The sequence below is a fragment of the Lepidochelys kempii genome, chromosome 4, assembly GCF_965140265.1.
Source record: "Lepidochelys kempii isolate rLepKem1 chromosome 4, rLepKem1.hap2, whole genome shotgun sequence".
NCBI lineage: Eukaryota > Metazoa > Chordata > Testudines > Cheloniidae > Lepidochelys > Lepidochelys kempii.
The window spans coordinates 9,540,921-9,827,054 of NC_133259.1; the positions used below are offsets into that span (position 1 = coordinate 9,540,921).

General features: G+C 50.1%; 4 protein-coding genes across 11 annotated transcripts; 1 reads left to right on the plus strand and 3 right to left on the minus strand.

Annotated features, from left to right (window-relative positions):
- Nucleotides 1-2,107: 2,107 nt before the first annotated feature.
- On the minus strand, nt 2,108-141,318 carry RBPMS (RNA binding protein, mRNA processing factor). 3 transcript variants are annotated; one of them, XR_012158424.1, is made up of 9 exons: nt 140,846-141,318; nt 108,429-108,537; nt 107,518-107,595; nt 97,337-97,375; nt 95,659-95,721; nt 65,553-65,703; nt 21,101-21,170; nt 7,601-7,706; nt 2,108-3,843 (listed from the first exon to the last, which is right to left on the minus strand). XR_012158424.1 is itself a non-coding variant. In XM_073340330.1 (9 exons), exons 2-8 carry the CDS (start codon nt 108,501-108,503, stop codon nt 21,108-21,110), a joined length of 600 nt encoding a protein of 199 aa, XP_073196431.1. In that variant the 5' UTR covers nt 108,504-108,537; nt 140,846-141,170; the 3' UTR covers nt 7,617-7,706; nt 21,101-21,107. The 3 variants fall into 3 exon arrangements, 2 of the variants coding, with proteins under 2 accessions (XP_073196431.1, XP_073196432.1); XM_073340330.1 differs by lacking the exon at nt 2,108-3,843 and adding an exon at nt 38,415-38,545 and having other exon boundaries at nt 7,617-7,706; nt 140,846-141,170; XM_073340331.1 differs by lacking the exons at nt 2,108-3,843; nt 107,518-107,595; nt 108,429-108,537 and adding an exon at nt 38,415-38,545 and having other exon boundaries at nt 7,617-7,706; nt 140,846-141,164.
- Nucleotides 141,319-182,215: 40,897 nt separating this feature from the next.
- Nucleotides 182,216-193,202, minus strand: DCTN6 (dynactin subunit 6). Of its 2 annotated transcripts, none has more exons than XM_073340332.1 (7): nt 193,093-193,202; nt 191,217-191,281; nt 188,640-188,745; nt 185,999-186,087; nt 185,150-185,197; nt 183,522-183,664; nt 182,216-182,673 (listed from the first exon to the last, which is right to left on the minus strand). In XM_073340332.1, exons 1-7 carry the CDS (start codon nt 193,113-193,115, stop codon nt 182,575-182,577), a joined length of 573 nt encoding a protein of 190 aa, XP_073196433.1. In that variant the 5' UTR covers nt 193,116-193,202; the 3' UTR covers nt 182,216-182,574. The 2 variants fall into 2 exon arrangements, with proteins under 2 accessions (XP_073196433.1, XP_073196435.1); XM_073340334.1 differs by lacking the exon at nt 193,093-193,202 and adding an exon at nt 192,531-192,761.
- Nucleotides 193,203-197,585: 4,383 nt separating this feature from the next.
- Nucleotides 197,586-201,691, plus strand: MBOAT4 (membrane bound ghrelin O-acyltransferase MBOAT4). The gene is made up of 3 exons (XM_073343168.1): nt 197,586-197,656; nt 199,275-199,499; nt 200,734-201,691. The coding sequence occupies exons 1-3, from the start codon at nt 197,586-197,588 to the stop codon at nt 201,689-201,691; spliced, it is 1,254 nt and encodes a 417-aa protein (XP_073199269.1).
- Nucleotides 201,692-215,824: 14,133 nt separating this feature from the next.
- On the minus strand, nt 215,825-260,802 carry PRAG1 (PEAK1 related, kinase-activating pseudokinase 1). Of its 5 annotated transcripts, none has more exons than XM_073340338.1 (7): nt 260,698-260,802; nt 259,210-259,302; nt 256,312-256,729; nt 251,703-253,561; nt 231,220-231,377; nt 223,237-223,892; nt 215,825-217,412 (listed from the first exon to the last, which is right to left on the minus strand). In XM_073340338.1, the coding sequence occupies exons 3-7, from the start codon at nt 256,675-256,677 to the stop codon at nt 216,372-216,374; spliced, it is 4,080 nt and encodes a 1,359-aa protein (XP_073196439.1). In that variant the 5' UTR covers nt 256,678-256,729; nt 259,210-259,302; nt 260,698-260,802; the 3' UTR covers nt 215,825-216,371. The 5 variants fall into 5 exon arrangements, with proteins under 5 accessions (XP_073196439.1, XP_073196436.1, XP_073196438.1 ...); XM_073340335.1 differs by having other exon boundaries at nt 260,336-260,802; XM_073340337.1 differs by lacking the exon at nt 259,210-259,302.
- Between the last annotated feature and the right edge of the window lie 25,332 nt (nt 260,803-286,134).

Here is a 286,134-nt window from a genome sequence, read left to right on the forward strand (position 1 = left end):
GTCCTGCCCTTTGTGGCAAGATTGAGCAACTTTTCTCCATCTTTTTTATGGCAGCCTCTCAAATATTTGAAGACAGCTATCACGTCTCCCCCTTGTTCTCCTCTTTTCCAAACTAAACATACTCAGTTCCTTCAGCCTTTGCTCATATGGCTGCATTCCATCCCTTTGATCATCTTTGTCACTCGCCTTTGGATCCTTTCCAGTTTCTCTACATCCTTTCTATCCATTGGTGACCAAAATTGGACACACTACTCCAGCTGAGGCCTAACCAGCACCGAGTAGAGCGGTACTATCGCCTGCCATGGCTTGCATGCTCTGCCTCTGTTATTGCAACCCAGAATTTCATTTGCTTTTTTTGTACCAGCATCACACTGTTAACTCATGTTGAAGTTGTGATCTACCACAACTCCCAGATCCTTCTCAGCAGTGCTGCTGCCAAGCCATTGTCCCCCATGCTGTATTTGTGCACTGGGTTTTTCATGCCTAAGTGTAGCACCTTACTTTTGTCTTTGTTGCATTTCATTTTGTTGTCTACAGCGCAGTTCTTCAATTTATCAAGCTCCCTTTGAATTTGAGCTCTGTCCTCCAAAATATTTGAACCCCCCACCCCCAGCTTTGTGTCATCTGCAGATTTGATCAGTATGCTCTCTATTCCTAAGTCCAGGTCATTAATGAAGATGATAAATCACAGTGGACCCAGAAAAGATACCCGTGGAACCCCACTCTAGACCTACTTTCAAGCTGACATCATCCCATTAATAGTTACCTGTTGTTTGTGGTTGTTTAACCAATTATGTCTCCACTTAATGGTAGTTCTGCCGAACCCGCATTTCTCCAGCTTACTTGTCAGAATGTCACATGGGACTGTGTTCAAAGCCTTGCTAAAGTCCAGGTATATTATGTCCACTGCATTCCCACATCCACCAAACCAGTTACCCTGTCAAAGAAGGAAATCAAGCTCGTTTGGCATGATTTGGTCTTAGTAAATCCATGCTGGCTGCTAGTGATCCCCCCCCTCATTCTCCAGGTATTCACAAATTGAATGTTTTATACATTGGTGTAGTAGCTTCCCAGGTATCAGGGTCAGGCTGACTGGTCTGTAGTTCTCGGGCTTCTCCCTTTTCAAGATGTTAACCCTTCCCCAGTCTTCTGGAACCTCTCCTGTCATCCATGAATTCGAAAATATTATTGCCAGTGGCTCTGAGGTTTCTTCAACTAATTCCTTCAGCACCCTGGAGTGAATAGCATCAGGCCCTGCGGACTTTAATGTATTCAAATTAGTCAGAAGATCTCTGCTGTGTTCGTTACTTATCCTGATCTGCCTCCCTTTCTCTTCATAGTCTATGGTAACTTTCCTAGTCGTCTGGTCACATGTTATTTTTTGTGTGAAGACCGAAGCAACGTAGACATTGAGCTGCTCTGCCTTCCTATCATCTTCCATGACCAGCCCACCTTCTCCATTGAGCAGCGGACCCACACCGTCCTTGACCTTTCTCTTTTGCCTGACATATTTAAGGAACCCCTTCTTGTTGTCATTAACATTCCTTGCCAGCTGTAACTCATTCTTTGCCTGGTCTTTGCTGATTTTGCCCCTGCACACTCATGCTATTCCCATGTATACTTCCTTGGTGACGTGCTCTGTTTCCTCCCTAAAAGTGCAAAAGGGACCATTGTGAGCACCTGGTTTGACCTCCTGCATAGCACCAGCCAGAAGAGAGTGGGCCGGGCTGGGAGGCCTCTGCATACACAGTCCAAAATTGCCCCCCATGTTCCTCCCCCACCCCCCAAACACTGAAAAACATGAATGCTACTTGCTGCTGGCTAGAACTGGCCTGTAATGATCTTAGGTTGGCTGCCTGACAACAATGATGAGTTATCGAAAGTAATGGTGCACCACATTTAACAATCGTGTACAGCGCTCAGATCTTGTAATTCATTTCCTGATATCAGGGCCTTGTGATATTCATTCTAGAGCCGGTAGGCCAATGTAGTGCCTGTCAGAGCTTCTTGCAGGACTGAGACCCCAGCCTCAGTCACATGTGAGGTTCCCAGATGCACGTGGATTGGTCACCCTGCCATAAGCAAATCAGCACCCCAGGCTGTGGTATAAGTTATAATAATCATTGTTTTATTTTTTAAAAATTACAATAGAAAAGTACCTTTAAACATATTTCAAAAAAGCAGAGTAGACAATGTGGAAGTTTCTTTCCTCTATTACCCAAAACAAATACAGAAAATCCGTTTTCTAAAGAACTAGTCTATTGGTTCGAATGCTTATACATTTCTGTTTAGATTTATTTCAACATTTGCCTTAGAATTTAATTTGTTCTCAAGTTCTCCTTGTCACTTTGTTTAAACAAAAGTAGAAGTGATGTTTTTCTTTCAACTTTCAACTACCGTTGTGGTCTTCGGACTGAAGAATTCTCAACATCTGCATTTCCACAAAGAACAATTGTGTTGTCATCATAAAAACACTGACATCACTACGTGTTCAGCACAGTGTGAACAAAACTAGGGGGGAAACTTGTGAGCACACTTTCACCACACTTGTCAACAATCAGGGCCTCGACCCAATCAGTGCAGTCTGTAGCACAGCATTCCTTACGGGCGAGTGGGTGGAGAGAGAGTCGTCTGTAGGGGGAAGGAGTTGTCAACCCTTTTACAAGAAAACAAAGACTCATCTTTATATTCTGTTCCTGTGCAGAGTGAAAAGCAATCGGGGAAAAGGAATGTACTGTGAAAATAAGCTTCTTGTTGCTGGTACAGTATTCTCAGTAAACATTACAAATATTGCTTCAAGACAATGACTGGAGTAAAGAACAGGGTTTAGCAGAAAATGCCAACGCTTCCCTTTTTGGCTTCATTTTTGCATTGAAAATACCAGTATATTACCGAGCAAGGAGCTAGACAGGCATCAACTATTCATTAAGGCCCAAATTCAACAAAGCTCTTAAGTGTAACTGTGAGCATGTGTTTAAGTCCCATGCACTTCAACTAGACTTAAGCATGTTCTTGAGTGTGTTGCTGAATTGGGGTCAATTTTTCCCCAGTACAGCTGTTTACATTGCCAATAAAAATTTCAAGCAGTTACTGGAACCAGCCCTTCCTGCCCCTGGAAGGAAAGATGTGACCCAGCAAATGTATCTGTACATGAAGAAAGCACAGGGAGAGCTCTCATCAATAACAGTCTCAACTTGCTCCATGCATGGCTTTTTCCTGCACAACTCTCTGCTAGACTAAAGCCTCACACTGCAAGCTGTAACTGTAGCCCAAAGGTAGAAAAATTATACTAAGTTGTTTTCTGATTGTCCTGCCTGATAGAATATGGTACACTGGGGAATAAAACCCGAATACTGTAAATATACTCAGATCTGTAGTTCAGCACATTTTAACTCCGCCCAGGCTGAGCACAATACCTATAAACCTAACAATACAATTATTTAATTCTGAACAAGATTTAAAAACGTCTTCAACATGCAGCTTACAAAAAAGAAAAACAAGAGAGAATCTTAATTGCACGCATTCAAAAGTCAAGCACAAAACTGGTGATCTAACCCGGTGTAAGATCATTATACGCACAATGTCTGGTATAAAAATACTTGCTCTCTTTTTGCTTTTATAGTTTGCTTTTTTATGTTTTTTGTTTGAAAATACTTTTCAAACTATACAGCAATGACTGTCCGACCGTGCTTTCACAAGTAACACTCTTCCTTACAATAATACAGTGTAAAAAAGGAAAACATCATTAGTTTGTATGTTTTTTTTCTTCTACGAGAGCAGATGTGTGATAGAGGCTGTGGCAAAGTCTTGAAGGAATCAAAACTTGTGTGAGGTTTTTCAAGCCTGCAACAATGGAGAGGAACAGGAGTTAGAAAGGCATTTGAAATCCTGGAATGGGAGAGATTAAAAGTAACTGGATTTGAAGGAAGCTTTAGATGCATTCACATGCAGAAGTATGTGTCTGGAGAGTTGTCAAATACATCTAATAAATGAGCTCTCTGGGCACCTGCAACAGGGAGAGTTTTTTTTTAAATGGGTGTATGTGTGTATCTACAGGGGCTAGAAGGGTGGTGGAGAGGGAAATCATTACCACATAATAGACACATAGATTTTAAGGCCAGAAGGAACCATCAGAACAATATAGTGGCCACAAGGGGTCAGCCCAATGGTCCACCTAGCCCAGTATCCTGTCGTCTGATAGTGGCCAGGTGCTTCCGAGGGAATGAACAGAACAGGGCAATTACTGAGTGATCCATCCCCTGCCATCCAGAGCATAGGGTTGTGCCCCACACCATCTTATGGACCGATCCTCCATGAATTTATGTAATTCTTTTTTTAACCCAATTATACTTTTGGCTTTCACAACATCCCTTGGCAATGAGTTCCACAGGTTGGCTGTGCATTGTGTGAAGAAGTACTTCCTTTTGTTTGTTTTAAACTAGCTGTCTATTAAATTCATTGTGTGGCCCCTGGTTCTTGTTCCTTTCCTAATGGTTCCTCACATTATGTTAGCTTTTTTGACTGCCTCTGCAAATTGAGCAGATGTTTTCAGAGAACTAGTCACAGTGACTCCAATATCTTTTTCTTGAGTGGTAACAGCTAGTTTAGACCCCATCATTCTGTATGTATAGTTTAGATTATACTTTCCAATGTGCATTATGTTGCAGTTATCCACATTGCATTTCATCTGGCGTTTTGTTGCCCAGTCACCCAGTTTTGTAAGATGCTTTTGTAACTGTTCGCAGTCCTGGCTTTGGACTTAAATATCTTGAGTAGTTTTATATCATCTGCAAATTTTGCCACCTCATTGTTTACCCCCTTTTCCAGATCATTTATGAGTATGTTGAACAGCACAGTTCCCAGTACAGATCCTTTTGGGATCCCACTCATTCCCCCTCTCCACAGTGAGAACTAACCATTTCTTCCTATCCTTTGTTTCCTGTCTTTTAACCAGTTACTGATCCATGAGAGGACTTTCCCTCTTATCCCATGACTCCTTATTTTGCTTAAGAGCCTTTGGTGAGGAACATTGGCAAAGGCTTTCTGAAAGTCCAAGTTCAATATATCCACTGGATCCCCCTTGTCCATGTGCTTGTTGATCCCCTCAAAGAATTCTAATAGATTGGTGAGGCATGATTTCTCTTTACAAAAGCTGTATTGACTCTTCCCCCACAAATTGTGTTCATATATGTGTCTGATAAGTCTGTTCTTTACTATAATTTCAACCAATTTGCCAGGTACTGAAGTTAGGCTTACGAGACTATTATTGCCAGGATCTTCTCCTGGAGCCTTTTTAAAAAACTGGCGTTATGTTACATACCCTCCAGTTGTCTGGTAGAGAGGCAGATTTAAGCGATAGGTTACATACCACACTTAGGAGTTCTGCCGTCTCACATTTGTGTTCCTTCAGAACTCGTGGGTGAATGCCATCTGGTGCTGGTGACTTATTACTGTTTAATGTATTGATTTGTTTCAAAACTTCCTCTACTGTCACCTCAGTGTGGGACAGTTTCTCAGTTTTGTCACCTAAACAGAATGACTCAGGTGTGAGAATCTCCTTCACATCCTCTGCAGTATTCATTTAGCATCTTAGCAATGGACTTGTCTTCCTTGAGTGCTTCTTTGGCGCCTTGTTTGTCCAGTGGTCCCTACTAACTGTTTGGCCGGCTTCCTGCTTCTCATGTGCTTTAAAAAAATCGCTGGTAGTTTGTGTGTCTTTTGCTAGTTGCTCGTCAAATTCTTTTTTGCCCTGCCTAATTACACTTCTATACTTGACTTACCAGAGTTTATGTTACTGCTATTTTTCTCAAGATGTCTTTCTATTTTAAAGGATACCCTTTTGTCTCTAACTTCCTCTTTTAGTCTATTGTTTAGCCAGGGTGGCATTTTTTTTGGTCCGCTCACTGTTTTTTTTTAATTTGGGGCAGACATTTAGTGTGTGCCACTATTGTGGTATTTTTAAAAAGTTTCCATGCAGGTTGCAGGCATTTCACTCTTGCGACCGTTCCTTTTAATTTCCATTTAACTAGCTTCCTCCTTTTTGTGTAGTTCCCCTTTTTGAAGTTAAATGCTGCTGCGGTGGCCGCCTTTGGTATTTTCTCTCCCACAAGGATGTTAAACTTAATTACATTATGGTTACTAATAACAAGTGGTTCAGGCATATTCACCCTTCTGGGGGAGGTCTAGGTTGGATATTAGGAAAAACTTTTTCACTAGGAGGGTGGTGAAGCCCTGGAATGGGTTCCCTAGGGAGGTGGTGGAATCTCCTTCCTTAGATATTTTTAAGGTCAGGCTTGACAAAGCCCTGGCTGGGATGATTTAGTGGGGAATTGCTCCTGCTTTGAGCAGGGGGTTGATGCCCTCCTGAGGTCCCTTCCAACCCTGATCTTCTATGAGTCTATGATTCACCTCTTGGACCAGACCCTGTGTGCCACTGAGGACTAAATCAAGAACTGCCTCTCCCCTTTTGGGTTCCAGGACTAGCTGCTCCAAGACACAGTCATTACTGGTGTCTAGAAAATTTATTTCTGCACCCTGTTCTGCAGTGACACATACCCAGTCAATATGGGGATAGTTGAAATCCCCCAGTGTTACTAAGATTTCTATTTTTTTAGACTCTCTAATCTCCCTGATCATTTCAGATTCCGTCACCATCCTGGTCAGGTGGTCAGTAGTATTTTCCTACTGCTGTATTCTTGTTATTCAAACATGGAATTTCTATCCATAGAGATTCCTTGGTACAGTTTAATCCATTTAAGATATTTACTGTATTTGACACTATTCTTTCTTTCCCATATAGTACAACTCTCCCACCTGCACGACCTACTCTCATCGCTGAGTATTTTGTACTCTGGTATTACTGTGTTCCCACTGATTATCATCATTCCACCAAGTTCCTGTGATGCCTATAATAATAATAATCTCATTTAGTACCAGGCACTCAAGTTCACCCATCTTAGTATATAGATTTCTAGCATGTATATACAAGCACTTATAAAATGTGTCACTGTTTAGTTGTCATGTGATGTAATTGAATAGGATTTCTTTTTCAAATGACTGTTTCTCTTCAGTGGCTTCTGAGACTTTATCAACTTCTATCCTCTCTGCTTTATTAGGCTATAGAGAATCCCCGTTAATAGATCCTCCCCTAAGGGATCTCTCTGTCTGAACTTTGTGCTCCTCTCCCCCAGGCCCTAGTTTAAAATGTCCTGTACCACCTTTTAAATTTTACATGCCAGCAGTCTGGTTCTATTTTGATTTAGGTGACGCCCATCCTTCCTGTACAGCTGCAAAGTGCTTTGCATGGCAGACAGGTGACGGCCCAGCATGTGGGCTAATGAATGTATTCTTCTCTACGTGCCCCTGCGACTGCATCTGTGCCATTTGCCACACAGATGCAGGAGCAGGGTGAAGTGCCAGTCCCATGATTCACTGCACTGGACACTGCATCCTCACTCAGGTCTGAGACAATAATTCTCCCACGTTATGACTGTACGCCCCACTGCAGCTTAGGGGGTGAAGAAGCTGATCCTGCTCATTTGCTGCCAGGAGGGTTTCATCCCCAAAGCAGTGTGTGGTTTGACAGTTGCCTCTAACTTACCAGCACACTGTAGTTTTGCAGGAGGGCATGAGAAACCAGTAGCCACCTTCAAAGGCTCCATTAATACCCACAAGACTGATTGTAGCCACCATCACACACCTGATACCTGTGACATAAAAAAGACAGGGTACAGTCAGAAACTCCACAGGAACCATGTGTGTTTCTGAATTGACACTGAGGTCTGGAAATCCAAGAGGAGGAGTACCAAATAACAGAGAACTTGCTGCCATTCATGCAACACTGACTGTTTCCAAGTTGTCAATAATGGAGGTGATCACGTCTGTTTCAGAGGAGCAAGGGGCTGGGTGCACGGCCCCAGGAAAGGGTGAAGTTGCTGGAAGTGGCCTCATGCCTTCATGGATGACCTGGGAGGTTGCTGTGATAGCAATGTCAGGCGTTTGGCCTCATATCCTGCTGAAGAGGTTTGTGGGGGACTGGGGACTGTGTGTGAAAGTAGCTAGAACTACAATTCTCTTTGCTGTTTGTGCAGTTACAGCTGCATTACTTTTATGCTTCATAAACTCCCTGTTCAGTTCCTAACTCTCAACTGGACTTCCTTAGCTGGTGGATTAAACACAGCAAACATCTGCATCGGGGAAGGTTGGGAGATAGGAGGTAGGGGTGTCGGCCTCCGTGTCTGGCCTTTGATGCTACAGGCCTGGTTGGGATTACTTGGAGACTGCTCATTCCAAAGTACAAGAGACAGGTGTTCAAGATAACACGGGCATGTTGACTTTTTAACAAAAACTGACTAATGTAATAAAAAAAAAATCAAGTTTTAAGTAGAGCATCTTTAACGAGAATGTCCAGTATTACAACCCTCATGATTTTCTGTCCCCGGCCGCTATTTTTAAGAGTCTCTTCAGCAGGGAGTGTGAGTGGGCCTGACAGACACCCCAAATGTGCTCAGGCTTGCTCATAGATCTGCAGATTCCAAGGCTAGAAGGGCCATTGTGATCATCTAGCCTGACCTCCTGGAAAACATGGACCACAGACTGTCCTAGAGCAGATCCAAATAATTCCTAGAGCAGATATGTTAGAAAAACATCCCATCTTCGTTTAAAATTGCCAGTGATGGAGAATCCACCACAACCTTGGTAAACTGTTAAAATGGTTAATTACCCTTGCTATTAAAAATTTACACCTTATTTCCAGTCTAAATTTGCCAAGCTTCAACTTCCAGCCATTGGATCATGTTATATCTTTCTCTGATAGACTCGAGGAGCCCATTATTAAATATTTGTTCCCCATGTAAATACCTATAGACTGTGATCAAGTCACCCCTTCACCTTCTCTTTGTTAAAATAAATAGATTGAGCTCTGTGAATCAAGGTGTGTTTTCTGATCCTTTAATTATTCTTGCAACTCTTCTCTGGCCCTTCTCAGATTTATCAACATCCTTCTTGAACTGTGGGCACCAGAACCTTACACAGTATCCAGCAGCGGTCAGACTAGTGCCAAATACAGAGGTAAAATAACCTCTCTACCTCTACTTGAGATTCCTTTGTATACGTATCCCAAGATCACACGAGCTTTTTTGGCCACAGTGTCACACTGAGAGCTGATGTTTAGCTGATTGTCCCCCATGCTCCTCACATCTTTGTCCAAGTCCCTGCTCCCCAGCATAGAGTCCCCCATCCTGTAAGTATGGCCCCCATTCTTTGTTCCTAGATGTGAACATTTAGATTTAGCCATATAAAATGCATATTGTTTGCTTGCACCCAGTTTACCAAGCGATCTAGATCGTTCTGATTCCGTGCCCTGACCTCTTTGTTTTTAACCAATCCTCCAATTTATGTGTTGCCTGCAAACTTTATCAGTGATGATTTTATGTTTTCTTCCAGGTCATTGATAAAAATGTTAAAAAGTATAGGGCCAAGAACTGATCCCTGCAGCACCTCACAAGAAACACACCCACTTGATGATGATTCACTGTTTACAATTACATTTTGAGGCCTATCAACCAGGTTTTAATCCCTTTAATGTGAGCCACATTAAGTTTATATTCTAGCTTTTTAATCAAAATGTCCTGCTGTATCAAGTGAAAAGCCGTACTTCTGTCTAAGAAGATCAATCAACACTATTATCTTAATCAAACAAATTTGTAATCTCATCAAAAAAAGATATCCATCAGTTTGAGAGGATCTAGTTTCCTTACATCCTTATTGATTGGCATTAATTATATTACCCTCCTTTAATTCGTTATTAATGATAATAGTAATTATCACATGATTTGACTGTCTGTTTTTCACCAATACAAAACAGAAATATTTATTGAACTTCTGCTTTTTATGCATTTTTATTGATAATTCTGTTTTGATCTAGTAATAGACTAGAATTCTTTTTGTTCCTAATATACTTAAAAACCTCCGCCTTATTGTCCTTAATTCTGCTGGCCATGATTCCTTTTTGGGTCCCTTTGCTTCCCTTATCATTTTTTTACAATTCCTAGTTTCTGCTTTATATTCATTACTATCAGCTTCCCCTTCCTTCCATTGTTATGTATTTTTATTTTTTACAGCTGCCTTCACTTCCCCTCTAAACCAGGTCAGTTCTTTAACCAATATCATTTTCTTCCTCTACTGTGGGATTGTGATTTTTTGGGCATGTAGTTTGGGCTTGTCTGCACATTTCCCCTTTCCCTTCCTGTCTGTGCACACACCGGCCGGCCACGCCCGCAGTTTTAACTCTACCGCTGCGCAGTGTAGGGGAGTGATGCCAGCATGCTAGCGCTCCCAGCATCACCAGTCCCGGGTTCACCAATCCCAACACCCTGACCCCAGGAGCCAATCATCACATACTAGATGTGCAACATACTAGAGCAGTAACTAAAATGAGTCACTGGGCAGAACAAATCAAACAGAGCAGTAAGCCCAGCTGCCGCAGATCCCTGCCCAGAACTGTCGCGGTCCCAGGACTTTACCAAAGTGACGTGCAAAGCTCAGGCAGCCGCTCCCCAGAAACAGTCAGTGACCACACAATTGAGGTGCAAATCAGGAGGCACCCGGCGCAGTCTGAGCCAGGGAGGAGCGACAGTGACCCTGTGTGCCTGGGACACAGAGGCACATCCCACTCCCCTGTTCCCACTTGGAAGGAGTGCCAGAGAGAGACAAGTGGAGCTGCCCAAGTCGTTGTCTCCCTGGCAGGCTGCTCTTGGGGCAGTGCAGCGAGAAGCACGAGACAGACTGCACTAGGCCTGACTCTCGACTGGGCAGTCCGAACATTTACTGCTACTGCTCACTTTGAACTGTAAGTGTCGCCCCTGTACCTAGGGCATCTGCAGCCTTCTCCTTTTCTGCCAGCCCTAATAAACACCCTCTCCTGTAGCCCTACGAGTGGTTAGTGGGATCCACCAGGGCTAGCGCCTACAAGGCCCAGCTGCTGAAGCACCTACAAGGCTGGCCTCTGAGTTGCAGTCCACCCAGCATGCTATGGGCACCGTAAGGGTTTGGCGTGCCTGGCCCTGAGCAGCCCCAATAATGACAGCATGACTGAGCCCGTAAATGAATTAGGCTGTCTCTGCTGCAGGGGGAACATTGCCCCGCCTCGCAGACTTTCAGGGATTCCTACAGGGTGGCACAGAAAGTCTGGAAAAGAGCTGGGAGCAGAACGCCGCTCTCCCCGCAGAACTCTGATGGAGACAGGACCCCGTCCTGCCGAGAACCTCGCGGGGGGAGCCATTCTCCTGCCCGAGCGCCGCGCCCACTCTGTTCTGGAGAGAAATGTGGGTGTCTCGTTTCAGACGACAAGCTGCGCGGATCCCCAGGTGCTGGGGGGGCCCTTACAGCGAGGTGCAGGGGCTGCTCTTTTCTGGGCCAGGTCGTGTGGCTGCAGCAGCCAGAGAGCCGCGAGGGACCTAATAATACACCATGCCCAAATACGGCGTTGTGTACGTCTCCATTAGTGATGTTGGAGCAATCCTTATTTTGGAAAAAAAGCTGTTCCCCAAACATTCAAACCAGATTCTTCATGCATCGCTTTCTAATACGCAGGCATGGAAATAGCCACTGGACATCATGTCCTTTCCTAAAAAGACAGGACCAAGATGTGGAGGCTTAAAGGCAACAGCCATAAATTAAGGTATCAGCTAAGAGACATGGTCCTTTTCCAAGTGTGGCTATTTCCAGCAAGGCTGGTTTTGATCTGTTCTGGGGCCTCAAGCTAGCTGTGAGGGCCTGAGAAGAGTCAAGCTAACCATGTGGATGGGTGGGGGCGTGCGTGGGATTGGTGGCTTGGAGTGGGGAGCACTCCCTCAAACAGTAAGCAACCCCCTTTCGCAGCACCTCCCCAGCCAGCTGTTCTGCAGTCTGTCCAGCTGGGGAGCTTTGATTTTTCACTGGTGGGAATTTTTCTTGTCGTCATCTTATAAGTTGTTAGTGGGGTGGGAGGCAGGGGAGTGGGACTCTGACCTGGTTACTGTTAGCGAGTGGGTGAGACTGGGACAGAGGAACAGGCTCCTCCCGTTTGGCTCTTGTTTCTATGGGGTGGGCTGGGAGGGTTTTTTGGAAGGGGCAGATGGACGATGGGGCGGGGTAGGCGGGTCTGGAGCAATCTGGTTAAAAAGCACCTCGCAAGATGCGCCGTTGGGATTTTGGCTGTCTGTCCGTCTGTCCCCACTATGGCTGTCTAGGCTGGCTGGCTTGTAAGCGCTTCGGGGCACAGACTGCTTCTTAGTCTGTATTGTGCAGGGCCCGGCCCAATGGGAGGGGCGCGATGCTGCATTGTGGTCACACTGGGGTTGAGTCAGGAGGGGACTCACGAGTCCATTGTATTGTAACTGCCTTGGATTGCTCCTGCATTGTACGCTGCTGGGAGGGGAATGAAACCTATGTTCTCTTTCCCCAGGGTCTGGGGGATTAGCACCCAGGAACAAAAGGCCAACCTGAAATGGTGCTGATGGCTCTAAATACTGAACTGGATGGGCAAGAAGTGGCTTGTTGCCCATTGCAAGAGGGCTATCTGCTCCTTTAATAGCCCAAAGGGAGAGGGCTGGGGAGAGCTGACCCTGCCCTAGCATGAAGCCCAGCAGACAGATGCTGGGAAGCTGCTGACCAGCACCACATGATTGGTCCCCACTCTCAGCTGGCCAATATAAAGGGGGAAAACCAGGAGAGCAGAGCTGGTAATCACTGCAGGCAGACCAACCAAACCTGTGTAGGTGCCCTGTGGGGTCAGAGAGGGCCCCACCTGGTAGCTGCCAGAAGACCCCAGTCTGAACCCCCCCCCCACCCCAGATGGTTGTTTGTGTTGCTTTTTGCACACTTGTCTATCTTGTTTGTGAAGACAATAAACAGAGCCCCAAAGACAGGGACAGAAAATGAACCTGGGCCTGTCTGATTGTCTATTTCCAGCTGGTGACTAGAGCCACCAGGGTACACGTAATGGAGAATGCGGGCGTGGCTTTCCATGGCCCGGGGAAAAGTAGGGGTCTTACTGCTTCTGTGACGTGGAAAGGAAAGCAGTGGCCACCAGAGTGCCTGACTGCCACAGCAGCAGCCGTAGTTCCCGCAGAAGCATCAAGAGGGTCATCAGCAATTCGTGCTCAGAACATTGGCTTGGGACCCTCCCACTCTACAGGTTGGTGCAGGCTGCCAGGGTGGGAAGAGGATCCCTCACACTAAGATGGGACCAGAGGGTGACCTGGAGTCCTTCCTAGAGACCTTTGAGCAGGTGGCTGAGGCCTACTGACCCCCAGTATTCAGTTTTGTATTGACTTCCACAAAATAAATGAAGTTCTAAATTTGATGTGTATCGTATGCTTAGGATTGATGAGATGCGAGATGAACTGGGGCAGGCCTAATATATAACAATTCTGGCCCTTACTAGCTGACTGCACTTGCCACACCTTATGACCTCTATCAATTCCAAACCCTTCCGTTTGGTCTCCATGGGGGCCCAGCGACATTTCCAAGACTTATGGATAAGCTACTCCTACCTCACTGGGTATATGCTGTGGCCAACCTGGATGATGAAGTGATTTATATAAGTATCTGGGCAGAACATCTCCAGTGGGTCAGAGTGGTGCTCTAGTCCTTCAGAGAAGTGGGCTTCACTGCCAACCCCATGAAATGTTGGATCGGATATGCAGATACAAAATACCTGAGATACCCTGGGGGAATGGGAGAATCAAGCTGCTGGTAGACAAGGTAAAGGCTCTTGTAGACCCGCCAATCTCTGCCACTAAGTGACAAGTAAAATCTTTTCTGGGGCTAGCTGGATACTATTGTCGATTTATACCACCGTCCCTTTAACGAACCTTCTGCACAACAAGGCACCACAGAAGGAGCCTTGGGCTCCTGCATGTGCAGATGCATTTGGGGATATCAAGTGAATCCTTTGCAGCAAACCAGTGCCACGTAGCCCGGACTTTACTAGGGACTTCATCCTGCAGACTGATACCTCCGAATGGGGGTTGGGGCTATCCTTGAGGATGGGGAACCCTCATGTTACGTCTGAGGAGAAAGTTCCTGCCCTGGGACCAAAACTATGCAGTGATTTGAAAAGGAACGCCTGGTGATAGAGTGGACTATTGAGGACCTGAGGTACCATTTGCTTGGAGCAAATTTCATCCTTATCACTGACCATGCTATGTGCAAGACAAACCCCAAGACAGATACAACGGCACCTAGCCCTGCAACTGTATGCATTTACAGGTCACTACCGGTCCGGAGCCAGACACGTGAATGCAGACAATTTTCATGGGAAGGAGGCACTGCGGGCACCACTTTTGGGGGTTGGGGGGGGCGGGGGGGCATGTAATAGCGCAACCTGCCCCTTTAAGTCCTGGGGAGGGGGGGGGGAACAGAGAGCAGCTGACCCTGCCCCAGAGAGAAGCCCAGCAGGCAGGTGCAGAGAATCAGCTAATGCATCTGATCAGCACTGCATGATTAGCTCATGCTCTCAGCTGGACAATATAAAGGGGGGAAACCAGGAGAGAGGAGACGGTAACCAGAGTAAGAGGCTGCAGGCTAGCGGGCAGACCCTGTGTGGAGCCAGAGAGGGCCCTATCTGGTAGCTGCCAGAGGACTAGCCTGAACCCCGAGCCAAACTGTTGTTTGTGTTGCTTTTTGCACACGTTCCTTTCTGGTTTGCAAAGACAATAAGCAGAGCACTGAAGAAAGGGAAAGAAATCTAACCTGGGCCTGGATGCTGGTCTCTTTCCAGCTGGTGGGGAGGAACACCAGGGCACACCCCTACGTATGGGAGGCTGGGCAAAGGGGAGTCCAACTGAACAGGTTTGACAAGACAATGTGATCAGGATCTGAGCGCTTGTTGCCAGGGTACCAAGAGCACGTGGTGTCCTACATAGAACAGAGACATGGGGGCCAGCTAGGCCCTGAACATGTGCCATTTGCAAGCAGAGCAGCAACGTTAAGGAGGGGCACGACAGCCTCTGAGCGATCAGTATCTCCGTGGGGAACAAATATTTAACAGCAGGCTCTTCAGTCTAGCAGAGAAACGGATAACCCGATCCAATGACTGGAAGTTGCAGCTAGACCTATTCAGGCTGGAAACAAGGTGTAAGTGAGTAATTAGCCACTGGAACAATTTACCAGGGATCGTGGTGGATTCTCCATCGGTGACCATTTTAAAATCCGGATGGGATATTTTTCTGAAAGATCTGCTCTAGGAGATATTGTGGGGAAGTCCTCTGGCCTGAGTTACACAGGAGGTCAGACTAGATGATCAGAATGGTGCTTTCTGGTCTCAGATCTATGAATCCCTGGGGATGCAGGCTTTCTCCCTGCCAGTCAGGGAGACGGTGTGCTGGGCTGGCCGCGGGGTCTGTACGGGGCGCTGGGCTCTCTCCGAGACGGTGTGCCGGGCTGGCCGCGGGGTCTGTACGGGGCGCTGGGCTCTCTCCGAGACGGTGTGCCGGGCTGGCCGCGGGGTCTGTACGGGGCGCTGGGCTCTCTCCGAGACGGTGTGCCGGGCTGGCCGCGGGGTCTGTACGGGGCGCTGGGCTCTCTCCGAGACGGTGTGCCTGGCTGGCACCGGGGTCTGTACGAGGCACTGGGCTCTCTTGGAGGTGCTGGGGTCTTTCCAAGGTGGAATGCCTGGCTGGTGCTCGGGTCTCTCTGAGGCAGTGCACCTTGGTGGTGCTGAGGTCTGTCTTAGGTGCCAGGGTCTCTCCAAGGCACTATGATCTCTCTGAGGCAGCATGCCCAGCTGGCACTCAGGTCTCTCCAAGGCACTGGGGTCTCTCTGGGGTGGCACGCCTAGTTGGTGCTGGAGTCTCTCTGAGGCAGTGTATCTTGCTGGCATGGAGGTCTTTCTTAGGCACCTGGGTCTCTCTGAGGTGGCCCACCTGGTTGGTACTCAGGTCCCTCTGAGGCACTGGAGTCTCTCTGAGGTGGCCCACCTGGCTGGTGCTGGGGTCTCTTCTACGTATTTGTTTATCTTAGGGTACGTCCACACAGCCACTGCGCGGGGTGTTTCCCAGTGCGGATGGACAGACTTGTGCTAAGTCTGCTGGAGGCAGTGCACGAGAAGTAGCAGTGTGGCAGCAGCCTGGGTTAGCCGCCCGAGCACAATCCCACCTGACCCGTGGGCACATAGTCAGGGTGGCTAGCCCGAGCCGTGACCTGTCGGTTTTAACGCACTGGCTTGAGCAGAGCTGGCTCATGTTGGTCTCCCCGTGCTGGGACGACTACTCCCAGCTGCCGTGAAAACATACCCTTAGGTTTAGAAATTAAAGCCAAGATTTTCTAACGCGACTCGTGAGTCTGGGATCCAATTTGTGGCAGCTTGTGGTGTTTGTTTTTCAGGTGCCCGGGCACAAGTCTGCAGCACTGCCGGCCAGATCCAGCCTTGGAGATCAGGCCCTTCTGAGGGCTCTCAAGTTGGGCACTGAAAGGCACGAGCTGCTTGCAAAAAATCTTGCCCTAACTGGCCCGAGCCCATCTGTGTCAGGATGACTTCCCGTTGCTGCTGCTCCCCTCAGCCTCAGAGCAGAGGTCTGCTCAGGTCTACTTTCTAAGCCTGATGTGAACCCAACCCAGACCCAAGCCCCAGCCCGAGAGGCTTGAATCATTTTCTGACCCAACACTTCCCCCTGAACCTGAGTGAGTATCAGCACCACTTCCTGCCCGTGCGGCTGGCATGGTGGTGGCTGCAGCTGTGTGCCCGGCTCCTGACAGCCGCTGCCCCATGCTGACTCTGTGTGCCGTGGAGCGAGCGGTGCTGTGACTTCTTGGCACGCTCACTGCACAGCATAGTGAGGTGGTGGCAGCCGGCAGGAGCGGGGCCAGCAGCCACCGCCACGCCAACACCCAGGCAGGACGCGGAGAGCCAACCTGACCGCAGCCCCGGAGGATCCAGTTGTTTTCCCACCTGCCCCAACGCGGGCCCAACACTCGTAGTCAGGTCCTCCTGCTGGGTTCAGGTCAGGTGGCACAGCTTGAGCGCACAGGGGGCTAGGCTCTGGCCTGCTTGCACAGATCGGAGTGGGAGAGCAGGGCCTCAGAAGAGGCTTGGAGCCCGGTGATGGGGCCGAATGTGCTTGCGGCTAGTGAAGAGCTGTGGCTGAGTGGAGGATGTACAGCCTAGCCCTGCCAACCTGGCCCCTTTGCTAGGCACTAATCTCTCACTGAGGGCATATGAAGGTGCTCAGTGGGACATTACATACAACATCAGAGCTAGCCAGATGTGGTAGCATTTGCTGATCTCCCTTAAGAAATGTATCCCCTGAGTTTTATTTGTGACAGTCACGTTTATTGAGCTTTACATGTAAAATGCACAGCTAGTGGGGAGTGTGAGGGAAAGGGGGAGGCTGTCTGGCCGTAGACAGTATCACTGGGAGGGACAGTACGCCCAGACTCCAGGAGCTACCAGTGGTGGGTGACCTCGGCGTGTGTATGGTGGGAAGCCTGCTGAACCCTTTTATCTGAGCTGCATGTCAAGAATCACAAGGAGCTTAGACTGATGTGCTGTGAAAGTGGGCAAAGCCTGGGAACAGTCTGGTAGATGCATTAGGGCCTAGCGCTGCTACTGGCCTAGCGGTTTTACTTTTTGTTTTAATATCCACAGTTTATTTATCCACAAATGGCTGCAATATTTACAGACTGTATCTTCTCTAACTTCTCTTCCAACACTGATTGCATCAAAAGAGTATATTTGTATAATAAAATAAATTCTCCCCTGTGCTGTTGTAATCTGTGCTCAGTAACTACATGTGTTTTTCATTTATGGACCCTGGCCTGATCTGCTGCCAAGGGAGTTTTCATTAACTTTTAATAAGACACTTTTGTTGTATTTGGACATGCATGTTGTAAAGAGTAAGGAAGGATCTGTGCATTTCAGAGAGAATGGAGCCTCCTTGCTTTCGTCTTTGTGGAGAATCTTTGCAAGCTGTATTCTGTATGCACTTTTAGATTCAGATTTTAAAGCCTGAAGGGGACCATTGTGATCATCTAGCCTGACCTCCCCATCTAACACAGGCCAGAGAACCTCACACAGCGATCTCTGCATCCAACCCATAACTTAGTTTGAGCCAGAGCATATATTTTAGAAAGAGAGAGTCCAGAGAGACAGATGTCAAGCGATGGAGAATCCACCCCGTCCCTTGGTAGTTTGTTACAGCAGTTAATCACCATTCCTGTTAAACATTTGCACCTTATTTCCAGTCCAAACTGTTAAGCTTCGACTTCCACCTGTTGGATCTCGTTCTGCCTTGGTCTGTAGGTTAGAGTCCTCTGCTCTCAGAAAGCTCCTCCCTATACAGGTGGCTTGCAGGCTGTCATAGTCACTTCTCAACCTTCTCTTGAAGCCTGAGCTGCTTTAGTATTTCTCTGAAGGCAGGTTTTCCAGACTGCACATCATCCCTATAGCTCTTTTCTGAACCCTCTCCAGTTGATTAGCATCCTTTTTGCCATGTGAGACATCAGCGTGGGACACAGTAACTATTAATGGTCTCACTAATGTCATAAGCAGAGGTGATCCCACCTCTCTGTGTATGCACACAAGGATCTTCAGACGTGTGGTGAATGTTGTCTACGGGTGACTAGAGGCCATGCTGCTGGAAGATTTACTGAGTAGTTCAGTGCCATTCTGAATGAGTCTGGGTTACAGCTTTGACTGTACCCCTGCAGAACATTCAGTGGCAGGGTGACTGAGTCATTCTTTCAGCTGAGAAAATATCCGCTTATTAGGGTTGTCTCTCTCTAAATGAAGTCTATCCCATGGTTTCTTAGCAGAGATGGTTTTGAGAGGGGGCGCAGATTACAGGCACTTTCAAGTCTAGTAAGAAACAGTATTGCTGAGATGGTAATCAGCTGGACAATGAGGATGCGCTGAGGATTGGCACAGTCACTGCGAGGGCATCAGTCAGACCACAGCATGTCCCACCAGTGGGCACCAGGATACCCCAACGTGATGAAGCTGGTAAAAGGCAGTTTCCTCGTGCCATTTACTCCCTATGGACACTGGTGAGTAGCTAGAAGCTCCACGGGCACTGACAGACCTGCCGTCTGGAGCGGGGCATGCTTGGTAGCCTGGGTGTTTCAGATAGACTGCTCTCGGCTTTGCACTGCCATCGGCCAGTGCCGGGCCACTGGCAGGGAGAATCTCCCCCACATACAACTGCATGAGGGACCACCCACAAATGTCAGCAATAGACAAGGGCAGCAGCACGTGGGGCACCCCTCAGCGTGCCAGGGCCTACCGTGGGCACAAGGTCCCCGCAGCAAGAGAGACAACTCAGGCCAGGAGCACCGAGTGCTACAAGACCCCTGCCCTGCAAGCACACAGGCCTCTCTCTGACCTCAGCTGTGGGCTCCTGCAGTGCTGAGGTAGACGGCTCTCAACAAGGAATGTGATGGTGGGGACCCCAGCTTTGTGTGGCGCATAGGGAACGTGGTGCCTACAATGAGCCTGTGAACGAGGAACGCTTGGGGATGAGCGCACAAGCCGGAGCCATGGCACTGAGCCACCCAAACCCTGGGTTATGTTCTCCAGCCTTCCCTGGCAGCCCTTGCTAGTCACCTCCAGGCCACGCTCTGCGAAGCTGACTGCCAGTGTGAGACATATGTTAACGTCACATCTCTTTGAAGGTGCATGCCCACTGCGGCCAGCTATGAGAGCGTGCTCCCAATACAGCCTTGCCAGCATGGCACCGTGGGGCACAGGGCCGAGGAGATGAGCAGTGGTGTCTGGGCATGATCCTGAATCCATGCTGACTCTCCAGCACAAACATGCTGCTGTGGCCAGAGTTGTGGGCAGTGTCTGCAATCCTCTCCCCTCCCTGCTCCAGGGGGCCCAGTACAGCTGGGCCTGGGTCAGCTTGTGCCCATAGGGTGCCAGGCCCCAGCTCTGTGTGTCTGCTCTGCCACCATAGCCTGGGTCCTGACCCCATGGGCTGCAGGGAGAGCAAGGAATGACGGGGGGATAAGACTAGAAAGAGAAAACAAGGTGCAAAGGGAGAAGGTGGAGAGAAAACAAGGGACAGGAAAGAGCATGGCCAGGCCAGACATAGGGAGAGGCAGGGTAAGTCTGCCAGGGGATGATAGAGGGGCTCTAGGCATGGGGCACAAGGGCTGTGGGGTCAGGGTACCCAGCCACCCAGCTATTAGCCTGGGGCTCTGACAAAGCCAGGCTGGGAATGACGGAGCTAAGACCTGCCTGTTGGGTTTAGTTAGTTCACCTGGGGCCCTGTTCTCCAGGGTGTGTGATAGAAACACACAGCAATGGTGAACGAAAATGTTCGCCATCTTTGCCTGACGGAGGCTAAACCAGTCACTCCAGCAGCAGAGCCCGCTAGCTCTCTGTTCGGCTAAACATGCACCCGAAGGAGAGAGATTCACAGTCAATGTTTAGAAAACACAGGTGTTCGTTGAGCATGTGTGAGCGTTCTGAACGATCTGCTCTAGGGCACCCACAGGGAGGCGCCCTGAGTGAAGGATACAGCTTAGGCTATGCAGGTCAGACAAGACCTGCAGCCTCCTCCTGGCCTTCCAAGCTACAGAGCTAGGGCATTTTCTCCCTGTCTGGCCCTTTGATGTGGTTCTGCTTCGTGGGCTCCCCGTGTCCCACAGAGCAGAATGCCCGCCCTTTTGCCTACACACGCACACACACAGCTTGTCTTTCCATGTGCTGCACCCTCCCTTGCAGCCAGCGGTGTCCCCTCCTGGCTCTGCTCCGGGGGGGAGCCTCGTACTGAATGAATGGCATCACAGCCACTCCAACAGCACTGTCCAGTGACTTCCTTCAACTGCAGTTTTGGAGCCCTGGACTCCGTCACCCACCCCTAATGCCATCTGCGGGCACTGAATCACTTTATCAGACAGTGACAGCAAGGGAGAGGACTGTAGGGACTGGGGATGCGTTAGGAGATACCGCCGTTCCTCCCAGACCTACAGACTCCGACCAGAGCCGGGGGCCGCGACGTGAATTCTGCTATGGCAGGACATCCCCTTCCTCGCCTGCCCGCAGTGACGGTTGGAAGGAGCCATTGCCTCCAGCTGGTGCTAGGGAAGCGAAGCCCACGCCGAGCCATCCACTTACACAGTATTCAGCAGAACTGACGGGACTTCCAGCCCTGAGAAGCAGCCTCTGAGGGAGGGAGCCAGCGCATCTGAAAAGACAAGAGCGGCGGAAGTGAAACATGAGCTAGGGTGCATCACACGCCTTCAACTCCTGCACAAACCACATCCTGGGTCTCTGCGAAGAGGGGACGAGAGCTGGGCCCTGTTCTGGGCTCACCCTAAGTGCCAAACAGGCCTGGCCCAAACCCCTGCTTCAAACACCACCCCCTTCTAGTTCTGGGCAGTTTAGAGCTGCAGACCCAACATTTTGTCACCCGTGCATTTCCCCTTGCAACCCTGTGGCGGTGCACAACGGATTCAACGGGAGGGCCGAGGCCAGTGTTCGTGGCCCCCTGCCAGAGCACACCTGTGGGGCTGGATGTGGGGCAGATCTGTGCCGGAGCTGCGCACCCGAAGTTGGAGCTGTGGCTTAGAGCTGGGGTTCTCGGTTCTCGCGCCCCCTCCCCCCCCAACATGCTGTAACCGCTCCATGGCCCATCTGTGCCACAACAACTGTTTTTTCTGCCTATAAAAGCCAGGGCCTGGCGTTGGCCAGGTTTGCCGAGCAGTAACTCGCTGGCGCTCCATGGACAGCGCCTTTCCTGCTGCACAAAGAGGCGCTCATTCGCGCCTGGCTGTTCCTTCTGCAGGGCAAGGGGGACTGAAAGCAGGGAACGCTTCTTCCAGCGGCGAGCGCTAGCAGCTGGGACCCTGGCTCTGCAGAGTGGGCAGCGCTGCTGGGAAAGGAGGAGGTGCCGTTTCGACTCAGCGCAGGACCGCGTTCTAGCACGCACACGTGACGGCGAGCTTGCGGGGCTGTTGTTACGCAACAGAGACGTCGCTAAGATCGTAGCGTATCCTCCGCTGCTGAAAGGATGGCTTCTCCCTCCTTTGCTGCACCAGTAGGTGGGTGTAGGAAAGCAGTACTGCCTGCGTGCTGAGGGGACACAGCTTCTTTCCAGCGGCACGTGCAGCACCCAACACTATTAAAGGGACAGCTGCAGAAGGAGGGACCGCACCCTGAGAACGCGGCTCTGGAGAAGGCACTCTGTCAGGGTCGGCCTGAAAAGTTGCTTTTGCTCCCACAAATAGGGTGTGAAATGCAAGGTCTGCATTAGGGCCTGACTCTGCCGAGTGACTCCCCTTGACATGGGGGAGGAGCTGCTCCGATGTCACTCGGCCTGCTGTTGTATAAGGTGCTAATCAGCGTGGGGGTGGCAGAAGCAGGCCTTGAAACCCTTTCTCTCTGTCCTGCAGGTGCTTCATTGCGTACCAGCTCTCTCTGTCCCAGGCCAGGATGCATGGAACATGTCCAACCGCAACCATCAGAGTGAAATGGGACCATTTTCACTTGGCCGCTGAGCGGCCTTGTCCAGCTATATGGAAACATACTATTTCCCACTGATGCCTTTTGTGCCTGAATGTGAGCAAGGCAGAACGGAAAGGCAAGAAAAGAGCCCACTCCGACCGCCAGTGGGGACAGGGGCTCAGGGAGGGAAGAGTTGGGCAGGACTGGTGGGGGGAGAGTATGAAGCTTGAAACCAACCCCAGCTCTCCTGGCTCTGAGTTTCATTCCAGGGTAGTTGGGCCCTTTGACATGCAAAACTTGGAAGATTCTCATTGTAGCCATTTGAAGTTGGGCGAAACCTGATGATTTTGACTAAGTTTTGGGTTCATTTGAAGCCAGAAATTCATTGCGCAATGCAGGGGCTCAAACTCATGTGAATTGAAACAAGTGGGAGTTTCATGGATCCTTGCACGTGGAGATCATTGTTCGATGCATCCATTATGATGTCATCAGCTTATTTCATTAATAACCAGTGAGGATGCTGTTAATGAGTCCTGAAATGTCGGACCTGAAAGCACAATTGTGCACAAATAATTTGTATGTGCAAATAGGCAGTTAAATGTCTAACTGATCATTGGGATATGCAATCGCAGTAATTACATGGACAAATTATGTGCCACGCTTTTGCACACTCATTTTTAAATATACCTTTTGATATTTCATTGTTCAGGTACTGCTGCTGGCCCCTTGGCGCTCTCGGGGTGGAGGGGCTGTTATCAGATTTTGGTTTGTATCCACAGCATATCAGTGGAGCCAGAAGGGAAGGAGACACTGAGGGAGAATGGGACAGAAGCTGGTGGCCAAGTGCAGCATCTGGCACTACCTCTGCTCTGCAGTGTTTGGTGGAGGGATGTAGAGATGTCAGGAGACTGCTCGCCTCATGGGATGCATTGACTATTTCTGTATAGGTGAAAGCCATGGATCTTGCTGAGGAAGCTCTGAGCTTGTTCTCCTGATGAAGATGGCCTGGAAAAACTACTTTGGGTAAGAACTCTGGAGTATCCTAATAACCACTGGTCTGAAAATTAAGGAGGGAAACTTTCTCTGCCAGACAAAGTATTTTATTCCTAATCCCTGTGGCTGGCAGCTTTGATAGAGAGGAATGTATCAGAGTCATAGGTTATAAGGCCAGATGGGACAGACCATCTGGTCTGACCTCCTGCATGGCACAGACGAGAGCGGCCCCGGTTTTCAAAATTCGGGTCGCGACGGCATTTCAGGCACTGGGTCACTCTGGGCAGCACTGCCGACTGGGATGTGAAAAGTCCCCTCGGCGGTGCTGCCCTGCTGAGGCGGGCTAGTGCCTACCGGTTCCGACACCGCGCTGTGGCCAGCCGTGGGTCCGGCTTCGAGGCGAGGGGCCCCGGGGCGCTGCGCCCACCCCGAGCACATTTGACTGTATTGAAACTCATCCTGTTTTAAGCATGTTATCTCAATACAGTTACTTTTCTCAGCTGACCTTGTTATCTCATCCAATATCAAGTTTGCCTGACAATACCTGTTTTCCATAAAACCATGCTGGTTATTAATTATGCTGCAAGCCTTTAATTATTTACTGATCGATGTCCGGGTAACTGGCCTGTAGTGACCTTTCTGAAATTAGCTATTTTCCAGCCCTCTGGAACTTTCCCAGGGTTCTGAGGTTTGTTAAACAGGAATAGCAACGTTTCGGAGATCACGCCTGCCAATACTTTCTAAACTAATCTGTTGGATGCAAGCTACCTGGTCCCACGGACGTCAAAATAGTTAACGCTCGCGGTTACTGTTTGTAGTTGCTTTTGCAGTGTCTGTGTGTAGCAGGGGGTGAGGCTCACAGGGCAGCATCTGCGTGTAGCAGGTGGACAAAGGCCGGTGGGGCGGCGTCTGCGTGTAGCCAGCGGACAGAGGTGTCTGTGTAGCAGGCGGATTGCTCTCCAGATGGTAGGCTGCTAACTGTGGATCAGAGAGGTTCTGAAGCCCTTGATTTAAGGGACTAGCCGGGTGTGGCCCGCTGCGCAGACTAGTGCAGAGTCTGTCCCTGGTGCTAGAGATGTGAGAAGGAGCAAGAGCTCTTTTGCCGACAGTTCTGCCAGGCTGGGCTTATCATGTAGCGGGCCCGGATGCCGTTGTGTTGACATGGGAACCAAATGAGCAGGATGTCCAGGTAGCAGGAACTGTGAAAGCCCTCGTGCTCAAAGCAGGCAATGAGCATCACTGCAGGCTGTAAGAGCCTCATCAGCAATACCCTTGGCTATTTGAAGTGTGACCCAGTCTGGACCCAAGGCACTGGGATCAGCCACACCTTAGCCCCTTGGCCACAGTCCAGGTCTGGATCCAGACTGCTGGTGTGGAGAAAGAGAGGAGCAGAACTGGTGCCATACTCAAGAGCCTGCAGCCTAAATCAACCCCACTGAGAGCAGAGCGGCTGAGAGAAGCTGCTTGCTGTGGCAGACACAGTGCCCGGGCCCATGCCTGTATGCGTGGAGCCTGGAGGGCACCAAGAATTCTACCAATGGCTGCTTCCGTGCCATGAATGTGCCTGGCAGCCCTCGCAGCCAGCCCCCAGGCCACAGGGCTCGGTGGAGGAGATCAGCCCTGAATACAAGCACTGAAGAGTTAGTTCTACTTGCTTAAGTAAAATCATGTGAACAGAGACAGTTGCCAACGCTTAGGTCTGTGTATGTGCCGTGCCTCGCACAGCAGGCTCACTCCTGCCTACAGACACAGTATTGCCAAAATCGTGAGTCAAATTCCTATAAATCATGATTGGCCCCCACACAGCAGGAGATGTTTTTAAAATCAGCAAGCCAGACTTCTTAGTCCATCTTTTGACTTTTTAACTCCCCTCACCCTCTCCTCACCCCTAACATAGGGGAACTGCCAGCCATTTCCTATTACTGCCTTCACTCCCCTCCCTCCAACCCAGCAGCACCACCTCCCTGACTCCCTCCCTCCCACTACCCCAGCACCCTCTCTCTGCTCTAGCATCATAAATGTAGGCAGGGCTTAGTGGCAGGGCCGGTCTGTGTCCTCAGGCCCGAGGCTCTCGCACAGAGCTCTGCCAGCCTCGAAAAACACAGGATCAGAGGCGCTTCTCGTGTCACAGCAACAGCTCCTCCGGCAGGTGCTGAAATCCTGTGAGAGAATCCTACGACCCCTTTGCCAGTTGGCAGTCCTTCCCCTGGCTGCTACCCGTACCCAACACTCGCCCTGGGCTGTGGGCACTGCCACTGGATCCCCTCCATCTCCCACTCCATCACTGTCCTCTGCCTCTCCCTGCACCCGCATGCCCCTGCAACCTCTAAATCACACTCCTGATCCCCCCCCCGCGCTCCCCATCACAGGGTCTCTGCTGCTCCTCACAGTCCCTGTGCCCGGTCCAGCCCCCTGAAACATGCAGTGACAGCCACATTACCTGTGGGCCCGGCTTCAATCTCATTGGAAACCATGGGAGGTGGCAGATATCTTTCTCAAGGGCAGCCTCCCTTACCCACGCAGACTGTAGGGACATGGTGCCCATCATGTCAGCGTTAGCCCCATTCGCTGGCATGGCAGTTGGCGGCCATTTGGAATCAGGGACACTTCCCGTGTGGGCACCTTCCATCCTGTATTCATCGACGGGTGCAAACAACCCAGAAGCACGAGAGCCGTGATAAACCTGTGAGCGCCGGCCCTACGGGGGGGGACCAAACCAGCAGCTAATAATACCCAGCTCTTGAACAGCAGCCATACAACCACTGAGTGGAACTAGGGGCCGAGCCGTCTGGAACGCTCACAGGCCCCATTTCGAGGCAGATGGAACAAGAAGGCCTAGTAAGCAAAGGAAGTTCCTCCTAGCCACGCGCGTTCCTGGCTCCAGGACCTTCCCTACCGACCTGTGGGCGCCTGCCTACTCTTCTTTCACTTCTGGTCTTATTGCCATTTCCCATCTTTCACTGGAGCGAGGGCCAGCCACCGGGTCCAGGAATACACTTACTCTGTGCTGCACAGCACTTCCCCTGGCTCCAGTCTCTACCTCCCCAGTTTCCTCACACCGTGATTTTTGTACCCCTGTAGAAATCCTGGTGCCATTCACCCAACCAGGTCTGTAAATGGGGTAATAAGGGTCCCTAGCTGCCAGGAGCATTGTGAGGGTAATCCAGGAACACTTGGTAGCTATTCGGATGTCTGGATGCTGTGGGCTAGGTAACGCACCCTGGTTGGATGACTCGGCCGAGGGGCACAGCAGGGGCATTTGTGCTGCTGCTCTCCGTGTGCTCTGGGCATCAGCAGCTTCAGTTTCTGGGGCTCTGCAGGGACCCCCTTTCCCTATGAACGTGCTATCAGCCTGGCCTTGCCAGGTGGGCTGTGTTGTTTGGAAGGTAGGTTAAATGTAGGCTGAAAGGAGCTGACAGTATCCTTTTAACTACAGCTCATTGTTAATCCAGGTGGGCTCTGACTCTGGTAGGGACCATGAAGCCCCACCTCTGTGTGGCCTGCCTCTGGCACAAGCAGGACCATAATAAATTGGTTGGTCTCTAAGATGCCACACGTACTCCTTTTCTTTTTGCGAGTACAGAGCTAGTTACGTAGGTAGCTCTCTTGCTGAATTAGCCTTCAGTGCAGGCACGCTCCCAGGGCCAAATGCAGCCACAATGTTACTGGACTGAGTGGAGCTGCATCTGCTCATACTGAGCCTTTGGGGTTGCTGTTCATACAGGCGCCCATACGGTGCCGATACTCCATGGTTCTGTGCATCCTTCTCCCGCCCCATCCATAAAGCAGGGGTGTGTTACCTGCTTGGAGACTCCCAGCTCTACGCAGATTTCGAGATGAGAGTGAAAGTCCCATACGCCTTGGCCAGCCATACCTAGGCTACAATTGCCCTGGCCCCCAGGACATGGGAGCTGGGTGTACTTCATCCTTGGGTTCATTCAAAACAAAGAGATGGCTCCGGAACTCACTGGGTGCGACATGAGCACAGGGAAGGGAGGTAAATTTTCCCGAACCCTATTAAACAGCACTGGAACTGTCCTAGGGCCACAGCCCATGACAGGCAGACAGATCCCTTTTTCAGTCATTTATTCCTCTGAACATGACAAACATTCCTGTGTTTTCCCCCCTCCAGTTCCACGCGTTCCCGCTTCCCTCTGGCCATGGCGTTACCACAGCACATCGGAACATGGTGGAATGGTGGGCACCCTCCCAAGGCATTACTTGGGTACCCAGCCCAAGGACCCAGGAGCCGGCAACAGATAGAACTGGCACCTGGTAAGCCGTATCAGCTGTTTCTGTATCTACTGTTTGGGGGTAATGTCATCGCTTCTCTTATCTGCCTGGCTGCACGCTGCGCAGAATTGCCATCGGGCAGCACACCACCAAAAGCCCCTGCTACTCACCTCCCCAGAGGGGGGAGGTAATGGCTGTCTTCGGATCAGCAGAGGAAATGGGCATTTGTTTTTCATGGTAGAAAATTCTGGGCTGAATTTCCAGCAGGATAAAAGGAGATGTAGTTGTTTAACTCCCACTCGGCTTAACAGGCTCTGAATGTCTTCCCCCGCCATGCTGAAATAGCCCCGATTTGTAATAAAAATGTGTGTGTGGGGAGGAAATAAAAGGAAACACGTACCCCTTACTTATGGTTTGCTGCCTCTGAGTCCATGAATTCACTAGTCAAATGGCAGCGTTGGTGTTGCCTTCCTGGGATAGGTGGTAAGGGCCGGGGGTGGGTGTGTGTCGGGGCGGGGGGGGCATTGCTACCACAGTGTGTTGGGGCAGAGCTTAGGACAGCATATGATAGAATGGGGGGGGGGGAGGGTAAATGTGTGTAACTACTGTCAGTGTCAGGGTGCAGCAGGTGGAGATTGGTGCATCCTGTGGGTTGGATAAAGGTGCCCAGGGGGATCCAAAATGATTGAGAGCTGGTGTTTTCCAGAGAGGAAGAAAGGAAAGAACGAAGAGGGGAAGAAGGTAGGCAGAAGACAGTCTAATTCCCACGGCTGTGCCCAGGACTGGCAGCTCGCCCTGCTCCTGGAGCGGTGCTGTAGCATGGCTCCCGGCTACCCCTCTGCACACTCACTTCCATGCACTCACCACACTCACTATGTTACCTGTCTGCTGTCACGCTTCATACTAATACAGGAAGCTAGAACAGGTCAGCCGGCTCTGCTTAAGACTGGGCTAGCCCAGCTCTGGGCAACCAGGAGCTACATCGCATGGCCACAGAGGGGCAGATGAGCCACCATGGAAACAGAAGATAATGCCATTCTCCCCATCTGTGGCTACCTACAACACATCCTGTCATCCCTGAAAGCCAGGGACCTTCAGGACCACAGCCAGGGGCCTCTGGTGCATGAGCTAAAGAAGAACTTGGTTAGCTGGGAGAGTGCTGGGGGCTCTGAAATAATCCCTGGGTACAGCGGCTCCAGAGAATGGTCTCTTGCCCTAAGCTCATGTGTTAAAGGCTGATGCCAGACCTGGGTGAGTAGCTCTGTAGTTCCTAATACAGCTAGAACCCAGCTGTTCTTGCAGAGGTACCTACTGCTGCTATATTGCCTTTAAACGCACTGCAGTGTCATTGCACTGGCTAGGCCATTGTTTCTCTCTTACCTTGGTGGGCGAGATGTTCTGAGAGATGCATCACAGAATTCCTAGCCCCCGGAGAGGGGGGTTAAGCAACCTCTGCACGTCCTGAGCATGGGTTGCTCTGGGGACTGGAGAGGCCCCTGGCATCACTCAGACAGCCCTGGGGGGGCCTGGCTAATTGTAGCCGTCTCCCCAGGCTGTGCTGTGGGCTGCAGCACTGCCGGGACACCACACAGTGCTGCATGCCGCGGGCCCTGCTCCTGGCATACCTCTTCTGCCCTCAGTCTGCCCACTACACCAGGGCTTGTATGGGGTTCCCTGCAGTGGGGGAATCCTCTTCTCCCTGCCCCCAGAAGTGGGGCTGTTAGGGACCCTTTATGCCACTCTGGCCCTTTCAACCAGCATACGGGTGAGTGTGAGGCACTCACCCTGAGAGTGTGGCCAGGACCTGTGGTATAGGAAATAACTCATCCACAGCTCTAGTATCATGACAATCTCTTGCTTGGTACAATACAAATGAGGGAATTACTGTCTGGGAGCATGGGCCGCGTTCGGCCCTCAGATGTGTACCGCGCATCTCCTGACCTCACTAGGGACTGAAATCTGTCACTTCACTTCTATTCCTGTTTGCCTGAACTTTGCCACGGGCCAAGCCACACTCATTATCTGAGCTACCTTCTCAGTGACTCTTCAGAAACAGGAACATTTTTACCCCACATGTGTGAATTTAGTGAAAATGGTCCCATTCTTCTGCTATTAGCATCTCTCTCTGGAGGGCTCACAGCTGGCTTTTATGGTACTAACCCATACCTTTGAAATTCCTCAGCTGGTAGCTACTAGGAAATTATGTGGCTACCTGTGTTTTTAAAAATCTCTTGACCATTATCACTGCACACCTATAAGTCTGCAGTTGTGTTTTCATTATGCCGAATAGGAACTTATCTCTGGTATCTCTTCATATACCAGCTAAAGTTCTGGCACTGGCCGGTATATAATAATGATCGCTGATATTAATATAAGTGCCTTTCATCTCTAAGAATTCCAAGCATTTGCACAAATTGAAATGCAACCGCAGTGGGGCTGGAACATGGAAGATTTTTAACAGCACGTGGCAACTCTATACAACAGTTAAAGATAGACAGAGGCAAAGGACTTCACACCTAAATTACCCACTGCAGAGAATTTTAAGTAGGGGGAATGCCTAATTACGCAAATTAAAATGTGCCCAGAGACAACTGATAGTGGGACAAGGGCCATGAGATCAAATGGGAAGAAATGCCCCAGAGTCTCAGGCTCACATCTTGTTGGAAAGACAATGCCTCCAGCCAAAGCATGCCCTCTAGCACCAGGCTGGCTCACAACAGACAGAGGCAGCGTCTGCATTCAGTCACCAGTGCCATGACCTGCAGCACGTAGGTGAGCGTAGTCAGGCTCCTATTCCAGCAATGACTTGGCTTAGCCACGCTTATCTGGGAAGAGCTCACTCAATTACAGCCCAGAACAGTTGTGTGGAGAGCATGCTGACTTAAATTCTGTACATTCATCTGTGCAAGATCTAATCCTGCTTCTGTTTGCTCCATTTCCCAGATCCCTGCAATAATAAAAGCGGTGAGCAAAATCATCAGATTTAGTGTGGCTGATAAAGTAGAAATAAAGATCTGTCGGACACACGCTTTATTACTCAAGTTAGACGTGACTAAGATGCACATTAAATGATTCTGTATCTTGCGTTTGCAAACTTGTTAGAGAAGGGAGGATCATACTGCTAAGTACATTTCCTTGTAATTCACCAACACAGTGAGCTTTCTGCATCTCCGGTACATTGCAGGTTTTGCCTGTCAAATGCTATTTGATAAGACAAGTATATATCTGCAGTAATATTCATCAGCTTTCTTCCCGTAAATAGCAGTATCTGAAAATCTGGCCTTTCGCCCAAGTCTGAAGTTGGTTTTTGAAGCAAAGCAGTTTGCTCAACCCTAATGGCAAGTATTGGTGGGTTCAGCTCTCCTCCACAAAAGGTTCGTTTCCATCTCTATTATATGGCCTCCAGAGCTTAACTGTTTGTGTTGTCTCCTGGCCAGAGCAGGGGACTGCAAACCAGTGTTTTACTGTGTGCTACAGCAATGCTGGGCTGTGAGTCATTGGCCAAGCCGCTCACTCACTGAGACACGTCTCATGGGGGTTAATTAATGTTTAGAAAGTGCTTTCAGATCCCCAGGTAACATACTACAAAGCTCTCAACTGCTCTCCCAATTAGCTTTAATTAGAAAGTTAAATAAGGTCATTAAAAGCTGGCTGAATATTCCTGAGACAGCTTTACCCATTGGCTAGATTCCACTGGCGAGCTCTGCTTTAGGGCCGGATTCTGATCATTCAGACGCTGCGGATTGCACTGTGAACTATTACTTGTAAATAAATGGACAGCGCCTGCTCTCATTGACCTCCAGGGGGGTTTTGCCTCAGTGAAACTGATGGGATTGGGCCAGAAGTCTTTAAAGGTACTGTGGAACTTATCTGGAAAACCCTTGTCTATTTGCAGCCACCTTCAGTGCACTTCTGAACAAAAGGCGATGAGCAAACCCCCGCTTCTCTAGTTGCCCAAGCTGAAAGAGAAGAAAACTTCTCACCAGTGGTTTTTGTAAGTCCACTTTCATTGTGGAAACACAATGATATTATAAAATAACCCAAAGCTCCAGCCAGTGGGTGCCATGGACCAACGTTTGCAGTGCGGGTCAGACGTGGCTGGGGGCCGTTGGCAACCATTCTGAGTGTAGCCCCGGTGTCGCCTGGTGCTCTAGGCAAACACATTCTGAATGTGGGTCCAGAAGCAGCCAGGTGCCCCGGGCAAATATGTTCTCAGTATGGGTCAGATGTGACCTGGTGCCTGAGACAAATGGGTTCTCAGTAGGTCAGAGGTGGCCATTCATGCAGGAAAATTCCTCTCTGTGGCAAATCTGGAAACCTTTCACCTTCTTGCTAACTCCTTTCCCCCCAAAGTAGGGCCAGCTATGTAAGTACTTTGTGCAGAGCTCTCCGGATTCTCAGCTCCTCTCTGGCGTGCTGCCTTTAAACCCTGATCTGGTCACTAGTGACAAGCTGTTGGATTACATGAGCCATGGATTGCCATTTCCCCATGTTAACAAACCACCAGCCGACTTGGGCTGACTGGCAGCCTCCACTAGGAGAGGCTCCCCCACCCTGGAGTCGTGAAGGTGTTTCAGGGCAGAAATGCATTAGCATAGCTGGCCTCAGGGAATCCCCAGCCGGCATGTGGCAAATGCCAGTGCTGTTAGCCCTTCATTTTCATCATTACAAAGTTCATGCTCATCTTTTATGTGCATTAAAAATAAGTTATAATCCACTGCCCTTGAAAAGTCATTGGCACATATTACTAATAGTCCTCTACGTATTTCTCACAGCAAATACTCTGAGCACTTAACTGGCACCCTAACAATTTAATTTTCAGTTTGTTTGCCCATCACTAGATCCCAATGCTGCTAGAGCAGAATAGGGACCAAAGCCTGTGAGCTTAGCACGAGCTGCAGAAGCACAAAAAAGCCTCTGCACCTACCAGCCTCTGCGCTGCTTCAGTCTCATAACTTACATGGCCTGGTTTCATTTACGGTTTCGTAAATGCAGCCACCTCTGGGGCTGAGCCCTTGAATGCTACTGTCACAGCTGAGTAATCACCCTCTGCAAGCAGCTGTACAGTGGAAATGCTGGCTAGCTTGGGGGTGTTCACATCTGGTGCTTGGGGCAAGCCCAGCTAGGGCTAGACAAGTAGACATACCGAACACGAGAGAAGCCCGAAGCAATAGTTTGGCCCCAGGAACGGAACAGGAGGATGGAGGGCTATAGGAGGTAGACTGCATTGCATAGATTCATAGCTTACACTCCCCACCAACCAAATAAGGCTAGCAGGGACCATTGTGATCATCTGATCCCCAGCATAGCACAAGCCCTATGACCTCATCCAGGGATTCCTGCATCCAGCCCGGTTAGTGTATGGTTAAACTAGAGTGGCTCTGTTAGAAAGCAAAAAGAACAGGAGGACTTGTGGCACCTTAGAGACTAACCAATTTATTTGAGCATAAGATACACCCAATGTTCATTCCAATGAATGGAGAATCCACCACATGCCAATGGTTAATTTTCCTACATTCACCAAAGGATGTATACTCCCATTTCTACCTGAACCATCCAATGCTCCCTCCCATAACAAGCCTGGGCTCTCACCAGGGTTGGAAAACACGACATGCCATCTCCATGTGGCTCCCTGCCCCAGCCGCGCTCAGAGAGGGGAAGCATGAGGCCAGGTCTGAGACCTGGCCAGCCACATGCCTTTTATACCCACAGTGTAACCACTGGGTGCAATTCTGCCATATGTACTCCCAATGAGCAGGGCATTATTCTGCCAGCATGTCCATAGAAATCAGTGGGGCTGGGCCCAGAGACGGTATTGCTCCATGTGAGTACAGGTGGCAGAACTGGGTAACGAGAGCCGTGCAGCTGAAATTTCGCTCCCATGTTTCAGGGAAGCTCTGATCCGGGTTCTGGTGGCCCAGCTGCAAGGCCTTTGTCTGCATCCCTGCTGGTTTGCTCTGGTTTTGGTGAACCCCAGCAGACTGATCACCCCCAGGAGCCACTGGCCAGCTAGACCATCTACTGGCCAGATGAGCACATACATCCAAGGGACACTCCCCACCAACCAAATCACATGTTGCCACCATGGCCCTTCCCCTGCACTAGTCATAGAATCATAGAATATCAGGGTTGGAAGGGACCCCAGAAGGTCATCTAGTCCAACCCCCTGCTCAAAGCAGGACCAATTCCCAGTTAAATCATCCCAGCCAGGGCTTTGTCAAGCCTGACCTTAAAAACCTCTAAGGAAGGAGATTCTACCACCTCCCTAGGTAACGCATTCCAGTGTTTCACCACCCTCTTAGTGAAAAAGTTTTTCCTAATATCCAATCTAAACCTCCCCCACTGCAACTTGAGACCATTACTCCTCGTTCTGTCATCTGCTACCATTGAGAACAGTCTAGAGCCATCCTCTTTGGAACCCCCTTTCAGGTAGTTGAAAGCAGCTATCAAATCCCCCCTCATTCTTCTCTTCTGCAGGCTAAACAATCCCAGCTCCCTCAGCCTCTCCTCATAACTCATGTGTTCCAGTCCCCTAATCATTTTTGTTGCCCTTCGCTGGACTCTCTCCAATTTATCCACAATGGATAAATTGGCTCATCACCCCGGCTAAATCAGACTCACTCGTCTCACCCCATGCCATGCCGCAGATGGCAAGGCTATGGGCCGCTCAGCCCCCCTGAGCCAGCAGCCCCTGCTGGGAGGAAGGGGGAGAGCATGGAACGAAGGATGGGGAGGGGAAGTATAAAACCCCAAAGAAAGGAATGTCTGAGACTAGAAAGGCCAGGAGGAGGAGCAAGTGCAGAGAAGAAGGGGATGAGGAAGAAATAAGGCAGGATTCTGAGCAAGGGGCTTTACAGGATCTGAGAGGAGCTGGGCCTGCAGCTGTGGGTAGATGCTACAGTGAAGGGGTTGGGGCTCGGGGAGCCACAGGGTGACACCTGCCATGTCTTGGGCCAGGGCCTGGCACCATGCTGCACAGTGGGGACAACAGGGGAGGGCGGACAGGGAAGGTCGTTGCTTGGGCGAGGAGGTTGACAAGCAGGTGTGGCCTGCCGCCCTTCTCTCTGCCCCCCGCCCTGGCATGGACAGCCTTCCTTGGGCCCATTTCTCCTAGCAACGGGGCTGCCTGTGACCGAGGCGCTAACGGGGCATTGCTTTCAGGAACGCCCTCGAGCGGACCGAGATGTTCGAGCGTTGCCTGCCGCGCCGAGCCGTTCAGGAGCAGCCAGGCATGCTCAGCCTGCTGGCAGGCCAAGTCCACAGTGAGTGCTCGTCATCCATATTTAATTATTCCTCTTGCTCGTTAATTTTTAACTACAGCACTCCTGCTATCAAGGGCCATTAGGGGTCCCAACTTCAGGGTTCAACGAGCAGAAAAGTGCTTGTGACATTACTTGGTGTTTCTGCCTTCCACTTTGCTGGGCTGGCTGGATTGCATTAGCCAGCAGGCTGCTCCACCACTGCTTGTGAATAAAACATTTGGAGTTCATTTTCCTTTTCCTCCCCGTCACAGGCACTTTGCTTCAAGCTGAAGTTCATGAGCTCACTCGAGTTCCTGCATTTCCATGAACTATCTGAATTGCTGTAGGGAACGTCCCTGCATTACCAGCGGGTCTCTCTAAGGGTAGGCCTGGCGCGGGCAAGCCAGCTGCATGGATGTACATTGCCAAGGGGGAGGAAACCCAGAGTCAAGTGTTTCTGCCCCTCCAGGGCCAGGGTCTGCTAAGTTACTGAGTCAACAAGCGGTTGGGCAGCCCCAAGTGGCAGCTTGTGCTTATGCTCAGCCCTGGCTTATGCCCCTGGATCCTGGGCTGTTGGTCCAGTCCAGGTCCCTCTCTTGAGAATCTGTGGGCTAAGTTTAGGCTAGCCTTTCCAAAAGCAGTCCCTACCCACGATGGCAAACACGGGGAGCTGCTGGGTGTCGGGGTCTTTTGAAAAACTGGCCCATAACTAATCAACTCATGTATTTAGAGCCATTCTCCCCAACTGCCGTGCTTTAAGCACTGACCCCAGCCCTTCCTGGGCAGAGGAAACAAGGAAAGGCCTTGGGTTTTATACCGAGCCTGCAGCATTGCAGCCGTACATGATAGCCTGGCATGGCTATTTGTCCACCAGTCTGGCCCTTTAACGCAGAGTGTGGGAAAAGAACTTTTACAGCCCAGAATAGAAACGCACCATCCTGTTGGTCCCTTCAGGCCCTAAAATCTCTGAATCTAGCGGTGAGTTTTGTTCTCACTGTCTGGTGGCTTTTCATCCTGGACAGACACGTACACCCCACTCAACACTTTCAGTCGCAGACAGATCCGCAGCAGCAGCGTGAACGGGAATTCTCCCACGTTTACCCTTGAACAAGGTCAGCCTTTCTACATTTTCAGCCTCCCTCGCTAGTCGGTAACCCTTGGGCTCAGCTCCAGTGGAAATGCATTCAGCATTAATAGTGGAAGGAGGACAATTACCCACAGCCTGGGGAGCAGATACAGCCGGGGTGGATTTACTAGGTATTGTAGAAAGTAGTTTGAGACCCGCTCTTCCCTCATGCGAGCGGCTGACAGTGTAAAGGGAACAGCTCAATGGGGCTATGCTACCACAGTGGAGTGTGACAGCTCTAAAGGCGAGTGGCTGGCTCTAAAATGGCCTCTCTCGGCAGGCAGTGCTTGCTTGTGCACTTTCCAAAGGTGGCTGAGTCTGTCTAACTCCGGCATCACCTGCCGATGGAGACGGAGGAACGATGTGCTCAGTTGCAGAAAAGAATCTGCAGTGACCAGAGCTAGTGAAGAAATCTCAAAACTGAACTCCCCGCGGGCCCAAACTGAGCGGCAGCAAAGCGAACCCTGGCCTAGCTCAGCGGATCCACTTGCAGGTTGGCTTGGTGGTAGGGCACCTCAGAGGCCACAGCTTGCAGGCATGTAACACCCAGCCCTTTGGTTTGTGTAGGCATTTCCTGATGCTGCTACCTATCTCTGACGCTCATCTTGGGAGGTGCTGTTCATGGGATCATATGGATGAACAGTTCATGGGATCACAGCTCTTCTTTGGCTGCCTGGTGCTGCCTCAAGAGTTCTGCTCTCTGTGTTGTGTTGGGACATGGAGGAGAAGGGAATCACAAACAGCAGTAAGACTTGCCTCTCTCCTGCTGCTTAGCTGAGTGTGAATGCTCCTGGGCTGCTGTGCATTCTGCCCTAGGAACATACACTGCTCCATAACATGTTGGACTAGGGTTTCTGACTGTCCCTCTATGGAAGGCACGCTGCTTTGGCTGTCGCTTGGGCTATGGATTGCTCCTGGTGTAATGTCGCGGAAATCACTGGCATCTCCTCCAGCTTAGCTACTCAGATACTCCATGCATGACTACATGCATTTGTATGTCAGATCAGAAGAGCATCAAAGTGTCTGGATTGTTAATGCAGGAAAAGTCGCTCCAGACAAGCCAGGTGTACGGAGACAAGTGCAGTTGCTATCAAGGAGTGATAAAACGAGTCTCTGATGGAAGGAGCTCCCCAGCTTTGGTAACATTGCGCTGCAGACTCGGCCCCTCAGGGGGGTAGAAACGTGATTTGCTTGGTGGTGGTTGCCATTTACATGTAGCTGTCGTCATATGTGGCCAGCTCGCAGCAGGGATTCACCTGGCCCCTGCCCCCTTGCCTGCAGGAGTCAGTGTTGGAAGGTCTCAAGGACTAAGACTTCCGTCTCTAAGGTTTCTGACAAATAATTTTTCAGGGCCTGATCAAAAGTGAGTTCTTCTGTTCTCTCTTCCATCATATCATTTAAGAAGCTGGAACCCAGCTTATTCAACCCATAGTGCCCAGGAGCCAGACTAGGCCCTTGCCTGCACCATGCCTGGAGTCCCACCTTTCATTCGGCTGGGATCACCTGAACCCAGAAGGTTTCTGGGGCTGTTGCAAATCCTCATCTCCTTGCTCACACTAATCCCCGCTCCTTGGAGCAGAGCTGGGCAGCAGCTGCAAAAATGTACCCCAAGCAGACCCTGGGCACCCCAGACCTAAGCTGGGGGCGAATGACCCATCCCCCGACACTTTTGTCCGCAGCCTAGCAGACCTGCCAGGGATGACCAGCTAAGGAGCCTGAACTCCTCTCTCAACAGTGGTGGTGGCTTCTGGCTTGAAAACACCGGTGCGTGAGGTGGAAGGAGCATTATTAATCACCAGCGAACACCAACCCAGTGACCAACTGCAGCTGCAGCACGTTGATCTGTCCACGTCCGTGCGACCGACACGCAGCGACAGCTGCTCGTGTAGCCCAGCACTGGAGCACCTACCTTGGGATCGGGAGCCCTGACATCTAGGCTACAGCACCAAACTCCTGACCTTACGGGTGGCCAACTCCAAACACACCCAGCCACACAAACACACGCCACACTGATTGCCTTCCAGATAATTAGCCGCACGTGCCAGTCTGGGCTGCACAGTACATATATCCAGAGGTACATATGTACGGGGTTCTTCAATACCCGGTAGATTCTAGAACTGCCTCCCGTGTCCTTTGTGTGAATGAAAGTGAAAGGATTAAGGAAGAGAGAGGTTCTGGGATACATCAGGCAGTGTGCGCAATCATCTCGGTAAGCCTGTCCCCACCCGTCCCCGGAGGATGGGTCAGCTTGATTGAGGTGAGCTCATTAATCTTCTGGAGGAGGGTCTGTTAGCCGGACAGGGGTTAGTTGTACAGGGGTGCGCTGGGGGGCCCAGCTTCGAAAGGACCGGTGGTAGAGTGAGCGAAGTTGTGGCTGGTTGGTATAAATTACCTGGGCATGCAGTGAAGCGGGATAGGTGAAAGCAGGAGGAGGCAGAGCAGGTGCTAACTCCGCTGGGTACAGAGGGTACGGCGCCCACACTTCAGGGCTACTGGGGTAAAGTGCAGGCACTGTGAGCTCATCTGCAAGAAAAGAATAAGGAGAGTTCATGGTTACAAAACAGCAATGTTCAAAACAACCGCACAAGAGAGCTCGCTTCACCTCCGGCAACTCCTCCGGCAACTGCTACCTAAGCTCAGAGGGAAAAGCCAAAAGACCGGGGGGAAAAACACTGCTCTGGAGGAGGGTCTCAGAGCCACTGTGATCCGAGCAGGACTGTGTGCTAACGTGACAGGGTAGCGGCGGGAGAGTAGGCGACTGGGATGACAGGATGACAGCTGGCCGAAGAGACTCCCCATCGGACGGACTTGTCTCGGAACGGGCTACTGCACGGGGACCAGGGTTCCCGCAAGGGAGACCATTTACCTACCAGAACACTTAGCCCTTTCAAAACTGACGGGAGGTGTTTCGCTGCCACTGTGTCGCAAGGGGGAGAAGCTCCGAGTACGAATCAAGGGGGAATATTTCCCCTGGGTGGAGACTGTTAGCCACAGTTACAGGCTGAGCCCCAGACCGGGTTTGCTGGGCCAGGACACTGCACCGTTCGGTGATGCAAGGCAGCAAGCAGTAAAAGAGACACGTAAGCATTGTAACCAAACAGACTGAGTGCTGACGCTGCCCGGGGCGTGTGTGACAACGGCAGTACAGTGATTGGGGTGCACCACAGGCCGGATCGTTCCTGTGCCGGTGCAGGGAGAGAGGGCCTGGGTCATGCCTCCCTGCTCAGAGTCTGGGGCCACTGCACCCTCTGCCACAGCCTGCCCTAGGGTGCATCCAGCCTTGCCCCTTCCTGCTCCAGGGCACCCCCCCCACTCCACCTTGAGGCTACTGCAGAGGTGGCATGGAACTGGTTCTGTGCATGGTGTGCAGGCCCCTTGAGCCAGGGGCACTCCCGCCCGCTGGGCCCTTTGTGCCAGCCTGACAGGGGAAAAGGGGCCACAGAGCAATGATGGATTGAGCCCCACTGGTCTAGAAGAACTCAAAGCATTACAACCACTGGCATTTGCAGAGAGGCCACGCATGAGTTCTGCTGGCTAGAGGGAAAGGGAAGCTGATAGTGTCGTCGCTTTGGGAGTTAGAAACATCAGCCTGGCTGTGGACACTGAGTACCCAAACTATGTCCTGATGGTCTGGTCAGAGCCATTTACCAGCTGCCAAAGATGCACAGCTGGGGCCTGATCACCAAGAGAAATCCTCTCCCCGTTATGCCATATGGGGAAAAAGGAGAGGTGCAGAAGAAGGCAGATGGGGGACAAGGAGGAGGATGGCTGGGGGGAAATGGCAGCTAGTGGCCATCTGGCCATCTCTCTATCTCATCCATCAATGGGGTCTCTGCATGCAACACTCTCAGTGGGAAGTGTCTACGGGGCACACGTTAGTGCAGCCAGGGAACAAAGGGCAGCAGAGCAGACCCAGATGGTTGGCAGTGCTGCTGTGGCAGGGTTACAAAGGGATCTCACTAAACTGGGTGACTGGGCAACAGAATGGCAGATGAAATTCAGTGTTGATAAAGGCAAAGGAATGTGCATTGGAAAACATAATCCCACTGAACGTGCAAAATGATGGACTCAAAATGAGCTGTTACCGCTCAAGAAAGAGATCTTGGCGTTATCATGGCTAGTTCTCTGAGAACATCTGTTCCATGTGCAGTGACAGTCAAATGTTAGGCGCCATTAGCAAAAGGATAGATAATGAAACAGAAAATAATAATAATGCAGCTGCATAAACCCATGGTACGCCCACACCTCGAATACTGTGTGCAGTTCTGGTCATCCTGTCTCCAAAAAGATATATTAGAATAGGAAGAGGTACAGCGAAGGGCCACAGAAATGACTGGGGGGATGGAACAGCTTCCACATGAGAGATTAATAAAACTGGGACTCTTCAGTTTAGAAGAGAGGCAGCTAAGGGGAGATACGACAGAGGTCTATACAAGCATGACTGGTGTAGAGAACGTGATAAGGAAGTGCTATTTACTCCTGCTCACAACAGAAAAACCAGGAGTCACCCGATGAACTTAACAGGCAGCAGGTTTAAAACAAACATAAGGAATGCACAGTCACATAAGGCACACTCAACCGGTGGCACTTGTTGCCAGGGGATGTTGTGAAGGCCAAAACTAGAATGAGGTTCAAAAAAGAACTAGATAAATTCATGGAGGATAGGAGGAAAAGTCTATTAGCCAGGATGGGCAGAGACGCAGCCCCATTCTCTGGATGGCTCTAAACCTCTGACTGCCAGAAGCTGGACTAGACAACAGGGGATGGATCACTTGATAAGTGCCCTGGTCAGTTCCATTCCCTGTGAAGCACCTGGCACTGGCCAGTCAGAAGACAGGACACTGGGCTAGATGGCCCAGTGGTCTGACCCAGTATGGCCGCTTTTATGTGCCTGTGAGAACCCTACGGGTCTGGGTAGGGCATTTCAGTGTTTGTGGTCCCAGATTGGATTGCATTTCTTTGTAAAAATGCATTCTTTTTTTTCCATATTTTTCCTTGTGGCAGGGCAGAGTTAAGGTTCTTCAGGTGCCCTCATTGTGCGTTTCTTATCTTAACAAATTCGGATTTCTTTTAAGTGTACTCTTAATGTGAATTACCTGGCTTTATAACACTTGCATTGGGGTAATTATAGAATCCCTGTAATTTTTTTACCCTTAAATTACTGACACATAATCTCAACATAACTCCATTTTAAGGTTGTTTTTTTGTGAGTTTCCTTCGTTTGGTAAAAATTATTTAAAATGTCATATGTGAATACTACATGAGAGACCCAAAGAGCATGCTGCCATGTGATATTTCTAATTATCTGAAGATAGATAGATAGACGCCCTTAAACCATAGTTTAAATGTTAACTTCAAAGGACAGATTCACCAGTACACCAGACCAGCACAAAGAAGCTGGAGTGGGCCAGTCACGTAGGGTGAGTTTATAGCTGCTTTGCATCACTGGAGCAGCCAAGGCACAGGGGAGAATCCAGCCCTAATTTGCAACTGACCTATTGTTTCGAGGGCTGTGTTAGTGAGATGGCACCATGTGAAGGGGGCAGGGGCAGCCCAGTGCCTGAGTCCCATTGTCTGTGCTTTAAAGGGTCCCGCTTTGCTTGTGTCTCAGCGCACAGGGGAGCCAAGGCAGCAGTGCTATGAGAAACCTTTCAGGAACTGATATCTGGGCCAGCAGGTAGCCACAGAAAAGCAGTTGGGCCAAATAATCTCCCAATGAAGCTTCTGGACGTACGTCCAGTCTCCATCCTATCCCTGAGTCATTACAGACAATGACATTACAGGCATTAATGACATTACAGGCCTATCTGTAGCCTGTAGAATAATACAATTAGAGACAACTACCATTAATGACTTAGCTCAATTTCTTCCAATATAGCCTATGTGCAAGATCATCATTAACTTTACCTATACCAAGAGTCTGAAGACTATATGTGCTAGTCTGTTGTTAAGATCATTTGGGAGAAAGAAAAGTCTGACAGATGCTAAATTTTTTTTAAGGGCCCAGTTTTTAATTAATTTTAACTCACATTTGATCCTCCTCAGCTGCATGATTCTCACCAGCCCTAGACGCTTCCGAACATGGGGGTCTTGACTTTCCCCAGCCACAGGGACCTTGCCAGCCTAAGAACCTCCCCAGTCACAAGGGTCTCACCAACCCTAGGCCTTCCCCAGTCACAGGGGCCTGGCCAGCCTCAGACCTTCCCCAGATGCTTGAGCCTCGCCAGCCCTAAACCCTCCCCAGCCACGGGGGCCTGCCCCCCCGCCCCGACCTTCCCCAGCCATGTGGGTCTCGCCAACTCAAGACTCTCCCCAGTGGCAAGAACCTTGCCAGCCCTAGCCCCTCCTCAGCTGCATGGGCCTCACTAGCCCCACGGAGGTGACAGCTAAGGGTTTTTCTCAGCACTCACAGGGTATTTCAGCTGAGATGTGGCATGGGGAGAGCCTGGGTCCCAAGCCCTCATTGTCCAGTGTGTGCTGGCCTGGCAGCTTCCATCACATTTTATGCTCTGCAGAAAGCTGGATCTCTCCAAGGAGTCACAGGAGCTGTCCTCCTCCTGGTGCCATCCCAGACCATTTCCAACACAGGCTCTCTTGGGAGAGAAGCCCTAGGGAACTGCTGGCACACAGTATTCAGACATAGCAGGTACTGTCAGGGATGAGAGAGCCAGATCCTCAGCTGGTGGAAATCAGACAAATAATTGACATCAGTGGAGCTATGCTGATTTACGCCCGCTGAGGTTCTGGGGGACAGTGTAGGAGCATGCCAGGAAGGCTCAGTACAAGCCCTTTAAGGCTGTTCTGCCCTATTGCATATCTCACAGGAACACCAGACTTGCAAACCTGCTGCAATTGCTAGATAATTCCCTTGTTGCAGAAGCTGCCTCTTTTAATTTACTGTTTTCCTAGGGTTAGTTGTGAGCCTTCACTTTACTGATCTGTGTAGATGCCACAGGAACTACACAGCTGTGAATGATTTAACAGCATCATAAATTATTTGTGGGGTAACAACCATGGAAAAAGCTGCTTACCCCAAAAAGATAAATAACAGTAGGGAAGTTGATACCAAGTTTAAGATTCTGATTAAATTGTGGGATTTATTACTCCCAGGGCTTGCATTACTTACGCATAGTGAACTTTATTGTGAACTTTATTGGAGGTTTATTTACAGCTAATGCGTAGGACCTGATTCATTCATGAGGTTTTTTCCATAAAAAGAAGCCCACTCTATTTTTCTGCCAGTGGCAGCCGATCAGAAACAGCAAGGAAGTGTGGTCCCACTCAGAACGTGGTGCTGTTCACTTACTAGTGAGTGTTCCCTGGTCAGAAACTACAATAATCTTTCAACATGGGGAGAAAAAAAAAAAAAGCTTGAAAAAATGACTTCACTGTTAGCTGCTTTTTTGTGGTACCAGTGCAGTGTAAGCTGCAGGAACTGATGCCTATAGGCCCAGGAGTAACATGTGATGCTGCCCACACTTTGCCCGGTTCCTGGATGGACGGAGCACTTTCCTTTTCATGGATACCAAAGGCAGAGTTTCACGGGCTTAGCACCCACACTGGGACCAGGTTTTGCAAAGAGCTCAGCACCCAGAAGCTCCCACGGTGGTAGGCAGGGACAAATTCGCAGAAGAGCTCTGCATCTCGGGAGCCAAGCTCTCTGGAGAATCTGGCCCTGACTGTGGATGCTGAATACTTCTGAAAGTCTGGTCCTAAGTGCAAATAAAGACTTGATTGCTTGTGCTCCCCATCTGTCTGTATCCACCTGCTCCTCTGGTCTTATACTTTGATTGTAAACTCATTTTTGTTCTGTGGTTGTACAGCACCTAGCCTGATCTGCGCCTGAAGCTTCTAGGTGCTACCACAAGGCCACTAAATAAGTGACACGACTGTATCACAGTGCCTACATACAAGGAGGCAGAGTGGACATTGTGCAGGCAACCTGAATGTCGGCATTTCCAGATTCTCACGTGTTTCTTTTGCTAGCCTTATGTAGGGTGGCCAGATGTCCCCATTTTATAGGGGACATCTGGCCACCCTACACAAGGCTAGCAAAAGAAACAGTTTTGTTTACAGTTTACATTTTATAGGGACAGTCCCAATTTTTGGATCTTTTTCTTATAGAGGCTCCTATTACCCCCCACCCCTGTCCCAATTTTTCACGTTTGCTGTCTGGTCACCCTGGCCTTGTGTAGGCTGCTCTACCGAACATTTCCTACACGCACACATGGACTGAAGTCCATCTAATTAGAAGGATACCGATGGAGCGTATTCCGAGAAAGAGGGAGAAGAACATCTCGTGTACCTGGGCTGAATCAGAAACAACAAATCTGAACCATCAAAGGCAGAAGGTGATGAGAAATTCCAGTCTCGTTTCTTTAAATTAAAAAAACAAAACAAAAATGAACCACTAAAAAGGACAAACAAACAAGTGTCTGAGTTCAGGGAGATGCACAGATGCTTTGCAGCGAGCCGCCTGCTTCCCAGCATTTACCACCAGCACAGCCGGAACGGGATGATTACTTTTGGAAGCTCTCCCATTCAGGCAATGCTGATTTTCCGGGTGACAATACTCCCCTTGGTTGCACCTTCCGCTCGCACACCCAAAGCAGCCCCCGCACTCAGCTCGCAGAAGAGAACATACACAGCGAGCGGCCCGCTTCCTAGGGTATCAGCACTGTGCGTTGGATGTGCGTTTACAGCCTGGCAGTGAGGTCAGTGCAGCCCTCCCAAGGTGGGTGCTGCAGGGTAAGCTGCAGGAGCACCCTGTGGCTGGTAATGGCTTTGGTTGGGCTTTATTTCTGGGTGAGCCGAACGTCCCTTTGAAAGACGAGCTGAAGAAAATCCTGACTGGTCGGGTCGTTGTCCGACTGATTGGCTCGACAATGGCCTTTTAGCAACCAACAAGGTTTGAAAATGCTGTGGAGAGAGCCCCTTCGTTCAAAGCCTTCTAGCTTTCCCCACGCCGCCCCCCTGCTTTCCAAGCCACCCCTCCCACCAGCTTGTGCTAGCTGAACAGTGGTGCGAGCAAGCTGCGGTTCAGAGCTGTTCCAGCCTCATTCCTCCACTAGAAATCGTCGATACCCTGTGATCCTTCATCATCGCAACTGCCAAGCCTTGCGCAGCTCCCTGTCTGACACTGTATGCAAATTAGTTGATGAGCTAATTTGCAAATACTTTGCATATTACAATAAACGTCAGCTTAATGGTTTTTGGAAGTGATGTGGATTTATGGTTGGTTAAAGGTACTGCTTCAACAGCTCGGGGCTGTTTAACTAGAGGGCTGTTCCCTCATCTGCTGCCCCTGCCAACCTGCCCAGCTCTGAGCTGTTGGGGTGAAAGGGGCCGTTCATCCTCCACGGCCCAGACAGTTCTTGGCCTCGCTCATGAGCCTTCCTATGCTGAGCACTGAGTTTGTGACGTGAGAGCTGGAATTGGGGCCCACCACACTCAGCTCATCTAGGGGCCACCAGCCATCCATCAGATAGGAATGACTTTTAATCACTGCTGAGCTGGGCTGGTTTCATACGTGGAGCCACAGGTGAAAGGGTTTATTATTTGAAGGAGGACTTGTGGCACCTTAGAGACTAACCAATTTATTTGAGCATAAGCTTGAGCTGTAGCTCACGAAAGCTCATGCTCAAATAAATTGGTTAGTCTCTAAGGTGCCACAAGTCCTCCTTTTCTTTTTGCGAATACAGACTAACACGGCTGTTACTCTGAAACCAGTTTATTATTTGAGTAATTCAGTATGACGGGTGAGCAGGAAATAAGGTAAGGGACCACTGACTGAATGGTGCAGATAAAAAGTGAGTGCCATCCATCCTGTGCACCGAATGACGTGGGGAAAAACCAGCATGTGCTAATGTCATTACAGACAGTATCATAATGCATAAGTACCCAGGAGCTGGGCTGAGGTTACCTGGGCTGCCTTGATTCTGGCATTTCCTAACTCTGGAGTGTCAACTTTGCAACCTTAATGGTCTTTTTTTGGATGCAACATATAGACACTGAACAAGCAGACAGCTCCTGCTGCTTGGGTTCCATCATACCACATGATAACTGCTATGAAAATGCCATTGACAAGTGGATAGCTACTGCCAGCAAAATGTTCACATGCCTGAATAAAAATGGTTTGAACCGTACCTCAGAGGACATGACAGCTAAACCCAGGTTATACCCAATATTCATTGTACCCTCATTACCTTACGACTGTGAAACATTGATACTGACAAAGCATCTGGAGCAAAAGCTGCAGACATTTGAACTGCACCATGTCCTAGTTGTGACAAGTCTCGATAGACTAAGAGAGGACAACACCCCTAGAAGACTGAAAGTGCAGCGTGTGACTACAGTCACCAAAAGATACCAACTACAATTGTTTGCCGATGTTGCTAGAATGACCCCCTACCAACTGTCTAAACTGTTCTCTATGGAAGAATGCATGGAGAGAGAGGCTGCAGGTACCCACAGAGACAGTGGGATAACAGTATCTAAAACCATCCAGGCAAGTCCCCAAGAGGTGCAATGGTGGTTCACAACAGACATGGATGGAATCTGCTCATAACCTCAACCCTACCCAAACCCGGCTTGGAGGCTGTTATCTTCTGTATGTGGACTGCCTCTGGAGGAAGGCACAATGTGGTCTAACAGTCAAGAAATCCACTTTCCCAAGAGATGGGAGCTATGTTGGTGGGAGAAACTCTTCCAATGACATAGCGCTGTCTACATACAGGGTTAGGTCGGTATAATGTGTCGCTCAGGGCTGTGAATTTTTCACACCTCTGAGTAATGTAGTTATATCAATATAAGTCTGTAGTGTAGACCTGGCCTTAGTTAATTCAATGGCAAAAAACGATATTAATGCAGAGTTCAGGTTGCTTGGTGGTAGGTCGCTCCCTTGCAGAACTTATACTTAGTGTTCTGTAAAAATTCCACACCGGTGCGCGACCTAACCCTGAGTGCAGACAGCGCTGTGTCAACGGTCCTACGGCGTCAGGAGAGTTCTCTCCCGTCGGCTTAGAGCGTCTTCATTAAAGCCCTACAGCAGTGCAGCTGCACTGTTTTAAGGGCAGCCTTGCCCTGAGCTGAGCAAAACACAAACTTCTGGACACCAGGAAATGCAAAGGTAAGGTTGCCCATCCTACCCTAACTCTGCCCTCTTTCCGCACTGCCCCACTACGCCCCGTTAACACAGACGTCTTTACTCTGCCAGCCGCACAGCTCAATGGCCAGTTAGCAACTCTGGTAGTGCACGTATCACTTTCCCCTCAGCAGTCAACGTACCTGTGCTGTGAGTTCCCAACCCGCACCCTATGTATCTTTGGAAACACCACATCTGCCCGAAGATCAGGGAGTAGCCACTCTCCCCACCCCAACTTCCCCAGGGGATAGTAAAATATAAAAGGTCCCAAACAACCAATCCAACGCTTGCCTACGACCCATCCACATTGCCCACCCCTTCACAGCCACAGCACCTCTCCCTATCTGCTCCGTCCGTGTCTGCCCCCCACAAAGTCCTCTGTCTCCAAGAACGTTGGCTGGACGGGCTGCTGACTATTCTGCTGTGCCCACGGTCAATACACTATAGTGTAACAAGCAAACATGAATTATTACATGTTTACTGCACAGATCCACAACTGGCACCATTTTGACTTATCTCACAGCTACAGTTTGCGCGCTAGATCTCAGCAAAAAAACACTTCGCTGCTTTTCAGAAAAGTTTCTGTGTTTTCAGGGCTTAGCTATCTGGAGCCCTGGCTCAAATGATATCAGATGTGGCTTGCTAACCCTACCCTGCACTCCCACAAGCTACCCCAGATTCCAAGAAAATCAGTGCACATTTTAGAGCATTGTCCTTTAAACAGGAAGGAGGGAAAGGGCTTCTCTCCACACCCATTGCAGCAGGAATGAGAACACCCCATGGAGGCAAATACACCCTGAAACAAAAGCACGAGACATGTGAACTGCTCCATTCAGCTCAGTGGGTGGTCCCACCCCCTTCTGAGTGTTTTAGAGCCTCTGCTATGCATAGGACATGCCATTTCTCAGCTCCGCACCCAAAGGGGCAGGATTTCCCCAGATCCTGGCTCATGTGGAGAGTCCGACTCCTGGTGTAGCATGGGGACAGTGAGAGGGGTCAGACACCCACATGGGGCATATCCCAGCTCATACGAGGGGGCATGGACACCCCAAGAAGAGCAAGAGCCCCCCCTCCAGATCTGGGCACCCACATGGGAGAGGTGCTTGAGGGGCTAACAGTTGCCCCTGCCCCATAGCTTCCCCAGACCACTCACCCTCACATTTCTCTTCCCACTGCCCCGCTTGCTGCACTTTCCTTAACCCTAAGCCTTCCTCACCTGAGCCCCAACCCCTATCTCCCCTCCCCCCATCCCCATGTATCCCCCTCCCAAGCCTCCTCCTCTCGCCGCAGCCCTGAACCCCTCTCCCTCTATTCCCCCCCACTCATCTGCCACCTAATTATACCTCCTCTCCCAGGAACCATTCAGACATCTAATCCCCCCTGCCCCCGAAAGACTCTGAATATATTCCTTCAGAACAAAATTGCCATTCATGACGCAGGTCCACACTACAGACCTACATCGGTAGAACTACGTCGCCCCGGGGGGTGGATTTTTCACCCCCCTGCGCAACGGAGTTATACTGACCTAACCCCCCATGTAGACCGCGCTATGTGAGAGGGGAAGCGGATTCATTACGCCGACGGGAGAGCGGGCTCCTGTCAGTGGAGGGCATCGCCATGGAAGTGCTACGGCCGTGCGAATGCGGCGTTGTAAGTGTAGACCTGCCCTCACAGGTCTGCACACTTAAAAGGCTGCAGCAGCTCCCCTGTAGCACTGCAGGGTAAACGAGGAGTTCTCCCGTCGGCATAGGGAATCTACCTCCCCGCAAGGCGTTCGCTAGGTCAATGGAAGGATTCTTCCGGCCACCTAGTGCTGTCTACACGGGGACGTTTTCATACACCTGACCAACGCAGTTAAACTGACCTAATGTTCTAGTGTAAACCGGGCTACAAATTGTGGCAATCTCCAGCCACTTAATCCAAAACTCCTTTTGTCTAAGGTATAGGTTTATGATGAATGTGTCCTTAGTTATGTTAACTGAAGGGTGCGTTCGCAGTCATCAAATGCAATACAGGCTGTGAGCCATCCAGTCATGAGCACCGCCCAGTTTAACAGTGCCAGGCAGCAGAAGGAAACCTTTTTTGGGGGGGGCCCTATAACTCAGGAACCCCTACGTCAAATGACCCCAAATTTGGATGACTAACACTGCAATCTGCCCCCACAAGGCATACTAAATTTCAAAGCAATATGAGTAACCATTTGCATTTTAGAGCACTTACAAGAGTTGAGTTTTAAAGCCTTGTAAAATGGCCGGAATGGAACACTCTCGCCATTTTTCGGTAGTGGAGCGTGCATAGTGTAAAAATGTCCATTGTCTGACATAGTGTTCACCATTTCGGTCGCACAAAAATGTAGTGGATGCCAGGCACTAACTGTGGGTAAAACTCAACAGACTGAGCCCATTTTTACCTGCATCACAGCAATAGTTTGACCGCAAGCTCTGGACAAGAAAAATCCCCACCTAGAAATGTGTTTTTAAAAAGGGGTATTATTTCTGGGCTTATGTCTCTGGAATCCCTGGCTCAAATAACTCCAAATTTGGGTCAGTCGCCCAATCCCATACCCACCTGAGTTCACACCACATTTCAAAGGAATCCAACTAAGCAGGTCGATTTTAGATGGTATAGAAAGACTGCGCTTTAAACAGATGTTTTGATGCCACCTTAATTATGGAGGGGCTGTTGCACCACTATAATGTTGTACGGTAGTGTCTCTTTCACGCTGTAGATCTGTAGGCTCCACAGCAGAGATGTTCACACTTCGCAGGGCTGCATCATGTGTACAGTTTGAAGAGAAGCCTGTGTTTTAATTGCCTTGATTCAGGGAAGTGAACGTGTGAGAGCAGTTTCCCTTACGCCAGGTAATATGAAAACGCACCAGGATTTCTAGCAGACAGTGAATACTGTGATTACTGCAAGTATCATTATGCCATAATAGCAGCCCTGTCTATCGGGAATCCGAACCTCCATGTACAACTTTCTGCAATGAACAGTCTCGTTTCTGCTTCGGATCCACATGAACGGTGCTGAGCCACAATGCCTGTGCACTTGGCCTGTGGTTACCCTTCCATACAGATGCACTGTGATAATCAAAGAGTGCCTGACTGCAACCTTCAGCCACTCCTCTAACGAGTAAAAAGCATGTGTGTGTGTGTGTGTGTGGGGTGGATTGACGGGGCCAAGGCCTGACTGGTAGTTGGAAAAGAGACATGGGTGAGGTCACGCTAAAGCAGGATCCAGGAAGCAGCTGCAGCGTGGAGGAAGCAGGTGGGCCAGTGAGCAGAGAGTCAGCAGCCAGCTGCCTAGGGGAAGCGAGAGCATACAGGGAAGGGAGCACCTCTGGGGGATGAGGATCAGGATCCGCCATCGGGAAACTCTGCACTACTACCAGAACAAATGTTCCCTGGATCCTTTAGGGCTGCAGCGTGTGAGCTGCTCTTTGGGATTGGCAGGAAAGCCGTGTCATTTCAATCAGAGTGACCGCCGCCTTCTCTCTTCACCTCTCCACTTCTGCTGCCCTTTCCCTCCTGGGGGCTCTTAGGCGCAGCTGCTCACCTGCATAAATATCTCGCACTGCTAAAAAGGAAGGAGCTGACAATTTATGTCTCACCCCCAGGTGACTAGGTCCTCCGTAGACAGAGTGTAGCTGGTTCATGTATGGAGGAACAGCCCTCCTCGGCTGGTGTACCAGAGAGTGCCTGCTTTAATGCATGTTTTTATCTCCTCCATGCTCCCCACTGGCAGGGTGACCTGATTTCATTTCCCCTACCACTTACAAGGCTGGTGTGTGCACTCACGGCCATTGCACGGGCATTTATAAAACATCTCTTGCATTTTTCATGCACACCCCACTTATAAGAACGCTCCAGTTCTATGAACAGCTCCCCAGCGTAGCAGCCTCGGCCTCGAGTTTTCAGGAGTCGCGGTTTTCATGTATTTAATTAGGGCTGGATTTTCCCACGCCCTAAGGAAGCCACACGAACCAGCCCTGCCTGGCCACACTGCAGCTCAGGAGAGCATAGTCTGCTGTGGGCTCCATAACTCCACTGCCTGCAAGCAAGTGGGCAGGGAAATGCATGAGTGGGGGATACATAGCTCTGCATCCCCCGTCACCACGTGCTAGCTGGCAGAACTTGCTGGGATTGCCGGGGAAATAGAGTGTACCCCATGAAAGAATGAGGAATCTTTCTCCCTGCCCTCTGACCAGAGGGGCTCAGGGATAGAATTGCTCTATGGCCCAGCGGCTGCTTGGAGCCCCCCTGGGGCAGTGCAGCTACACTGAAAGCTCAGTCCAGCCCTTTAAGAACATAGGTCTTGGCTCATAAAGAAGTGATGAAAATTGATGCTGCCCAATGTTTTAGGGGCGGCTTCCGGGTACCCACAAACATCTCCCTCCTCGAGCCATGCCAGGGAGGGAGATCACGGAAAAGCGCCCCACCAGCATGACCTGAGTGAGTTCTGGGCACCAGCCCTGTGCTAGGATGTGGCTGCAGGGCTGTCGTTATTGTTGAGAAGAGTTTCCCAGGCACGCAGGGTGGCTGGGTGCCCAGCTGCCTTTGGATGTCACTGGGCGTTGGGTCCCATTGGTGCCTTTGATTCGCACAAGGCCTGGAAGAGAGCATGAGGAGAAGTGCTGACTGGGCCATCGAGCTGCTGCTGCTGCTGGTGGTGGTGTAAAGGGCAGAGTCCCACCTTGGGAGCAGGTTGGGTAGAATGGGGGCCAGCTGTGGAGGGCTTTGTCAGGCAGGGCAGGAAGTGAGGTTTGATGTGGTGGAGGAGGGAAGCCAATAGAGGGACTCAAAAGGTATGATGTAGTCAGAAAGCAGGTTAGGCGACGGTGAGACGGCCAGAGAGGAGTCCAGCAGCAAGATGATCAGAGCTTGGACCAGAGAGTTGGCCAGGAGGGCAGGGGGGAAGGTCCAATCTCAGAGAGGCTATGCCGGGAGAAGCAGCAGGACCAAGCATGGCCTGGCTGTGCTGGTCAAAGGAGAGGTCTGAGTCAGAGATAACGCGAAGGTTGTGGGTTATCTCTGGGTGCGGTTGATGACATCAAGATCAGACAGGAAGTGTGACGGGAGGCTTCAAGGGAAGGATCCGGAGACTGGTTTGACCATGTTAAGTTTCGGTGATGACTGGACACCCCAGAGGAGATGTCAGAGAGACAGGCCCAGGGTTTGGTTGGAATGGAAGGTCCCACACGGAGAGGCAGATCTGTGAGTCGTCGGCATCGCGCCGGTCATGAGAGCCATGGCTGAGGCTGAGATCACCCACAGAAAGGCATAGAGAGAAGAGGTGAGGGCTGAGGATGTGCCAGCATTCAGTGCCTTTGCCCTACACTCCTATAATCATGCCAGTGAGCGAGTCCCTCCTCACTATACTCTCCATGTCTGGTGCCATGCTTTATCACTCCCAAGCCGAAGTGAGAGCCTAGTGCTTTGGGGGAATAAGGGGAGTGAGTTCAGCAGGGTAAGTTTCGATTTCCATCGTGAATACACTGACAATGGAACCGCTGTGTGTTGTAGCTGCAGCTGCTGCCATTGTAGCCTACAGGGTTTCCCCTTCCACACCCACAGAATGCTTGAGCCAGATAGGGAGGAGAAAGAAGAGGACTTGTCATGACATGTTCAGTGAGAGCCTTCAAGCCAATGCTGCATCAGAGATTGAGCCCAGGGCCTGGAGGATCACCCTTGCAGACAGCTTAGACAAGGATAGAGTGGAGAGGAGAAAGGTGCAAGAAAAAGAGAGTGGCATGCAGCAAGGGGTGCTTGTGCTTCTCAGAGAGCAAACAGAGATGCTGCAAAGTCTGGTGGAGCTGCAGCCCATAGAGAACGCTATATCCGGACCTCCCTGTACCCCGCTCAGCATTCCACATGGCATCAGGGGTCGGTGCACTACCCTTACCACTCCACCTGGGGGGCCATTAAAGAAAACAAAGGCTTGACGTACACTGACTTGTGAAAGCCATGGTTGGTGTAAGTGTACGTGAAGTGGAGTGTTCTTTCCTCTTCATAAGCTCTGTTCCGTTAATTTATTACATTTTAAATGGTTGTTTTAATTGCCTGAGTTCATGTTACAGAATAAAATTCTATATTTTGGACATAATTAATCTTGGTTAGTTCACATGTTGGCTGGTGCTGAGCACCCACCGGCAGCCCCCATCAGCTCTCCCCCAACGCCCCCGTGCTTCCCGCACCTTCGCAGCATTCAGGAGGCTTGGGGGGGGGGGAGAAAGAGATGACAAAGAACTGGGTGGGAAGAGGCGGGGTGGGGGTGGAGTAGGGGCAGGAAGAGGCAGGGCAGGGGTGGGGCCTTGGGGGAAGGGGTAGAGTGGGGGCAGGGCCTGGGGCAGAGTCTGGGGTCGAGCAGCCCCCGGCCCTTTGGAAAGTTGGCACTAGTGGTTAACACACATTTCAAGGGACCATTCAAGGTGAAATGGCCTGCTAACACCCCTCCAGTCATAGGGAGGAAAGGAAGGTAGGAGGGGGAGGAAGCAGCTGGAGAGAAGGCGGTTAGTGGGTTATAGGTTGTTGTAATAAGCCATAAATTCGGTATCTCTGTTCAGTCCATGATTTTTAGGGTCTAGCAAAATTATGAATAGGAGTGTGATTCGTTATCTATTTTGTTATACCAGTGCAACCCCTTGTGCACTATCCTGGTACACCTCATTCCCTTCCCAAACTGGAATAAACTGTACTGGTGTGAGTGCCTTTAACGCAGCAGCAGTGCACCCATGCTAGGGATTTTTGGTCACTTCAGCTATACCCCTACAATTAATGTTGCAAAACTTTCTCGGGTAGACAAGCTCTAAGATACTTCTCCCCCACCGGAGTTCCAAACTAGCAGCCTGAGGCTAGGTAGCATTAGCCACTCCCCGCCGTTCACCCAATTTCCTCCTCCTGCTCCTCTTCCTCACTCCAGGCTGGGGGGTTGGGGGAAAACAAACTTTCTTCTCAGTTGACACTTTGAGTTTCAGTCAGGACCGAGAGGCTCAGCCCCTCTCGTGCACAGTGAGGAGCGGAAGGCTGGCCTACAGGTCCCAGTGCTGGCCTGCAGCTTGAGAGACTTCGGTTCAGTTCTCTGTCCTGTCCCAGATCTCTGTGCGACGGTAGGCCAATCCCTGTCTCTCTTTGTGCCTCAGTTCCCCATCTGCCCAGTGGGGATCGCAGCTCCGCCCTGCCTCACAGGAGGATACAGACATTAAAGATTGAGAGGGGGCTCAGGCACTCTGGTGATGGAGTGGATAAATACCGTGGACAGATAGTTATGCTGTGCCCCCCAAGGTCCTGCCCCTCTCAGTGACCTGCTCCTGTGGTAAGTACTGGCCCCACCTTCTCCTCTCCCCCCCTTGAGGCCCCCCCCCTGGCCAGGTTGGAGGCCAGATGCCGGAGCTGGCCAGTGACGGGCACTGGTTGCTCACAGCTGGTAAGAGTTGCCTGGGTGGGGGGACCCGGCGCCGGCAGAGCCCTCAGGGAGCAGCGACTGCAGAGGGCAGGGCGGATCAGTCCAGGCTGCTGTGGAGAGCCCCAGACCATCCACTTGCCCTGGGCCATGCACTCCGGCAAGTGGGGACATGGGCCAGGGGCTGCTCTCGGGCCCCCCGGCCTCCTGCCACAAGCTTACTTCTTTGATGCTGCTGGAGCTGGGCACCCAGCCAGGAGCCGCCACTTTCTCCGCTCTGCCTTCAGAGCTGGGCAGCTGGAGAGCAGCAGCTGCTATGGGGTGTGTGTGGCTAAGGCAAATTTTGGGGTGACGATAGCCCACACAAGCCCTCTTTCCCCCCAGCGCTGCCCCTGGCTGCAGATCTCTGAGTACTGCAGCAGCCTGCAAAATATGAGCCATTTGTCTTAACTACCCAGGAATTGGAACAACTGGATGTAGATTTTATTAGCGTCCCTTGCTTCCCACTTCCTGCCAGAATCCTTCAGCAGCTCCCCCAGCCTGGTGGGGGCTGCCTGTTGCCCATCCCCCTCCCATCTTTGGCAATGGCCCTGAAATTTTCACTGTACCTTTGTCCCTTGTCTTGTTCCAGACTATTTTCCCGCTCCCACTCCAAGCCAAAACAGCAGAACCAGTCAACAGCAATACCCCCCCCCCCCCCCCCCCCCCCCGAAACCAAGGAGAAGCAAAGCCTGCCGGGGAAGCCTTTGAATGACACAGGAGATTAAGAGTTTACACTGTTGACTTTAAAGTAAGATAAACAGTGAAAACTTGGCAAGGGTTAACATAAACAACTCCCTCTCCCGCCACTCATTCCTAAGGCCAGAGCTCATTGCTAGGGGAAAGCACATGCCAAATAGGGCACTCTAACCTTTCCCAAAGGGGCTTTAGCTTGACTCAGAGCCGAGGGACTCCAGCTATACAGTGGGGTGGAAGGAATACAGAATGGGCCACACAGCACAGTGGGAGCTGAAAATACTTGGAAAGCGTTGTCTCTTCTGGTGCTTTCTTCCCTTTCCATCAAAATCATAGTATGGGGAGAAAACAAAGGGTTGGGTGTTTCCACCATAGGATGAAAACGTTTCGGGTGAAACTGTGCCCTGTGCAGTGCCCAGGTGCCATCTAGGCCCCACTTATGTCCTCCCTGCAGGGCTTGTGCTGCTCTCTGCACAGAGGGAGGTTCACTATAAATGAGCTACAAACGAACCTGTCTGTCCAGGTGAAAATGCCTTCCTTGCATCTGTGCTGGCAGTTACACTGTTCTTCACACTGATTCAGAGGGATCCAGCACAGCAGCAGGTCATTTCCTACATCGGGGCTCCATGAGAGGCACTGGGCTGTGTCTAACGTCCACACAGTTTGGACCAATTGATTTTTGACTGGAGCCAGGATATGGGGCCTACAAGATGCTCTGTTGTAATCTCTTGCTAGCTCACATGTGACTGAGTCGATTATGACGAATTGCATCACTGTTGGGACTTGTTCACACGATTTGAGGAAATGAAAATGAGTGATCACAATTCTGCACATGCTCTTGATAAAATGCAGATTAAAAACATGCATCAAAATGTCACTGAAGCTTTTGTGAAAAAGGACAGATGGTTCTATTCTGAAATCTTACTGAAACCAGGTTTGGAACACGGAAATTCCTTGCCGACCTGCATTTCCTTTTACCAGCCAGCTCTCCGGACAGCACCACTCACTGCTGCTGTTGTTTGGTTACACTTGGACACAGTTAGTGTCCCAACTGTGGATTTTACATGGTGAAATGGGGCCCTTTCATGGTTACGTGCTGGGGGGCAGAGGGCAGAAAAGGGAAAAGAATCTGCTCCAACTAATTCCCGGATGCAGGTGAGGTTCTCCAGACTGTGCTGTACAGGTGCTCTCGTTCGATGGGCGTAATGATCCCTCCTGGCCTTTACATCTACGGCTATTCCAGGATCACTGCACCACGGCGTGCTGTTCACAACACTGACTTCCGTGTTAACCCCAACATTTATCTAACTCTTCTCCCCCCACAAAACGCTGGCTTTTAGAGCATCACAGACGAAACACCCCCTGCCATCGTTCTTTAGGCCTCGCTGAGTTGCACTCTTCAGGCCCAAACTAAAACCTGGGGTTCACATGCCCTTCAACTTTAGGGATAGAGAGTGAGGGAGACAGGAACTGAATCCAACCCCTGGCTGGGCAGAGCCTGAGCTCTGGATTCCAAACCTCACCCCTCCTGAATGTTTGCTCTTTACAAGAGGGTTGTTTGGGAGAGGAGAATGGGGAAATCTGAACGCTTTGGTTCCATTTGCTCAGCACACTGTATTCACCAGGGATTTGTAATGCCTTTTGAAAATTTATTCATTAATCTAGCAGCATAACTCATTTTCCATCCCCGTCCCTAAAGTAATTTGTAGGTATTTTTGTTGCACCAACAAAGTCCAATCAGCTGACAGATCCTTTGGGAAAAACCTAAAGTGTTACATAAAAATCATTCCTGGGGGGGTCATCTTTTGTTTTTCATTCACTTGGTCTCTTCCTAATGTAGCCCCAACTCTGGGAACTTCTTCGTTGTTTCAAGCAAATTCCATTTGTTTTCCACATAAGCTGCTCCTTAAAATATGATCTACTTGAGAGGAGAGGATGAAGCTTATGCCTTGGATTTCTTTTTACATAATTTAATATTCCTTTTAGTGAATTTTAATTCCCTTTTAAAAGATTTTGCTTCACTGCACTTGTGAAAAGTAACCAAAGTACTTCCAGACAGTAGGAATTTGCAGTCATAGTAGGTTTTAAACTATTGCTTGCTTGATTGCAAAAATACTGCAGAGCTGGCAGTTGTCTCTAGTAAACAAGTTGCTGTTTTTGCAGAAAAAGTAAGTTTGTTAAACCCCTTTTCCCACTCCGAGTACCAGCTGCATGGAACTCTGGGGAAAATGCCCCCAAAAGTCTCATGCACATGCAGTGAGGGTAAAATTACTGCAGAAGGCAAGCACAAGGCCTTGGCATAGTGGGCACTGTTAGATTGTTTATTATTTGCTCTGCACTAATAACAGGACCTCTGTCCCCCAAAGAGTGGTGGCTCTCAGCCCAGAGGCTATGTCACTTCTACGATTCTGTCCGGGCAGTCTGAGGGACACACTTTCTTAGCCTGACTGTGTCTGCCCCTTGATCTTCCTTAGCTGTTTTCCACCTTCTCCTTTGTCTGTAACTGAGTTCAGCTGTCAGTGAAGAAGCCAAGAGACAGCACTCTTCATTCTCTTGTGTCAGAGATTTCTGAGTCTGCAGAGAGCCTGGAACAGTAGCTCTGAGCTGTGAACTGCCCCATTCAACTTGATGAGTGTTAATTCAGATGCCACTACAAATGCTAATAGGGTTAACAATTTCCCTGATCATTGCAGCATGTGAGAAAGGAGACAGTCATGTTATGCAGCTGTGCACAATCTATTTGGAGCGAGCGCTCATTCTGGGGCCAGAACAGGTTGGCCTGGAAGAAACCCTCATTTTTTTGTTTCATCAATCAAGAAGAAGCCAGGCCCAAGGGCCACCTGTGTCCCTACAGTGGAGTGGCCAGGCCCAAGGATGTCACAGGACATCTGAGCCCCAGGAGGGGTGGCCTGACCCGAGGAGAACAGTGGACATCAGAGAGTACACATGATTGTAATTTGAACATCTGCACAATCTATCTATTGACAGCAGCGTCTCATGCTGGCATCTAGAGAGGGTGGAACTTGGTTTGTGGGTGGACTTGGAAGAGTTCCATTTCCTGCTTCCCCCAGTTTGACCCCTGGATTCATCTAATATAAAGAAAGAAGCAAAAAACACAAACCCATCTGACTTCAGATGTTGTTTGTGAAAAAAACCCAGAGGCCAGATCTTTCCATGGTAAAGGGGCAACGAAGGTGTCAGCTGTGGGTGTTTGGTTTGTGCTTTGCACATCACCATTAACCACTTGCAAAGTGCATGAAAAATAATGTCATGGTGTCTACATTCAGTTTGCAATATTTGTATTTTGCTGAGGGAGTATATGTGAATAACAGTCAGTGCAGAATCATAGAATTGTAGGGCTAGACAGAACCTTGAGAGGTGATCTAGTCCAGCCCCCTGCACCAAGGCAGAATCAAGTACATCTAAATAGTCCCTGACAGGTGTTTATCCAACCTGTTCTTAAAAACCTCTAATGAGGGGAATTCCACAACCTCCCTTGGAAGCCTGTTCCAGCATTTAATTAGCCTTATAGTCAGAAAGTTTTTCCTAATATCTAACCTCAATCTCCCTTGCTGCAGATTATGCTCATTACTTCTCCTGCCTTCAGTGGACATGGCGACCAATTGATCACCATCCTCTTTATAGCAGCCCTTAGCATATTTTAAGACTGTTATCAGGTTCCCATTTCAGTCTCCTTTTCTCAAGATTAAACATGCCCAGTTTTTTAACCTTTCCTCACAAGTCAGGTTTTCTAAACCTTTTATCATTTTTGTTGCTCTCCTCTGGACTTTCTCCAGTTTGTCCACATCTTTCCTTAGGTGTGGCACCCTGAATTGGACACAGCACTCCAGCTGAGGCCTCACCAGTACCAAGTAGAGGGGGACAATTACCTCCTGTGCTTTACATACAACATTCCTGTTAATATGCTCCAGAATGATATCAGCCTTTTTCACAACTGCATCACATTGTTGGCTCATATTCAATCTGTGATCCACTATAAACCCCAGATCCTTTTCAGCAGTACTACTGCCTCGCTAACTATTCCCCGTTTTGGAGTTGTACATTTGATTCTTCCTTCCTAAGTTTAACACTTTGCACTTGTCTTTATTGAATTTCATCTTGTTGAATTCAGACCAATTCTCCTGGCCTCCAAAGTGCGAGCAACCCAGCTTGGGGTCATCTGCAAAGACTCTCCATTCCATTACTCAAGTCATTAATGAAAATGTTGAACCAGACCCCGGCCAGGCCCTACTAGATATGCACCCTCCAATTTGAGAGCGAGCCATTGATAACTACTTGCTGAGTATGGTTTTTCAACCAGTTGTTCATCCGCCTTATAATAATTTCATCTGCACCACATTTCTCTATTAGGAGAGTGTCATGTGGGACTATCTCAAAAGACTTACTAAAATAAAGATATAGCACATCTACGGCTTCCACCCATCCATAAACCAGTAAACCCTGTCAAAGAAGGAAATTAGGTTGGTCTGACATGATTTCCTCTTGACAAATCCATGCTGGCTATTCCTTATAACCCTATTATCCTTTAGGTGCTTGAAATGGATCGTTTAATAATTTGTTCCAGTATCTTTCCAGGTGCAAGGGGACTATTGCCCCTTACTAAAACTCAGTGGGGGTGTTTTGGTTGGCTAGTTCCCAGTACCAAAAGAAAGGGGAAGGGTCGGTGGGAAATCAGGACCCTGAGACTGGCAGTCCCCAGGGGTAATGGGGAGAGGCCAGTGCTCCAGGTCAGCCTGATTGACAGTGTGGGCAGCTAATCAGGGAGTCAGGAGGCCAGGATGGGTCCTGTCCTGTGTGTGAGCTGGAATTGCCAGGGTCAGACAGAGTGGGGCTGAGCTCGGGAGCAGAGCTGTGCCAGCCAGAGGGGCCAGAAAAGCAGCCCAGGAAGCTGGTCAGAGCTGGGAGCAGAGTCAGAGAAGCAGCCTGCAGAACAGACCCTGTGCTGGGAGCAGGGCTGCAGCCTCAGAGCCAGAGACACAGCCCAGGGAGAGCAGATCCTGTGCTGGGTGCAGGGCTGCAGCCACAGAGCCAGAGGGGCCAGAGAAGCAGCCCAGGGGGCTGGAGGCAGAGCAGCAGCATCAGTGCTGAGGCGGAGTGGAGCCGGAGCTGGAGCAGTCTGGAGCCGGGTGTGGTGAGCAAGTGGGGCGAGCTAAGGGGGGACCCTGGGCAAAGGGCCCAGCGCAGAGAGACACCCCAGCTGAGGGTCCTTGCAGGCCAGACTGGGAAGGGGATCTTAACCCGACGGGGGGCTGACGCTGGGAAGAAGGGTCCCACCGCCCAAAGCCCGGAAGTGTGTGGCCACCACCAGAGCGAGTGTCCAACCCGCAGCATCCCTGCAGCACAGCCAGGGCCGGAGCAGGAGGCCTGGGACCTACAAGGAACAGACTGTGAATTGCCCAGGCATTCCAGAGACACTGTCTGTGATGTTCCCTGCCACAGAGTGGGGTGATGTGTTTCCTTTCACCTTTCCCGTTTTTCCTTATTGTTTTTTAAATTAATTGTTGATTAAATAAGTTGCATTTAAATTGTATGTAACGATCAGTGGGTCAGGGAAGTGTCCAGTGCAGAGAGAGCACCCTGGAGTGGGGACACCCTAGCCCCTGTCCTAGGTGACCACAGCAGGGTTGGGGGTCGAGCCCCCCAGGAATCCTGGACCCAGCCTCGTCGGGGTTACGAGGACACTGCCAGACAGGAGAGTGGAAGGGGAGTCCTTAAGGGCAGGGAGGCCTCTGGGTAAAGGAAGTGGGAGCGAGGGCTCAGATCCTTTCACTAGCCCATCTCACCGGGGTCATGCAGAAGCCAGGAAAGTTCCCCACTATAACGGGACCATTCTCCCGCTTACACAGGTATCAAAGTTAGGCTGACTGGTTTATAAATCACTGGGTCTTCTTTGGCCCCCTTTTTAAAGACAGCTACAGTAAAAGCTGTTTTATCTGGCATGTTGGGGGAATGGGGGGTGCTGGTAAGTAAAAAATTCCAGTTAACTAAGAGGGAAGGAGTTTGGGTGCGGGAGGGAGTGCAGGGCACAGGCTCTGGGAGAGAATTTGGGTGCAGGAGGGAGTGCGGGGTTGGGGATTGGAGTGTGGGAGGGGGAGCAGTCAGGACATGTGGCCACTTGCGGGGAGCCGCCCAAGGTGAGCGCCCCCCAGCTCCGGCACCCCCATGCCATGCCCCAACCCACTGCCCCGAGCCCCCTCCCGCACCCAAACTCCCTCCCAGAGCCTGCACCCCCACCCCAAACCCCTGCTGGCCCCGCGCCAACCAGACTATAAACCAGAATTTCAATGAAGATCAGAAATACCCATTTATAGAGCTTTCCAGTTGGTGAAGTGCCAGATAAAACAACTTTTACTGTACTGTGTTTGCCCTTCTCCAGTCCTCTTGGACCTTACCCGTCTTCCATGAGTTCTTGAACATAATCTCTAATGGTTCTGAGGTCACTTCAGTCAGTAACTTGGAGTGAATTTCATCAGGCCCTGCAGACTTGAATACATCTAACTTATCTAAATATTCTTTAACCTATTCTTTCTTTATTCTACCTTCTGTTCCTTCCCCCTTGTTGTTAATATGAAGTGTGTTAAGTATCTGGTCACAATTAACCTTCTTTTAGTGAAGACTGAAGCAAAATTGACATTAAACGCCTCGGCCTTTTTGGTGTTGTCTGTTATTAGCTCTCCTTCCCCACTAAGTAGAGGACCTAGGCTTTCCTTTGTTTTGCCCCTAAGCTATTGAAAGAACCTCTTCTCATTGCCTTTTTTGTCCTTTGCTAGCTATTACTCATTTTGCACTTTCGTCTTTCTGATTTTGCCCCTACATACTTAAGGATGCCATGTACACATCCTTATAATTTGGCCATGTTTCCACTTTTTGTAGGATTCCTTTTCAATTTTCACTCCATAAAAGAGCTCCTGATGGAGCCATATTGGCCTTTTACCATTCTTTCTATCTTTCCTTTGCATCGGGCGTGTTTGCTGTTGTGCCTTTAATGTTGTCTCTTTGAGAAACTGCGAGCTCTCCTGAATTTCTTTTTCCCTTGGATTTTTTTCCCATGGGACCTTACCTACCGGTTCTCTGAGTTTGTCAAAGTCTGCTTTTCTGAAATCCATTGTCCTCATTCTGCTGCTCTCACTCCTTCCTTTCCTTAGAATCATAAAATCTTTCATTGCCTGATCATTTTCACCCAAATTGCCTTCTACCTTCAGCTTTGATACCAATTCCTCCATTAGTCAGAATAAATTCTAAAAGGGTCCCCCGGTTACGTCCTCCATTTTCTTCAACAAGAAGCTGTCCCTAAGATGTTCCAAGAACTTATTGGACATTTTGTGTTTTGCTGTATTCCTTTTGCAACAGACGTCTGGGAAGTTAAAGTCCCCCATCACTACCACGTTTTGTGTTTTTGTTATTTCTGTTATTTGTTCTAGAAATGCCTTATCCACCTCCTCCTTCTGACTGGGTGGTCTGAAGTAGACCCCCTACCATGATGTGGTAGGTATTTGTCTGTAGTGACTTGTATTGGCTGAGTTAGGATTTAATTTCGCTATTAAGGATGAGATTTACAAATTAAAGAGAACTAATATTCACTTGACTGAGAATATCCAAACAGGGTGTTTTTAGCTTTGCTGTTCTTTCACAGCTGTATTTGCAGAGCAGAAATGGTTTGTTGAGATGCAGAACTTAATACAATGTGAACTCTAGCCTATTTACAGAAATTCAGACAATCTATATTTATGATGGTAATGTGTACAATTGTAAAAAGACATCCATCATCTAGAAACGATGCTATTTACACTATAGAGTTAGTCTCAGTGCAGCGCGGTGATTAAGAAATACGTTTATGGACATCTCTAGCTCCCTAATGGCACTATCCTTCCACTAACAAAATGGTGTGATAAGAATGTGGAGGGCCACCAAATAATGCCATTAAACCCAAGTTATCTTTCATTCAGACTGTAACTGTAGAATAAACTGGTGTGTGATCCGGGCCTCTATCACACAGGAGCCTCGCTGCAGAGTGACTGCAGGGTAGTTCACACGCCTGTTTCAGGGTTGAGAATTTGAGCACGTTCTGGGAGCTGTTTTGAACTCCCAACCCTCCAAATTAAAAAAAAAAACCAGCTCGGTCCCACTCTTACTGCAAGGCACCAGGGCAAATTGGGACAGGGCACCCAAACACAAGGAGCCCAGCTGAGCTCATGGGCATGCTCGTCTGCGTCAGTGTGACTCCCTGGTGTGCCCAGTCCAGGTGGCACAGAGGGCACATGCTATCACCACATCAGACCATGTGACACTCAATTTGCACAGGGCTACGTGACTGCACAAGATGCTGGGGGAAGCCACACTTACACGTGAAAAGCCAGCAGGAGTGAGGAAGGGACTGCCCCCAAGAAGGGGTACGGATGGAGTTACAATCCCCTCTGAAACATCCACCGTTGGCTACTCTTGGAGACATGGTACCGAACTGGATGGTCTGTTCCAGTGCCCTGCTACCAGAATCAGAGCAGATGTGGTTTTCAACACAGATTCATAGATTCCAAGGCCAGAAGGAACCACTGTGATCATCTAGTCTGACCTCCTGTATAGCACAGGCCAGAGAACTGCCCCAAAATAATTCCCAGATCATATCTTTTAGAAAAATATCCCATCTTGATTTTAAACTTGTCAGTGATGGAGAATCCACCATGAACCTTGGTAAATTGTTCCAATGGCTAATTACTCTCACTGTTAAAAAATTATCGTATTTCCAGTCTGAATTTGTTTGGCTCCAACTTCGAGCCATTGGATCATGCTATGCCTTTCTCTGAGCCTATTATTAAATACTTGTTCTCCATATAGGTACTTATAGACTATGATCAAGTCACCCCTTAACTTTCACTTTGTAAACAGATTGAACTCCCTGAATCTATTGCTATAAGGCAGGTTTTCTGATCCTTTAATCATTTGCGTGGCCTTTCTTTCTTTTCGCCAGTTTATCAATATCCTTCTTGAATTGTGGACACCAGAGCTGGACACAGTATGCCAGCAACGGTCGCACCGGTGCCAAATACAGAGGTAAAATAACCTCTCTACTCTTACTTGAGATTCTGCTGTTTCTGCATCCAAGGACTTCCATAGTCCTTTTGACCACAGCGTCACACTGGGAGCTCATGGTTCAGCTGATTATCCACCATGTCCCCAAAATCTTTGCCAGAGTCACTGTCCCCAGGTTATAGAGTCCCCAATCCTGTGAATACGGCCTGCTCTCTTTGTTCTTAGATGTATACATCAACATTTACATCATCCAGTGTTCACTGTCATGTGTAAACATTCAGTCTGCTTCCAGGTGTGACTGTGCATCGGGGTGTAGCTATGGGTGGCCCTAGGTGGGCCACGGCCCACCCACTTGGCATCCAAGCCCACCCCCCAACCCCAGCTCTGCTCCTGCTCCAGCCCCAGCCCTGCCCAGCCGTGGAGGACACCACACGCTGGGTGCACCCCCCCCGGCCGTACCGGAGGGGGTTGGGACAGCAGCGGCGCACCTGACAAGCCTGCCACGCATGCATGCATGCCGCAGCAGGAGGTGGGCAGCCGGCCCGCCCAGTGGTGGCGATCATTAAAAAACGTAGGCCTGCCACCTCTGGGAGCCGGGCCCGGCGTTGGTCAGTGTGATGGGGATGGGAGCCATGCATGCTGGAGAGCGGCATCTCCTCCCAGAGCTGGGTGCGCACGCAGGGCCCCGTGGGACTCCTGGCCAGAGCATCCATCGCCCCCCACAAGGCCGGCTGCGTTGGAGGGAGTGGGCGGAGGCAGGCCCCCCAATGCCTCCTGTTCCCCCCGTGCCCCGCCCCCATCATTGCCCACCCACCCAAATGTCCCATGCTAGCTACGCCACTGCTGTGCATGGAAGATCCAGAGAGTACCAGTATCAGCTATATTTCCAGAAAACAAAAGCACCACCAACAAAAGAGGCCACTCTGTTGTATCTGCTGCCTAAACAGCCTGCCAGAGGCAGAAGGTCACCTCCAGATTCTGGTCTACAAACAAAGGACTTGGTCATAGACAAAACCACCTCATCTTCCAGCAAGCACGAGGGAGGCGCATTTCATTCACGTCTAACATTGCTTTGCAGAGACACCAAACTAACGCAGTCGTTTCTCCTCTTTCGGGTTGTCTAAGTCGCAGAGCACCACAGGATCCAGCTCCTTGGCCATCTCTACCCGCTGTTCAATTAAGAAGACCATAAAACCAAACACTTACATTGCTCCCTGGTAATGAACTGAGGTACAGTGCTGGGGAGAGGAGTGCTCGGGTTCGGGGTTCCCACTAGCTTGCTCTTGGCCATCTTGGTGTTTGCCTTGGCGAATTCTAGTCGTAGCGTTTGTGGAATTTCGGGGTCAAAGCGAATTCCCTTTGTCAAAGCAAGAGAACAGAGCGTGTCAATTATCTGTACAGCCAACATTGAAAACTACTGAATGAAATCAGCACTATGTGCAAGCCCCGAACACCAGGCGGAGAGCCCGCTGTGGCTTGGGTCACCAGCACCTCAAGCGCATTGCTCGACAAGCCAAACAAAGCGAACTCAGATCACACTGTGATGGACACAGTTCTCCACACTTTTGACTCTGTGATCCCACAGTGAGATCCTTGCTGGCAGGCCCCAGCACTTGCGTAGGGCTCCAGGGGCCACTAGGGTCTTGGTGCATGGATCTGATTGCAGGATAAGGGCCTCCACCACTTTGTACACAGAAAAAACATACCAAAATTCCAGTTTTAAAGCTGAATCCGATGACTTGCTTTTAAAGCAAATTCTTATTTTTATTGAATCGGCCGATAAAACATGCACCAATAAGGGCTTTGTTTTCCTTAATTTGTTCACAAATAACAGAACTTGCCTTCATCTGGCTCATAGATCACTATGGAATTGGAATTGCAATCGCTGTGATCATAATGTAGTTCACAAGGCAGACAACATCTCACACGCACCAGCCTTCGAAGGCTGGCGCCCTCAGGCCGCGGATGGCCAAACTCAGAGAGCATTATGCAGTTACATGGCAGTGTTCATGACACATGGTTGTGAGTTGATCTCTGGACTCCAGTTATCTTTAACTCCACTGCAAAGTGATAATGGAGCCTCCCAGAGGCTTGGGGAAGAAAGGGCTGGATGGCCACACATGAGCTACAGGGCAGCAATCCTAAAATCAGGGGAAGGGAGAGCAGCTGAAAGGCTCAGAGTCTACATGGAGGAAGGGATTGTTTGGGATTTGTATTTTGAGAAGGCTGGGGCAGGGGATGAGGAACCTTACAGGAATATTTTTAAAGTTAAAAATAGGGAGAAATGTTCATGTTTAACTCAGGCTGGGCTCCCAAGCTCCAGAATTAAACCCAATCAGGGTCCAAAAAGGCAAGGAGGAGGGGACAAATAAAGGAAAAGAGAAACACTTGCCCCGCAGGACCGGCCAGTCTCAATAATGTCCTAGCTTTCAACTGTTACACTTCTTAGAGTCAGGGCAGATGGCCTGGGGAGCTGGAAATGACTTTCCCCTGAAGGCAGCGAAGAGCACAGCCCCAAACTGGAATTAGAAGCACGCCGAACTAGCTAAGAACCAGGTCTGGACTTGGGGGCTCAGGGCACATCTAGCTGAAATGTTCTTTAGAGACAGTGATGATGCACAGCTACAAAATGGCTCTGTTATATAGGACCCACCTGATGAGAAGCTTCTCTGAATCTCCAGCTAAACGGAACTGAACATCTTATTAGAACAGGCTTGCTTGTGAGATCTCCAGAACTTCCTGTTTTTATGCATGGGCCAAAAATACCCACCACAACAGCCTTTCCCCTGGAATTTTGGCACTTTCACTTCTAGGTCCACCCAGGAGTTGAAGGAGGGGCTTGTAGTCAAGGCATGGGAGTGGGGCTCAGGAGATGTGTGTTCAGTTCGCAGTTCCCAGCTCTGCCACAGAGGCGGTGTGATCCCGGGCAAGTCACTTCCTGTAACCTTTTCAGAAGGAACGTACAGAGTGGAGACTTGTGATGAGACTTGGAGTCACTCTTAAAAGTCACTGAGGTGCTTTGGGACCTTTTGTGTATAGTGTCTCCACACCTCAGTTCCCATCTGTAAAATGGGGAGAATGAGCCTCCCTTTCTCACCCATCTCATTTGTCTGTCTAGACGGTAAGTTCTTTGCTCAGGGACATGATACAGCCCCTTGCACAATGGGGCCATACCCTTGGTAGAGAGCACTAAATATGGTGGTAGAGAGCACTAAATATTACAATGAATAACTGAGGTGTAGAAAGAACGAGGAGTACCTGTGGCACCTTAGAGACTAACAAATTTATTTGAGCATGAGCTTTCGTGGGCTAAAACGACTTCATCGGATGCATACAGTGGAAAATACAGTCAGAAGATATATATATATACACAGAGAACATGAAACAATGGGGGTTGCCATACACACTATAATGAGAGTGATCAATTAAGGTGAGCTAGTATCAGCAGGAGAAAAAAACCTTTTGTAGTGATAATCAGGATGAGGTGTAGAAGTATGTGGAACCAACCAACCACAACGGTAGCTTTGTTTAATTGCCGGCTTGCGTGTGGGGGAGGGATAAGGGGTTCTGGCCCTGCCCAGGCTGTCATGTCCATTGCTAGCAGTGACCAAAAGCCGTGACCTCCGACAGCTCTTTGATGTCCGGTGTCAGGAGAGCCAATCCTCTCTCCACTGCTCAACAGACGTGTCCACAGCCCAGGCCTCCCAGACAACTGGCATTAACTGGCTCTCATGTCATCACTGCAGAGAAACTGAGGACAGAGCAGACATGGAGGTGGAACTGCCCTGAGAGGGAGATGGAGGCGGAGAAAAGCTTCCACTGCTGGCCTGCCCTGGATAAATAAAACCCTGTAGTCTCCAGAGCTACGATTCTGGCATCGTCTACAAGCACTGCAATTCTTCAGCAAGAGGACGGCGTGCGGCTGGGGGACATTTCAGTTGATTGTGTGTTTATTCTTACTTTTACTGCTATTAGAGGGTAATGACCACTATGTCCAGCAGGAGAGAGGGCAGGCAAGCCGCTCCTTAGACACTGTGACACAGGCACTGGGATGCTCATGACTCTCACAACGCTTGATGTTTTTCTTACAGCCCCAGCCACCGGGGTCAGGTTGTTAGTCGAGACTCACACCTTTCACGAAGAAAAGGGACTTTCTGGGGCAAGCTGGAGAGTGTGACGCCCCCTCCCCCAATGCTCCCACATGAGAAAACAAACAAAGAGAACTTCACTTTTAGTACTTTGTAAAATCGCTTAGTTTTTAAGCCAGTCTCAGGATCGTTTGGCACCTTGCTCGTGAGTTTTGAACACTCGGGGTTGGCAATATTGCAGAGTAGGAGCTAGCTGATAAAGGCCAAATCTGGTTTTGAAACATGGCAGCAGATCCTCCGCTGGTGTAAATGATCAGGACTCCATTGAAGAAGGATCTGCCTGGGGGTGTGTATGGTCTCCATTCCTATGCGGTCTCTAGTAGCAGACCTGTGCTTATGTGGGATAGAAACAGGCCCTTGTTTTGATGACCCGACTCCACCCGGCTGGGGTGGGGGCACGACCTCACCAGAGTGCTGCGGCCTCTCAAACCCGTAACTTGCAGGATCAGCGGGGACATCTCAAAGCCCCTTCTCTTCTCAGATTGTCTGACAGACTGAGGAAGAAGGGGCTTTCCCACACAAACCCACACTTTTTTTAATCGCCTTCCTAAGGAATCTGCCGCCCCTGCAAGTCCATGCGGCTTTGGCAGAGTGAGAAACTTTCAGTAAAATGCCAAGTCGCAGCCCCACAGCAAAGCAAGGCTCTCTCTTTAGAGGAGAAAAGAACAAATGGGTGGGCGGGGGGGCAGGGGAACAGTCAGCTGGGTGAGTGGCTAATTCTGCTACAGCTGGATGGAAAGATGCTCCTAGGGGTACAGAACTGTCACAACAACTAGCCAACTGGGCCAGTACTGCATGCCAGCCCCAGGAAGGGCACGGAGAGAGCAGAAGACACAATACTGATGCGGTGACGGTGCAGTGCAGATGACAGCTGCTTTGCTTTAGCAAAACTCACAGGAGTAACCTCTAGGATTTGGCGGTCCTAGGGCGATGCTGACATTGGGGGCCCTCACCCAGAGAAGGTATATGCACTCTGCGTCCCTGTTATCTTCCAAACCAACCCAATGCTTCCTACTATGGAACTCTTGAACATCTGTCTCTGAAGTAGAATGGCAGCCCCAGGCTCCTCTTGCACATAAACTGCTGGGGAGTCAGTACATCCACGACATTAGGAGTGGGGGGAGGGACACACCTGGTAAAACTGGGGGCACACTAAGTTGCCAGAAGCTCGAGGCCCTACCCAAGTTTGCATAAATGAAACCATTTGCATGTATGAAAGAGCAGCTGCTGAGACAACTCCTGCAAAACTCCATCTTGCTGCTACTGGCTGGGCTTCTCCGAGCAAGACAGAACACTGCATGCGGGGCTTGTGTTTCTGTGGACCACTTCTTTATTAAAGGGGAAGGTGGCTAGGGCTCACATTGCAGAATCTATGGGTCACATTGCCTCTAGGCTGCTGCTGGGTCACCTCCTGCTACCATCGTTTTCATCTGAACGCTACACAACAGGATATAATGGGTCTCACCTTCAAAAAGTTAGAAATGAAATTGTGCATACAAATCGCCTTTTTGTTTGTGTGAATAGTCAGCTATGCAGCTGGTTGGCGACATCCACACACGAACAAACGCGCCATAATGGTGAGCATCCACACAGATTACACGTAAAATCTTTGTGTGCACAATGGTGCATCTAAATTACGGCAGCAGTCAATCCAGATCTTACTAAAGCTGGGACTGACCGTCACACAGAGAAAGTGCCAAACTAAATTCCCCAGGACACTGAGCCGTTTAGCAAAAACACCACCAGATTTTTCATTCCAAATTAAAGTTCCAACATCCTTTAAAGCCTGCAAAGTTTAAATGACCTAATTTGTTTGGCAGCAAATTCTGAGACCATAGGCTTAGAGCAAGTCACATTCCTCTAACATCTTTAGCATCAGCACCATATTTGGCAGTCAGTATCCCGCTGCACTGAGCCCTTATCCTCAGGGATTAGCAGAGCCAAAAATATTTTAAATTTAAAAAGACGACAAGGAAAAATAGGGAAAGAAATTAGAGAATGGACTGTTTGCTGTTATCCCTGCCTGATGAGATTACTCAGGGGGCTCAATGATTTCACCCAGAATGGCATCGTAATGAGATTAATTCTGTACAGACAGAGGGGAGCTGGGCTTGTTGAAATCAACTTTTTTTCATGGGAAAAAGCAGGCTGTAAATGAGTAATTTGCTAACTGTGAGATCAGAAAATGGCTTCCTTCTAGGCAAGTCCACTGCTTCCTGAGTCCCGAAGGGACTAGGGACTGCAATCATTAGGTCCAGATTGCCAGAACGAGATCTGTGCAAAACTTTTGTCGCAAAGCACAAAACGAAGCAAAACTCCCCTGTTCTAAAGTTTCACTACAAGGTTTAAGGAAAGAGTCACGTAAGTGCACAAACCTGGACCCATTTTGGTTTGGTTCTGATGCAAATCCACATGAAACTCAGCTGCTTCGTCTGGTTTGAGTTTGAGTTTTTGGGCCTTGTTGTCAAACCTGGAATTTAAAGGGTTAGACTCTGGGTGCAAACCCAAATGAATCAAAGCAGAGGCAAAAGCTAACTCTGCAAAGGGGAGCTGCTGGGTTTTCGATCAAGTTCAAATCGAGGGGGTGGGGTTCCCAACAAAATCAAGTGAAAATCAATGAAAGTGAAAAATGAATGAAGTGAAGTGAAAATCAATGAAATCAAGGGGGTGGGGTTCCCAACAATTGGTGTCATACAGCCCAGGCCACTGGCGTGTGAGGGAAAAGCAGACAACTGATCGCATGGGACCGGAGACCACACTGAGCCTGGCTGTAAAAGGGCAGAGCTGTGCTGAGGCCAGTGGAATTGCACTTACTTGCCCCAGGGCTGAATCACAGCCCAGTTCTAGAGGGACTCTGTCCGCATGCCTTTGCCCTTCTCCCTGCCAGGGAGAATGGCCAGTACAGTTTAAAGAACAGGAGTACTTGTGGCACCTTAGAGACTAACAAATTTATTTGAGCATAAGCTTTCATAAGTTTCCATGGGCTACAGCCCACTTCATCGGATGCATAAAATGGAACATATAGTAAGAAGATACATATATACATACAGAGAAGGTGGAAGTTGCCATACAAACTGTAAGAGGCTAATTAAGATGAGCTATTATCAGCAGGAGAAAAAAACTTTTGTAGTGATAATCAAGATGGCCCATTTAGACAGTTGACAAGAAGGTGTGAGGATATGTAACATGGGGAATGACCCAGCCACTCCCAGTCTCTATTCAAACCCAAGTTAATGGTGTCTAGTTTGCATATTTATTCAAGCTCAGCAGTTTCTCCTTGGAGTCTGTTTTTGAAGTTTTTCTGTTGCAAAATTGCCACCCTTAAATCTTTTATTGTAGCCCACGAAAGCTTATGCTCTAATAAATGTGTTAGTCTCTAAGGTGCCACAAGTCCTCCTTTTCTTTTTTGCGGATACAGACTAACACGGCTGTTACTCTGAAACCTAAAGGAGTACTTGTGGCACCTTAGAGACTAACCAATTTATTTGAGCATAAGCTTTCATGAGCTACAGCTCACTTCATGGCACACAGTGGTGTTGAGGTTGGGTTTTCCATTTGGGATGGCATTTCAATGGGTTTATGCAGGGGTTTTTCACATCATTCAGAGTGTACCCAGCGTATCAATTTATGGCCCATCCCATTCGATTCAAGAACAAGGGGCCTCATGACTGACTGGAAAGATATCAAATTAACATGGCCCACATTAAAGGGATTAAAAACTGTCTTAACGGATAGGTCTCAAAATGTGATTGTAAACAGAGAATCGTTACCAAGCGGGTGTGTTTCCAGTGAGGTCCTGCAGGGATTGGTTCTTGGCCCTACACTATTCAACATTTTTATCAGTGACCTGGAAGAAAACATAAAATCATCACTGATCAAGTTTGCAGATGACACAAAAATTGGGGGAGTGGTAAATAATGAAGAGGACAGGTCACTGGTTTGCTTGGTAAACTGGGCACATGCAAACGATATGTGATTTAATATAGCTAAACGTCAATGTATACATCTAGGAACAAAGAATGGAGGCCATCCTTACGTGATGGGGGACTCTATCCTGGGAATCAGTGACTCTGAAAAAGATTTGGGAGTGGTAGCGGATAATCAGCTGAACACTAACTCCTGATGTGATGCTGTGACCAAAAGGGCGAATGCGATCCTGGGATGCATCAACAGGGGATTCTTGAGTCGGAGCAAAGGGGTTATTCTACCTCTGTATTTGGCATTGATGCGGCTGCTGCTGGATACTATGTGACCCCCTTGGGGGTTAGTGAGCATGGCTAGACTCAGTACTGGGCATCTTGGAACCACTGGACCCAAAGGTCCTCAAGTTGCATGTAAGCCTGTTTTACTGCTCCCTCATCTTCCCCCCTGGTACTTTGCTCCATCCCTCTGTAAACACATATTTCCCTTTCTATTTTCACTGTACTGTTCTGGTGGGGGTGTGGGGGAGTGTTTACTCCAGGGGGGTTGGAACTGGTGCCCCTGGTGGGGGAGAGGGGGAGTTTCCCTGCTTCATTCCTGCACATCTTTTCTTGGCCAGAGCCACCCGCAGAGCGGACTCATCTTGGCCACAAGTCTGCTTTAGTTACACCTGTGTCCAGCTCTGGCACCCACAATTCAAGAAGGCTGTTGATAAATTGGAGAGGTCAGAGAGAAGCCACAAGAATGATTGAAGGATTAGAAAACAGTGAGAGGTTCACGGAGTTCCATCTACTTAGCTTCACAAAGAGAAGGTTAAGGGGGAGACTTGGTTACAGTCTATAAGTATCTACATGGGGAAAATATTTACTAATGGGCTCTTCTTCAGTCTAGCAGAGAAAGGTCTAACATGATCCAAAGGCGGGAAGTAGAAGCTAGACAAATTCAGACTGGAAATCCAGCATAAATGTTTATGGTGAGAGTAATTAACCTTTGGAACAACTTACCAAAGGTCGTGGTGGATTCTCCAGCACTGACCATTTATAAATCGAGATGGGATGTGTTTCTAACAGATCTGCTCTAGGAATTATTTTGCTGAAGTTCTCTGGTCTGTGTTATACCCAGGGTCAGACTAGATGATCGCAATGGTTCCTTCTGGCCTCCGCATGTTTAGAGCAAATAAAAGGGATAGTGATGGCTGCGTAGAATGCACTGCTATAGGATCCAGCAGCCAATCCTGGTGTTGGATTTTAAAAGGGGCTAGATAAATCCTTCCCCACTTATAACATTTATATTTATGCTAAAGGCTGAGGCAGGCAAACCCTGCTGGTTTGGGTCTCTGCTGAGCCTTGCCCGTACCGCATCTGTTGTACAACTGACCCAATGCATTATGGGTTACCGAGGTGTTTGCTCCTTCCTCTGAAGCATCGGGCATAGGCCACTGATAGACAAGATTAGGGTGCACAGCCAGCCTTTTAAAGTGAAAGGCCAGGATCTCTGGGAAGGGGAATGTAAAGGGGAATTTTGGTGATGTGGGGGAAGGGGTGCATGTAGGGGATTGTTTTGTTAGCTGCCCAGCACCCCCAGCACTGCCTGGGGTCAGTGTCCCTGGCTCCCCAGGGATCTGGTTCTGTGTGCTGGGAACCGGCTGGCTCAGATCCCACAGGGATGGGTGTGGCTAGACTAGAGAGACGGGGTGGGAGAGGCACCTCATGAGTTACTGGATGCTTTGCAGGAGATGGGACAGGGTGGAACCATGTGACAGTTCTTACCGGGCATGAGCAGTGGTGGTGAGGGAGGTTATAACACATACACTTGGCCAATCAGCTACCCACTCCAGTGACCCAGCTGGCTGGAGACTCTGCCAGGTGGCAGAGGCTGCTGAGTAACAGTGACAGGGATGTCCAGGACAGGACAGATCAACAGTTCCATTTGCTAGGACAGAGGAGTTGAGACTCTGGTAGGGTGACCAGATCACAAGAGTAAAATATCAGTACACAATGTGGGGGCGGGGGAGAGGGGAGCCCCCACCGCAACCATGGGGGAGGGAGGTGCACAGCCTGAAGAAGCTGCAAGGGGGGCGCACAGCCCTGGCTCCAGTCCCAGCTGCAAGTTGGGGGTGCATGGCCCCAGTCCCCACCACATGCCATGGGTCGGGGCTGCATGGCCCTGGCTGCAGCCCCCGCTGTATGCTGTGGGTCGGGTAGCCCACGGCCCCAGCTCCAGCCCCAGCCACAGGTCAGGGGCGCATGGCCCTGGCCCCCACTGCAAGGGGGGTCTCAGAGCTGGGGCAGTGAGTTGGGGCACAGGAGTGGGGGTTCAAGGTGCTAACTCTGGGAGGGAGTTTGGGTGCAGGAGGAGGTTCAGGGCTGGGGCAGAGGCTTGGAGTGTGGGGAGGGGATTCTGGGTGGCGCCTACTTCAGGTGGCTCCCTGGATGTAGCAGCATTTCCCTCTGGGTCCTAGGCAGAGGTGCGGCTAGGCGGCCCTGCGCACTGCCTCATTGGCAGGTGCCACCTCCACAGCTCCCATTGGCCAGAAGCTGCAGAGCCGGCGCTCAAGGCAGGGGTAGCATGCAGAGCCCCCCTGGCCGTCCCTGTGCCTAGGACCCAGAAGGAGATGTCGCCACTTCTGGGGAGCTGTGCGGAGAAGGCCAGGTAGGGAGCCTGCCAGCCCCGTACCAACTGGAGGCCTGGCAACAACCCTACAATATTGGGAGCAATGGCACCAAATTGTACATTGGTCTGGACGCAGGACAGAGAGTTCGATATCGAGACGTCTGGTCACCCTAGATTCTGGCAGACATGGCATCTCACCCTCTCCCTGTCAGGCTGTAATGCATGGTACCAAAGCAAATGGTGGAAGGAGACCAAACTTCACGTTTCAGGGTTGAAGCCAATCTCTCATATGTCAGAGTTTGGATAAGACCCTCATGAAAGAGCAGACCGCTCACCACCCCACCCACCACCTGCCCACTGCAGGGTTTTTTTGCACCTTCCTCAGAAGTATCTGGTGCTACCACTGTCTGAGGATACTGGGCTAAATGGGACCTCAAGTGTGATCCCAAGTGGCAGTTTCCACGGCCCTATGTTCTCTTTCAGTGAAAGAACCCCGGAGCGCTGGATGGGATGGGACACTTACCAGAGAATAATCTCCCGTCCCCACTTTCTGCTGCAATGTTACAAAAGTTGCCCAGTTACAAACACAACAAAGCACGGAACGGCTAACCCTGCATTCCAAGGGGGTTTTTCTTACCTACATGGACAAGCCTTGGCATTGTCTACTTTTACCTCATCTCATATGGCACAATGCCCGTGGAAGTCAGTGCCGCCGGCAGGAAGTTCAGAGCTCCGCTGACATTTTTCACACATTTTTTCATACCTCTAAAGCTCTCCCACAGCTTTAACCCCTGTTCTGCCAATAGAAGAAGTGTGTGAAATGAGCCCCTCGCTCACTAATGCACAAGACTAATCCTAATTGAGACGAAGCTTTAAGTGATTTAAGAGGAGAAAGGTCTATGAGATGGTTGGATAATTTTATGACCAATAATATTTGTACTTAAACATGCTAAGATGGGAGCCATCTAATCTCATGCTTCAGGGCTCATGCATGAGTCTCATGCTTCAGGGCACCATTTCATACTATACATCAGGGCATCGGCTGATCACTATAAGGGTCAGGAAGGAAACTCTACCCCCAACTCCCTTTATCCAGCACTGTAAGTATGGGCAAATATGGCTTTCGGAGGCTAGAACCCTTTCAGCGTGAGAGAGAAGACTGTTTTCTGAATATCTTCTCTACATATAGAAAGGGACCACGGTCACCAGAAACACTTTGAGAGAAAAGAAAACAGAGATTTAAAAAAAGCCCCACGGGTGAGCTGTCGAGCTAACAGCTTAGGCTGGAGTGAGGTTCCTCCTGGAGAATGGATGCAGAGCTGCCAAGTCTCATTCATCTCCAGGACTTTTAGGGCAGTTCTAAAAGCTTCTCTCTCTCCCGAAGAAGGACTTGAAGTTCGCTTCAGGGAGATCAGCCTCCCTCAGCCTGCCCCAGCCTGACAGACAGAGGTGGTTTATGGATCCTATTGCATTTTTAAAAAGGCAAGCCACCACTTTCAGAGACAAGCCACGGAAATACACAGTCTGACTAACAGCAGCATTGCATGCTCTCCTGGGGTCCAGAACCCGGCTCCCATTTCCTGAAACTGCTAGCCACAGCCACTGCTGTGTTCCAGGGGCTGGGCGCAGCTCAGCCTCCACCGAGAGGTATGCAAACAGGCTTCCGGCTTCCCTTGAGCCCTTGCAACCATTCTGAATCTTTCTGTAGAAACTCAAGACCTTTTCTCCATAGCCCCAGATATCTGCCCCCAGGAGAGAATGGGTCTTACACTCTGCTGGGTAGAAGTTAATCTTTCAGCAGCTGGTGAAACAAAGCAGTGAAGCCACTGTGAGAAAAAGAGCTGGGGAGGTGGGCGGAAGAGGGTTAAAAAGGAAACGCCCCAGTGTCTAGCTGAGGCGGGAGCTGGGATGATGGTGGGCTTGCTGTGTGATGCTCGGAGAGAACAAAGGTGATGGTGGAAGCCTTGGGGGAATAATAGGTTGAGGCAGTAGACACCAGCCTCCACCAAGAGGGCTTCCTTGCCTTTTGTTATTCAAGCGTGCAACAGGGAGGGCATCCTCCTGGCTCCCCAGCTGCTCCTGGATGTTGTGGATCTTGCCTGAGCTCTCCTGGCCTTTCCTGCACTCAGCTAATGCAGAGCAGGGCATGCTTAGTGTGTGGCTCACAGGGTGCCTGTTACCTGTGCTCCACCAACCGCACTGGCCTCGGGGCTTGTTTCAAGGCACTGGCTGAGTTGAGCCTGTAGGGCTCTGGGGCTCTGGCTAACCTGCCACCATCTTCCTCTCCGAGCAGGACACGGGACCAGCACTGCCAAATATCCTCCTCCTGCTGTAAATCTCACGATGCAGGACAGCCCAGGGACATCTAAACCCTTTGGCTAACTGAGCACTCAGGTAACCGGAAACGCTAGTTTGAGCTGTAGTTTTACTGGGATAGAAATACAGGGAATAATTCTTATGTTTGTGAAATATTCTTTAATAAAGTACAAAGTAAAAGAACCAAATTACTGAGTTTATTAAAACACAAATGTTGTAAGCCTGAGCAACTTAGCTTCATGGGGGCCCCTGTAGCATGGGGCCTGTCAAGGTTCCTTCCCCACTCTGAACTCTAGGGTACAGATGTGGGGACCTGCATGAAAACCCCCTAAGCTTATTCTTACCAGCTTAGGTTAAAACTTCCCCAAGGTATAAACTATTTTACCTTTTGCCCTTGGACTTTATTGCTGCCACCACCAAGCGTCTAACAAATATATAACAGGGAAAAAGACCGCTTGGAAATGTCTTTCCCCGCAAAATCCACCCCAAACCCTACACCCCCTTTTCTGGGGAAGGCTTGATAAAAATCCTCACCAATTTGCATAGGTGAACACAGACCCAAACCCTTGGATCTTAAGAACAAGGAAAAAGCAATCAGGTTCTTAAAAGAAGAATTTTAATTGAAGAAAAAGTAAAAGAATCACCTCTGTAAAATCAGGATGGTAAATACTCTACAGGGTAATCAGATTCAAAACATAGAGAATCCCTCTAGGCAAAACCTTAAGTTACAAAAAGACACAAAAACAGGAATATATATTCCATTCAGCACAACTTATTTTATCAGCCATTGAAACAAATCAGAATCTAACGCATATCTAGCTAGATAAATTACTAAGTTCTAAGACTCCATTCCTGTTCTGTTCCTGGCAAAAGCATCACACAGACAGACAGAGCCTTTGTTTCTCCCCTCTCCAGCTTTGAAAGTATCTTGTCTCCTCATTGGTCCTTTTGGTCAGGTGCCAGCGAGGTTATCCTAGCTTCTTAACCCTTTACAGGTGAAAGGGTTTTTCCTCTGGCCAGGAGGGATTTTAAAGGTGTTTACCCTTCCCTTTAGATTCATGACAGGGCCCCAGGTAATTGCCCTGCTTGCTACCCCTTAACGTCAGCCCTGGCTTTTATATGCAGAAAACCAGTTGTTGTGGTACAGGTGGGCCATGGAGATTTTTATAGCATATTGGGGGGGCCTCAGCAAGCAAAAGGTTGAGAACCCCTGCTCTATACAACTAGAAACCCATTGATTGGCATGCCAAGAGACTAACTGGGAAGTTATTCGTGGTGATTAACTTACAAAAGGCAACATGGGGGATGCACTGTAGATACGGATAACTAGGATTTGGGGATAAAGGGAGTTTGGGTAACAAAATTATGCCATATTTGGTATTATTTTTAAAGCTCCTGCTCCTGAAGTCAGGTGATTCAGTGAGAATCTCAGTTTCTATTTTTAAAAAGGTACGTTTCCAGCCCTCATAGATGCAGAGAAAAACTAGAAAATCTGACCACCTAAAGGCTCAAATGCCAGAAGGTCAATAAAAAGAACTTCATATTGATTCTTTTTAAAAATCTCATTTTTTAAAGTCAATCTCATAATTTTGGGGTGGGTCTGACTCATGCTTTTGGAACCACACACAGTATCCAGATGAGTCCATACCACTGATTTCTATCATGGCATTATAATATTATCCGTAGTAGTATTCTTCCCATACAAACATCTTGTTTGCTCTTTTGACTGCAGCTGCCCATTGAGCAGAGGTCTCCATTGAGCGGTCTCCCCTTCCCTGAGTTGATACAGTTAATTGAGACCCCTGTAAGGTCTCTGAGCAACACAGCACCCCTCCCCGCACTGTGCTTTACTTTGCATGTATCAGCAGTGAGCTGCATCTCCCATCATGATGCCGTCACTCCCTTAGCATGATTCAATCCCTCTCGAGTTCCCCACACTCCTCTCTGGACTCAACTAACCACAACAACTGAGGGTGATAGGGCGTGAAGGGCTGTGACTGTGAACCACGATTCATGGACAAGAGGTTTTTGTAAACCTTTAAAGCTAAAGCTTCTGTGTTCTGCACCTGGGATGGAAATCCCTTTAGAAATGGTAACCTTAGCTAGAGAAGGGTGGGGGGAAGCTTCTTTGTTTGGTCTGTGGGTTTTTGGGGTGTGGAAAGTTTATGAGCCTTTTAGAAAGTTCAAGTGTTTGTTTATACCCCTGGTGCTGAGTTTCCTCTCCTGGAGAGATGCCCGCGTACCTCCTGTTAGCACTGCAAGGCAGCACACTCTCTGCAGAGGAGAAAGGACCCATTTTGAAGCACTTGGAGAACAGGAAGGTGATCAGGAACAGTCAACACGGATTCACTAAGGGCAAGTCATGCCTGACCAACCTGATTGCCTTCTATGATGAGATAACTGGCTCTGTGGATATGGGGAAAGCGGTAGACGTGATATACCTTGACTTTAGCAAAGCTTTTGATAGGGTCTCCCACAGTATTCTTGCCAGCAAGTTAAAGAAATATGGATTAGATGATTGGACTATAAGGTGGATAGAAAGCTGGCTAGATCGTCGGGCTCGACAGGTAGCGATCAACAGCTCAATGTCTAGTTCGCAGCCGGGTATCAAGCGGAGTGCTCCAGGGGTCAGTCCTGGGACCGCTTTTGTTCAACATCTTCATTAATGATCTGGATGATGGGATGGGTTGCACCCTCAGCAAGCTCGTGGATGACACAAAGCTGGGGGCAGAGGTAGATATGCTGGAGGGTAGGGAGAGGGTTCAGAATGACCTAGACAAATTAGAGGATTGGGCCAAAAGAAATCTGATGAGGCTCAACAAGGACAAGTGCAGAGTACTGCACTTAGGATGGAAGAATCCCATGCACCACTACAGACTAGGGACCAACTGGCTAAGCAGCAGTTCTGTAGAAAAGGACCTGGGGATTACAGTGGACGAGAAGCTGGATATGAGCTAACAGTGTGCCCTTGTTGCCAAGAAGGCTAACAGCATTTTGGGCTGCATTAGTAGGAGCATTGCCAGCAGATCGAGGGACGTGATCATTTCCCTCTATTCGGCACTGGTGAGGCCACATCTGGAGTATTGCGTCCAGTTTTGGTCCCCCCACTACAGAAGGGATGTGGACAAATTGGACAGAGTCCAGCAGAGGGCAACAAAAATGGTTAGGAGGCTGGGGCACATGACTTATGAGGAGAGGCTGAGGGAACTGGGCTTATTTAGTCTGCAGGAGAGAAAAGTGAGGGAGGATTTGATAGCAGCCTTCAACTACCTAAAGGGGGGTTCCACAGAGGATGGAGCTCGGCTGTTCTCAGCGGTGGCAGATGACAGAACAAGGAGCAATGGTCTCAAGTTGCAGTGGGGGAGGTTTAGGTTGGATATTAGGAAAAACTATTTCACTAAGAGAGTGGTGAAGCACTGGAATGGGTTCCCTAGGGAGGTGATGGAATCTCCTTCCTTAGAGGTTTTTAAGGTCAGGCTTGACAAAGCCCTGGCTGGGATGATTTAGTTGGGGATTGGTCCTGCTTTGAGCAGGGGGTTGTACTAGATGAACTCCTGAGGTCCCTTCCAATGCTGATCTTCTATGATTCTATAACCCATAGGCAGTTCAGCTGCTCATCTCAAAGGGGCCTGGCAATAAAATGCCCACTGTCCCTCTAGGCTCTCCCTATGGGTGGAGATCCAGATAATGTCTAAACTAGATCAGTGTCACCTTTGTGTAACCTGAAATGTGCTTACGGTCCTCTGCCTTCTCCCCCCCTCTCCCACCCGCCACATTCTGGGGCTCGCTCGCCCTGTGCCCTCAGAACGGCACACACCCAGTCATGGTATCACCACACGCTCTGGCAGGCTTCCTGTCAAACGTCCACCGCATCGTCACCCAAATACAAGGCGCCTGGAAAACTGCCGAGATTGCAGCGTTTAGCCCTGCGCCGATCCAGAGAGAAGATTCAGAAAGTACAAGGCTTGATCCTTGAGCTTTGGCCCCATCTCCTACCCGAGGCTGTGACCTGGCTCTCCCCATCTAGGCAAGAATGGAGACATCCCAGCCCAAGCCAGCGTCAGTTCTATGCTACCGCAGTGCTCCTCCACCGCACTGTGTGCGGAGACTCAGTGGGCAGAGCTCAGCATTGCTGCCGGACACGTGACACAGCTGCCCAGATGTGTCAGCCAGCTACATGCTCCTCAGCTAAGCAGCAGGAATTGCCTGGTATTCAGTGTTTGGGGGACGCTCACCCACACCTGGAGAGTGCTCTGCCCCTCGAGCCAGCTCCTTCCACTCATGCCAGCACAGCATATGCTGCACGTGCAGCCATTCACACCTTTCCACGGCCTCCTGGGAAAATCACAGGCCCATGCCCTCTCCATGTTCCTCTTCATCCTGAGGGAGATGGAGGATCAGGATATGGCAAAACAAACTGTCATAACCATACAGCTAAGGGTAGCCTAGAATTCCTCCTTACCTGCAAGGGGTTAAGAAGCTCAAATAAACTGGTTGGCACCTGACCAAAAGGACCAATGGGGAAAGAAGATACTTTCAAATCTTGGGGGGGGGGGAGAAGAAAGGCTTTGTTGTGTATGTTCTCTTGGGAAGCAGAGAAGCATCAGGTCAGAAAACTCCTTCTCCTATAAACCATCCTAAAAGTCTCTCATATTACAAAAATTGGAAGTAAAAGCCAGGCAAGGCGTGTTAGATTATCTTTTGTTCTGCTTGTGAATTTTTCTTTTGCTGGAGAGAGGTTTATTCCTGTTTTTTGTAACTTTGAAACTAAGCCTAGAGGAAGTTCTGCTGTGTTTTTGAATCTTTTGTTACCCTGTAAAGTTATTTTCCATCCTGATTTTACAGAGGTGATTTTTACCTTTTTTTTTTTTTAAATAAAATCCTTCTTTTAAGAACCTGACTGATTTCTCTATTGTCCTAAGACCCAGGGGCTTGGGTCTGTGATCACTTTGTAACCAATTGGTTAGGATATTATTCTCAAGCCTCCCCAGGAAAGGGGGTGTAAGAGCTTGGGGGGATATTTTGGGGGAATAGGAACTCCAAGTGGTCCTTTCCCTGATTCTTTGTTAAATCACTTGGTGGTGGCGACGTACCCTCCAAGGGCAAAGAATTTGTGCCTTGGGGAAGTTTTAACCTAAGCTGGTAGAAATAATCTTAGGGGGTCTTTTATGCAGGTCCCCACATCTGTACCCTAGAGTTCAGAGTGGGGAGGGAACCCTGACACAAACAAACAAACAAACAAACATCCTCCCTCCTAATCCTCCTGACATGACCCGCTGCGGGCCAGATCCAGCCCAGCTTAAGGTGGTTACAGTTCCCACCCGCATCCGCACCACCTCTCCTCAGTCTCCACTGACGTCTGTCTCCCTTTCCAGTGTCACAGCCTACTGCCGCGCCGCACTGGATGACTAGCAACTTCCAGAAGTAAATAACAACCCCATACAATGCAGCAGGAATGCCACAATGCACAACAAGCTGGCTTGTCCAAACAGACCCTGGGACAGGGCAAGGGCCTGAGGGCAAGGTCCCAGGGGTGCCTCTGGTCACCACCCCGTGCAGCGATCCTCACCATGCTCCCAGGCTAAAAAGGGCTAGGCTGAGCTAGCAACAGGGGAAGAGACCTCAAGGAACTCCTAGGCAGGTGGCACTCCTTCCTCTGAGTCTACACTGACCCAACCCCTCAATGGCGGGTCAAAGTACCCCTCGGCCTCCCTGGCAGCCATACCAAAATCACTGGGCGGACTGCAACCCTTCCGGTGACAGCCTTCAGGGAAGAAAATAAAGTGCTTGGTACCACACTTTCCCATTTCTCAGAGAGGGAAGAATAAATCCATCCACTCTTGCAGGGTCCTGAAGATGTGAAACAACACTTCCTGGCCAGTGGTATCAAAGGCTGCTCCTAGAGATAACCGGTTCATCGGGGCGTGTTGCTAGGGAGAGATTGTCAGCCATGGGTAATACATCACTGGTCCAAAATTAGGTCTAAAAGCTGCCTGGCAAAGGGGGTGGCTATCTGGGGTCAAGATGAAACGGCAGTTCCTCCAGCAGCACCTACTCAATAACCCCCACCCCCAGACGGGAGGTCAGAGGCTGGAGAGCTGGCTAATGTCAAGCGAGGGGCCTGAGACAGGGCCCCCTGTTGTCTGTGGGTGGCAGACATTCCTGAAGGGAAACTTTCACCACCCCTAAATAATGTTCCCCCCAAATACTCTTCACTCTGCTCTCTTCCCTAGCCAGGGAGAGCCGGATCCAGCTCACAAGTGATGGGGAGCGCACACAAGATCTCACAGAGCAAAAGAAGATGAAATTTGGCTGAAGAAGACTGCATTTATAGCTGCCTGCCTAGCACTTTGTGGGTTTGACAAAATTAGATTTATCTTTTCAGCAAAGCAGGTGCACAATTATTGTTTATGTAGACTGATATACGTGCACACACAGTATCCCAGGTCAGTGGCTCTTAACTTTTCCAGACTACTGTACCCCTTTCAGGAGTCTGATTTGTCTTGCATCCCCCAAGTTTCCCCTCACATCAAAACTACTTGCTTACAAAATCAGACATAAAAATACAAAAGTGTGGTACTGACCCATTGCTGACTTTCTCATTGTTATCACAGAATTATCAAATACAACAATTGCAATGTAAATATTGTATTGACATGTCAGTATGTCGTACAGAGGGCAGTGTAAACAAGTCGTTGTCTGGATGAAATTTTAGTTTGTACTGATTTCGATGGTGCTTTGTACGTAGCCAGTAGTAAAACTAGGCAAATATCTAGTGAGTTGACATACCGCCAGAAAACCTCTGTGTACCCGCAGGGGTATGCGTACCTCTGGTTGAGAACCACTGGTCTAGGCAGAGCTAGGAGTGATGCCCATAGCTAAGATTACCCAACACTTCCCATTATAACTGCCTTTTTGAAGCTTTTACAATTTCCCACAACACAGTCAGGGAGTTGGCTAGGAGCTGGGGTGTGTGTATCTCCGAGACAGGGTATTGGATAGGAGCAATGTGGGAAGAGGAGGAGACAGGGTGTTAGAGCTGGCAGTTGGAGCAGGGGGTGGGAAGCGGGAGCTGGCGGTTGGAGGTGGCAGGAGGGGGCTGGAGGCGGGAGCTGGCAATTGGAGAGGAAGGACGGGGCGGGAGCTGGCAGTGGGAGGGGGCAGGAGGGGGTGGGAGGTAGGAGCTGGCGCTGGTCGGATAGGAGCAGAGAGGGTAGGGGATAGGAGCGGGAGGTTGTAGGGGTCAGCAGGGGGCGGGAGGCAGGAGCTGGCGGTGGGAGGGGGTAGGAGGGAGTGGGAGGTAGGAGCTGGTGCTGGTCGGATAGGAGCAGAGAGGGTAGGGGATAGGAGCGGGAGGTTGGAGGGGTCAGGTGCTGAAGAAGGGGGGGTTGCATAGGGATTTTATAACTTGGGAGTTCTTGACTTTGCACCTCCCTCTGGTGTCAGCCTCCTGTTTGGGATGCACTCGTAGGTACGCTGTCTATCGACCACGTGCTCACAGTATGGGCCAGATCTGCACCCACACGAGTTTACAGTCAGTGAAGCTGAGGAGAGCTGGGGGCAATGTCAGCCTTCCTGCTCGTCTGACCCTGGGCTAGTGGGAGCCAAAAAAGCACCGGGTGCAGCTCCCCTCGGCCATGCCCTTCATAGGCAGGGGAGGAGCAGGTGCTTCAAGCTAGCTTTAAACTGGCTGGGGATTTCCCTCTATCAGGGTGCTCCTCGCTGCCCCAGAGCTGCCTTCCAGCACAAACACCTGGACGGGACTGCGTGTCTGGCCTAGCTATTAAAAATCCCTGACAAAATCAGGTTGACATGGAGTGCACGGTAGGACAAGTAGTAATGGGGTTATTCTGCAGAAAGGGTGAGTTAGGTTTGATACTAGGGAACTCTTTCTAACTACAAGGCTAGTTAAGCTCTGGAACAGGCTTCCAAGGGAGATTGTGGAAGCCCATCATTGGAGTCTTTAAATCATGGACAAACACCTGTCAGGGATGTTCTGGGTTTACTCGGTCCCACCTCAGCGCAGGGGGCTGAACTAGATGACTCGAGGTCCCTTCCAGCCCGACATTACTACGAGTCTAATGAAAGTAAATTACATTACAGGGATGTTGTAATTATCCCAAAACTAAGTGTTCTGAACCCCAGAAATTTGCAGAGAAAGTTAAACTTAAAATGCATCCAAACAATGTTTACTTTGCCCTGTGGTGGTTTATAATCATTTTTTGCCACTGTACTGTTGGAGATAGAGAGTTGCGCTAAGAGGCAAATGCAAGCAGTAGCCATCTTTGCTAAGGCAGCCTGTGCCCTCAGCCCCACTTCGATGCTAGCCATTTTGAAAGAGGGAAGATCTTTGTGGAATTCTCACCTTATCCGTCAGCCTCTGTTGAAGAAGAAACTTTCAACTTTGAAGAATAGTAGCAAAAAAGACCAAGAATCCTAAAAATAATCCTATAAATATAGTCCATGCACCAGATTTCACTGAGTTTGAATAGTCTGTGTTATTCTGTTACTAAGATCATTAAGGACAAAAATAGGTTTGACAGACTTTTCTTAACGGAGTCATTTAAAATTCATTTTTAACGGATTATCTAATTACAGCTTTCATAGCTTCATAGATTCCAAGGCCAGAAGGGACCATTGTGATCATCTAGTCTGACCACCTGTATAGCACAGGCCAGAGAACTTCCAAAAATAACTCCTAGAGCAGATCTTTTAGAAAAACAACCCATCTTGATTTAAAACTTGCTAGTGATGGAGAATCCACCATGACCCTTGGTAAATTGTTCTAATAGTTAATTATCCTCACTGTCAAAAATGTACACCTTGTTTCCACTCTGAATTGGTCTAGCTTCAACTTCCAGCCTTTGAATCGTGTTATCCCTTTCTCTGCTAGACTGAAAAGCCCATTAGTAACTATTTGTTCCCCAAGCAGAGTTGGACCGTGCAAGGGAATGAAAACCAATAATAAACAGCTCCAGAGCCGTCTAAAGAAGAAGAAAACAAGGGAAGAATAAATGGGACCTCTGAGCACTGAGGATGGGGTGGATATTAAAGATTATCTAGGCATGGCCCAACACCTAAACAAATACTTTGCTTCAGTTTTAAATAAGGGTAATGAGGTGCTATGGGGTAGTGGCAGGGTGGCTAATGGAAATGAGGATGTGGAGGTAGAAATTACCATGTCCATGGTGGAAGTCAAACTCAAACAGCTTAATGCAGAGGTCCCCAATCTGTGGAGAGCCACCCACCTCCACTCCTGGCTCCGGTTGCAGCCCTGTGCCTGAGGATCCAGCTGCCAGCCCCACTCCCAGGGGTCCCCTCCCAGCCCCAGCTATGGCCTCAGCCTCAGCCCCCTTACTTCTGTCCGCATCCCTCCCTCCCAGAACCATGGCCCTGCTCCTGGCCCTGGCTCCGGGGGGAGCGCAGACAGGGGTAAGAGGTAAAAAGTTTGGGGACCACTGTCTTAATGGGACTAAATCAGGGGGCCCAGATAAGCTCCATCCAAGAATATTAAAGGAACTGGCACATGAAATTGCAAGACCAATAGCAAGGATTTTTAATAAATCTAAACTTGGGTGTCTTACCCTATGACTGGAGAATTGCTGATATAGTTCCTATTTTTAAGAAAGGAAAAAACGTGATTTGGGAAACTACAGGCCTGTTCATTTGACCTCAATCATATGCAAGATCTTGGAACAAATTCTGAAAAAGAAAGTAGTTAAGAACAGAGGTGAACGGTAATTGGGATAAAATACAACATGGGTTTACAAAAGGTAGATCATGCCAGACCAACCTGATCTTCTTTGAGGAGATAACTGATTTTTCAGACAAAGAAAATGCAGTAGATATAATTTACTTGGATGTCAGTAAGGCATTTGATATAGTTCCATATGGGAAATTATTCGTTAAATTGGAGAAGATGGGGATTAATGAGAGAATGGTAGATAAGGAACTGGTTAAAGGGGAGACTACAACCTGTCAAACTGAAAGGTGAACTGTCTAACTGAGTTTGTCAGGGTTCAGTCTTGGGACCAATCTTATTTAACACTTTTATTACTGACCTTAGCACAAAAAGTGGGAGTGAGCTAATAAAATCTGCAGATGACACAAAGTTGGGAGGTATTGCCAATATGGAGGAGGACCAGAATAGCATACAAGAAGATCTGGACAACCTTGCAAACAGGAGTAATAGAAATGGGCTGAAATTTAAGTGCAAAGTAATGCACTTGGGGACTAACAAGAAGAATTTTTGCCATAAGCTGGGGCTGTATGAGCTGGAAGGCACAGAGCAGGAGAAAGACCTGGGTGTATTGGTTGTTCACAGGATGACTGTGAGCTGCCAATGTGAAGCAGCCATGAAAAAGGCTAATGTGATCCTAGGATGCATCAGGTGAGGTATTTCCAGTGGAGAAGGGAAGTGTTAAAACCAGTATACAAGGCACTGGTGAGACCTCATCTGTGTGCAGTTCTGGTCTCCCATGTTTAAGAAAGATGAATTCAAACTGGAACAGGTGCACAGAAGGGCTACTAGGAAAGAAATGGAAAACCTACCCAATGAGAGGAGACTCAATGAGCTTGGCTTGTTTAGCCTAACCAAAGAAGGCTGAGGGGAGATATGACTGCTCTCTATAAATACATCAGAGGAATAAATGCCAGGGAGGGAGAGGAGTTATTTAAGTTAAGGGCCAATGTGGACACAAGAACAAAGGGATATAAACTGGCCATCAACAAGTTTAGGCTTGAAATTAGGTGAAGGTTTCTAACTATCAGGGTGAAGTTTCCAGAACAGCCTTCCAAGGGGAGCTGGCTTCAAGAATGAGCTTGATACGTTTATGGAGGGGATGATATGATGACACTGCCTAAAATGGCATGTGGCCCATCTATGACTTCTAGCAGCAAATACTCCAATGGCCAGTGGTGGGACACTAGATGGGGAAGGCTCTGAGCTACTACAGAGAATTCTTTCCAAGGTGTCTGGCAGCTGGGTTTTGCCCACATGCTCAGGGTCTAACTGATCACCATATTTGGAAGGAATTTTCCCCTGGGTCAGATTGGCAGAGACCCCTGGGGATTTTTCGCCTTCCTCTGCAGCATGGGGCACGGGTCACTTGCAGGCTTAAATTAGTGCAACCAGTGGATTCTCTGTAACTTGAAGTCTTTAAACCATGATTTGAGGACTTCAGTAACTCAGCCAGAGGCTAGGGGTCTATCACAGGAGTGGGTGGGTGAGGTTCTGTGGCCTGCAATGTGCAGGAGGTCAGACTAGATGATCATGATGGTCCCTTCTGACCTTAAAGTCTATGAGTCTAGATACTTCTTAACCTTTTCTTTATGAAGCTCAATAGATTGAACTCCTAGAGTCTATCGCTATAAGGCATATTTTCTAATCCTTTAATCGGTCTCATGGCTCTTCTCTGGCCCCTCTTCAATTTATCAACATCCTTCTTCAGTTGTGGGCACCAGAACTGGACACAGTATTCCAGAAGTGGTCACACCATTTCCAAATGTAGTGGTAAAATAACCTCTCTACTCCTACTCGAGATTCCCATGTTTATACATCCCAGAATTGCATTAGCTCTTTTGGCCACAGCATCACATTGGGAGCTCATGTTCAGCTGATTATCCAGCCCCACCTCCAATCTTTCTCAAAGTCACTGCTTCTCAGGGTACAGTCCCCTATCCTGTAAGTATGGCCTACGTTCAGGATCTGTCCCTTATACTGTGTTTGCAGCTATATTAACTATGCAGAATGTTCTCATTCAGATTCACGCACTGGCTGTTTTATGTGAGTACCCGTATCAGTCACGTGCATCGACGTCAGAGCTCACGGTTAGCTTTCAATAGACCATACCGGCTGGAACAAGTCAGGGGACAAGGCTGAACAATGTTAATGTTAACACAGGTTGCTTGTGAATAAAGACAGGTATATGCAGAGTCCAAAAGCATTTCAGAGAGGAGTTACGTGCAGATCAGATATATAAAAGGCAGCAAAGTATAGCGTTGATGCGATAAGACTACTGTATGCTGCTCTCATCAGCTGTACTGATCTGTTATCCACCGCCCTGAAACATCACCCCAGTTCTGAATAGCGTGAATGCCTCTGTTTATTTCAGGTGGATTTTCCGGAAGTGCTCAGCATTGGCCTAACTCTGCTCCTGACCTGGAAATTCATTCGGCACGTACTGCCTGCCACAAGCCTACAGCAATCTTTCTTGGACTTTCTTCCCAGGTACAGTAGCCTTTCCCCAGCTAATATCTCTTGTGTTCGTTCCCTGTCCGTCTGCGTGTGACTTGACAGGTATTTATACTGAAGCTCATCTTGTTGCACATGTTGCACTGTTCTAATCCCTCCAAGGCACTTCAGACTTTTCTCTCACGTTGGTTACTTTCCCAGTTTCGGGTTCACCCGGGAACAGATTACGGTGAAAGCTATACCCTCCTTTAGGCAGTTCATGGAAATATTAAATGCCATGACCCCCTGGTATGCCACTAGGAGCAGTTTAGGACCCCGGTCTCCAAATGATTGCTTGTTCAAGTGGCGCAATCTTCAATCTGTTTATCATGTGGCCTGGCATTGAAGGAGATTGGCTTTGGTGAGCCTTGCTCTATCCACGGTCTTCCTGTTCTCTACGGCAGATCCTGCAATCTGATTGCGGGGAGCAAACCATAGAGCTGAATGAAGCCTCACTGAGGTCAGAGAGGTGCTGCATGGTGCAGGGCCCTGGCCCTCCCCTTCAGACTACAGGTGGTTCAGGGATGCTTGTTCAGTATTAATAGCAAAGGCAGCAGACTTGCTTGCCATGGTCTATTTGATACATCTGTTCGTTGCTGCTGAAAAGACATCTTTTCCCCAATGATAAACCCCTCCATTGGAGCAGAGTGAGGCCGATACCAAGTGCTTTGGAAATCCCTGCTCTCTTGCATGCAGAAAAATATATACATCACAATGCTGTGTCTTCTATAATCTTAGATACCCAGTAGTGTAAGTTCCCCCAACCCCCACTCTTTTCTCCTTACCCTAACTTCCCTGTCCGTGTCCAGCATGTGTCTCTATTGCCTTGGACTGTGTATGGAATAAATCTGAAGGCTTGCAGCAGCTCTGTCCTTCTCTGGGCACCTCACAAACTTCAGTTTGTTTACTCAGGATGATGGAGCTCAGTGCACATTTAAACTACCTGCACAAGTATCCTGAACCCTTCTGCTGAGCACACCAGGTGCTGAAGGGTTCTCCCAGTGGTGAGCTGAAGCCGGTTCGCACCGGTTTGCTAGAACTGGTTGTTAAATTTAGAAGCCCTTTTAGAACTGGTTGTTCCGCGAGGGACAACTGGTTCTAAAAGGGTTTCTAAATTTAATCAGCCAAAAGTGGCACCTTAGGCACCTACTCCGTGGGTGCTCCAGGGCTGGAGCACCCACGGGGAAAATTTGGTGGGTGCAGAGCACCCACCGGCAGCTCCCTACCCTGCACCCGGCTCCAGCTCCCCTCCGCTCCACCTCTGCCTCCTCCCCTGAACGTGCCGCCTTGCTCTGCTTCTCCCCCCCACCCCCGGCTTCCCACGCAAACAGCTGTTCATGTGGGAAGCCGGGGAGGGCTGAGAAGCAGGCAGCGGCTTCGCGCTCAGGCCCAGGGAGGTGGAGGCGGAGCGGAGGGGAGCTGGGGCCAGGCATGGGGTGGGGAGCTGCCGGTGGGTGCTCTGCACCCACCAAATTTTCCCTGTGGGGGCTCCAGCCCCAGAGCACCCACGGAGTCGGTACCTAAGGCGCCACTTTTGATGTGATCAGTGGGGGGAGCGGCTGCTCCTGCTGCTCCCCCCTAGCTACGCTCCCCCGCCCCTAGGAGCCAGAGGGACCTGCCAGATGCTTCCTGGGAGCTGCCCCAGGTAAGCCCTGCCGGGACTCCCCACCTCGCCCCAGCAGGGTCCTCTGGCTCTTAGGGGTGGGGTGGGCACCCACTACAGTGGCCCACGAGACCCTCCTGCCCGGTTCTGGGGGCAGTCAGGGGAGAGGGGAGGGGGAGAGACGGGGCAGAGGTCCCGGGGGGAGCATCAAGGAACATGGGGGCTTGGATTGGGCAGGAGTGGGCCACGACCCCCTCATGGGGTGAGGAGGGAACCGGTTGTTAAGATTTTGGCAGTTCATCACTGGGTTCTCCCCTCTCCCACACACAGAGCCCAGACCCCTTCATTCAGCCCCCCCGCAAACCTCACAAGGTGTGTGTGCTGAACCAATGGCACAGTGACACCCTCACAAGCTGCACACTGCTTAGGCCAGGCTGTCACCTACACACCTCCAGACTACAGGAGCCATTAGCTCAGCCCTGACCCTAGCACGAGTCAGCTCATGGCAAAGCCGGCTTAGCCAAGCATACACAGCATGCTGGGCCTGAGGTGAGCACTGAGGAAGCTCCCCAGGGACTCAGTCGAACAGAGCAATGTGAATAACCGACTACGTGAATAACCGACTTTTCAGGTCAGGGGCCAAACTGAAAAGAAAAACAAAAAAGTTTCCGGAGAACCCAACTTGAAATCTTTTTTATTACATTTGTTCGAACCAAAACGAAACATCTTGTTTTGGGAGGAATTTTTAACCTTTTTTTTAAAAAAAAAAAATTGTAGTAAAATTCAGAAGAAATGGGGCATCTTGAATCAAAAAACCTAAATGTTTCTTTAGAAAATGTAGAAACAGTTTTGGGGGAGGGGGCGAAGGAGAGGGAAGGGAATAGGGTGACCAGACAGCAAATGTGAAAAATCGGGATGGGGGTGGGGGGTAATAGGAGCCTATATAAGAAAAAGACCCAAAAATCGGGACTGTCCCTATAAAATCGGGACATCTGGTCACCCTAGAAGGGAAGGTGGTCTGAAACAGTTTGGCAAATATAACCTCAATTCAGTAAATGTTTTGGTTGACCTGAATCTTCATTTTTTTGGCCAAAAATGCATAGAAGATTTCCAAGCATGGAAAATTTCAGCTCCCAAAATGAAAGCTTCAGAAAGTTAGAGCAAGTGACACCGGGGTGGAATGAAAACAGCTCCTCTGCTCTGCTGTAATCACTGTTTAGATCCACTGTTTTCTATTAATGTTTTGAAAATAGGCTGATGATGTGGGCTCTGGGAGGGAGTTTGGGTGCGGGAGGGAACTCCGGGCTGGGGGGGGGATTGGGGTGTGGGAGGGGTCCCAGTGGTGCTTACTGCGGCTCCCAGGAAGCAGCCACCAGGTCCCTGCAGCCCCTAGATGCATGGGCACCAGGGAGGCTCTTCACTCTGCCCCCACGCCCACAAATGCCGCCCCTGCAGCTCCCATTGGTCGCGGTTCCTGGACAATGGGAGCTGCGGAGCCGGCCCTTGGGGTGGGGGCAGTGCGTGGAGCCTCCCTGGCCACCCATGCATCTAGGGGCTGTAGGGACCTGGTGGCTGCTTCTGGGAGCCACACAGAGCTAGGGCAGGCAGGGAGCCTGCCTTAGCCCTGGGCCCCGAGTGTGCCGCTGACCGGACTTTTAACAGCCCAGTCGGTGGTGCAGACCAGAGCCTCCAGGGTCCCTTTACGATCAGAACGCCTGGCCACCCTAAATCAGACAAAGAGATTTAACAGATTAACTCCAGATTACAAACACGATCTCATATGACAGCACTGTGCCTCTCTCTTCCCTGCCAGCCAAAACCCACAGCTGGGACTGTGTCAGCCAGGTCTAACAAACTAACAAAGCCTAATACAGCATTTGGCTTTGAATTTCCCTCCTCCACAACACCCTTCACGTAGGGGGGAGAAAGGAGCACTTGTAACACAAATGTGCAGCTGTCTACACAAGTATTCCAGGGTAACCTTAATCTGGTCCCCTTGTGCATGTGCATTTTGGTGCAGTCTTGTCTAACGCCAGAGAGGAAGTCTGTGACACTCAGAGCCAGAAATAGAACCCAACTCCCTTAGGCCCCAGTCCATGCCTTAAGTAGAAGAAAATATTGTCCCTCTTCTTATGTTTTGCCTCATTCACTCCCCATCCTAGGCACTAAATGAAGCAGGGATCTTACAGTAAAAATTCTACACGCTTGTGTAATTACAGATAGTATTACCATGCATATGCACTACGGTACTGATAAAGGCAATCTGAATTTCCTAACATTTGAGTGCTTGATCTTGCAGTTTTAATGTAGTCTTTGGGTATGTGATTATTTAGGTTTTTTGGAACCATATCGACCCATAGGCTCCCCACCCCCATGAATTACCAGCAGGACTGGAAGCCAGGACCTTTAGATCCATAGCACAAACCGCTACCACTTGAGATAAAGGACGAACTTGTGGGAACTGTGAGCTGTTTTCTTCTACATAGACCAACCACTAAAAGGGGAAACAAGGCAGTCAGTACCTTGTACAACTATTTTCTATACAGCATAGAATACATAAAACTTTGGCACCAGGATGCCTCAGTTTTGTTCCTAGTTCTGGAGGCATGTGTGGTACAGGAGGTCACAAAGACAGCATAGCCAAGCACATAGATCTGGCTCATTCATTCTGAAAGGCAGTACGTCTCCATGGATGAGACTTGAGTCTGCTCTATTATAGGCATTCCTAGCTGTGCTAGTAGTGACCTTGTGCAAACACTCAGTTACCCCCTCCATAAAATGAGGGGGAATATTTACCCAGCTCGGAATACAGGGAGCGAGGTCTTGCGCTATCATGAGGGCTATGAAGTGCACAAATTATTAACATCAATCAGGAGGAGGTCTGCTGGGCATGGGGAGTGGGTGCTGCTGCTATGGCTGTGTGGCCCTTTAGTTCAGAGCCTAGCACCCAGAAGGCTGTGTGGGGCTCAGTGCAGTTGGCATGCTTGGAGCTCTTTGCATCAAGCCTTCAAAAAGCTCAGCTAAACATGTGCAAATGGCTGTTTTCAGAGTCTTATCATCCGACCAGGTCTGGAGAGAGTTACACAGGAGCAAGAGTGCAAAAGGCACGTTCCTGACCCCAGGACTATCCCATGACAAATGTCAAGTTCCTACTACGAAGCATGTTGTTTTCAGAAACACCCACATTCTCAGAACTGGCTGAATCATTTTCGCAGGGACTTAACGAAAAAGAATTCATCAGGGTCAGAGAGCAAACGAAAATAATTTCAAACCGAACTAAAAATAAAGTATTATGATGGAAAATGTTAGGCAACATTAAGTTCAGACATCAACTAGCCCCACCCGTAAGAAACCGTATGTGGGGTCAAATCCTCAGCTGGTGGAAATTGGCTTCAATGGAGCTGCTCTGATTTATAGCAGCCGAGGATCCGATTTGGTAGGTCTCTGTCGTAGCTACGTCTCTCAGGTGAGCTCCTTGAGTCAGCAGACAAAGTGTACTCCTGAGAACTCTGTCGAGTACAAATTCAACTCACTGGGCTTAGTGCTGATTGTAGCCATTGTTTGAAAGAGCTGGACCTTGATCAAACTGCGACATTCCTGGAGTAAATCTGATTCATCTCTCTGAAGTAGGGTGCTCAGACTTTGAGCTTCTGTTTTCAAGGGTCTCCTTGCAAGTTGCCCCCTGATTTGCAGAAAACTGAGAAGATTGCAGAAGCCCTTGTCTTTCTGAAAAGAGACTGATTCGAGCGTATGCCTATAAAGTGAGGAATGTGGCCAGCAAAGGGAGGCTAGTATAAAAATGGGAAAGAGAGATGGACACTCAAGAAGTCATGAGGAATGTCCATTTAGCAGCTGATGAACAGCAGAGCAGGAAACACTTGGGAAAACAGGATATTTACAAACCAGCAGGTGCAGAAGATATACATCCCACGTGGAAGGCATTTAGAGAACTACTGGCAATCATTTGGGGAAAGTCCTGGAGAACTGGGGGAAGTAGAAAAGGACAGGAGAAAAAACGTTGATCTTCTCCAGCACCCAAAACCCATGTGAATCAGTAAATCTAACTAACATCCCTGGGAAAAGAATATAAATCTGTAACACTTCACACCAGAGGAAAATGAAAACATGGGCAATAAGCAGTATGTTTATGAAGAACAAACCTGTGTACAGTCAATCTCTTTGCTATTTTGGATACAGATATAAAATGGAAGAAGAGAATGCAATTAATATCTGCACTCTGCTAAATGTTGGCTACAGCATCTCTGTGCATCGTACAGGAGGAATTCCATGTTTTGTGTGCACAACTCAGGAGCAGCTTTCAGAGGGCTTAGCCACTAGTCTGCTGTCAAGGTGATATCTCACCCCATGTATGTATAGAAGGTATGCACAGCTGCCGTTCATTCCCTTGCTCATGCTTCCCCCCAGCCCTCCTCCACACACAGCCAAAGGGAACTGTGGCTTATAGCATCAGGTACTTACATTCAGCGCATTCTTAGCAGCTTCTGCTTCTGAGCGACTGTCAAAGCTGACAAACCCTACAGGCTGAGGAGAAAAGAGAAGAGGAGAGGGTCAGGGGATGACTCATGGAAGGAGCAGCACCGTCGCCTCACAGATACAGGGACCCTGCTCACTACTACCCACCAAGGGTACTTGGGACCTGCAGTCCCCAACAGCCATCTCCCTGTTTCAGAGCTGAGAGCCATCCTGCAGATCTCCAAGGTCCATGTCTGCTCAATGGGCTTCACTTTGGCCACCTCTGCTATAAACTCACTGGCTCTGCTGCCCTCCCCTCCTTCCAGTGGAAGGTCTAAGTGTGCAAGGGCTGGGATGAGTGTTGGGAGACATGCGGTGCACTGGGTACCCATAGGCCTAGTACAGCGTACCTGAAACCGCATTGGCTTCCCCAGTTGGCTGCAACTATGTTCTTAAAGTGGAGCCTTCAGGGACCCTCCCTCCATCCTTCATCTAGCTCTAGTGTGGGCAGACACACGCTGGATGGGGACTCCGAGCCCTTAGGCAAGGCCTAGAAGGGCTGTGCTGTGACTGAGCAGGAAACCTGTGTTCGGGGGCGACCACAGGACTCCTGCTCTCTTCCAGGTGCTTGGGGGAGAAGATGTGTCTGGAGTCTCCGGGTTACCCCTGCATCCTTTCTCCCCTCCGTTTTCCCTCTGGGTAATCCCAGAGGAGCTGTGGCTCAGAACTATGTTCTCTGCCCAGAGGATGCTGCTGCTGGGGCTGGTGCTACATGTAGCGGGAAAGAGCTGAAGAACGGGCTGAGCCACAAGGCGGCTCTCCACACCGGGCCAGACGCCAGGCTGAGCACCCAGCGGCTCTCCCTGTGCCGGGCTGGACCGGGCGGCTCTCCCCACGCCGGGCCGGGCCGGGCGGCTCTCCCCACGCCGGGCCGGGCCGGGCGGCTCTCCCCACGCCGGGCCGGATGCCAGGCTGCGCGCCAAGCAGCTTTCCCTGTGCCAGGCCGGGCTGAGCAGCTCTCCCCACGCTGGGCCAGATACCAGGCTGAGCGCCAAGTGGCTCTCCCTGCACCGGGCTGGGTGCTGGGCTGAGCAAAACTCTCCCCACGCCAGGCAGTTTTCCCCGCATGCAAGGAAAAAAATCCCTTAACCGTGAGGCTCAACTTGAGCTCTTTTCTAGAAGGCTTGATTCCACCTAGGAATGCTAATAAAAGTACAGGTTCTGACTGCCCTGAGCTGCTCGCCCCAGCTGGCCTGCACACCTTCCATTACAGGGTAAAGATGCTGCAATGAAACAGGACGGGGCTGCTTGTCATGCCACTCCCGAGTGTTTTCGATTTGATTCACAGTTCCGCTTGTCCACAGAAAGCGCAGACTCAGCCGCATCTTCACAGAGAGCTCACAGGTCTGGGGCCCTAACACTGTGCTACCTTTGTGGTACACACCCCATTGGGGGCACTTCATTACCTTGCTGCTCATTCCTAAATTACCTCCCCCCACCACCCCACGAAATACAGTCTTCTGCTCCTTGCATTGAGCAGAGCCAGCGGCTAGCCTGCAGGGAGGGTGGGGGCAAGGGAACATCCTGCACCTGGGTGTGCGGTGAGGCCACTAGATGTGTTTCTAATCCGTTTACAGCTAATGACTGTGATACTGGAGGTTCTGATCACTGGTCAGGCTTTTACCTGTTTAGAGGTGAGTTTTATAAGAGAGCCTTCATAACCCTGCAAGAAAAGAGAAAAGCATTGTTTAGTCATGGCACTCACCGGGTCATGGCAAACAGTCAGCACTTGGAGCTAAAATGGGAAAAAGTGTAGGGTTCTGAGTTGTTTTTCACCATTTTACAGGGCATGCTGGCCCTTTAAGGCAGGCTACTGGCCTAGCAGAGCGCCACTAGCGATGCCAGCCTAGAACAGAGCCATATGGAACCATAGGCCACAGCAAGGCCTGCTGGGAAGGGAAGTTATACAGAGGCAGCTTTCTGTACCCTCAGCCAGAGAGAGGCCAGGGGAATGGGCAGAGAAGGCCAGAGGCTGGGAGAGGCGCTCTGGATCTCACCATAAGGCCTAGGAGGCCAGTTCCGGTGCAGTTCCTGCAGAACCCTGAAGAAAGGTCCTTGGAGTGGGGCGGAGAAGTGGGCATACTTTGGGGACGGATCAGACAGCTAATAATCCTGTTGGAGCTCCCACGGTGGGGAGGGTGTGAGCTCCCCAACAGCTGTATAGGACATGGCACAGAGAACACCTCTTTGCTGGGCATACAGCAGGGGTCAGGCACTAGCCCATGCTACAGCCCTTGGTGTTCCAAAGCAGTGCAAAGGGGCTGTACAGCTCCCCAAAGCAAGGATTCCTCTGGCTCTGCTTCACTTCCCCTGGCCTAGGGGGTGTGTTGGGGGCTGCCCGGAGGAGGGGGTTGTGGCAGAATGTACCCCTGTGTTCACACCCTACACGTGATTGTAATCATCTTTGTACAAAGTACACCTTGTGAAATATCATCTGAGAACTCATAATTTGGTCGCCAATATTGTCTTGGTAAAATGTGTAGCAACATTATATGTGAAGTTATAAGATTCCACTGTATTGTGTTAACACATGTTCCAACTGAGGCTGGCAAATAGGGTCTGTCTCAAACAAAGGGATGAGTGATCTTCTTAATTTGCATTTAAGCAGGGTCATCAAGCAGGGAAGGAAGATAAAGGAAGCTTAAACAGGTGAGAAAAAAGTAGCAGGGAACATCCTTCCATATAGACTTTTTGTCTCCTGGTACCCAGCTGGAAATGTTTTCAAAAAGGGGGACTGAAACTATAAAAAGGAGGGGCAAAGCCCCGCACGACATCCCTTCTCTCTCCCAGCCCATCGTATTCAAGGCACCTGAAGCAATAAGACAAAGCAAGCATTCACTGGATTCTGGGGAGAGGGGGATCCTGACCTAAGAAGTTTGGTCAGCAAGACTGCTGAAAGCATGTAGTGAGAAAACGTTGCTTTGAATTGAACACAGTTTGTTAAGTTAGGCCAGGTCTACACCACAGACCTCTCGGAGAGGGGGATTAACTATGCAGACAATAGAAGTTCTCCCATCCAGGCAGTAGCATCTTCACTAAAGTGCTACAGTGGCGAGCTGGACCAGTGCAGCTATAGCACTGTACGTGAAGACAATGCCTAAGGGCGTATCTTTATTTTTCTTATAAACATTTCTGGCTTTTATGCCTCATTACTTGCACTCAGTTAAAATCTCTTTGTAATTAATAAACTTCTTTTACTGTTTTATCTAATCCAGTGTGTTTAAATTAAAGCGTTTGGGAAACTCCATTTAGGGTGACAAATTGTATCCAAATTATTTCTACCAAAGAGATAACGGATTTGATATAAACTTATATTGTCCAGGAGAGGGCTGGGCAGTACAAGACATACACTTCTGGGGGAAATCTAAGACTGGGAGTGTGTTGGGGTCACCCTGCAATATAACCCAGGCTGGTAAGAGCCAAGGCATGGCTGGCTGGCCCCAGCACACACACAGACAGAGCTGGGAGTGATTTACACACTGGGGGCTGTTTGTGAGCAGGCCAGGCCGGAGGCTACAGCAGCAAAGCATTGTAAAGGACACCCCAGATCACAGAGCAGAGGTGACACAGACAGTGGCGGATTAGCCACTGGGCCAATGGGGCCTGTGCCCAGGATCCCAGGCCAATTGGGAGCCCCGAGAAAAATGGGCGCCTCAGTGCCCTGACCCGCTCCGTCCACCCGGCCTTCCTGTCGGGGTATGGGTTCAGGGCACAGGGGCTTGTCCTACTCTGCCCGCCTGGTGCTCCTGCTGGGGAGTGGGTCGGGGCACAGGGGCTTGCCCCACTCTGCCTGGTGCTCCTGCCAGGGAGCGGGGTTGGGGCGCAGGGCCTTGCCCCGCTCCACCTGGTGCTCCTGCCGGGGAACAGGGGCGGGGCGCGGGTGCTTGCCCAGCTCCACCCTTGGCAGGAGCACCAGGCGGGCGGAGCTGGGCAAGACCCCACGTCCCAACCCCGCTCCCCGGCACGAACACTGGGCAGGCAGAACAGGGAAAGCCCCCGCGCTCTGGCCCCATTTCCCCCTCAGGAGCGTGGGAGGGAGGAGGTGGAGGGGGGGATGGATGACTGCAGATGAGAGGGGAGGGGCCCCCCGCTTGATCTGGCCCAGGGCCCCACAGAATCAAATCCACCTCTGGACACAGCTACTCATTAGTCTGGATTGTCCCCTTATACGTCACAGGGGTGTTGCTTTAAATTATCGCAGGGGCTGAATTGGTGTATAGCCACCTTTGTCCGCCACCTCAGGACCTGTGTCAAACACAGCTTCGCCAAGCCCAAAGAGCCTACGCTATGAGACAGAAGTGCTTACAACTCTTCTAGTTGCAAAAGCTGGAGCCAACTTCCTGTGCGCAATTATTCCTTATACCTGGAAATACGCATTTTGTGTGGTTCTAATTTAAGACCGAAGTTAAATAAGAAACGACAGAAAGCGCGTTAGGATTATCCCAGCGTCTGGAATTCCACAGTATTCCACAGTATTGCTAAGTGGATATTTGAAGTGTGATCCTCATGTGGATAATAGGGCCCTGTATTTTAAAAGAGACAATATCCCAGATTCAGTTCTTGAGGGGTTAGGAGACTCTGTGGGTCTGGAGAGGGTTAAAGGTGACATGGTCATGCAGTTAAATGTAAATCAGTGCAGCATTTGAACTGCCCAAGTAATCAGGCAGACTGAAACAGCTTCTCAATCTTCTGCCAGGAAAAAAATACTGCAACATCGTCTGTCATCATGTCTATGGGCAATGAATGAAATGATCAATGAAGCAGCCTTTCTTGGGGAAATGGATGATGCAACAGGCAAAACATGACCTGATAAATTCCATAGCACTGCGGAGCGACAGAGCAGCTCTCATTGTGCCTCCTAACAGAGCTCAGCTCTTCGGGGAGCATTCGGATACGCCCCAGCTCTGCTAAAGACTGACTCATACTTCCTCATTTATTTACATTTCACCACTTTCTTTTCCCACATTCCCAAGGGATTTGATTGTACGCACTCATTATATGCAATGGTTCATCAAATAGATTCTGGTGAGATTCTCAAGAGCCCCTGAATGAGTTAGGAGCACAAGTTCCACTGCAAGTCAATGGGTCTTGCACGGTCCAGCACCCTGAGGTGCTTTTGAAAATCCAACTCTGTGTGAATAAGTTTTCGCCTGTCACCTCCCCTACAGTGTATGTCTGGTCCCTGAGCAGAGGAGTGCAGCTGTTAGAATCAGGGACCCAGTGAAAGTACTCAGGATTATAAAGCCAAAAGAGGCTTTCTGCAAATAGCGTGCGATATTCACGGACAGTTTGCTATTTCTGTGCACGTTCCTGCCAATCAACGTGTTTGCTGGCATAGCTGTGAGAGGGGAGCACAGAGGAAGGGCAAACACAGCTGAAGCTCGTTTGTTTAAAAATTCAGTCCAGTGTTTGCAGACATTGTTTTGCAGTATTCCCCCCGCTCAGCGAAGCATATGGGTTCGGATGGGGCTACTGGGTTCCAAAGTCTGGCAAAGTATTTTAATATTATTAACATTGTTATTAATTGGGGACATTAAAGTAGCACCTAGGAACCCTATTCCTGGGCCAGGACCCCATTGTGCTAGGTGCTGCACAAACATGTGAATGGACTTTCCTCAGCTTCACAGTGAAGCTTCAGCCGGTTTGTCTAAAACCATACGCAAATCTGAATATTGAGTTTAAAATGTCAGTAAACAACGAGAGAGGGGTGTTTTTAACACTGTATGGGCTATTTCCTAGTTTAATAAATCACAAACAGGAAACACTAACTCAGAATTTGGTATTCAAGAGAAACTCTCTCTGTGTCCATGGGCTCCAATATACAATGTGAAAAGGAGGACTTGTGGCACCTTAGAGACTAACCAATTTATTTGAGCATAAGCTTTCGTGAGCTACAGCTCACTTCATCGGATGCATCCGATGAAGTGAGCTGTAGCTCACGAAAGCTCATGCTCAAATAACTTGGTTAGTCTCTAAGGTGCCACAAGTCCTCCTTTTCTTTTTGCGAATACAGACTAACACAGCTGTTACTCTGAAATATACAATGTGTGTCCTCCGCATTACTTGGAGGAATTTAAGACTCCAGGAGTCTCCCACTTAGGGTGACCAGATGTCCTGATTTTATAGGGACAGTCCCAATTTTTGGAGCTTTTTCTTACATAGGCACTTATTACCCCTCACCCCCTGTCCTGATTTTTCACACTTGCAGTCTGGTCACCCTACTCCCACTTAACAAAATTTCCTCAGGCAGTGGAAAGTGGATGAAGGGCAATTTAAACAGGTTTCAGAGTAACAGCCGTGTTAGTCTGTATTCGCAAAAAGAAAAGGAGTACTTGTGGCACCTTAGAGACTAACCAGTTTATTTGAGCATGAGCTTTCATGAGCTACAGCTCACTTCATCGGATGCTCACGAAAGCTTATGCTCAAATAAATTGGTTAGTCTCTAAGGTGCCACAAGTACTCCTTTTCTTTTTAATTTAAACAGGGATTCACTGGTTATACCATCAGTACAGGAAATGCTGTAAACAACACACACACACACAATTAGTGTGCATAAAAAGATAGAGGGTCTGTCACAAATCTGTCCTTTGCAGAGTGCCCCCTTTAGGAGCTGAGTTGTTACCCCCACGAATGTGGAGGAGGGCTATGTTGTACCCCGCAAACATACATTTTGCGATAACTCATGAACTAGTGACCCACAATTCAGAAAAATGAAAATTAACATGAAAAAGATTTTTTTCTATATCAAAAAAAAAAAAAGGTATGTGGGGTACAAAAGTACCCCGAAATGTGTTGCACTGTTATTCTCTCTTTTTAGTAGTTCACATTTGCTTCTAGTGAGAGTATCTTATATTGTAATGGCAGTGACAATGGTTGCTGTATACAGGTATCCTAATATAGAAGGTACACCAGGGAGGTTGGTCCCTTCAGATCCAGGCTTGTCAGGTATCCTCCACACAGAGCAGACTGATGCTGGCTCTCTTTTCATAATACTCTTCAGGGGATTTTCTGTCTAGGTATTGTGCTCCAAACAATCCAGACTCAGGAGACTCTTGAGTTGCACGATTCAAGATTGCAAACACATCAGCACAGTATTCTGCTTCTGACCTTATCAAAATGATTTGCAACCCTGAAAGTTACCGTGTGATGACAACATATTATATGATAGTGACTTTGTGCCAGATCACGTTGAGAATTGCTCTAAAAAAAGGAAGACCTTGTTTCCATTGATTGAAGACAAATTTGATGAACAGACAACGAGGAGCTTGTGGGTCAGCCCTGGTATAAGCCTGGAAGAAATATAGATGGGGATAATTTCTTCAGCTAGCTGAATACTGATGGAGCTCTACTCAACAAAAATGTGATCTGCGTTAGAACAATCTGATGGAACAAGCCAGACTATACCCAATAAGATGCATCCACATGGCAGCAGAGAATAACGGTCATTAGGATTTGGGTTTGCTGAGCCACTCAGCCTGGTTCCAAAGAAGGTTCCAAAGAAGGGCAAGTTGATAATAATGCTGTCGACGATGCATCATGACTAGGTTGTAGAAGGAGACCAAAAAAGAAATAGTTCTTCCACTACACGGACACTAAAAGTGGTGCTGCTAACATGGACCATCTTGCAAGAATGCACTCCTACAGGCGCAAGATAAATAAGTGGTCAATGGTTCTTTTCTTCAACATGCTTGATGTTGTTGGCATTGCAAATTTCATTGTTTGGATCAGTGACAATCTTATTTGGCACCACACTTGACCAAGACAAAGAAAACGCCTTGTTCCTTACCAGTCTAGGAGAATAACTTGTAGGTGCACGTATAAAGAGAAGAATCTTCTATACCCATCATCTCACCATGCCCATCAAAGCAGCACTCTTGTCCTCTGGCTACCATTGAAAACCAGCCACCACTGGAGCATCTGGCAAACTCGACAGTGGATGCTGCCTTACTTGCCCAAGGACTGCTGACCAGAAGAAGTGCGAACAGTGTGGAGAACACAGTGACTTTGCATGCACTGACCACTCCACATCAATGCTGATGTGTGAAAACTGCATATAGGCTTATGCTGAAGGGGACTCCTGCTAGTTCTTTCAATTTGCTCGTTAAATAAAGTGTTTTCACCTAAAACACTGAAGGATTGTTCTTGGTTTCTGAATGCCTTTGGGGTACAAATTTCCCCCATGACACCATTGATGTTACTTTTATCTCAACACTGGATGAAGGTTTAATAAAGGTGGAAAGGAAGAGAAAGAAAACCTAAAGGCAGCTTCCATCAGGATACTAGCTTCTCTTAATCCCGAGGGCCTTGGTACCATCGCAGTCCACCCCAGAGTCCACTGTGTCCCCAATGCAAGTCAGTCCCTTTCCCCTTCTTAGCCCAGGGGATTCTTGTCCTACTTTGACAAGGGCAGAGGCGCTGCTGGCTGCCAGCCCTCTGTCTGGGTGCTGGGGCGCTCAACAGCCAGTTGCCCCCATCCCAGTGGAGTTCCCTCCTTTTAACTCCTCCTCCAGCCCTGGCTTGGCGGCAGGTGTGGAGGGCTGGGACTTTCCAGCCCAAAGCAGCTCCTTAACCCCTCCCATGCTGGTGCAGGGTTTGATACCCCTTCACAGGGGTCAGTGCAGGCCTGTGGTACAGCTCAGATGTAGTCAGTAGCTGCTCCTTCTTATACAAACCACGCATAGAAGGCAAGGATGGGCAGCGGATGGGACCTTCTCACAATTTGGCAGGTTAGTTTCTAAACTCCTCCAACTAGAGTGAGATGGAGTGTTTCCCTATGGGGCCGGGGTGGGTAGACGGAGGGGACTTGGGGTGAATAAGGGTAGTGAAGGACGTTGACTGGCAGCTGGACAGAGGGTAGGTGGGGAAAGGAGTTGTTATAGACCTGGTGTGGAAATAGATTTCTCATTGCATGAAACTTGGCAAGATTTCAAAACATTCCCCCCTTTTGCCTGGGGATGAAACAGAGAGAGCCTGAACCCAGAGTGGCCAATAGCCCCTGGTCAGGGTGCTACCCTGAAATGTGGCAAACCCTGGTTCAATTCCCTGCTCTGCCCGATTGGAAGCAGGGACTTGAATCTGGGCCGCCCATATACTAGCTGAGTAGCCTGACCACCGGGCTATTCAAGGGTGGGCTTCTTGACCTCTCCTACTGGAGCTGTTATACAGCATGGTATGGATATTTCATATTCATTGGGCAGAGAGAGAGACACACACTGACTCTACAGGCTGATGGTCAGGCTGCTCACCTGGAATGTGAGAAACACAGGGAATTGACTCTCCATCTACCACATGAGCACCCTAATCATCAGCCTATGGAGCCAATCACGGTCTTGCTTTCTCTGGCCCAATGACAATTTAATTATGCCTCCAGCAGGAGAGATTGAGAGACCTGCCCCAAAATGGCCAACAGCCTGGTGGCCAGCTCACTCACCTGGCACAAGGGAGAATGGCAGAGCGGGGACTTACCCTGTATCTCTTACATCTCAGATGAATGCCCACTGGGTTACTGGCTGTTCTGGGGGCTCTTTCACACTCTGGCCAGAAATTCCATCCTGGACCTGAGAAACTTCATGAGCAAAGTTTTGTAAACCCGGTACGTTCCTGCTAAAAGTTTTAGTTTCAACAAATCGGCATCTCTGACTAAAAAACGTTCTGACAAAAAAATTCCTGGCCAGTTCTGGTTATTACATCCAACATTATACTGGGGCTTTGACAAATTGCTTGATAGCTCTCTGTCTGTCTTGTCTTTTAAACTGTAGGGTTTTTGGGGCAGGGATTGTTCTGTTCTGTCCAGAGCTCAGCACAATGGAGCCACCACCTTGGCTGGGACCACAGGGGCTACCACAATACAAAGAAATCATCATGGATTTTACAGGGAAGGTGCTCAGATGGCATGGTGATGGGCCACAGGTACTAGATACTCCTGCCCTAGATACTTGTAGCCCACATGTTTCTGTGCTCCATATTATCTCAAAAGCTTGTCTCTTTCATCAACAGAGGCTGATCCAATAAAAGATGAACTGTAACAACGTGGCGTCCACCTCTCACAAGCACCCCTTCTGGTCAGGTGTATTTGCAGTCTTTAAACAGTCCCAGCTCTGGCAATTAGGTCGGGTCATACCTCCAGGGCTTCCCCCCTGGAGGCAATGTTTTTTTTCCTCTCTGGAACCTTCGGACCCCAGCTGGGCCACTGAGTAGCTCAGATCCCCTTCTGGGAGGTATATCATTGTCTAATTGTGAGCCACTTCCCCAGTGACCTATGGGGAGACCCAGGCCTGCCCTCTACTCTGGGTCCCAGCCCAGGGACCCTATGTATAGCAGTCACGCACCATTGTGTGCCAGCACTGAGCTGTCCGTGGTGCTGCAGTTCCCTTTGGCCAGCCAGGAGCACCATCTGCCTTCCTCTGGCTCCAGCAAGGAACTGAGTATGTGCTGCATGGCAGCTCCTTTTTATATTGCCCTTCTGGGCTCTGATTGGCTGCCCTCTGCAGCCACTCTAGGCTGCTTGGAGGACTCCTCTACTTCTTCTTTCCTGGGATTGGTGTGGCAGGATCCTGAGGCTTTCAGCAGGGAGCCTCTGGGCCTACTGCACCCCATCACACTCACCCACCTTGTCTCCTTAATATTATCTAACTATTTTGAGTTTGACCTCCCTGGACCATCTTAAATAATTCCTCTCCCACTGGTGTTTACACCTTACAAGAATGAGTACAAACTATACAGAGTTCGCTTTTATCTTTTATTTTAATCAGTCTCTCTAGACCTGTAGTCATTTATTTACTGCCTGAATTATTCCTGCTTCCTGGCATATTTAGTATCATGATACCTAGCACCAAATATAGTAGAGAAATCTTACACCCATAGCTTGCCTTTATGTTAGTACAGTACAATGAGCTCCGAACACCTCTCAATCGTGCTACACCACGTGCATTACAAGTTCAAATACATGTTGCCCACTTCGATCTCGGGCCGAGATTTAAAAACCCCAGAAATCTAAAGGTAGCCAGACTTTCTAAAGTTCTAAGCAGTGTCCAGTGATGTCAATAGTGGGTGCTGGACGCTCAGCACATCTGAAAATCAAGTTCCTTGGTTAGATGTCTGAACATCGATTTAGGAGCCCGGCCTTTGAAACCTCTTGGCCAGGCTCTGTTTCATCTGAAAAGCAGAGGATGAACTCTTGTTTTCAGTGTAAAGTAGAGTCTGGTTTGAACGAGGCATCACTGCCACTAACTATCCCATAATAGGCATTTCTGTGGCTCCAAAGAGCTCGGTATCTGAGCGCATCATCGACATTCATGGGTTTAGGCTCTCAACATCCCTGTGACATAAGGAGGGAACGATACCCCCATTTTACAGGTGGGGAAATGAGGCACACATTAATGAAGGGCTGATTGTCAGATGTGCTGAGCATCCCCAACTCAAGTCAATGGGATTTTCAGCTCCACAGAACATCAGGCCCCAACCACTGGTCCAATGGCACACAGCGTCTCCATGGCAAGACCTGGAACTGAACCCAGACTTCCTGAGCCCCATCCCACAAGCCCACCTTTGGCCAATTGGTAGTTGTCTAATGAATAGGTTAACTAAGACCAAATCTATTCCTGACCCCTGGCTCACACCTTGAGACACCTCTCGCCACTCTATACTCAGCCACTCGCTGGTGTTACTCACATCTCTTGCACCCGCTTTTGACACTAGCTATATAATGACGTGGCCACGTTAGTGGAGAAGTGTGTCAGATACAGCAATACGCTCCTCTGAGGAGTACATGTGTTTTCAGATCCCTGAAGGGCAGGCAAACAGTACCTGGAAGGGTCTGAAAAGCAGGTAGAGTTCCCGCGGCTTGATGTCGAGGGGAAGCCCGCTCACAAAGAGAGTCCGGACCTAGAAATCAACAAAGACAAACATGCAATTGAGATATGCATCCAAAATCTACTGCAGGTTTTGACATAATCCAGACAATCTGAACGAAGAACCTAATTAAAGCTCGCTTCAGGTGTAAACACAGATGCCTCCTATAGCCTGGTGGGAAAGGACAGAAATGCACTATTAAAGGTTCTTTTGACCTTTTTCTGAAGAGTTTTAACACTCACATGGTTTGCAGGAGCTCTTTGAAATTTGGCAGGGGACTGTTCCTTGGGTCATGAAGGTGCCTTTTGCTGGCCTCGGGAAATTCTGTCCAGATACGGCTATTATGAGTGGTTGACAATCGCCATTGCCTGTCTGAGGTTCACACGGTCTAGCTTGTTTTTGGCAGCACATGAAAATCCCTCAGCATTATGAAGACTCCTGGCTGGTGACTCCATAGTTAAGGCGGAGTTTTAAATTGGGCTTGGAATGGGTCATGAATTCCTGGTTTCCCCTAAAAGTAGGTGGCCAATTGGTGTTAAATGCCAGACCGGATGAGATTTTTATGGTCCTTTCATTTTCTCTACAGTTTGTTTGGTTCCTCTATATAGCAGCACAGATACTGCTTTAAACACATTGTTTCGCCACACAGCACGTGGACGAGAAGTGGGTCCTGAGTAGATCATAGAATCATAGAATATCAGGGTTGGAAGGGACCCCAGAAGGTCATCTAGTCCAACCCCCTGCTCGAAGCAGGACCAATTCCCAGATCTTGTGCAACAGCTATTTACAAACCAGAATTTGGACTGATGGTCACTTTTAACTATGATTCATGCAAGAACTGAAAATGTATGTACTGTGCACCTAACCTTGATTGAGCACAGCTGGGCACACAGAAACTTGATTGACTGACTGGAGCCAGGTGCATGCAGAACCTTCTCCATCAGGAGCTGGAGACTTTTTCTTTCAGACTTTATCCTACAATGGAGAAGTTTTCACCTGCAGCTGCTGAGGGATAAAATCTTCTCCGCCAGCAGCGGCACTTCTCTCCCACTCCCCTAGAGGTGTAGCCCCCTCCTGTCCAACCCCTCTCCAATTCAAGCATTCAAAAAACCTAGGAAGTTAATACACAAAAAATCTGCACCCTTAACTCTGCCCGTAGAGATACCAGCTTTCGATCAGACCTCTTCACTGCCATTCTGTAACACCCCTTTGCCAGGCTACCATCTCCCAGCAGAATCAGCTACTGCACCACCCACCCACAACCCTGGAACGAAATCTGGGAACGGGGTGTGCATGACGAATGGACAACGGGAGGCAGAATCATGGCGACAGGGCGTCTGTGGTGGAGGGTATTTGTGGGAATGGTAAGACGCGTGCTTGTACTATTATGTTTATAATCCAAATTACAGCAGAGAGTCTGTACTGTTGGATGGCTTAAATTTCCGTTTCCTCACTTTTGTGTATTTCAGGCAGGTTTGCTGGGTGTGTGATCTCTCTAACTGGCTCACGATGGCATTTCCTGTGTGTTCAGTCCATGCGTTGCCCCGTTCAGTGTTCCACACACAGCGGGCAACGGTCAGCCAGCACACAAACCCGGATCCTCCTCTTCCACAGCAGCTGCTTTCCCCATCACAGCGCTCACTGGCCATGGGGAAGTGCACTGTGCTGGGGACAACGGCCGTATTCCCAAAGGAAGTCGGGCACCTCAGAATGCAGACAGCTGCAGAGTGGGACTTTCAATGGCACCTAAGCAGACTAAGGCACCTAACTCACGTGCTTTTGGAAACCCTACTGCTGATGATGATGATCCTGTTCCCTGCACAACCCGCAGTGCTGGGCAAGGCCTCCTGGGCTCCCCAAGCTGGGACTAGAAACCCACTCGCTCATATGGCAGATCCAAGTCTCAGCCTGTTAACCACACTGCACTCGGCAAGAGTGGGAAGTGCTCTCGCAGAGAACACGGAAGGGTGCTTGCCAAGCCCTAAGGCTACACATAGGATGTCTCCAAAGGGCTTGGTTCTCTTCCTCTGCTCCAGCAGCTTTCCCCTAAGGTGCTCAGCCACTACAGGGGTGAGGGCGGTATAAGAATCTCTATGGAATGGAATAAAATAGGGGTACACCCTGGCTGGGATCTGGCTCCACCTGGCCAGCTAAGAATGCCCCAGTAGCTGGGAATTCTCAGTGGATGCAATGCTGGCATAGCTGGTTCCTGTGCCAACTTCCCCTCCCGGCACCCAGCATAGGAATGGCGTGCTCCTGTGTTGCACCAATTTGTAACCCAGTACAGTCCCTTGGGGGCCACAGCTGGCCGTCACAAGTGAAAACAGCCTTTAGGCTGCTATCACTCATGCCTGGACCCAAGATCCTGCACCAAGCAACTCTTGGCATAGAAGAGGGCTATAGAATAATTCCTGAACATGAACTGGAGCGCACGGACAACAGCAAGATGCCCCTTCTGAAGCACTGTCATTCATAAGTAGGGCCCTACCAAATTCATGGTCCATTTTGGTCAATTTCGGTCAATTTCACGGTTATAGGATTTTAAAAATGGTTGATTTCTGACCATTGACACCCTGATATTCTATGATTCTATGATTCTATGATTTCATGATTTCAGCTATTTAAATCTGAAATGTCATGGTGTTGTAATTGTAGGGTCCTGACCCAAAAAGCAGTTGTGCGGGGTTGGGGGGTTGCAAGGTTATTGTAGGGGGGGTTGCGGTATGGCTGCCCTTACTTCTGTGCTGTTTCTGGCTGCGGCCCTGCCTTCAGAGCTGGGCAGCTGGAGAGAGGCGGCTGCTGGCCGGGAGCCCAGCTCTGAAGGCAGAGCCTCCGAGTAAGGTTTGCATGGTACAGTATTGCCACCCTTCCTTCCGCATGGCTGCCTGCAGAGCCAGGCCCTCAGTCCGCAGCCGCCGCTCTCTGGCCGCCCAGCTCTGAAGGCAGCATAGAAGTGAGAGTGGCAATACGGCGACCCCCCTGCAACTCCCTTTTGGGTCAGGACCCCCAATTTGAGAAACACTGGTTTCCCCCGTGAAATCTGTATAGTATAGGGTAAAAGCACTCAAAAGACCAGATTGCACAGGGGGAGACTAGATTTCACTGTCTGTGATGCGTTTTTCATGGCCGTGAATTTGGTAGGGTCCTATTCATAAGCTAGCTGCAGCGTAGCTACTGTGATTCGTGTGAGTCATTCATTGAAAACGCCGTACTGCTAAAAATCCTCTTCTGAAGAGGTGCTACTCTACAGAGTGCAGCCTTCCATTTCAGGATAGCTTCTTCCCACGCTGCCTGCAAAACAAGATGTGCCGGAGAATCTACAAGGAGAACCACTGTTCTGAAAACAATGCCTGCTGGCTCTTTGAAACTTAGCCCCGGAACAAGTTAATTTTAGTTCACGTCCACAGTGTCCACACAGGGGAGACACATAGCAGCACTTTGGTGCACACTGCTATTCACATCTCCATAGTCTGAACTGCAGGGCAGTGTAGACATGCCCTGCGAAAGGCAAACCAAAAGCACTTCGTGCTCCAAGAATGTGGAAGGGATCACGGACAGTTTCAATGTTTTGAATGCGATTGGTTTAAAAACCTCACTTCTCTGATAGAGCAGCACCCTTTAAATCGCACATCCTGATTTACTACAATTCCCTTTTAAAAATGTTCCCAGGGTTTTTCTGCACCTCTGTTTATGCTTAGAAAGGCCTGAGAGCAGGGACACAGCCTTAGCCAGGGTGCCCCCTCGTAAAGATGAGGACAGTTCGAATGAATGTTGCTTCCAGAATACACGGCTAATTAGGAAATTAGAACCTACCAATGAACCCTTCGGAAGTCTTCAGCTCCCATCAATACAGCAAATCAGACTGTTAGTAGATCATATTTCTCTAAAATAATGCCCTGACAGTGATCTGCCTAAATCATCACTTCTGTGGACAGGATCACACCATGTTATATATAACCTCATTACCATCCTGGAGAGATTAGGTGCATGTGGTCTCCCTGGCAGTGCAATTGGGTAAATAAACCCTGAAAGCCCACTTTTTGTTCTCACAATGGGATGTGATAGTCGCCAAATCCTCTCCTTAGCCTGACTGTTAGTCAGGCTATGTCTACACTTAAACCACTGCAGCTGCATGTTGTAAGCACTTCAGTATAGACAGTGCCTACACTGATGAGAGGTGGGAGGTAATGCACCTTGCCAAAAGGTAGCACGTAGGTGGATGGAAGAATTCCTCCATCGACCTAGCGCTGTCTACACCGGGAGTTGGGTTGGCATCGCTACATCTCTCAGGGGTGTAATTACTATGCAGGTGTAAGTTCCCAGTGTAGACCAGCCCTTGGCAAATGTGGTAAGGTCCTTGTCTTTAATTCAAGGTACATCCTGACATTTAATCATGGAAAGATGCATTTTCAGCTATACGTTTCTTTCTTCTCTAGGTGGGGAATCTCCTCATAATCTGCTTCCTTACTGAGGAGTAACTTGCATCTTCCTTGAAGTCATATCTCAAATCTGTGTGAAACACTCCTCTCTGAGGCTAGTTTGAAAGACATGAACGCTTGTTCAGAACACCCACTCTTCCCCAACCCTGAATTCGCTCACTCCCCCTGCAGCACTCCAAAGAGATTTGCTATCAGTGCCTTTCCTTCAGGCCAGGGACACACTCGAATACACACTCAGAGGATGGAAAGGCCAATAGGGACAGTCAGAAGAGGGGGAATTGCACTTGAGATGCCCGCCTCTTAAAGGGGAACCTTTGGTCTTTACATTCTCCTGGTCAAACAGGACAGGGCTATTCTACAACACACTTCCCCGCCAGTCAGTCCACTGGAGTCAATAGGTCAAATCCACAAATGATGTCAATCAGCTGGAGTTCCACTGACGCCTGGGCCGATTTACTCCACCCGAGGGTATGGCCCACGAGTCACAAGTCCATATACCGATCTGCGGGCTGTTACAATGTTGCTCCCAAGAGATCTTTCAGCCCTTACTCCTCCTTGCCCATAGGACACGGCCCACGAGTCTGCCTGTAGAAACACATCTGCCTTACCACTCAGCCGCTGGCATGTCGCGGTGGAAGCTGGAACAGGAATGTGACAAACTCACCCAGCTGTTTGCCAGCACTTAAAATAGCCCCATGTTTACATTTCCACTGGGAGGCTGGTAGCCTTACCGAGAATACCTTGAAGGGAGAGACGGTGAGACTGGGTGGGGAGACTGACTCAGAGGCCTTGCCGCTGGGACTGGGAAAGAGTGTCAGAGGGTGACCGGCCTTGAAATGCACACGCACCCCACCAGTCTGTTGTCAGTTTCACCGGCTCCCCTGGACAGAGGCTCCTTGGTGCAGCAACTCTGCATGGGTCACAGAGACAGGGGACCAAATGCGCGTAACCAACAAGGACCCCCAGACATGCCCTGGAACAGGGACATTTCCAGTTTCCAGGGACACATGACTGCTGTGCACAACAGGAGGATCGGAGTTCATCTCAGCTGTTTGACCCATGGCAGCTTGCCAAAGAAAGTTCTATCCAGCCTGAAAAGTACCGCAAAAGTTTTTAGATCCCTGTGTTATTGCTCGATGAAGGGGAGGGTCAGCACTGAGGTAAGCTGACCTCAACACAAGGAAACCGTTGCTCTCTCTGCAAACGTATTCTGTGTGGAAACAAGATTCAGGCTTCTCCATTCATGTGCAAGCCAAATATCAGCAAACTCAGCCCCCAGTAAAAATCTTACTCCACCCCACCTGTGAATCTGAGGTGGACTATCTGAGCAGTAGCAGGGTATCTATAAATTGAGGAGGGAACAGGGAATGATGAAGGAACATACAAGTTATCTAACAAAGATGTGGCTTTTTAATCAACTTCCAGCCAGGGGAATAGGTGAGCATGTTCTGTTCTCTGCTACTGCCAGATATGAAAGGTCACAGTGATGCCCGCCCCTCATCGGCTTCTCCAGCAATTTAGCTCCACACCACTGTGGAATTGATTGGCCTCTCCCATGCCTGTCCACCCAGTAAACACCAAATCCCAGTTAGTATTTCCTTGACGACTGAAACTTAGGGGTAAGGAACTGAAACCATCCCAACCTGTCAAGCCTGTGTGTCTGTCTGACTGCGCACAAACATCAGTGTGTCCTGACAGACAACAGGAAAGCTGGACAGGCAAAGAGGCTAGGGAGGGATCTTTTTCTCTCTGAGCACCTTGCCATATTTAATGTGTTTATCCCAGAGATAGGCAAACTACAGCCCGCGGGCCACATCTGGGACCCGGGACCGTCCTGCCCGGCCCTTGAGCTCCCGACCGGGAAGGCGAGCCCCCAGCCCCTCCCTTGTCCTGCAGACTCAGCTTACCGTGCTGCCAGAACTCCGAGCAGTGGGGCTGCGAGCTCCTGCCAGGCAGTGCGGGGGCGTGGCTGGCCCCGGCTGGGCCGCGTGGCTGCCAGTCCTGGTGCTCTGAGCGGCATGGTAAGTGGGTGGGGAGCGGGGGGGTTGGATAAGGGGCAGGGGGTTCCGGGGGGCAGTCAGGGGACAGGGGGCGGTAGGATGGGGCAGAGGTTCTGCGGGGGCGCGGTCGGGGGATGGGGAACAGGGGGGATTGGATAGGCGTGGGAGTCCCAGGGGGTCTGTCAGGGGTTGGAGGTGTGGATAGGGGGTGGGGCAGTCAGGGGACAAGGAGCAGCTGGGGGTTGGATATGGGGTGGGGTCCCAGGGGGGCAGTTAGGAATGGAGGGTCCCGGGCGGGGGCGGTCAGGGGACAAGGAGTAGGGGGAGTTGGATGGGTCGGGGGTTCTGAGGGGGGCAGTCACGGGGCAGGAAGTGGGAGGGGGCGGATAGGGGGCAGGGGCTAGACTGTTTGGGGAGGCACAGCCTTCCCTACCCGGCCCTCCATACAGTTTCAGAACCCCGATGTGGCCCTCGGGCCAAAAAGTTTGCCCACCCCTGGTTTATCCTCACACACCCGTCAGGCAGGGCTGACCTGTTATCCCCATGGCATAGATGGGATCTGAGGCACAGGGGGATGAAGGCCCAGATCCACAAAGGCTCCTAACTGTCACTGATTACAGTGGAAGTCAGGAGCCTACAGACCTTAGCGGAAGCGGGCCAAGGTGACACAGGGAGTCAGCAGAGGGCTGCACTGGCGTGAAGGCTGCCTAGGGTGGAGGAGAGGAATGTCTGCTTTTAGCAAAACGCTCAGCCAACCCAGCCCCCATCCAAGCTCGTGTGCTCACATGCCCATAAAATTGCCAAGTCAGGACAATTTCTCTTCTTTACATTTGCTTCTTCCCATGCAGATAACCGATATCTATCAAAATCTCTGGCTAGTTCTGGAGTGTGAGCAGACCTGGTTTGTATGACAAATAACCCTTGGCTGACCTACAGGCAGACAGCTATTAAACGGTGACGGGTATCCTGGTCTGGCTATACAACACTGGCCTGGTGCATACAGCTCTTGTGTTAACGGTGGGGATAATGCTTGGGGTAGCTCATTTGATATCTGTCCCATCGAGGAAAGACCTGAGAGACCCAGAGCAAGTCCATGGGCTGTGGTGAAACCTGGAAGAGACAAGCCAGGCACAGGACAGACACACAGGGCTGCTGCCGTCTGTGCCAGCATGACAGACAGACACAGGGAATCTTTCTGCCTGTGCTTTACGGCATTCTCCACTTTTTAGTCCGTTAACGGGCTTTTATCAGAGTCATAAAACTGCCTTTAATCAGGAAGCTTCATACAAGCGCACACAGAAGGCACCACAGCAAGACCAGGCTGATGCAAACTGAGGTCTTTGCTTTTGTACACCAGGGGGATGATTCTCAAAACCAGGTGCCTAGGTTTCTGTTTAGGTACCTAAATCATGCGGCCTCACTTTTCAAAGCGCTGAGCTCCCAATGGCTCGAATGGGGTAAAATGCAGGTTTCTAGCCCACAAATTGTTTTTGAGGCTCTCGTCAGAACCCTCTCCAAGTTTTCACCGTCTGCATCAGAGGGCAGACACCAGAACTGGACCCAGACTCCAGTAATGGTCTAACCAACCGCTGTATGTTATGGTAATGCCACCTCATTTCCTCTGCTTTTACGTCAGTCATCTCCCTTCCAGATGTGCCAAGCTCCAACTGAAGCCAATGGGAACTGCTGGTTTCTCAGTTCTTTTCACAATCGGGCCACTGACTTCAGAGTTAGGCTCTTATTTCGGAACCTCTCGGCCTCCGGTTGCAGTTTGAGCCAGGAAATGCCCAAGTTAAGGTTGCCCATGCGTCTTCACGCCCGAGACACTGACTTTGGGCTTGTCCACAGGGAGACATGGTACATGGCAAGCCCAGGTGTGCATCTTCGGCACCTCCAGCCTGCCACACACTCCCTGTCCGCATGGAGCCTGCTGCCACGTACTCACAGTTCCCTGGCGTGCACGGACCTACAGCTGCTTGAAATGCAAGTACAGCCATGTGCACCACCGCACTGTTGGCACGCACTAGCAGGGTCCACATAGACGCTTAGTGCGCTGCAGAGTTACACCCCAGCTTTCCACACCCGAAGTCTCCATGCAGACTCTCCCAGACAGGGCGCCAGTAGCTGGAAAGAGCAGGGCATGGCCACGGGTGACCAGCAGCAGTCACGAGGAAGGGGGATGCCCTACCTCATTCATGACAGAAACTAGCGGGCATGACGGAGTGAGCATTAAAGTGCATGGGAAATGAGCTGGGCGAGGAGAAGCAAGGGGGGGAAGGGCAGAGTTAAGCTGATTTTGGCTTTTACGGTAGCCAACTAATGTACAAAGAGAGCAAAGCACTGAGAGGTTTATGAGTCCAAGCCATCACCCTGAACTGCCCCTCGGAGCAACCACAGGCTCTCAAGCCTTGGCTGTGTGCAGAATGGAAACATCACATCTAGTGTGGACAAGCCACTGGGGGAATCCTGCCCCCTCGGAAGCTGATGGGAACTTTGCCAGTTTTATCACCGGGGTCCAGATCCCATCCAGGATGCCCAGGGCCAACGTTGGACTTTGGAGGGATGTCTTCAGGTGACAAGGTGGAGCCACTTACCGCACTTCACCTATGATCTCAACCAGGTCCAGGGTGAACACCCAGGATCCAAACCCAGTCAGTCCCCACTTGCCCACTGCAGCACTTCCTGCAGGGCCTTGAGCATATTTGTTGTCTTGTGAAATTATCTCCAGTGCGGCGGGGAACCATCCATACCCTGGGACCTATCGCTGAGGGAAACTCATTCCTTCCACAGACAGGCCTCGCAGGATTCCTTTTTTAATCACTCCTACCTCAGTGACCACCAAATGAAGTCATCAGGAACTAAGTCAAAGGAGCAAGACTGAGTCCTTTGTCCCCTGACATTACTGCTGCTCAGGAATGCTGGGCTTCACCTCACGCCCTATTAGTCCTCATTGGCTCGGCTGGACCCGGCCTGCTCCTCCGTCCTTTGATGTCGAATGGTTTCAACTTGCAGCGCACAAACAAGAGAGACTCCAGTTAATATTAGACCCAGATCTTCCCCGCAATCAGCAGCCAGAGTTACTGACCCCTGACAATCCCTTCCCCTTGTAATTACAATTGTACTGCCAGCCAGAGCCCACAGCACTTCACCCCGTCCTCCAGCTCTGTAATATGTAAGCTAGCTCTGTCATTAATAACCTAACTCGGAGGCTCCGCTCAGAGATTTGTTCTGATGCTTTGTAACAAGGTCATTTAGGCCTAACCGCCCCCCAGCCCAAGGTACTGGTGCTACAATTTATCTCACACTGTGCATTACACGGGTTACAGAATAACTGATACAGAGCCGAGCAACAGGATAAGAACAGCTGTATTAGGTCAGACCAAAGGTCCATCTAGCCCAGTTTCCTCTCTTCCAACAGTGGCCAATGCCAGGTGCCCCAGAGGGAATGAACAGAACAGGTCATCATCAAGTGATCCATCCCCTATCGCCCATTCCCAGCTTCTGGCAAACAGAGGCTAGGGACACCATCCCTGCCCATCCTGGCTAATAGCCATTGATGGACCTATCCTCCAAGAATGTATCTAGTTCCTTTTTGAACCCTGTTATAGTCTTGGCCTTCACAACATCCTCTGCCAAAGAGTTCCACAGGTTGTCTGTGTGTTGTGTGAAGAAATACTTCCTTTTCTTTGTTTTAAACCTGCTGCCTATTAATTTCATTTGGTGACCCCTGGTTCTTGTGTTATGAGAAGGAGTAAATAACACTTCCTTATCTACTTTCTCCACACCAGTCATGATTTTATTGACCTCTATGATGTCCCCCCTTAGTCGTCTCTTTTCCAAGCGGAACAGTCCCAGTCTTATTAATCTTCCTCATAGATGCCACAAACACAGGAGACCCAGCCCCTTAGGGAATCGTCACTGGGCCAGACAGCCCCCAGTGCTGGAGTTGAGCCGAGCACAGAGGTGTATAGCCACTTGGCACCTCCCCGATCTCTTGCCTTTCGCACCTGAAGCAGGCTAGGGCAGCCTTTGCCAGGGAAGTCCCTAATACTGAGGAAATTCCTTGGCAGACAGATTCAGCTGGTTTAGGGCCCCTTTCTGCGAGTATGAAGGGGCCTTATGGTGAGCATGAGCTGGGCCATTCTCAGTGCTGGAGCAAAGGCGATGGAATCCTGGCTTGGAGAATCGAGGATGTGGGCTATGCTCCTGCCTCGGATGTTAGGGCCAGATTCTGCCACCCTCCCTCACTCTGAGCAGCACCTTTCTCAGACAGGGGGCAGAACTGGGCCCTTCCTGGGCCTCTCTTCTGGATCCCCGCCCCAACTCTGTGGGTGCTCGCCCTGGGGTTGAGAGCAGCCCAACCAGCATGCCCAGGGCTGGAGGACAGCGGCAGGTGCAGCCTGAGAGGCGGATGTTAGTCTGATAACTGGCAGCGCTGCCCAAGAGGGGAGACGCGTGGTTCTAGACACCACACCGCTGGCTTTTTCACTGCAGCTACCAACTCTGCTGGCTATTGATACAAGCATCCAGTAACCTCATCACCTCACTCTGCTACTTCCCTTCCAAAGAGACCCCTGCTGTGTGTCCTCTTTGCAGTGGGAACCGGAGAGTGGGGATGCCCTCCTGGGGCAGGGCTGGGCTGGCCCATTCCCACACAGAAAGGATTTGGGCAAGGAATGCAGCAGCTTTGGGCGGCAGTACGGGAAATGTTCGAGTGAGTGTTGGCAGCCCCTTGAAGAAGGAAGAGTTCCAAAGTAGAGTGTGTGGGTTGAGAGTCGACAATGAAATTAATTTGAATTTTATCTTTGTTCCAAGCTTATTTTCATTTCTTATTCCTTCCTTTCTGGATAACTACCCAGCGTATTGGGACAGAAGATTAATGGCTTCAATAAAATGCAACAAGACTTTCAGTTTGTTCCAGGAAATCAAGAAAAACAAAACTAACCGGTACAGAAAACATTTCTGGCCCTCTAGCCTGCCATCACTTACACAACCGTTCAGTCGTTCCAGAATAATTAGGGAGGCCTCATTAAACAGCTCCATCATTATTGGGCAGTTGAGATTTTCAGTTAAAGCAGAGTTTAAAACCCTTTATTGTTATTCACATGTTTATTAAGTGAATTTGCACCACTTAGGCTCAGGGTACAGATTTTGCTCCCTTTGAAGTTGCAAGCAAGTGCAGTCTGTATTTAGGAGTCTGAAGGAGTTGAAATGACTCCTTTGGGGAATGTTACACCTTGTGTCAGATGCCCCTTTCTACCCTGCTAATCTGCAAATGGTTTTAACACTTGAAACTTGATGTGGCTGTAGCCATAAATAAAGTGCACACAGAGGCTAGGTAAAAACACCGAATGCAGCACAGCAAGCCCCAAACATTTTAAATCAGGCGTCAGGCCCCAGAATCATGGGGTTGTTAACCCAATCACGAGATTTTTAAAAATAACAAATGTTGATTCTTTGTAGCTGCTTTCTGGGTTCTGAGTGTTTAGGGAGTAGCATTTGAGTCATGTTTTCAAGCTTTTCTCACAAGGCCTGGCAGAAATTTTTCTCTGAAATGAAAGTTGAGATTCTCACCAAATCCCAAGGCTCCAGAAGCTGGGGTTTGAGAGATGCACCCAAAATCACAAGACTTGCAATAAAATCACACAGCAAGGCTATTAGCCTTCTTGTCATCACCAGTCTATTCACGCCAAGGAAGCAAATAGATACAAAATTCTCAAGCAACTGTTGCCATCTCCAATTAAACAAATTGTCCCACCCCCTCCAGGAGCCAATGTGAGCTTTTTTTCCCCTGCTGCTGGGCCCTGCCTGGGAGCTGAGTGGCAGAAGGGAAGAGAGGGCAACTGTGTCAGCAGAGGGATCCTGTTGGGATCCAGGAAGTGGGTGGACGGAAGCCCGCCCGCTGCTAAAGGATCCCCTCCCCCGATTAGCGGCACCGCCCGACGGGTGGGAAGAGTCAGCAAACTGGCTCTTAAGCCCAGCAGCAGCTCGGTGGCTGCTCAAAGCATTTGCCCATGGCTGCGATTGCTCCTGTGCCCCCGCTTGTTCCCAACCCTGCCCCGGCCTTGGACCCAGCCTGCCTCACTCTGACCCTCAGCTCCGATTCCTCACCTCTGACTTCGGCTCTGACCTTTGGCTCTGGCAGCTGGCCTCTGCCCTGATTCCTGGCCATGGACTCCTGCTCCGACCACTAGGCACGGCTGCCGACATCCTGCTCTCTGACACACGCAAAGGGCAACGCCAAAGCCGGCAGGCCCTCGGGTAGCACAGTACTGCCTCTGTTATCGCAGAAGGATGTCGGTACGGTAATGTGGCCCTGGCTTCTGCCTGCTAAACAGGTTTTCAGAAGGGCCCGGCCCCCACATTCTCCCACCAACTTCCCCAAAAGCTCAGCTGGCACCTACCTAGAGCGGCTGGTTGTCAGAAGTGTGGGCACCCGGGGTCTCTTGTTGAGAACAAAGGGGGATTCCCCCCTCCCATAGCACTGAGTGCCCTAGTTGCTGCTAAGGTCTGTCAACTCTCTGGCCTGGCCGGCCTGCAGCAAATCCAGACAAGCAAGACATCGGTGGCTGCTGAGATCTTTACAGAAGTTCATCAGGGGACATCTGGACAAAGCCCCGGGAAAGATGGCTAGCTCGCGGAGAAGCTGGCGTGCTGTAATCTCCTCTATAATCTCCCTGGCCCGGGGCCAGAAATGTTGTGGGAGATGTCAAAATCACCATAAAAGGAGAAAGAGCCAATCCCAATGGGTCTCTGTCAGCATTTACGTGGGATGTTAGTCTGCAAGGGTCATATACATGCCTGTAGCGCAGTTTAACGTCATTCTCGTTCACTTGCCATGAGAGCCATAGCTTTATCTGCATTTACACACGTCCGATCCCCAGCGCTAAACGGGGGTTCATGCGTGTGTCCAAAGCAGCAGCTGTAATGACCTGCACATACATCGGAACGAGCACGATGCACGCAGGCTCTCGGGCTGAAAAGCGGACGGCCTGGTTCAGGGCAAAGCTGTCCCAGCCATAGCAGACTGGTATCTGTCGCGGAGGGACTTCGGACTCACTGCGCCCATGCCCCCTCCAAAGACGCTGCCCCTGGAGGCGGCTCACACAGGACTACAGGGCAGCAGCCCTCTCCTGCGGTGACTCCTGAAGGGGGAAGGATAATCTGCACAAAGGGGCATAGGGGAGGGCTGTTTCCGTGTCTGAGCATATACATCTGGCTCCATGCCCTGCCCACTGTGTGTTGTCAGGGGCTGGAGGAGAAAGAGCTTTATCTCGTGTGCTGCGAGGCCAGGGATACATGCAAGGGCCGCACGGCAAGCGAGCCAGCAGACTGGACTTTGCATGTCTGGACCCTAGTGCCCCAACCTCATGAACCCCAGCCCTCTTTCTCCAGGTCCGCTCCCCACGCTGGGTGAAGGGGCACAGCACCTGGGCAACATTTGGACCCGCCCCCCAGCTGAATGGAATAAAACAATCCAGCAGGCATTTCAAATGCCATGTAGCATTCCAGTGACCTGGGCAAGGCCGGACTGCCTGGGAGCTGCCCTTGTTAGAATTACTGGTGCCCCAGTCACGGCCCATCCTAGGAGCCCTGGTGTCAGGAAGTGGATGGGGGTGGAGAACATTCAGCTCCTTTTGGCTGCTATTAGAAATTGGAGTTGGAAAGTTGTTAAAAGGTAAATTTACAGAAGAAATTTTTTTCACCCAAAATATTGAAAAAACAGTGTATCGTGTACAAGAACTTTGACTCCCTGCCCTCCCCCCCCGGCTTTCTAATTGGCCCTGAATTCTTTCATTCCTCATCTACCCAGGAGATAGGCCAGCTGCTTCCTGTTTGATAGATCACTATTTCTCTCTCTCTTTTTTTAAATCAATTAATAATACAAACCAGCACTTATTCACTCATCCTGGGTGCTTTGTTTTAGTGATTTTGTCTCCTTTGCAATGATGTAAAGTGGCTAAAATGTCTTCTATCTCACCAGAGTTTTCTTTTAAAATCACATTTACCAGTGAGCCCCTTGCTATAAAGCGAGGATTGCCAGCCCCAGACATTCAAAAATCACGAGCCTGCCCTCAGAAAATTAAGGGATGGGCTAAAATATCGCAAGATGTTTTTAAAAAAAAATAATTCATTTGGATTCTTTTTTCTTTTCTCTCTGGTGCTTGGATGTTTAGGTCAGGCTCGGGTCAGATTTTCAAGCTTTTCTCTGCATCCACAAGGGCTAGAAACATATATTTTTTAAATGGAAGCCAAGATTTTCACATAATCCCAGGACTCCGGGAGCCAGGACTTCAGGGAAATCACCACGTATTATGAGACGTACCAATGGGCAATGCTGAAAACAGTATGAAAAAATACAGCTGGAACCAGACACCCCAAAGAGACATTCTGGTCACTCTTTCTCCTCTCCAGTCCACGCTTCAGCTCAGTGCTCCTGCTAGTTAAAAGCACAAGGGACGGGTAGCGCTATAGGGTCAGACTCTACCAGGCTTACTCATGCGAGTAGAACCTCGCTCGGTTATTCATGGAGTACCTGTAGCAGAATCAGACCCATATCCGAGGGAGTGGCACACAAAAATAACCAAAATTCCCCCAGAAAATCCAACTGATGCTTGGTTCTCTCCTGCAGTTGTGGCACTGGAAAAAACAGAATGGGTTTTCACCCAAAAAACGATCAAATATTAAGACTCTATCATCCTAAGAAAGAATCCCAGAGACCCAAAGAAATCCTGAAATTCAGATCCTCTGCAGCTCAACATAGATTTTATAATTTTGACCTACAACTTGTTCGAGAGAAAAGTTCTGAGAAGTCCTCTAAAATTAGGCCTCAGAAAGCCATGGCATCTCTTTAATAATGCCTTGTTTTCTTTGAGAGTTCAAATTCAGGTCAGCCAAGTTTTAAACTACAAAATTATACTGCAGTGTTAGTCAAGGAGGGAAGATGGGGGAGTGCCGGTTAGGAGTGATCTTTAAAGGATCTCTTATCTGGTGTCTATACCAAAAAGAACTTCTCTTCTGAGCCCATCAGATCATCAGCATTTGGGGCAGGAGGGGACAGGTATTTCTATGGCCTAATTTAATCAAAGCTCCACATTTCCCTTCTGCAGACGCCCCCACAGCCTGCACACACAGACATGAAAGTTAGATTTTGGGCTTGTCTGGTTTTGCTCAGGCTTCTACGGTGCAGAAGATTAGGAGATCTTAACAGACCCTGCAGACACGGCCACTCACATCTAATCCTCTCCATCAAGAAGCTACAAGAGGAAGAGCCCCTAGGGTGACCAGATGTCCCGATTTTATAGGGACAGTCCTGATATTTGGAGCTTTTTTTTTTTTTAATATGGGCTCCTATTACCACTCACCCCCGTCCCGATTTTTCACACTTGATATTTGGTCACCCCAAGAGCCCCAGAGGAGCAGCCCTGGAAGTGAGACAACACCTGTCAGTGCACTGTATTTCACTCACGCTCAGTTCCCACTGCATGCGTCTGGGGCGTTCAAACTCTGGGGCAAGCCGGAGAAACTCTTGTGGAATTTGCTCGTGCTCCCTAGATCCAGCAGGAGGTAACTGTAAAGTACATGACCATGTGCAGGGAATCACCTGTTCTGCTACTAAAATGAGCTACCTTTCCACATAGTCTTAAAGAAATGTCACGCTTAGTAACAACATCTCGACGGGGTGCAAACGTTTTTTCAGAAACGGCTGCAACTTTATGGGCCTGCTTCTCCACTTCCTTCCCCCGGAGTAGAGGCTTAAGCTGTATGGCGTGGCTGTGAAATGTGACCAGATTGGCATGGCAGTGCCCTATCCCCGCTTTGTACTGCGGGGGGTGAGCAACAGCACTTGGGGCCTGGCGTGGCAAATGGGGGTCTGTGCATTTGGTTTGAAGTGTCTTCAGCTGAAATCAGACCTATGTGGTGACATTAGTGAAATGTGGAGAGTAGACTGGTTTTGATTTCAGTAATAAAAAGACACATGGTCAAGGCAGTAGATGCCCGGACGTGTATCAGCAGTGTAATGCAGCATAGCAATACATGACGTTGGTGGAGAAGTCAGGAGAACATCCCTTCTGATCTAAAAGGGAAACACTCAGATCATCTAGCCCACAAATTGTATGGAAGATTTACATACAGACCACAGGAAATTTGTTCTTTATTCCATTGTTAAATTACACAGCACCCTCCTGCATGGATTAAACCAGCAATTAGTGTAGGTCCTACATAAAAAATACTCTGTAAACCTGCTATGTTAAGGTTCCAATAGGAGTGGGGAGTTGGCACCTATAAAAATGAAGTGGAGACGATACACAAATAGTAGTTTCTCCACAATAATTCTTGACACACTGTGCAAATGGTTTTGTTAAACATTGAAAAAGACAAAGATTTTACATGGAAATTAGGATGGTTTTGCCTTATCTGCAGAGAGCATCCAGGGGCCTCACAGTCCATAGGAAAGGAGTGAAAAAAGCTCCAGAGATAAATCTTTTTTAAAAGCCTAATAAAATAAATGGCTCAAGTCTGACAGCCCCTGTCCTCAGAGCGGTGTTAATTTACCCTGGGAACGTCTCGCAGGCCAGAGAAGAGAGTGACCAATCACGGCTCCCTCCCCAGACAGCGGCTGAGCCCCAGAAATAAAGCAGGACCACAGAAACCACAGCTGACAGAGCACAGGCTTGCAATGGCATCAACTGGGGGGGGAAATTCTGCAATTCATGGTACTTTTCCGGACCGTGAGGAAGGGATTGCGAGGGGGCCTAATGCAAGAAGAGCAGAGGGATGGATCGTCCTGTCGCAGCGTTTCAAACCGACAGCCGACGTTGCGCTGTTACTGTGACAGCGGAGGAGCGAAAACTGTAAGAATCAAAACCCGGGCAACACTAGATCTGCTCCAAGCTGGGTTTTCACAGACTCATCGATTCCAAGAAGGGACCTTTATGCCCATCTGGGCTGCCTCCTGCATAACAACCTTCCCCAGGGATTCCTGCACCCGGCTGTGGCAAGATGGCCGATGTTAGTCTGGTGGGTCCTGCGCTTTTCTTGGCGGGGAGCTAAGATGCCCCCCTTTGCCCCTGCTCTTGGGTGCCGAGGGCCCCGTTACTAGCCCGGGAAGGTGGCAGAGGAGGGAAGCAGGGGAGGGGTCTGGGTTTAAGTCCCAGCCCCTCTCAACCCCTGTGGGTTTCTTACCCTCGTCCCCCTTAGGTGGGGTTACCCTCAGTCCTTAGATGCTGGGGGGAAGGGAGTCTCCCTGTCCTGCTGGGGCAGGGTCTCCCTTACTTCAATTCTCAGGTCTTCTAAATCTCTCAACACACTCCAGTCCTTCCTCCTCCTCTGTCTGCTTGACGCAGGGGGGGCGTTATTAGGTTCCTCACAGGGCCTTAATTGACTGCAGGTGCTCTAATTAACCTGCAGCCACCTTTCCTCCTCTACAGGGACCCACGCCTTAATTAGCCTTGAGCTTATCTATTTCCCCTCTAGCACTCTCCCACTGCTCCCTGGCCCTCCTGTATCACACGGCTCCTAACTTGTGCTTGAGTCACCTGCATGGACCCCTTGGCAAGATAAGCGCTTTAGCAGGGTTGGAGTGATGACCATACATATCAGCTCCCATTGCAAATGTATAAGCACAGGGCGCTGGTGTCTCAAGCTTATCACAGGGTGGAGGAAAAGTACAGAAACCCAACTGCCTGATGATGCCTCTGAGCTTGTGTGCTTGGTTATGATGATGCCGTGTAGCTGACTATACATACCATGGCAGCTGGCGGCCTTGCACCGCAGGCATCAGCAGACCGCTGTTATATCTGCCGTGTGTAAAATGTACGACTTGGAGCCCCTGGGAAAGCATCCCGCAGCCGTGTGTGTTGTGGTTGCATGGTCAGTGAGCATTTGCATGTAGACTACATGCAGTGGGGTTTGCGTCAAGGTGCAGTTAATACTGGAGGCCTAGTTGCCAACTTGAATAAAAATTCTTCACTCCTTGTATGACTGAAAATGAAACAACCTCTGAGTGTGTCTGGCTAGAACTGTAACTGGCAGAGAGAGGAGGTGGTGAGCAAAGACTTTGGATTATTCACCCCAGCAAAGTATGGCCCACGGTGTGGTTTCCATTTGTGAATCCCAGGCCTCGCTGTGAGGCCCTCACACACACGCACAGCTGCCTCTGCATCCACCTCGAGCTACAGACGAGTAGCAGGAGTTGGTGCAGTGGCTAAGAGGTGACACTTTTCTTTCAGCCCCACTTCTAGGGACATAAAAAGGCAATTTGAGATTTTGAAATATGGAAAATTCTTACACTTCCTAAAAATTGATTTTACTGATTCAATTCAGAATCAGCCAGAGCCTCTTCTCTGGCCTTAGGTCAAATTTTATGGAGCCTGGGGGCAAACTTGGGACAGTGGGTTGAAATGGGGCCTAGAAGAGAACGGCAAACTCAACTCCTGCGCTGCCCTGTCCTCGTCCAACCCACAAGGAGGCTCCAGCCATGCTTTAAAGCAGGTCAGGCTAACGCATTGTAACCCGAGCTTGGCCAGCCGGAACGGTGGAGGGCAAAATGTTTTAAACTGAGTTTGCAAACTATAGTCTCTCCAATAGAATATTGCTTTCAAACGCTGCCTATGCCTGGCTGGGTCACTCCCATGCTATGCTTGCACCGTGGAAGCAGGAGCTAACCTATTAGGCCCCAGTTGTGCCATGCAATCGGCTAGTGCCACCCCCATGCCAGTAGATTGCAGCGCAGGACTGGAGCCCGGACCCAGATCCTCCAGACTTCTCCCTACACCTCACTCCGACCCTGGCTACCCCAGTCTGTTGTGCCGACAGGTCATCACACTGCATCTCTGGCTGAGACAAAGTGATCCTGGACCCGACTGCAGACTACAGTACACCTGGGATGTTCTGGCTGTTAAACAGCAGCAACAAAATATTTGCATTCGTATTCTCTACTTCCTCCTTAGCACAGCTTAGCACCTTATTAGCTCTTCAGAAAGCCTCTTGTGTGCATGGTCCCTTCTCCATGAGGCCGAGATCTTTTGCTGCTCATTCAGCAGTTGTCAGTGTAAAATGTTTCCTTCCCATACGCGGGATGGACCTTGTATTCTGCACAGAATTTCATCTATGATGCGTCACCCAGTTCCTGAATTCAGCTAGGTCCTCCTGGCCCTCTCCACCATACCCATCCCACTACTTCTTCTCCTAGCTCTGACTGCTCTGGGAAAGTCCCACACGTCTCCCCCTTCGCACCATTTCTCTGTGTGTTCTTGGCCTTCCAATACTCTCTGAACACTGATGCCTTTCCAGACCTGGCCCATCTCCCTCTACCCATTCCCTGACCTCAGCTGTCTCTCTGACGTCTCCTCCCAGATGCCTCGCTGCAGGGGGGCTGGAACCATTTGTATAGTGGGGGTGCTGAGAGTCATTGAACCAAACTGTAAACTCTGTATATAATGGAAACCCCTTCAAGCCAGGGGGTGCCGCAGCACCCCACAGACCCCTAGTGCCAGCACCTATGCCTCACTTAACTTCAGCGGCCATAACCGAGTGGATCACCCCTGCCAGCCGTCTCCACTCTCCTGTCCATTCGATCGTCTCTTCTACCCGTCGTACCTGAGAACCTATGAAAAATGCCACCGTCCCACTCGGACGTGCTCTCTGTGCGCTCGGACACAGGGCTCCTGACCTTGGTTACCAGCGCCACTGTTTTATTGCTCTTTTACTCCTGCAACCCCTGCAGAGTCAATACAGCTCAGAGAGAGGGAGACGGATTCATGTTCTCACACCGCCCCAGGATTGCTGACTATGTCACTGCTGGGCTAGACCCTGCCCTGTTTGCACCTATGCGCGTGCAGGGAAATAACCGAGGGCGGACGCAATGCACCCAAAGGATCATGACTGCTGGGGGTGATGTGAGAGCCAGAAAGAGCCCAGCCTGCTTGCCGAGCACAGTTACTGCCTCACTGGGAGGTAGAACACGCACCTTTTGCCTTGTAAACTGAGCGTGTTTGATCTAGTGTCACTGAGAGTCTACAGGCTGAAATTCCACAGTGCCACTTTACAGAACGGCACGTTGGGGGCCACTTGAGAGGGACACCTCAGCTAAACACCTTCGGAAAGTCACCCGTTGCAGCCACCAGACCATTAACCCCTTCAACCAGCTCTCAATGAGGTCAAGGGGCCGGATTTACTCTCCTGTTTATCTGTCACATTATACTCCTCTAGGAGCTTTATATCATCTTCATCGCTGTTCTCAGTGATTTCGTGGGCACCCCTTCTCCAGCCCTGACGTGGGCTCTGGAGTAACTGAACGAGAGACAGCCGGGAGTGAAGGATGGGAGCAGAGGCACTGGCTCAGACCCAGGGGCTGGACATTTACTGACACAGGTTCAAACCCATATAACTGACCACACAGGGTTTGGCACAAATACAACTCAAGTTTTTAATGAATTTCAGGTAAACTGGAGCAACTTCAGTACAGGCGAGTCCTCATGAAACAACTCGCCCAAGGTTCCACTTGGGTCAGAGTCACAGTCGTGGGGGATAGCGATTTAACAGTGAAAGCTCAACTAGGGAGTTCAGTCTGTATCGAGGGATGGATTCCAGGACAGATTCCTTGGCTGCAAAGTGGGGGAATCGTCAATGTTCTGTTTGGAAATGCCTTGCTGTTTTGAAGTTTGTTTTATTGTAATGAATTATAATGCAATATAAAATAAGAAAAACACTCAAAACATTTTGATTTTTTCATGTTTCCATTGACCAAAAACAATTCCCCCCCCCCCCCCCCCCCAGAATTTTCATTCCATGGGAAATTTCACAATGTTTTGTTTTCATTCCAATTTGGAAAAAATGCCAATTTCCGAATGTTGGAATTTCCCGTGGAACAGAGTTTCTGCGTGTCGCTAACTCCCGTCATTACGCTGCACTGTATGTTTCCAGGTGTTTGACACTGCAGGACCTGACATTACTGACATTCGACGTGTTCGTGTCTTTGTTTCTATCTCTGTCCCCAGCTTTGCCTCATTTCTCTGTATTTATCTCAGCCCGGTGGGGAAGGCTGGCTGCTCCCAGGTGACCCCAGAGACCAGTTTGCACACATAGACCTCAGACATGAGATTCCTCCCTATTTCTTTCACATGCTGAGGCTGGTTCTCTCCTGCTCTGCACCTTGTTTGGTCACTTACACCCTTATGTGAGTGCAAAGGCCGTGAAAAATGCTACCACATCAGAACGGACGCATTTGCCAGCCCTGTGCACAGACACCTGTGGGACACAAGAGACACAGACAGTGGGGAAATCAGGCCCCCCTATGCACACCCTCATCAGGGTTCCCACAGCACATGCTATGTAGCTAGATGGTGGTGACAACAGACCATGGCAAATGCAGCCAGAAGGCCCTTGTGATCAGTGGTTTCCATAGCCGTTGACACCTGATTGACCCCATCACTTGGAAAGCCTCTCCTCCCATCTCCACTGCATTTCCTGACACTGGGAACAATCTGTCACCTGCAAACAGCTCCAGAGACATTGGGATGCAATAAACTTGTTTGCCTAGCCCGGCTCAGGTCACATTATGCAAGCCTGCCACCTCAAGAGGACTCCAAACACAAGGGATTTACAGATAAAATACAGTCAAGGCTGCCTGGCTGGGTACAACACGCTCCCAAGCAAACTTTAACTTCAAAAAGGTGAAAGGTGAGTGGCAAGACAGTGAATATGAGTCACTTGCAAGGCACTTAATTAGCTACTCCTAACTAATACTTAAACCAAACCTTCCAGTTACCACACTTCAGCAGAGCTAACTTTAATTTTCTACTAGTGGTTTAACAGGTTGACTGCCCACTGCCCAAGAATAATCACTTACAAGTCAGAAGACTGGAATCCTGGTTACAGAATAAAATGATGGTAATGGAATATTTTACCAGAATTGCTCTGTAGTCATATGGCCTGACATTCGTATTTGTCAACACCAAACCGATTTTGCAACGGGATTACTTTGCTTCCAGTTACTCTACAGCTCCTGCTGACGGTGAACTAAACCGAAGCTTCCTTGGAGAAATGATTTGGGAATATAGTCAAAGGGTGACAACAGAGGTCACGTCATTAAAAGTTTCTGCAATTCTAAGGGCTGCATAATCACACTTACAATGCATGTATGGGGAGGGATAGGTCAGTGGTTTGAGCATTGGCCTGCTAAACCCAGGGTTGTGAGTTCAATCCTTGAGGGGGCCATTTAGGGATCTGGGGCAAAAATTGGGGATTGGTCCTGCTTTGAGCAGGGGGTTGGACTAGATGATCTCCTGAGGTCCCTTCCAACTCTGACATTCTATGATTCTATGTCGCCTCCCACCTGCATCATCTAGCTCCCTATGGAAAGGCCATTTCTGAGTGACTGATGATCCGAAGCTGCCCCGTCTCAGGTTAATTTATTAGCCCTGACTGGCCACCCTTCCTCACAATGAGTGAGTAGTCCCTTGGAAATGGATGCAGCATAAGGTAGGGAAAATCTGGCCTGCATGTCCGATAGGGAGGCAGGCACATTGCACTCAGTGGATTTCTATAGCTCACAAGAGGCTGGGATAAATATAAGAAAAGGAAAATGTAAGTAAAAATCAAGAAGCAGTTCCTGATAGTGGGATCTGGGACCTACGTCCTGCCCCCACAGTTCACCTGCCTGTGGGATTCTCTGTCTTTGCTAGTAGCCCCGCAACGCAACTGAAACTGACAGCCGGTCTCAATGAGCACTGGATAAGTCTGAAGTGTCTCTAAGCATCAGACTGTTTAGTGCTGGTTGCCGTTACCAGCCACGGTGCTAGCAGAAGAATGGTATTCCTCAAGGAAAGGATTTTAAAGGGGTGAATGTGTGTGGCGGCAGAGACGGGAAGGAAAGTGGGAGAGGAGCTGTGACAGAAGAGACAGAAAACCATCATTTAAGACCTCAAAAGCTGCTGGATCCAAAATGTGCTGGCAGGCTTCTCTCCTGTTGGCACAGAACTGTGTTCCTGAAATTGACTTGTAAAACACGCCTGTCCTTTAGGAAAGTGGAATTTCACCACAACAGCAAAACACTGCACAACACGCGTCTAACATCCCCAGCGTGGGACGAAGGTACGCCCAGCGCTCTCCGCCGGCCGGGGACATTCCATCCCCGGGGATTAGTCCTTACATAAATACTCTCTCCATTAACGGACTTGCTCTCCTTTTGGTTTAGATTACCAGGGTCTGTTTAAGCATGTTGCAAACCCACAGATTCACTGACATAAACAAGACCGTCTTCGCTGGGGCCCAACTGGGATTTGCAGCATGCCTTGTTGCTGGCCTCAAGACTCATCCCTGCCACGCAGGGCCTGATGCTCACCTGTGTTTAGAACCAAGTTCAAAGCCACATGGCCCTGGGGGGCAGCAAAAAGGGGGGAGGAACGTTTCTGCCCCGGCATGAGGCAGTGCAGGAGAGCGGGAGCAGTGCTTCTGTAGGCAGCTTGGGGCTTTGCCACGTTGCTCCCCCTGTTCCCACCAAGCACAGCGGCGTGACCCGCCGCAGGATGCAGCCCTGCTCCCAAGGGCCCCTGCCTGCCAGCTCCCTGGCGGTCATTCAGCCATTTGAGAGAGACATTTGCTGACTGCCGCGACGGGAGGGGCTGACTGTTCTAGCGGCACTGCCAGGGGGAAGGGACATGGCCACAGTGAACAGCAGCCACCCGAGTCCTGCAAAAGGCAAGCAGAGGGCAAGAGACATTTTGTCCTGGGCTGGGCTGAGTGCTCTGCTGATGCCATCCACTCAGGGCACACCATGATACAGGCCCAGCTGGGGAGAGCGTGACGGCCCCCCCCCCCCCCCCAAGAGAGGCAGGCCCTGCAGCGCAGGCCCTGCCAGGAGGGACAGTAGGGGCTTCCCCTCCCCTTCAGAGATGCAGGGGTGACAGCTGGTGTGCCCCCAGCACTTACCCCACCAGGGTGTCTCTGCTTGGGAGGGGCATTTGGGCCCACTGCGCTGTTTAATTTAATTTAATAATGTACAGCACAGAGCCCCCTGCTTGGCTGGCAGGTCCCCCAGAGCAGAGGGGCTTGGAATTAGCACCCCAGCAGGACACATGGAGCAGCTCCCCACTCCTCCCCAGAGTGATGGGCTCAGGCTCTCTAAGGAGTCAGGCACATTTTAAAGCTTTTCTTCACAGCTGAGAGCTAGACCCACTTTTCTTTTATAATGCAAGCTGAGATTCGCATGCAGTCCTGTGACTCCAGGGGGTTGAGCCCTCGGCTTGGGTCTATACTGTCTGGGCCTTCATCCAGCCCTGCCTACAAGAGCTCAGCTTGAAGCCTATCAGCACTGCAGAATAACGCCAACAGAAGACCTGTCATGAAATCCCAGAGACCCCGGCAAACAGCAGCAGGGGAGAGGCAGACGGGAGAGAAGTGGCGGGTAAAGTGAGGGACAAGGACGAAGGCTGGGGAGCTATGCCAGAGCGGGAATGCGGAAATGGGCACAAGAAAGCAAGAGGCCAAGCACTCAGGCAGGAGATGACTATGGAGGTGAAGTGGGAGCTCAGGGCAAGGACAAAGGCAGACAATGGAGGCAGCTTTACTACCAGGTTATTTCATGTCTCTGAGTATTCTCTAGGGCACTTACGCAGTAAAGGACGCTGGGTATCTGGGAAACAGCCTAAAAGCCAGACAGTTTCTAAGAGGGGAAGGATGGCTCAGGGGATGGGGTGCTAGCCGGGGACTCATAGACCTGCATTCAGTTCCAGCTCTGCCACAGACGCCCTGCATGCCCTTGGCCAAGTCACTCAGCCTCAGTTCCCAGGTGTACAATGGCAGGAACAGCCCTGTCCTACCTTCCAGGGTGTGAGGGTAAATACATGAGAGCTGGGGAGGGGCTCAGCTGGCACAGGGATGGGCTCTGTGGATGTACATTATTAAAATCCTGGAATATTTTCAGCTGCCTCCCGACTTAGGATTCCTGAGCAGCGATCACTGGCCTCGCACATGACACCTCCACGTGCATTCAAGGGCCAACACACGCTCTCTACTCCTGGGGTGAGTGTGGGGGTCCCCCACTCCTGTCCGGAACCCTGCAGGCCTGTGGCTGTCGGGGGAGCAGCCAGGCCTGACAACCCCCTCGGCCAGACTTGGGGAAAGTGAGCTACAGCCAGCTAGAGCTCAGCCACCTTAGAGTTGGCAGGTGTCTGGTTTTCGACCAGACGGCCCAGTCGAAAAGGGACCCTGGCGGCCCCGGTCGGTGGTGCTGCGGGACTAAGGCAGGCTAGTTCCTACCTGTCCTGTCAATGTGCTGTACCCTGGAAGCAGCCAGCAAGTCCAGCCAGTTAGTGGGGCAGCAGGGGCTGGAGAGCAAGAACCTCTGTCCGTGTGGTCCCTGGGTCCCGTGGAGCTCTCGGCCGCCTGCTCTGCACGCTGCACCCTGAACGTAGAATGCAGAGATTCCAGCGGGAGTCCGCCCAGCTCCTGCCCACGAAGGATCAGGGATTTGGGTCTGAGCATCTGGCTGGGGGGAGGCAGTTGCTGGGGTTTCCACTCCACTACCAAATAAGGCATCTGCCAAGTTACATGCCATTCTCAGGCTACAGTTCGACAGTCTCATTTACAAAAGATCTTCTGAGCGCCACATTCCCTACCAACCGCCTGGCGGTCTCAGCCTCGGACACCCGGACCTCCCGAAGAGCCAGTGGCACTAAGTGCTATTGAGGCGCAGGAAACAGAGCTAGCTCCTCCCATCAGCGAACGCAGCCCCTTGCTATTAGCACAGACTCGTCAGGCAAGGCCTCTCGCAGCGCTCCCCACTCATCTACCGTGTTACAGCACGTGCCGGGAGAGGCTTGCTGAGCCCCTAATGACCCCACCGTCCCAGGAAGGCTCCTGGAGGATTGCACAGGATTGCATGTTCCAGTCCTGCAGCTGATCACTTGGGCCGACCCTGGCCCTCACTCACGCCAGAGGCCAGGCAGCTGAGCACTGGAGGGAGGGCTGAGGCCTGGGCAGATCCGATTGCAGGGACAGGGCTGACGGTGTGCCAGGTCCCATGGCGCTGGAGATGGGGATTTAGGTGTTGTCTGGGACACGCTGCCTGGATGGAACCCCACAGAGGGTAACAGTGACGAACACAGCCCTTTTGCTAACAGCTGGGGGCAATTTGCCGTACCCAGTAATCCAGTCCTCCTAGCCCGGGAACAAGCGCGAGGTGCAGTATGAACAGGCTAGCTCCGTGGGGATACAAAGCCAAAGAAAAGGGTCCGGGTTCCTGTCTGTGTGGTGCTCAGACCCCTGCCTTTGGGGGTATAGCGAGGTGAAGGGGTTTGCTTCTACAAACCCAAAAGCACTCCTTCGTCTAGCTGTGGTGGCCCCCACTCATCATCTGCCTGGTTTGCAGGGTATGAAAACAGCTGAGGGAAGGGTTTGGCCAAACCAGCCCCATGCTGGGCAGGACAAGGCCTGTGCTGGAAGCCAGCACACAGATGCAGATGGCTCCCAAAAGGGGAGATGTGTATGTTGCAGGGTGATACCAGCATAGCTGAAATACGGTGCAAAGGCCACTCCCTGGCCCTCAAAGGAAGACAGACAACCAATTTCCAAGCCTGGAGCCTAGAGTACACTAGAGAAACCCAGCCTGCTCACCACCATCCTCCACACACCCAGCAGAACAACCGCCCTTCTGCTGATTGTCCCAAAATGGGCCCTGGCGTGTCAGAGGGACCCATCTCTGTCTCCCCACATTGACCCTACAAAGGCCACACATGTATATCAGCAGGCAGATTCTGCCACAAATTGTGTGTTTAAAAACAAACAGTGGCAAGGCAAGGGTGAGCTGAAAGACGCCCTCCTCCATGCAGCCAGCCCCGGCTGGCTCTCCCATGCAGATACGAAGCTGTTCGACACAGTGTTCATCCCAGGATAGCTGTGCTGGGGAGGAGGTGAGTTTGTACAGGTCATTGTATAAAGGTGTCTATGCCACTATAGCCCGTTCCTCTTCCCAAACGGGGCTAGCTGTATTGGTGTAAGCACTTTTATTGTGGTATAACCACATCCACACTAGGACGGTGGAATGACATTAGCTATCCTGGGCTTATTAAAACACTGTGTAGACAAGTCAAGAGACAGGCAAAGGCCATGGGCAGAAGCACGTTTCCAACTTGTGATTGCTTGACTGATGGCTAAACTGATGCGGCCGACCCCGCATGCCCCTTCCAGCCAGCCCCAGCGCTTACCAGCCAGTGCCTCTCACAGCCACATCTCCCATGGCAGAGCCTGGCTTTTAGGAGGGTGCTGGGTAACCAAGTCACATGGCTTATCATCCCCACGGCAGCCCATTGGGTGTGCCGGGAAGAGATGCCATGGGACGGAGGCTGTGTCCCTGCAGATCATGCTAACATTAGAGGGGATGTCACAGACTGGGGGGGAGGGGAAGGAAGAGTCACAGAATAGAGGGAGTGTCACAAAGCAGGGTGATGGCAGGAGGGAGACAACATGGGTGACCCATGCTGTAAAACAAAGCTTTGATTTTATGGAAATTTGCCACGTCTCCCCCTTCATTATGCCAAGATCTGATGTGCCAGCCCCACAGATGGAGTGAGTGACCATCTCACCAACACTGCTCCAGTCACACCTATCCCGCAGATGGAGAAAGATCTGGGGGGATGTTCACTGAAATCTTATCTGTGAGGGACACTGCTGCTGGCTTTCACCATTTTATTGTGTCTCATGATATTTAGTGTTTTCTTTAAAGCCCCAGCTCCTGGAGTCAGGTGATTCCCTTTCATTGTAAAAGGACATTTCTCGCCCTCCTGGTTAGAGAGAGCAGCTTGAAAACGTGACTTGGCTGCAACCTGAAGGCTCACAGACCAGAGAGCAAAGGAAAAGACCCCAACATTTATTATGTTTGACAATCCAGTGAGTCCGGGGGGGTTGAACCCTGAGGTTGGAGGCTTGGAGTTGGTGATACTGGAGCTACAACTGAATTTCCCTGACAGAACTGCTTCGTGGCCAAAGGAAGGAAGCCTACGGTACTAACCATGGCAAGGGCCAGCTAGCTGTTCTCATTGTCAGCGGCAAAACCTCGAGCCTCCATATCAGAAAAGAATCCAGCGCTATTAACGCCCCCTGCCCCAAGCCACGTTAATATCAGAGTTATAGAGATTTATCTGGAGCATTCCACTCTTGGTATTGTGCACCGAACGCTCCCGGTCATGGGCTTTTTATACAACATGGTCTGCACTCTCCATAGCACACTGGCACCATTCCAAACACAACGACTTCCCCCTCAGTCTTCTGCTGGACATGACTCCATTTCATTTTCTATCCAGCCAAGTCTTGGGCCTGCTCTGCCTCCTACTCAGTGTTTTGTTTGTTGACTTTACTGGAAGCAGGGTTAAGCTCTCAGTGAGTAAAAAACAATCTATATCCCACTTGAATACAATGAAAGCCAGGTATAGTGACAACCTGCCGAGTGACCGTCTATGCCGAGAAGATACACAATGGAGTGATGCAATCAAGAGAAAAGTACTTTGTCACCGCCTTACCAAGTTCCACTTGCCTGCTGAGCTGGGAAGAGCACTGGTTTTATGGACAAAAATAAATAATTATTTGTTATCGTTATTATCCATGCAAAGGGCGGGCCAGTAGTTTTAGTACCTGGTACGTTTTCAAGCCAGTTTTATAATCCATGTCAGAAATAATGCATTTGCCCATTTAACGGATGTTTGTATTCTGTGGCGAGTTCCAACTGAAAACAGAAAAGGGTTAGGTCTGAAATTACCCTCCCAAGGTTTGGCAAGTTTGATGCATATATTGAATTTGAATATAAATTATGATAGTCAGGTACCCATTGAAAAACAAATCATTTAAGAATGTTGCCATTATCGTGTGAGATCGACCTGATCCCTTGATGCCAATCTGGGGACGTATCTGATATATGTTTGATAATGGGTTCCTCTGTCTAGCAAAGAAAGGTACAACATGAGCCAATGGCTGGAAGCTGAACCTAGACAAATTCAGACTGAAAACTAAGCATGCATTTTTAAGGGTAAGGGTTTTAGCCTTTGGAACAATTTACCATGGTGGATTCTCCATCATGGACAATTTTCAAATCAAGATGGGATGTTTTTCTAAAAGATCTGCTCTAGGAATTATTTTGGGGCAGTTCTCTGGCCTTTGCTATGCAGAAGGTCACACTAGATGATCACAGTGGTCCCTTCTGGACTTGGAATCTACGAATCTGTCCAGTAAGATATTCCTCTGCTAACAGGCTTGGAGGAGCTCATGTTTGGCTGTTATCACACTCAGAATACCTAGATCAGCGGTTCTCAAACTGTGGGTCGTGATCCCATTTTAATGGGGTCGCCAGGGCTGGCATTAGACTTGCTGGGGCCCGGGGCCAAAGCCCAAGCCCAAAGCCCAAGCCCTCAGGCTTCAGCCCTGGGTGGCAGGACTCAAGTTACAGGCCTCCACACCTGGGACTGAGCCCTTGGGCTTGATTTTTCTCCCCCCTCCCCCTGGCTTCTAGGGCAGCCAGGCTCAAGCAGGCTCAGGCTTTGGACCTGTGTAGTAATATTTGTTGTCACAAGAGGGGCACGGTGCAATGAAGTTTGAGAACCCCTGACCTAGATTATCCTAACTTCCACTCACAGGTAGAACCCACAAGCTTATTAGACATCTAGAAAATATTCTTTCCAGTGACATGCAAATGGTCTGAATTTCACCTTCCACCAGTGTAGGAGCAGTTTGTGACTCTCCACATTATATGATTAAGTTTAATATTTAAGTATTTAGCAAAAATTATATCTGAACCAGACACACACAAATAGCATGTGGGGGCAACAGAGGGGGGAAGAGGAGGGTTGCACACGCATGCTTACAGACATCTATGCCATTAACTCAGTGAGCCAGTCCCAAAATAAACCCAGGTATTTTCCTTTAAGTGGGTGAGCCCAACCCAGGGACGGGAGGCCCCCTCCCAAGCATGATGAAAAAGTACCTACTTCAATACCTTGCAGAAAGCTGCAGCCCTCCAGACTAGCAAACCTTCTCTATGATCCCCCTCCTGCAGAGCTGGGGGAAGTACCACTCAGTGCAGGCAGCCCAGAGCTGAGATTTAAACCACTCCAAATATTTATACTCCTATTAGGTGACCAGATAGCAAGTGTGAAAAATCGGGACAGAGGAGGGGTAATAGGCACCTGTACAAGACAAAGCCCCCAAAATCAGGCCTGTCCCTATAAAATCAGGATATCTGGTCACCCTAACTCCTATGTGCTATAAAATATCACTCGCCATGTGGGTGGAGGTGTGGAATACATTGATGGGCACTTGTTCAGGAAAACCTAGCAGTTTACGGGACAGGAGAGTTACTTCATTATCTGAGGTTTCAGAGTAACAGCCGTGTTAGTCTGTGTTCCCAAAAAGAAAAGGAGGACTTGTGGCACCTTAGAGACTAACCAATTTATTTGAGCATAAGCTTTCGTGAGCATCCGATGAAGTGAGCTGTAGCTCACGAAAGCTTATGCTCAAATAAACTGGTTAGTCTCTAAGGTGCCACAAGTACTCCTTTTCTTTTTTATTATCTGACACTCCTATAAACACACCATTCCACTCCTTTTACTGTGTCTGTATACGAACTGTACGTAGACAGAATATGTACCAAATGGTGGCGAGAAAAGAGCTCGGAGAGATTTGACTGGCCAACAGGAATCCCATCTGACACAGATCTCTCTCGGTCACTGCACGACACCATCCCCAAGGTAAGAAGTCACAGAAGTTTGTTCTGTTGACTGGGAGCTACCGATGGCCGGCTCACAACTCCCTCTGTGGGTCTGCAGTAGGCAAGCCGCAAAGATGAACATTTCTTTCTTAACTGGACAGAAAGGTAGGTAGATGCCACAAGAGCCTGCCCTGGAGAAGCGTCTTTCACACCAGCAGAACAGTAGCATCCCCAGGGGGACAGTTATCTTTTTTGCAGTCCTTCTGCCAAGAAGGACAGTTTTTAAAGAGCAGGAGGAAAGCATTACAATTGAGCAGTACCAGCAGATGGGATGGTTTGCTGGGCTTAAAAATGAGGTAGGGCCCATGAGTCTGACCTGGCTGGCCCTTCGAATACAGACTAAACCAAGTGAAGCAGAGTGTTACTAAAAGGCAGGAAAAGTGTCCAAGCACTAGGTGCCAGGTGTTCTTGGTGAGACGCCTCCCCTCTGGGGCGTGCAAGCCAACCACCCTGGCCTGGTGCCTCAGTCCTCCAGCCTTGCCTGCAGCCCTGTGCCACCGCACTGTCCTGGCAACGCTCAACAGCCCAGGGACTGCCCTGGCTCAGCCCTGCCACATGGCACTTTACGGCATGTGCATATTAACTCTCCTCCCGCCCCCGCTGCTATCCGTGTGCTGCCCTGGGATCGCCCAGCCCTGCGGGGACAGGGGAGCGCCAGCCGGGCAGGCAGCCCCCAGCCGTGCCTAGGGCGCAGTGACGCGGCAGGAGGGCGAACCCCTGGCGGTGCCTTCCGCGGGTGCCGGGCCGGCCTGGAGCCGGGGGCTCTGGCTGGAGCCCAGCGCAGCGCTCCATGGCCCGGCGAGTCCCGGCAGCTGCCCCGGGCCGGGCGGCGGGGGGTGCGGTGAAAGCACGGCGCGGCCTCCGGGGGAGACTCTGGGGCCCGGGCTCTGTCCCCGCAGGAGCGAGGGGCGGTGCCCGGCCGGCGCGGAGCGAACACCTGAGCGACCCCGGCCGGCCCGCTGCAGTGCCCGGGCTGGGCGGCTATGGGGCCCGGGCCAGACCGGTCGGGGGGAGAGCGAGATCGGGCACTGGGGTCCTCGGACGCGGCCGCTCCCTTCTGGAACCCCCTGCCCCGCTCCCCTCCGGGCCGCCCCGCTCACCCCGGCCCCGCTCCCCTCCGGGCCGCCCCGCTCACCCCGGCCCCGCTCCCCTGCCCCGCTCCCCTCCGGGCCGCCCCGCTCACCCCGGCCCCGCGCCCCTGCCCCGCTCCCCTCCGGGCCGCCCCGCTCACCCCGGCCCCGCGCCCCTGCCCCGCTCCCCTCCGGGCCGCCCCGCTCACCCCGGCCCCGCGCCCCTGCCCCGCTCCCCTCCGGGCCGCCCCGCTCACCCCGGCCCCGCGCCCCTGCCCCGCTCCCCTCCGGGCCGCCCCGCTAACCCCGGCCCCGCTCCCCTCCGGGCCGCCCCGCTCACCCCGGCCCCGCGCCCCTGCCCCGCTCCCCTCCGGGCTGCCCCGCTAACCCCGGCCCCGCGCCCCTGCTCCGCTCCCCTCCGGGCTCCGCTCCCCCCTGCCCCTTTCCTCTCTGGGCCGCCCCTCTCCCGTGCCCGGCTCCTCCCGGCCCCTCTACCCCGCTCCCCTCCGGGCCGGCCCGCTCCCCCCTGCCCCGCTCCTCCCCGCGCCCCTCGATCCCGCTCCCCTCCGGGCTCCGCTCCCCCTTGCCCTGCTTCCCCCCGGCCCCTCTACGCCGCTCCCCTCCGGGTCGCCCCGTTTCCCCTTCCCCCTCCGGGCTCCGCTGACCTGCCCCGCTCCCCTCCGCCCCGCTCCCCTCCAAGCTCCACTCCGCTCAGTCAGGCCCGCCCCGCTCCCCCGCTGCCCTCCAGGCCGCCCCGGTCCATTCCGGGCTCCGCTCCCCTGCTCCGCGCCCCTCTACCCGGCTCCTCTTCGGGTTCCCCTACCCCCTCTGCCCCGCTCCCCCTGACCCCTCCTGCCCGCTCCCCTTCGGCTCCTCCTACCCCGCTTCCCCTCCGCCCCCCAACCGCCCTGTCCTGCTGCCCCCAGGTCCCACTTCCCCCTTTGCCCCGCTTTCCCTCCGGGTCCCCGGCACCGCGCTGTCCCGCTCCCCGCCCCGCACTCGGACCCAGACAGGTACCTCCTCCTCGGGCAGGCTGGGCTCGGCCGGGCTGCTCTCCTTGTCGGCGGGGAGGCTGTTCATGGTGCCGTCCCGGGGCGCACGGAGCCGGCTGCGGAGAGGCTGGTCCCTGCCGCTGGCAGCAGCATCAGGAGCTGGCGGCGCTGCACTGAGCCCCCAGCAGCCCGGCCCGGCAGGGAACTGCGGCGCGGGGGGAGGGACGGGGGGCGGGGGAGCCTGGACTGCTGCCACTGGCCCAGGGGTGCCCGGTCCGTGCGCCCTACGCGCTCCGGGCAGCGAGGGCAGCTCCCTCCCGGGCACCCCGGGGGTGGGGGGATCGGGGCGGGAGCAGAGCAGACAGGGGAAGTTGGGCGGCAGGAGGGTCAGAGAGGGAGGGGGAGCTGGGCTGTGTGTGGGGCACAGAGGGGAAACCCCCTAAACTCCCTGTCCCCAATACAGGGTCCCAGCCCTAGCTCCCTCCCACGAGCACCCTGTGATGTTCCGGAGCCATCAGTGACCCTGGCTCAGCCCTAGCTGTGGGTTCGCCGTTTTCAGGCTTCCCAGAAAGCCAAGGGCTAGAGACTTGGCTTTTACCATGAACGCTGAGCTTGTCCTTTACCTGAAACTGGGTTCTGGCAGGGAGGGGTTCTCCTGGCTGTGGGCTTGCGGGGGTCACAGACCAGCCATGCCAACCAGTTGTACTTCTGCTGGGACACTTTGTACCTCCTTTTTGTTAGCACCTGCTTCTCCCGCTCCCCCTCACATGGGACTGGGGGGCGCACAGAGCACTGGGGCTGGAAGTTTTTGTTGTTTTTGCCACTAATTCAGACCCTAATCCTGCTCCGCTTTTGGCATCAACAGCCAAACTGGCATCACCCCCCTGGGGCACTGGCAATGCAAACCCCTGGGGCTGGCACCACCCACTTATTTTTTAAGGGGTCTCCCTCTAACAGACGCAGTCTAGTCGAGCACCAGTCGCTGGGCAGGATGCGGGAATCCCTGAGTGAGATTCTGGGGCCTGCAAAATGCAGGTCAGACTTGATGATCACAATGGTTCCTTTTGGCCTTACCCCCTGGGAATCTCTGAAATCAGAGCTGGAAAAGGCAACAGCCCAGGAGCGCTCCCTTCAGTAGCAGGTAGCCAGAGAACTTGGGGGGATTTGTGGATTACATGAAGGAGGAACATTACATTGAGCGAACTTTGTGTTTGCTCTGGGTTTCTCCAAATACACCGAGAGCGGAAGAGGAGTAAGAGAGCATACTCTGGAATCAGCCTCCCTCACCAAGGGCGCTTTCAAACTGATATCTTTTCGCATTTCATGGTGCCGGCTTGGGCTCGGATAGATCCGCACCGAGCCCCACTGAAGCAGGGCACTCCCCTGGCAACTGGCTTCACCTGCACAGGACCCGTTGCAAGATCTAGCTGCAGTCATACTCTTCTCCCGCCCCCCGGACCTTGCACATTGCCTACTGCAGGCCCCCCTGCCCCCCTCTCGCCCCACTGAGCGCAGTCTGAGCCCAGAGAAGAGTGACTATGCTGCGGGCAGGGCAGAGGAGAGACTGGACTGTCCCTCCACACACCAAATCCCCAACACCGAGTGCAAGCGAGAGATCCCCTCAATGGTCAGGGGCCAGAAGAGGCGCCTTATTGAAACGCAGCCTGCCCCTGTGAGACAGAGAGATCTCACACTGCGCAATCCCCTGTCACTGGGGCGGGAAAGGACAGGAATAACAAAGAGACCCACAGGCTCCGCCCCTACATGCAGCATGTGCCCCCTTCCCTGGAGGGTTCCTACCCACTCTGACAGACCCTCCCCTTCCCGAGGGCCCAGATTCCCTGGCACACTGGCAAAGCTCCCCAGGCCCCCACAGCCCCATTGTGCTGAACAGAGCATACACAGGGAAGCACGCTGTCGATGTCCACGGGCCAGAGCCCCTTGCAGGACATGCTTGGAGGAGGGTCCAAAATGAAGCATCTTCCCTGACCTGTGGGAGTTGCTTCATTCCCTTGGAGGTAACCGTTGGGTGTGGCCTGCACTGGGCCCCCAATAACACGCTGCTCCATGTTATCCCTCGGATTGTGTGTACACACTTCTAGGACCACCTCTATTCTTGCTACCCTGAACAAACGGATGAATGAAGAATTTGCATCCCATCCAAAATATTTTCCCAGGCCTAGTTGAATTTCAGGCCAAAGCACCGGGCAGGGTGCTGCTGTACTGAAGTGGGAAGTTTTTGTAACATTGTTATGAATGATACTCTTGGCCATAATTTACTTGACCAGGAGTTGCTACCCAGTGGGTACAGAAGGGTTAAGCAGCTGCGGTGGGGCAGAGCAGGAGACAGGAGGTGTGCGTCTCACCTAACTGTATGGTCAGAGATGGGATGAATGAGTGGATTGTTAGAGCACTGGCTGAAAGGACCCCTATCAATGAAGGGTCTGCAAAGACAATGGGAATACCATGGCCGGGACATTTGCACCTAGCAACCAGCCAAGATGAAGGAGGTTTTCCCCCCACCTCTCTGCAGGGAAGCAGAGCAAAGGCCCTGAGCTGGAGAACAAAGGGGGCAACTGGCTGGGTTAAGAGCTGGCCTTTGGACAGACACAGCAGCTCTCACCTGGGACCGAGAGACAAAGGGACCGAGACGGTTCCTGGAGCAGCATGGCTCAAGAGTGCTGGCTTGGCCAGTCCAGACTATGCTGTACCTTTGCTTCCCTGTGCTAACCTAAGGACAACCCGATGCTGTGGCTAATACACCCAGCTCTGTTTTGAAAAGGCTGCCTGGGGTTATTGCAAATGCTTCGTAGATTCCAAGGCCAGAAGGGATCATTGTGATCATTTAGTCCAGAGATTTTCAACCGTTTTTTCTGGTGACCCAATTGAAGAAGAATTGTTGATGACCACGACCCAGCGGAGCTGGGGATGAGGGGTGGAGCCAGCAATGGGAGTGTGGAGCCGGTGCTTGGGGTGGGGGCAGCACGCGGTGTCGGAACAGGTAGGGACTAGCCTGCCTTAGCCGGGCAGCACCCCGACAGGACTTTTAATGGCCCAGTTAGTGGTGCTGACCAGAGCCAGCGCGACCTAGTCCCTTCTATTCCGTGACCCAGTTCTGAGTCTTGACCCACGGTTTGAAAACCACTGATCTAGTCTGACCTCCTGTCTACATCAGGCCAGAGACCTTCCGTACTTGCTGAGATGCAATGATCCCTGAAGTGGCGAAAGGAGTCTCTCTCAGTTGGACTCACTGAGCAGATCTCATGGTGAGCAACAGGAAAGATGGAGCCCAGAAGCTGTCTAAGAAGTTCTGAGGCCACGTGGCCTAACCTAAAGGAAGTGTTGGACCGCTAGGGGGTCTGGCACAACCAGGGGCTGTTGTCTGTTTAAAAGCTGGAGTGTAGCTCTGTGACAGCTGCATGAGTGAGACACAAGCCCATGAATGATGTCATCAGGGTCTTCCTCTCCAAGGATCTCCCTATCTTAAAGTATGGGTCACTGACAGGCCAGCCCCCAGGAAGCAGTCATAATCTGCTCGCTCTGTGCATGGCCAGGAAGGCTGCTGCTTGATTTTTGGTTTTTGCCATTTTTGATAATAGCTAGTGGTCAGTTCCCAAATTAAGCCACTTGGATGTTTCCATTTTAACTTTAACACAACACAAGCAACCTGCCACTTTATGGACCTACCAGCTGCAAACATGCTTGTCGGGGATTTTGCTCGTCAGAACCAATGCAGTGTCCTGTGGCCCTGCATCATTCTCTGACATTCCACATTTGGGAATTTACATGGGGAAAAGCACCTTCAAGAAGCAGCGGGTGAAGCAGATGTGACCTAATAAAAGCAGAGAGGAGTGAGCTTGATAGCACGGTGGCTTGGTTACAGAAGATAACTCACAAGTCACTTGCAAAATAGGTGCCCTGGGCCATGCCTTACCCTGCTCGAAACCACACACGTTTGTAGCTCTCTGCACATCACAAGAGGAAAAAAGCAAGAGCAGTTGACCTTGCAGCTGGTGATGCCTGAGTCAGGGCAGCATCCAGCTCCCCTCCCTGGGCTGGCTCTGCAATATGGACAGGAGCTCAAACCAAGAAAAACTCATTTTCTGCACTGAAGTGAGCACGAGGGACCCCTTGGGAGCAGGTCACTGAGTGAGAGCAGCTGTTTTCACCTCGAGATGTTCCAGAGGAACTTTGTGACGCTGCGGTGAAGATCCCAGCATTGTGTGGTACATGCAGGTTGATGAAACAACGCATGTACTGGCAATGGCAAGATGTAGGATGCTTCATGCTCTTAACGCACAATCTCACTGTGGGGCCATCATTAAGGATACAGGGAAGGCTGCGCTGGGCATCACAAAATGGGGAAGAGATGGCCAGCCCTCTGTGGAGATAGAGGTGGTTAGGGACTATTTAGAAAAGCTGGACGTGCACAAGTCCATGGGGCCAGACGAGTTGCATCCGAGAGTGCTGAAGGAATTGGCGGCTGTGATTGCAGAGCCATTGGCCCATTATCTTTGAAAACTCGTGGCGAACCGGGGAAGTCCCGGATGACCGGAAAAAGGCTAATGTAGTGCCAATCTTTAAAAAAGGGAAGAAGGAGGATCCTGGGAACTACAGGCCAGTCAGCCTCACCTCAGTCCCTGGAAAAATCATGGAGCAGGTCCTCAATGAATCAATCCTGATGCACTTGCATGAGAGGAAAGTGATCAGGAACAGCCAGCATGGATTCACCAAGGGAAGGTCATGCCTGACTAATCTAATCGCCTTTTATGATGAGATTACTGGTTCTGTGGATGAAGGGAAAGCAGTGGATGTATTGTTTCTTGACTTTAGCAAAGCTTTTGACACAGTCTCCCACAGTATTCTTGTCAGCAAGTTAAGGAAGTATGGGCTGGATGAATGCACTATAAGGTGGGTAGAAAGCTGGCTAGATTGTCGGGCTCAACGGGTAGTGATCAATGGCTCCATGTCTAGTTGGCAGCCAGTATCAAGTGGAGTGCCCCAAGGGTCGGTCCTGGGGCCGGTTTTGTTCAATATCTTCATAAAAGATCTGGAGGATGGTGTGGATTGCACGCTCAGCAAATTTGCGGATGATACTAAACTGGGAGGAGTGGTAGATACGCTGGAGGGGAGGGATAGGATACAGAAGGACCTAGACAAATTGGAGGATTGGGCCAAAAGAAATCTGATGAGGTTCAATAAGGATAAGTGCAGGGTCCTGCACTTAGGATGGAAGAATCCAATGCACCGCTACAGATTAGGGACCGAATGGCTAGGCAGCAGTTCTGCGGAAAAGGACCTAGGGGTGACAGTTGACGAGAAGCTGGATATGAGTCAGCAGTGTACCCTTGTTGCCAAGAAGGCCAATGGCATTTTGGGATGTATAAGTAGGGGCATAGCCAGCAAATCGAGGGACGTGATCGTTCCCCTCTATTTGACATTGGTGAGGCCTCATCTGGAGTACTGTGTCCAGTTTTGGGCCCCACACTACAAGAAGGATGTGGATAAATTGGAGAGAGTCCAGCGAAGGGCAACAAAAATGATTAGGGGTCTAGAACACATGAGTTATGAGGAGAGGCTGAGGGAGCTGGGATTGTTTAGCCTGCAGAAGAGAAGAATGAGGGGGGATTTGATAGCTGCTTTCAACTACCTGAAAGGGGGTTCCAAAAAGGATGGCTCTAGACTGTTCTCAATGGTAGCAGATGACAGAATGAGGAGTAATGGTCTCAAGTTGCAGTGGGGGAGGTTTAGATTGGATATTAGGAAAAACTTTTTCACTAAGAGGGTGGTGAAACACTGGAATGCGTTACCTAGGGAGGTGGTAGAATCTCCTTCCTTAGAGGTTTTTAAGGTCAGGCTTGACAAAGCCCTGGCTGGGATGATTTAACTGGGAATTGGTCCTGCTTCGAGCAGGGGGTTGGACTAGATGACCTTCAGGGGTCCCTTCCAACCCTGATATTCTATTCTATGATTCTATTCTATATCCGCGGTTGTTTTGCAGTGAGCTGCTCTGTATGTTAAACATGTCCTGCCTTCACACGGCTTAACACAACCCACAGCTGGATCAGTCCCACACGGCTTCCTAGTGAATTTAGAAAGCGTCTCCCGCATCGTTCGCTGGCTGAGCAGAACTCCTCTCCCCGGGAACTTTGTCTGCAGACTGGCCGTGAGTGACAACTCCCCGAGAGCCACCTGGGCCAGCCCCAGTGACAGACACCGAGTGCAGGGCTGTACAGTGTTCCTGGAGCAGCAGGGACCACCTTCTCTTGGGCTGGGGCTACTACAGTCAGCCAGGCCTCTCCCTGTATGCATCACAAAGGTGAAGGTCCAGAGCCAGCAGGGGCAGTGATCTATACCATTGTCTGCATCAACAGTATACATTCAGTGAAAGGGCCGGGCCTCTTGTTTGTCAGACACCGCTCCCTGTCTCCAGGCTCTTTCACAAACTTTCCAGCCTTAGCTTCCTATGGTGCAGCCCTCCCCTGGCTGCCCTCTCCCTGGCAGGGAACCAATCCTGTACTCGGGCTGCCCAGGACCCCTTAGAACAGCCCCCCTCTCCCCCCCCCCGTGCCTAATGGAATCCCTCCCTGCCTGTTAAAATCTCTCCAGCCTCATGCCTATACTAACCCAGTCACTCTCCACTGCAGCCCTCTTGCTCTTTCCCACCCCCATCCCTAGGTTCTGCTGGATGTCCTAGCCCCCAGAGATGACCTGAATTGCACTTTGAACTCAGCCTCCAGTCTAGTGCCATCTCTGAGTGTGTGGAAACAGCACATTGACAGCTCAGCTGAGCCCTTTCCGGTGCATAGCGTCCATCCCCTGGCAGGGGGCCCAGGCGAGCGCTCAGCAGACAGCCAGGACAAGCTGGTGAGCAGGGCACTGGCCTGTGACTTCCAAGATGTGGGTTCAAGTCTCTGCTGTGTCACAGGCTTCCCGCCCAGCCATGGGCAGACGTGTGTGGCCTGAATGGGGCTAAGATCACCTCCCCCCAGCACAGAGGTGCACCCATGCTGTGGTGATGGGGCCGTGTCTACACCCCCAATCAGAACCCCTTAGCTAGCCTGTTGTGCCAGCTGACTCAAGCGTACCAGCTAAGGGGCTGTTTAACTGGCTCAGGCTGCAACCCAAGCTCTGGGACTCTCCCACCTTACAAGGTCCTAGAACCCGGCCTCCAGGCCGAGCATCTACCCCTGCAATTAAACAGCCCTTTGTGCCACTGGCAGGGGCCAGCTGTGGGTTTTTAATTGCAGTGTAGACATACCCTGAGAGAGTGGATGGCTCCTTATATGGGTGTCATGCACGTGGGAGCAGCTTTAGCCAATCCTGCGTTTTAACAGTGTGTTCAGCTAATGCTGTTTTCTCGAGATGGGCCGATAATCTCCCCCTTCCCCCACCCCACCCCACCTCCTCCTCCTCTGCCATTTGCAGTGACCCAGACCATGGCCTGTAGCAGACGGCTGAGATGGGCTTGGTTTAAATGCAGCTAGCAGTCCAATGCTCGCAATAAACTGTGGGCGGCTGCTGTCTCTGAGCCCTGGGAGCAGGTGATGATAGGTGCTTTGTATGAGCAATCAAGGCCAGAATGCCTGGAATCTGGGCTGGCCAGACAAGGGAGGGGGAAGGGGAAGGGAGAACTCTCTCTGCATTGACTTTGGACTATGTGTGAGAAATCGAGGCCTGTCCTGGTTTGTAAGGCTGAAACCTGCCTGCTGTGCCCTGGGGCGCTGAGTGGTAGAAGATCTATGGGGAAAGTGCTGAGGGGTGATGCAGATGGGAAAGGGGCTGCACAGACCATGCCCACCTTGAAGCCACCTCGGCGCCCCCTGCAGCGATGCAGAGTGAACAGGGAGGCGAATGGCTCACCCATGGCAGTGCAGGACGGGCTTATGGCTCAAGAACTAACACAGGCAGGGGGCATGGGTTCTGCTCCCATCTCTGCCCCAGGCTCAGGGCTGCTGGGTGAGTCACCCAGGGCTGGATTTTCAAAGGTGTTTTGGTGCCTAAAGCTGCAGCTAGGTAGGGGGGGGCAGGGAGGGCGGACTTCCAGGAGCTGCTGAGCAGGTTAGATGCCCAACTCCCAGGAATCCTAGGATAAGGAGGAACAGGTGTAAATACCTGGGCAGTTTGCCTTAACTAGGAAACATGGCTGAAGGCAGCACCTGCCCAGCTTGCTCCTGTCCACTGAGCCCAACCAAACCCCAGCTTCTTGTGCAGTCCATACCAGGCCGAAGAGTCCCCTCGCAACACCCCATGCACTTCCTGCCAGCTCTCCACCCACCTCATGATCTCTCCCTGGGGCTCAGCAGGGCAGTGCTCAAAGGGGGCAAAGTAGAAATCCCCTGAGCTGCCCTTACTTGAAGGCTTTCTTGCTGTTAGGAGAGGGAGGGAGGAAAGGCTCCTTTACTCTTATCAAATGCCACGTGGCTTCCTAGCAGCCGTGGCATGGCATGAGAGAACAGCTCCCTTCAGTGGGTGGCCACACTGGAGGGATCGTGAGGAGAATTGGTGGGAAAATGGGGGGCTGTCGATTAATCACCGTTAACTCACATGATTAACTAAAATTCATTGTGATTAATCACACTGTTAAACATTACATATTTTTGGATTTTTTTCTACATTTTCAAATATATTTCTATTACTACACAGAATACAAAGTGTACAGTGCTCACTTCTCATTTTTACAGTGCAAATATTTGTAATAAAAATATAAAGAAATAGTGTTTTTCAATTCATCTCATACAAGTACTGTAGTGCAATCTTTGTGTAAGTTACACTTTCACATGTAGATTTTTTTTTGTTACATAACTGCACTCAAAACCAAAACAATGTAAAAAACTTTAGAGCCTACAAGTCCACTTAGTCCTACTTCTTGTTTAGCCAATCGCTAAGACAAACAAATTGGATTACATTTATGGGAAATACTGCTGCCTGCTTATTTACAATGTCATGCGATTAATTTTTTTTAATCGCTTGACAGCCCTAACAATAATGACAACAAAAACAAGATCACAAGTCTGCGAGTTTGCTACAGCTGGTAGGGCTAGCTAGGAAGAGAAAGTGACACCTAGCCTGTGTTGTCCTTCATGAGGCTGGTTGGCTTACCCCCTGCAGGAGTGCTTTCGCTTTCCCTCTCTCTGCCACCTCCTCCAGTCACCAAAAAAGCCTACACCCAGCTTTACCAGTTTCCAGCTTTACTGTAAAAAGTAACAGAATGTTAGCAACCATTAGGAAAGGGATAGATAAGAAAAAAATATACTAATGCCACTCTATAAATCGAAGGTACGCCCACACCTAGAATACTGAGTGCAGTTCCGGACACCCCATCTCAAAAAAGATATATTAGAATTGGAAAAGATACAGAGAAGGGCAACAAAAAAGATTAAGAGTACAGAACAGCTTTCCTAGGAGGAGCGTTTAACAAGACTGGGACTGCTCAGCTCAGCAAAGAGACTACAGGGGGGATATGATAGAGGTCTATGAAATCATGAATGGTGTGGAGAAAGTGAATAAGGAAGTGTTATTTACCCTGTCACATAACACAAGAACCAGGGATCATCCAGTGAAATTAAAAGGCAGCAAGTTTAAAACAAACAAAAGGAAGTATTTCTTCACACAATGCAGTCATCCTGTGGAACTCATTGCCAGGGGATGTTGTGAAAGCCAAGACTATAACAGGCTTCAAAAAAGAATTAGATAAGTTCATGGAGGGTAGGTCCCTCAATGTCTATTAGCCAGGATGGGCAGGGATGCAACCCCCATTCTCTGGGTGGCCCTAGCCTCAGACTGCCAGAAGCTGGGAGTGGACAACAGGGGATGGATCATGTGATAATTGCTCTGTTTTGTTCATTCCTTCTGAAGCACCTGGCATTGGCCACTGTAGGAAGACAGGATACTGGGCTAGATGGACCACTGGCCATACTGGGTCAGACCATTCTTATGTTCCCTGAGCTTTTATCTGGTAAGAGTTGATCAAGGGGCCTCTTCATTAACTCTCCTTCTACCTCTACCAAATATGCCACTAGTTCCAGTATCTGCTTTGCCACACCTTTTCACCACTTCATCCCTCCCCTGTGATTTCATAGCAACACTAGCTGCCCTGGGAAGAAAAATCTGGGAGGTTTATGGTGTGGGGATTTTCCCCTGTCTGCTGGCTCTCATTGAGTGCTCAAAATAAATCTGGTCTACGTAAATCAGCTCTAGTACGTAATGGACATCTTGAAAACAGCTTCGTTGGACTTGTCTGCATTGTAGACTGTGGAGTAGACCTAGCTTTGTATTTTAATTTCAGTTCCCCCACTCTGTCTGGCATATGGTGCATCCCACTCCAGTCCAGGTTCAGCTTGTATAGCCATTTTCTGCCAATCAGTGGGCGTCCATTTCCTTCCCTTCCAATTAACTCTAACCAATACCTTTGCAAGTTACAGTGGCAGGGAGCCTGCCTACCCCTCCTATCTGCCCCTAGGGTAATTCTGTAAAAGCACATGAGTGTCTCAATCTCACCGCAGGCAAAGTTCTCTTGTAACCCTCTCAGAAATCACCTGGCCACTCCTCCGTCCATTCCCATTGTAACGATCACAGCATTGCCCGTTACCTTAACATAACAAGGGGGGTGGGGGGTGAGAGGCCCGTTGCAGGTCTGGGCCATCTCCAGCATCTTTTCATCCAGGGACAACCGGCCTCTGAGACTGATTCCTCCAGTCACAGAACTAGGTCAGTGGCTCCTGCTCATAGGCATTGAGGGCTTCCTCTTAGTGACTCCTTTGCTATGCTGTGGGTCCCTGTGACAAGCCCAGGCAGAGTGTCCCCTCTTACCGCACTTGATGCGTTGCAGCTTATTAACGACATGCTGCTCCTGCCAGGGTGATGTCCGCGATGTCCCTGAACTGCATAAATAGGGGTCCCTCCGTTTTGTTTGGCTGACCATCAGCTTCTTCACCCCTCCCTCCCCCCACTGTGGGGGTTCTTCCCAGGCCTGGCACAATGGGACCAAGTGTCAGGGATCCACAGGATCTGTGCTACACCCCAGCTTTTAAACAGGCCCTTGGAGGAACCCTTCATTGTGCCGGGGCCCCAAGGGGTCCCATCTCTTCCTTAAGGGTCGGCCATGCAGCCTCAGCCTTCAAGTCTGAGCCTCTGGGCTCCAGCTCTCCTGCCTGACACCGAGAGATCTGCCCAGCAAGGCCCCAGCTGAGGCAGGCTCCTGATCTGAGACTTTCACACTCTTCAGGGACCTCAGCACATATTTCAGTGACCCCAGGCAGCCTTTCCAAAACAGAGCAGGGTGTATTAGCCAGTAGGAATACAGCATCAGAAGTCCTTAGGCTAGCACAGAGACATAAAGGGTTAGTCATAGTCCATTCTGGTTAAGCCAGCGCTCCCCCCAGCCAAGCTGCCGTGGTCTCCATTTTTGGCTCTCTCCCAGTCTCTCTCTTTCAGGCCCAAGTGAGAGCTCTCTCTCTCCAAAGGCCAGTTCTTACCCTAAGCCCCCTGACACTTCTCAGGCCATTGTCTGCAGAGTCATGCGGAGTTCACATGCTCCACTTGCTGGAGGTTCCCACTATCCAATGTTAATTGTTCAGTCCTTGGGGCTCCTGTTGTCTTGATCCTCCATTGAGATGGTCTGGTTTCAACCAGTCCTTTAATGACCCATTCATACCACCCCAGACAGTTACAGGACAACTCTTCATGTCTCCTGCTCTGCCTCAGGAGCAGATTTACCCCTTCTTCACCCACTGGATAACAATGCAAAGCGTAGGAAGAAATTGAGGCACACATAAGAATCACAAAAATATTACTGAAAATTTCCACTTGGTAAATGTTAACACAGGTTTCTTTATGGATCCAAACGGAGCAGTCTCCACAGTGGAAGTCCCTTTTTATACACAGCACTCGAAGTGTCCAAAAAGAAAGTGATCTCCGAGAGCCTATTTCAGAAAGTTCCCAAAACAACAAGTAGCAAATTGTGTTTTTTTTCTGGCTTTCCAAAAATGCAGAGATACTTCTCTGCTTCGATTTGGTTTCTTAGATGGAACATTTGGTTGAAAAAAGTGGTGGTGGGCACATAATGTTTCTTTAAAAAGAACAGGAGTAGTTGTGGCACCTTAGAGACTAACAAATTTAATGTTTCTTTAGAATCTCTGTTCAGTCTTGATACTCCAGCTCACCAGATTATTGTGGAAGACATAAGGTTAAGCATGGTAAATGTGGTTTTTCTCACCAGCGTTAAACAAAGGGCTGTTTTCCTATCAATATTCGCATAAAAACACTGCTCTAGTCTGTGTATATGTTGCAAAAAATCCTCTTTTCATTAAATTGGAAACTGCCCTTATTGCCAGGGGCAGCCATTTTATCTTCACTCTCTCCTTTATTTTTATAATCACATCCTTGTTGCCAGCTTTTCTCTGGTACGGTCATGGCAAACACAGAGAAATTAGATAAAAACATAAATACCCTGCTGAAAGGTTGAATTACAAGTCAGAACAACATTAGCACCCAAAAAACCCACACACAGAGAAAACAGGCTGCTTCCTAAGACAGCAAGGCACAACTCACCCCACCTGGTTTTAAGGGCTCTTTCCAGATTGATTGCTGCTATCCCACCCTGCAAGCAGGCCCAGGAAACACCCCCTATTCTCCCTACAGTGATAGCTTCCAATTCCAACAGTCCTCAATGCACCCCAGCGAGCAGCTGGCTCTCTGCCTCTGTGCTGAGCTCCAAGTCTGCTGAGCAGCCAGCTCAGTCCCTGCACTCTGGCCTGTCCCCTGCCTGATCCATGAACAGGTTCCCTGAAAGAGTGAGTAAAAACCAAGTCCTTTAAATATAACTGATCAGAACCCTGTAGACCGGTTCAGGGGAGTCAAGTGCTCATAATGGAATTAACAGCATGTATCTGCCCTAGAGCAGGGACTTTGTGACCTCATGTAAACAAAGCAGAACATTCTTCTCTGCTCAGAAAAATGACATCTTTTCTGCCATATGTCCGTTGTCCTGACATGTGCACGCCAGTCAGGGGCTGGAGCCTCAGCCTGGTCACAGAGCTTGCTCCAACCCCTTGGTAGGCTGCTGCTAGTCCAGGTAAGGGCTGGCCTGAGTTCAGCCCTTGACCTCTCTCTGCTCACTGCCCTCCACAGCCTTGGGCTTCTCCCAGAAGCCTTTGCTTGGCTGGTGGCTCTCATTAGGACTCGCATGGCCTGGGCCTTCACTGGGTTTAGAGCCACGTGGGGAGTTCCAGGATGTCTCTGGCCCAGATCCCACTGGGTTTGAGGATGGCAGACAGCTATGCAGGGGTTGTGCAGACAGCAGAGTGGGTTAATGGGAGAGCGCAAGCAGTAAAAGGGGCAAGAGATGTGGGGAAGGGGGTGGAGGGGTGAGAGACAACACCTTGGCTACGCTACCCCCAAACATCAACTCCCTCACTGGATTCTGGGCCTTAGGAGACCAGCAGCCCAGCAATGGCGGGTCAGATCTGGTGGAGATGAATGCGACTGTCCTGTGAGCACATCCCGCCCCCCACCACCAGCCCTGGGAGGATCCTGGCTCTCTAATTCCCTTAACGGAGGGGCGGGGGGGAGTTCAGAGGTGGTTGCCCATCCTCAGCAGGATCAGAAGTGGGGCAGGGAGCTGCTCACACCAAGACGCAAGCCTCAAGACAGCCCCAGAGCCAGAGAAATGCTGATTGTGTCAGGCAGATGGAGATAAGGGAGATGAAAGGCAGCTGTTGCTGTCACCCTGGAGGGGCTTTCCCCAGTGTGCGCACTGTGGGCATGTGTTAGGGTCAGAATAGGCACATTCCGCAGAGGCCACTGTCTGCAGAAGCGGCTCCGCGCGTAGCTTTGGGCAGGACCCCTGGCCTGGCCTTTCACCGCCCTCACTTGGAGCAGTTTTGGGTGGATCAGATCCAGGGTGGCGGGAAAGAAGAGGAGCAAACATCAGGCTTTGCCATCCTTCTGCAGGGAAAAATCCAGCCTCTGAAATGAGCCCACTCCCAGTCCGCCCTCCCCCCACCCTTGATAAACTGACCCCTACAAGCAAAGCCAACCACTGCAGCTGGAACTGTGACCTGAGATCTTCCCCTCCGCCCCCCCCCCCCCCCAGCCTCTGAGCAAAACGAGGCAATAACCTAAAGGCCTCACTGAGACCACTGCACTGCTGATATCATTGGAAACAACAGCCTAAGAAACCAAATGCTCCAACAGCCTGTTCCAGCACTCCGGCCCCTGCCTGACAGGATAGACATTAGCACCAACATTATCAAAACTAGGAGCTTTCAGCACTATTGCCAACCAGAGTGGTAAAGCCAGGAGTCAGACCCTCAAAACCTCAGGAGATGGGCTTAAAAAAAAAAATCATGTTTTTTTTGTTGTTTTGTTTTTTAAAATAATACATTTGGGGATCCTATACTTCCCCATCTAGCTCCTGAGCCTGAAGATTGCACTCAGGTCACAATGTTTTCAAGCTTTTCTCTGCAACCAGGAGAGGGGCTAGAAACATGCACTTTTTTTTAACAAACAAACAAACAATGAAAGCTAAGATTCCCTCAAACACGGACTCCAGGAGCTGGGGCTTTAAATGAAGCACCAAACATTGTGAGACTTGCTTTAAGATTGTGAGAGTCGGCAGCCTGTTAAAGTTAAGCCATTACGGACTCCTTCACAAAGATTGAAGGGCCAGATTTTTAACAAGATTTAGGCAACTAAAGATGCAGATAGGCACCTGGAAGTGGGAGTTAAAAGTGCCCAGGTGCCTTGGGAGCTTTTGAAAACCCCACCAGGTGCCTATCTGCATCTTTAGATACCTAAACACTTTTCAAAATCTGGCCCTAAGGGCCTCATTTATAGGGTCCTGATTTTGAGGGTTTCAGAAGTCCCTTCTGGCCTAAAAATATGAATTGGGAAATGCTGCTGTAATGCCTCATAGGTGAGTAATTCTTGTGTGTTATGTCTCCATTCCCCTATAGTCTAGGCTCCCCAGCCAGACATCTCCCATAATGCACCATATCCCAACTCCAAGAGGTGAGGCTGTAGTGCATTATGGGAGATGTAGTTTCCTGGCCTATGGAGGAGACTGAAAGCATGACAAGCCAGAACTACAATGCCCATGAGGCACTAGAGAAGCATTTCACAATTGAAATTTTTCCAGTTTTGACTGAAATATTTTAGTTTCCAGTCACTTTTTGGATATTCACATGTCTGCTGAAAAATCAAAACTTTATGATGAACAAAAAAATTGTTTTGACCACATAAAGCATTCACTCACCACAGCAACGCCTCCTCATGGCCAGGTGCAGCACAGGGGCTGTCTCCCGCTGTGGCGGTCGTTCCCTCACTGCGGTGGTCTCTTTTCCCACAACCTGGCCCTCTGGCCAGGTCACAGTTTAGACCACCTCTTTCGTGGTAACAGAAAGTCTAACCCAGCAATAGTCCAATGACTTTATAGCAAGTCTTCCATCTGTCTCTGGGATCCGTGGTCCATACACCCCTCACCTCAGCCCTCCCTCTGTGGAGGGTAGGGGAACCCAGGGCCACCCTCTACTCTGGGTTCCAGTCCAGGCACCCTGTAGCTGGCAATAAAGGTCCACTCCCTCAGACTCCTTACTGCCGCCATAGACCATTTCCTACCTCCTCTATTCCCCAGAGAGAGGCCGCAGACCCCATTCCTGCCTTTCAACCCCTGTCTACTGCAAACTTGCTGGCTCGCTGCATAATCACCACCCAGCCAGGCTTCCTCCTCAATTAAGCCTGGCTGTCTCTACCTCTGTCTTCTTCACAGGTGCTGCCAGGTATGTTAATTGGCCTCCCAGAACCACATTAACCCCTTCAGGGGCTGTGTGGGGTGCAGTGATGCACCATCGCAGACCAGTTCTTGTTTAAAGCAGTGCACAGACATTCTTTGTAGAGCTAGGGCAGCTGAGCCCAAATGACTTCACGCCTCCATCCATCCTATTGGCCACACTTTTCTCCTGCTTTGCAGAGCGAGTGCAAAACGCTCCCAGATTCGCAACTTTTTGCACACTTTTCTGCAATAGTTCTAATTCTCACCTTGGCTCAACAAGCTGGGATGGCACAATGATGGACAAGACAATGCCCTGCAATCTCCTGAAAAAACGCTATTGAATTAAATTGCATATCTTTGGAGTCCATTGCATTCAGTGACTGGCCTATGTACTCTGATGGGCCAGGAATTGTATGCATTTCCAAGGGGGAGGGCAACTGCATTTCCTCCAGGAACTGAGAATGGTGTTCAGGTAAATTCACCCAGGCTGGGACACCTGCAGACAAGCCCCACCCCCTGGAGAGGTTGGCCTGGACTGGTTCAGACTGGATTTTTCAGGGACCGACAGACAAAGAAAGGATTTTCGGATCTACAGCCTGGTTTCATGGGCGGCAGCGGAAGCTTCCCCAGAGGGAGGCAAGTTCCCTGTCCTGCCTCTTCTGGCCCGTGCCCCGTCCACACTCCACCCCTGTTCCACCCAGGCCCCGCACCTGCCCTGCCCCCTCCCTTCTTGGCCCCTCCCGCAGCTACTCAATGTGTCCCTCCCCACCTGCTGCGCCACCCCACCCCCCCGCGGCTCACTGCGCCCCTCCTCACACCCCCGCTTGCCCACCGCTTGCCTCCGCACCCACTGCTCGCCACATCCCTCCCCACCCCTTTACCCCTCCGGTGGGTTGGGCGGGGTGAGGAGGAGGGTCGTGGGGAGAGGTGGGGACCTCGGGGGGCGGGGGGTGGTGGAGGGGAGGGGAGGAGAAAGATTCACCAAGCAGCAGCAGCAGGCGGTGGGGGCCTCGGGGAAGGAGCGGAGCAGGGAGGGGAAGAGGCGGGGTCACCATGGCCCAGGTATCCGGCGGCGGGTCCGCAGCAGCTGTGGCCGATTACACCTGCCACCCCTGGGTTTAAACTGACTCTGGGCCTTCTTCCGGATCCAGCAAACAGGCAGGACCCCAAAAAGAAAAGGAGTTCTTGTGGCACCTTAGAGACTAACCAATTTATTTGAGCATGAGCTTTCGTGAGCTACAGCTCACTTCATCGGATGCATGTAACTGTAGCTCACGAAAGCTTATGCTCAAATAAATTGGTTAGTCTCTAAGGTGCCACAAGAACTCCTTTTCTTTCTGCGAATACAGACTAACACGGCTGCTACTCTGAAACCTGTCATCAGGCAGGACCCCTGATCCCTGAGGGGGCCCCATCCTTAGGGAAGTGTTGGAAGGACTGTTCGCGGGCCAGAGTCCTTGCTGGAGCTGGGGTAGCCTCTGGTGAGCTTAGTAGCATGCGTCTGCGTTCCAGGGTTGCGTTCATACGTTTTCTCTGTAATGCTGTCATGTTAACAATGGATGTGCTTGCTTCGAAAAAGCTGTGTGGTGACTTAGCTGTGGGCCATCGCTGAGGAGAGCGGCCAAGCAGGCCGGCTTAGGCAGTCTGTCTTTGGCTGTGGAGTTCACGGGTATGGCCAGGGAGCTGTGCAGCCTGGAGATACCCCGGTCAGCCTGGGCGGCGGGTATCACAGGCCAGGGGAGGCTGTGCCTCCCCAAACGGCCCGGCATGGCCCCACCCACGCTGGGGCTGGGGGTGCCAGGGCTGCGGTGGGGGTGCTCTGGCAGGGGGAGGGGGTGAAAGGGGAGAGGGAGGGGCAGGGTTTCAGGCAGCAGGGGAGGGGCCTGGGACTAGCCTCCCCCAATGGCCAGTTCACCTGCCCCCCCCGTGCCAGTCAGGAGGGAGAAAGACATGATCTGCCCCAAGAGGCGAGAGCTGAGAGCCTGGAGCCCAGAGTGGGCCACAGAGGGGGAATACAGGTGCAATTGCCCTGAACTGTGACAGGAATCTTGTGTGGGATGAAATGCCACGAGAGAGTCCCCAAGAGCTGAAATCACATATCCTGAATACATAGACCTGACATTGTACTTCCCTAGATTTTCACTGTCTGTCTAGGTATTAATTAATGATGGACCCATAACCGGGGTACCTAGCGGTTAGGGAAAGAAGAGCTTTGTTTATACTCAAACTCCTGAAGTAACTGCTGCAGTGTGGCACAGATCTCTTATAGGAATCAAAGGGACTCCATCAACTCATAGGCTCTGACTTCTGCTCCCACTGGTGGGTGCTTGACCCCCCTCTGCCCCTGGCCTTGCCCCCACTCCACCCCTTCCACGAGGCCCCACCCCCTCCCACCTCTGCCCAACCCCAACTCAACCCCCTCCCTGCCCCTATTCCAACTCCTTCCCCAAATCCCCGCCCCGGCCTTGCCTCCTCCCCTGGGCGCGCCACATTCCCGCTCCTCCCTCTCGCTCCCAGCACTCCGCCAAATCGCTGGGTGGGAAGCGCTGGGAGGTAGGCGGAGGAGCGGGGACATGGAGCGCTTGGGGGCGGAGGAGGAGGTGGGGCGGGGGGAGCTTGGCTGCCAGTGGGTGCAGAGCACCCACTAATTTTCCCCCATGGGTGCTCCAGCACTGGAGCACCCACGGAGTCGGCGCCTATGCATCAGCTTGGAAACGAGGTTAAAAAGGAGTTTCTGCTCAGCATGCAGTAAAAGCTAAAAACCCACAGAAAACAGTAAGATGCAGGAATGAGATGGGTAAAAACTATAATGCCCCTGTATAATGCAATGGTGTACCTTCACCTGGATCCTGTATTCAGTGCTGGCCACTCCCTTTCCAGAGGGTTAGAGCTTGAAGGCGGCTGGGGGGACACACACAAATGAAAATTAATAGGGAAGAGGAGAGCTGAATCCAAAGAGAATGAAAATGCTCACAGATTGACACGGCACGGATGGTAGAGGCAAAGAACCAAGAAACAGTGAAAACGTGACAAGGAAAAGAGAGACCCCCCACCCCACCACCACCATAGTGTTGCCTCCAACTCCCAGTCCAACTATCTGCACATGCCGGACAACAAGGAGCCAGAAAGGCCATGCCAGAAGCCTCCTATTAGAAATAAGTGCTGTCCACAACTCAGCTCAAACTGCACCTCTCTCCTAGGTCCAGAATAAACCCAAACTGCTGCGCTTCCCATAGATGAAAAAAGTCCTAAATCAACTCGCAAGCCTTATGATTCCAGAGACCCCACAGACAAACTTGGACTGGGTGCCACATTTGAAACCCAAACTCCTCAGTGGGAGAGGTTCCCATGTAGTCGTACAGTCGTCTCTCTTAAGTCCGAGCAGTTAGCCAATATCCAGGGCCTTGCTGAGTTGCTTTCACTGGGGAAGAAATGGATGATACAAGTCAGTGGTTTCTCTGATGCAATCTTGTTTATTTATGGAGAATGTCCATGCAGTCTTTTTTCCCTGAACAGAACAGAGGCAAACAACAACAGGAGACTCAGTGCTTCACAGAAATTATAGCAACAGGAAGGGGCCAAGTCTCCAAATGTGGTAAATCACCCCCTGTCCACTGGAGTCAATGGGCCACATCCCCTTCTTCTTCTTCTTATGTGGCATCTCCGTCACTGGAGGTTTGCAACCATGGTAGCCCGTTCTGCATGATTCCCTGCTCTCTTTGTGCGTGAATAGCCCTTTTGATCCAGCCAGAATACCACATCATCCCTCTAAGATCTTTTTTTTTCTGCCTCGTGTTCTTCTGTCATCAGCTTTCCCTTCCAGTGCCCATAAATATGCATTGCCCGCTGATCCTCTTAAAATGTGCCCTATGAATTGAATCTTACTTTTTATGAGAGATGACTAGTGCTTGCCGAGTCCAATCATCTCCAGCACTTTTTTGGTTGTTAGCAAATCTATCCATGATATAGAAGAATTCTTCTAGAACACTATAATTCAAAGGACTGTAATTTCTTTATTATCGATTGTTTGAATGTCCATGTGTCACAGCTGTAATTTGACACAGACCAAATGTAAGTTTCTAAGAGTTAGAATTTAGTCTTCAGATTTATGTTCCTTCTCATCAGATGTTTATTCTTCCGGAATGTCTCTTTCACTTATGCTATCCTGGTGATGACTTCAGTATCCGGTCTTCAATCTTCTGTAATGATGCTTCCCAAGTAGCGATAATTTCTCACTCGCTGTATAGCTGTGTCATTCACTGGAATCTCCCATATTTTCCCAGAATTCTTGCATACCACCGTATTTTTTTCTTGTCCAAATTCCACGCTAGCCCATATTCTTTGCTATATTCATATATAATCTCCACTAACTTCATCAGACCTTCATCAGACCAGCACTGTGTCATCTGCATTGCGAATGTTATTCACCCATATTCCATTCATCTTCATATCTTCTTTTGTTTCTTCAACTCATTTCATCAAACATTCACTATAAATATTGTTTAGATTTTCATTTTCTTATCTGCCGTTATAATCACCTTGTGTAGCGGGGTGAGCACCTGCTCCAGTCCTGAAGGGGTTGGAAAAGCCCTGCAGGGGGCTGGGGCTGGGGAAGGGAGTGAAACCCTGGCTGACTGGGGGAAGTGGTGGCAGCTGGGGGCCACGCCCCAATCAGGGCTCAGCTGGCTCTATAAAGGCTTTGAGCCAGAAGTTCCAGGATAGTCTCCCTCTGCCTAGAGAGGGAGAAAGGCTTGGCTGCCAGGTGCTAAGCAGGACACCTAGATTGGAGCAGGGCTGGGGAAGGGCCAGAGGAGATGGGAGCTCTGGTCTGGAAAGGCCTATTAGGTATGGGGGTTCCAGGGGCAGCCACGGGTAGGCAGAGGCAACAGGTCCAAACCCCTCCCCTGTGATGAGTGGTTTATACTGCAGTCTGCCCCAGGGAGTGGGGGCTAGTTAGTGACTAGCAGTAGCCTAAGACTGAGGTGGAGATAGTGGGTGGGGGTTCCCCTGGGAGGGGGAAACCCAGAATGGTGGGGGTACTGCCAGGGGGCAGAATGCAAGACAAGAGCACTGCGGTCTGGGAGGGACATGGGGGGGGCCAGGGGTGGTGAGACACTGGCCTGAAGGAGGTGCTCTGGAGGCTGGATGCTAATTCCCTGAGATGACCAGCAGGAGGTGCTGCTGGGTGAATCTGTGCCTTGTGATTCCAGTATAATTATTTTCTTACTCAGCACTTGTGTTTCAGTCCCTACAGATCTCAATACGCTGAGCAAATTGCAGTGGTTGATTCTGTCAAATGCTTTTCTAGAAATCAATGAAACCGAAGTACATTGTTTTCCCCATTTCAATTGATCTTTCTAATATGAGCTTCAAATTCATAATGGTGTTCATTGTGTCCTTTCCACCTTTGAAGCCATAGTGTTATTTATTTATCAGTCTTTCCTTTCTGTAGTCATTACAATCCACAACATTGTTCTTTCCTGGGGTTTGGATGTACAGTGAGACTGTAAGGTCTTCTAGCAATTCTATGGTGTCTGGCCACATCAAAGATGGTCCTCTGATTACAGTCATGAGGAATGCTTGCATGTGGTCATGCCTAGAAAGGCAGAGAGCCATGAATCTCTTTCTCCTAATTAACTATCAATATCCTTGTGGCTACTAGTGCAGTTCTCCTCTTCCCTTCATTCAGGCTCTGAAGAGGGTTGCTCTTCCTACCCTTAGAACTGGAGAGCCCCTCTTTAGACCACCAGGTTGTTATTAGCAGTGAACAATTTTTGTAAGGTGCCTTGGAACAACTAGTTTTGAAGGATAATACTTCTAGTGAAGGAGGGGGTGCGTCCGTCTCTATTGACCTCCACCAGGACTGGCTCTAGGCACCAGCAAACCAAGCACGTGCTTGGGGTGACACAATTCCAGGGGCAGCATTCTGGGTTGTTGGGTTTTTGTTTTGGTTTTTTTGTTTTGTTTTTGTTTTTCGGCAGTTGCGCTCTCAGAGGGTTTTTTGTTTTGCTTGGGGTGCAAAAAACCTAGAGCTGGCCCTCCACTCCACACTCTCTACCCTAGATGAGTCTAGCATTGTGTGCTGAAAAACCTCAGCTGTTGAATTACTAATTTGAGCAAATTGCTGCAGAGAAGCTTGTTGCGGAGGTTTTTCCATGTAACTCATATGAAATATGAGCTCACAGCCAGAAGGTGTAAATCACTTCTGACTGGGGCCCCTGATGTAGGTAATTTATTAATCAGTTTCATTTTTGAAATCACTCTGCTAAGTATATAGGAGATATTATTTGAGGAGAGTGGAATCTATGAGGATTTGCATTGTTCACTCAGCTTTTCATAGTTTTTACCTTATTTTCAACTGTAATGCCTTTCTGACTGTCTAAACGTAAGGCATGTTTGGGTATAGTCCAGTTAGATGATGGTTCTAGTGTATCTTTAACACTATCCAGTGTTTTTGTTCTATGTACTGACTTTATTCAGTGAAATATCTATATGGTTTGGGGGCCTTCAGGCTGACCTAGAGGGGCTGTGGTTAGCAATTTTGCTGCCAAAGTTCAACTTCTGATTTCTAGGCAATTGCATTTGAGATGAAACAGCCTGATTATTTTTACTGCATCTGCCACTGCTTTGGGGTGTAACAATATGTTCTACTTTAAACATTTTGGTTCCATAATGCCTCTAATTTAATACTCCAAATAGACAACACCAAAACAAATTCCTTATCTGCATCTAAACTCTGTATAGCCGTTGCCATAAATATAAAGGGAAGGGTAACCATCTTTCTGTATACAGAACTATAAAATCCCTCCTGGCCAGAGGCAAAACCCTTTCACCTGTAAAGGGTTAAGAAGGTAAGGTAACCTTGCTGGCACCTGACTAAAATGACCAATGAGGAGACAAGATACTTTCAAAGCTGGGGGTTGGGAGGGAAACAAAGGGTCTGTCTGTCTGTGATGGTTTTGCTGGGAACAGATCAGGAATTCTTCATAACTTTTTAAGTTAGTAAAAAGAAAAGGAGTATTTGTGGCCCTTTAGAGACTAACCAATTTATTTGAGCATAAGCTTTTGTGAGCTACAGCTCACTTCATCACAAAAGCTTATGCTCAAATAAATTGGTTAGTCTCTAAGGTGCCACAAGTACTCCTTTTCTTTTTGCAAATACAGACTAACACGGCTGCTACTCTGAAACCTGTCATTAAGTTAGTAAGTAAGCTAGCTAGAAATGCGTTAGATTTCCTTTTGCTTAATGGCTGGTAAAATAACTGTGCTGAATGGACTGTATATTCCTGTTTGTGTCTTTTTGTAACTTAAGGTTTTGTCTGGAGGGATTCTCTGTTTTGAATCTGATTACCCTGTAACGTATTTACCATCCTGATTTTACAGAGGTGATTCTTTTACTTTTTCCTTAATTAAAATTCTTCTTTTAAGAACCTGATTGCTTTTTCACTGTTCTTAAGATCCAAGGGTTTGGGTCTGTGTTCACCTATGCAAGTTGGTGAGGATTTTTATCAAGCCTTCCCCAGGAAAGGGTGTAGGGCTTGGAGGATAATTTTGGGGGGGGAAGACCTCTCCAAGTGGGCTCTTTCCGTGTTCTTTGTTTAACACGCTTGGTGGTGGCAGCATAGGGTTCAAGGACAAGGCAAAGTTTGTACCTTGAGGAAGTTTTTAACCTAAGCTGGTAAGAATAAGCTTAGGGGGTCTTTCATGCAGGTCCCCACATCTGTACCCTAGAGTTCAGAGTGGGGAAGGAACCTTGACAGCCATAATCTTGGGTTTGTGTTACCATAGTCTGTCTTTCTGTCCCACAGGAAATTGTGATAGCTCAATGTGTCATTCTAAATTGGGATGAAATGTCAAAATATCAAATCTTTTGGGGGAATGAAAAGTTCCGAAAAAAGTTGATTTGGAAATGTTGAAATCTTGTTTCGGGTCAGTTCAATATTAATCTGCACACTGTGATCAGGGGCCTTTCATTGCTTTAACAATTCCCTAACAAGGTCTCTGCCGCATGTCTTGACATGGCAAGCCCTAGCTCCTCGGGCAGGGGGATTGCCAAGAGTAACAGGAAAGTGCACTCAAGTTAAGAGATCTAGGGGCAATTCTTTAGAGAAAACAATAGGAAGGATGGAAAATTGGAAGAGCTGGCCCTACTTGGCACGGGGCCTTTATCCCTCATGCTAAAGTCCCCTTTTCTGGGCTGCAATCCTGTAATTGTGCAGCTGTTAGCCTGACTCTACTCCTCAGCTGCTCAGGCTAGGATGCCCACAGCTCAGGTCTTCAACCCAGAGCCCCTATGATGGGTAAGGCCCCTGAGGGGCAGAGCAGGTGGGTCCTCCTATGGGAGGGTCCCCAGCAGTTGCTTGCAGGGAGGCTGCTGGCTCTGAGGTGGCTGCAGTTAGAAGCACTGATGCATTGGGAGTGCTCAGGAGCTGTGTTAAGCCTTGTTAGGGGTGGAGTCAAAAGCTCCTTGAAACTGATGTGGGATCCCTTCACTTAAGAGAACTGTGAGGCAGCTAAGGGGCCATACCCAAGAGAAGGCCTAATAGAGTCAGCCCAGGAATTTGGGCTTTTGCTGAGTACGGGGGGTGAGTGAGAGCAAGAACATCATCACTCAGCGTGACACAGCCAGCCAGCAGGACTCAACAGCAGCTGACAGCATGGTGGCCGACCCTGGGGAGAGGTTCTTGGGCCAGGAGTGCAGGCTGCAAAGAGCACGCTTGGTGCTCTGAAGCAAATGAAGCTGTTTCCTGCTACTTTTATTTCATTCCTTCTGCATTCAGAGACACAGGGATTCGTGCATTCTTTAAGTCAACAAACCGCTTCAAAGAAATACCTGGCTGTCACCAATATCTACTCCCAACTGGAACATCCTCAGGGCCCCACTCATTGACTAGCAAGGGTCTAAAGGGGGCTATACTATAGAATAGCCACAAGGCAAGTGCTTGCTCTGATCTTTTGGAGTGACTCCCCATTCTCAGCCCTGCTTCCATCACATAGGAATAGAACTGCAGAATCAGGAGGTAGAGGTGGAGGGCATTTGATTAAACACTCGTGCCTGGCCCAGGCTGGTTGGCTGGGGCTGGGGCTGCAGGGCTGTGAAATTCAGCTGTGTAGCCGTTTGCCCTTGTGGGGTCCCAGAGCTTGGGCTCCAGCCTGGGCCCAGAGGGGTCTAGCCCAGGCTCCAGTCCCAATGTCTACACAGCATTTTCAGCCGTGCAGCACGAGTCCCATGAGCCAAAGTCAGCTGAGCCAGGCCAGCTGTGGCCACCCTGCGGGTCTTGTATTCCAGGGTTTATGCAGTCCAGGCAGGATCTGCCCTTACAAGACATCTGCTAGTGCTTCTCCTTCGAAAGTCCCAGCAACGGGGTTCCCACTCTGCCCCTGGGAGATGGATTGACTCTGCCCCAGCCTGATACAGCCATGCTGCCAGGGCAAACCTTTACTTGGCCTTGTTCCTGGGCAGGGCTGGGCCCCTGGTATATTTAATGCTAATAAATGCCTGATCATGTGGGGAGCTGAGCACCCTCCACTGATTCCTCTTCTCAGGATCAGGCCCCAGGTGAGTGATTAAAACCAAGCATGAAGCCAGATCCATACATCCTGGCTCCCAAGTCACTGACCCCATTTGCCATGACAGTGCATGTGCACCCTCCGGCATGTAACCAGCCACAGGTCAGCAGGCTGGTTTCTGCCCCCCTCCCCTCGCCCCATGACAGGCCTCGCAGACAGAAACCAGGCAGGGCTGCTTTTAAAAAGCAGTGGCTCCGAAGTGACACTGTTATGGTTACCCTGGGCCTCAGAATCTGCCACTAAATAAACAAGGTGGGAAGATGCCCGAGTTGCTGTAGCAGCATGATTCAAAGAAGCTTCTCCGCCTAGAAACCCCAGTCTCTCTCATTCTTCCTCCTGGTTATTAACCAACCCCCTGAAGACAAAAATCTGGAAAGCGGGTCCCCAAAGCCCAGCTGGTGTCCTTAGATGCCATTAGAAATCCCAGCAAATTGCCAGGCCTCCTGGGTCTCTAGACATCACCTCTATTTGTCACTCATGCCATGGCCCTGAGTACACTGGGGCTCACACCCCCACAACACCCTTACACAGGTGCTCAGTTAGGGAGTGACAGGCTCAGTAGGGAGGCCTAGCCTGTACCCAGAGCTGTATATCAAAGCACTAACCAACAATGGCCAAATGTCATGGTACACCTGGGGAAACTGAGGCAAACCTAAAAAGGGACTTGCCCCAAACCACAGAGTGAGATTCATATCCAGTAGTGCTGGTTTCTCTTCTGCTTAAAACACTACGTCACCCTCACTCTCTGGCTAGCATGGGTTTTGCTAGCATGATTGTTTAGGGGGGGGAATCCCTTACCATACTGACATTTGAACGCTGCTCCCAGAATGCCAGTTATACTAGGTCATGCCTAGTGCTGCTACCATCAGCCCTGGATCGGAGAGAACCGTGACTATGTATGCATTGTAGTTGTAGCTGTAGAGGGACAAGGTGGGGGAGATATCATCTTGCAGGGGCTCTCGACCAGAGGTCTGGGGCCCCCTGGGGGGGCTGCAAGCAGGTTTCAGGGGGTCCGCCAAGCAGGGCCAGTGTTAGACTCGCCGGGGCCCAGGGCAGAAAGCCTAAGCCCTGCCATGCAGGGCTGAAACAGAAGCTTAAACAACTTAGCTTCATGGGGCCCCTGTGGCCCCAGGCAATTGCCATGCTTGCTACCCCTTAAACCTGGCCCTGGCTTTTATATGGAGATAAACAGTTGTTATGGCACTGGTGGGCCGTGGAGTTTTTATAGCATGTTGCGGGGGGAGCTTCAGAAAGAAAAAGATTGAGGAAACTCTGGACCAACTTCTGTTGGTGAGAGAGACAAGCTGCACAGAGCTCTCCTTAAGGTCTGGGAAAGATCCTCCCAGCGTCACAGCAAAATGCAAGGTGGAACAGATTGTTCAGCATAAACAGCTAGCGCATATTGTAATGGACCATTCAAGGTAGAGTGGCCCGTTAACACCTCTGCAGTTATCGGACAAAAGGAGGGGGTTGCAGATTGTTGTAATCAGCCATGAATCCAGTGTGAACTGGGCCACTGCCGGGGTGTATGTTTGTAAGATAAATAGCTGAGAAATTAAACACTTCACCAAAGCTATTCTGAGGCATAGACACAGAGACCTTGGTTTTGGAGTTTGATGCTTACAATTTAGCCTTCTTTTGAAGCTCTGCAGGAACATAAACCAATGAGCAAGGAAAGAAATGCAACTCCGAGAAGTGCATGCTAATCAGTCCTCACCTGGTCATTTTATTTACAGGTTCAAAATAGCTCCATTTACTGGAGGTCACCCAGAAGAAGCAATCTCCCTGCAGTACATTTGCCATGGGACCCTGGTACAGTTCCTAGACCAGCCTTAGTGCTTGCAGGAAACTGACCCAGTGCAGCTTCCTTGTGCAGTACGCCCCCACGCAATCCTATCTGGTTACTCACTGCATTTAGCATGTCAGACAGCAATTCCTTTGTAACACACTGTGGTTGAAAAGATGGACACAGAAGTGCTGTAGATACCAGTTACATCAATAGCAGCTGTCAGAGCCAAGCACTCCTCCATTGACTGTGCCCATCATCAGTGCTCTCAGGGATGGGTACCCACTTGCACAGGATGAAAGGATGAGCAATGCCCCCAGGTACATGTACTTGCTTTGTTACTCAGCCAACAAAGACAAAGCAGACAGCACAGGAAGGGCAAGATTGACTCTAAAAATCTGGGTCCCCTGCGGAAGCAGGAAAGCAGCCGCTCCCCAAGCAAAGAGACAGCTTTGACAGGAGGCCTATTAGCCCCAGATAGTTTCACTGTCATAGTCACAAAGGGCAGCTGTGCCTAAAAAGGGACTAAAATGGTGGTTCCAGGCTCATTGTCCCTCAGTGAATTTCAACTCCAATATGCTCGGAAGCTGCATCACTTCCTGCAGAGAACTTTTCCCTCTGTGCTCCCCACCCCCAGGATCTGGAACAGTCTACCTGTCCCCCTCTGCCTCCTTGCAAATCTCACCTAGAAGCCTGGTTTACCTCTGCTTCTTACTCCCTTCTGCTTGGCAGCCTCTGTAACTCTGTTATGTATTTTCTAGAACATACCATTCTTTAACTATTTATTTCTATTTACTTCTGTAATTTATTAAACTTGTAGAGCCCTCTGGGACATGTTACTATCTAACTGCTATAAACCATTGTTGTGTAACAAGCAGGGCAGTGACAGCTGGTAACTCGTCTGTCCTCAGAAAATGATTTATACTTTAATTAAGTAACTCCACTTATAAATAAGCCTTTCCTATAGTATTGTACAATAATACAGTAAGAAGGGGAGCGGCACTGAACCCTTTATAAAAATTTCCTTGGCAGTTTTTTAAAAGAATTCAAGAACCTCCCAGGTTTGCAGCAGGACTTTGAAATTTGGCAGGGGACTGGTCCTGGAGTCAGGGAGGTGCCTTTTGCTGGTCCAGGAAAATCTTTTCAGATGTCAAAAATGACCATTTCCCACCTGTGTTTTGCTCAGCAGAGTTTGCTGGAGGCAGGCTGTTAAATCCCTGACCATTCTATCTGGACTGTACCTGTGCCCGAGCTTCTAGCTTCAGCATGACACACAGAGAACCAACAGTGCAGCTTCTTCTTAACGCTCTTTGGCCTCGAGGAAGGCACGCTGGGCTAGGAGCAAAGACGCCATGAGTTCTAAACACATATCTTCCGCTAACTGACGTTAAACTCTCTGGGCCTGCCATAAACCTTATTGCTGAACGAAGTCCCATAGCAGACATCGAGGTTACGCAAACTGGGACTAGAACCCAGTGCTTGACACTGGTGTAACCACTCAGCAACACTGCCTCAAAAAAAGAAGCAGCAGTCAAATGTCTGAGCTGGGCTATGCTGCCTGTAAGATGTTTCTAAGCTCTGTACCCTGCTGTTGCAGTGTGTTAATCATCCCCCCCTCCAATCGCTAATCCACAGACGATAACCGCCTACTCTGGGGCTCAGTAACGTGACCGGGTTTGTGTACGTGGTAGAGGTCAGTGCTGCGAGGCTGAAAGTTCAGGAATGTTACCCTGCCGCTGACAGAAAAGGGGGGCGTCACAGTTGCACGGAACAGAATTTGTTTTTTTTCCTTAAGCAATGTTAGAAGGACATTAGTAAGGCTGCAAAGTCAAGCACTCCAAAGTTAGGCAACGCCAGCTTTACAATTGCCTGTGCAACCTGAATTCAGCTCCCTGGTGCATACGCATTAGGAATCTGTCTTTAATCACGAGCACACACCCCTGCCTCGGTCAGTCACGGGATGGCCCTGGCGCTAGGGATGCATCGTGTTATGTCCTGAAGGCGGCTGTTGGCTGGGGGCCCCTGCCTTGTTTGTTGCAGAACTTGGTGTGTACTCGTGTGTACTATTAGCACTGAGATTGGGCGGGTGGAGGCCGGCTTCAAAATGAAGGCCTGTCCCCTCAGCTAAAGGGGCGGAACCACTGAGCCCGGGGCTACCACTGATTTCTGGGGGCAACAAAAGAGAGGCTCAGGAGTGGGGTCAAAGTTGAATAACAAGGAAGCTGGAGAGGTGGCACCAAGCAGCGAGCCCCAGACAGCGCCCGCTGCTCAAAGGCATCTAGGGCATCCCTGCAGGCTGTCTAGAGTGACTGTACAAGGGACTGGAAATAGGCCCCTGCCCCCCCCAGTGGCAGAGCACCCCCTGGTCCAGCTTCCTCCTTCGGCAGTGATGGAGGGCCGTCTTGGCCAGCACCAGGATAGGGTGACCAGATGTCCCAATAAAATCAGGACTGTCCCGATATTTAACTCTTTGTCCCGCATCCCAACCGATGTATGATTGGGACACCATTTGTCCTGATATTTTAGGGTTGCCAGGCGGCCAGTTGGTGTGGGGCTGGCAGGCTCCCTACCCAGCTCCGCACAGCTCCCCGGAAGTGATGACATCTCCCTCTGGCTCCTAGGCGCAGGGATGGCCAGGTGGCTCTGCGTGCTGCCCCTGCCTTGAGCGCCAGCTCCGCAGCTCCCACTGGCCAGCAACCGTGGCCAATGGGACCTGCGGGGGTGGTGCCTGCAGGTGAGGCAGCACGTACAGCTGCCTAGCCATGCCTCTGCCTAGGACCCAGAGGGAGATGTCATCACTTCTGGGGAGCCGCCTGAGGTAATCTTCCCGCCCACACCCTGCACCCCAGCCTGAGTCCCCTCCTGCACTCAAACTCTTTCCTGGAGTCAGCACCCTAAACCCCCTCCCATGCCCCAAACCCCTGCCCCAGCCCTGAGACCCCCCCCTTGCAGTGGGAGCCAGGGCTGTGTGCCCTTGACCTGTGGCAGGGGGCTGGAGCCAGGGCCATGCATGCCCGACCTGCAGCAGGAGCTGGAGGCCCTGACCTGCGGCTTGCATGGGTGGCCGGGGCTGGAACCCAGGCCGTGTGCCTCCCTCCCGCATGGCTCCGGTGGGAGCTGTGAGCCTGTGGCTGCCCCACCATGTGTCCTGATATTTTACTCTTGCGACCTGGTCACCCTACGCCAGAAGGAAGTTGACAAGGCGGTCCTGCAGCTTTGTGGGGCTATGGATGGGGTGCATGAGGAAAGTGGGGGAAAGTGCAGCCAGAACCTCATAAGAGGTTCTCGAGGAGCCGGAAGAGGGGCTGCAGCCTGGGCGCCGGGGTCATCCTCTCGCTGCAAAAGAGGCAGGTGTTGGGAGTTCGTGAACCACGCCAGCTATGTGTCCATTCTCAGGGCTCTGGGAAGAAGCTGCCAATGAATATCCCCCGTGGGCTGTGGGACCAGAGCGGGGTACAGACTGGCCCACTGGATTCTTTGCCCTCCTCAGATGGCAGCAGGTCCCGCCCCCTGGTATTGGGGCAGGACAGAAGGGCGAGGAAGTGGATGATGTGAATCTCAAGCATGTAAACACATTTCCTGGGCACAAGCCATAGGCAAACTGGCTGGATATCATACAGATGGCTCACAGGGTGGCCGGCGATGCTCATGGGGCAGGGGCCTGACAATAAGGTCTGGAGGGTTGGAAGGTGTGTAGTGAAGGAGGCAGGGGGTTGCAGGAAGAGAAAAGACAGTCTCGTGGCTAAGGCTGCTGCCCTGGAGAACTGGTTTCCGTCCCTACCTCTGCCACAGAGTGCCTGCGTGAGGCTGGGCAAGTCACTTGCGCCAAACACGTCACAGGAGGTTGCTCACTGGGCGTTCCTCATTTTCGGTTCCTCATTGTGAGACGTGCCAGGGCTACGATTTACAGAACCGCTGAGCACTCACAGCTGTAACTCGGGCCAGTGGGAGCTCTGGATGCTCACAGCTCCTTCCCCCACCCAGTCAGATTGACCCCACAGCCCTTCCGCCCCAGAGCCTGACCCCATAGATCCCTGAAGCCAGCCTGAGCCTGCAGCTCCTCCTCTTCTCCCCAGCCTGACCCCATAGCACCACGTGGGCAGCCTGGCTACACAGCTGCTCCCCTCCCCCACCGCCTGACCCCACAGCCCCCCGGCAGCCAGCGGGCTCGCCCCAGCCCCTCCTGACCCCACCCTCACTGCTCACTGCCTGTCCCTGCTCTCCCCAGCTGGTATTTATTTCCAACAGGCAGAGGCTGCTCACTGCCAGGATGGGGTGTTAGGCTTCACCTTCCTGGCCCACCATACTTCCTCCCTCCTCCATTTCCCAGCTGCACCCCCCGCTTGTCTTTTTTCCTTCTTCGGTGTCAGCCCCACTCCCCCCACCCCTTTGTTCCCCCCACTCATCTCACAGCCCCGTTGCGACACACAAACTTTGAAGACCCCACCAGCAGCAAGACACGCGCTGGGATGTCCAAGCAAACCCCAGCCCCACAGTGACCTGTCCCTTCCCCGTTATCCCTCCAGCAGTGTCTGGAGGGAGAGGGGAGGTGAAATGCCCCTTTGGGTGTATGTTTGTATAGGGTTACGCTAGCTGGGGTTTGGGGAACCGGTGAGGAAAACACATCAGATCCATGACACTTCTACTTGTCCCAGAGAGACCCAATTTAGACAAAAAGCACCTCAGACATTTGGGCGGGGGTGGATGGGTGGTGGCGGGGGTGGGGGGGGAAATCTTCTCTGCCTGGCTTGCAGACAACTGTCAGGGTGATCTGAAACACGCCAGGGCTCTGGCAGGGGGCTGGGGAAAGTCAAGATTACTAATGGTAGGACAGAAAGTAATAGCAAAAAATAGCTGGCTGGCAGGAAAGACGGGCTCATGAGAACACTCTAGATACATTCCAGCGGAGGGGAACCAAAAAATGTAATCTACGTCTGCACTCTGATTAGTTATGGCCAAATAAGTCAGGCTGTGTCCTGTGCCTAAGTGCTGCTACAGGGAGAGGAGACAGCCCAAGGTTTTCGCAGCCCTCTCGCTTCTCCTCAGGGGGGAAAAACCAGGACGTTTCTTGGAAAGAGCCTGAAGCTCTCCTTTCAGGAGGAATCGCAGGGCTACGTTGCAGCTGCCGGGCCTAAGGATTGCAGGACCAAGGAGACACTGACTTGCTCTTCAAAGGGCTGGGGCGGATCGGCAGTTAAACCTCCACAATACTTTGCCTCCAGCTGTGCTAGTGGTTAGTTCCTGGTTACACACTAGCCATTGGGCAGGTCCAGGACGGTTAGGACAAGTGCATGGCGGCGAACATGGGTCCTGCTGTCTTGCAGGAGGTGCTCACCCACACCACAAATACAGCATAACTCCCCCCGGTGACGGGGATAAAAGAGCTTCCATGGTCCTGTGTAAGCCCCGCTGCTTCAGCGTGAATCTGAAACAGGCCAGGGTCCCGTCTTCACCGTGCCCAGGGGCTGTGCGCTGACCGGAGATACAAAGGCAAAACCAAATGATTCCCAGGCCAGTGTTATTTGCCCCTTCTGGGAGGTAGTTAATCCCCTAGAACATGAGGCCAGATTCTGCTTCCCTATCCTTCTCCTGCAATGTAAAGGGGCCAGAACAACTCCTTGGGGAATTTCCCCAGCACTGGGGCAGTGTTGGATCAGCACACAGCACCCTACACGGTTACCACGGTTTTGGGGTCTCTCTGGGTGTGTGCCGGGATATAAGGACAGATGGATCTGGGGTTCCGGGAGTGCGGCCACGGCACTCTGTGCTCCGGCTGCACAGAAGCCGATAGGCAGCGATGGAGGGCTGCGGTAAAGGAGAGCTGGACGGTGCACGCTCCATGTCGACCCCTGAAGCAGCCATGACTTTGGGAAGTGCAAAGCTGGCCTAAAGCCACCTTAGCTCACCTGTCCTGGGCTGAGCCTTCTGGCCATGGCTCCTGCGAGGTCAGCAGAGAACCTGGCCCACGGGTTCTACAAAAAGGGTACAAGGAATATGGGTGCATTCCAAGAACGTCACGTGCGCGTGCCCCTCCGCAGAGCCATGGCGATGGAAAAGGCCTTGGGTTCCCCCCTCGAGCCCATCTCCTGGCCAGTGAAGGGGCTAGTGCAGTCTAGCTGGCATGGTTTACAGTGTCGGGTTAACCCGCTGGGCCTGTCTGATGTTGGAGCACGCCAGCTCCCACAGCAGAGTGGTCTCTGCTTACTCCCCATTCGTCCGCGTACTCCTTGCTGTTGGGATGCGGGGCCAGAGGTCACCCTGACCATTCACTGACCATCTTCACTGCGGACCTGGGCAGGTCTCAGCAGCGGCTGACGGGCGACACGTGCCGCGTTGGAGAGAGAAACTAACCCCACGCCCGGGGGGGCTGAGCGTTGGCGGTTTTGAGGGGACAGATTTGGACACCTCTCTCAAGGGGGAATGTTCCTGAGGTGGTTTTGTGGGTAGAACTCAGAGAGAGCAGGGCCCTGGACAAGCCCAGAGAGGCAGCCCAGAGCTGACCGTCTGACCAGGCCAACACGGGCACGGGCGGCTCTAACTCTCCAGCACAGCGTGCTGGGCGACAGCTGCACGGGCATGGCACCGGTACCACTCCAGCGGGGAGGGTTTGGGAGACTAGAGGCCAGGTTTGCAGGGAGACTGGTGCCTCCACCCGGCAGCCCCGGCAGAGTTGTGATCAAGCCTGGGAGATGACACCCCACAAGAAGCGCTGTCCACTGAAGACCAGATTGGCAGCATCCCCCCCATGACTTCTAATTGGCCCAGGAGCACTAGCTAGCCACGGAAGCAGTCCCAGGACACTGTCTGTGCAACCCAGCAGTACCTGGCCTGCTGCTACACCACACCACACCCCACTCTGGCACCCTTCTCTGGCTCTGACCCCTTGCTCAACCCCCAACTCCAGACTCTGGCTCTGACCCTGGGCCTGATTCCTGGCTTCCTGCTCCAAAAACTAGAGCTAACTCCTGGTCCTATCCACGAGGCCAGGCCACCCACATCCCAGGAGCGACCTGTTGCACAGACTACCTCAAACCCCTCTCTGGACAATGGCCCAATAGTAGAATGGAGGGGGCAGGCCTCATACTGCCTAGCACACCCCAGGGGTGCCAGGTTGGGTATTAATTGACTGAGCTGCCACACTTCCTCCCTTGTGACCACTCGCCTTCAGCTCAGATAACTGCTCAGCTCCTAATGGTGCACGTCATTTACCTTCATGGACTTCCTGGCAGCATCACTTCAGATTGAGGACCATCCTGCACTTCTGGCGCAAGACCCACCGGTTACTAGATGTCCATGCCTATGCCTCCTCGGCATATCACCCCTAGATGGATGGCCAGAGAAGGTGAATCAAGTATCAGAGCACTATCTATGATCTATGATGTTTCATTAACTAACACCAAGAGGACTGGTCCACCCTCCCACCCTCTTTTGAATTTGTGTACAATAATACCAACCATGCCTCGATTGGGCAGAGCCCCTTTTTTGTCAACTACAGGTTCCAGCCTCAGTTTCACCCCATGCTACCAATGGCTTCCCAAAACCCAGCAGCAGCCGAGTGGGTTCAGCAGATCCTTACATTCAGGAAGAGTTGAGGGGTCACCCCAAGGATGCTAAGGCGGCCTATAAATGGTACGCACACCACTGGAGACAGAAGGGGCTGACCTTCCCAGTAGACCAAAAGGTTTGGATATCTGCCAAAATCTCCACACAAACAGGCCATCTCACAACCTAGATCATCAGTTCCTTGCACCTTACCGAAACTGCAAGAAAATCAATCCCATTCCTTTCAAGCTCACTTGTGTAGATCTCTCAGAACGCTTCCTGTCTTTCACATTTCCCTCTTAAGGCCCTACACAGAAAACCTGTTCCCTGACTGGATGTAGGTACCACCCCCACAGAAAATATGTAGTCCGTGGATATTGGATTCCAAATTGAAAGACAGAGGTTGTGGTACCTCGTGAATTGGGAAGGCTAACACCCCAAAGAGCAGGCCTTGGAACCCCAAATAATGTCCATGCCCCAAACCGGTAGAGAGTTTTCACAGGAACCATCCAGCCAAGACTGGCCCAGTGATGCTCATGAGGAGTGGGGGGTGAAGTGAGGATCATGGGGGCTAGAACCCAGGTCTGTAGAGTCCGAGCAACCACCACTTCCACACCACCATCCAGCCGCCATAGCAGAGCTGTGAGCAATGCACTATAAACCCTGGGAGACTAAACACCACAGGAAGTGCTGCCCACAGAAGACCTAAATGGCAGCATCCCTATAACCTCTGATTAGCCCAGGAGCACTATTTAAAGGAGGAGGGAGCTCCCGGAAGCTGTCTGTTTACTGCTTAAATGCACATTAAAGCAAACATACACTCCTTTGTTCAAGACAGGCCTATTTGACCAGTTGGAAGCTCTGAGAGTTTTGAACGTGCACCCCCAACATCATACAGAGGAATCTTATACCTTCACATATGTGGTCACACACATTTTATGAGGACAATATTGATCAGCAAATGATGAATTTTCAAATGATACCCTTACAAGGCGTACCTTGTACAAAGTTTATTACAATAGTGTGTAGGGTGTGAGCACAGGGGTGTGTTCTGTCACTGTCATCAACTGCCCTGTAACCCTGTGTGCCTTAAAATGCTGACAAGCTTACACTGAGTGTGTGAGATCAGCTGCCCTGCCCCATAGGCTCTGACTCCAGCAGCTTGCTGGTTACACTCCAGCCACACTCTGGCTTCCACCATCCTTGGTTATACCTGGCAAGATCACCCCAACACCCCCAGTCCTGAATTTTCCCCAAGCCATGTGCTCTGCAATGTCCAGCCCTCTCCTGGGCCATTCAGAGCAATAATGTTTGTTTGCTCCTCTACCAAGATAAACTGCCCAACTGATCACTGTAACTGGCGTTAACGATCACTTCCATTCCAGCACAGCAGTGGGCTGGTTCACATTAAAAGTAAAAGAAGTTTATTAACAAGAGGAGATAGGATTTTAAGTGAGCTCAAGTACAGAGTTAGAAGTGGTTGCAAGCAACTCAAAGCGAAAAACGCTTTCTAAAGGTTAAGACTGAACACCACACCAGTCTTGGTTCAAGGTAAGACTTTTATCACACTTACCTTCCAGTGAGATGGCTGACCACTCCCTTGGTCAGGATCCCCCATGAAGTCCAACAGTGCTTGGTTCCTTTGTTTTCTTAAACCCGCTGGGTTTCTCTGCCCCTCTCCTTTAGAGTCCAGTGACCCTTTGAAATGAATTCCGCTGAAGGATACCCCCTCCAACATAAAGTTTATTCAAACTGCGAGGAAGGAGCCGTGGAGTCTAGTGGTGAAGGAGGCTCCCTGCTGTTTTCTTCTTCCACTGGTGTTTGCTAAAATGCAAATTGATCTGTTCCTGCAGTTTCCTCCCCCTGCTGTGATGTTGATTCGTTATCTCCTCACCTTAGCTTGATGGTTTTGTTCACCTTTTATGTAAATTGCATTTCCATGGCCTCTGAATGTATCTTGGAAGTACTTTCAAGGTGGCAGAACCATACTCCTTTGTCTAGGATGGGGTAACGTCTGCCCTGCCTGTCAGACACACTTTAAGAATGTAATTCCCAATAGGTTTGTAATTTTGAATTTGTCCTCTGTCCCCACTCCGTGCAATAATACTAATGATCTGTATGTTAATAGCTTTCCATGTATAGCTTGCACAACACTTTCTAGGTACAGGTTATGACATTAGTGAGTTGGGGTACACTGACCTTGTGAACAGCTAGGACTCACTACCAGACACCCATGCACTGAGATGCTGTTAGGGTGACAGAGTGGTTGGTGTGTGGCCCATCCCCTGTCCTATCGTGGCTCTCCTCCCTCCCTCATGGTTCTGCTGCACCTCCCCACCAAGCAGCTCACTCAGTGGTTTTTGCAGCTCAGCTTTGTTGTTTGGAACATAGGAAGTGCAGTGATGCCCCCTGCAGAGGCCTGTAGATGTGGGGTGGGGCATCCCAGAGACAGCAGCATAGTGGGGTGCCCAGCTGTATATCCCACTCTGCCCAGAACCCAAGGCCAGAGTGCGAGGGGAGGGATGGGACTCAGCAAAGGCCAGAGCTAGCTGGTGGGTATGTGGCTTGGGGGCACTGAGAAGCGCCCAGCCCTGTCAGAGTGGGTGGGGTGTTCTGCAGGGAATGAGTTCTCTGGGAGAATGCAGGAAGTTGGTACCACAAGAGCCAGCCAGGCAGGTGCTGGGAGCTGACAGGACGAAGGCACACTGGCTGCAAGAGGCACAGGAAAGGCCAGGCCGGAGCTCTCCATAGGAACCATGGAGGCAGGAGATGCCTGTAGGACGTGGGTGCCCCTTCAGGACCTGAGAGCCTTTGCAGAATTCAGTGGTGGGTCAGTGAGCAAAAGGCCACGTTGAGGCGGGTTGCCCAGCACTCTGTGCCTTTTGGGAGGCTGTGGGAGTTGGGTGCAGTGCAGGTACTGATCTTGGAAGCTCTAACTGGCTTCAGACCTGGCTCTCCTCTCTCCGCGCCTGGCTGCCATGGCTAGGCCCCACTATGTAAAGGAGAAGGTGCTCACCAGGAAGGTACCACACCTCAGTCATTCCCTCACCCTGCTCTGTACCAGCTCGACAGGCTCCCGGGTTGTGATGTTTAAGGACAAAGCCACTGCCCTCTGAGGAGCGATGCCCAGGAAAGGGCGGGGTGTGTGATGTATGCTGCAGGTTCCGTGGGGAGCCTAGCACTTGTGGGGGGGGGGAGGGGGGGGAGGAGGCTGTTTTTTTTTACTGACTGGGATTTTTAACCACCCGCCACAGGTCTAGAGTTCAAGAGAAATGCCTCCTTTTAGGAGCCCCAGTTAGCCAACGAGGCCCTGGTGAGGGGTAATGCATCATGGACTCCAGACTCTCTCTCCTGTTGTTGCTCTCCTCAGCACAGCTCCCGGGATCATTCATTCTCATGCCTTGTGCAAGGGGAAGCACTTTGGGCTGGATGTTGTCTATGAAAGGGCTAATCAATGACTGTCTTCAAGAGACCACTGACTGGGGTAACGAGACCTGGATTCATTGATCTTGAGACAGTCTGCAGGTGAGATGTGAGCAATAGCTCGTGGGAGAACAATACAGATCCTATATGTCTGTGTAATAAAGTGAGCTCAGGGCAAGAAAGTCAGGGGCACAAGGCATTGCTACCTCCCGCATCTGGAGCCAACAGCACCCTCATGCTATGACAATGGGATGCACTAGCGAGGAGCAGAGGGGGGAGGCGGTGTCCTGCTGAGGGAACATGAAGGGCTGCGGCACTGGGACCGTCTCTGTGTTAGGCCAATTCCACAAAACCCTTGGCTGCTGGGTCAGCCTCAAGAACTGCCCCGGGATCCACTTGCCTGGCACAGCTGGGATATGAGAAAGGGGTTTCTCAAAGGCCCCAGGTCAGCCCAGCCCTCCGCCCCATGGCGGCCAAGAGTGAATGCTGTTCTGCTGCTGATTAGCAGAGGGGCAAACTGCTGATGAGTTGGCCCATTTGAAGTGTCCTGACACTGACTTTGGGTCTCTGCCCACCATCTGCCTTCCTCCCCCTGTGCTTTAATGGCACGTGGGAAGCTTAGCAAGACCCACTGAATCCTGAGCGGGTTTGCCGAGAGGGGTCCACACTGGAATGCTGTACTGTTATAACAGGGCAGTTAGGGGTGTGATTATTTACCTATGGAGTTATAGGAGTACAGCTCCTAGTATGGATGCTCCTATACTGATATAAAAGAGCCTTCTCTCAGCGTAGGTTATCCCCCTTCCTGTCTGAGAATAGCTACACTGGTATAAGCATCTTTATCCTAGTATGATTGTCTGGGTCAGGAGAGTTTTGCCACCTTAACTACAGTATAATTATAGGTGTAATTAAAGCAGCAAAACTTTTTAGAGTAGATAGAAAGCAGCCTTCCAAGCTAAGGGAAAGAGACAGGTGAGGCCACCTCTGTAACATGGGGCAAAGAGACAAAAAGTGAAGGAAACAGAATAGTCCCAGTTCTGGGGCCTGAGAAGTCATCTGTCAATAGCACGGGAAAGCACACCTTGCCTGCTGTCCAAACCCAGTCATGTCAGTGAACTCTACTGCATGTATTCCTGAATCACTGCAGTGATGGAAATACAGCCCAGGCCACGCCCTTCCTTGGGCCAGGGAACCTTCCCATCCAGGTTCTCTAAAGGTAACTTTCAGAAAGAGCAGAGGCAACCCAAGTGCTTCCTACTCGCTGGCACACAGCCCTCACTCAGAAGCATTGATAAATCTATGGAGTTTTAGCAAAGCGTGCCACGTTACAATGGGAAAGGGCAGCTAATCTGTCTGTCACTGCTCCACACACAGGAAACTCTTCCAGCCTGGAAACAAGCAGAGCCCCCCACCCCTAAGTCACTTTGTCTACCCTTAACTCAGATATCCTAATCTGACACAATCTCACAGTACATTCACAATTCTGTTTGAGTTATGAAAGCGATCAGCTGCTCATCCTGGCCAACAAGGTCCCGAGGGGCCTAGGGCTGACCCTGTGGATTTGCCGCAGGCAGCTTGAGGGCTCCCCTCCTTTTGCTAAAAGTCCATCCCTAAATCTGCACTTGGAACCCTGCAGGGCCACGGTAACTAAATGCAAAGAACATTTATCCTGAAATATTGCTGAGAGATCAGCCACCCACCGAGAACTGCTCGGAGCCCACCCACTCTTCCCACCAGCCACTTGCAGACGCTTGATAAGCTAGAAAGACAACAGAAGGATGGGGACAGCTCTCCCAAGAGCTTTCAGCTTTACATTGCAGCGCTAGGCCCACCTTCAGCTCCAGGAGCAGCAGCTTAGGGGGAAGAGAGTACTGAAACGTCTGTGAGCATGTCTCCCCTAATGGCTGGCCCAGATAGGGGATGGGCGCTGAGGGTGCACCTTGATACCAAGAGATTGAGCACTGGGCTTGGGGGAGGACTGTTCTATTAGCACAAAAAGCCAATGACCACAATGGAACCGGGAGGTGGAACAATAAAAAACAATACATTTTCTCTCTATTGCAGCAGCAGCCCAGCATTAGATTGAAGCTTCGGCCCATTCTCTATAAGGGGGTTTCCAGGAAGCCCCAGGGGCAAGCACCAGGAAGCCCCTGACTCTACTGACATGAACACACTGGCAAACCTGCTGCCCTCACATATAAGAAAAAACAGGCAATTTTCCTAACCACATTCTTCTCCAGGACCTTTTGCCAAAACCACCACCTCCTGCTGTAAACCTGTAAAAGGAACTTGGGATTTTGCAGGAAGGGGAGGTTGCTTAACCCACCCCCAAAATGTCATTATTAAGGTGGTACTCCCTAAAGCATTCAGGTTGATCATTTCAGAACTGATTTAGGGTCTCAGACCCACAAATCCCATTAGAATGAATGCCCAGCTCACCTGGGCAGCTCTCTAACATTTTTAATAAAGAGGACTTTTCACCAGGGAAATGAATTCTGGGTTGAAGGATTGTTAAATGTCTGCAGGTCTCGGCTAAGGTTCTGTTCCAGGCTTTGGATACTTTTCAGTATTCACTCCTGAAGTCCCTCCTCTGAAGACTCTTTGCTTTCATTGTTCTACAACCCCCTGTGAGTGCTGACGCAGTTCAGTATACACACAGGACAGGACTCTCTTCGTTTTAGAAACATGGTCAGAACAACTCATTGATTATCGAATACACCATTTCCTGAACTAACTGCTTTCCAGGGTGATAACACACAGTTTATCAGAAAGGACCTGTGATGGGGTTTTGGTTCAGAAAGACTGAAAACTGAATGAGCAATGTTTCTGAAAGTTCTGAAATCTAAAACAGACAGCAGAAACCTTTCAAAAATTACCCTTTGCCAACCATTGCCCCGCTCCCCCACTAGAATAAAAGAGGTCTCGAGGCTCTGCCAGGCCAGCATCACAGTAAATAAATGGAGGAGCTGCCTCCACTGACTTCTCTTAACTGCATTATCTGAAGAGAACACGAACGCTCATACATAGTGCTATGCATCCACAAACACTAGGCAAACTAAGTGCCTTTTCCACCCCCACGGGGCAATGTAAGAGCTGAGATAAGAGCACAGGAGTTAATCTATTTAGACTATAAACTTTACTTAGATTATGAACCGTGGGCCCCTGGAGGTGCTAACATAACACCAGTAAATAAGAACCGGCATTATTGGCTCTCCCTGCTAGGCCAGGATGCCTCTAGTCATTTTGACATTAATATTGGCTGAAAGTCTTCAAGATGAAATAGGACCATTAAAATCACAAAGTTGGGAAGGTAACATCTTTATTAATAGCATAAAATAAGCTGTGAAATATGTTCTAATCATCCGCCACTTTTGTGCCCCTTTGAAAGAAATTTCTGTCCTACATCACAAGAGTAACTGGTGACATCATTATCCAGAAGGAACTGTGTATAATATTATAACCAAGGCAACCACCAATCAGACTTCAGATCCAGATATTTTACTAAATATAAATAGTAAAAAAAAACAAACAAACCGTTTTCTCCAAATGGAATGCATGAGGAAAGATCAGCTACATGTGTGTATGGAGTGCTAGAAATGGAGGGGAAATTCCCAGATCAACTCCTTTTGCAGATGAGGGCATGGTACCTTGGGGGAAACTCTCAGCTCTTTGCAGGAGTAGATGTTATCTTCATGGTCTTCTTTAGATGGTGATAATTTGGCAGGATTTTCATCAGGAAATCCAGCTGCAGTGTTTGTGGCTACAAGGAACAACATATAATTAGACAAGCACTGGCAAGGGGTAAGAAACAACGGCATGTTAAACACAGTGGAGTTGGCTCTGTAAGTCACCTAATTTAGACCCCAATCCTGCCCCAAGATCGGTATGGGCAGACTCTACTGATGGCACAGCACTCCACCCCGACGCAGTGCAGAGCCAACTGTAGGACTGGCACCAATCTGCGTAAAGCCAAGGCACCTGGACACACTCATGCTTTAGAGCGGTCCTGGGCCAAGGCACTTGGATTAGTGTAACCGCACTGCAAGTTATGGAGACAAAAAGATGGACGGTTAAACACAGGCATGTAACGGGGCATATGCACAGAAGCCTAACCTGAGTGCAGAGGGCACATGTTTACACTGTATTGGGCAGCTAGGGGGAGACACACTCCAGATATTTCCTAGGTGACAGGCCTTCAAAGTCTGACATACTGCAAACTAACTGTATGGAAGGAAATTAAATTGAAGCTCCCAGGGAAGGACCAGAGTATAGTTGGTTAAAAAGCCGTCAAGACTAAATGTGCTTCCGGAAGAGCAGAATGGTGAACCTCAAAGGGGGCCACTGGCTGCCCTGCCTGCTGCCCCAGAGGGACTATGCAAGGTTGCTAAGGATGGCCATTCTTTGGAGTGACGCACTGTTTTCCTGCTGGAAGAAAGCTCTGCAAATCTGGCTCCCAGCCTTTGCTTCCCCCTCCTGGATCACATGTTTTGCAGCTCTTCTCTCCCCTGGAGTAGTGTGCCTGCTTCAGATGAATGGAAATGAATCGCTCTGGAGCGCAGCTCACTGAGGAGCGGCAGACTGCATGGCCTGGCAGTACAGCATACTCACCTGTGGCCGCTCGGTCTGCACTCGGCGAAGGCACTTTGCGTCATAGATCACAGTGTTCTCCGGGATCACTTCATGTGTGTTGATGTTGCAGCAGGCCCCGATGACACAGCCACTGGTCAGAATCACATTCCGACCAACAACGGCTGCAAAACAGAGAAAAAAACCTTGCCGTGGCTGGAAAGGGGAGAGAGACAATCAAAGCACCCAGAGTGCTGCGATCCAGGACGGGCAATATTCACACACATTCAAACTGTCATCCTGCTCTCAAACACTCCTTTCGCTTGCCCAGGCCTCTCTATCCTGACTTCTACCAGCCTTCATGCCTGCTCCAACAGACCTGCCTCCCATTCCGTTCCCTTCACGTAACTGCACACTGCTCTCACTTCCATGCCCCTGTCTCTCGAGGCAACTCAGCCACTTCCTCTTCCGATTGTGCAGTAAAACTTTCCCTGAGCTGTGACCCTGTCACAGATTCTCTACACAACATGCAAAGCAAATCTATTGTATATCACTTCAGTCTCACAGGGAGGAAGCTGCATTCAGTTACTGAGTGTGCACACAGCTGCTCTGGAGTGAGCCAATAATCCTGTGAGGTGCGCTCACTGCAGCACCCAAGAGGGGGAGTGCTGCACAGCTGGCTTCATGCTACCTGTGAGCCCCTCCCCAATCCTGGGCACAGCCAGGGTGTGTTCTGGCTCCCAGCACAACTTAAGTCTTAATATCACTCCCACTTCTCCCTCAGTTACCAATCTCCGTTTCATAGCGGTGCAATTATCAGATGTGCGTGCAGGCTGTTCAAGCAACAACCTGGGGGGAGGGATAGCTCAGTGGTTTGAGCATTGGCCTGCTAAACCCAAGGTTGTGAGTTCAATCCTTGAGGGGGCCTTTTAGGGATCTGGGGCAAACATTGGGGACTGGTCCTGCTTTGAGCAGGGGGTTGGACTAGATGACCTCCTGAGGGCCCTTCCAACTCTGATATTCTATGATTCAACAGAAGTTTAGCTTTTATAGACTAACATCCAAAAGTCAAAAGTCATTAGAAAATGCACTTGAAACTCTTTTGATCCCAATTCAGTAGCTCTGCAGCAGGAACGGAAGCCACTGCCTGCATTCAGTCCCTCTTCACCACTTCTAAGGCCAATTAAAGGTTGCTTTCAAATTGCTGGGCTCTGTGCTTTCAAATGGGAATGCTGTGAATTGACTGGAATCACAAGGGTTAGAGATGGCATAAGCCATTCAATAATGTAATCCACCCCCCCCCCCCTCAAGGGTAGGGGATAGTCCACTGGGAAAAAAGGTGTGGTGTTAACACCAAGATGTTACAATTCTAGTGCAGACAAAGGCAGTTGTAGTTTTAACACATGCTGCTTGGTTAGCTTCCTCACCAGGGTTTACCTTGACCAGCTACCATGTTAAAAACCACCCCTTTTCCCCTTTCCCTCCTACTGTACACATGGCCTGAGAGAAGACAGAACAGTTGCTGAAGCAATGCTGCACTAGATCTTACGCAACAAGCAAGTACATAAACCCCCTGGCTTTAACAGAACACAACATAATGTAACAGGCATCAACCCTGCCAGAGAAGTGTCTGATGATTTCAGCATGAAGACAAAACTAGTAACACTCACCTTTTGATTCAATTACGTTGTTATCTCCCATTTTCATTGCTTGTGAACCTACAAGTTATAGTTAAAGAAAATATATAATTCTAAGGCCGTGTCTCATATTCCCAGCAACAAATACCCACATAACCCCTCCTTCAAAAAACAAACCCACAACCCAGTAAGGAAGGTGCTCATGGACCTATGCGTGTGTGTCCTGCACTGATTATCATTGCTTAGGCAGGACACTGAAGCTATGGCTATTGTATTCCAACAAGACATGCAGAAAGGCCTATAGTTTGACAACGTGTGGGAAATTACTACTGCCTAATATTTCACCTTTTTCTTTTTAGTCACATTGAATCCAGAAAGATTTTGTGCTTCCTGTGTCCTGAAAGCTAGAAAGCCCCCATGCTATTTCATATAAAGATGGGTATTTTCAAATGACTAACTTGAGTTTCAAATTCAGACCACAAGAGTCGCCCTCTTCTGACTGAACACAAATTGTCTCCAGATCCTTCAACACTGCTGTAAAAATAGATATGTAAGGACTGATAAGGAATACAAACAAAACCCTCGGACACAAGTCCAAAATAGGCAGATCATCATGAGATGCTACGTGAGCTAATGGACTGAGGAAGGAACTTCAAAGCCCCAAATTCTAATCCTTGTTCTCCCATTGACTTGTTGTGTTACCTTGGGCAAGTCACTTAACTTTTCCGTGTCTTTTTCCCTCCCCCTCTGTTAAACGGGAATAAAAGTTCACTACCTCACAAGACTGGAATGACAGCTAGTTAACGTTTGTACAGTGCTTTGAAAATATAGAATACTAACATGTTCAAGTTTGCGTTTTACGTCACTGCTTAGCAAGGATACAACAGCCAACTTCAAAAACATTATAGGTGCCAATGACCATTGGTTTTGCTTCCACCTCTTCCGTGTCTGGTGAAATATTTTCAGGATATCTGCAAGAGGATTGAAGATTACATTTAGAACTTGACCTTCAAAGGGTAGTGTCTCCTTAGAGATCAAGTGAAAGGAAAAAGTGTCCTTCCCTAAAATCTCTACAGCATTTTAGATTGTTTAAATGTGTAGGATTTAATAATCTCATTTAATTTTAAACATAAGGTTGCTGGTTTACTGGGGGCATTTTTCCCAGCCTGGACAATGAAGAGAGACTAGTCAGTTTCTAGATTCTCATGCAGTCACTGAATCCTGCAGTGCTTAAGATACAAACAGCAGAGGAAGGAGAGTTGGAAAAACTGGAACTTTAAATAACCATGGAAACATTTCTAACAAGCTTCCAAAGTTTTGTAAAATGTTGTCTTGACCTCAAGCCTGCTGTGAGGGTTGAGATGAACCTCAAATTCAACACAGCAAGTTCAAAGTCAGTTTTTGAATCTCAGTAATGATGAAATATTGAGAACAGAGAAGGATGAAGAGCACTGTTTCCTAATTCATAACATCCTCATACTGCCTCTCAGAGAGGCCATTTCAGAGGGAAACAGAAAGCAGACAATAGTAACTCATTGAGCCCAGCTTTGCTTTGTGACTGCATCTCCACCATACTGCTATGAAGGCAAAAGCTGCTCATGCCCTGGCCCCACCTACACTCTAGACCAGAGGTGGGCAAACTCCAGCCCGCGGGACCCTCCTGCCTGGCCCTTGAGCTCCCAGCTGGGGAGGCTAGCCCCCAGCCTCTCCCCTGCTGGTCCCCCCCCATCCCATCTCCACCCCGAGCGTCAGCTCACTGCGGCCAGCGCTCTGGGTGGCGGGGCTGCAAGCTCCTGCCGAGCAGCACGGCAGTGTGGCTGGCTCCGGCTGGGTGGTGCAGCTGCCAGACCTGCTGCTCTGAGTGGCATGGTAAGGGGGTGGGGAGGTTGGATAAGGGCCACGGGATCCCGGGGGACAGTCAGGGGAGAGGGAGTGGTTGGATGGGGCAGAGTTTGTGGGGGACGGGGGGGTTGGATAGGCATGGGAGTCCTGGGGGGCCTGTCAGGGGGTAGAGGTGTGGACAGGAGTCGGGGCAGCCAGGGGACAGGGGGGGGGCTGGATGGGTTGGAGGTTCTCAGGGGGACAATCAGGGGGCAGGAAGTGGGAGGGGGAAGATGGGGGCGGGGGCCAGGCTGTTTTGGGAGGCACAGCCTTCCCTACCCAGCCCTCCATACAGTTTTGGAACCCCGATGTGTCCTTCAGGTCAAAAAGTTTGCCCACCCCTGCTCTAGACAAATCTCAAGGAACATGCTGCAACATTTTAAGCTAGCTATTTCAAAAGGGTTGCCAGTCTGGTTTCTGCGGCATCTCTCCCATTTTTATCATGAAGCTGAGGGAAGAATTTTGCAGGCAGATTTTTTTTTCTAGACAAAGCGACAAATGTGTTTTACAAGCACAAATGGGAATAATTTGGGTTTCTAACATGGTGATGAAGGTCTCTCTCCCTCTCAGGCTGTGTAAACATGACCTTGTGGCTGAGGAGGGGGGCAGACCAGGGTGTGCAATGATAGCAGTACTGGGTTGAGAGAGTTTTAGGGCCAAATGTTGCATTGAAACCTGGGCCAGCTCTCTCCTGTCCCGAAAGATTATAACCGGTTCCAGACAGCTAATACCGTGCAGCTGTGGCAAGCGTCCCCGCTTTTGGTAAATGAATTAGAGTGACACCTCAGGAAACTCCAGTCCTCTGCTTAGCCCAGAACAGGTACAATACAGGGAGCCACAGCTGAGGCTTCCCACTCACTGCCCCAATCTGGAGAGACGAATTCTAGGACTAAGAGATAATCTATGTTCTTTCAGTCCCAAGCCCCATGCTGAGACTGCCAGTGATGGTATTAAACATAGATTTTTGTGCCTTCAACAGCATTGTAAAGATTCTTACTAACCCAGGGCCATCCCTAGCCATTTTGGTGCTCTACTCGGCGCCCCCATGGGGGGGCTGTGTATGTGGGGCCTGGCTCCAGGCCTCCACAGGTGGGGGGCAAGAGCAGGCTTGGGGGGCAGGGGAGAAACCACCCCCCAGCACAAGCTGGTGGAGCGGAGCGGGTTGGGGCTGGGTCGCTCCACTCCCTGCCGCCTGGTGAGTGCAGGGCAGGCCCAGCCCAACCCCGCACTCACGGGGCGGCAGGTAGTGGAGTGACCCGGCCCCAGCCCACTCCATTCTGCTCCCCTGGCTCCCAGGCTTGGGGGGGCAGGGGAGAAAGCCGCCCCCCCGCACTCACCAGAGGCACAGCTGAGAGCTGGCAGTGCGGAGAGGCTGGGGCCGGGTCGCTCCTCCACTTACCGCCACCTGGTGAGTGCGGGGCGCCTGACCCCTGCTGCAGTCTTCAGGGGAAGGGCCGGAGTGGGGGCGGAGGCTTTGGGGAAGGGCTGGAGTGGGGGCGGAGGCTTTGGGGCGGAGCAGGGGTGGGAAGAGGCGGGGCAGGGGCTGGAGCAGCACGCAGCTGCGTAGGGCACCAGCCCAAATTTCCTGGTGCCCTGCACAGCTGTGTACTTTGCGTATGGGTAGGGATGGCCCTGTACTAACCCATTTATGATCAATGTCTGCTCTTCTATGAGATTGCCTTCACCAATCACGATTGGTCCTGCTTCTGCAATGATTCGCGCTTTAGGGTGAATCACTGTCCTAGGTCCTGCAGAAACAAGATAAGCTCGTTACTAGCAGAATCTAAACAACTGATATTACTAAAATCAGAGAGAAGGCCCCAAGCGGGGAAATCATTTGAAGAGGTGTCATATGTGCTTTAACATCACAAAAATTCCAGAAACAAAGGAAAGGGACATGGAAATGACTACCCAAAACACAGGAAAAATACATTTTAACTCAACTGAGAGGCAGGATGGGCTTGTGGCTAAGGCACTAGCCTGGGACCAGATCTGCCAATCTCCCTGTATGTCTTTGGACTTAGTGAATGAGTATCACCGTTAAAGAATGTCAGAATTCAAAACAAAATCTCAATGTTAGAAACAGTTCAGGCAGTTCTTCTCAAATAAGAATGCCACGCAATCTTAGCCCTGCTCCTATACCTATGGCCTGAATAAATATGCTCACAGCACTATCTCCATCCACAACAGTTTCACTTTATCAGTGACCCCAGGAAAGCTAGACTACTACAACCTGAACTGGGTATTGGGTGGGCTCCGTGAAACTCTTTATGGACAGACAAATACCAGATTCCTCCCTCGGCCCAGGTTTCTGATTGGCAAAAAGCATACTGAAGGCAATAACTGCTCACTCTGTATTAGAGGCCTAATCCCGCCAAGCAACATACATAGAGAACTGAACCCTACAATTCCAGTGCCCATTACACACAGAGATGGCATGTCTCCATATACAGGAGTCATGTGCCCAGTTCAGAAATTAGAGAATGTGAGAAAAGCAAAGGCCAGGCCCTGATCCTGCTCGCTGTTCTGCACACACACAGGAACCTGCCTGCAGAAAAGCTGAGTGGATTGGGGGTTTAGGACTAGAGATGTATATACCTGAATCAAATGAGAAAAGCAATGTTCTGCGATGCACATTTTTGATACTCTGCAAGAAGAGGTGTTAGGTTGACATCTTGACAGTGCCCGAGTTCAGGGTTCGAGTTCTTGTTTGACAGTGCAAGTTTAATTCAGCATTTCTTGGGTTTCCAATTTAAAACACAACAGAACCCCACTAATTCTTGAAAGGCAGACTTCATGCAGATACGTGCATGCATCCTGAACTTTCAGTAAACAAAGGTTTTCTGTGGGGAATTATACTATGCAAACTGTGGTACCATAACACAAAGAACAAAAAAATAAATTTAACTCTCACTCCTGCAAATGCTTACATGAGTAACTTTATTCATGTGAATAGTCCCATGGATTTCAATAGGGCTGAGTGTAAATTATGCACGTGTGTATGAAAGTGGAGCCACAGTTTGAAACCTATCATTTTTCTTCTAAATTGCCCTCTAGTCTAAATCAGTGATTCCCAAACTTTAACAATCTGTGAAACCCATTTCACTAAAATGTCAAGTCTCGCAAACCCCCTCCTAAAAATGAGTATTTCCAGGGATTTTCTCCTTTACCTGAATATAAATTATAAAAACAGTGATCTTAGAAATATAAAATTTGTTTTTATAACATGCTTATTACACACTATTTATTAATTATTTATCATTACAGTATTTTTATTACATTATGAAAATGGCAACACTCTTCCAAGATCTCACTTTCGTAGCTTGTATCACTTTGAATAAGCGTGTTATAAGAAGACAAGGCTCCTAGGTTTCATCAAGGAGTATCAGATGTGAAACAGCATGAAGGGATTTAAGAAGCCAACTCAAAGAGTTCCTCCTACACAAGCACTCAGGTCTTGAGCAGTCCAGGCAAACAATGCACATTTAACAAAGCTTAATCTTGTTCTTCGTAATAATTTTTAAAACAATACTAGCAGCCTATTTAATTTTAAAAACATCAAAAAATATCCACCTCCCTTTCCATTTCTTATAAGGAGTCTTGAAGTTTAAATCTCTTCACTGGGATAGATATGCTTCCTTTGATCTGCTTAGCTCTTGGAAGGCCAGGGGCTCTGTGCTGCTGGCCCCGTGCTGCCTCAGGTCGCTATGGACAGCTCTGTCCGCCATTAGGGAATTTTTTCCCCGAGAACCCCCTGTAACGGTTCACGAATCCCAGTTTGGGAACCACTGGTCTAAACTGACATATATATTCATGACTTTTGTAAAGGTCTGAGCAGCTCAGGCTGGGAGGGCACTGCAAAGGGGTGCTCTGTGGCAGAATGTCTAATGCATTTCACAGTGAGTCAGATTGCATGTGCCACTCCCGAGGTCTTCACTGTGTCAAAGGAAATATTGATAGCAGTGACGCCAAGACAGAATTTACTGCACTAGTCTTCACTTCTGGCTAGATTTCCACCACAGAAGCCCAAACATTCCAGAGACAACTTACTGGGAAAACACATGGTCTTCTATCACTAAATCCTGGGTAGTTACTGACTACCAGAGATGGGGGGCTTCATTCACTACCTTCTGTTTTCAGAAGCACGGATTCAAATTCAATAGGACAGTGCTTCTGGGGAAGAACAAGACAAAAGCAGCAGCACCGTATTCTCTCTTACCGATAGTTACATCTCCCCTGATTTCACTTTCCACGCAGACGACAGCTCCAGGAGCAATCTTCACACTGCAACCAAAAAATCAATATTAGAAGAAATAAACATAATGCTTTTTAAGGCCAAGAAAGAAACCTAAGAAAAGTGGGTAGATTTGTTCTAACGGATTCCATCTAACTTGCACCTCTACTCTCAACATTTTCACTGAGTTCCACAGTTCAGAAGACCATACACACATTTAAAGGGACACATGAGCGTCCCAATTTACAACTGTATAAACCAATGAGAAAAATCCTCTGGGCTCTAAATGTGAATTTTTAAAATCTTCCACTTTGCCAAGAAACTGAAAGATAAAAAATAGCCACTCTTTCTAAATTCATAAACATTCTGTTTTGCATTTCCTTTTATCTCTGCAGCGCTAACTAAACAGAGATGAGCCAAAAAATCTGAGTCACGTGATTACAGGGAACATTTTGTTCACACACGAAGAAAGGAGACACTGGACTGCATTGAGATGGCATGGGAGACAGCAGAAGTATTTAATATTGATCAGAGTCAGGTCTTGAGGTTATGTGATAATGCAGCACTGCAGCACACACAGATCGGTTAGGACTGGAAAGGAAGTGAACAAGACAAGAAATGGACCTGAAATAAGTTCACATCTGCTGGCAGGACTGTGGCCAGCCAAACAAAACTATACGTACACAGTGTGTCAGGCCATGCAGTGCATATCTCTGGTGCTCCCCATCCCAATTTCTACCAAGATGGAGAATCTGTATATACAGTTGGGGATGCAGGGGGGTTCAGGTGCTGTCTAACCTGTGACATTTTAGAAAACCCCATGGAATTTCCTACAGGATGGATGTCTAAGGACACTTATAGAGAGCTTTTATGCAATAGCTGGGTTATTCATGGGAGAGACAGTGGGGTGCAGGAGTCTATTTCCTCCCCCTTTTCTTGGCAGGGGAAAGGTACTGTGGGGTGGGACAGATCTTTCTTTACAGAAAGAGAAGCAAATTGGGTGCTCCCCGGCTAGGGCGCATCTTCCTCCACCAGTAGGAAGGCCTTGAAGCCCCAGAGTTTCTTCACTCAAACACCACCTCTCTTTGACCAGCTTGCATTTCAGACACCCCAGCTCACAGGGCCTGCACTCCCCTTGGCTGAGCAATTTCCCAAAGAACACTGGAAACCTCTTTCTCGGCAAGGCATGTTTCCCAGTCCTTTAATCATCCTCACGGGTCTCCTCTGAGCCCTCCTGAGCGGAGGACCATCTTCCCTGAACGAGGGACGCCAGGACCGGGCGCCAGGCAGTCCTCTCACCCTTCCCAGACAGGCGACTGCACCTCCCTTTCAGGAGCCTGACTGGCCCGGCGTACCCCGAGTTGCCCCTCACTTAGCCACGGCTCGCTCGCAAAACCAGCACGCAGCTGCTCACACGCTGCGGTCCCTCCTATCGTTATAACACACGCCGGCGGCAACATAGGCGCGGCACGGACACTCCCCGGAGCCCGAGCCCAGCGGCCCGGCCGGGAACGTCGCAGCGTGGGGGCCGCGGGGGGGCCCGGTGGGGGGGGGGAATGGCGTCGCGCCCCCCCCCCGCGCTAACGCCGGCCCTGCTCGCGTGACCCCTCCCCCACCCGTCCGTCCCGTGACGCCCCGGGGGGTGGCGCGGCTGACGGAGGCGGCGAATCCGCGGAGCAGCGGCCGCCCCCCCGGGAGACCCGCGCGGGCCCGGGGGAGACCCAGGGCTGCAGCCGGCGGGGGGAAGGGGGGAAGGGGGAAGCGCAGGGGCGGGTGCGTTACACGGGCAGCGGCCAAGCCCGGGCCGGCAGCGCCCCCCCGACCGAGCCGCTCAGGCGCCTGTCAGCGGCCCCCGCCTCACCCGCTCTGCGCCCTCTCCGCCATCTTCCCCGATCGGCCAGCGACGGCTCGGCCTGCGCTCCGCGTCAGCGCTCGACCGGCCGCCCTGGCCGGGAGAGGGGCGGGGCCGGTGGTCGCGTTGCGCACTCGCCCCGCCCCCCTCGTGGGCGCGGTCCCGCCCCTCGGCGGCGGGGCCACGGGGGCGGGGCCAAGCTAGCGCGCGGCCGGGCCGGGCCGGGCCCCGCCCCAGAGTGCTGCGCTGCAGCCCCTCCCCCCATCCTTCCCAGGCCCTGCCTGCCACGGGGCCCCCCTGACTTTCTCTCAGGCCCGGGCAATTCCCCGCGAGCTCGCTGGTGCCACGGGCTAACCGTCCCTGGGGGGGCTGGCCACAGGACCCGGGGCTGGGGTTCCCCTCCTGTGGAGGTGGCCGCCGGTGCCACAACTCTACAAGCATACCGTGTTTTAATATGTCAGTTATGTGGAGCAAACACTCCAAAGCAGGGTTTGACTGATGGCTGGGAAGCTGTCTGTCCTGTCGCCTAAAGGAGATTTTTCAGATGTGGTTGAAACAGTACAAATGACCCTAAATAAAATCAAGGCTAAGGGACGGGGAAAAAAACAAACAAACAAACAGGGAACTCACTCCCTGCCATCTTGCTCCTGAGCAAGAATAGCTCCCAGGCCTTTGTTGCTGGCATCAATGTACGCTCTCAAAGGTAGTTCAGAATCTGGATAGGCGGTTGTACTAGGAAAAATTTCAGTTCTTCGAATAGAAAAGGAGGACGTGGGGCACCTTAGAGACTAACCCATTTATTTGAGCATAAGCGTTGCAGCCGATGAAGTGAGCTGTAGCTCACGAAAGCTTATGCTCAAATAAATGGGTTAGTCTCTAAGGTGCCACAAGTCCTCCTTTTCTTTTTGCGGATACAGACTAACACGGCTGCTACTCTGAAACCAGTTCTTCAAATGTTGCTTAACACTACGCGCTCCATTTTACCTGGGCAGCTTTAGAAATGTTCCTACCTCCAGTGTTTCTTAGCAATTCATTCAATGGCAGAGCAACTTTAGCAAAGTGCTTAAGAAATCAACAATAACTGACAAAGCCCAAGAACGTCTTCTACTGTAGCAGGTACTGGCCACTCCTCTACCACTTTCAGTTTCTCTGGATCAGTAGCCACCCTGCAGAAGACACTACACGTCCCAAATAGGTCAAATACCACATGCAAGTATTGCAAATGTTCTTCAAGAGATTTTGAATATACAACAATGTCTAGATACAATAAAACGGTATCAAAGTTCTCAGAGTCCAGGCAATGCTTTACCAATCTCTGAAATGTCCCTAGAGCATTACATAACCCAAATAACATTCTTGTAAATTCATAAAGTACCATGGGTGTTACAAAGGCAGTTTTTTCTTGGTCTTCTGGCGCCACGGGAATTTGCCACTACTCACTTGCTATATCGACAGTAGGAAAGAAACTTGTGACATTAATACCATTAAGGAATCTTCAGTTTTAGGTAAGGGATAGGTATTTTATGGGTGACTTGGTTCACTTTTCAGGAACCTACACAAAAGCGCAGTTTCATGTCTTTTGTCTTAACCAGCACAGTGGACACAGCCCATAGACTGTGACCCTCTTTTGTCACATTAGCTTCCAACACCTCTTTTTATCCTTTCCTACAGCAGCTGATCCAAAGCGAGCGCAATTGCTCACAATCATTCCCTAACTGGAGGATGTACTGCGGTGGGTACGGTGTGCAGTATCTGGGTGGCACACCCGAAATCCAAAGGATGTTGTGAGAAAGCTTTTTCATGTTTCTTAATCAACTGTACTACTTCTCCACAGATGCTGAAGGCATTTCCAAGTCTATTTTCTTGGTCCAGGCTTATGGATCTATCCCACCATCCTGGATCACTGTCTGCAGGTGTCCCACTTCCACAATCTGTTCCTCAGGTGTCTTCCCAACCTATGCACATCAGATGCCTGACCACATCCCAAGCAAATGCCTTAATCCCCGCACCACTGGGCATAACCAATAGAGATCAGGCCGTTAGGTGCCTAAATCCTGTTGTGGAGCTAACCCTGGGAATGTGACATCACCCTTCCCTGACACCACCTGCCATTGTCTATGCCCGGCATGACTCCCAATCACCCTTCTGCTTCCTCTCCTCCAATGGACCACTGCCGGGCCCTGTGCAGCACCGCGGATCCAGGGAGTGCGTGTTGCTGTGGCTTGGCAGCCGGGGAAAGGCACTGTGATCAGCCCGAGGAACTGCGTAGGGCTCAAAGGGGCACACGGCGATGACACCTTAACTCTACGTTGCCTGGTTTGCTGAGGTCTGTTTTGTTTGCTCCTGGTACGCTCACGTCTATCTGTGTGTGTGTGGGGGGGGTCTTTCCTCTGCATGCCCTGGTTTGCCAGCCTTTGAGTGGGGTAATAAACTGTCCTGCTGTGGGAGGAGCACAGGACAGTGCTGAGTGATGGTTATCTTCCCTTCATGGGGGCAAAGTGATCTGTAGGTGAATGCGTAACCACTGGTAAACTGACCCTTAACTTACTGCATACGTGGGGGGACCAGAGAGCAAGTGTGAAAAAGCGGGACATTGTTTTCAGGGTAGGGGGTACAGTTGCCTATATAAGACAAAGCCCCTAATACTGGGACGTCTGGTCCCCCATATATGTGTGTGCACCTGGGGTTAGTGTTGGTGCAGGGTCCAGCTTTCAGAAATGCCTGACGGTTGCCCCGAAATTCTCAGTCCCGCAGTTGTGTTACCATGACAGGGATGAGAGCACCGGCACATTTATTGCACTGGAATGGCCCTTGGGGACCACGCAGATGGGAAGGCTCCTGCTCCATATTCTCATTTCTCACCTGTGGCTGCCAACAGCTTCCTGCCATCCCCGCATGCTGTGAATCCCCCATAGAAATAAAGGCCTGGCCTGACCGAGGGAAGCTGGGAACAGCCAGCTCCACTGGCATGTTCCCTCACTCCCTTCGAAGGCATAGTCATTGCTGCCACTTGGAGCTGAGGGATTCTGATGAAGCAGGACATCCAATACCCTTCTGTTACACGCAACAAAGCCAGCTGGCTAAATGCGTGTCCAGGCCTCAGATGTTCCCTGGAGCGAGGGACTCTCAGGACAGCACTCATTGGGAGCAGAACTGTCTGCACCATGGCTGCTGGGTGTGTGGCTCTTGCCTGCACATTTTGGAGCTCTCTGCTATACATTTAGGCCAGTATTTTAAAGCCTAATGTTACACACCTACATATTGAAGGTAAACTGGCCAGGGACACAGCCAAGGCTGCTGTCAATGACCCTGAGATCATGAGAAGGGAAAACCTGAGCGTGAAACATCTCAGGGTGTGTGCAAGGAGCTGTTCTGTCTCTGTAGTGCTCCTGAACTCCTCCTGCAGCCATGGCAGCAGGCCTAGCTCATTTGCTGTCTTTCCACTGGCTCCTCCATGCCCTTCCAACAGCTTGAATGTGACACCGTCCAGCTGCAGGGGCGGGGGTAGCAGAACACAGAGACCAAGCAAATGCAACTGCCCTGCTTTAGTCGTTGGATAATTGCTGAAGTCATTTCGCCCCTCGTCAAGGTGTTCCAATAGCCTGGTATTTAAGCTACATGTTGGAAAAGAACGCTCTCTTATCTCTGCGTGTAACGCTTCCTGTGATCGAAAAGCAGGAGGTTGCTCAGGAGCTTAGCAGCCCAAATATGAAGCAGCATGTTTTCCATCTGAACACAAGTCCTGGGGTGTCGGCACTTAGCAGAAATAGCGTTTACAAAAACAAAGAGAATATTTTCCTTTTCTTCTCCTTGTATGTATCATGGTGTGCCAGGCCCCCCAGTTCAGATAATCTCGTTTCCTTAGCACGCTGGCTTTGCTCTCTGACAGACACATTTACACTGCTTATCTGGGGTTTGGCTTTAACCCCACCTTCCTGCCCCATATAAAGAGAAGGGGAAAAGATACAAATTTCAGTTCTTCATCTAGGTGCCCCAGGAACTGAAGACTATTGCAGAATTAACTCTCTTGAAAAGCAGGCTCTCAATGGATTGGGCAAATCCACTTGCTCTTCACCCTCTAGCTTTCTACCAGCTGGTTGCGTTTCCATTTGCCGTTTCCTTTCACTATCTCTGCACCTCTGGGTCTCTCTCGTTAAATGCCAGGTATGCTTTCATGTTTGCTTTAATTCCATGCTTGTGAGCTTTGGTGGTGAATTCTAGTCGAAGTGCAGGTTTCACAGGTGAGGCAATTTTGCTAACCTCTTTCCTAGGGAAGGAGGATGGGTACAGCAAGGGTCTGGGAATCAAAACTCTCTGTATCTACTCATGACTGCCACTGATTCACATTGTGACCTTATCAAAACTTCTCTGTGCCTTGGTTTCACCCCATGTAATTAATGTTTGTAAAGTATGTTGAGATACTTCGTGATTCTCTAGGGCTGGTCATCTACGTATCATTATTTGCATAAAGACCTGCAAGCTACAGTAGATCTGGCTTGAAGATGCAGCAATTACATGAATCCAAATCACAGGTCATGTTCCAAGGAATCAGTGATGAACTTGTGACCCTCAGGTGGGATTTTCAAAGGCACCTAAGTGACTCAGAAGCACAAGTCTCCCCGACTGGCAGAGGGTCTAGTGTTCCTGTTAGGTGATTTATAAAACCCCACCTCCACAGTTGGGCATGTAGGCAGCAGTCACGGGTTATAATCTGAGGAAAGAATGGGGAGAGGAGCTCAATGTACCAAGTTCACTCAGGTCTTCTGGAGTTAATGGGACCTGCAGGTCAGTCAAGTGATACAATGAACCAAACGGAAAGCCAGCAGCTGGATACAACAGCATTTGTATGCAACTATATGACGATACAAGGCCTACATTTTCAGAGATGCCAACTGCCCCCTCTCCCACCAGCATGTGATGGCACTGCAGGTCATCAGCACCTTTAGAAATCAAGTCACTTTGGGTTGGATGCCCAGGTTGGACAGTTTGGGCCAAAGGCCAGCCTGGAGAACACATACAAAGTTCAAATCAAAAGACTTCACTGGAGCCCTTACTGTGAATCCACCATGGACTACAGTCCTCTGGAAAGCTGCCTGGCTGACTAGCAGGGCAAACTCACAAGTGGCACCTGTCTGTTTGGGAGGTTGAGAGAGTTCCCACAGGCCCAACAGGTTAGCTCACAGAATGATGGCATCCTCCACCCTGTCAGTCACAGCAGCAATCAGGTTAGATGCATATCTAGGCTGCAGAGATACCCGGCCTCTAAAGGGTGGAGGGACAGGAAAAAACGGGCAACTAAAGCAGAGAAAAGCATAAGACGATGCTCGTGGGTGGTGAGTCCCTGGAGATCAGAGAGCTGGCAATGCTCAGCGCCTTCATGCTTGTGAAGATCAGCAGCATGGTGCTGCATTAGAGTTAGGCAACGAATCTGGAGCAGGAAATATTGTACCAAATTCCCATGCCCCTTGGGGCCCCGGGAGGGCACAGCCTCATGGACCCTCATGGTTTCCCTCTGCCCCTGGGGGAGTGCCAAGCTCTGCCAGGAAGAACTGAGCACAGCAGTGTGGGGAATGTCCCGCCTGCTGCCCAGGAGACACTGGCAGGGGTTTAGAGAAGAGTGTGAGGCCCAGGGGGGTGGTGTCAAACACAGCCGCACTGGCGTGGGGAACTTAGCCTCTGTCGACCCAGAGACGACGTGGTGGCAGGGCTGGCTAAAGAGCAGGGCTATGCTGGTGAGTTTGTAAAGATTTAGAAACAAAATGTACTTAACCCTGAGAATCACCGGCGATTGCTGGCATGGAAGAGCCTCCCAGGAGGGAACCCAGCAGGGCTTGGTTGGAGGCAGGGGAGAGTGCCTGGAGAAAATGCAGCACTTGGCCAGGTCTGCTTTGGGGTTGGTGTGGGGGAATGAGTCTGGAAATGAAGCAAGAGGAAGGCAGTGCCACGAGCTGTCTGGTCCTCAGGCACCCTCTGTTAGACCACTGAAGGAGCACTGACGAGGAAGGGGGGAGGACAGCGGGAGGGGTAATCCATACAAAGGCAAGAAGCTACAGGAGAGGGCAAAGCCAGCCCAGGAGAGAATCTCACCCACCTCACCTGCAGACTGTCGGCCCTTGGTGCTGGGCAGTGCCAAACCCATTGAACCGCCACGGCTTCAGAAAGCCTTTGCAAACATTTCTGATTTCTTCTAGGTACGTCTTGCTCCTGGTGGGAGGCTGCCTTCTAGCGTGTGCTGCCATGGGATGGTATGCCCTGATGCTCTTCATCCCCACCTTCTGCTCCGTGGCCATTTTCCATTCAGTCGGCCCACTGCAGGTCCACACGTGGGCATTTGTGCTCCAGATGTCCTGGCAGACTCTCTGCCACCTGGGCCTGCACTACAGGGGACATTATTTACAAGGAGCCCCATGCGTCAGGTACCAAACAGCAATGCACAAGCCCACCTGTTTCCTCAAATGACACAGCCTGGGCCAGATTTTGCATGAAGACTTGTCCAGATTTTTCTGGGCTGTATGGGTGTAACAGAGGAGAATTGGTGTGGTCCCTAGGGGCAGTCATACTCCCGAGGACAGTCCATGTGCCTTAACACCATGCACTCTCTTCTCACATGAAATGCTGCAGCAAGCTGTCCCGGTATTTCACAAAGCTTGTCGTTCCTATGCATGCTTCAGCATTCAAAGGAGATGATTCCCCCCACCGTTTAACGGCCTGGTTTTTGCCTTTTCTGTCTCATGCTCAGCAACTCCCAAAGTCATTAAGGGCTCAAATCAGGTGGCCCCTTCTCCATATACCTTTCCAGATGTGAAATGTTCATGACCCTTCCAGTATTTGCTTGCCAGGCCGGGCGCTCAGCATCCCCCCAGGGCAGCACTGACGGTGATGGACTCACTTCTCGTTCATCAGGATGTCAGTCTGCTCCCATCCCTGTCCTGACTCAGCTGTCCCACTTGGGCACCCCACGCTCTGACTACGCCCTGGGTCCGGCCGGCTCCTCCTGGCAAGATGCAGGGACGGTGCCATGCACGTTCAGGGGAACATACGGAAGCAGAGCAGGCCCACTGCAAATAACCAGGCAGTCGCTAAGCATGTTGAGGCTTAAAGGTCCGGGTGTGTGGCGTGGGTATTGAGGTTGGTGCCACTGTAGCTCGCAGCGTCCACAGGTTTTTGCAGACATGCAGCAGGGTTGGCTCAGGCACCTGTACAGCTGCCTAAGGCAGGCAAATGGGAGAGGCAGGCCAGTGGTTAGTGGCTGCTTATTAAGTCGTGTTTGCAGCACAGAGAGGGAGGCCAAGGCAGAGCTCCGCCCGCTATGACCTGATGTTTATACAGGCAGGGGTCCAGCCCCATGCAGCCAGAATGCTCCTCAATCCAAGCCAGCACAGAAGGGGCCGATGCTGCAAGCTGCCCCCTTGCAGTGGCAGAGCCGGGACACGCCAGAACCGTGTTCCGGCACTTTCACAAGGCCATGCCACGTGGAGGAAGCCATGTTGCTCTCAAAATGGCACCCTCCACACAGCGCGACCTTGCACACAGCACCGTGGGCGTGTTCCAGGAGCAGCGCTGTGTGTCCATTCAGGGCAACACCAGCCCTGGCGAGCACAGCGGGACTCCTATCACAGCCACTCTGCTTGCTCTCTCCCCCCCTTGCAGGTTGACAATCGCCCTCTCGTCTCTCATGCTGCAGACCCAGAAGGTCACATCGCTGGCTCTGGATATCCACGAAGGGAAGGTGACGATGGGATCTGAATGGGGGGATGGGAGGGAGCCATTGCTGCAGGCACTGCCTCTGTGCAGTTACCTGCTCTTTTTCCCTGCCCTGCTGGGAGGCCCGCTATGCTCCTTTAGGAGATTTCAGGTCCAGATCCAGGGCTCATGCATGTCACAGCCCACGCGTCCCTTGAGGGCTGCAGGCCAGAAATGCCTTTGTGCCCTGGCTCTGCACCTGCTGAGAATGGCTGTGAGGAGCTGCGGAGCCCCACTGGCCTGCCTGATGGACTGCACCGGCTTTGGCTGTGTGTACGTCGTGTGGCATTCTGCCCTACTCTTCAAACTGGCGTATTACTCCCAGTGGGTGCTCGACGAGGCTCTCCTCAGCGCAGCGGGCTTTGGGCTGGAGCTTGGCCATGCCCCCGGTGCAGAGGCTGCCTGCGGCGACCTCTCTGATGCAGACATATGGACCTTGGAGACCACCAACAGAATAGCCCTCTTCACCAGGACCTGGAACAAGAGCACTTCCCGGTGGCTGAGGAGGCTCGTCTTCCAGCGCAGCCCCGCCCAGCCCCTGTTGGCCACCTTTGCCTTCTCAGCCTGGTGGCACGGGCTCCACCCAGGGCAAGTGTTTGGCTTCTTGTGCTGGGCAGCGATGGTGGAGGCTGATTACCGGATTCACCCTTTTCTCTGTTCACTTGCGAAGTCCTGGCACACCAAACTGCTGTATAAGGTCCTGACTTGGGTCCAGACCCAGCTAATTATTGCGTACATCACGGCTGCGGTGGAGATGAGGAACTTCTCTGCACTCTGGCTGCTGGGTGCCTCCTACAACAGCTTCTTCCCTCTCCTGTACGGTGTTTCACTGCTGTGGCTGGTCGTGAGATCCAGAGAAAAATGAGTCTGACCCACACTCTTCTCCCCCCTGCCCCTCCATGCTATTCACCCCGCCCTTTTCAGCAAGAGATTCCAGTGTGGAGAAGTCCATATTCTGTCCTGGGCACTAGCCATGAGTTCACTGGGGCTGCACAACGTAACTGAGGGTGCAGGATGGCTGAGTGTCTAACTGCACCCCTTTTAGGGGTTCCTCTTAATACAAAACAGAACCTGCTCGAGCCCCAACCCAATAATCTGGGAAAATTAAGCACCACCCCAGGGAGACTCTAAGAGGCAATATTTTCCCTCTCACAAGCAGTGAATCTGTGACTGCAAAGAAAACTTTTAATAAAAAGGGAAAAGGAACCCAGCATTCATTTGGAAAAACACCACAACCATGATTCGAAAGTATGTGCCCAGGAACTAACACCCACCCCAGAGTAGATTGGGCAGTGTCCTTTGCCGCAGGGTCTCCCCTTGCAGTGTGAAAGTCAGATGTACAAACGCTCCTTTAACCTGCCATTCCCCTCCCCCACAAGGCACCCCACTCACAGTTGCTGTCCTTGGTCAGCGAAGACCCAGAGTTCAGAGGTGCGTTCACATGGATTCACTGCCCACCCCCAGCCGGGTAGGCGTTGAGTCACCACTGCAAGTGGCTCACAGCTGCCACTGTTCACTGAGCTGCCACTGCTAAAGTCTGCCGCCGTCAGCCACGGCACTATGGGTCTATCTCCTGCCGCCCTCCCGCCGCCGCCGCCCCGGCCTCTCTGCTGCCGCCCTCCCGCCGCCGCCGCCCCGGCCTCTCTGCTGCCGCCCTCCCGCCGCCGCCGCCCCGGCCTCTCTGCTGCCGCCCTCCCGCCGCCGCCGCCCCGGCCTCTCTGCTGCCGCCCTCCCGCCGCCGCCGCCCCGGCCTCTCTGCTGCCGCCCTCCCGCCGCCGCCGCCCCGGCCTCTCTGCTGCCGCCCTCCCGCCGCCGCCGCCCCGGCCTCTCTGCTGCTGCCCTCCCGCCGCCGCCGCCCCGGCCTCTCTGCTGCTGCCCTCCCGTTGCCGCCGCCCCGGCCTCTCTGTTGCCGCCCTCCCTCCGCCCCCCCGGCCTGTCTGCTGCCGCCCTCCCTCTGCCGCCACCCTGGCCTGTCTGCTGCCGCCCTCCCTCCGCCACCCTGGCCTCTCTGCTGCCACCCTCCCTCTGCCACCCCGGTCTGTCTGCTGCAAGGTTAGAGTCTGAGGTTCCACCACTTAACCCCATTCAGAGATTTCAGAGGGCAGCGGGGAACCGCCCTGCTGCTGAGGGCTGCACCATCTCTTTCACTGCAACACCATCCAACAGCAGGTCTAAGGCTCAGTGCCTGGTTATCAGTGATTTCAGCGCTAGTGATCACTGAACAAAACAAGGAATCTCAGCTGTCTTTAAACAGCAGAGAGGAGAGAATCAAATGGTGTCCAGCATTCCTCAAGCAAAGCCCACATCACCAGGCAGGAACATCTGTTGTTCCTACCTTCTCTTTCCTTTACTGGCATTTGGCATCCTGCTTAGTGCGTGAGATTCAAGTCAGGGTGATCCCTTCAATCAAGGCAGGCTAAGTACACTTCTGTCCCCCTTTACTCATACAATAAGGACAACAACATTTCATTCCCCCTGCACTCAAGTGACTCGTAACCCAACCCCAGCCAAAAGTGATCACTTTGGCAAAGCAGCTCCATCATGCTGCGCACCCAGGTAGTGTGTGACTATGCCAGGGGTTCTCAAACTGGGGGTCGGGACCCCTCAGGGAGTCGCGAGTTGTCAGCCTGCACCCCAAACCCCACTTTGCCTCCAGCATTTATAATGGTGTTAAATATATAAACAAGTGCTTTTAATTTATAAGGGGCTTGCTATGTGAAAGGGGTCACCAGTAAAAACGTTTGAGAACCACTGATCTATGCAAGCACAGGCTGTTCCTGAAGTCTTGTCCCTCAGCTCACTACTAGATGTCCGGGGAGAGCTCATTCAGCCCCCGCTTACATTTAGATAAACCAAAGCTTTCTACTGCCACGTATCTGGTGTTACATATACTGCATGATGTACAATAAAGCCCCTCTGGGGCAAGTGAAGGCTGTTGATAAGAAACTCATGAACCATCAGATCCCATCTTCAGACGCCTCTGGCCATGATGCCAGGGACGAGCTAGATCTGTCCCCCCGCCACCGCCCTTCTGTTCCTCAGTAACTCCCCATTCCTGACACTCACTCACCCCACCTCAGTCCCCATTACACATATGCTCGTATGCATTCCAGCCCCAGCCCTCCACCTGCATGTGTGTTTTTGACAGGAGCTAGAGGACTCCTTAGCTGTCTGGCACAGATGGCTCCAAGTCCCTGCTTGTCATGCTAGAGTTAAGGCCTAAATTAACAAGCGTAAGCAGCAATTTTGGGGCCCCAACTTGAGTCAATTTAAAGGGCCTGCGTTTCAGGAAGTGCTGAGCCCCACCCTCTGAAAACCAGACCCCCAAAACTTGAGGTACCCAAATCATCAGTCACTTGGTCACTTAGACATAGAAAACACATAGTGCTGGTCCTGCCATTGGCCTGTTTGCCTGGTGACAGTCCTGCTGTTTGTCTGGTTACCTCACGCTGGTCCTGCCTTTGGCCTGTTTGCCTGGGGCTAGTCCTGCTGTTGGCCCGGTTGACCCATGCTGGTCCTGATGTTGCCCTGTTTGCCCAGTGTTGGTCCTGACGTCAACCCAGTCTCCCCATGCTGGTCCTGCCAGCAGCCCATTCATCCCTGGTGCTGGTCCTGTCATTGGCCTGTTTGCCAGGCATGGGTCCTGCCATCAGCCCCATCGCCTCGTGCTGGTCCTGCCGTCAGCCAAGTCATCCCATGCTGGTCCTGCTGTTGGCCTAATAGTCTCATGCCAGTTCTACTGTCACTCCTTCCTCACAAGGTTTTAGCCCCATGTGCCTAGGTGGTACCCCTCTGCTATGGGGTTGCTGATCTTGGGACCCTAAGCCAACGGGGAGCAATCTACTCTAACCCCACAACTGCCCGGCCTCACAGGACCACATGGGTGGTGTTTGGGCCTTCTCCCCAGCAGTCGCCCAAGGAGCCCGCCCTGGCTCCGTCTCCAGAGGGAGCCACAGCGAGCTGCCTCAGCAACCTACTGCCCTTTGGCAGGTTTCCCTGGCTTCTCCCATCAGGGGCCGCTGCTGGCCCCCTCTAGTACCTGCAAGCCCCGCACCCCCCACCCCAACTGCTGCTCCTGACAGCTCTCCCCACACCGCGCCCCTCCCAACATTCAAGTGGCTACGGCACCCCTCTGGTTTGGCTTGTCTACCACTCTGCGACGGAGGGGTGGCCGGGCCGGAGTGACCCTACACGCCGGGCCTCAACGGTACCGGTGTGAATCTGTGTCACACCGCTTAGCCACGAGGTGGCGCCGTGTGTAGCCAACCTTATTTAAAGCTAACCTCAGCCCTCAGAGCACAAAAGGGTCTGCTGATGAAGACACCTGGTGTGTATAAGCGAGCTCTGTTACCAGGCCATAGCTGCTACAGAAGCACGTGACATCACCGTCGCTTGGTTCGGGCCCTGGGGCAAACCCCCCTACCTCTGGGCAGCCCAGATGCTGCGCTGTGTGTGCCCCTTAGGAAAGGGGCCAGCTAGCTAAAGGCACAGATGGGCTTTGGCCCCGGATAGCCCAGCAGATGGCAGCATGTACCTGTGTGCAGACTCGTCCCAGCGCTGCGGAAAGCCACAGGCGCTGTGCAGGGGAAGTTAGAGCCCAAGCAGTCAGGACCATTGCATGTGACATGTGGGGCAGCCAGGGAGAGAGGAAAGCCACCCCTCAACGCATGGCCAGGGGTCAGGGCTAATGCACACCTCTCCGCTCCTCCCGCAAATGGCTGCCAGTCTAGGGGCTGGATTGTTGACCAAAGCCCCTCTGCCCTGGCTCTCTGGGGCCACATAAACATGACTGCCCAGTGCCGAGAGTGGTTTCCTGCACCAGCCTGTATGGGGCTGGGCAGGACCAGTTCAAGGAGCGAGCAGTATCCCTGTGTGGGGCTGGGCAGGACCACTCCATTCTGCCACGGGCTGCCAGTCTGGTGTTTACCTGTTCCTGCCTTCTGATCCTCCCTCCTGACTCTGGGTGACTGCCACCTGGTTCCTGCCCTCCGGACTGGGTCTCGATTCTGATCTCCTGGCGCTCCAACCTGGCCTGGTTCAAACGGCTGAGGCTGCTCTGAGGAAACTCCAACAGAGGCAGGATATGGCGACCACCTATGTGGTGCACTTCCACCATCTCACAGCAGACACCGAACTCAATGAGGCGGAGCAGCTGGATCAGTTTTGGTGGAGTCCGTGGGCAGAAATAAAAGATGAGCCGGCCCACGTAGGATTAAATGCCTTTGTGGATCTCACGGTTTGTGCAGAGAACCGGCTGTGTGGAAGAAGAGAATTAAAAGGGGGCTCCCTGCAACCCCCCCTCTGCGCATGTTGCTCCCTCAACACGTGCACGTCCCCCAAACCGATGCAGGTAGCTATGTCCCATTGTGCTCCAATTTTAGAGTGTCGGTCCCCTCTATTTCTGTCAGTCCCAAGCGAATCCCAAGGGCTCTGGAAAGAGGCAGCCCATACAGGCTAAGGGGGGCGGACCTGGGCAGAAAGGAGTTTTCTCCCACCTCAGTCCTAATTGGCACACAGCCTGTGCCCCATCAGGAGGCACTTTAAGACTCCTGCCCTGATTTGACTGAAGTGCCCATGAAAGATGCTGATGCTGTTAGTGATTCAGAGCAGGACCCTCCTGTCGGCAGGCAGCTCTGCCGGAGGGGCAGTGTTACTATTTATTAATCCTGGGCCCCATTGTGCTAGGTGCTGTATTATGCCAGAGACAGTTCCTGCCCCCAAGAGCTCACAGAGAGCTGCGGGGCACTGGCTGTCCTGGGGAATCAGAAACTTCATATGGGGAGGGTCTCTGGTGGAGGCTGGCACCCCAGGGGGACAGCTGCAAAGCTCCCTGCCTAATGTGATGATCTGTCAGAAGACGTGCGAGGGGAGCCTCAGGGCATGTCCTGGCTTCCTGGGAGTGGTCCTGGGAAGGTGCCATGTGGTCCGCAGGCCTGGGCAGAACTCTGCCAAGCACTGGTGTGAACAGCACTGACTGCCTTCCCCCTAGCCATGGCAGGAGGGCGTGCCCAGCCAGGCTCCCTCTGCTCCGTGCTCAGCAACAGCTTGGACTTTGGCCAGGAGCGTACGAATCACATTTCTAGCTTTTGTATCTCAGCCAAATATTCCCCACAGAGCTCCTTTCCCAACAATCACCCACCCATGTTTCATTACCTTGTGGTCTGGCTCGGTGAGCAAACACCTATGTAGTTCTCACCCTACCCCACCTGACCAGTTCTCAGCACCCAGCGAGCATCATAACCCCCCCCCCACCCCCCAGACACGGAATCTTGCACAATGTTTGCCCGGGGGACGAGCGCCCACACAGCCAGAGCATGGGGACTGATGGACTTGCCTTTCAGTGCACACCCAAAAGTGTGCCCTTGGGTACTAGGCACTCAGGCCACTGCAAAGCGAGAGCAAAGCGGGGCGGGGGGGGGGGGCACGACCAAGTGAGAGGGGGGTGGGAGGCCTTGGGATCCTGCTGATTAAAGTCTAGGCAGCTGAGGCAGACTGTATTTCTGCGTACAATTTAGCGTGTGGTAAGTGGTCGGGTTACAGTCTGAGCGAACATCACACCCTTTATTCTAGTCCAGACAAGGCCTAGCACGTGCTGCAGCAAAGCTTGTCTGAGCAGACTTTCTGAAGGTGTTTGTTAGATCCCAAGGCAGGGCTCAAACAGGGGGTAGCGTAGGGGTCCATCTGCCCTAGGCAAAAAGTGCTTATTTACCATGTGAGTGACCACGTGCCAGCTAACGCATGGTAACCCCTGCCCGCCCTGCCCCCTTTCCGAGCGCAGACAAGGCCTCGGGGCAGAAAGAGATGGCAATGAGGAGGGAACTGTGAACCCCGAGGGACCCCCGAGCAGAAAGGCTTTCTAGACAAAGGTATACGTGCCACGTGACCAAAAGGACCAAACCAAGACGGCACAACAGAACCTGCCTATTGCTGGGCCGCATCACTAATAAGTTGCCCATAGTAATGGTATAGAAGCACTTGAAGCTTTGCTGTCTGTGCTATTTATGCCACACATCAGCGGTCTGACAGAGGGCATTGTTCAGTGACTTCCTTCCCCTTGGCACTTCCCCGGACTCACTTCTGGCCAGGCAGCTCACTCCATCGATCCGACAAACAAAGTGCAAGGCCTGGGCTGCCAAGCGTGAACGATGTGGTGGGAAGAAGAGACCCTGCCCATTTCTGTTACTCAGTCCGGCCACGAGACAGGACACCCTTTGAGGCCCAGCAGATGAAGGGCGAGTGCCTCTTTAAAGCCGCCCTTTTAGCTGCAGTCATGTGTCATAAGAACATAGGACTTGCCAGACTGGAGCAGACGCTCCGACCACCTAATCCACCGTCCTGCCTCTGGCAATGACTCGTGTCAGTTCAGGGCAACTGCTCCTGGTGTTCCCTGGCAGCGGTTCAGTAAGGGCACCCACTCTTGGCTTTCCACTCCCCAGCTGGTGCCTCCCTTCAGTGGAGACGTGCGTCTCTGTCTCCCTTCTGATCGGGCTATTTCCAGGCTGGACACTTCCCTCGCCTTCACTGTGTCATTCCCAGCACAGACAGGTTGCTCTGCTTCTCTTCAGAGATGGGTCACAATGTAATTGCTACAGAGATAAAGTTACAACACAGCTCTTTCTAAGCGACCCTACTTTAGTCGAAGTACAAAGCATTACAAAGAAAACATATTAAACAATAAAAGAGCCTACCCACATGCTAAAAAGCTCACTAGAGTTCATCCCATCTCTCACATTGGCTCTGGCAAGTGCAGTTTTAATCCCCTGCCTTAGGGCACCCATCTGGTTACAAGTTCATCAGAGCTTCAACTCATCAGAACAGCCGTAGTGAGGCAGACCAATGATCCGTCTAGCCTAGTAGCCAGTCTTTGACTGTGGTCAGTACCAGATGCTCCAGAGGGAATGGACAGAACAAGGCAACTGTTGGGTGATCCATCCCATCGTCCAGTCCCTGCTTCTGGCAGTCAGAGATTTAGGGACACCCAGAGCATGGGTTTGCATCCCTGACCATCTTGACTAATAGCCATTGATTGACCTGTCCTCCATGAACTTATCTAAGTCTATTTTGAACCCAGTTATAGTTTTGGCCTTCACAACATCCCCTGGCAACGAGTTCCACAGGTGGACCATGCATCGTTATACTTCCTTACGTTTGTTTTAAACCTGCGGCCTATTCATTTCATTGGCTGACCCCTGGTTCTTGTGTTATGTGAAGGGGTAAATTACACGTCCTTATTCACGTTCTCCACCCCAGTCATGATTTTCTAGACCTCTCTCAGATCCCCCCTTAGGCCTCTCTTTTCCAACCTGAACAGTCCCAGTCTTATTAATCTCTCCTCACATGGAAGCTGTTCCATCCCCCAGATTATTTTATTACCCTTCTCTGCACCTTTTCCAACCCTAATATGTTTTTTGTGAGATAGGGCAACCAGAACTGCATGCAATATTCCAGGAGCAGGAGTGCCATGGATTTATATAGTGGCATTATGATATTTTCTGTCTTATTATCTATCCCTTTCCTAATGGCTCCTCACATTGTTAGCTTTTTTGACTGGGGGTGAGGTTTTTTCAGCCCCCCAGAAGCAAGCACTCCTCCCAAGCACCCCCATTTCCCTATGGGGCCCAAGAGTGCAGTCAGACAGCCCTACATGTAGCGCAGAACAAGCCCATTCATAATGTGTTCAGATTCCTTTTTATACAGTTCAGGGGTCTTTGAACTGGAGTTTCCAGGTGCATGCAGTTAGTAGGCAGAGGGTCTCTTTTTCTCTCCCTCCAGAGTGTATCTTCAAAGAATTGGCTTCAGAGAGAGAGAATTTGCATTCCCCTCACCTCGAGGTATTTCCTAAGGAAATCCATCTCACACCTATTGTTCCAAAAAGACCTTTGAACTTCCTCATGCCTTCCAGATATTGCCTTAATCTTGTTTTCCTGCTAAAGAAGTTCCATACAATCCCTCAATGTACTCAAACATTTGCATTTGTAAAATAATGAATGCCAAGGGTGCTAACCCTAATTCGATAAGGTTTAACTTAATTCAGTAAAGTTAATCTGAATTCCATAAGGTTTGTTCAGGACATTACATGATAGGGTCAGTCTGACAACTGGCCCCAGATGCTTCAGCGGAAGGTGTAAGAGCCCTAAAGTGCATCACTGAGAGTCAAAGATCATCTTAGGTCCCGAAGCAGAAGATTTAATCTCTCTTCTGGAATGTAGCACCCCCTCTCCACTAGGTTACCTCCTTTAATGCCAATCTGCTTATGGGTTTGATGGACAGGCCTGGGTTCTTCTGGACCCTGCCACCCACTAAGCAGGGTGTAACTTCTTTATATTCTTTCTACAGGAGTTTATTTGGCAGTGCCTCCACCCCTTGCTCCGTCCTGGCAAGGTCACCAGGGCAGCTTGGAAAATTCTAACCACAGGATAACCCCCACTTACTTTTCAGATAGTGCGAGACTCCCAAGAAATAACCCAAACAAACAGTAATTATGATAACTATAACATAATAGGGTAAAACACTATTCTCAGGGTGACCGGTGCCCACGCAGATAATACACGCGACCTGATACAGCAAACTTAGAATTAGCGTCCCATTGGTATGTTTATAGGGGCCCTTGATGATCTGTGACCACGATATCTTCTGTGCAGTAGTTAGCAACTTGGCTGACTGGGTTCTTTCAGTACAGCCCAAAAAACTCACAAGTGGGATAAGGGGGTCAGTCCCTCTGCAGGTTTAGTAGGCAGCAGGTAATACAATCCCCAAACCCTTACCCCCTAGCTTGAAGTCACAGTTCAGGGAGTAAGGGGTCTCCTAAACAATTCCCTGACTGGCTAACTAAAAGACGGCGCATTTACAACTCCGTGACGGATCCACTGGTTTAGAGATGGCTCTGAACTCCTCAGTCACTGCAGAGGGCTGATTATTGCTGCTGGCAGGCGTCCTCTTCATTCAGGAGTCAGGCTGCTTCTGGGCCAGGATTTCCCATCACCACCAAGGGGTTCAGGGCTCAAGGTGCAGGTTACAGAACTCGACTAAAATCCCAACTTTAGTCTCCACCCCCAGGGCCCAGACACTCTCAGCAGCCCTGGACTAACCCTGAGAGGGGAGCTGGCCATGTGGGGACTCCTCTCACTTGGAGAGCGGGGCAGGGGGCTAATTCAGCCTGCCAGGGGAAAGTTTTCCCAGCGGGAAAGGCTCAGGAATTTTGCTCTCATGTCCCCAGAGGCCAGTTCTCAGGAGGACCCTGCATGCAGGCCTGGCTCCAGACTGCTCCAGAATCACTTTCCCCCTCATCCTGAGCACCCAGGGAAGGGCATCTCACTCCCTATTGGCCGCTGAGCAGAGTCTGCCTTTGGCTTCGCCTCCTTACCAGGGACAGCGTCACCTCCCCGAGCTACCAGCACACAGAGCCCCAGGGACCTCGCTCAGTTACAGGAATATTCGTCCTGAGTTAGGACAGGACCAGAAATGACAACAGGAACATTGGCATTACTGTCCCTTTTCATGCATTAGGGTCTCGTAACAAGGAGTCAAATGCTCTTTTGAATTGTAAATTTGGCTCCAGCCACACGCCTACTCCTAAAAATAAAGGCCAAGATTTTTTTTAAAAAAGGAGCCTAAAAGACCTGATTTTCAATAGTGCTGCGCACCCATCAGCACCCGTCGGCCTCCCCTCCCCGAGCTGCATGGAAGAGAGGGAGGACGTCCAAGCCTGCCCCGCTGAACGGAGCAGATGCTGCAGCCCCGCGCGTAGCAAGGAGCCGGCTGTGCAGGGATTCCATTGTTCCACACCTTCCTCTTGGAGCAGATTGGACTGATAGGTGTTGGAGCATTTCCTTCTTTCTGGTCACGGCTAGTTTACGAAGGCCTCTCTGAATTGACGGGATGTGCGCTCATTGCTGAGTAATGCTCTTGGCCGGGCCCAGCAAGTTTATTTTTGCTGCTGCGAACGGCTCTTGGGAGTCCACTCACTGCTGTGCCGAACGAGCCCGCCAGGGAACCACGTGCTGAAAGGCAGCCAGCACAGCCAGCGAGGGCGGATTTCTGTTCGCTTGGGGTCACCCTTTGTCTATGCGTAGAGTTAAGATATTTGAAAGATAAAATGCTTTTCAAATCAATACCTTTTCTAGCTCCACTAGAGGTTATTGGCTTGATGCAGGAATCACGGGGGTTAGATTCTCCCGTCTCCTCCAAGCAAGCACTGAATGCAACGTTCCTCCAAGCACCCCCATTTCTCTAAGTATCACAGACACCCCTGCCTAGCCTCCGAGGAAATCAGCTGGCACAACAGGCTTCAGACTCTGGGCACTCCCGCTTGGGCTGCTCCTGCTGCAGGGCACAAGCCCATTACTCCATGGAGCCAGGGAGGAAGGGCCAGCCCCTAGACCCCAATGGCAGGCCCCTTATAGCTTTGTTCACCTTCCTCTGAAGGGCCTGGAGGGGGCCTTTGGGGGAGCTGAGTGAACAATAGCGTCTCTTCCCCTTCCATAGCACCCAGGGAGTTAGATGCTCATATGGAGTGGAAAGCTCTTATTCAGACCCCTTAGCACACAGCCAGAGAAAGCCAAGTAGGGGCAACCAGACGATGTTTGGCTTTGGAGAGGGGGCGAATGTGTGTGATTTCCTGGGAGTGGAAGCAGCTTTTGCCAGCGAGGACGGCAGCCACAAGCCTACCCATTGCCCTGGGGCAGCAGGGATGGCATTTTGCACAGGCATTTCCCCAGCTGGCACTGGGCTGCAGGGAGGCCCGAGGGCCTGATCCTGGTCTCACTCTCAGCAGTCTGGCAGTGGTTCAGTTCCTCTGCCTGGCCCGGAGTTCCTCCTGATCTAAAGCACCGTCAGCAAGATCAAAAGCGCACTCAGCCGCAGCTGCGGGTTTTAGCTGTTGTATTTATACTATAAAGCAATTCTTCCCTCTCAATGAAATTCCCCTGCTGCTTCCTAGAGAACAAGTGATCTCCACAACACGCCGCTCTGGGACATCAATCATTACGTCCAGGGCTCACAAGGAGACCCCGGGGGCTGCCTGGGTGACGATGCTCCAGGGATGGAGCCATGTAGCCATGTGCACGGTCACAAACCGAGGCATCATGTGGTATAAATCGTCAAACCGAACAAAGCTGCCACTTCTCCTCCTTTACATACAGCCTTAGAAGGGAGGTAGGGAGCTGGCCTGGCTGCGTTTGTGTTAAAGAGAGTTCGTTTTAGCATTCCCTTACCCAACACCTCCCCAGCTCTGTTCATCTAATTTCCTTCCCCTGCTGAAGCCCGGCATGTCAATTGAGAGTTCTCCGGGGAAAGCGCCATCTCGCTTGCTACATGTCTGTACAGCACCTAGCATCACGTGTCCCTGACCCACGGCTGGCTCCCTAGGCAATGGTAATAAACATCTGCAGTGAACCAGAAAGTACCAGAGGTGGGCGGGAAAGTTCAGAGTTTTGTTAAAATTCACATTTGTGCCCAGTGATCCCCACGGCTTGATTGCCCGGAGCTTTCAGCACTGAAATCTGGGCATATTTCATTGTCACACGAGGCTTGAGTGCAGCAAGCCTGGCCATTAACCGTTATCCTTAACTGCCACCTTGTGCCTTGACCTTGCAGCTCATCGGGGAGCATATGCGAGATCGCCCTCGGCTCTGAAACGCCTGCAGCACTCAGGCAGAGCACAACACAGAGCGGAAGCTTTCCTGCCGAATTTCCTTGCTGCTCACCATTTCAGACAGACTCCCAGTTAAACAGAACTTTAATAACTGCTATGTTTGCATTCAAAGCGTCGCCGATTTAACAGGGCGGTTTCACAAGGCTCATTGGAAGGGATTTCGCAACAGCAGCAGAAATTTTGGAGGAAACCAAAAGATTATTTTGCATTGTTCTTTCATCACACAGGAGGTGCTACAGATCGGTGGGGAAAGATGGGAGCAACCTGATGCACAGATGAAAAAGCAACTCTTTAAAAAGAAAGAAAGAAAGAAAGAAAGAAAGAAAGAAAGAAAGAAAGAAAGAAAGAAAGAAAGAAAGAAAGAAAGAAAGAAAGAAAGAAAGAAAGAAAGAAAGAAAGAAAGAAAGAAAGAAAGAAAGAAAGAAAGAAAGAAAGAAAGAAAGAAAGAAAGAAAGAAAGAAAGAAAGAAAGAAAGAAAGAAAGAAAGAAAGAAAGAAAGAAAGAAAGAAAGAAAGAAAGAAAGAAAGAAAGAAAGAAAGAAAGAAAGAAAGAAAGAAAGAAAGAAATGTTAGCAGTTGATGCAGAGCGGGTAAAGAGGTGCTGCCCAGCTATAAAGAAGTGTCAAATATCCCCACACTAACCCTTGCTGTTTAAAAGCCCTGACGAAAAGTTGCTGGGTTTGGATACAAATGAGGGCAGGCGGGAAGCATATGGGAATTTCCTTAGAATTGTTTCCAGTGACACAACGTGGCCAAAGAGTTCCAGGCCAGAACAGATGATCTGGCCATCCTGTCTGACCTCCCGCATAGCATAGGACACCAATGCCAACCAGCGCCCGCACGCTAAACCCAACAACGGAGAGCGAGGTATCACAGCCCACAGCTGCCTGGACTCGGATGGGTGACAGGCAGAGAACAGGAAGGACTGAGGCGCCCAGTGCTGGAGGCCCATGCAAAGGCAGGGAAATGAGTAATTCAGTGAGGGGCTCCAGACAATCTGGCAAGAAAGCTGCACCCACATGCAGCAGGGGAAGGGTGAAAAGCTGAACTGGTTTCTATCCAAGCCCTCTCTCCGAAGTAAAAAGTCGGACACTGGACTGCGGCATCTCTGTGTGCTGGATTCTGCTGCCCACTGCAGAGTCCCACTGCAATCAGTGAGGCTGCTCACGCATTAGTCACCCATTTTACAGATGGCAGAATCTTGTGCTGAAGGAGTAATGACTAAGGAGGCCAAATCCTGCCCTGCCCTACAACTTTGCTATCCCACGGAGGCCGTAAAGGAGGTTAGGGGACAGCCCCCTGGTTTTATGAAAATCAGTCACCCAAGTCCTGGCATGGAAACACACTGATTTCAAGCCGCCTCGATTCTTCATTAAAACAAAATACCACGTGTCGAGCCTCCTGGAGAGCAAGCCCATGGCATGTGCAGCAGGGTTAAGTTGCAGCCCATCCTGTCTGAATGCACCGCACGCAGCCCAACCCCAAGGTCCCTGCGCTGGTCCGGAGTGTAAGCGTGTGGGAACGAGCAGACGGGGGCGCAAGACACTACCCAAAGGACAAAGCGAAAAAGGTAGAGGGAGCGGCTGACAGACAGGAGAAGCTCTTTGTTCCTATCCACGTCTACACATGGAAACGGAGCTCAGACAGAGCTTTGCTGTTAATGCTCTGTAGGAGTTTGCTGGCGCCTCCCTTTGCAACGCACACGTCAATTGTCCCTTGTTCCCTCTGATACATTCAATCGTGTGTGCGTCCAATGCGGGTGTATGGTGCCTAGCACAACGCGACCCCGCTCCCAGATCGGGGCCTCTAGTTGCAACCACAAAACAAAAACAGAAATAATACTCAGCTCTTTCCAAGGGCATCTCAGCCACAGGGTCTCCGCAAGCAGGTATCATTCTCCCCACTGTACAAGGCAGAGCTGGAGGCAGAGAGAGCAGTGACTTGCCGAAGGCCCCCAACGAACCTGACCTGGTGGTGGTAACACTGGGAAATTCTGGGTACGCCCCTCCTTCCCTGGGGTATGCAGAGATTAGCCTATGTATGACAAATCTGTGCTTGCTGTAAGCTGGTTACAGAAATGGGGTCCTGAAAAGGTTAGCAAAAAGAACTGTTCCTATGCGTACATACACCTGGTGCTGCTCTGGAAACAATCCTTTTAAACTTTGCAGCTTCTCTAGTCCCAGCCTCTGCTGGGGATGAGGGGTGTCCCCATCCTGTTACATTAATCCTACCTGTTCCTGAGCAAAGCCTGAAAACCCACAGAGTGAGTCTGGCTCTTTTCTGTTGGCATTTTGCATTGCTGCAATTTTGGTCGCATGGACAAGAGAACCGTGTTGCAAATCTGGAGATCATTTAATAAGCAAATTGCCTCAAATATTCCCTCTTTTATGGGGAATAAAGTTTGGTTCCAACAGGGATCTATGTCTGCCATGAAATTCAACACAAACTCGTTCTGCTCATTAGGAAACATACACACGCACAAGTTTTTATTTGCCCAAAGAGTTACCATACCAAAATAGCAGGCATCCGGTTTTTTGTTTGTTTGTAGTTTACAGTATTCAAAACAATAAGAAAAGGAGTACTTGTGGCACCTTAGAGACTAACAAATAAATTGGTTAGTCTCTAAGGTGCCACACCTACTCCTTTTCTTTTTGCGAATACAGACTAACAGGGCTGCTACTCTGAAAACTGTTCAAAACAATGTAATTAACCTGAAATGTACATAGATTGATTTTTTTTTTCAATGGGGAGAAAAAGATTGGATCCCGTTCTTAGTAAGTGATCTGCCATCAGTGTGAAAGTGATTTGTACCATTATCCGTGAGTGAATGTCAACCTTAGAAACATCTTTCATTTTCCTTGCTGCTGCTGCTCGGTTTGAAATGCTTTTTGAGATCAGAGAAGCTGAAGGAGTTTCAATGTGTTAAAGAGGAAAACTGGGTCTGCAGAAGCTAAATATTGACAGCAGAGCCAGTCCTCCAGTTCAATGCTCCGCTCAGTGTCCACTGCCCTCTCTGCAAATTTCATCATCAGCAGAGCCCGTTTCATGTCGATCCAGTTCTGGAGAGCACCGAAGAGGGCTTCTTCGTGGTTAAGAGGCTGGTCTGTTAAATCTTTCCTGGGACCCCAGAGCAAACACTGCAGGATCCATTTTGCCTCTGTGATGCAGACGCGTTTGATCGGGTCTGCTTCCAGCAACAAGTGAGCAAGCTGCTGGAGCCCACGGGAGTAAATGGAAAGGTTGGGGAGTTGGGGGAGGTCATCTTGGCTGTACTCCTGTTCCCTGAGATGGGCCCTCACCTCAAAAGGGTTGGGCTGGTGGAGAAGTTCATAGATGAGGATGCCCGTTTGAAATTCATCGAACTTTTTGTACTGAGAGGCCGACACAATCTCCGGGGCCAGCCGGGCCTGGTTCTTTTTCAGTTTGGAGTCCCCGGCCCCCGGCTTTTGCTTGGCCTTCAAAAAGTTGCTCACAATGAGCCTGGGCAAGTGCTTTTCGTCTTTGGTTTTACTGCAGCCAGTCAGAGGCTTGCAGTGAACTAGTAGCAAGTTTTCCAGACAAAGATCTCTGTGTACGATGCCATGCTCCTTTAGATGCTCCAGGCCATGGCAGAGCTGGAGGAGCAGGAAGCACACCCGCCGTTCGTACGCCTCTGGCTTGGTTTGATGGCAAGTTGCCGCATCCCTCATGAAGTCGGCTGTGGTTTGGTGCGGCACTTCGCGGGTGATGACGACCACACAATCCCGTTCGCTGGCAGAGTGGGAGAGGCCGGGGCCATCTGGAGGAGAAGTGCTTTTTGCGACGTCAGAGGAGAGCAACATGCTGAAGGGCACAGAGGCTACGAAGTGTCCACAGTCCTGCTGGATGTTGAAGTGAACTGGCACCGAGGGGCTGTGGTACGAAGCAGACACTTTGCATTCTTGAGTTTTACAAATCTGTGAAGAGAAAACAAGAGATAACAGGGTGGGTTAGGATGGTCGCTCACCCAGTCGCCAACTGCTTGGCAAAATGTGCTCCAACAGCGGTGCCTCCAGCTTAGCAGGAAACTGTTCCTTTAGGGCATAACATATGGACATTAGGACGGCCATACTGGGGCAGACCCATGGTCCATCCAGCCCAGCATCCCGTCTTCCGACAGTGGCCAATGCCAGAGTCCCAGAGGGGATGACCAGAACAGGGCAATCATCACATGATCCTTCCCCTGTGGCCAAGTCCCAGCATCTGGCAGTCAGAGGTTTACGGACACCCAGAGTGGTTGCATCCTTGACCTTCTTGGCTAATAGCCATTGATGGACCTATCCTCCATGAACTCATCTAATTCTTTTTTGAACTCGGTTATACTTCTGGCCTTCACAACTTCCCTTGGCAATGAGTTCCACAGATTGATCGTCCATTATGTGAAGCAGTCCTTCCTTTTGTTTTAAACCTGCTGCCTATTAATTTAAATCAGGAGGCCCCTGGTTCTTGTGTTATGTGAAGGGGTAAACAACACTTTCCTATTCACTTTCTCCACACCAGTCATGATTTTCTAGACCTCTATCATGTCCCCCCTTAGTCGTCTCTTTTCCAAGCTTTCTAATCTCTCCTCAGAGGGAAGCTGTTCCACCCACCTCATCATCTGTGTTCCCCTTCTCTGTACTTTTTCCAATTCTAACATATCTTTTTGGAGATGGTGCCCAGAACTACGCTCGGTACTCAAGGTGTGGGTGTAGTGGCATTCGGATATTTACTGTCTTATCATCCCCTCCTTTCCGAATGGTTCCTCACACGCTGTTCCCTTTTTTGACCGCTGCTGCACGTGGAGCAGATGTTTTGCCGAGAACTAGCCGTGATGACTCCAAGAGCTCTCTCTTGAGCGGTGCCAGCTAATTTAGGGCTGAGGAGTCCAGGGCTGTATGTAGAAGAAGATGGGCAACAGCCTGTTGTCCCTGCTCAGAACGTGTTTTCAGCTCAGAGGATTCACCCATCTTTCCCTGCCCCGCCTCACCTTTTGTGCTCACCATCCTTCTGGCCAGCAGCTTGATCCACCTCCAGTTGGCTCCCGCTGGCCAGAGGGGCAGAAACAGGAGATGGGAAAAGCACGCTGAGTTTCCATAGCTGATGGAACACAATGGCTTCACCGGGTAATCGTAAGGAAAGTCAGAGACAAAATACCCAGCTTAAAATGTAGGTCTATGAACTGTTTGTTCTATTGGCCACTAAACTGATCATAATACCTAGTGCTTTACAGACAGCAGCTAATCCTCAGAACACTCCAGAGGTATGGAAATATGTAGCATTATCCCCATTTCACAGACAGGGAAACAAAGGCTAAAAAGTTGATGATACAGTGATGTCATGGGACCTGGGTACACGCACTCTTCTCCTTGGACATGGTTAAAACCCCATTCTGTCTTGCAACAGAGGCACGATTTTAGCTATATTGAACCCAGGTCCTCAGACATGACTGATTTTGTAGTGAAGACAGGATCAGAGTGACCTGCCTATAGACCACAGAGGACTTGAGGCCACTTTTTCAAAGGTACTTATGTCCCAAAGATATAGACAGGTGCCACTATCCGGCCATTGGTGTGCAAACTGGGATTAACCTCAGGAGTTCCTGCCTTCCGGGGTTACAGTCAGAATACATCTCACTCCCATAAGCCCTAAAACTATTTTCACTGTTCCTTCTCCCACCACTTTGTTTCACGTCTGCCTTGCACGTACTAGTGAAGCACTGAATGGTGGCCAGAAAAGCCGGCGAAAGGCTCTGGTTTTGGCACGATGGACAATCTAAGCAGCTAGCAGTACAAAGGCAGCTCAAGTCAACGGCCCAGCCTCACGACAATACTCGTGACAAAAAGAAAAATGAGGCCCACAAAGAGAAAACAAACGTCAATGGAGGACTAGGAATGACTGGCAGAGAGAAGAACAAAAACACCGACACAAAACGAAAAGGGAGAGCATTATGTAGGTTCCTGGCCCACCACCCCAGTCAAAGTTCACATAAACCTACACTAAAAACTTTTTTTTTTACATTTTAAACTTTCCCATTGTGACAGCATGAATAACTGCAGGAAAATAGGTTTATCGTAGCAACATCCATTAGCTCTGCAACAATTACAGGCCTCTCAGCATTTCCATTGTAAGCCCTTTTATTTAGGGATTTATTTAGACTTCAGCCATGTGAATTTGCTCTGGGCTGGAACTTAGCACAGGAGGTTTCAAACCCTGGAGCAAATTTTTCTCTCTTGTAAAATGTGTGCAAACCTGGACACGACATCAGTTTTGCCATCTAAGTTAAAACGAGGGCAAAAATAACTAAGAAAGACTTAGAGAGCGGAGATTCTTTTGTGCTCCTGACAAAATACTTTAAAACTAAGATTCTGCAGGGCATTAATTCTAGTGACAGAGTACTGTGGGAAAGAGCTATTTAAAATCGATTGTTTTATTTCTCTTTTCTAAGTAAAAAGGGTCTGACGTGCCTGCACATTTATGCTGTTAAAGGATGGTTTCAAGGAAACTAGCCCATGGATATATTACAAATTAACACATGACCCTACAGAGCCTTAGCATCAAAGATCTATAAAAGGAAGGACAGGGCTTTCAGTTTTTATATTCAATCAGTTTGCTACTGTAGGTGTATGTATGCCTTTTGCTATTCCTTTGTTATGTATTCTGTACAGTCTAATAATTCTGTTATAAGCAGCATACAGAAAAACGATATGGGCATTTCTTTTTTTATTGCAAGCACCTGCTCATCTGCTCAGTAATTCTACTACAACTTTCCCTACATGGCACTGCAATCCCAGGGACATTTTGCACAGACCACCAAGATTAGGCTCCAATCCCGTTACCTTCACTCCCAGTAGAAGGGGTTATAGGTCTGCTCACTGGAGTATGAATTCCTGGAGTGAACAGAGGCATCGAAATCAAGTGTCAATTTGGAGAATGTGTTCGGGTTTCTCCTGTGTAAATCATGCCAGTTGTGTGTAGACAGATCACAGAACTGTGTGCGCGCCTGGTATGTTTTAATACACGGTGGGCATGACAATGAAAGATCAAGATAAGATCCTGTCTCTGGATGAGCACTGTGTGCCTGAACAAAGGTATAAGCCAAGGCAGTAAGCATATTTTGGCTTGATTTCCCAGCAGTCAGTGTGAGCCCAGACGAGTGTGTGCACACAAGTGCTCGCACATGCCTGTGTGTGCTATAATCAATGCCATAATCAATGCCAAGACCTCAGCGCAAAGTTTTGGCTCTGACTGCTCGGAAGACACTTGGCTCAGCTAAACCTTTCAAACTGTCTGGCTTGTCCACGTCTAATTTTAACTGCAGGTCTGTTGCCTCTTTCCTGTTTGAAACCCTGTGCAATACTACAACAGGCATGGAAAGGAACCAGACAGCTGCTAAGCCTCTCAATTACCATCTATCAGTCACATTCTAATAATGAAAATGAAAGGACTCGGGAAAATTGCTGACGCACACTTTGCACTAGTGCACAGCAAGGCTACCTCTGTCTACTCTGGATCCGTACGGTCTGCGAGGATCACAGAATGAATGCACATTCGAGATGGGGACACAAGTACAGTCCTGCTATGTAAAACAGAGTTGTTTCCTTCTTTTACAACAACTCCCCCCCATGGTAAGCACACACTGGGACTAAGAATCAAGTCAGGTTGTACAAACAACGGAAAGGTCTAAATTCTTCTTAGCAAATCAGCCCAGGGTGAACCCATTCTGTGCTATGCAACGAAAAGGGCTATTCCAGTCCACTGTACAGACTTTTCTTTGGAGGCGGAAAAGGTACAAATGAACTTGCACTTATGCACGGTACAGTAAAACCTTATGCACGGTACAGTAAAGGTTCTCTTTAAACCTTTCCACTGTAAGCATTGATCTAGGGGTGTTATGACCAGCATTCAGTCTATAACTATATTCTGCCTACTTAAAATCCTCCGGTTAAATGGGATGACGAAAGGTTGATTTGTTTGGAATGTTAATTGCAAATGTATCTTTGCCCCTTTTCAACTAAAACATCCTTGGAGTTGTTCTCAGTCTGTGCAACTCTCTAGGGTAACACTCTTTTTTGGTCTGAGCATTATTTTCTCTTTAAAAAATAATGGTAGCAGAACAGTATGTGGCTGGCGTTAAGGGCTCTATGGTTATGCTGTAACCCTGTCAGGTCAAATTTTAAGGCCGCTGGAGTGATTTTACACACATCGCGAGCTGGGGATTACTTTATATACTTCCTGAGAATCTGAGCCACAGCTCACTGAAGCCACTGGAAAGCCACCCGTTGGCTGCTACAAGCTTTGGACCAGTCCTTATATTATGTTACCTTAACTGTGCCTTGAACTCTGCAGGGCTGTAGGCTGGGAGTACCAAAGAAGCCTAAGGGAGTTAGACACCTTATGCTCCTTTGAAAATCCCAGCCTAGCAGAAGGACTCTATTACACAGAGCTAAGCAAGCTTGCAGGCTTGCGACAGGCAGAGGCCCTCAGGATCTGGGCTCCCTTTCTGCAGGCCTTAGGGACTGTACAGAAGGGGACAAACATCACAACTATACAAGGAGAAAATTCAGCCCTCCTCCCCAACACTTGAGTGCTTTGGGATGTGTGTGGAAGAGGGGCTGCATCTGTCTCAGATTAAGAAAGCTGAACTTTCTAGTCTAAAATCTGTCTTTCAAACAGGCACACTAGGATACGTGAAAAGAGACAGGCCAGTTTTTATGTTAAGCGTGTAAACTTTTTATTTAGATGGTAAGTAAAGATCTCTCTGTCAATTCCTGTGGTTCATAAGGTCTTAATACACATGGTGCCAAGATAACCTGTAGACTCAAAGGTGTCTCGGACAGACGCTGTCAGCCAGAAAGGAAACAGCCTTTTTTGCGACTTTCAATCAGCTTGTGTATGTTGGAGGCAGACAGGCCTAGCACAGAGTGAAAAGCGATCCTCATCACTATGCAATAAAGAGAAAATATTGTGCTAACTGAAGACCAAACTACGGCTACTATTTCATTGTAAGTCCCTACCAACGAATGTGTGACTGGCCTTCGTTACAACCACACGAAGAATGCTTTCGCCGATATGAATTTAGCAAGGGAAAGAATGTTGATGACTTATGAAGGGATTACTTAAACACGACACCCATTTCTGCAGTATCACCTTGGTTAACTTTGATACAGACAAAGCCAACCATTCATAAAAGATGACACCATATTCTGATGGCAATTTACCAAGGTTTTACCATATATTCTAATGTCCAATCTTAGCTTACACCCAGAAATAGTCGCAGCATTCTAAACAGACCGCATGCTCTAGAGAGGAGAATTCAGGCACTCCTGCTTTCCAATCTAGCTCAGCTGCTGACTTCCTCTGTGGCTGTGGATTGCCTCAGTTTCCCCAACATATAAAACAGGTATATTATCACCTACCTCACAAGAGTGCTACGGTTGTAAAGAACTTGTAAGTGCTAAGTATTATTAGTGAACACCAATGGCACTCTCTGAGGAACACTCAGTTATGCAACAGCTGTCCAGAAACGAATACAGCAGTGAACCCTCGTGGAATTGCATATTTGAAGGATTACTGTCTGGAAGGTAAAGCTATTGGCTTATACAGCTGTGCTTCACATGCTATCAAGGCCTGGAATAATTTCCCAGGAATGGACTTCAGTGGACCAACACCCAATTTAGTCCAGAGGGTATATTCCTGTTCACTACCAGGTAAGTGCTCAGAGAGACAGCAAAAAAGCCAACACAAATAAAGTAAACGTACCTTCACCGCATAGGTGCTGGAAGGGTCCTTCAAGCAAGTAGCACAGTAATAGATGGCATCCCCAGAAACACAGCAGGGCTTGTTGCATGCCAGCTTAAAGAGAGACCAGTTGTTCTCATTGAAATGCAGTTCATTTTTCTGATCACGCATAAAACAGTCTTCGCATTTTGCAACGAGGCGGCGCAAGGATTCTGCATAAAGCCCCCCTAATTTGGCATACACCCCCTCCTTGCTGTCAATGTTGAGGAGCAGATTACGGAGCTGAAGGCTGGAGACTGAGGAAACCTGGCTGGACGCACTGAGCGGAGAGGAGGAAAATGGCTGCAGGTTTCTGTTCTGGACGCAGGTGCTACTGCTTTTGTTTGAAGTCGGACCCCAATGGCCGTTTCCTTTGCAGGCGTTTTCTAGAGATTCAGAGGAGGAGAATGAGTGGTGGGTGCTTCCCACATAGCAGAACGGGGATTCCCTTCGGACGCAGACGTTGCTTTCGGAGTGACTGATGTTCAGTCTGGGGCTGGTGGGATTCGCTGTTCTACCCAGAGGGGCTTGGCCCCAGAAAAAGCCATCAGGTGATGAAACCGCTCGGCTTACGGTTTTCTTCTGTGGCAGAGGGGGTGGCTGTAGAGGTGTGCCCAGAGACCTGTCCTGATTGGAGCCTGCAGGGAAAGGAACAGAAGAAAAGATCGGCTTTTCAGTGCAAAAGGGTGAGTGGCTCTGGTCAGATGATTGTCCTAGAAGACACGACGACAATAACTGGCTTTATGAAGCCGTGCCCCCCGCTTGTCCCTTATTAGCCTGGATGCTCCTGCTGTAAAACACAAGATGAGCTCTTCAAAGGCACAAGTCACAGTCAGGCACCCTTACAAATCAATCAATGGGAGTTAGGGGTCTTAGTATATAATTTGCCACCCAAATGCCGAGTAATGAAACCAAAGCGATAGACGTTATGATACGCATCATCACGTCCTCAATCCACGCCATTATAAGCCTCCTCCAGCTCCTATGAGTTGTTGTGTCCCCCTCATTTGGAACACAGCAGGTGGAAAGCTCGTCTGTGTTTGCTGCAGGAGATCTGCTGTACAGTAAGTAGCCAGAGCGGAGGCTCAGCACATTAGCAGCTCCAAATAGGGAGGTTCCTAAGAGAACAGGAAAGGTGGCTGTACAGGGAGCTTTGTACCACAGCCAACAGCCATCGCCAGGAGGTGCAGGCTACCCTCATGGAGTGATAATCAGTTCAGTGCGGAGCACATGGACTCAGACTGTTCCCATGAATGGCAGTGGCAGGGCTAGCCTGCGCGAGGCCTGATGTGGCCAGCTCCTCACGGCACGTCACCAGGGTTACAAGCTTCGGCCTCAGCCCTCGCTCCGGTTGGTACCGGCAGTCCCGGGCTCCCACGCCCAGCACCACTCACTTCAATGGAGCTCTGAACAGACATTGGGGGGGGTGGGGCTTTCCGCACACAGCAGGGCTGTGGTCTACATATGCACGCTGATGCATGCCTGGGGCAAGTAGGGGATCAGAGGTGGGTCCACAGCTCTCACCCATCTTGCATGGTCCATGGAGCCAGCTCAGACCGTGGTGGGAAGCTCTGGGACTGATTATACCTTCCTTGCAGGAGGGAATAACTGTATGGGCAGCTGGGAAATACGCACGGGCCACGTGGCTTACAGAGAGCCGAAAGGAAACACGCCATCCCCATCTCCCCACAGCCTTCCCAAAGGCAATGTACTGCTGTAACCACCTGTTCCTCCCGCCAATCCGCAAGAGCATGCGGTCACCTCCTCCGGCACCAGGCAAGGAGCAATTCCCCATGGTGTTCTGTCCCCAACCAGCATACTCAGGGCTGGTCAGCCTAGAACAGAGCTGGCTCATGCCAGCATCAGGGGCTCACATGCCTCTCAGCTGTGAACAAACAAGAGGCAAAGTTTGGACAATTACTGTCAAAAGACCTTGATCGCGCACAGGGTATTGTAATGGAGAGTACAGAGATGTAGCAGAGATAATTTAGCCGGTGTTTCTCTATCTACTGTGTGATGCAGCGCCAAAGAGAGCAGACTTTTACAGCAGTATTTGCGTTTTACAGGGGGGATAGTGTATGGTACCCATCAGCAATATACTGTTCCTATAGAAACATTTAATACACTGCAGTCCAGGAGCCACAGCTCAAAACTCCAGTTTTACACATGAAATCTCAATCGCTGGAGCAAAATGCCCTCTCAAGTACCTAGACTGGCTACTCCTCTTCACATCTAGACTTCTAATTGAACGGAATAAAAACGTGCCAGTCTTTGTTGCAAGCCAGCGAGTTAAATCGTAATTACGTACCTTGTGGAGACTGTTTCTCAGGTTTCTTGAACGTCAGGTTAAAACAGCCCCAACAACACTTAAGCATCATTTGCAGGGGTCACTATATATTGTCATTAGAAACCCCAGAGAAAAGCACAGGGGTGCAAAGCACAGCAGGCTCCGTTGATGTATTTTTTCCCTTATCTGCATGCCTTTTGCCCCCTCCTGAGAAATGGGAACCAAAGATTGCTGTCAGGAAGGGTTAATTTAATTGATTTGAAACAGTATTTTCTCTCTGTGTTTGCGTTACAGGCATCTGGTCCCCTCTGACGTCCCAAAGAGATCCCCAGCTTATACCCCGTTGCCTCTGCATGGAGGAAACCTTCCATGTGCAGCTCTCCTTCCCTTTGTCTGCAAAAGGGGCTCGGCTGTCTATGCAGCAGCATTTCTTGCCCCTTAGTCAGGGGTCTAAGCTGGGGGAAGAGGGTGGAGACAGGATGGGTTGGAGGAGGAGTGGGCTCGCTGGAAGCCATGCAAGCCCGGCCGTGCCCCTGGGAAGTTACTCAGAGGATAATACAGCCTGAAGCTTTATCATCTTTCCCACAGGGCTCTTCCCCCGCACCACAGGGAGGCCCTGGTAGCCTGGCACCACATGAGCTGCACTGCTACGGGAACCTGGGGTGGGCAGGGGGCCTGGTGCAGAGACACAGAACCTCCAAGCCTGGCTTCCCACAGGACCCTAGGGCCTTTCTGTGGGAGGTGTACATAGCCCCTTTCAGTGGGACCATGCGGGGTGCAGGTAGGGAACAGTGTAGTGATTATCTCCGCCTGAGACCCCTCCCATGGACTTTGTTGTGGTGGGAAAAGGTGCTCTTGGAACTCTCCCTGGGGCACTAATGGGACATCGACACTGCAAAAAAAAAAACCCCAAACCACACAACCTCACAGCAGTGAGACTCAAAGCCCGGGCTCCAGCCTGAGCAGGAATGTCTGCACTCCTGTGTTTATTCCCATAGCAGAAGCCCCATGAGCCCGAGTTAGCTGACCCACACTCTGAGACTCGCTGCCGTGGGGTTTTTTTTTTTTTTTTTTTTTGCACTGTAGCTGTATCTTAAGGCATTTCTTAACTCGCTGTGGTTACAATGACTCGTGATGTTTTTAAAACCTCAGGAAGTTCTACACGATAGCTGGCTTTGAAATGCAGATGTGAACAATATGATTACACCCAAATCCAATGCACGTTGCCAATTAATTAATTATTGCAAATCATGCATAATGGAATATCTACAGTGTAAGTGACTGAATCGGATTTAGTCAGGGGTGTTTGGAAGGAAGAGGCTGACATTCGATGGTAGTTTGAAGAAACACTGTGCAAGCTGCCAAACAGTAGTAAAGCTGGTCTATGGGAAATAGCTAAACTGTGAAGTCACTTGAGAGGAGTTCAGAATGAAATACTGAAGGATACTTGTTCGGCAACAACTATACAAACAAAGCCGGTTTAGTTTTTATGCCACAGTAACTCAGCAATTAAACAGGCTAGGCAAGGCAGAAGAAAGGAGAGCCTGACTCATGTTCCCCACTGCACTGTAGATTAAGCATTGTCAGAGTGGCGCGAAAGAAGTGACACACTGAACTCCACAGCTTGCCCCACACAGGACAAGCCTGGAGGGGAGGCACAGGGATTCAGCTGACTCCACCCTGCTGCAAAGTCCTCCACTGATTCACTCTGCAAAGTCTCAAACCTATTTGCTTTACGAATGGAGTTCTGTCCACATGCCTCAGCTGAGCCATGGGCGCGCACCAGATTGTGGCTCTTGGCACATGGCTCGTTTCAGTCAGCTGTACTTTATGAAAGTTTTCCTATCTCGTTAAAACTGGCCAGGAGTAAGGCTGGTCGTTTGTCATGGGGGAAAAAGGGAAAAGTGTTTGATCACAGCCAAAAAATGTAAGAGTAATAATTATCGTTTAGAAAAGATGAAAAATTACGGCACAGGATATCTGAATATTAAAGTGTCATGGGAAATTAGGAGAATAAATATCTGTACTGACAATATAAATATTTTGAAATAATTTAATACTAGGTTAAAAACTTCCTAAACTGCATAGCCCTCTACCATGTGTGTACACAGAGCCAGATCTGTGAAACCTCATGGCAGAGTTTTGCTCATTGTGAGCAAGGCAGCAGTAAAACCTGTTTCCTCTCTGAACTTGGTTCCTGGGTTCCAATGCTGACATTAACAGATCATGTGCAGATTATCAAAGTGAAACACTGGCCACATATTCATGAAGGCCTTTTTCTAGAAACAGAAATTCATACAACTGGATGACACAGGAGACTGGTAATGAGAGAGAGCACCTTTCACCTGTAAGTTGCTGATTCAAGTGCAGCTAGCAACAGTGCTGTTATCTTTGATAGCCTTTCCGTGTCCTGTTTGAAGTAAATTTAGCAGTCCCGGTTGTCTACTTCACAGGTGCATCCCCCACCATAAGTACTCACTGGTAATCCCATTGGCCAATTTAGCCAAGAAGCCGAAGGTTGAATGGCCACAGAGCGTGAACCATCATTGCAACCCTAGAGATCGTGCAGCTAGATCCCAATGAAGGCACATTGATGGGGCAATGTGAACATTCATTCACCAGGGCTGTAAATCCAGCAGCTTTCTGGATTCTCCGGATGGAGTACAAATAGGCCACCACTTTTCTGGAGGAAAATCCATTTCTGTATTGTCAAAAAGAAAAGGAGTACTTGTGGCACCTTCGAGACTAAAATTTATTTGTAAGACAGCTGCTACTCCGATTTCTGTACTGATGATTTTAAAATGGCTAACCAACATGGGGCATGTTGACTTACATGCTCATATGTGTATGGGAAAGCAAACTTCAGAAAGAGAAGGCTTCCCATTCACTTCCTTTGTGAAATGCAGGAAAAGGTTTCCCTACCAGGGAGCGTTTGTGTCACCAGCCACCCAGATCACTTCTTTAGGGCAGGAATCACCACCCTGCTGGCATCCTCCTCTCACTGGTGGTCTGGGCGTTGTGAATCAGGCTGAAGGACTATTGGCGGAGATCTAGGAAGGTAAGCACAGGGCCTACCTGCATTATGCACACTTGGCTGTCCTATTGCTAAAGAATTCACTGCGGAGCCCACGCCTTCCAATACATTTGTGCTCCAGAATTCAAGCGTGCATTAAAAAAAACAGAAGAGAGGGTCTGATTCATTGCTCCGCCTGGCCACCGGGGAATACCCCCAGCTGGTGTATGCTGCAAGAATGACTACACAGCCTTTCTTGCAGCCCGCAGCATGGAGGCATGGCCAGTGTAGGAGGCATTATTCTGGGGAAGTTCTCTGGCCTGTGTTATACAGGATGTCAGACAAGATGATCACAACAGGCCTTTCTGGCCCTGGTATCTATGCTACCCTCCAGCTAATCTTGGCTGCTAGATGGTCTCATGGGTGCTGTTGCAGCTGAATGTAGTTTAGATTACTATAATCACTTATTAGTTATATGGCAGTATTGCCTAGAAGCCTTGACCAGTGCTAGGTTCTGGACAAACAAGTAATGAAAAGATAGTCCCTGCCCTGGAGAGCTTACAATATAAGTAAGGTAGATCAGGCCTGAGGCTGTTCTAAACTGAGCCAGGGGCTGGCTGGGAACCCAACTAGCCCAATAATCCGGGGAGCCAGAACCTGCTTAAAACCACCTTTGCCTCACCCTGTTGGGTCCTGTGTTGGACAAAGCTCGGCCGCACCCAGGAATCTGGCCCTAGGTTTCTTGCCCTTCTGATTGTGAAGAAATCCTTCAAATAGAGTAAACCAGTGCAGTTAGGTCTGCCTGAGTCTGCAGACAGCCGAAAATCAGAGTTCTGAGAGATGTGACCTGCCCCATTCACCATAAAGGCAGCTGTCAACTTTGAAAGCTAATGATGCACATTTCAATGTCCACATGGTTTTCTATTTCACTGTAAAGTATTTTAACATCCAAACAACATGCTGAGTCCAAAACCGTAGACTGCCTTAGACCTTTCCCACATGCTGTAAGGGTCCATCTGGGCACTGCCTAACCACCACCATCTCCAGCTTTCCCGTGACTACTTCCCTAATAGTCTCTAGTGCAAAATTGAACCACGCACTGAAAATTCAACGTGCATAGGCAGAGTAAAATAAATCAAATTTACTATCCAGTGCCTGGCACAGAGTATACTGCACTGACTGGACTGTCCACTTCAAAATGTTCTTTAATCAGTGCCTCATTCTTTTAATTTATCTGAAGCTAGGGCAGAGCCTCCAACAGATTGCACCAGACCACTGCAGAATGCATGGATCTTGCCACTGAATTTTTGGTGAAGCGTGCCTGGAAATCAACTGGATCTTGATTATTCCTGCTCTGGCCAATGAGTTCTGCTCCTCATTTACATTAGCCAAAAAAAAAAAAAAAAAAATCTCAAACATTTATTTTAAATTTCTTAAGAAAATTAAAATTCCTTGTGTCACTGGAGAGAACAAGGAAACCACTTTCCCCTTCTGTTCACATCTGACAGCTATAGGTTGAGAGAGCATAAGTCTGACATGTAACATGATTTTTCTCTTTTATAATTTCCTGGCACACTCTCCCTCTTAAATTCTGAGCTAGGACTGGAAAAATGTCATTTCCAGACAACTAGGTCTGAATTTTATTGCTATGAATTGTTGCTTCTGGAGAGGCAGAACTTCCATTATATGAAGATGGCGATTTGCAAAGGAAATAGTTGCTGGACTGTGTAATGTGTCAGTACATGTCGAAGTTAAATAGACTTAGGGGAAAAACGACTTGGTAGAATATCTGCTTTTCAAAGAAAATCCAAACTAATGAAAGAGGGCACTTCCCCCCTCCTTCAAGAAATACTTGTGCGCGCCATGTTGTGCTAACCCCTTTCCCTCTCGGTACATTTGGTGTCCTTTAGTAGAGCTATAACTCTGTCACCCCTGCAACCCACTGAGGAAATCACGTCAAAGATGAACGACCCTCTGTATCTTTGATCCTGCAGCATGTCCAGCACGTCTATAGATTGTCCTGGGAGGAGGTGTGGGATTGGCTGGTCTTGAGTCTAAGAAAAACAGCAGGAAGAACGATTTTGGCCTTGGCCAAATAGATTACAGAAAGTCTGCTGCTCTGACTCAGCCCAAGTTGTCCAGAGAGAATCAGTAAGAGTTAGGAGAATTGGACAGCTCAGAGGCTGGTAACAGGACACATCCTCTTTCACCTGAGATCACCAGCTTCAAACCCAGCACTAGTCTTTTGTGACAGAGTGTAATGGCTGCCTGGTGGTCCGGGACTGTGAAGACAGCAGGTGGCCTTCCTCTCCGACCATCACAAGCAGCTCGGTCATCCTTGCCGGCAGGCTCAGCAGAGGGGGCACAGGCCAGAGCCTGCTTACACTGACATCAACTGAAGCGTTGCCGCTGACTACAGTAGGAGCAGCATTGAGTCCCACATAGGTATGGAAGCTCAACTCCTCTCTAGAGCTGTTTCCTCCAGGCCAGGGCTGAGCTATACAGTCAGAGACCGGTGCAGGGGAAGCTTGTGTTGCCGATGTTGTACTTGTTCTATGGTCCATATACTACACAAACAAGGGATCTCAGCTTTTGGGCTGTGGGTAGCCCCTTCCATGAGCCTTACACACACACACACACACACACAGAAAAACAGTTTAATTACCTCCATCACTGGCAGTCCTTGTGTCAGAGTTGAGGCTTTCTGTGGAGCCAGCCACGAAGCTGACGTGGATCCCTTGGAAAGGTGGGCCGAGGCTCTCTTCAGAGCCATTGCTAACCTTCTCCAGCTCAGAGCTACTCTTGTTCATTTTCAAAGCGTGCCTAGAAAGTTAAACAACAAACGGAATCATTGCTTGTCTGGGGAAGACGCATCGCTGCACCGTTCGCAGACAAACATCAGCCCGATTTGGTCTGACCTCTTGTTCCTGCAATAAAACCAGGGAGGCAGGGTTGGCCTGTTCATTACTGTAGAAGCCATACTTGGGCACCTACACACACACACTCCACATGTATTACCTGCCCAATACAGAACGGACACGCTTCTCCTGCAGTCGGGATCTCTCTTAGGGTAGGGTCTCTCCAGCACGACCACGCTGTCGCGGAGGAGGTCAGACCTGGCCTGCAGGCACAAGGCCCAGGTGTGGAAGGCCCTGGATCCAGGGGGTACACCTGGCTAACATGGGCCCTCGTGCATACTGGAAAAAAACCTCATTTTGTTATTGCCCTTGTGTGACGAAATGCAACCCCTGTATTCACACCCTACACACTATTGTAATAATCTTTGTGCAGAATTGGTCTTGTGAGGGATCATTTGAAAACTAATAATTCACTGGTCAATAATATGATGAAATGTACGCAGCAACATTATATGTAAAGTTATGAATTCCCCTGAATGGTTGTTGGTAGCCCATGTTCAAATCCACACAGCCCTGTTTAGGCAGAACTGGTCAAGCAGGTCTCAAACAAAAGGAATGTGTGTTTACCTCCATTTACATATATGTAATAAACAAGGTCCTTGAGCCAGCAAGGGGGAGACAAGGCAAATCTACATTTTAGCAAACAACAGCATGAAACCTCTTTCACCATCAAACTCCTTTACTCCAACCTCACAGCGGGAATGAACTTTATCTAGGGGTAACCCTCAGGAAAAAGCATCTCAAAGGGTGATTGGACTACAAAAGTGAGGGGCAAAACCACCCCCAGTTCTCTCTCCCTATCCATCTCTCTCCTTTTCACCTAAGAAAAGGAAAGAAACAGCTGCTGGACTTTGGGAGGGGATCGTGACCTCAAACTTGGTCAGCAGTGTTACTGCGAATTTGCAAGAATTTCACTTTGAACCAAGTCTAGTTTAAGATTAGAAAGCTGCTTCTCTTGTAACCATTTCTGATTGCCATACTTGTACCTTATACTTGTACTCACTTAAAACCTGTCTCCTTTTAGTTAAGTAAACTTGTTTTATTCTTTAATTAAAACCAACCTAGTGTCAGGAATTATTTGGGTAATTCCATTTAAGGTAGCAGGCTGTCCTATATTGATCCCTACAGAGGGGCAGGGGACCCAATATATCTGGATTGTCCAGGAGAGGGCTGGACAGTGCAGAACATATGTTTTGGGCAGAAAACCCAGGACTGGGAATGTGTCGGGGTCTCCCTGTAAGTAGTCACCAAAGGCTGCTGGAAGCCGGAGTGTGGTTGGTGTTTGTTAACAAGCTGCTGGGGTCAGGGTGTGACCTGCAGGCTGTCTGTGAATGAACCAGGTGGGAGTTACAGCAGCAAAGCATTGTGGGGCACCCCAAGTTGTAGGACAGGGCTGACAACACCTCACTGGTCTGCACCCTGGAATGTCATAGAAGCGTTGTTTACAGTATACCAACGTTATAGTTTAGATGAATAACTTGTAGCTTTGCGCGGCAAAATGGAAAGATTTACAGACTCACAGTCCACGGGTAGCGGTACACACATCAAGGCATAGTGGACTTTGTAAATGAAAAAAAAAAAAAAAGAGTTGTATCGAAACCCACTCACTGTCAGTAAAATCTCCACCCCAGTCCTGGAAGCTGGTGTCAAAAAGCCTTTCAGTGCCGACACTCTGACATGGCAAACCTTTCATTGTCAACACAGCGCTACAGGGAAAGCTTCCAGCTTCCCAGCTCTGGCACAAGAACCTCCCTGTGCCAGCAGGTCAGTGCAGGGAGTCAACGCGGGCATGAACCAACGCCTACACACGCTGTGCTCCAGCACTCAGAAACCAACGCGCTGAACAACAAACAACTCCCTCACTCTAGTCTGCTGCCCCTTTCACCCGCTAAAACTGAGTCTGGGCTCCTCGACCACATTGCGTCACGGCTGACTAAGCCCTGGCAGTGTCTCTAAGGTCAGTGTCAGTCCACACTCAGAGTTCAAGTCCTGTATGGACAGAGCAGATGGCACGAGTGTGGATCTTAAACCTGGCAGATCTCAAAGTACTTTACAAAGAAGGCGAGTATCACTAACCCCATTCTACAAACGGGGAAACTGAGGCACTGACCTAACACACTATCTGTTACTGATTCCATATCTCCATAACTGTGACTGGCTCTTGGGTCTGGCACTGAAAGCCGCCTTTGTACTGATACTGCTTAGCAGGAAGCAGAGTCTTCTCACCTATTTTGAGACAAAGGAAATACTGCACAGAAAATAAAAGCATGAAAAAGATGAAGACTTAAAAAAAAGTATTTTCAAGTGAGTTCCATTATTTTCTAGGCACATTTTTATCTAGAAACATAGAAGCGTTGTTTACAGTATACCAACGTTATAGTTTAGATGAATAATTTGTAGTAAGGCACAAACTTTTACCTATTAACTTTCGTTTAATGCAAGCAACACCCATGCCTTTTCTACATTTTTTCCCCTGGCAAATAATAGAACAGACTTGGAAGTTGCTCATTTTACAATGCTGCAAATGCATCCGGCTCTGTTACCGTTCATAATTTCTGACTGTATCCCGACAGACTGGTGAAGGTTAGATTATTTGGAAGTAATTGTCAAATGAAATTAAAATGTAATTGTTTGATAAAATAGAATATTTCTTAAAATCAAAATAGGATAACACGTCATTTACAAAAGGAGAATTGATTTCCATGGTGCCTGCTGCCTGACGAGTTAAAAACCCCTAAATAGTCTTTACCTTTCCTACTGGGAAAGCTGAATAGCTATTAAGAAACCCACAACAAAAAACAAACAGATGTTTTCCTACCATCCTGAAACAGACCAGTCACACAGAATTTCTCTTCTGCATTGCACCAATGAGGCACTTGGAGGGAATGCAGGGACTGTTTTCTATATGGTTACTTTTTCTTTAGAAAAACTCTGAGCACAACAAATGGTGTAAGCTGTCTAATTTTTTCATGCTTTTTAGAGAAGGAGAGGGAATGCTTAATACAGTCTTCTTCTAGCTATGCTGACAGGAAAATTGAAGAAAAGCACAGGAAGAAACCGTTGTCAGACTTCTCGTTTTGTAGGAGCATGCCTGATCTAAAAATATTAAGGGGAAGTTAAGGGCTGAGTTCACCCTGGGCATAATTCCTCTAAAGACAATGGCCACATGTCCAGGATGAATGTGGCACATACAGTTTGTCATTGCAGCAGGCTTCTTCTAGGCAATTAATGAAACTTCAGGGGTACCTTATAATTCACAATTAAAAATTACACTTACGAATTTAAATTAATTTACAATAAAACACGTAAAAATATCCACACACACAATATGTGTATTTTTACATTCATTGTAAAATACCCCCTCCCCAAAACTACTAAAACTTAGCTGGGCATTTCTGTCAACAACATGATACTCAGACACTCATGCACACAGGCACGCACACCCGTGAATCAAGACATTATTTTAATCAATAAAAGCACCAGAAGTCTAAGTGATATTTTGGAAAAGATCCAAAGGAAAAAATGTTTAAAGTGTAAGATTAGACTTAAAATTAGACTTAAAATTAGACTTAATTTCTTAATTTGTATAGAAAATAAATAAATGTCTTATTGTAACACAATCATGCTTTTAAAAATAAATTCGAAAACAAAGCTATTTAAAATCCTTCCTTTGATTTTTTTTTTTTTCAGTCAACAAAACCAAAATATGCATAGGTGTCTTACCATCCTGGTACAGAATCTGAGATTATGAGATCAAACTTTGTTCAGCAGGGTCCAATGTCCTTGCAGACAGCCACACCTATTCCTTCAACACACTACAGTGACACAACAGAGTGTTCTGAGCCACCATTTTGGAACGGAGTGATCCTGTTGCAAAGGCAGTTGCATTCGCACAACCCAGCATTGCGGTGAAGTCAGATGTACAGAGAGCTTTCTATTTCCTCCCAGTACCTCAGTGACTTATGTAAAATGCACTTCCTGAATAGGCAGAAAACTGAAATAGAAATTGCTGCTTCCCACATGGCATGCAGCTCTCAGTCTCAGATGTGACTGCTAGGGCAGTGAATGATCTCCAATATGATCTAGATGTCTCTGCTCCACATCCCCCTCTTCCGTAACCAGGGTCCAAAGAACAGCTCACCAGGCCAATAGGGTCAGAGCCAAATAATGAAGGATTATACAGACTATTTGCAGAAAAACATAGGGCCAAATCCCTTCACTCAGATACAATTTCCATTGAAGTTAATGAAGCTTTGCCTAATTGAACTGGTCTGAACGCTCCCTGCTCTTTTAGGATATGTTCATCACCTGCCTGTTGCTGTTCCCTGGATGCTATTCCCATCGAAGGAAAAAGATGCCGACAATGGTTAGTCTCCACAGAAGGAACAGTTACGACCATCTAGTGAGTCTCACCATAGCACAGCCCACAGAACATCACTCAGGGCTAGATCGGATTTACAAAAAGTGATTTAGGCACGTAACTGAACGTTCAGCACCTAAATCCAAAACTCAGGTCTTCAAAACCCCAGCTCAGCTGCTCCCTAATCCTGCAGGTGCCTAAGCTTCTGCCAATAAAATCCCTGCAGTACCAAAAATCTGCCACTGGGCACGTGCACAACTGTCTTGGTCCTGATACCCGCGCACCTCTCTCACCCTAAGCCCCAGCGGGATCCTCAAACGAGGTGTCCCCCCATCTATCCTACTGGTGGGGCTGCTCTGGAAGGAGTGCTCCGACAGCAGCCAGCAGTTCAGGCCTCGTACAAAATGGAGGAGGAAGTGGTGCTGTCTCCCCCCCGCCCCCCCGTTTACAACTTTTCGCCCCCCGCTTGAGCAATTCCCCCTCCCCCTCCCCAATCGCCCACCTCTCAGGAGTGTGCCCCGAGGCATTCCAGGGCGGGTGCCTTTCAGTCTCTCTCACCGAAATCGTTCCACAGTGCAGAAAGGGCAACTCACCGAGCCGGGGGAAGGGACAGCATGGCTGTCGCCCATTGGTTGTGGCACTCACCGGGGAGGCGAGAGACCCATGTTCAAGGACCCGCTCCAAGGGCTATTTCATTACCTGCAGTAGAAGAGTTCCGACGGGACAGACGAAGAGAGCCATAGCCCAGGGTCAGGGCGCTCTCCTGGGAGCTGGGAAACGAGGGATCAAACCCCTGCAGCTAACCCCAAGCCGCCGCCTCCAACCGAGGCTCAAACTCCTTTCGAGGGGCGGGGCTGAGGCCACACCCCTCTCCTGGGCATCTCCCATTGCCTGGCTTAGGCACCCCGCTCAGCTTGCTGGCTTTTGGGGATCCCATTATCAGGTGCCAAACTCTCCCTGTGCATTGTGCCGGGAGCATGACCGCCCCCCAACTTGGGCTTCTGGATTCCATTCCATGGCAGGGTGCCTAAATGCTATGTTCTGCAACACAGACCTCAGCTCCCTTTGTGGGTCTATCCCTCAATGAGCAGAACTTGGACAAAGATACCCATCTTCATTTTAGACTCCCAAGGAGGGAGAACACCATTTCCCTGGGCAAACTGCTCCAACGGCTAATTACCTTCACTTGAAAATTTCCACCTCATTTCCAGTTTGCATTGGAAACTGGTCTGTGGTTTAGTTGCTGGAACTAGGGGTGCTTGGGAGCTGTGGCACCCCCCCCCCCCGGCTTGAAGGGGTTTCCATAATGTACAGGGTTTACAGTTTGGGTCAGTGGCTCTCAGCACCCCCACTGTACACATTTTTCCAGCACCCCTAGATGCGGAGCTTGCTTCTGATGATGAGCTTGGAAAGGCTGGAGGGTTGTTTGAAGGCCAGATAAGGGGGTTCAGGAAAGATTTCTTTCAGGATGGGGTCCCCCACTGAAAATGGGCTGTAGCTGTTTGATGATACCCTGTATGCGTTCCAGGGTGGAGTGGTAGGTGACAACTAGGGGTGTGTGGTCGATGAGGTTTTATTTCCGTATTGAACCAGATTCTTTCGGGGTATTTGAGAGGCCCATTCCATGATGTGAATTACTTCCCCGGTGGAATGTCCTTGTTTGGTGAAGGTGGTTTTCTGTGTGTTAAGGTGTATATCCCGGACTCTCTTCTTGGAGCATGTTCTGTGGTATCTGCGTGCCTGGCCGTAGGTAACAGATTTCTTGGTGTGTTTGGGGTGCATCTCAGAGGGTTTCAATATAATCATAGAATATCAGGGTTGGAAGGGACTTCAGGAGGTCATCTAGTCCAATCCCCTGCTCAAAGCAGGACCAATCCCCAACTAAATCATCCCAGCCAGGGCTTTCTCAAGCCTGACCTTAAAAATATCTAAGGAAAGAGATTCCACAACCTCCCTAGGTAACGCATTCCAGTGTTTCACCACCCTCCTAGTGAAAACTTTTTCCTAATATCCAACCTAAACCTCCCGCACTGCAACTTGAGACCATTACTCCTTGTTCTGTCATCAGCTACAACTGAGAACAGTCTAGATCCATCCTCTTTGGAACCCCCTTTCAGGTAGTTGAAAGCAGCTACCAAATCCCCCCTCATTCTTCTCTTCCGCAGACTAAACAATCCCAGTTCCCTCAGCCTCTCCTCATAAGTCATGTGTTCCAGACCCCTAATCATTTTTGTTGCCCTCTGCTGGACTCTTTCCAAATTTTTCCACATCCTTCTTGTAGTGTAGGGCCCAAAACTGGACACAGTACTCCAGATGTCCAGTTTTGGGCCCTATACTACAATGTCGAGTAGAGGGGAACGATCACATCCCTCGATCTGCTGGCAATGCTCCTACATATACATCCCCAAATGCCATTGGCCTTCTTGGCAACAAGGGCACACTGTTGACTCATATCCAGCTCCTCGTCCACTGTAACCCCTAGGTCCTTTTCTGCAGAACTGCTGCCGAGCTATTCAGTCCCTAGTCTGTAGCAGTACATGGGATTCTTCCATCCTAAGTGCAGGACTCTGCACTTGTCCTTGTTGAACCTCATCAGATTTCTTTTGGCCCAATCCTCTAATTTGTCTAGGGCCCTCTGTATCTTATCCCTACCCTCCAGCGTATCTACCTCTCCTCCCAGTTTAGTGTCATCTGCAAACTTGCTGAGGGTGCAATCCATGCCATCCTCCAGATCATTTATGAAGATATTGAACAAAACCGGCCAGAGGACCGACCCTTGGGGCACTCCACTTGATACCGGCTGCCAACTAAACATGGAGCCATTGATCACTACCCGTTGAGCCCAACAATCTAGCCAACTTTCTATCCACCTTATAGTTCATTCATCCAGCCCATACTTCTTTAACTTGCTGGCAAGAATACGGTGGGAGACCGTGTCAAAAGCTTTGCTAAAGTCAAGGAACAACACGTCCACCGCTTTCCCCTCATCCACAGAGCCAGTTATCTCGTCATAGAAGGCAATTAGATTAGTCAGGCATGACTTGCCCTTGGTGAATCCGTGCTGACTGTTCCTGATCACTTTCCTCTCCTCTAAGTGCTTCAGAATTGATTCCTTGAGGACCTGCTCCATGATTTTTCCAGGGACTGAGGTGAGGCTGACTGGCCTGTAGTTCCCCAGACCCTCCTTCTTCCCTTTTTTAAAGATGGGCACTACATTAGCCTTTTTCCAGTCGTCTGGGACTTCCCCCGATCGCCATGAGTTTTCAAAGATAATTGTCCATTGTCCTGTAAATACTAGAGTCAGGCAACAATGCTGTCGCTGTGAGGGATGTACAGAGAAGTGACATCCATGATGGCAAGGATGGTGTTCTTGGCTGTTAATGTTGTGGAGTTTGAGGAGGAAGTCGGTTGTGCCCTGGAGGAAGCTGGCCCTTTGGGTGGTCAGTGGTTTGAGGATGGTTTCTCTGAGTCCCAATAGTCCTTCCGTAAGAGTGTCGCAGCCAGATACAATGGGCCTGCCTGGGTTCCTTGCTTTGTGTATTTTGGAAGCATGTGTGGACATTGCGGCTCCAATGGTGGGTAAGATGAGCTGCCTAATTCCAAACCCCTGGTCTGAGCTTGGGGCTTTGCCTAAGCTGCCATGTCCACCCTGCTGTTTTTAGCACACGAGCTGAGCTAGCACAAGTCTGTCTACCAGCGCTGGGAATCACACTTCCCAGCTGCAACATAGGTATTCCCTAGGGGTTTTTCACTGGTTTAATTAATTTGGTTTCAGAGCCCACCTTTACTGAAACAGGTACAGCTTTGAATATAGAGAAGGCCTCAGTTAGTGGCCTCCAATGTTAACATGAGAGACGGACACATTTCATAATACTAAGAGAGAAATCCTTTTTGGTTTCTATTTCTTCAACTTGTGGACATTTACTTTACCCCAAAGGGGATTTTGCAGGACTTTTTCTTAAATAGCTGCTTTAAAGATTGGACCTAGAGTGATCAAGACAATGTTGATAAATAACACAGGAAGAAAGAGAAAGTAAGAAAAACAAACAAACAAAATCCCAGGACAAAATTGGTTGATATTTTTGCAAGGCATTCTCTTGAAAGGGGGAGGGGGGGAGAGGGGGAAATGAGCTGTACACAACAAAAGAGAAGAAACAGCCCGAATAAATTAGCCAGCACTATTCCTCCAGCGCAGCCGTGGTGCAATTACTACATGAAAGGGAGCATTGTGTTGGTGCACGTTTGTCCACCTTGAAACATTCATACTTATTAACCTCCACCCCCTTCGCTGCTGCAGCAGCTGCCTTCCGTTTCTGTCAAGGTGCGCAACCCACGAAAAATCCATCAACCCACAAGAGATAAGGCAAAGAATTTCGCAATCTCTTTTCTTCTAATATTGCAGTGTCGCAAATGTAGCCCAGAATGCAAGCACTGTGCAAACGTCAAGAGACGTGAGCACACCTGAACACGGGGCTGTCTGCAGTTATGCGATATGCCTGCACAGCAGCTGGGGGCCTGCTTCCCGGAGCAGGCAGACAGACATGCACTGCTCTATGGGAGTTAGCACGCTGAAAATGGCAGCGTGGCCACTGCGGCATGGGTGATGGCTCAGGCTACCACCTGCGTACATACCAAGGGGGTTGGGTGAGCATGTAGTCAGACAGCTAGATCGAGTTGTGGGGAGGGATAGCTCAGTGGTTTGAGCATTGGCTTGCTAAACCCAGGGTTGCGAGTTCAATCCTTGAGGGGGCCATTTAGGGACCTGGGGCAAAGATCGGGGATTGGTCCTGCTTTGAGCAGGGGGTGGGACTAGATGGCCTCCTGAGGTCCCTCCCCACCCTGAGATTCTATGAGTCGTTGCTTGTCCTGCCACAGCAACACTGCTACTTGAGGCCACTAGCGTGCGCAGAGCAACTGCCCCTTGGTCTACCCGCGCCGGGAAGCACGCCCCCCCCCGGCTGGTGTGCAGACATACCCTTGGAGACCAAAGGGAGCCCATCGCAACTCTCAGGAATGGGAGGTGCGAGTTCTAAAGTATTTATAGTTTCGTCCTAAATGCTCTCCTTCTGCATAAATACACACACACACACAGCAAAAAAGGTACAACAACTTGCACTGCACTTTCCTTCCGTTTGGAAGGGATTTACTGTAGCGTGGAAGAAGATAGGGGGCACACCAAGCATACGGAGCATGAAGATCTAAGACACTTGCAAAACCTAGAAATATTGCACAAATTAAACCAGTATGCTTTCCAAAAGATGCAAAAACCACCAGTCCCCAATAAGGCCAACAATTAGCAATTTCAAGCCACGCTACTTTTTGAAGTGGCAAAAAAGACGGGAAACTTGAAGGGAAAAAAAGAAGCGTATAGCCTTCATTTCCAAAGAAGTCATCTTCCCCAAACGACCTGTCTGATAAATCACAGATTTAAAAAATAATCCTCTGGCAGAAACAAGCACATGAAATCCCAGACTGAAATCAAAAGAGGAATCCAAACAGTGGTTTAAAACAGAAACCTAATCGCTGCCTCTACTCTGGAAAGACCGTTAGCTCTCCATAATGGAGTGCAATGCTCTCTTCTGGTTTGTTCATTTTGCCTAAATAGGGCCATACCATTCTGCTGCCGTTCTTTTCTTCTGACAGACTGCATTGTGATCCTGGGGCTCAATTTTTAAAAGGGTCATAGCTTTAGGTGCTGTACATGAGAAACACCGTCTACCATCCCCGAAAGGCTATATTTTAGTGCTGTCTGCAGCGCTCTACTGTGTAAAGCAGAAATGAACTGCAAAGGCCCATCTGTTCAGCATAATACAAAGCCTCCAAGCTGGGAAGAAGGGGCTGGATGGTTACATTGTATAGTGCTGTTTCATACACTTAACATAACTGCTTGACAGTTCAGAATCGCAAGAGCTATACATGTGTAATCTATAAAGCCAGGGAATCATTTTATTTTTCCATTTGCAAACAACTGAATTCAAGTTACATGCAGACACTGCTACTGGTCAATACACTTTTTATGACAGTTACTTAATCTGAGAGTCACTATAAGATGCCTCAACATTTTAGGAAACATCTCCAATTTGACGACTACAAAATAAAACTGAAGCACAAACCTGACAACCACATTAAAACTGGGTTAAACTGGCAAGAAAACGCCATAAAATCCAGAGGTCTCATTGGTTATGTATACTTAACCTAGCCTATTGTAACTAGGAATAACAATAATGGAACTCTACTGTTAAAACAGACGGCCAGCATTCAAAGACAAACAAGTTGTCTCGTATCTGGGGTTTGATTTCAAAGGAACACCATCAACTTTAACAGTTCATTTTTTACTGAGTTCTATTATTAATTATATCTTAGGCACTGCTGACGCTTAGTCCATACCACAAACTACAATGATCCTAGCTACAAGCGTATACAGCAGGGGTGGACAAACTACAGCCCAGGGGCCCATCTGGCCCTTCAGCCATTTTAATCCAGCCCTCAAGCTCCCGCCGGGGAGCAGGGTCCGGGGTTTGCCCTGCTCCAGCGTTCCGGTCAGGGAGCAGGGTCGGGGGCTTGCTCTGCGAGACTCCTGGAAGCAGCGGCATGTCCCCCCTCCAGCTCCTACACGAAGGGGCAGCCAAGGGGCTCTGCATGCTGCCCCCGCTCCAAGTGCTGTCCCCGCAGCTCCCATTAGCCGGGAACCATGGCCAATGGGAGCTGCAGGGGCGGCGCCTACGGATGGGGCAGCATGCCGAACAGCCTGTCTGCACCTCCACGTAGGAGCCGGAGGAGGGAAATGCTGCTGCTTCTGGGAGTTGTTTGAGGAAAGCACCGCTCGGAGCCTGCACCCCTGACCTCCTCCCATGCCCCAACCACCTGCCCCAGCCCTGTTTCCCATCCTGCCCTCCTAACCCCTTGGTCCCAGCCCAGAGCACCCTCCTGCACCCCAAACCCTCATCCCCATCCCCACCCCAGAGCCTGCACCCCCAGCCAGAGCCCTCCTCTCCCCCTCCCCTCCCCCCCCCACCAACCCTCTGCCCCAGCCCCTTCCCGCACACTGAACTCATTTCTGGACTCACCACAGAGCCCACACCCCCAGCAGAAGCCCTCACCCCCTTCCGCACCCCAACCCCCAATTTCATGAGAATTCATGGCCCACCATACAATTTCCATACCCAGATGTGGCCCTCGGGCCAAAAAGTTTGCCCACTCCTGGTATACAGGGACCAATCATGTTCAGCATGTTCCAGAAGCCTTAGTCAACACCTGGTAAAATCATTATAAATCTCAATGGCTTGGAACAGCTATAATGATTTTCGGGCTGTGTTTGTGGAGGGGGATAGAGGGCACACTTGTGTGGGCACCATCTTTGCCGATGGGACCTGCTCTCCTCCCGTTCACTCTCCAGGGATCATACGTTATGGGGCGTACGGTGGAAAAGCATGAGGTTATCATTGTCCTGGAGCAGCCAGGACAAGGGTATGTGAACAAGCTCCCTCCACTTGCACTGGAATGAACATCTGAAAACAAGCTTTAAAAACAGAGAATTACAAGTCTGCAGAAACCCCTTTCTGAACGCGGCTTCCTTCGTAGTACTACCATGCTGAGCCCCAATTCAGCAGTACCCAGCGCTCACCCTAGTTGTTAGCAAAGGATATGCCTCACTACCCAGCTCCTCCCCAGGGCACGGAAGTAGAGCAACTATTCACACTAGGTACAAGAGACAAGAACAGGGTGGCCCCACGTAACCCTTCTTTGCTGACTAGTCGCCCGAGTCAATAAAGGATGCATCTTTGTCCAGCACACCAAGCAATAATCATGTGAAGAATCATACACAGAGATAGCAACATACGATTTTCTATCACACACAAAACTTGGTGGGATGCTAAGCCTGAGAAGCCAGCTCTGTCCTGTGTCTGTCTGAGTTTTGCTTTCTTTTCTTGCACATGCCCGGCCACCATAGACATGAACGGACATAAAGTCATTCAATCGCTATTTCAATATGGGACTATTTTTAAAAGTAAGCACGTTTCCTGTTTCCATTTATTCTGATCTACATTTGACACCATCCCAGCCCCTGCCAACAATCATCGTTTCCCTTTAAACAAAAACCAAGATACTAGTTGGATTTCTCCCCCCATCCAATCCCCTACCCGCAATCCAATCCCCTACCCCTACACACTGGTTTGCACTCTAACTCGACCCATAAACACGCTCACGGGGGCAGACTATGCCAAGCAGTCAAGAGCTTCTTTTTATGGAACTAAAATTCTCCAGTGTCCCAAATCCCCATCAAGGGACTGAGTGTTAATGTTCACCTTTATGATCATTACATATGGATTCTTATCTGTATTTTTGTAGTGTCTCCATCTATCTAGTGACACCACATCCACAGAGACTACTGCAAATCAGTTATTTCTCTGTACTAGAACACGGATTCTCCCTTTGTCCCTTCATGTCAGAAAGCGTCCCAACAAGAGAATCGGATGACGCATCCACAGTGCCAGAAGCGTTCCTGGTTTTGTCGCTCATTCTGCAAAGCACTTAACCTCATGCTGAAATGCACGTCTAACTGCCGGATTCTGCATCTGTGGCAAATCTTCCAGTGACTTCAGCAGAGCTGGACACAGTCCTAAATGCTTTGCTGAGCTGGCCTCTGAAGCCACCTTGCCCCATGAAACACTCTCTAGTGCACGAGAAGTGCTTCCAGGTCAACATCTGCATGTCCTGGAGATGTATTTTGTTCTCTACTTTCCTCACTATTAAATATTTACAGTACTTTAGTTAAGGCTGTCCTAATGGCAACTAAAGTGGGCTATCTTAAGACTGCTTTAATGATCCTGGTTACTGTTCATACATTTACAGTGTCCTAGAAATAGGAAGTTAAAAATAAAGTTGATTTCCATCATTCTTTCTTTTCACTTGAATAGACTTTGTATGCCTAAAAAAATTCAACAAAAAGGAAATTATAAAGAAAAGTGTATTGCGGCCAGAATACTACTTTATTTCAGCCACTTGATCCACTCTCACAAATCCAAATAGCAGAAGCTGGCCCTGTGGGGGGTTTTAAATAGATGATAAAATTCTGAAAGCTAGCATTACAATCATGTAAAATCATACACTAATTCACAAAGCCAGATCTAGCGTGATCATCCATTTGGCAATCATTTCCAGTTAGAAATGAATCTGATCTCTCTGCATTTTAAGCTTTTTCCTTGTGATTCTGTTTCTACCATCACCACTTTGTATCTCTCTTTCCTTTTTTCGTGGTAAGACACTAAAGCCTCTGTCAAAAGCTACAAGCCTCAAACAGGCAGCCTTTGTGTGCCCTGATCTCATTTATCGTCTGGTTTACAGCACAGACTAACAACAGAATTTGTCAAGCCATACTTGTCTATTCGCTTTCAAAATACGAGTCATGTATTTATTAGAATATATTATGAAGATGTATTAATTTTGTTGGAACAATTAGAGACTAATGCCAAAAATAACTTTAACCTAGAGATTTTTTAATGGCTTATAAAAAAGATTAGAGTCATACATCTTAAGGCCAGAAGGGACCATTATGATCATCTAGTCCGACCCTGGTGCGTAACACAGGCCAGAGAATTTCACCCAGGGATTCCTGCATCAGTCCCAATAACTTGTGAATGAAACAGAGCCTATCTTTTAGAAAGAGCCATCCAATGATGATTTAAAAGCAGGAGTGGGCAAACTTTTTGGCCCGAGGGCCACATCTGGGTATGGAAATTGTATGGCGGGCCATGAATGCTCACAAAATTGGGGGTTGGGGTGCGGGAGGGGGTTAAGGGATGAGGGCTCCAGCTGGGGGTGCGGGCTCTGTGGTGGGTCCAGAAATGAGTTTAGTGTGCAGGAAGGGTTTCCGGGCTGGGGCAGGGGGTTGAGGTGCGGGGGGGCGGCTCTGGCTGGGGCGGCACTTACCTCAAGCAACTCCCAGAAGCAATGGCATGTCCCCCCCCTCCAGCTCCTACACGGAAGCGCAGCCAGGCAGCTCTGCATGCTATCCCACCCGTAGGCGCAACCCCTGCAGCTCCCATTAGCATGTTCCTGGCCAATGGAAGCTGCAGGGGTGGCACTTGGGGCGGGGGCAGCATGCAGAGCCCCTTGGCTGCCCCTACGTGTAGGAGCCAGAGGAGGGACATGCCGCTGCTTCCAGGAATCGCGCAGAGCCACTGTACACGCAGAGCGTGGCAAGCCCCGGACTCTGCTCCCCGGTGGGAGCCCCTGGGCCATAGTTTGCCCACCCCTGATTTAAAGACTCCAAGTGACGGAGAATCTACCACATCGCATTGTAAACTGTTACAATGGCTAATTAATTTGAAACCGACTAAACATCCCTTCCCCTTTCAATTAATCAGCTTTTAATCTCTTTTCTTGTGATGTCATAATTCAACTAGTTCTTTGGTTTTCCACAGAGTTCCAGGAGAGACCAGCTCTAACAGTCTAATTTTAAAACACGCAGTACCCCTCCCCCTTAAACATACAGAAGAGGTCCAGAACTTTTTGTATATATCCAAAAATACAAAAAAAGGGGCACAACCCCATTATTTAAAACCTGTCTGTAAATGTGCTTGCAGCTACCTTGGAGAGAACTCTCATTCCAGACCACAGCCTTATTTGCACCATGAAAATACTGCAAAGGTGGCTTTTGTTGGTTTGTTTTTTTTAAAACGGTTATAGCTGAGGGCGAACAACCTTAACACATTACATGTTTGGTCTTTGTTTCTCAACTTTGAAAATATATTCTAGATTGCTTTAAAATAAGTAACTGTCATTAGAAAAAACTAATCAAATAGGTTTCATTTTCCCCGCACAAAACCACACGCATGCAGTAAAGCACAAGATGTAAAAGGAAAAACGAATAAATTTAACGCTGGGAAGAGTGCGTGAGGCTTAACTTCAATATACAATGTGTTACTGTGACTCTCTTTTCCTGCACTGTCGAACTGTCAGGACACATGGTTTATACTTGTCGAGTCTCAAGGCGACTCCTGCTTGAAGGCACCACAGAAGTTAATGGGAAATGCCTTTTACCTTGAAAAGTCAGACACCTTCAAAGGACCATTCTTGCCTTCATATTTCTCTCTCTTCCCTCCCCATTACTTTCCCCATACATTGATAGATGCGGAAAGCTCCTTTCACCAAGGTACAGTTTAAGGTAACTATTTTCAAGCATTCCCTATCTACGCCCCAAAGAAAAGCCATTTCCCCGCTTGGTTCTATGACATGCTCGGTCTTCCATTAGAATCATAGAATATCAGGGTTGGAAGGGACCTCAGGAGGTCATCTAGTCCAACCCCCTGCTCAAAGCAGGACCAATCCCCGATTAAATCATCTCAGCCAGGGCTTTGTCAAGCCTGACCTTAAACACTTCTAAGGAAGGAGATTCCACCACCTCCCTAGGTAACGCATTCCAGCGTTTCACCACCCTCCTAGTGAAAAAGTTTTTCCTAATATCCAACCTAAACCTTCCCCACTGCAACTTGAGACCATTACTCCTTGTCCTGTCCTCTTCTACCACTGAGAACAGTCTAGAACCATCCTCTTTGGAACCACCTCTCAGGTAGTTGAAAGCAGCTACCAAATCCCCCCTCATTCTTCTCTTCTGCAGACTAAACAATCCCAGTTCCCTCAGCCTCTCCTCATAAGTCATGTGTTCCAGACCCCTAATCATTTTTATTGCCCTTCGCTGGACTCTCTCCAATTTTTCCACATCCTTCTTTTAGTGTGGGGCCCAAAACTGGACACAGTACTCCAGATGAGGCCTCACCAGTGTCCAATATTAGCCTGACTACCAAGTGGGAAAGCTCACCAGTCTCCCGAAAACTAATGCCACCTTCTGTTTGGTTTCTAGTGCATAGCAAAGATCTGTTTACTATTATAACTAGACATTTAAATGAGCAAGAAATATTAAGGCCCAGATTCTCGCCTATACTGAGTCTGCTTTACATAGCTCTGCTAGCACAAAATGGCCCTAACCCATTTTAGCAGGCCATGGGAGGATCATGCCAATGTGGAAAGATCCTTCAGTGCCATAAAGCTGGCACAGTGACTCCTATGCCACCCTTCCTCCCTCAGGCTGGCATAGGGGGCCGGGCTGGTGGACAGCGGGCATGCTCTGTGCCTCCCTGCACACGGGCAATGCATGGCTGCTATAAGGCCACGGACAGCTAGCATAATTGAGAGCAGCCTTTAGACAATTCCAACGTATGCCTAGGGCCAGGCCTGCACACAGACTGCCCCGGATGAGGAGTGCAAAGTTGGCGGAAAGTCACTTTTGCGCACACCTCTCCCCTTCCAAGTTGCACTGAGTGTTCCTCAGCCACAGGTAAGGATCTAGCCTCACACGTCCACGTGAGTCTCAATGTCATGGAAGCCAAAGAAATGGATTTTCCCATCTTCCATGACCAAGTTTTGACTGCGTTCTGACCACTTCAATCAATAATATTTATTAAGCTTTCATATATTAAGCAAATAAATAGTTTATATAACTGTTGCTTGCAGCATTTGTCAAAGATCAAGAGGAGTAATAATATATACACACACCCCGTACACACACACAAACACGCATACACACAAATAAGAGCACAGCATCCTGTGCATGAAACATGCTCAAAGAAGTAGAGGTTAAAAGGAAAATGAGGGCACTCAAAAGGACCCCAATCTTTGTGAATTTATCCAACTGGAGCAGCTGTGCCCCTGATCAGGTAGCTTCTTGTGGTGGCTGCAGGAGATTTGACAGCTGGGCAAGTCTGTGCTCTTTGGGTGACAGCAGGTAGATTTGGCAGCTTGGATCAAGGCATTTGCTAGTGAGACATAATGACCAATGTCTGTCATCCAGGTACAAGTGGATAGAACCACCCCCGTAACTAGGACCCAAGCTACGGGAGCCATGCAACAGGGATGTCAGAATCGCAGTATTTTTAAGTACTTTCTGGCCGTCAAAGATGTGAAGAAAAGCTTTAAAGGTGACTCAAGAGGAACAACTGCAGTAACCTCACCCTGAGTGTTCAGAGAGCCTGAGACAATACCTCTGAGAGCAGGGAGCTGCCCCCTGCCTCCAGAGGGGTGCTAACTCCAACCCCAGCCCAGCAGAAGGGGAAGAATGCAGCAGGCTTGACTCCCCCATTCAAGCAGATACCCCAGCTACTGGGGTGTTAGAACTGAGGGGTCCTGCTGCCATTCTAGATGGAAAGAAGACCCCAGCTGCTCACAGGAGGAGGACAACGATCCTTGCTGCTGCTTCTGCCGGGAAAAAGGGGCTCCCTACTTCTGCTCCTGCCTCTCTGGGCGAGGGAGGGAGCTCCTTGCCACGCTAAATGGTAATTGAGACCATAATGGAGGGGCAGGGCCAGGGGGACTGATGGTGTCAAGGGACGCAGATTGCCTTCATCCGGCCCTGCCTGGGACTTCTGTTTCTCTCTCCTATGAATCATTTCCTGTATGAATTCCAGCATGCTCAAGTGAGACTCAGGGAGGTCCTAAAACTATCCTTTCCCAATAGCAACCAGCCACCACAACCTTCTCTGCTTCTTAGGTCTGAACTAGACCAAATCTCAATCATAAACCACAGTTTAATGCGAGATACAGAGCGGGGAACAGCCCTGAAAGGAAATTCCTGGGTTCACAGCTAAAAATGTCTCGGCAGATATCTTTAAAGGCTCAAAATAAAGCATGAAAGCTCATTCTCTCTGTAGCCCCTTTCTTGCCTGTGCCTGCAACCTGGAGGTGCCCCAGTTCAGCAGGAAGAGCGTTTGAAGTTGGCTTTGCTTAGGGGCCACGTAAGGTAGGTCTGTTCAGAAAAGATGCCATGCTAGGAACGCACTCTTGTCCCTCGGCCTGGGATGAGTTTTAAAGCTTTTTGTTCTTTGCTTCATTTCCCTCCCCCCAATGTCATTTGTTCACTGTTAAACCATTTCAAAAAGCTCATTTCTTCTCTTAGTTACGCTGTAAGAAACCTTCATATCCCACATGAGCGAGGGAACCGGGGTCTGTTCTCCGAGCACTCTCCCGGGGTGGTGCCGCAAGTCACCCCCTGACTCCGGCTACACTGTGAATCTATCATCTCACACGCAGCCAGGCAGCTCAAACGTTACCACCCCCAACCCAGTTCTCAGGTGTGGCGGTGACCCTCACTCACATCCACTGATCTAAGGGCTTGCGTGGCCCGCGTCACTGCAGTGGCTGTGCACCTGGCTGGCAGAGCTTTCAGTCTGTGCAATCGTACTGAGAGATCTGGCATTGGGCTGAGTTGTTTCAAGTTGCTCTGACAGAAACTGCTGACAGCCCTGCAGGCTGAGCTCCTCCATTGACATTTATGCCCAGAACAAATACAGGGAGGGCACGGGCAGCAGGCCTGCAAAATTCCCCACTCTCCTCGGCCAATAAATATACCTTAACCATGGCCTGAGAGGGCCCTAGCTAGGGGGGAGAGGGCAGCTCAGCCTCCATGCACTTGAAATACTTAGCTTCTCCATTAACACTCACTGGGGACGTCCAGGTATGGATCTGGGTTTTGTGACGGGGTCACCGGGGTACTGAGATGGGACAGAGCCCACCACATGCCTTTCCCGGTTCACCAGGCAGCAATCAGGTGTTAGTACTTCAGTCACTACTGACCTAGGCTGAATTCAAACCAGTGACTGGAAGAGGAAAGTCACTACCCCTCATTACTCGAGCTCCTGACTGGATTTCAATTTTGAGGGACACTCAGCTACAGATAAAGAATTGAACGCATTTTGAGAGTGCCAATTATATAGCGGAAGCCTAGTGTGATTTAATACCTAGCACAACAATGTCCTTCCCAGATGGACAGCTTTCACTCATATATATACAAAGTTAGAATACGCCAAAATTAAGGTGGCTTGTGCAACCTTAATTCTCCCTTCTTGTGTATACACATCATGATACAGTCTTTAGTTACATGATCACATCCTGTACCACCAAATTTCAAGTCCCTGTTTCACAGCAGGGAGGTGCTAGAGCTTCTCAACCAGATGTCTGCAATGCCCTATTTTTTAAACACACACTAAACAAGGTATTTTCCCCGACTTTGTTCTTGAACCATTTTAGCTGAAAATTTCCAAACAAATTCAACCGAGGCAGATGCCCAGCATGGAAAATGTCAGCGCAGATGGTTAAAGTGTGGCAAAGTTACAAGCAACTGAACACAGGGTCTTACTATGGAAAGTGTTGAGCAACCTTATCGACAGGCAATGCTATAAGCTCCCTCATAACAGAGGCTGATAAATAATGTAGGATCTTGTATCACGTTCATCAGTTTGTACCAGAATATACCTGCACATGCGAGGGCTTCTCTGCCCATGTCAGGGAAATGCTGAATTTCCTGGATCTTTATGTGATTGGCATATGAATACAATGATCAAAGGAGAAACAAAACAGGTTATTTCTTCGTATCAGCCCCGACCCCTTGCCATAACTAATCAAAGCATTTGCAGAGGGGCTTACAGGCAATCTGGTATGCTGAGAAAGCAATTATATAGCTACACAGCAGTTCCCTATGTTCCAGGGAGTCAGTTTTTATCGGGCTGTTTAGATTTTAACTAAGGACAAAAGGAGGAAGCTTCCTTCTAATCTCTCCCTGCAGCAGACATTTTGGCTGGGGGAATTTAGAACAGTGGTTCTCAACCTGTGGCCCAATCAGAACAAAGTCCCGGCCCATGTGTGGCATCCACGGGGCCACACAGGTAGCGCTGGGTGCGGCCCACGCAACACATTGTTGGCCTCATACACGGCCCACAATGGTAACTAGGTAGAGAACCACTGACTTAGAACAGATCATTTGTGACTACCCACAGTATGTAAATTAGCACATGTACACTCGCGCACATCGGTCTATACCTGGGCTGTTTCTTTGGAGGTGGAGGAGGGGGTGCAAACTCCTCAGTTTCACGGCTGCCTTCAGGGAACTCAAAAGCAAAAGATGCTGATTTGCTCATCCCAGTCTTTTTGTCCTGCCCAGAGCAGTCTTCCCCGTGATGGGGACAAGCTGTTCCATTCTCCACTTCCCTGGCCTGCGTGCAGGTTAAAAAGCCCTGTTCTTCCTCCTCTTCTTCCTCTATCCGGCACTGCCTGCTCCACCCTGCACTGCAGTATTTATGCCTCCTCTCATGGGACGAGCCTGGAGGATTGAGCTCCTCTGCAGAGACCCTGTTACTATGAGAGCAGAGAGAAGGCAGAGTCCCCAAGGCACTAGGATCTGTACAGTTCCTTGATGAGAACTGGGTGCTGGTGTCACCGTGGCCATTACTGTCACAGAGCTGTGCCCCAGGAGACTTGACTGAAGGCATGGTAGTCCCCTCGCTGCCAGGCGGGCTGCTCGTGGACATCTTTGGGGGAACAGCAGGACTCTCATTAACTACGCCCTTGCTCTGCGTTTGCTGGTGAAACCTCGGGCTGCTTTCACCCGAACCCATCTCACTGCCGGCTTGAGAGCCTTCTCTGTGCCCAAAGGAAGGCGAAGGGATCGCAAAGTCTGGATGAGAGGTGGGGCTAGTGCAGGGCCACTGGACCCCAACAGCGGAGTCTGGGCTGCTCAGAAATATTGTCCTGTTATCCTCGTCTGTGTGCGCTGCCATAATGGTAATCTTTGCTGCTACCTGTGTGGCTGAATCCTGGTACTCCCTTTCGCTGCTCAGGTACCGCACCCCATCTCGCCACGGGCCATGGGCCTGCTCTTTGAGAGGGCTGCGTGCCGGCCCTTCTCTCTTTGTTTGCACGCCAGAATTATTTACCTGCGCCTTCTTTCTCTTGGTGCTCTCGGCATAAATGGGCTCGCTGTGGGCAGGCTGTGCGTGAGGGGCATGTTGTGGTGCTGGGACGGTGCTCAGAGGGTCGCTCGAGCTTTCCCCGGGGTTGTCTCGCACGAGACTCGATTGCTCAAGGAGAGAACAGCAATCGTTCTCCTGGGGCAAAGTCAGGGGACTGCTGCTACTGTTGCTGCTCACCACACTGTCTGACAGGACTGTAGTGCCAGAGAGAAGTGCTAATGTTTTTCGCTCCGAACATGTATTATTTTGTAGAGAGTCCTGTAAACAGTGTCCCCTTTGCAAACTCGAGTCTAAGTTCAATGGCCTGCATTCATCTTCACAAAACTTGACTGCCCTTGTCTTTGCCAGTGGATTCCCCGCAGCCTCCTGCTGCCCCCAGAACCTCGGGGCTGGCTTTTCACTGTCATGCCACGCCACCTTGCTCTGTGGACAGGGAGCGTCCAGTAGGACAGGACTCTCTCTACAATAGTCTGCGATCGAACAGTACTCCCCACTTTCGCTCTCAGAGCCAGGAGAGCAGCAGCTGTCACTGCTCTCTGAGGACAGCGGTGTGCCTTCCCTTTGCCGAAAGGCTGGACATCCAGTAGAGTCCAGGGTGGAATCAGTGCTTCGGTCGGCAAAGATGGATGGTTGGTGGCAGAACCCTTTCTGTGGACAGGCGAGCTTCTCCTTGTTACAAAGCATAGCTCTGCCCTCCCATCCACCCTTCTCGCCCTCCAACACCAAACTGTTGAAGGGGATATTTCTTTCCCCTCTGTTTTTCAGGCCCGCCCTGGAGCAGCCTGGGAGAAACTGAGGAGGACAGTCATTCGGTGTATCATGAACGAAGGGCTTTCTCACAGCACTGGTGCTGAAGTGGTCGACGCATGTCCTCTGAGCTTCTCCTGGCTTCACAATGAGGTGGGTTTCAGACGCCATTCTCCAGCTGACCTACATGGGCCAAAGATAAAAACACACATTCAGGATGGGCATTAAAAAAGAAAAATGGCAAATGGTGTTTTGTTGCCGACTCCCCTCAGGTGTGTGGTTAGTTCTGCTCTTCACCTGCGTACTCACCACACAGGTGATTACTGCAGCCTTGTCTGCTGAAGCTACACTTGTCCTACCTTCTGCACCCTTTGCAGTCCTTGCATTATTAATTATGTCAATACAGTGAATAAGGCATCACCTTTCCTTCCTAGTCAGGTTCTTATCCAGGACAGGCAATAACGTTTTCAACCTGTCGCATGGTATGTGTGTTTTCTATTTAGAGCCATCGACATAGAATTAAAGAGGCATAGATTACAAAGAGTATATCTTCCATGGGTCATTAGGTCTCCTTTCCATTTTATAAACCAGCTTTGTAGCTGTACATCTTACAGAATGGAACCCTCTTATAACTAAGGATTCCCCTCATGAAAAACACTTCATTATATGTGGAATTTCCACTGTAACAGGAGAGGGCCTACTTGGCAAAAGATCCCTTCTTCTTCCATCTGGAAGTGGTAGCAGTGTACCTCTTCCTTCCTGCCCTTGCCAGAGGCACTCGTACCTACAGTAGTACCTCAGAGTTATGAACACCAGTTAAAAACCGACCGGTCAACCACACATCTCATTTGGAACCAGAAGAACGCAATCAGGCAGAGCAGAACCAAACAAACAAAAGCAAATACAGTAGAGTGCTGTGTTAAATGTAAACTACTAGAAAAATAAAGGGAAAGTTTAAAAAAAATGTTACAAGGTAAGGAAATTGTTTCTGGGTTTGTTTAATTTAAGATGGTTAAAAACTGCATTTTTCTTCTGTATAATAGTTTCAAAGCTGTATTAAGTCAGTGGTCAGTTGTAAACTTTTAAAAGACCCACCATAACGTTTTGTTCAGAGTTCCGAACAACCTCCATTCCCAAACAGAGTTCGTAACTCTGAGGTTCTACTGTTTGTATCTGGGGGCATGCCCATCGAATTCAGGAAGACCTTATCTTTACTCCCATTGGAGAGGAGCTGTAGCAAGACCAGGAATCAAGGAATCTTCTTTGCCACCTCCCTCCCCCATGAGATTGTGATAAATCTTCTTGTCCTCTGTTCAATAAGGGAAGAGAAGTGAGAATCCCATGGAATGCAGAGTGCAACCCATGCCTGTTAAATGCTAAATTGTTGCATTCCTAGGGATTTGACATGGTAGAATCCACTTATAAGGAACTAAAGCTTCACCATCGTCCAAATTCTGCTCTCACTAACAGGAGGAAAACCAGTGTAACTCCACTGGCTTCAATGAAGTTAAGCTGTGTTTACCTGAATGAGAATTTGGCCCTAAAAAGAAGCAAAGCAGAGTACTGAAACTCTAATAAAATGCATTGGAGCACTTTTATTCCACTTCACTATAAAATGGTCCACTATAGCAGAGTATATTATCAGCAGCCCCCACTGTAGGTGGGGAGAAGGGCACACATTAGGAAATCCTCCAGCTTTGTGGCTGGGTGGGAGCAGTCTTTGTTTCAAAGAAAGGGCTGGCTGGTGCAGGATGAATTCAACATAGCTATAATGATCAGCCACCAGAGGAAGACCTTGCCCTGCAGCTGTATCACTGACATATCCCCTCTGCTCACTGGTTAGTCGTGGGGGGGTGTATGGGGGGGCGGGGTTAGCACAGTTAGTCATCAGTTTGCTTAGGCAGAGATTTCAAGGATATGAGAGAAGCGAGTAGGATCGGGCAAAGATAAAACACATAGTATTCAAGCTCCTAACCAAGCATTTATCTGGCATAGCGAGAAAGGCTGGGAATCAAAACTCCAGAGCTGAATGCCCCCAGACTTCGGGAGAAACACCGAGCTGAATTCTGCTGCTTAGTCCCATCTCTGGATGTAACCATTGCTCAATACGCAGTTCTCCCCTCAGCCATCAGATTTAGGAAGATATTAAGGGGGACTGAATGGTTCAGGAGATTCACAGTGGAACAGAGAAACACTCACTAGGCTGCCAGGTTATCAGCCCACCCTGACAGCGAACCATTAACAGCTGATGGTGGTTTGATGGTCTGTGTGAAATAAATTGTTCAGTTATTAGTGAGCAGGTATCTACACCACAGCAACGGCTACATTTGGCAAACTTGCTCTCAGTCTCAGCAGAGAGGCCAAGGACTACCTGGGCATGAAGATCCTCTCACTCCTACGGGTGGTCCCTGCCAGTCAGGATGGAGGGACACATGGCGGGGCTGTGAGGGGAAGCAGGCCCTGTTTGCCCCAGACAGCATATAAACAGAGGACTTCAGTCCTTAGGTTGTCAAGCAGAAAATTTTCACCAGGAAAAAAAAAAATTAAAAATTAAAAATGTAACAAGATACTGAGCGACTAACATTATTTTAAAGTATCTGATTTATACATGATTCTTCAAGAATTGTTTGTGATCTTGGTCAGTATTATCTAATTTACAAAAGGTCCCACTAGATTTAACGAGTGGTGTTGCAGGAAGCCAAGCATTTTGCAGCGGAAACACAAACCTCTGGTGTCGAGGGGTTTAAAACCCAGTGGAAAGCAGATGAGGCAGAAAAGAAAGATCTTGGCTTACATGCACCCAGAAATAAAAAGTAATGGAGGTCGACACGCAATAGTCTTGTCATAGCAAATACCCTTATTGCTCCCCACCAAAAGCAAATATTATAACGGGCGCAGCACTGTACGATACCACACCCCTTATTAATCATTACCTGCGAGATATCTGCATTCATATTCACATCCGCCCAGATGTCAGAAACATCTGGGTTGATCATTGTTGGCTTCACTGCAATCGTTGGCTTCGAGTAAGGTGCGGCAGTTACACACACATCCTCCAGAGCTGTATCCTCAGCCTTTGCTCTAATTCCATTCAGGGTGCGTGAGGGCAAGCTACTAGCTTCCAGCTCCAGGGATGCCTGCAGCCTGTGAGAACGTTTGGAGTAGAAACAGTTTTTGCAGGAGCCAGGCTTCCAAATGTGCTCCACAAAGTTACTGCACACAGACATTTTCAAGTCCTCCTGGTTCAGACAGATGGCCCTCTGCATCTTGTGTACTGAGCTCTGCTGTTCATTTTGCATTCACCCTTTGAAGATGGTCTTAAAGGTTTAGACTGTCCTGTAGCTGAGCTACCTGGAAAGGCAGAACGTTTTATACATGACAATTGGAAGATTTTCATTTAAATAGGGGGGTGTGGGGGAGGTTATAATTACACTTACTCTACTTTCACTACAAAGGCTCGCTGTTTATAAGGCTTCTTTCATTGCCTAGGTAAAGCCTATACAATCACCTAAAAAGCCTCTATGCATAACTCTACAAGGACGGAGCGTACAACAAACAAGCAGCATTCCTTCAAGAAGTAATTCATTGTTTAACAAGCACATATAACCAGACTCGTACCGGGTCTAGACCAAGGGTAAGGGCAACTGATACAGAGGGTGTGTCTTGTAAATATCCATTCATGGTTGTGAAAGTGGGATGTGGGGGAGGAATTCCCTTTAAACATAAAATTACTTCTGGAAGAAACAGGACTAGTGAAGCAAAGGGTAGAGTTCAGAGTCCTGTAACCCAGTGCCCTGGCAGCCACCATATCCCCCTGAAATTTAACAGTAGTTACACCCTAAATCAGGATTATATGGGAAAGTAATAGAAACCATTTCCAAGAAAAGGGTGACACAGAAACAAAAGCTGTTAATCTGCTGTTGGATCTGATTTGAGAGAAAGAAAGCTTTTATCTGTGTTACCTGTAGTTACAAATAATAGTTTCAGTTAACTGTCTGCAAGGTTGAAATTGAACACTCACAGATTAACCACTCTCTGCTCCTGGATTAGTTACAGACGAGGAATCCTGTCCCTCTTTCCTCTCTAGTAATGGAAAGAGAAAATTCCCCAGGAACAGTTTTTCTGTTTTGGGTCATTCTCCTTTCTTTACTGCCAAGTTTAACCAAATTCTCGCAACAGCTACCTGAAACTAACCCCTAAGAGAAATCTTTAGGGACTGGAGTCCCAGAAATCAGGGACAATTTAGCTGTCCCCAGGAAAACCATGGGGTTGCTGAGAAGGGAAGATGTGCAGATAAAACATGTCTCTCAATGAAAATCCTTCCATACTGAGTTCTCCCTTAGCCTTTTATTCCTAAAACTTTCCTTTGGTCAACAGATGCTAATGTAAAGGAAGGTGAAGCAACTCTCTTTCCTAGGAACTCTCACTAGTTTGGGGCACTCCAAGAATCAGGGCTTTAGGGAGTGAGAGACAAATTCTGGGGTTTGAAGCAAAGTCATTCCCAAATCCTTTGGATAGCAGTACCCCTAGGCCTCAGTACTGAACTCTGAATAAGAGCTTTTGTATACACGGTCCTCTGTGTTATAGTGTATTAACCCATCGCAACAGCTGAGTGTTATCAACAAAATCCCCTAAAGCAAAGAGCACTAACTTTACCAGACTGAGGCTGCAGACTGAGGCTCCAGTATCCTTTGGTGACACTACAAAGACATCATATGCTAAGTCTCAGCCGCACAAAAACATTATTAAAATGAAATTAACGTTGTAGGCACATATCACCATGGTCCTCCTGAGTGCTGAAGGAATCATCAGTCCCGTGCAAGCCTTAGGAGACTTGGCAGCTCCTGGGTTGTTTGGTTGAAAACCAATCCTTTTTACGCTGACAAGACTCCCTAATAATTAGTTTACATTCTGAAGTCTCTCTCTGCAAGGAAAAGGGGCTAAAGATTGCTGCGCTTTTATTTAAAAAAAAACTCAGTCATTTGATGCATTATACTAAGCTCACAAGAGTCAACAATTTTTAGCCATGGTCCAAATTTAAAAGTTCATTTTGAAATTAGACTTTGATCAACTAAACTTTGGTGCTCTGCACTAGTTCTCAGAGAGAGACAGAGAGAGAGAGAGAGAGAGAGAGAGAGAAAGCGAGTCAAAAGTTACTTTTTGGCAGATTCCAGAAGGAGGAAAATATGGTACTAATGGAAACTCAATTGCAACATTAACTATGGGGTGAATGCTAGAGCTCCACAATTCAGTATAATTAACACATTACCGTAGCCTACAAATTTTTAAAAATAATATATTCCTGCTTTATTTTCCCTCCAGATTTTTCAAATTGCTTTTGATTTATAACGCAGTAGTTAACGGTTTTAGAACTCTGAATGTCTGGACAGACGGAGAGCAGAATTTCCCTTTTATACCAGTAGTGGGATCAAAAAGTAGGCAAAAGGATTATAATGGGAAACATGTTTAATACCATGACAAAAATTGCTAAATTAGCCACACAAGAATGCATCCGATGAAGTGAGCTGTAGCTCACGAAAGCTCATGCTCAAATAAATTGGTTAGTCTCTAAGGTGCCACAAGTCCTCTTTTTCTTTTTGCGAATACAGATTAACACGGCTGCTACTCTGAAAGAAGAGCTACTGTGTCATGTGACACAACTTAAAGACAAATAAAAATAATTGGAGAGGAGGGCAGTAACAGCCAAGTTCATTTAAATCCATATCAAAGAAGCTAGAAATTGCTTCTTTTCTAATTTTCATTTTTAATGTTATTTAATTAAAATTCATTAATAACCACTCTAAAGAATATACTAAGATGGGGATCTCTACCTTTTTGCACCTGTGACCCACAAACCCATTCACCTTTGTTCTTGTGACTCTATATCCCCAAATCCTTTGCAGTGGATTAGGCAAAAAGAAATTCTGCAATAGATGATGATAATTCATTAATTTTTTAGCTCATTGTGCCACATATGGCCAAAGATGTCATTTAAGTCACTGCATGCACCTTTTATAATTTCACATTTGAAAATACAAGTGTACATTCTTCTCAGACATTTAATTAACTACACATTCTGCAGCATTAAATGCTCAAAAGGTAAACCTATTTGCATCCCTAAAGTTATCTGTGGAGCCAAAAGGACAAGAACGGAAGATCACATTCTGATTTTGTTTGTTTGAAAAAGGCTTCCTGAATCGCTGCAGGTTTGTAACATCAACATTGAGAACAACTACCACCACATACAGCCACATTGCAGTAATTAAATTGTTAGCAAAACTTTACCCTGTATCTACCTTATGTAGTATAGAATGACTATTTTTAAATCAAAGGAAATTTACACAGTAAGTTTTGATACTATCACAGGTCCAGAAGAGCAATGATGGGAGTAATAGAAGTATCCCAGTCATGCAAATTCTGCAAAAGGGTGACATCAGTCACAGACTTAGCTGTACTCCTTTTTTTCCCCATGCAAAATCTTATTCAGCAGGAATCTATATATAAAAATTTGTCCATAACACTTCCACTAATGATAAATCAAGTCACTTGGAGCTGTGAAGTCAATACAATGCTAGAGGATTTCCATAAATATAGATTTGCAATGTAATTTTAAATGTATACGTCTACTGCAAAATGCACAAAAATTCCCAATACTGCAAAATACAAGAAATTAAATACAAGCAACAGGTAGAAACTTGCTAAACCAAATGTTCCTGGAATCACTAAGTTCAAAGAATCCAAATTTTCAATGAAATAAAAAGCCACTAAAAGATATCACATGCTTTTGGGTGATGGAAAAATAGAGGCTAGCTGGTTGTAAAGTCTGTTAAACTAATGCCAAGGTGATAAGGGTCTGACTTGCAGGCATAACCAAGGCAATTTTAACTCAACCTAGCCAGGTTTAGATATTCCTGAGGAAAGAAGCACAGGCAGGCAAAGAAGAAATGGCAGCCTTACACTGGCTAAATAAAGTCAGGGAGTTAAGAGTCGAAACACGATGTTAAGACCTTCTTTTTTTTTAGGTGCACTGTAGCCCAATCGACGGCAGGAATGCAGCGTGAAACCAAGCTCAAGTCAAACAAACGCAAAGGCAGAGCACATCTGTCCCACGGCTTCCAATTTCCGTCCACGGGCAAACGCTCTGGCCTTCGACAACTTTATGCAAAACTCCCGGTCCCCCTTGGCAAAGCTTCTGCCAACGCTTCGCTCTTCCTCCCGAGCTGGCTGTGGACGCCGGGGCTGGCCAGCTCATCCCGGCCAGAGCCCCGGGCGGCGCTTCCCGGTGGCTTTGTGGGAGCCATGTGCTCCACGGGACTTACCTGCTGCCAGCCAGGCAGTCGCGGCGAGGAGAGCTCAGGCCGCTGGCTTGCCGGGCGCGAAGCGATCGGGTCCCCAGGAAGCTGGGGGGAGCGAAACCCCCGTGGAAGCCCAGCCCAGCCCGGCCCGGCCCGGCCCGCCCCGGCCGCCTCCCCGGTCCCCCCCGCGCCAGCCGCACGGACCCTGCGGTGCCCGCCCGCGGGAGAGCCCGGCCGCGGGGGGCTCAGGCACCGCCCCACCCAGCGCCCCGGCGCGGGGCGAGAGACGTGCCCGGCCCGCCGGCCCCTACCCCCGGGGACGCACCGACCTCGCCCGCCGGCTCCGCGCCGCGCCGCCCTGCGAGCCCGCCCGCCCGGGACAGCGGCGGGGCGGGGGCCGGGCTGCCGGCTCCTCCTCCTGGGGCAGCGCTGCCGGCGGCCGGGCGCTGAGCCCCGCCCTGCCCTGGGGCCTCCCCCTGCAGCCCCCTCCCCAACTCCCCCCCTGCAGCCCCCCCTCGGCCCTGCCCTGGGGCCTCCCCCTGCAGCCCCCTCCCCAACTCCCCCCCAGCAGCCCCCTCTCGGCCCTGCCCTGGGGCCTCCCCCTGCAGCCCCCTCCCCAACTCCCCCCCAGCAGCCCCCTCTCGGCCCTGCCCTGGGGCCTCCCCCTGCAGCCCCCTCCCCAACTCCCCCCCTGCAGCCCCCCCTCGGCCCTGCCCTGGGGCCTCCCCCTGCAGCCCCCTCCCCAACTCCCCCCCAGCAGCCCCCCCCCGGCCCTGCCCTGGAGCCTCCCCCTGCAGCCCCCTCCCCAACTCCCCCCCAGCAGCCCCCCCTCGGCCCTGCCCTGGGGCCTCCCCCTGCAGCCCCCTCCCCAACTCCCCCCCTGCAGCCCCCCCTCGGCCCTGCCCTGGGGCCTCCCCCTGCAGCCCCCTCCCCAACTCCCCCCCAGAAGCCCCCCCCGGCCCTGCCCTGGGGCCTCCCCCTGCAGCCCCCTCCCCAACTCCCCCCCAGCAGCCCCCCCCCCGGCCCTGCCCTGGGGCCTCCCCCTGCAGCCCCCTCCCCAACTCCCCCCCAGCAGCCCCCCCCCCGGCCCTGCCCTGGGGCCTCCCCCTGCAGCCCCCTCCCCAACTCCCCCCCAGCAGCCCCCCCCCGGCCCTGCCCTGGGGCCTCCCCCTGCAGCCCCCTCCCCAACTCCCCCCCAGCAGCCCCCTCTCGGCCCTGCCCTGGGGCCTCCCCCTGCAGCCCCCTCCCCAACTCCCCCCCAGCAGCCCCCCCTCGGCCCTGCCCTGGGGCCTCCCCCTGCAGCCCCCTCCCCAACTCCCCCCCAGCAGCCCCCTCTCGGCCCTGCCCTGGGGCCTCCCCCTGCAGCCCCCTCCCCAACTCCCCCCCAGCAGCCCCCCCTCGGCCCTGCCCTGGGGCCTCCCCCTGCAGCTCCCTCCCCAAATCCCCCCCAGCAGCCCCCCCTCGGCCCTGCCCTGGGGCCTCCCCCTGCAGCCCCCTCCCCAACTCCCCCCCAGCAGCCCCCCCCTCGGCCCTGCCCTGGGGCCTCCCCCTGCAGCCCCCTCCCCAACTCCCCCCCAGCAGCCCCCCCTCGGCCCAGTCCTGGGGCCTCCCCCTGCAGCCCCCTCCCCAACTCCCCCCCAGCAGCCCCCCCTCGGCCCTGTCCTGGGGCCTCCCCCTGCAGCCCCCTCCCCAACTCCCCCCCAGCAGCCCCCCCTCGGCCCTGCCCTGGGGCCTCCCCCTGCAGCCCCATCCCCAAATCCCCCCCAGGAGCACCCCCATGGCCCTGCCCTGGAGCCTCCCCCTGCAGCCCCATCCCCAAATCCCCCCCAGGAGCACCCCCATGGCCCTGCCCTGGAGCATCCCCCTGCAGCCCCATCCCCAAATCTTCCCCCAGTGACCCCCCCATGGCCCTGCCCTAGAGCCTCCACCAGCAGCCCCCCCTGCAGCCCCATCCCGAAATCCTACCCCAGCAGCCTGCCCCATGGCCCTGCCCTAGAGCCTCCCCCTGCAGCCCCCCATAACCCTCCCCAAATCCTCCCCCAGCAGCCCCCTACCGGCCCTGCCCTGGAGCCTCCCCCTGCACCCCCATCCCCAAATCCTCCCCCAGCAGCCCCCCCGCAGCCCCATCCCCAAATCCTCCCCCAGCGACCCGCCCCATGGCCCTGCCCTAGAGCCTCCCCAGCCCCCCATAACCCTCCCCCAGGGGCCTCCCTTAGCAGCACCCCCCACAGCTCCATACCCAAATCCTCTCACAGCAGCACCCCCACAGCCCTCACTCAGAGCCTCCCCCAGCAGCACCCCCATCCCCAACAGCCTCCCTTAGCACTCCCCCCCCAACCCCTCCCCAGCAGCCCCCCCAATCTTCCCCCAGCCCCTCCATGGCCCTTCCCTAGCAGCACCCCGCAACTGCCTCCCTCAGCACCCCCACAGCCCTCCCCTAGAGCCTCTCACAGCAATTGAGTACATTATTTATTAAATACATAATTAAATAAAAATAAAATGTAAAAGGCAAGTGCAAAGTACTACACTTAGGAAGTTAAAAATCAACCCCACAACTCCAAACTGGGGAATAATTAGCAAGGCAGTAGTACCGTATGCCGAAAAGGATCCCTGGGTTATAGTGGATCACAGATTGAATATGAGTCAACAATGTGGGGAAAAAAGGGCTAATGTCATTCTGGGGTGTATCGATAGGAGTGTTGTACATAAGATCCGGGCAGTAATTGTCTAAACTGGTGAGGCCTCCACTGGAGAACAGTGTCCCATTTTAGCTACCACCTTTTGGGCCAGATGTGGACAAATCGGGGAGACTGCAGAGGAGAGCAGCAAAAATGAACAAAGGTTTAGAAAACCTGACCTCTGAGGAAAGGTTAAACAAACGGGCATGTTTTGTCTTGAGAACATAAGACTGAAGGGGGACCTGATAATAATCTTCCAATATGTTAGGGGCTATTATACAGAGGACTGTTATCAATTATTCTGCATGTCCAATGAAGGCAGGACAAGAAACTATGGGCTTTAATCTGTAGCCAGAGAGATTTAGATGAGATTTTAGGAAAAACATATAATGATCAGGGTAGTTATGCTCTGGAACAGGCTTCAAAGGGAGTTTGTGGAATCCCATCACTGGAAGTTTTTAAGAACAGGTTGGACAAAGACCTGTCAGGGATGATCTAGATTTACTTGGCCCTGCCTCGGTGCAGGAGGCTGGACTAAATGAGTTCTCAAGGTCCCTATGAGCTCTGTTCTGTGATTCTATGAAAGCTGCTTCTAAACACACCCCCCCCACACACACACACCCCGTAAAATATAAACATATAATAATGATAAAATGAGATTATAGCACCTCCGATAACCTCCAACAGGTGCTCATCTGTTGCCTAGTTTCCCTGAGTGCTGAATGAACTGTGTATCATAGGACCTAAAGCAATCCCAGAGGCACATTTGTGTATGAAAACTCCAATATGCCGAGCATTTCACCTTGTTACAAAAGGAGAGTCGATCACAAACTCTTTTTAGAGTGTCAGATATAACAACGCTGAAAAATGTATGAGCAAACCAAGGAGTTCCCAGCTGGCCAGGGTGGAGAATTAGAAAGCACTGAAGATCAGTTTCATGGATGTTTGTTATCGGGTATTCGAACTCCCCTCCCGCTCTCAGAAGTATAAATTTATTACTAGTTAAACCAACTGTCCTATTAGCCCCCGAATGTGCAGGCTGGAACTCCTTGATTTCCAGTGCTTTTACAGTCCATCTTTTGCATTACAAAACTGAGCCCCTGACAGAAATTAGCATTAAAATGGCTGTCTCCATCCCAAGAGTCTCAGCCTCTGAATGGAGATACAGGGAGCGTGGCAGATATTTAAATGCTCTCTGTACATTCTTATTTAGCAAATCCAGGATTTATTTACCTGTCAATGGTCAGTGGAGGGTGCTGCACACCAGTACAGCTCGTCAGGGGAGAAAAGCTCTGACTGACCCTACGCCGTGGCACTGGTCCATGCATCTGTGCGGTGTCTCCCCGGGTCAGCTGAGAGCTTTGGGGTGAAAGCTCACTGGTGGGGCTTGTCTAAGAGGCAGCTTGCCTGAGCCACATCCCAGTCATAAAAATGTTATTGCGATTAAGTCAGAGGTAACAAAGCAGTGGAAAAACCTCCACCCACCAGCCTTATTATAATAAGTGAGTAATAACAGTAGCAGAATAATTAAGAATCTAAAAACATTTCAGGCACTTTATCATATGGGACAAGTTCCTTTGACATCAATGGGCTTTGGATCAGATCCCTGGAGTGCTGTACGCTGAGTGACAATTAAGGCCCCTTTCACCTAAGATCATCATGTGGGCAGTCACCCCAGTTCTCAGTTCATTCCTATTACATGCAAGAGGATCCTAACCATGCTATCTCCTTCCCCCTCCCCTGGCTGCAGGAGCTGCACCCCTTCATGGCCAAGAACCAATAAGCAGCCCTCATGACTTCTCTCCAAAGCAGACAGGCCAGACCCGCCCAAATCTCACATACTTCCCTTCTTCCTGATTCCCAAGGGATTAGAACATAGGTTGGCAAACTACAGCCCGCGGGCCACATCTGGCCCGCGGGACCATCCTGCCCAGCCCCTGAGCTCCTGGCCCAGGAGGCTGTCCCCCCTCCCCCGCAGCCATGCCACCACGTGGTGCCATACTCTGGGCGGGGGGGCTGCAGAGCCCAGCCTGACCGGGGGCTCTGTGCTGCGTGGCATGGCTGCCTGTCCTGGTGCAGCCACGCTACCAGCCACCAGTGCTCCAGGCAACACGGTAAGGAGGCAGGGAGCGGGGGGTTGGATAGAGGGCAGGGGAGTTTCGGGGGTGGGGCAGGGGGCAGGGGCGTGTATAGGGGTCAGGGCGGTCAGAGGGCAGGGAACGGGGGTTGAATGGGGGCAGGGGTTCTGGGGGGCAGTCAGGAAGGAGAGGAGGGGTTGGATAGGGCTGCGGGGGGTGGTCAGGGGACAGGGAGCGGGGGGGGGTGGATGGGGCAGGGGTCCCAGGGGAGGCAGTCAGGAAGGGGAGGGGGGTTGGAGTTAGGAGCGAGGGGTCCGGGGGCAGTCAGGGAGAAGGGGTGGTTGGATGGGGCAAGGGTCCCGGGGGGGCAGTCAAGAAGGAGAGGGGGGGTTGGATGGGGCGGAGAGGGTCAGTTAGGGGCAGGAGGGTCCATGGGTGGTCAGGTGTGTGTATGGGCAGGGGTCCCTGGGGGGCCGTCAAGGAACAGGGGAGGTTGGATGGGACAGGAGTCCTGGGGGGGCCGTTAGGGGGCGAGAAGTGTGGGGGGTCAGATAGGGGGCGGGGGCCAGGCCATGCCTGGCTGTTTGCGGCGGTACAGTCTCTCCTAACGAGCCCTCCATATAATTTCAGACACCCGATGCGGCCCTCAGGCCAAAAAGTTTGCCCTTCCCTGGATTAGAACCCTGCTAACAAACTCCACATTTCTGGGCTGAGATTACTAACATAAGACATAAAAAAGGGAAATCTTCAACGGGTCTCTGAATCATCCCCCAACAAAGTTAACTCCCTATTAACATCTGCTGGGTCAAAGCATCCGCACTGTTGTTATCGATGCTTCGTATGTATGTAGCAAGTCATCAGGAGAGCTGGGATTAGAAACCAAAGCTCCTGACTGCCAGACCCACATCCAGTCCATCAGACCATGCTGCTTCTCAAACAGTGTTAACAAATTTGTCCCTGAAAATCCAAATTCCTCTCTATCTCTGGCATTGCTTTAGTTTGCTTCATGCACTGCTGCAACCTGTCCTTCACAGGATCTGGGCAGCATTACCGAAGTGATGTCCAACTTTTGGCTTCACCTTGAGTGCAATTGTTCAAAGAGTTGTGAGACTTCAGTTAAAATGGGGAGCTGGCCTGATGCAGCAACACTAGGAATGCTGTTAGTTGAGATTAACTGAAGAGAAGAAGTAACAGCGCTGATGGCATAGTGGGACACCTTACCAGTAACAAAGCCACTGCTTAATCCTTTGTCCAGATGACAATCCTATGAATTCCCATCTCTGCACAGAGTGTTGAGAATCAACAAGTCGATCAGTGACCAATGCAGCAATTTCTTGGCTCGGGAGGGACAGTATCCAAGGGGGACCTCTGCTCTGCTTGCTTAAGAAAGTCTAGGATAATAGCTCTTTTGACTGGGTGTCCAGTTTTTGCTTGAGGTGGTGGCTGCGGGGGAGGGCACTAAATGACATACGACAGCGTGGACTAACAAGGGGTCTTTGTCAGCTGTGGGACACCTGCAGCTGTTTCGACATGCCTCTCCCAGTAGGGGTGGTTTTGTTGGAGAATAGTCTACAAAAGATCGAGCAAATTGAGCATAAAAGAAAAGCTTTTACTTATTAAGTGACTGGATCTCCTTAAAATAAAGCTGTGCCGTCTAATATGCTCCCTCGGGCCATGTGGTAACTCCTAAAACTCCTGAGAGGCCAGCCAGGTCATCCTAGATCAGCTGTCACGGGTAGATATCCTCTTGGAAAGGAATTTGCTGTTTTTAAACCCTGATCATTTTTGTTTATTTTTAACCGGCATTCTCTTCTAGCACATAACTGGCAAATAGTTACTCGCCATGACAGGCAGCCACCCTTGACTGAATGCTACCAAGGAACAGGTGCCCAGAATGAAACTTGGCTTTTTAAATCACTGTACAACGCTGCTCTTGTCTGCTGGTCGATGACAAAAGTGACCATGCTATTGTAACACAGAAACAGCCAGCCACTGTCCTCAGAAGCATCAGCTCAGCATTTATTGTTCTCTTGTTGCCATGTGGATTTAAAGTGGTTATAATGCCCTTGAAAACCACCAGGAGGATGGCACTGGAGACTGAGTCACTCAGCAGTGTACTGAATGACCATGCACTCAGCCAAGTGACACACACAAGGCTTTACAGACACTGTACTCAAAATGTCATCACTTGCATGGACAGATGTTCAGAGGTGTGAGGCACCCACGGCTCCCGCTGAAAATCAAAGGGAGGTGTTGTGTGCTCAGCACTTCTGATCCATATTTAGATTTATCAGTAAATGATTATTTGTATGCCACTGTGAGGCACCTGCTTTGGGAAATGTTGGCCACGTTCTGTAGACATAGTGTTATGGTTATCGGCATCTAGATATACTGTACTTTGGTGAGCCGCACACTGGAGACAGACAGATTAGATTCAGCTAGGCAAGCCACCAAATCACCTTCATCAGCCTGCCCCAGGGTATGGTCAGCCACAGATACCTAGCACCTTCTGAGAGCTGACCAGCCCATTGTTGTGTCTTTTGCTCTGTATAATACCAACATAACATGAAGAACCACATGGGCACAGTGGGGGGGGGGAATAACCATGTTTACTAAATATACACAACGTGAAGGCCTAGTTACATACACCCACTGCTGCTCTGCCTGGCTTCTAAAACAGAGGGTATGTCCACAATGCAATTAGGGTGTGTGACATTCCCCAGGATACGATCTAGGCAGATGGACGGCTGTGTCCCCTCAATCCTCCAACCTGAGGTGCCCTTTACACTGCTTTGTTGTGAGAACTACCACTCCTGGTCTGCCCACACACAGCCTCCAGCATGTAAATCACCCCCAGCTATACTGTATGAGCATGAGAACCAGCCAGCCATGAATTACACTGCAGAGCAACACCAGAAAACTCCCAGTCCCAGACTTCCCCTCAGAAATGTGCATCTTGTACTGCCCAGCACCCTCTGGGACAATGCAAGCTCATAGAAAGTCTGTCATTTTATTAATAGAAAATGATATGCACAAATCTTGTTATCTCAAATGGAGTTCCCCAAATATTTCAATCCAAGCAAACTGGTTTAAATAAAACAATAAAACAAGTTTATTAACTACAGAAAGATAGATTTTAAGTGATTACAAGTAATGAGGCATAAAAGTTGGAATTGGTTACAAAGAAATAAAAAGGTAAAACGCAACTAATGCCTACCTTAACAAGCTAAGTGATTTCAAAGCAAAAGTCTCTCTCACTACATGTTCTAGCAGTCTTACTGGCTGAATTCCTTCTGCCTCCCCAGTCCAAAGACGTTTCCTTTGTCCTTCAAGTGTCCTAAGTAGAGATGAAGGGAGAAATATTTTGGGGCATCTGTTGCCCGTTCTTATAGTTCTCTTTTTCTTTGAAAATCATCTCCAACTGAGGTTCAGGAGACAGCAAGTCTGTGGGGATGGGAACCTCCAGCTGTTTCTTTGCCAAAATGTAGATTTCTCACTCACACCCTTTTTCCTGTCAAAGAATGGCCACTTAACCAGGTGATAGACCATTTGATTTTACTGACACCTGGCTGAGGCGTCAGTTTGCCTTTTGTCTCTGAGGAATCGGTTTGTGGCTGCTGTTCTAAACTTGGAACATGTCTCAATAATGTTATGCAGTAGAATCTTATAACTTTACAGACAACGTTGCCAAATATATTTTACCAGGACAATAATGATCAGCGAATTATGAATTTTCAAATAATACCCCACAAGGAATACTTTGCACGAAATTTATCACAGACTTAGAAAAAGGGATGAACATAGGGGGACAGACTATCACCGTGTGTGATTGCAGCAGTAGCTTTAATGTAACCAGCACGAAAAGCAGTGAAGCCACTCCAGCACGGACGTCAACGCAAGCTTTCCCTGGGACCCTAGTACATACTTGAGCAGCTAGCCCATGCTGCCGTCCATGCTGCTGCAGCCTCACTGCTATTGATACCTGAGCTAGCGAGATTAAAGCTACCTTGGGTATGTCAACACATGCTGCAATCACACTTCCAGAAGCAGTGATTGCATACCAATGCAACACAGGGAGCACCACCAAAGGGCTCACAAACTATTGAAAGCGCATTGTTTTCAACCTTTTTTTCATTTGTGGACTCCTAAAAAAATTTTGAAAGGTGGTGCAGACCCCTTTGGAAATTTTAGGTGTGGTCAGCGGACCCCCAGGGGGCCTTGACCCACAGCTTGAAAACCACTGATTTAAATAGTTTGTGAGCCCTCATATGATAGCTTTTCATGGGCATAGGATGGGTGGTCACCAGCAGGAACTGGATGGAGCCCACCCATCTAATGCCCACAAAAAACCATCATATGGCAATCTCTTTTTGGTCACCCCTGACGTAGGACAGCTTCATCATACTGGTGACGCAGAAGTGTATGGAACCAGTGCCCCAGTTTGGCATTAAGGGACACCGTATTGCTGGGGTAATCGTCTTTCAACTATCATCCTGACCACCTGTGGTACTTTCTGCAAGAGATGGCTCTGAACCCGGGCATCCTGGCTGGTTCTAAAATCCCCCTGGGCAAAAATACTCCTTTACTTCCTGCTTAAAGCTCTGTGCAGTGATGCAGAGCATTGCTGCTTTACACATGAAAGGTGGTTGCATTTCAGCGATGGAGGAAGTGAAGTGACAGGCCCTGACTGTGATCTCGAAGGGTAGCTCCATGGAGTTACTGCAGATTTATGCCACGAGGCGAGGGCAGAACCGGTCCCACAGTTGTGTATGAGTTATAGTTTGGAAAGTGCTTTGCAATCCTCTAGGGAAGATATTGTATGAATGTTAGACAATCATATTGTTTGTTAGGAACAAAGAATAAATGTGGAGCCATGCTGAAGAAACCTTGCACACGAAATGGTCTTGTTGAAGGATTTTTCGCACAGTACGTCTGATTACCTGGGTGGTGCTGACTGCAAGCAACAATGACCCCTTTATCTGAGCCAGATTAGAACTACTCTGTCAGCAGTCCTTCTCCATTAAAAAAAAAGAAGAAGAAAACCTCTCTGTGGTCAGCAGTTTCCTTATCTACCTATCTTTCCATATTACTAGACACCATGGTTGTGTTTCTATATGGTAATGGTACAACCATTTGAACGGTCGCACTTATAAAATTCTAATGTGAAAAGCGTTCATTACCCTGAATTACTTACCCAGTCAATGAATAACAGGGACGTTGTGGAGGCGAACAACGCACCCCCCCCCCACCAGTATAACTGCGATTTACAGGAATTGGGGGGGGGGGGGGGGAAATCTCCCGCACAGAACAGCGGCGACTCTATTTCCCAGAGTTCAAAAGGAATAATAAAAAAGGCCTTTCAGTCCCTCGACTTATAGTGACCATGTGTCAGCATGGAGATTTGATGGTGCCCTTTCCCCTCTTTACATAATGCCCTCTTGTGTACAGAAATACAAATTGCATTCATATTAAGTGGGATAAAACAGTAACGATCAGGAGAAATGGCTGAGTAACAGGATGCCCGAGATATTTGGGACAAGTTCTGGCACTTCCTCACCTCAGCACAATGGTGGTTTTCTTTTCCTAAGTGTGTGGGGAGACAAGCTCTAACGCAGTATGATTTTACAGCTACCTTTTGATTTTCAACTAGCAACACACAACTACCCCCTCATGTGACACCCCTCCCCCCCCCACAGATTTAGTTGGAAAAGTCTTGTAATGAGAATTGCTGACCTTCCTGCTGGCAACAGACAAAGCTAATTGGAATTTGCTTGAGGCACTTTCCCCCCTCACCACATGCCCAGGGAACAGACTCCAGACCGCTTCCCTCCTGTGGTGACATCCCTTGGGGAACGACCGGCTCCCTGTCCAGACATGGGAGCCAGGAAACACACAAATATCTGACGGAATTGGCTGCTGTGTGCAGCTTTGCGGGGGAGAGGCACAGAGACAGCAGCATCCCGCAGCCTGACTCAGTCTCTTCTGGGGGGTTGTGGCTCTGCCGACTCAGGGAGGTTTGTTGGGCAGGGGAATGGCCGTCCTCCATGGCACCGTCCACAAAGGACATTTGCCAGAGTCATACAGTTTAAGACCAGACGGAATCACCAGCCATCCAGCTCCTGTACACCACAGGCCATGAACACCACCAGCAACCTGCACACCAAACCCAACAACGGAAATGAGACCAAAACATTACAGCCCACAGACATTAGACTGTGGCGTGCCACAGGCAGAGAACAGTGCCTGAGGCCCCCGCAAGGGCAGAGAAAGGATTCAAGTGAGAGATACGGGGATAATCCTGGCCAGTCACCCACACGCTACAGAGGAAAGTGAAAACCGCCAAGGTCACTGCCAATCTGACCTAGGGGGAAATTCCTTCCCCACCCCATACATGGCGATCATGAGCATGTGAACTAGAAGTGCCAGCCAAGCACTTGAGAGAGAGAGGATGCTTGGTGCCACCTCAGAGCTTCCCGCCCCATACACCCCTCCAGTGTCCTGTTTCCAGACGTGGCCATCCCTGATGCTTCAGAGAAAGGAGGCCAAAAATCCAAAAAGACACCAGAATACATTTGGGGAGGGGAGAGAGGAAATCCCTCCCTGACCCCTGCAGGTGACTGGCTGAAGTACTGACGCATGAGATTTAGGAAGATAAGACAAACTGGAGAGGATCCTCAGGGCTGCCGAGCCCCATCCCCCACCATTACAAGCAATCCCATAAGACAACGCCCTCAGAAATTTGTCCAACTGATTCTGAAAACTAATCAAGTTGTTTTCCCTCTACAACTTCTGCTGGGAGCCTCACCCCTCTGATGGTTAGAAACTTTCTTCTAATTACCAGCCTGGGTTTGTTCATGGCCAGTTGATATCCATTTGTTCTTGTGCCAACACTGTCCTTCTTTTTAAATAGCTCTTCACCTCCCTAGTGTTTACCCTAATGCATTTATAGAGAGAAATCCTACCCGCCCTCAGCCTTTGTTTTGCTAGGCCAACCTCTTTGAGTCTCCTCTGTAAGACAGGCCTCCCTTCCCCCAATCATCCTAGTAGCTCTCCTCTGTACCTGTTCCAGTTTGAATTCATCTTTCTTAAACATGGGAGATCAGCCTTGTACTCAGTATTCCAAATGAGGTCTTACCAGGGCCTTGTACAATTTCATCAATACTTTGCTCTCTCTACTGGACATACCTCACCTGATACATCTTAGGAACATATTCGCCTTTTTCACAGCTGCATCACAAAGGTGGCTCATAGTTGTCCTGTGACTGACCCACACGCCCAGATCTCTCTCCTCCTCTGTCACTTCCGACTGATAAGCCCCCAGCTTGTAGCAGAAATTCTTGTTATTGGACCCTATGTGCATAACCTTATACTCTGTACTATTGAATTTCATCCTATTTCTATCACTCCAGTCTTCAAGGCCATCCAGATCTTCCTGTATAATGTTCTGATCCTCGTCTGTATTGATGGTACTTTATATCAGCAAATTTCTTTAACACACTCCTACTTTTTGCATCAAGGTCAATGAATGAAAACATCAAATAGGATTGGTCCCAAGACCGACCCTTGAGGAACTCCACTCCAGTCCAATAGTTCACATGTCCTGTAAGATAGGAATGGCACTGATGCAATGGAAGCCCCCAGGTGGGTATGGACATACCTGAAGGCAGAGTTCCTGATAGCCCAGCTCCTAACGGAAAGTCTGGGGTGTGTGTGAATCCTTCCTCTGATTCCCTGTTGCCCAGCTCCACTGGTTTGTGATGAGTGCTCAGAAAGCAAACAGCACTTCCTCCATCTCTCCAACAGCTTCCTGAGGCCAGGCCTCTGCTAGCTGCGGTGGGGAGGAGGGGAAATTCAGAGTCCCCAGCATGGATTGTTCCAGCAGAGAGGATGACTTGGGCCCTGTCATTAACACAGTGACCCAAGTTGATGTCTCAAAGAGAAGCACTCAAAAGGCAGGAAATGCCAAAGTTCTGCGGCCCCACCCAGCCGAAATCAAACTCATTCCAAAATAGGATACAAGTAGCTCCAGGCCCCGCCTCCCGCTGCGTCCCACTTGCCAATCTTTGTTATTGACAGTCACACATTCCTTCTCCGTTGCTATGTGAAAGACCACACGAAGAACAGGGGAACTAGTGAGAGGGAACAGTCAGAGTGACTGTAGGGTACATGAATGCACAAAACAAACTAACAAAATAGTGTGAAATATTGTTGCTCTCCAATCTCTCAGTTAATGTTCGGTGTTACATGCACCAGTAGAAGATCATGTATTCTCAGAGTGTTTCAGAAGGTCCCAGTCATGTATAAAGGGATTGAAAAAAAGAAAGATTAAAGAAAAAGTGCCCCACCTCCTGATGTCAACGTTTCAATTCCCTTGCATACGTGCAGCTGATTTACAAGTTAAATCTCTGGTACCTCTTGGGCGTTTCCATGTAAACTTGATACTATTTTGACATACCAATGATGAGTCTCTTCCCTGCACAGCTACAAGCTTGGGGTTAATGGCGGTTCTCCAGGCAATCCAGCCTTACACTGAAGAGATTTACTGTTGCATTTTAAAACATGCAAAAGACTTTCTCTTGCAAATGAGAGTATGGGCTGAGTTCCAGGGCGCATAGCAAAGGCAGAGTTTCTCTGGGGAGGATGAAGGTGACTGTTTTTTAAAACGACAAGAACTGGAACCCCAAGCACACATATTCTACAATGTCGCCAACACTAATAATTGTATTGCAAGACTCACAGTTTTGGGGGTTTTCTCCTGAAGCCATATGATTACGTAAGACTCTCAGCTTTCATTTAAAAATACTGAAACTCATGAGAACCAGAAGGAAAGTCAAGGTGAGCTGAGTCCCACACTGACGGGAATGGGTGAGTTTGTCCAGCTCTAATGATGGGAAGAGCGTTGGGTCAGAACTCAAATGCTCCCTATTTAACCTGGACCCCAGCCTAGGAATCTCCTGAACTGGGATTTTGTCACAGCACTTTCTGGCTCTGGCTGGCTACAAACACCAAAGAACAGGCTTTCTTTTGGTGTCTTGGCATCTTCTACTCCTGTCAAATCTGATTCTGGTGAAGGTTCAAGTCAGCTCATTGATTTTCAGACCTATTTGGGTTCTGCCTTATGCACCACAATCAATGTATTATGAATAGGTGTGGAGCTGCCCTCCTTCATGCCAAAATCTGCCAGCAGATGCCTTGCAGTGGGACAGTGGTGCACTACGGCAAAGGAGGGGAGCTCATTAGAAGGGGATTGTGACAGTCTGTACCCTTATGTTCACCCTTTTTACAAGACTGTGATACATTTTGTACAAGGTGTGCCTTGGGAGGTATCATCTGAAAACTCTGCTGCACATTATTATCCTGATACAAATATGTGTGGCAACACTGTATATAAAGTTATAAAATTCTACAGTATAAGACATGCTCCAAGTCTGGGGAAACAGCTTCAAACCAGTTCCCCAGAGACAAAAGGCTAGCCTGCACCTCAGCCAGGTGTCAACACAACCAAATGGACCATCACCTGGTTAAGAAGCCATTCTTTGGCAGGAAGAAGGGCATGAGTGAGAATTTACATCTTGGCAAGGGAACAGTTAGAGCAGGGGTTCTCAAACTGGGGGTCATGACCCCTCAGGGGGTCACAAAGTTATTACATGGGGGGTCGTGAGCTGTCAGCCTCCACCCCAAACTCCGCTTTGCCTCCAGCATTTATAATGGTGTTAACTATATAAAAAAGTGTTTTTAAGTTATAAGGGCAGGGGGTCGCACTCAGAGGCTTGCAATATGAAAGGGGTCACCAGTACGAAAGTCTGAGAACCACTGAGTTAGAGGTTCCCCTGTAAACAGACTTCCTGTCTCCAGAACCCCAGCTGGCGATGATTTTCAAAGAGGAAAATAACTACAAGAAGTGAGAACAGAGGACACAAGTGATCTCTCCCTTCATCTCTACTCACAGCACGGACGACACTTGAAGGACAAAGGAAGCATCATTAGACGGGAGAGAGATCCTGTCTGAAAGGAGCTCAGCCAGTGAGACTGATGCAGCAGGTGGTGAGAGAGAGATTTTGCTTTGAAATCACTGAGCTTGTTAAATTAGGTATTAGTTTGTGTTTTACCTTTTATTTCTTTGTAACCAATTCCAACTTTTATGCTGCATTACTTGTAATTACTTAAATCTATCTTTCTGTAGTTACTAACCTTGTTTTATCTAAACCAGTGTATGTTTGGATTGAAGTGTTTGGGAACCTCCATTTGGGATAATAAGAGTTGTGCATATCATTTTCTATCATTGAAATGACAGGCTTTCTATGAGCTTGTATTGTCCAAAAGGAGAGAGCTGGCCAGTACAAGATGACACACATTTCTGGGGACTGGAAATTTGCTGGTGTTGCTCTGTAATATAATTCAGAAGTGGCTGGCTATACCACTCATATAATACAGCTGGGAGTAATTTACATGCTAGAGGCTGTGTGTGGGCAGACCAAGAGTGGGTGCTTTCATAGCGAAGCAGTGTAAAAGGCACCCCCAGGTTGGCAAACTGAGGGGACACAGCTGTTCAGCAGTCCAGCTTGTACCCTGGGGAACGTCACAGGGATGTCCTCTTGGAAAACTCCAAGATTAAGGGGGCCATTTTCTAAAATTAAAAACCAGAACAACCTGGATGGCCCAATGATACGCTAGGAGAGAAGGGTCCTTAAGGACTGTGACGCAGGGACAGCTGTCATAGACTAACGGTAGTGTTATGGGTTGGGCTAGACTTCATTGAAGCTGGTGGTTATAACACTTGCCCTTCATTCAGGATAAGTGCAAAAACAATTGAGCTCCTTTATGGAACCAGGTCATTGAAACAATAAAAGCCATCATCCAAAGCACAGGCCAAGGGCAAGACCTGAGTGGAAGCTGAATCACATATCCAAGGGGTTTCCCTAGGGACTAATGTAGTAAACATCTGGGCTGAGGCATTGATCGGTGGAGCTGCGTGTGGGCCAAATGTGGAGAGAAACGCCACAGAAATGGGGAGAAAAGGAGCAGAAAGACAAGGCTACAGCCAGCACAAGGGCAGCCAGCACAAGCATTGTGAGTGGGGCCCTGAGAAAAAGCCTGGAGAGAGAGAGCGCGCATTTTGGGCAGAGTGCTGGCTGGAAAGACACTTGGAACTAGGAGCAAAGAAACTGTCTCCTGTTGTCTGACCCCTGTTGTCTTCAGGAAGCCAGGACTTTGTACAGTCTTTATAAGCAAACAGGATTGCATCAAAGAAATATCCAGCTCCATCATCAATTACTCCTCCTAACAGAACCAAACCACTAGATCCCACATCTTGCCTAATCATGAAGGCCAAAAAGGGGTAACTATTATAGCAAGGGGAGAGAGGTCAGCTTCTGTTCTCCTTCCAGTCCATCACTCCCAGGGCCCCCTGGGGCTCAGCGGCTACACTTTCTTCAGGGTCTGGGTCTACACTTTGCCAATCTAGCTACATCAGCTTTCGAGTGTAGACGAGGCCCTGTGGGCCCAAGCCTTTGGTCATCTGTCTAGCTGCTTGTCTAAATACACACAGCAGAGCAGCTGTACAGGCTGAATGGCTCAAGCTGGCTGCACATAGAGAAGAAGAAAAACAGAGCCGGGGGCTCTGCTCTGCACACCTCGGATACTGCACGGGTCCATAGGGCGTCTCTGAAAGATTATTTCCCCCACCCACAAGCCACCTCTCTTAGGTGAGTTCCCTCCCCCTAGCCAGCCCGGCTCCACAGCCCCTCTGCAGCTGTCACTTCCTTCCAGCGGCCCCCCAGACATCTGCTACCAGCCAGCTCTGCAAACTGGGGCTGCCGCTGTCAGACGCTCAAATCGTGCGGTGAAAAATGCAGCCTTGCCAAGGCCAGCAGCCTCAGGCAGAGCTTGGCCCACGTTTGGATGCCGGGCACGTCTGTGGGAGTGAGTGTTCAGTTAGCGGCTCGGGGCACCTGGTAGCTCCTTTCACCAGCTGCGGCCTCAGAGCTCTGCACACCTGCCAAGCAGGAGTCTCTCTAGCTCCCAAAGGGGCTGTAAAGGAGGCTGTATGGTGTGCACCAGACCCAGCATTGTCAGGAATACAAAGATGGTGGGGGACAGAGAAGGGCAGGGCACAGGACAGTGGGAAGCAGACACAGACAGGGGTGCTTTCTGCTAACACTGGACAAGGAATGCTATTAGTCTCAGGGATACAGTATCATGCCAAAGCAACTCTGGCTGCTCTCGCAGCTTCACGACAGGGCTTCTGGCTTGCCCCTTCCTTGCCCCAGCCGCCTGGCTTCCTGCTACGTGTTTAGGACTCAGATCCTACTAGGCAGGGGGCCAAACGTGAGACCCCTGGTCAGGCCTCAGACACTGAAGTGTGGCCTCACTCCCACAGACTGGTTTGCACGTGAGCATGCCTCCAGGGAGACTCTAGGGCTACCCCTGCCAGCATTCAGTGCTGCAGCTCATCCCCCTCATTGTCCCTGCCAGTCAATGCAGTGCCAGCTTCCCCCACCCCACAGAATCCCTCTGTGGCTTTCCGCCCCTTTGCATTCCTAGCACAACCCTGCCACCGGCCTGCCTCTTTCTCTCCCTCCCTCCCTCTCAGGCAAGCGGCATGCAAATGTATGTACATTTCACATGGCTCCATTCTAATTCTATGCACATTCAAAGCCCTACTCGTTTTCTCTTTGTTAAAGGACCAGCAGCATAGAAATAAGGGAAGACGTGCAGTGCTTTAGAGACACGCTCTTCCTTCCCATGCCTGCAGCTCCTGGCTTCCCTGCTGGAAAGGGTGCTGAAGTGAGGCCAGAGCTTCTGGCAAGCAACATGCCAGTCACGCCGCTGGTGTGTTTGTTCAGCACCCGTCACCAGGGCACACAGGCTGCAACGGGTGGGTGCCTCTTGTTTAGATTTGAATGTCTAGCGAGTCTGACTGACGGGTGCCACCTGAGCTCAGTTTGCAACGGGAACAGTCAGGCAGGTCCGTGTTCCGCAGTGGGCAGAGCCGACGGCGTTCTGCGAAGGACGTGGTCAGAGCGCACCAGTGGTAATCAACAGGCAGCAGGTCCAACATCGGCACGGCCTGTATCAGCTTCCCTTCCCAGCCCACCACAAAGGGCCTGCCGCCTGCTACAGACAAGCGTAGCAAAGGGGGTCGTGGGGGGGGGGGGGCCCTGCAGCCGGGGCCAGACACAATGGCTCTGGGTGCCCTGGCTTGTGGAATGTTCATGGTGGGAGAAAACAGCTACATCGCGGCCCAGAAGTAGATGTAAGTGTCACACCCGCAGGCCGGGAGAGGGAGAGACAGCGCGTAAGCAGGGGCAGAGGTGAGATTAATTACGAGCACGGCAGGACAGAGGCGATCGCTGGTGCTGCGCTCCAGAAGGAGTGAGCTAGATGGAAGAGGCAGAGAGAGAGAGGAACAAGAAGGGAGTGTTCCTGACTGATCAGAAGAGGGGACAAGGTGCAGTGAGCAGGGCACCACAGCTCCTCAGTGCTGGGAACCCTGTCTGGGGTCTTTGCTGAGACCGAAAGAACGATTTCCACTCGTCAATACAAACAGAGGGGATGTTGAGACGTCATGGGCCAGGATTTCAAACACACACAGCAACACTAATGGCCAGATTTTCACACAGGACCATTGTGCCAGCCAGAGTGACTACGGGTGACGGGGTTGCACCAGGCATCGTGTTGTGAAGTTCCCAGATCTGGCTCAGTCCTATGAATTCACAGATCTCTGGGGCAGCCCTGCAAGGGGTGCCAGGTACGGTCAGGCGTGCACCCTTTTGCACATCGATGGAGAGCTTGAGAGTGTGGTGGCTGGGATGGTTTTGTCCAGCTGCTCTTAGATCTGATGAGTGACTGAAGGGGGCCCAGATCTCTGCGAGATCGTAACGTTTTGCACAGTCGTCGAATCACAGAACCACAGGGTTAGAAGGGACTCCGAGGATCATCTAGTCTAACCCCTGCCAAGAGGCAGGACTTTTGTGTCCAAACCAGCCAAGACAGAGGCTATCCAGCTGTATAAAGTCAACCCCCTTTATACTCAGGACTTGGAGCTGCCAGCACTTCAGCTCACCACTCAGCAGGCAGCTTCGAGCTCTTCTGAAAGTGTGGCCCATCATGCCAGAGCTTTAGAAAATTACACGAGGGCGAATGTACGTGTCCCACAGAAACCCACAGCCTAGTGAGCCCAGAAGAGCCCTTGGGGAGCACGTGCGTGTGGACCCCCCTCAAGATCCCATCTTGTTGGGTGCATTTGACTACATTCTGCACATTCTGTTTTCGTTTTAAGTAAAATAAAAGGCCGGCTCCTCAGCGGCTGTATATCCCCAGAGCGCCATTGACCTCACTGGAGTGACGTCTACTGAAACCAGCCGAGCATCTGGTCCCAACTTTCCCAACCTGGGAACTTTCCTCCTGGGAAAAGTTGCACTGGCCTCAATGGGACACATCCTATCTGCAGAGTCCCCCATGTGTGTAAGGGTTTTCAGGGTTGGGGCATAGAGTCTAAAGCCTCCTCTCCGTGTAAAGTAACAAAATGAGCTGATGGCAAAGCCTGGCAACAGGAACAGGGAGGATTCCTCACTAAGGCTTGGAGGTCCACAGCTACTGGGGCCATGGGAGCGCTAACATGGCTAGGAATTCTGAAACCAATGGGAGTTAGGCATGGTTGTAAACCGCACTTATCTGCCTTGTTAGGCACCTCAATACCATTCAGAATCTGGTCCGGAATCACTTTTGAAAATGGGATTTAGGCTCCTAAGTCCTGTATAGCACAGGCCAGAGAACTGCCCCAAGACAGTTCCTAGAGCTGATCTGTTAGAGACACATCCCATCTTGTTTTTAAAATGGCCAGTGATGGAGAATCCATCACGACCCTTGAAAAGTTGTTCCACTGGTTAATTCCTTTCACTGTTCAAAATGGATCTTATTTCCAGTCTGAATTTACCTAGCTTCAACTCCCAGCCATTGGATCATGGTATATCTTTCTCTGCTAGCTTGCAGAGCCCCTTATCAAGTGTTTGTTTTTAGCGTGCTAGCTCGATCAAAGCAAGCACAGAGATGTCTGCTTGAGTCGGGAATTACTGCTCCACCTTTGACATCAGTGAACCCTTCGGCATGCTTGAAAATGCTATTTTATGTTGCCTTGTATTCACGCAAGCCTATGAGCTCTTTGCAGCAGGGACTCTCTCTGCCTGGCTCTGGGTACCTAATGGATAGTGCTGTGACCCACAGCCCAAATCGGGTTCCTACTGAAGTGACACGTGGGAAGCCAACCTTGAACCTTTGCTGTCCTTTGGCTTTTGAATGAAGACTAAAGCCAAGGCCAGATTGAAGTCAGAGGCACTTTCCTGTGACGCTAGACTGTAACCAAAAAAATGTAATAGGCTTTGGGCTCGCAAGCCCCTGAAGGCCCGACAAAAGTCCAGGGACAAGTCAGGGGGCTGGATCTCTGCCTGATTACAAGGAGGAAGCTGCTTCTTTCACTTCCTCAGGAAACAGGATGATCCAATAATGGTTCCTCAGCCTTCCTTGCCAGCAGCAGAGCGGGCCTGGGCAGGGTTGGCTCCTGTTCCCAGCTAGCGATGTGAATGGCAGACTAACAATGGAGTTGTCTAGCAGCCAGGCTCTCCCTGGCGTGCTGATTACATCTCTCCCGCTCTTCACTTTCAAGCTGCCCAGCAAGGAGCTCACGCCAGTTTTGTCAGGTGCAAAGAGTGTTTCAGGGCAGCTTTGCTGATGAGCAGGGCATGGGACCCTCTCCTCCCCCTTACTGAGGACTCAGGAATTATTGAGTCACTTTTTTATGAACACAGCATAATTCTGAAATAAAATTAGCTTTCAAGTGACCATCCATCTGTGTCAAGGGGAGGGGAACTTGAAGGGTCAGGTTGCAAATGCGTCCTTGTCAAGGTCTGAGCAGCACCACGAACACACCCGGAAGTTCCCAGGTAACAGTGTGTGGGGAGGGGGGTCACTGTTGCTTGTGCAGATGAAGCAGTGTTTGCTTTGAAGATGTTTATTTTATTTTAATCCTTGCTGCATTCCTATTCAGAGGCACCAGTGGGGTCTGTTTCTCCTGCCCCCCTCCCTGATGGAGTGCTGTGAACAATTCTCGCCAGCAGAGAAAGGGGGGCAAAGCAACATGGCATGTCTTCATTTCAAGTGACAAGTGAAAAGCGTTTTCCCTCAGGATAGTGTTGACCAAGGCGCTCAAAGTCTCTGCTCCTAATCTCACATACACTTGTCTAACCGGGAGTGAGGCCACTGAGATCGCTGGCATAAAACTGACGTGAATGATATCGGACTCAGGCCCAATCCACCGATGCCCTGGGCCTAGTGCAGTCACTTATACCAGTGTAAAGTGGTGTGAAATGCTACACTTCCATGCCTACCTGCCACTGGCATAAATGCACAAAGTCCAAGGCAATGGTGACTTGGACCTTCTGTCCCTGAGTTTCCTCACCTTTACAACAGGGACAGTCATAGGGACCTGCTGGATGGGGTTGTTGTGAGACTAAGGCTCTGAGCCTGTTGGTTTTACTCCCAGGAGGAAGCCGAGCTCACTTTGGCTCTAAACTCCTGAAAGTTTGTGCAACACCCTGAGCTACCAGGGGTGTGTGAGGGGGCGAAGGCTTTGGATTCGGAATAAATATTTGTGTTCAAAGCTGCTAGTTTTTCAGAGCCCAGTTCTCCACTTTCCTCATTCTTGCTCAGAATTAAACATAAAGAAGAAAGGAAAATCATTCCAAACAACTTATGCACGGCCCTGTCCTCACTTGTTTGCTCCTGAACACACCAGGAGGTGAAGGAGCCGTAGCTACAAGGGTTGCTTAGTACTCCCGGGCAAGCAAAAGGGGAAAAGGCAAGGACTTGCTCAGCCCTTTAAAAACAGCACCTATGCGCTCGTCTCCAATGAAGCTGCACACCACATCAAAGAGCAGGGATCTACAAAGACGTAGGACCACATTCTTAGGGAAACAACACTCGCCAAGAGGTAGAGCTGCAAGAGGTTCGCGACTGACTAACAGTGGAGCTGGGAATCCAGCAACCCGGGCCACTAAACCAACTTCTAACGCATGAGCATGCTGGACACATAGATGGCAGTGCTAGGCCGCTCCTTCGCACACGGCTACTGGCAGTGACGCTTCTGCACCGCGCAGGCTTTGCGCTTCCTTGCGTCCGAACGCTGTGAAATAGCACGCATCCTTCCCTCTCGCTTGTCCTCCCCCTGCATCACTTGCTCCTGGGGCTCCGCTCTGCACGCAGGCAGTGACCCCCTGGGGCCTTTCATCCAGGGAACTACTCCGCAGTGTGACGCTGTGAAAACGCCGTTGTGGGGATGTAGCTGGCTAGTTTTCACAGTCACCCGTCCCTCGTGTATCTGAGCTATTTCTTCTGTGCCAGTGTCTCCAACTAACAAGTAAAACGATGGTTTTCTTTACCACCAGCACAACTTGGGATCTGAGAGTTAAGCTGGGTTCTTCCCTTCTCACACCTCTCCACCAGACTGCGTAGGCCCATCTGTGACCGCAGGAAGCCCTGTGTAGCCACCAGGCCTTCTAGGGAGTGGTGCAGGGACAGTCAGTAGCATGATCTGAAGTCCCAGCAGAACTGTTACTACTGGTGAGGATGCCTGAGAAGGAGCTTGATGGATGCTGCAGCCCTTGCCCCTTCTGTGCCTGCTCCTGCCAACTTTAAAGATCGGGTCGTATGCTAGTTCCTAACACTCCTATGTCCACCTGCTCACGGGTTTGCTCGGCAGGACAGCCAGTCTGCCTGGGACAGGGGAGGCTGCCACAGCAGAGACTTGCTCCCGGATACAGATGTTACCAAGCCGGCAGGTAGAGGAGTGCAATCCAACTGCACTCCAAAAGCTTCGTAAGCAACATGGGGGGTAGCTCCCAGAAGCTCTCCCCGGCTTGTTTGGAATACGCAATTGCTCAGCATGTCTGTGTGATTAACTCTGAAATCTCAAACGGCACCATTCTCCCATGCAGAACTGAGACAAGTAGCTATGTCTCCTGGTGTGGACACGTGCTTAGCCTGGGACGTACTGGGTCACTATTAACTGCACTTCCCCAGCATTTCCTTCCGTCCCTTCATCTCTAGGGGCATGTTTTCCTGTGACTCTGGGGCTCGCCTTTCTCAGGAAGGGGGGTAGGGCCCAGGAATCACTCCCATCCTGATTTCTTTGGAAAGCCGCCAGCAGGCTCCACGGGGCACGTCTCAGGGGACAGCTCTCCTCCCGAGAAAGCAGACCCTGGAAAGTCGCCAAGCTGGGCAGAGTCTGACAAGCACTAGGGGTGCTGAGACCCAAGCCTGTCTGAGACGCGGAGCGCCCCCCACACTTTCTGCGGGGAGCTCACCGCCTGGGCTGGCTGACAAGCAGAAGGGAACAGCCACGACGAGCATCAAGTGTGCTGTTCACAGAACGGATCTGAAACACTTCCGCATGCAGGGTATTTCACTCAGCAAGGATAAAACGCGTCTTCAAGCAAGGGCACCCTGCTAAGATGCAAGGTCTCTGGATTGCCCTGTCTGAGAGAGCAGGGAAGAGGCAGAGCGTGTGCCAATGTGAAGGATATCCTATGGGGGGAGCCAATCCACCCTAGTCTGAGACACATGGGAGCTTTGAATCCACAAGCAGCGGAATGGGAGTGGCTCCTGGGCTCTGAAGACAGACCTGGGCCTTCTGTCCCAGAAAGGGCCAAGTCAGCAGACCGGTGGGTGATCCAAGAGTTTCTCCAACATGTGCAATACACGTCTTGAAGAACAAGCTGCATTCTCTTACCCTATCTCATGGAGGGTCATTAGGCCCTGCACTGGGATCCCCAGTCCCCTAACAGGAAAAGGGACTTTTCCAACAAGACGGTAAATGTTAATTTCCTGTCTGGTGACCTCTCGCTTTCCGGAATTCCCAGGGTTTGGCAGCACTCATCTGGGACATTTCCCCAGAGAGGTTGGGTTCTCATGCCCTTAAAGCATCCTAACCTTGGGTAACGTAACACACCTCCAATCCCACCAAGCTTCAGTATCCAACCTGTCACCATACAACCTCGGGAGATTCAGGTGGGGAGGAGGGATGGGGAGGAGCTCACTCACCGTAACTCCGGCGATGGAAATGGAGGGAGGGATTCCCCTATCTCCTCCAGCCCCATCTTTTCCATGGCACCACAGCCCGGTTCCCTAGTACCATAACCTTCCGCTCCTTCCCTGCCCCTGTCATCTGTATGAGCAACTCCTTTTATCGCCACTAGGGACCAGCTGGCAGCCCCCAGATTGTAATGCCTCGGCTTTGCCGTTCATTCCTCCCAGAGGCCTACACAGTCCAAATCAATTGTCTTTCTGGGCATACAGCAAGGCCTTCTACCCACATGGGCCTCGCCCGGGGAGGGAGGGAGGGTTCCACTGGGCTGCGGAATTCGGTTAGTTTATTTCCTGTATCCATGATGGTTACGGTGACTGTTACTGTACCACATGCTTTGGCGTAACCCTGTCTGTACTCTTAGGGAATGGCCAGATGCAACTTGTAAACCGAGGAAACTCATTTCCCAACCGTGCCATGGGCCCCCGGGGCCCCCTGCTGTTGCCCCGTGAACGGCCCGCTCGTTAGAACACTCCTGTCGGCCTCTGGCTAGCGAGGGCACAGCTGTTTATTAGCACCACAGCAGGTAGGAGCCCGGGCCATGGACCAGGAGCCCATTGTGCTCAGTGCTGCACAAACATGGAATAAAAAGATGGCCCTCCCACATCCAGTTTACAATCTTGGTGTCAGACAAGAGACAACAGCTGGCTACTGCCATACAGCTGGGGGAGTCCAAGTAGACAATGGGACACAGTGGTCAGCATGACAGGCGGTGGTCTAAACCCGACATTATTTTCCTACGTGAATTTCCTACATCAATGAGCCTTCAAGGAGAGGCTAAAATATGCCTCAAGAGCATCAGAGAGTCAAACAGGACATAGGTCTTTGCTCTCTTCCCATCTCTTTGTGCTTCTCTAGCAGCCTCCGCTCCCAGCCGTGCCTGGAACTGACCGAGGTTTCCTGCCTCCTAAAGAGCTCCTCGCCAATTGCTAAAAACAAAGCAGGAAAACTGGAAGAAGCCATGGCCCGTGGCCAAGAGAGAGCCAATCCCTGCATCACTGGCTGGGAACGGACCCGCAGAACACGGCCATGTTCCAGAGAGTTTCCTCTGCTCCAGCCAGGCAAGAGGGGCCCAGAGCTGGGGCCCAGGTCCCAGCTTAGACGCTGGCTGTTGTCTGGCCTTACGGCAGCACTCTGGTTCAAAGGCTAGTTTCTCCCACAGCCCACCCCGGAGAATACCTTTCACAAGTGCCTCCGCTTCAGTTTGGCTGGAAAGGTTTGCAGCGGGTGCGTGAGAGAGCCACGCTTCTTTGAACCAAGCCCTCCCCCAGCCGCACCTCCTTTGAAGGCGAGTTGTTTTTAACACTGCAGGCAGACTTCAAAGGGAATATTGGGGGTTGAATGTCAGCACCGTGTGAGGCGGGGAAGCAGGAACCTTCGGGACCACTTCTCCCAGAACAGCCACCCAGGGAAGAGCAGTCACGGTGAGCCCCACTGCTTGCTGCAGGCGGGGCGGGAGAGGGACTGAAGGAGAACAGGCGTGTGAATGTTTTATCTCCGGGTTCCCACCCTTTCCTGGGCTCTGTCACAGGGGGAGCTGGCCCTTTGATGGGGGCTTAGCCCTCCT

What these genes read in the sequence shown, in the direction of transcription:
- RBPMS (XM_073340330.1), bottom strand. Translation starts at nt 108,503, where the DNA reads ATGGAGAAGGTTCTGCATGCACCTGGCTCCAGTCAGTCAATCAAGTTT. An exon ending in TGCTTTTCAGACCCTTCCAG is followed by an intron (nt 97,376 to 107,517) that starts GTACTGTTTGCC and finishes CTTTTCTTGCAG; the next exon opens with GGTTATGAAGGCTCTCTTAT. An exon ending in TAAAACTCACCTCTAAACAG is followed by an intron (nt 95,722 to 97,336) that starts GTAAAAGCCTGA and finishes TTTTCTCCTCAG; the next exon opens with CCTGTAGGGTTTGTCAGCTT.
- DCTN6 (XM_073340334.1), bottom strand. Translation starts at nt 192,691, where the DNA reads ATGTTGCCGCCGGCGTGTGTTATAACGATAGGAGGGACCGCAGCGTGT. An exon ending in CAGGGGAGATGTAACTATCG is followed by an intron (nt 188,746 to 191,216) that starts GTAAGAGAGAAT and finishes TTGTTTCTGCAG; the next exon opens with GACCTAGGACAGTGATTCAC. An exon ending in TGCAGACCGAGCGGCCACAG is followed by an intron (nt 182,674 to 183,521) that starts GTGAGTATGCTG and finishes TGTTCCTTGTAG; the next exon opens with CCACAAACACTGCAGCTGGA.
- MBOAT4 (XM_073343168.1), top strand. Translation starts at nt 197,586, where the DNA reads ATGCAGCAATTACATGAATCCAAATCACAGGTCATGTTCCAAGGAATC. An exon ending in GATGAACTTGTGACCCTCAG is followed by an intron (nt 197,657 to 199,274) that starts GTGGGATTTTCA and finishes GATTTCTTCTAG; the next exon opens with GTACGTCTTGCTCCTGGTGG. An exon ending in CAAGGAGCCCCATGCGTCAG is followed by an intron (nt 199,500 to 200,733) that starts GTACCAAACAGC and finishes CCCCCCTTGCAG; the next exon opens with GTTGACAATCGCCCTCTCGT.
- PRAG1 (XM_073340337.1), bottom strand. Translation starts at nt 256,677, where the DNA reads ATGCAAAATGAACAGCAGAGCTCAGTACACAAGATGCAGAGGGCCATC. An exon ending in TGAATGCAGATATCTCGCAG is followed by an intron (nt 253,562 to 256,311) that starts GTAATGATTAAT and finishes TGGCCCATGTAG; the next exon opens with GTCAGCTGGAGAATGGCGTC. An exon ending in AAGGACTGCCAGTGATGGAG is followed by an intron (nt 223,893 to 231,219) that starts GTAATTAAACTG and finishes CTTTCCCTGCAG; the next exon opens with GCTCCAATCAGGACAGGTCT.